Raw genomic sequence first — 243,710 nt, forward strand, 5'->3', positions numbered from 1 at the left:
TGTTTCAAATTTGCTGAATCTGAAATATTTGGTGATTTTCATTACTACTGCGACGGTATATCGACATTTTCAGATAATCGCATATCGGTATCAGGTATCAGAAGGCCGGCTCCAGAGGCACGTTCCCCGCCATTTGAGAGATTTGTGACATCGCCATATTTGAGCCTATTTCATCATCTACCCGATGAGAGAGGAAAGGGAAGGGAAAGATGGGAGGAAATAGGAGTGGGGTCCCTTGAAGAGGGAAAATCGCATAAGCGAATTAAGAGCATGTAGCTCCATACCACAATGAGTTCGAACAGCGCCCTAAAAAGGGCACTGCAAAACGCATGAGCGTAAAGAGAGCCTATAGCTCATTACCACAGCGGGTTAAGAATAACAGAAGGTCCTGAAGATTCAGGTTCTGAAATCAGTTTCACTTAATAAGTGTTTACCAAGTAATTGGAATCGCAATTACGCGAGAACTTGTCAGTTACATATCAGGTGATAAGAAGTTCCATAATCGGAATCACAACTATCACACACAAAAGTATCAACACACTGAATATTTGCCATGTGATAGTTGAGTTGGCAGTGGCCAGTCAAGGTTGTAAGCAAGCGACTGCAATTCTGCTTTGACAGATTTGTTAAATACTTAGCCACCTTTGGGATGGCTCAGTAATGTACAGACGTCCACTCGTCCCGCGAAGGGAGTTGTGAGGAACATTTCCTATAAGCAAAGTGACAAGCAATTTTGAGATCACTCGAAGCAAGGACAATTGTGTCCCAATTCACCGGAAGTGGAAAAATCCAAATCACTAGGATTTCCAATGGACGGAGAAAATCCATGGAATTGGGTCACAACCAATTCCCAGTTTGTGGAGTATAACAAATGCAAAGTCTGCGAATTTACATTCTTATGTTCATATAGAGATGTAGGCGATTTCCTACAGTAAGTAATCCAAGATTTGAACTACTTAAGCATTCCATCAGACTGGAGCTTCTCAAATTCCCAAGTAACCAATAAGCCGTAAAAATCGGCCCCAAATCAGTTCTATAGTCGATTTAAAGGCATAGTCAACTGGGCTAATTGGAACTATATCGTGATTAAGGGCCGCTCAAAAGCCACTTTTGGCGAATTATTCGGCCGATAAACGGCCTACTCGTTCCTAGTCCCTGAAGTGAGATATGTCAAAAATTTTATAGCACGTGGGCGGAGGAAAAAGAAAAAAAGAAAGTTTGTTTATCTCATGTACTTTTCTTTCTATTTCTGTCTCAGCCAAGTTGTTTTTTTTTGTTGAATGACTGCGGCCCGAACTAATGTTCTCCCATCTCCTACTATTAAATGATTCCGGTTACATTCCCATCTGCTCTATCGATGCTCTTCTGATTTACCTTGCTCAGCATTGTACATAAAGCGGTATTATCAAGGATGCTGGTAATGGCATACATTGAATGTACTTTGACCTGGATATTTAATTGCTACATTTTGTCGAAACCCAGAACAAAAATCTCATAAACAACAGGTATTATATATTCGAGAAACTCCCTGGAAAATCCCCTGAGAGCATTAAAAATAAATTTTATCCCTTTTTCCCAGTACCGCAACCCTGATCACAGTCGGTGCAATCCGGACGATCTCCGGAACGGTTGGAATGCGTGAGTTTCAGACTTTTTCGTTCGTTGCGGAGGATTCAGATAATTACGAACCTGGTATCCCGTTGTTCCGGAGACCATTCGGATTGCGATCAGGTTTACAGCACCACACCTTATACGTTTTTTAATCATCCGTAATAACAATCATGTTGCTATTCAATACCGCTTCAAATTTTGTCATTCTTGACAAATTGCATCCTCGTTCGTGATTTGTTTTGAACGAAGCCAAATTTGATTCGGGTGGCATAAACGTCATTTACACAAGCCTCTTAACAGCATTGACAGCCGTTCTGTGCTGCTTGCAGGCACAGGGCTTACGAGTACTGTGGTATAGCGTTATATACTCATATACAGCTTGTTTCAGTGCCCAAAGGTCACAGTGCCTAAAAACACTTGAAAATGTTATATAAAGCCTGTTGGCACTGAAAATCCGTTAAGCGGCCCATATACCGCTTATAACAGTGCTTAGTGGTTACCTGGGTTGATATCTGAGCTGCTCCAGATGATGTGATGAATATCAGCATTACTGACCATAATCAGCAGAAGGCCTTTTCATAGGCAGTGAACGACAACTCGTTTGAAATCATCCTTTAGGGATGGTTCATCATGTGGTAAATACACCACAAAACGAAAGACGTATTTCCTATTGAGGTCACATACAGAAATATCAATTGTGACAGCACATACATCTCTGGTTGTTAACTTAGAAATGAGTGTAGCGACGTCAGCGCTATTTACGAGCACGCATGCACGAGGCATGGCACGCCAGTATGCCATTTAATGTTTCTAAAAATAGCAAAAACTGGGTCCACTAGGTTACCTAGATAAAAGTTCACAGAAGTAAGGTTTTTGAACAAGCGCCACTTAAGCTGTACCATTTGCAAGAGTCTACAAAGATTGATCGCTGCTGACATTTTATGCTGGAGATTGATCTAACTAAGCTATCCTAGCCGTAGCCACTACCCAAACTAGGTAGGATTAAGCTTTTCGCAATCTCAGAACGAAAAAGATCAGCAGCGAACAAAAACCAGATCGGTATCTCTGAAAAGTCGCCAAAGACGAAAAGCACAGAATACACTGCGTAAAACGCATAATGCGAAACCATAGAGGTGAAAATTTAAACTAAATTACAATGTATTAATAATCCCACCCTTAGGGTGTTTTATGTATTTTGGACAGAGCGTTACGCGTATATAATTTGGCCACCTTCATTTGATTTTGCCGTAAATGGCCAAATTATATACGCGTAACGGTCTGTCCAAATTACTTTGATCACCCTATTTAGCCTCAGGCTTGAGACTGAAGAAGGGCAGCCGATTATCTCGGAGAAACACAAGGTCACCTGCACCATTGCTCCGGGTAGCACAGGAAGGGCATAATACTGTAGAGGGCGCCCTGGAACTCCACAGGCTCCGTTTGCGGCTAGGTTTTATTTAGACCCCCCTAACCATTCATTCTTAGGCACGGTAAGCTTAAAGCCGTATGAATCAGGGGTCACCTGTGAGGTGGACTTTTACCACCGGAACAGGCAGTCCGTAGTGTTAATTCTTAGCCAGTTGAAATAACCGCTACCGACACTTCGCGGCTATATAGGCTGATCGGGAAAAGGAAGTTAACATTGATGATTAACTCCTGACGTGCCCAAACAGCCCCAAGAAATTTGCTGAATCTGAAACATTTGGTGATTTTCATTACTACTGCGACGGTATATCGACATTTTCAGATAATCGCATAACGTGGTTTTTTCAGAGCACAATAGAAGAACCGTAAAAAAAGAGGTTGGGTTGAGAACGCACCGTGTGCAGCATATGAAGGAACACAAAATTTACACTTTTCTCGGAATAGTTAAAAACATATGTCGTTTCCATTTTTAGGAACTGGGACGGTGATCAACACATAAACAAACGTCAAGCAAATTGTAGTCCGGTCGAACCTGAATCGGGTTGGGATTGAAACTGTGATTCAGAACGGGTTGCAACAGTTCCAACCTGTTGAAGAGCTAGTACGCTAAGACCACGCAGATCCTAGCGAGGCTAACTCGTCCACATCCGATTGCAAATCATAAAGAAATACAATACTTACAGTAGATGTTTCCTTAAACTGGGCAGCTACTGACTGATACCTCAATCAGCAGCTGCAACTCTCTTTATTCAAACCAGGTATACATTTACAATTCAATATCCTACACAAATATCATACCTCTCTCAACGAACTTCCACACTTTTACCTACGGCGACGCATGCTTCTCAACCGACGATTCTTCTACCTGTGATGCGACACTACCTCTATTCCAACACAACCTAGGTTCAAAAACGAATTCGACAATAATAAACTTTTTTTCCTTTTGAAAATGTACAGATCCGGTCAGTGTTTCTGCGCTCGTGTACATACTACGTCACCAACACTACTTCAAGAATACTGGTTGAATATATAAATAAAGATCAGCTGTTCCCAGCAAAATCAAACGGCAGTATTTTCCACCAGCAAATTTACGCATGTGTTCGTGCTACCGCTCGGCGAGAGCTCAATATACGATTAGTGGGAGAAAATTGGAAAATAGGTCTTTGGTAACATAGGTTATAAACTTCCTTAAAATGTTACAGCGCGTACAAAATTTGTAAAACGAGGGGGTTGGGTGGGTATCAAAATTGCCCATTTTTGGCGTTAAATATGAAATTTGCGAATGAGCCCTTAGTGGTTAAATTTGTTGTGAAATCACGCGTATCGCAGGAATAATGGTTCAAAATTATTTATTATGCCAATGGAAAATAGTTTAATGATCGATTGATTATGACCTAATGGATCATTGAAGGTAGTTTTTGCAAATGCTTATTAAAAGTAGAATAGTGTCTGACCCTCAGAAGCTAGTCGTGTAAAATAGGAAGTGTTCGACCCCTTACTGAAGTTTTCTTTTGTGCGATCACAACAGTGTTTTGGTTTCGTTCTGGAAGCAAGTTGCTTATGTTTATACACGTTTAAGTTCTTAAATATATTACAGTGGGGATTCGCTGGTTGGAACACGACTGCCTTCCATCTAGCGAATCCGACTCGTTAGTTGGAACGACTGACAGCTGCTGAAAATGCTCCACACTAACGCATCTGGAGAGCAAATCGTCACGAAACGCACATATATAGTATGTATACTAGAGTGGTTCAAAAATTCATTTTTGCTCCACACCGCTCATTCAATTCTAGACCAAATTCTGAGTGTCCTCCCAAAATTTGAACTCATTTGGATGAAAATTGAGCCTACACAAACCCTTTAAAGTTTATATGGGAATTACTATGAGAAAAGTAACCAATTCATTCAATCGGTCATAGTGTTTGTCCATGTGCTCTTGGGGATTGGAACTACGTTTATACTGTGAAATACATTCAAAAGCTACAACTTTGCCGAAGACCTTTTTCAAATCGGACGACTCAGTAATTAGTTATTAATTTATATCCAGTCGCAAATTCTTCAGCAGTGCTCATTTAACCTCTGAACAGACAACATTGCTGCACCTGGCGCGAAAGATAGCACGCACAAATCATGGCTACTATGTTTTACTGCATATATCCAGTGATGCCTGCAGATCAGTCCAATAATTATACTCAAAGTTTTACATCTCATTCAAAAATCAATAACTAATTACCGGGGCGTCCGATTTAAAAACGGTCTTCGGCAAAGTTGTAGCTGATTATTGTATCTCACAGTATCAACATAGTTCTAATCTACAAGAGCACATGGGCAAATTCTATGCCCGATTGAATGAATTGCTTATTTTTTCCATAGTAATTCCCATATAAACTTTAAAGGGCTTGTGCAGTTTCAGTTTTCATCCAGATGAGTTCAAATTTTGGGAGGATACTCAGAATTTGATCTAGAATCGAATGAGCGGTGTGGAGCAAAAACGATTTTTTGAACCACTCTAATGTATACATATATAGTATGTATACATATATAGTATGTATACATACGCATTTGTTCTATATATGGAGACTAGACTGGCCCTCAAACAAAAAAGTTGTAAAACTCGATGGGGCACCCCCTAGATATGAGCCTTGGGGTAAGAAAAACGCTCTCTCGAAATTTCAATTCAATTGGTTGCTCCACCAGCTGGCGCATTCGATTTGAAGTTTGTATGGGATATTCGTTTCAAATATATTGAAAATTGACCCTACGTCCCTGTTTCGTTCCGTATACTAATTGTTCGTGTTCAATTAAACTCAGAATGACAAATACACTAGTTGATACCCTAATGAACATAATTGCAGAAGGTTGTATCTGGATTTAATCTCATTTTCATTACTATTTCAGTTGTTGAAAGTTAGGCTTAGATCAGCACTCCCGTACAGTCACTTATATGCATGCGACATGTGCCTCAGCTCGCCCAGCGTCATAGGTGGCTATGATGCGCTTAGTGGCTACCTCCAAGCTATATAAGAAACACAAAGCAGTATTGCATGATGAACTTCAGAGAGTTAAAACACCAACTTTATCAATTTAAATCATGATACAACCTTCTACAATATTGTTCGCTATCATATCAAGTAGTGTTTTTGACATTCTGGGTTTAATTGAACGTGATTAACAATTTTTCTGAACCAAACAGTAGATGATGTGCTGTTTCCCATATGTTTGAGCTGAAAATCCCATATTAACTTCAATTCAAATGCGCCAGCTCATGGAACGACCAAATGAGCTGAACTTTTCAGAAAGGCTTCCTCTAACCCCAAGGAATAATCCTGGGGGGTGCCCCGTGGAATCATACAACTTAATTTTTCTCCCATACTAAGCTGGGCCAGTCTAATGGAGACTTGACATTTGAGTGCTTTTTAGTTGGCATATTTTCCAACCAGCGAACATCCAACCATCGAGTCATTCCATGTTGCTAAAGTATTACGGTATCACTTCCTCTCCTTTTGTACGCGAAAGTCCCATTGCCTTGGATGGGTGTCCACTGGTAGAATCTGTTTTGGTTGCTCTGTTGCAATAATGCTCACCGCATGAAAACAAAGGCGTCACTGTATATGGGATTTAACATTGTGACAGCATTGCTGTTCTGTCAAACACATAAGGCTACGATGGTGCTATCTATGCTTTCCATAGCGGGCCGTTTTAGTTATTTAAATGATCCATTTTTGGGTTGAAAAATTGAATACCCTTATCTGTATTACTGCCGAGTTTAAAGTGCACCGTGCAATTTGGGTGATTTCAATACCCATTTATGGGTAGTCTTATCTAAGTGTGTACAACCCAAAATTAAATTGAACCGCCTGTGTTGAAACAACCCAAAATTAAATTGAACCGCGTCTCCGTGTAGATCATGATTTTAGCGTGTCTCAGGATAATGACAAACGTCGACTGGTCAATTTTTGACGTTTCTCTTCTGGTTTTCTGCACTCTGGCTGGCTCGTTAATTTGGTTAATCAAGGAAAGTTGAGCGGATATTTCGATTTAAATCAAATCACAATGGCTTCTAAAAGTGCTGACCGGAAAACAAAAGCTAAGTCTGCCGATATCAAAAGTATATGGAAATGTGCAATCACACAACATTCGGAATGGGCAGATAAAGTAAGTAAATCATCAGGTCCGGTACGCTCCATAGGGGAATGAATGGCAAAATGACCATTCGGAGATGGTAAAATGAGGAGCTACAAACGTAAAAAATCGGTACCGTCAGTGCACCAGATTTCGTGTGTTTTTTCGGAGGTTGCTTGGGCACGTCAGGAGAAAATCAATAAAATTTATATTTAATTAATATTTAATATTAACCTCCTTTTCCCGAGAAGCCTAGATAGCCGCGTAGTGTAGGTAGCGGTAGTTTCAACTGGCTAAGAATTAACACTACGGACTGCCCGTTCCGGTGGTAAAAGTCCACCTCACAGGTGACCCCTAATTCATGGTGTGATACGTACCGTGCCTAGGAATGAATGGTTAGGGGGGTCTAAATAAAACCTAACCGCTAACGGAGCCTGTGGGGTACCAGGGCGCCCTCCACAGTATTGAGCCCTTCCTGTGCTACCCGGAGTAATGGTGCAGGTGTTGTGACCTTGTGTTTCTGCGAAATAATCGGCTGCCCTTCTTCAGTCTCTATCCTGAGGCTGGAAAAAGGAAAAAGTTGAAATTTAGCGTGACATAATTTGTGTACCATCCCTTGGCATGTATCAGATGTGGAATCATTATCTGATCATCGCTACATCTTCTTTGAACATTCAAATGTAACTGCGCAGACTTTGCGTTTTAGGAATCCCCGGTCAACAAACTGGGAACTCTACACTGAATTGGATGCGACCAAATTTCATGGATATTCTCCGTCTATTGAAAATCTAAGTGATTTGGATAATGCCGTTGATACTACAACATCCTACATTATGGAAGCTTTTGAAGAAGCGTGTCCTCTGCGGTCTGTAAAGACTACAAGAAGAACCCCATGGTGTAGTTCCGATCTGACTAGACTCAGGAAACAATGTAGAAGGAGTTGGAACAGACGCCGTTCAGCTGGATCAGAGTCGTTCAAGTCGGCTCGCAAGGCTGACCAGAAGGCTCTTCGTTCTGTTGAACGAACCGGCCGGAAAAACCTTTGTACAAATGTTTCCAGTTTGAGTAAAGTTAGTCGGCTGAACAAAATTCTTGCAAAATCTAAGGATTTCCAAGTGAACGAAATTGGCTTACCTAATGGTGACTTTACTTCTTCTGATGAAGAAGTTTAAGAATGTTTATTCAATACACATTTCCCCGGATGTGTGGACATTAGTGAGGGACAAAAATTAGATTCTCGCTCCAGTCCACTTTTTGGATTGCTTTTAGGTCCCATAACAACTGTGTAAAATTTCAGCTCGATCGGAGAAACTATATTTTAGCGCCAGCCGTTCAAAGTTTGTATGGGATTTACTATGGGAAAACTTACTTTTACAAAGAAAAATCGCCAGAGGTCGCCCATTGGGCTCTATAAAAATTCTGAACACAGACCTCGATAGGTATTTTTACGATGAAGAATATTGCCAAAGACCGCGAAACAATCCGACACTTGTGAAAAAAGTTATTCAATGAAAACCTATTTGCAAAGCGACGTTGATTAACACGTAAAGGAATAACAATAATAACAAAATCGGGCAAAATTTCCGAATAGTCTATGCTTAATAATTTTTTTCACAAGCATCGGATTGCTTTGCGGTCTTCGGCAATGTTCTTCATCGTAAAAATACCTATCGAGATCTGTGTTCAGAATTTTTATAGAGGACAATGGGCGATCTCTGGCTATTTTTCTTTGTAAAAGTAAGTTTTCCCATAGTAAATCCCATATAAACTTTGAACGGCTGGCGCTAAAATATAGTTTCTCCGATCGAGCTGAAATTTTGCACAGTTGTTATGGGACCTAAATGCAATCCAAAAAGTGGACTGGAGCGAGAATCTAAATTTTTCATATAACCGTGTCCCAGGCTAGTGGACATAGCATCTACGGATGAACCAAATGTCTTTTCATGTAGTTACGAGTCTCTGGTCTCAGCTCGCAGTACAGTCAACTTTCGGTCGTTGCACTAAACCTGTAGCCCACTTAGGGCCGATTTCTTCACCACCGCTTAGGCCTTAAACCTAGCTTAACTATATGGGTAAGCGTGGTTTACGGCTTAAGCCATGGTGAAGAAATCGGCCCTTAGTGAAAGACTTTCACTAATCGGGCTGAGTTTCGAGCTGTCAAATAACATATAACAAAAGAAAAACAGAGCTACCAACATTGATAAATTGCGTCTTATGTAAGAAAATGACGTTTGCCTTCGTTTTAGGTGGGCTATACTGCCCATAAAAGCATAACTGTCCCATATTGATTTTCCAGCACCTTTTTTCATTGCAACATTCATGTTTTACTAATTACTTTACTATGCATATCAAAATTAACACATTTTGTTTGAAAATATTGTGAAAAAATATGACGTTAGTGTAGTCCCATATTGAAAAATAAAGGCATAACAGTCTCTATATGAACTTTGAACCCCTATTGCAGCAGCAAACCGTGAATTAAGTTCAAGTTTATATTATTTGCTAATCAGTAGAAGCAAAATACGTAATCTGAGCGGTTTTGTTAAATGAATATGGCATGGGGAAGTGTACAGTCAACTTTCGTTCGTTGCACTAAACCTGTAGCCCACTTAGTGAAAGACTTTCACTAATCGGGCTGAGTTTCGAGCTGTCAAATAGCATAGAACAAAAGATTGACATTGATAAATTGCGTCTTATGTCAGAAAATGAAGTTTGCCTTCGTTTTAGGTGGGCTACCGTGAGGGCCCCTAACTCTGCGCAGCTCCTAACTCTGCGCACTTTTACCAAAATCCACCAAAATCTGGTAAATTATTTAAATTTTTGTTTAAAATTTGTTTCCCATATATTGATACAATAGTAATAAAAAAGTACGCGAAGAATTTTCTTGACAAATTTACGTTTATTACTTTAATAAAAAATAAAATAGCTTCAAAAATATTGATAAACGTCCAAATTGACTGCCCGTTAGCAAAAATGCTAAGGGAGTACCTCATCACTTAAGTCATTTGAATCAAATTAAAGAGAATATATTTCAGATTGTTAGTATGTAGGCACTAGTTTATTTATCGAGCAATTATGACTGGTAAAGTGCAACTTATTTTCTTTTCATTTTCTTATTCTTCTTAAGTGCGCATAGTAAGGCACCATTTTTCAACTATGTCCCTTACTATGCGCAGCAGTTATAAAACGTTATTTTCAACATATAATCAACCCTCCAGAGGTCTATATTGAAGGGAACCATCGACTTGTCGACACCATCGAGATATGGAATAGAAATACTTTGAAAAATTGTTTGAGGGGACCATCATAGTAAGGAAAGATTAAAAAATGACGTCCAACATATTTTAAGGATTTCTACACTCCGTCCCCTCAATCCCCTGTCGCGATTTTACAGGACCTAATGGATGCATTGTCACATTTTCGTAGACTCGTCCATCCTTCCCTGAACGGTGGACGTAATTTTTGAATGCTCCCTAACCATGCAATAGAATAATTTTGATTTTTTGTATAGTTTCATGAGTCAATATCGAGTAGTGGAACATCGAGGTTTAATTATTTTGTCTTTGGTTCAATCGTATTTGCTATATAGAAACGGCAATAAAGTACTGTTATTGATCTGAAATATGAATCGTTCTTTAATTATGTCACGCTTATACAGGGCGGCGATACTTCTCGATTGAGTGATGAACAATACATTAAGAATGGATATACCCTTTCGCTTAAACTATTCTTCGTATTTAGTAGGACTGTTCGGGTTTCACATATAACAAGCCAGAACCAGGTTCTTATTAATTTTCTTCAAACCCGGATCCGACCCGAATCCGAGACAATTATTTATTTTTATTTTTCCTAGTGAAAATACATAAACAGTCAAAGCTAATTTTCCTTTACACGCCAAGGGTGAACGCAAAAAAAGACGTAGTTTGTACCGTTTTTGTATGTTGCTTTGGATTTTAGAAAACTAAGTTAATTACATGTTTTGGAAATCATATGATGATTTCGATTATTTTGAGAGTTGCACTTAATGGCATTCAGTAACAGTAATTATCATGGATTGAATTAGAGATAAAATTCACTTCACTTAGTAAACTTCTATGTTAGAGACATTCCATGCTCCACTGGGGACGTAAAGCCGTATAAAGCAAGAAAATGAAGATTAATTCAGTGTTTAAATGCTAGTAATGCTTTTAGTACAATACTTCAACTGTTATAAATAATTTATCGAGTGCGCAGAGTTAGGAACCTAAATGCGCAGAATAAGGAGCATTGCAAAAATGAGTGCGCACAGTTAGGAACACGGACGCCCTTGAGAAAAATTAAAAATTTGCAATAAAAATCATTACTTAGTGAAGCTTTTATATATTTTCCTTATACATAAAATCAATAAGTATTTGCTCCCAAAATTTCAGAGGATTGTGTTTTGTTTTCAATTAATTACAGCTGTTTGAAATTTGAAAAGCCTTAAGTGCGCAGAGTATGGGGCCTTCACGGTATAGCCCAACTAACGGGAGCCCAATTAAAACGAAGCCCATCTAAAGATAGTGCAACGAACGAAATTCGACTGTACTAGAAAATTATGAACATTTGAATGAGAAGGCAAACTTCCAACTTTGAGCGTTATTTTCTCAATGCCTACTTTTTCAATATGGGACAGTTATGCCTTTATGGGCAGTATAGTCCAGCTAACGGAGCCCAATTAAAACGTAGCCCACTTAAAGATAGTGCAACAAACGAAATTCGACTGTATCGTAACTACTGAATCGATTCAATGGGCATTTAATAGTTTTGCTCCTTTCAAAACTTCAGGAGCGGATGGGATTTTTCCTGTTCTGCTCCAAAAGGGATTTGAGTTTATCAAACATGTTTTGAAAAAGGAATGGAATAATTAAAATTTGAGTAAATATCATGGGAAAACGTTGTCAGCTTTGATATTTCGAAAGGTATTTTGAGATTTCCGTAGAAATTTTGATATTTCGAAAAGAAATTTGAGTTTCCGGTAATGAGTTTTGAATTTATTTGAGAGATCTGATATTCTTTCTGGCGTTAGAGAGCCTAATTCTCAGCTTATTAACTGAGAGCTTTCAATGTCAATTGATCATCACAGACAAACAGACGCAACAGCTAGAACAATTATCAATTTAAAACATAGTCACGTGAACATTTACGCCCAATGCTAAAAATACTTCATTTGGAGTGCTTTGCGAAGACCCAAGCAGTCCGATTCATTCGATTGCTTGTTACTGAACATGTGGTCAAGCCAATTTCAAGAGGAATAGCTCTTGACTACAAAAACATAGTTAAAGGAACAGTGCTATAATTTTCAGGGCAGGCAATCGTCACCGTCAAATGGGAAAAGTCGTCGACGAAACTAAAAAAAGAATCGTCATCGTCACTCAACCAGCGTTGGATGACGATTTGCTGCAGTTGTCCGCCACAAAGGCTCGACGTCATGACGAACAAAGAAGCCTCCTTCGTTATGGTCGAATCTTCGTTCGGGAGCTCTGAGCCGACTAAAAATATGAACCGTGGCGTCGATAGAATATGAGCCTTTTTTGAAAAAAAATAAAACAAAAACAAAAAAACAAAACGTGTCAGGATTTGAACAAACGAGCTCTGAATCGTCAACGTCACGCGCCTACCAACAGAGCTATTGTTGAAGCTTGAGGAGTACGGGTTAAATTGCCAATACAAGCAATTCTGGGATGGCATTCGCCGTTTTGTGCATAGCAAGCGAATATACAATAAACGCCTCCTTCGTTTGAGAAAGGGGAGCGAACGGAATGAAGACAAAGTGGTTGGTTGACGATTTTGGATTGACGTTCGTCGTGCATTCTTTCATCGATGACGAGACGAGGACCTGCCAGAATTATTATACTGGATGACGATGTCTTTTTTTATTTCGTCATCGCACTGTGACGAATCTGACGATTGCCTGCCCTGATAATTTTGTTAACGTGGTAATTTGAACAGCATTATTTTTATTAATAACATTTTTTCATTCAATTCAACAATATTTTGGAATAGTTGTAGTAACAACAATGTCGTGATTGAGGTTACTAACATTATTTTCAGTGTGTATTGAAATGTAAGCAAGGTTCAGTCTCACCATCGGTGGATTAATTCAGGTTTTTTTAGTGCAGTTGATTAATGAATTTCTCTTTTTTCAGGATGATTTTCTGGATGTTATCTATTGGTCCCGTCAAGTAATTGGAATTTCGATTGGAGTTGTGATGGGTATAATTCCGATGAAAGGATTCATTGCGTTGGCTTTGTAGGTTTTTTTTTTTGTTATTTTGTCATTGTATTAAATATTTACGTCTATTCTAGGTTTGCTTTGATCAGTTGTGGCATAGTTTATTTCTACAGTACGAGCTTCCAATCGATTGATGAAGAGGCATACGGAGGAATATGGGAAATCATCAAAGAAGGATTCATGACTTCGTTCGCCTGTTTCTTAGTAACGTGGATAATTTTTTACACTGGAATGCATGTTGACACATTAACTGTGAAACCAGTTCAATGATATATGTAACTGTTGAATAAATTAAATTGAAATTAGTTCGTTATAGAAATGTTTTTTTTTTCGTTAAATATACAGTTAAATTTAAAGATGTACCGAATAGCACTATTCGGTTTTCGGCCGAATACCGAATAGTTGAAATAATGACACGATATTCGGCCACATAAAACCTTGGAATTCGGCCGAATAACACCCATATGTTCGTCCTATTTCTCGAGAATTACATTTTTAATTTTGATCTACTAGTTTTATTTCACCAATGGATTGTGAAGTGTAAATAAAAGTGTGGGATTGCATCGAATCATGTTGATGTGTTCAGAGCACTTATTCTCGGATTTACGAAGAATAAGTCCTTCGTTAGCCGAGTGATTAGAGTCCGCGGCTACAAAGCAAAGCCATGCTGAAGGTGTCTGGGTTCGATTCCCGGTCGGTCCAGGATCTTTTCGTAATGGAAATTTCCTTGACTTCCCTGGGCATACAGTATTATCGTTCCTGCCACACGATATAGGTACGAATGCAAAAATGGCACTTTGACAAAGAAAGCTCTCAGTTAATAACTGTGGAAGTGCTCATAAGAACACTAAGCTGAGAAGCAGGCTCTGTTCCAGTGGGACGTTAACGCCAAGAAGAAGAGAAGAAGAAGAAGTCCGCTGAACACACCTATCCGATTTGATGTCATTTGAGCACTTTTATTAGCGTATTCGCACTTGTAAAAACTTTTGCAATAGTCCAGTGATGAAAGAAACTTCTGAGGATTTGTTTTTCTGAAGTTAGGGACTTATATCTTATTGATGGTATTTTTTATCCATCTCCTTCTTTTTTTGAAATTCGATTAACATTCTACTTGATTCCTCATCAGACATCTGGAAGTGATTTATATAAATTGGAGCAAATATACCACAGGCCACTGCTCGCATAATAAAGGAAGAACGTGATCTGTAAGTGTCGCATAACTGTCGGAGATAGGATAGCCTTGACAATTGATGTGGTTTGAAAGAGTAGGGAGTCGATTCCGGTTAGGGACCCTTTGCGTATTATGAACCCCCTACAGAAAAACATAAAATTAACACTCAAAGCTAGCTTATCCACCGGGGAAACTTCGATTACATTGTTAGTCAGCAGTTTCAGGCAAAATATTTGGTTTGGGACGCATAAATACAAATATTTGAACAGTTTTGTAAATGAAACCACACAAGAGGGTCCATAATACGCATTTCCAGGTGGGTCCATAATAGGCTCGTCGGCAGCGAGCCGGATTACATGGGAATCTAATGGAGGGTCCATAATAGGAAATATCAACTTTGTAAACATTCCTATTCTTGACCCCGGGACGGTCCATAATAGGCATTCGGACAACAGTTTTTCAAATGCATATTTCGCTGGAAAAATCTAATGATTTTGTATACAGCGGGGATTCGCTGGTTGGAACACGACTGCCTTCCATCTATCGAATCTGACCCGTTTGTTGGAACGACTGACAGCTGATGAAAATGCTCCACACTAACTCATCTGAAGAGCAAATGGAGCAAATCGTCACGAAACGCACATATACATACGCATTTGTTCTATATATGGAGACTTAAATACGACGGTACTCAGACCACTCAGACGTCAAAGTCAGTTTGACATTTTCTGTTGACATTTGAGTGCTTTTTAGTTGGAATATTTTCCAACCAGCGAACATCCAACCAGGGAGTACTAGTACATACTCATAATTAAAAGAGTGTCCCAGTATCTCCAAAATTTGGTTTTGAAAACCCCCATAAAATGCTTTGCGATGGTTAATAGTGTTTTTGGTTGACTATGCAAATATCCCAGAGGCTTAGGTTTCATTTTAGTTGATTTTTCTGACTTTACATAAATATCGAAGTTATGAGAAAGAACAAACTAATAATTAAAAGAGTACCCACAGGGCCCAGATAGCCGTAGCGGTAAACGCGCAGCTATTCAGCAAGACCAAGCTGAGGGTCGTGGGTTCGAATCCCACCGGTCGAGGATCTTTTCGGGTTGGAAATTTTCTCGACTTCCCAGGGCATAGAGTATCTTCGTACCTGCCACACGATATACGCATGCAAAAATGGTCATTGGCATAGTAAGCTCTCAGTTAATAACTGTGGAAGTGCTCATAAGAACACTAAGCTGAGAAGCAGGCTCTGTCCCAGTGGGGACGTAATGCCAGAAAAGAAGAAGAAGAACCCACAGGGGTAGTGGTTAGAAACCTCGCCTTTCACGCCAAAGGTCCAGGGCTCAATTCCCATCCCCAAGATAGTCATTTATGATCATAAGGTTATAGTGATGACTTCCTTCGAAAGGGAAGTAAAGCCTTTGGTCCCGAGATGAACTAACCCAGGGTTAAAAATCTCGTTAATAAAGACAAAAAAAGAGTACCCCAGTATCCCCTAAATTTGATTGTAAAAATCCCCTAAAAATGTTTTGCTGTTGTTAATAGTTTTTTGGGTTGAATAGGCAAACATCCCAGAGGCTTAGGTTTATTTTTTGTTGATTTTCCTGACTTTATATATCAGAGTTATGAGAAAGTATAAACTCATAATTAAAAAAGTACCCCATTACCACCTAAATTTTATTTTTAAAATCCCATGTTTTGCGGTAGTTAATAGTGTTTTGGATTGAATAGGCATACATCTCAGAGGATAAGATTTAATTTCAGTTGATTTTCCTGACCTTACATGTCAGAGTTATGAGAAAGTACAAACTAATAATTAAAATAGTACCCCAGTATCCCCTAAATTTGATTGTAAAAATCTCATAAAAATGTTCTGCTGTAATTAATAGTGTTTTTGGTTAAATAGGCAAACATCCCAGCGGATTAGATTGAATTTCAGTTGATTTTCCTGACTACATATCGGAGTGATGAGAAAGTACAAACTAATAATTAAAAGCTAATTCTTTTTATTAGAATTAGTATCCCCTAAATTTGATTTTAAAAATTCCCTAAAAATGATTTGCGGTAGTTAATAGTGTTTTTGGTTGAATAGGCAAACATTCCATAGGCTTAGTTTTAGTTTTTGTTGATTTTGATGGTAGTGATAGTGACCAATGCATTGGCGAGCGGGACTGGTTTCACCACGGCACCGTTGGTCCCACATAGAGCTCGCTCCTCCAGTGCGAGTAGCGAGGTGGCGGTGGCAACTCGAGTGCGTAGTGGCCAGGGATACCAAGTCAATTTTTCAAAAATCTGGAAGATTTTGAAAATTTGTATGGATAAGTCTGGATCGCTTTTGTCATATATGGAGAACCTTACAAATTATTTACGAAACCTTACAAATTCATTTCATTTTTTATCTGGATCTTCCAGATTTATGTGAAATGGGGCCTCAAAAATCTGGAATATTCCAGACAAATCTGGAAGGTTGGCAACGCTGGTAGTGGCAGGGTGATCAGTTTATGTTATTCAGGTTTGTACGAAGGATCTAATGGAATTGTTAACAGAACTCTTTTCTCCCAGTCGCTCACAGCCCTAAGAACTCCTAGAAGCGATTCTGGAGTCGAAGGCTGACCAATTTGGTCTACGTGATTCAGGTTTGTACGAAGAAAACAATAATAATTTTATAACTAATATAATATATGATAATAATAACCTGAATTATTCAGGTTTGTACGAAGAAACTCGACAATTGTCGACTCACACGCCGCGCAGAATAAGCCTGAGTTATATTCGGCGGGATCCTGCGAAACGCGGTAAGGCCTGAATTCGGAGGGAGTCGGCACTCTCCGTGTGCATGTGATTGTTCAGGATTCGAAGGTTTCGCTTGCCAATCGCGCCAAGAATTTGAAAGTGGTTTCGAAGATCCAGACGGTGTTCTTCGCGGTGGCGGGAGTCCGCGAACCTTCTCGGCAGGTTTCTGGTTCTCCAGGCCATTATGTCCACGGTCCACAAGGAATTCAGGCCTAGTGCAGCGACACGGAGCGTATCCTCGTACTCCGGAGGGTGCGGAATTATAATATTAAATAAAATTTCAATTACAATCTGCTGCACGAACGGACATCATCGCAAAGGCAAACTGGAGGGGTCGAAATAAACAAACGGAATGACAGTTCTCTCTAAACACAGCTGTTAGTTTGCTGGCAGAATGTGCTGGCAAACTTGCTGTCGGTTGGTAAGTACTAGATATCTGTTCTAGTACTTGAGGTTTACACTTGACACTTGAAGTGTGAATGTACACTGTGAATTTTACTAGACTTATCAGAAGTTGTATGAGATGGAAAACACGAAAAAATTGCAGGTGCTCCCTCCTTAAGATTCCTCCATGATTGAAAGCCTATATAAATGTCCAAAAGCCTATGCAAGGTGAGTGAAAGATTGATTTGCAGAGAATGGCTAGTGTATTGAGCAGAACCGAAGTCGCCTTAATATAAAACGACCATATATGTCCCGCGAAACGCGGGACGCCTTCTCAGATCTCGATCCCAATCAAACATTTTCCGTATTGGATATGTATTCTACAATCATTTTAGGGCTAAAACATGATATAAATTATTATTTCAGTCAAACAAATAGTTTTGTCGCTGTAATATCAATTTGAAAATTGCGGGAATGTCTGGTCACTTTACCTTAATACCGTAGAACGGAAAAGTTCTCCATGGAATCCATCAAATTTGTTTTTTTTTTCCTAATTTTCCTTTGTGTAAAATATAATGTTTTATTACATATTATTTTATTCTGTTATTATTCGTACGAATAACGTATTACATTAGTTGGCAGATCGAATATTCGGCAAAATCAAAATAATCGATATATTCTGTATATCTCTAGTTAAATTTCTACATCCCCAAATTTAAGTGAAATAAAATAAATTTCAAATCACTTTTTGAATCGATGTAAGCAATTTTTACTGGGTTTTGAAAAAAAATTATTAAGAAGAATCACAGTCTGTCTTCTAAAACTGTTATTACAGAGGGATTTCGTTTTTGGCATGCTCCATTTTTGGCACCCCCTGATTTTGGCAACAAAATGGATCCGGTTTTGGTAACATTTTTAAATACCACCAAAATTTGTATTTTGTTTTGTTAAGGGGTCGTCCAGAAATGACGTAGCATTTTAGGGGGGAGGGGGGGCTTCTCCAATTTGTGACGATATGTGACGAGGGGGAGGGAGGTGTTTCAACTTGTGGACGTAGCATTTTGAATAATTTCCTTAAAAAGTGTAGAAAAAATTGACAGATTTTTTTATCAAACTTCTTTGTCTGAATTTTTAAACTTAAGATAAAAATCAAGCTTCCGAATTCTCACTCACTCTCACGATAATGGATTTATCCCTCACAGCAATTTTCAGCGGAAAGCTGCCTTGGGATTTTATCCGTCCATAAAACAAAGCGAAAATAGATAACTGCACCTCTCCGCAGCTGTGAGAAGTTTGTTTTCTCATTCTCCGATCCATGGAGAACTTTTCCTGTATCCATCGCAACGAACAGTAGTTGCTTTTATGCACCAAATTAACCTCTCCTTTCGTCAAGTTGATGTGGTAGCATGGATAGCGTGCACGCATTGCGGTTGTTTTTAGCAATGTTCTAGGTTCGAATCCCGTCGCCGGCACTAGTTTTTGTTTATCCACATAGTGATAATTCTCGGGAGCAGTTGGTGAGCGAAAATATGATGGAGTGAAAAATAAATTATCCCCGGAGTGGAATGATTTTCGGTTATCCTCCAACGTAGCTCCAGGGAAAATTAGTGTGAGCGAAAAAAGATGTTCACGTGAGGAAGCGATAAAAGCATTCTCCTTACGTGCGAAAAATCGTAGATTTCACATCAATGATACGAAAATTCAGAACCCTGATAAAAATTCAAACATTTAAAAGATCAATATGTTAAGATTCAAAAAAATAATTTTCCTGACAATCAAATAGATTTAAATAGTTATGTGGATTTTATATTGTATTTGTGTCCAAAATATTTTATTTATAAATAAATAATTTAAAAAGTTAAGTAAATCAATGCTTTATTGACTTGGAAAATATTGTTTTTTAATTTTTTAACAAGACATAGAATCAACAGTTTAACATCAAATAACATTTTTTGTTAGAGCTTTATTCCCTCAAAATGATATACTATGCTCATTTAGGTAAATTTTAACGTTTTTATAGTAAAACAAAATATTTAAGTGTTACAGGAGATCCCCAATCAGTCAACTCATCAATTCGTTTTTAAATATCAATGATCTTGATGGAATAGCCTGGATAATAATAATCTGGATAATCTTCCCAGGACTATCAGAATCTTTTTTTTTTTTTTTTCATTATGTTCAGGATTTTCATGCATTTCTTTTAGGATGTTGATTACAAATTTATTCCAGTATTTCTTTACAAATTCTCCCAATAAAGATTGTGCACTTGAATTTATTTGTCTTAAATTTGTGTATGAATATTTTTATGACGAAGTTTGGTTGAAATACTAATAAAGTTGATTGTATTAAAATCGCTAATTTTTAATATTCTTATTTTTCTTCTTTTTGGCATTAACGTCCTCACTGGGACAGAGCCTGCTTCTCAGCTTTGTATTCTTATGAGCACTTCCACTGTTATTAACTGAGAGCTTTCTTTGCCAATCTTGCCATTTTCGCATTCGTATATCGTGTGGCAGGTACGATTATACTCTATGCCCAGGGAAGTCAAGGAAATTTCCATTACGAAAAGATCCTGGACCGACCGGGAATCGAACCCAGACACCTTCAGCATGGCTTTGCTTTGTAGCCGCGGACTCTGACCACTCGGCTAAGGAAGGCCCCAATTTTAAATATTACAATTGTTATTTTTTCTCTATCTAGTTTGCTGAATGGATTTGAATTTAGCGAATAATTACGGAAATCCTTAACACATTGAGGTATTTTGTTGATCATATTCACTGAAATCTGTTTCTGAACCACGAAAAATTTAAAGAAAATCCTCTAATATAACAAAATTTATGTTTAATATATTTTGAACTATTACTCATTGCTGTTAAATTTATCAATCTAACTTGTTTGAGGTTTAAACAATATCAAAAGTACTGCAAATCAAATTTAACCTTAATTTAAACAAATTATGTAAATTAAACAGAAAATAAGTTAGTTTAATCTGTTTTCCAAATGATTTTTAGGCGCAACGGTATATCAAACTATCATTCGTCAGATTATCTTGACATTTCAGTCAGTAATGAATATCAAAATTTAAAATTCTGGATATTAATGTTTCGTTTTACCACAACCACTGAGGAAAACAAATTAAAAACTGAAGGGAGGGGGGGGTGCATGATATGCTACGTATTTTCCTAGGAGGGATTTCAGCATTTGTGACGAAATGCTACGAGAGGGAAGGGGGGTGTAAAAAATCAGTGAAAAAATGCTACGTCATTTGTGGACGGCCCCTAAGAGAAAAATAATCATCATCGTTCTACAAATGTTCAAAACCAGTTTTTTTGCTTAAAATTGAAGCAATGGTTAAGAAAATCTATCATTGTATGATCTGTAATGCGTCATTGCTATCTGTAATGCGATGATAAATTTCCATTCCGATTTTCATAAATTTGAATGGTGGATTCTTGAGCCTTAATGCCATAGTGTCTTTTATTTTAATCATTCGAAAAGCAGGCCAGCTTCACTCCTACCGCATTCCAGAGCTACATCTTCGTCGATATTCACCCTAACCGCACCAACTGCTACACTCAAAATAATCCAATAAGCCATTTTATGAGACGTTTCGAATCATATGGTTTCCGTTTGTTTACCAGATTTGAAAGTTTCTGGCGGGCCGATTTATTTACGTTTCTTCTAGCGCTACATTTGGAAGGAGCTTATTCAACAATGGCGCTGGTGGCAGTGTAACAAAGTTTTTAATTTTCGCATGTAAAATTGAAATCAGCAGGCAGAGAAGATATTTTTCATTTACAGGTAACATAATACATGTAAACCGAGTAGAAACATGCGCTGAAAGAGACGGGGACATCATCGCCAGCAAAAATGTGACCCATATCATATGGTTTCCGTTTGTTTACCAGATTTGAAAGTTTCTGGCGGGCCGATTTATTTACGTTTCTTCTAGCGCTACATTTGGAAGGAGCTTATTCAACAATGGCGCTGGTGGCAGTGTAACAAAGTTTTTAATTTTCGCATGTAAAATTGAAATCAGCAGGCAGAGAAGATATTTTTCATTTACAGGTAACATAATACATGTAAACCGAGTAGAAACATGCGCTGAAAGAGACGGGGACATCATCGCCAGCAAAAATGTGACCCGCGCCATTCAGATATCAGGCTAGTTTTTTGAACAACAACAATGAGCGGCCCGCCAGAAAACGTCATTCGAACGTCTCGTAAAATGGCTTATCGTCATTGTTACATGAAAACATACACGCTAAGAAAATAAGATACTAGATTTCTTAAATATCATTCTAAAACCATATTCGGTCTATTCACTCATTGCGCTGCATTTTAATGTATTATGCTTTGGCTAGTATAAACGTATTTTATATCGGAGAATTATTTTTTGAAAATTATGCATTTAAGGCATAAAATTCTAAAATCCTGTATGATGAATAAAAAAGCCATTTTCTTTAGTAACAGTAACAAAGGCAAGAAAAAAGGAAAAATTGGATTTTTGTAGCGCATGTATTTCTTTGTATTTGAATCATATCTTGGTGTATCTTCCAATCTTTTTAACTTTGGTCACAATCAATTTCCCACGTCGCAGCTGTTGCCGACTTGCTCACGGCGGCCGGAATGGAGCTCTCCCACAAAATAATCTGGAAAATGTTTAACAGAATGATCACAAAATGTCGATACGGATACGGCAATAAAACTTACCATCATATTCGTAATTATCGGTTTCCCATTTCACTCTCAAATGGTGAGCTTTTAATGGCTTTCTGTGGCAACTTTCCTGGGCCAAATGTCTCTGATGATAGCTGTTCGAGTTGATTGAAGATTCCTTGCACTCTGGTTCGCGGTTGTGGAAAAAGTGAGTGAAGATAAGATTTGAATTATCGCCGCCTACTAGATCGCGTTACCTGGCTTGGGTTTGATGGTAGAATCATTGTACATAGAGTGCCACTGTCGCGAGTGTGTTTATGCAGTTCTGCAATATTGTTCTGATCATGGCTAATAAGAGTAGTATACATAGAGATAATGTGTTTGTGTTTATACATTTATTAACTGTGAAGCGTTCAATCCTCAACATGCTCCCCCTCACCATTATTTCCTTCAAATGGTAACAGACACAACTTAGCAATAGATCTTTTGAGTTCACCCTTTGTTGTCATTAACGTTGCAACCCTGACACGTCCATCCGGTCCGGGATGAACCTTAATAACACGACCTGTGATCCATGTATAGGGTGGCAGATTATCTTCTTTGATAAGACATAACTGTCCCACCAGCAAATCTGGTTCCGTACTGCACATTTTTTTCGTCCTTTGCTGCATAGTGTTGAGATATTCTAGTCTCCACCGTTCCCAGAAACTTTGAAGACTTTTTTGAATCTGTTCATAACGAGTTAACCGATTGGACTTGAGTTCAGCGTAATTTCGATCCGGTGGTGAGTTTATTGGACCTCCAACTAGAAAATGCCCAGGTGTTAACGGATTTGGGTCACGTGGGTCCGATGACATGGGTGAAATTGGCCTTGAATTCAAACAACCTTCTATTTGCTTGAGCAGTGTCAGCATTTCTTCGTAGGTTGGAATAGTGGGACCGAGAACCCGCCGTATGTGCTGCTTCACACTTTTTATTCCTGCTTCCCATATCCCACCAAATGCTGGTGATCGTGGAGGTATAAATTTCCACTCCACTCCTTGTGTTTTACAAAACTCTTAAATGTCCGGTGCGACTTGATAGTTAAAACTTTCGGCTAATGCCTTGATTTCATTTTTTGACCCCACGAAGTTAGTTGCATTGTCACAGTAAATCGTTTTGGTCCATCCTCGTTGGCCTGCAAATCGCCTAAGAGCAGCAATGAAATCTGTCGTTGAGAGTCCGCTTACTAATTCTAAATGAACCGCTCGAGTTCTGAGGCAAACGAATAAAGCAAAATAGATTTTATGCGTTTTTTGAGTCCTGACGAAAACTTCTTTGGCGGTTATTGGCCCACCAAAGTCTATTCCACATGTTTCAAATGGTCTTCCTGGGTTTACTCTTTCAATCGGAAGCTGTCCCATGATCTGACTTATTGGTTTTGGTTTGTTACGAAAGCAGTTCATGCACTGATGAACTACTCGACGTGTGAGATTGCGACCGTGTATAGGCCAATATTTCATCCTCATCGTATAGAGAAGACCTTGACTACCCACGTGCAAATTTTCCACATGCAATTGAACTGCTAGAAGTTGTGCTAGTTTGCATTTAGCTGACAAAATTATTGGGTGCTGTTGATCAAAGCTCACTCCTGCAGCTTGTATCCTTCCACCAACGCGAAGAACCTGGCGATCATCTAGAAATGGTTGAAGAGTTATAAGAGAGCTGGAACTAGGCAAAGGTTTGTTCTTTTGTAACAGCTGTATTTCAGCGGCAAACATTTTACTTTGTGCCATTCTTGTAAGACACAACTGTGCATCTTCAAGCTCCTGTATCGTCAGCAAACCTTTCGATCTTTCCTGTTCTTTAGTTTTACAATTCCTTCTGAATCGTAAACAGTATGCTGTTACTCTCTGCAGCTTTTTGAGTTTGGAAAAACGATCGAGAAGTGAATACTCCTGTATGTCTTGAGGGCATTTCTTTGCGGATCGTTGTGGCTGATTTTGATTCACCAATGTTTTAATTGAGACATTACTCCATGGACTATCGCGATCTCTAAGGAAACCAGGTCCGTTCCACCAAATCGAGCTATCGGACAATTTTAGTGTCGACGTTCCCCTAGATATGAGGTCCGCTGGATTATCATTTGACCGCACATGATTCCAATTTTCAATTGGAGACATCTCGTTGATTTTTTTACACGGTTGCTAACGAACGTTGGCCTTTTTCTATTTGGATTGTTAATCCAGTCTATTGTGACCATCGAGTCAGTCCAATAATAGATTCCATGTATTTGAACTGATAATGCTTCTCTGACCTTTGCCATCAGTTCTACTAGCAAAGTAGCTGCTCTTAGTTCCATGCGCGGGATAGTCATATCTTCTTTATTAGCTTTTTCACTGCACGGTGCGATCCTGGACTTAGAACAGAGCAAGCTGACATAGACTCCTTCTGCGCAAACAGTCCTAACATAAATAACCGCCCCGTACGCACGTTTGGCTGCGTCTGAAAAGCCATGCAGTTCCACTAAAGTACCCTTGCTTGGTACGTGTCTAGGAAACGATACATGTTGGATTGCATCAACTTGCTTGCAGAACCATATCCATTCTTTTTCAATCTTTTCTGGGAGTTTTTGGTCCCAATCTAGTTTTGCTGACCATATTTCCTGCATTATTAATTTTCCATGCAAAACAATGGGACTGATGACTCCTAGAGGATCAAAAATTTTCTGCACTTCAGACAAGACGTTTCGCTTGGTTATTTTTGCATTCACGTTTACATCAACCTTAAACCCGAACATATCATTTCTTGTTTCCCACTGCATTCCCAGAATCTTAACTGCAGAAGTACTTTCATCTTCCGGTACGATGGACGGGTCGTTAGCCTTCCATTTATGTAGCTCGAATCCTGCACTCTGCAGAACCGTGCTTAGCTCTTCCTTCGTTCGTATTAGCTTTTCTAGTTCGTCGTCTCCAGTTAGCACATCATCCATGTAAAAGTCCATAATTATTACTTGGCTAGTATGCGGGTATTGATCCTTATATTCGAGACTAAGCTGTCTTAGGCAGCGTGCCGCAGCAAAGGGGGCCGAGCATGTTCCATACGTAACGGTATTTAGGCGGTACGTGACGACAGCCTCTTCTGGAGAAAACCTCCATAGTATAAGTTGCAGTTGACGATCACTATCGTGGATCAAAATTTGCCTAAACATTTTTTTGATGTCAGCTGTCATTGCATATCTATGGCACCGGAACCGCAGGAGAATGTTGAACAGATCTTGCTGTATTGTAGGCCCGCTCATCAGAACATCATTCAACGATAGACCTGTTGATGTGTGGGCTGATCCGTTAAACACTGTTCTCAATTTGGTGGTAATGTTGTCAGGTCTAAGCACTGGGTGATGTGGAAAGTAAAAAACTGGGTTATCACTGCTCAAATTCTCTTCTACTTTCTCCATATGTCCTGACGCTAAATAGTCCTCCATGAAGTTGTTGTAATCGGTACGCAGCTGACTATTTTTCTCGAATCGTTTCTCCAATCTGAGCAGCTTATCCAGCGCTAAGGTCTTGGATTCCCCCAGCTGTTCCACACATACTTTTGTGGGTAGTCTCACCACAAATCTACCATCTGCATTTCGTCTGGTCGTATCCACAAACAGTTGTTCACAGATGGTTTCTTCCTCTGACCATTCTTTTACTGTGAGGTTGACAGTTTTTCCATGCATAAAATGGTTCAGACTTTCACCTAAGTCCATTCTGGTTATGTTACCTCCAACAATCCATCCCAACGCCGTATTCTGAACAAGCGGAAATTGTTCACCTGGTTGGTAGGTAGATATAACTTCGTTATTGCACAAAATATATGAGCATTATTTTTATAATTACCGATATCCATGTTTCCATTTCGCAGTATGTCAAACATTACCGATACTCCCAGAAGCATATCCACAGGACGACTCAAGTGAAATTCCGGATCAGCCAATGTTATGTCGCTCAAGTCCCAGCCATTTAAGTTCACATCTTGTTCGGGTATTGGCCCAGTTATTGTCTCGGTTACCAAAGATAATATGGTTTTGCAGTAGGATGAGGTTCTGGCTTTGAAGAAGATAGACGTCTTACCCATTACTGGTTGCACTTGTTGGCCAAACCCGACTACATTTACATGGGCTGAACCAATATGACCTCCCAACCTTGTTACAAAAGCTTTTGTTACAAAATTGGACTGCGACCCTGAGTCCAATAATGCTCGACAAGAAATGGGTGAACCATTTGAATCCCGTACCAAAACCGACGCAGTGGGTAACAGAGTTTTCAGAGTCGATTGATGGAATACATCGGTAGCTGCTGTAATAATTTATTGAAATGAAAAAATATACATGTCATTTACTGAGTGTTACTGAGTTACTCACGCTTGTTCTCCATCTGAACTTTACGATTATTGTTGAAGCTGTTGTTGTTGGTTTGATTTTCACGATGAATTGATGTATGGTGTCTTCTATCACATTTAAGACATCCTCGACTCCGGCATTGCTCTGCTGTGTGGTTTGTTCTCAAACAGTTGAAACATAGGGAAAACCGTTTTACCATTTGTAGTTTCTCGTCGATTGATTTAGCGCTGAATTTCTGGCAACTGGACAGTGCGTGATCCCTGCCACAGGCAACACATCCGTAAGTTTCGTTTCGTCGATTCACTGTCAAAGCGCGAATTTCGGGTCTTAGGCGTTTCGCTGGTGGTGGTTCTAAAGCTTGTCGGGATTTTGATGGTATTGCGTCCAAAACATGGCATCTCTCGTTCACGAATTTCTCCAGTTGCTTGTAACTTGGTTGCGTTGTTCCTGAGGCTGATGACTCCCATTCTTTACGAGTTTCTGAATCCAGTTTATTTGCCATTAGGTGTATCAGAATGGCGTCCCAAGATTCCACAGGTTGCTCCAAAATTTGCAGGCACCGTAGATGTTTGCGAGCCGAATCGAATAAATCTCGCAAGGCTGTTGCTGACTCCATCTCAACTGCCTTCAGCTCAAATAGTTCGCGGGTGTGCTTTTGTATTAGAAGCTTTGGGTTGTTGTACCGCTGCACCAGCAGATCGTAGGCTATCGCGTAGTTTGTTTCAGTGGTTGGCAATGAGTCGATGAGTCCGAGAGCTACTCCTCGTAAAGACAGTTTGAGGTATTCGAATTTCTGGATGGTTGGAAGAGTAGTTCTTTGGTGTATCAATGAATTGTATTTATCAATCCATTCCAGCCAGTTCTCTCCTGAGCCACTAAAAACCGGAAGATCAACTGTTGGAAGTCTCACTGATTCTCTGTTGAAAACACTGGCGCCTTGGATTCTTTTGCCGCAAATCATTTTTTCAAACATCGTCAAGCCCGTTAAATACTTCACCTCGACTTCTGTTCGATTTTCGACTTCATCTGGAATCCATTGCTTAAGCGTACTCTGCATCTGGTCGTACGTTTTGTAGCAATCTTTAAGCATGTCTTTTCTGATTTCCAAAAGGGACGCTTCCTTTTCAAACACTGCAGCTGTCTCAATGATCTGAGAGATGCGCGTGACTGCATGATTTCGCTGAACTACTGCCCTATCAAGATCTGACTGTAATATGGCATATACTGGTTTATCCTGAGGAATCTCCTCCTCACGCTCCTCGCCTTCAATAACCTGCGGATTTTCGGCAGTATCCATGATCTGTTAAGAAAGTAGTTGAAATAGAATAATAGATTCTCGCTAGAATTGTGTCTTGTTTCTTTTTACTCTATTTCCGTATTTTCAGTTCAATGTCACCGAATACTTAATACCGTTAAGATTTTTTCCGAACCATAAGTCAAGACATGTGTCTCTTGGCCCGTGTGCCAAACTTAACCTCAATGCAAACTCGAGATCTGTTTGTAAATTATTCCAACCCGTGTGTTAGAATTCATATCGCTTTTCCATGTACAATTCTTAACCCTTCGACTGACTGATTCCAACCCTCGTGTTGGATTATTTCTCTGTAACCCTCGTGTTGAAAAAAAATCCGGTAGCACGACCCAAGCGTCGTTTTGTTTTATTTCAACCCACGTGTTGAAATCCGGTAGCACGACCCAAGCGTCGTTTTGCGTATCCAATCCCGCAATTGGATGTTACACTCATCGACCCAAGCGTCGATGACTTCCAACCCGGGTGTTGGACACTTATACTCAATCAATCATACCTATTTGGTGAAAAGCTAAAAGTTACAATTAATTTACCTTTCCGATGTGAAAAATGATCAATCCGGTTCGAAGGACCAAAATGTTCGAGTTGATTGAAGATTCCTTGCACTCTGGTTCGCGGTTGTGGAAAAAGTGAGTGAAGATAAGATTTGAATTATCGCCGCCTACTAGATCGCGTTACCTGGCTTGGGTTTGATGGTAGAATCATTGTACATAGAGTGCCACTGTCGCGAGTGTGTTTATGCAGTTCTGCAATATTGTTCTGATCATGGCTAATAAGAGTAGTATACATAGAGATAATGTGTTTGTGTTTATACATTTATTAACTGTGAAGCGTTCAATCCTCAACAATAGCTGAACACGACACAATGGCAGAACTGGACGCGGACTGGTAGTGCTGGTAATAAACGGCGAGGCATCTTCTTCAAGCATTTTGCCCACGTATCCGTTTTCCTTTGAAAAAGCACTCGCGTTGAAAAATAGCTAGAACGCGTATTATTTGCAAGAATGCTGGAAAACGCGATGTTGTGTTGATACCGCACCGAACAAATGAAATTATATTCTGAACAAGTCCCAAGATTAGCAAAATTCACTTCATAAGCACAACAAAAAATAAATCGTGGATAAGCATGGTAAAGTATTATGTTTAATCGTTCGGTGAATAATTTTCAATCTTCTCAATGATTAAAAGAGCGTTATATTGTGCTTTGCTTTGATAAATGGATTATTGGGAAAGTTGTGTATCGCACTTCGAAGGTCACCAAGCAGTGGTTCCAATATGTTTCTAAGCAAATGGAAAATTCTTCAAATGTACATTTACGCGACAAATTACACTGGTTTTGCTATCCAAATGCAGATTTGCACTTGACTGCATCATTGTCACAATTAATTATAATCGAACAAGCCTATTTCAAATGGCTGACATACTTTTACAAATGTTTTACAAGCAAGTTTTCGTGAAACAAATGAAACAAACAAACTAGCAACCCTGCTGAGAGCACATGCTTTTGATAAAACTTAAACAATTTTCGTTGGCGCGAAACCGATTCACTGCCTTTTCTTGCCCGCCAACGGCGAAAACAAAGGGTTTGACGTTTCCGCACTTATGAACCCGCCCGCACTTCTGAAGTGCGGGGTCCAATAAGGTGGGAACTGCGCAATATTGAAAAAATATTATATCGTACACTACACACTCAATCACGATTTGCTTGTTCGGTAATTTTTTATACTGGGTACGAATTGTAAATCATAAAAAATACCGAACTTTCAGCTTTTTGACTGAAAAATTCTGAGGTTCAGTAATATTTTTTACTTTTTACTGAACTACGGTAGCTGTCAGACCCAATTTTGCAACATTACCGAACAGGCCGAAAAGTCAGTAAAAACAATTACCGACTATTCAGTAGTTGATGTTTTTTTACTGACTTGTCGTCAAAATCAAATCAAAACAAACTGATGCGCATGCGGGAAAGTGTCAAATGAGAATCTCCTGCTGTAGAATCGTCCGGCGCCGGGAGACACGGCTATTGCAACCAAACTTTTCCTGCACCTATTTTGCGCTTTCTCGTGGTAAGTAGTCGAAATTTAGTGAGAAAATCAACCATTTTAAGCATCCAAAAAGGCTCAGCACGATTTCAACTGCATACGTTGGTAAATTCGGTTGGTTTCCATACAAGAGGTAAATTCATCTGCATCATTGAGTTTCCCTCTTGTATACAAACCAACCAAATAATGATTTTGTCACATATTTTTCGATTACTCCCACTGAGATATAGGCATATCGTAGATGTTTATTCGTACGAAAAATGCATGTCGATGTTCATGTTCATGTCGATTGGGTTTTAATTTGTATTGATTTCTGAAAAAACAGTATCCGGAGAAGCAAAGCATGAAGCATGGGAAACTGGAAAGCCAGTAAAAACGCTTAACAATTTTACTGACTAAGTCAGTTATTTCCATCAATCAAAACATATTTTGGATTACTGGGTTTTTTCGGTAATCGTAAAAATTACCGAAAAAACCGTAGTTCCAAAACCCAGTAAAATTTTACTGGGGTCGGTAATCTGAATTGGCTGTGTAACTAGTATTTTCGTTTTTCTCCGTGTACGTGATTTTTTTCCATCACACTTTTCATGTAGCTCTTAGGGCTGGTTTATATACTTCATAACGCTTATATTGGCCATTTTGGACACCCACCCACCCCCTCATGACGCTTCTTGTATTGATACTCTATAATTTTTGTATGAGCCGTAACAACGTTAGAACACCCACCCACCCCCTAAAGCGTTATGAAATTTGTGAATGGGTCCTTACGTAAATCATAGGTAGCCCAGAATGAACGCACGAACTTTGGAAGTTCGTCCATTCCACCGTCGCTAAACGTAAGAGCTACGTGGATTTTCCGGTAGCCTTTACGAAGCGTTTAAATAGGACCTAGATGGTTTTGCATTAAATTTAACTGTAATAAAGACCAATCTTATTTCTAATAGGCTTTGGAAGAAAACTAATTCCCAATTGGAAAATGTAAACAAACTTCAAAGGTTATGATACTTTTATTGTCATTCTGAGCATTTTGAATCCTGTTTCTCCAATTTTGCGAGTTTGGTCTGTCTTGTTGTAGCCTTCGCGTGCTATAATTGGTAGAGGTTATAAATTACGTATAAAATATGAAGTAATGCAGGGATTTGTCGGTATACAAAGCATGTTTACCTTGAAATTAATCTTACACAGTATTTGAAGCAGCAGCAGCTTCTGAAGTTCTTCAAAAATCAAGCGGGCGCCATCTTAGGATTTGAGCTCAACACCGAATGTACGTACACTATGCAGATGTCAAAATGAACTCAGGCACCTATTAGATTTGTTTTACCAATTTAGGATGATATTGTGTTGCCTAATAACACAGAACACCTAGATATAAGAAATAATGAATGTAATGTTTGGAATGATACTAATTAAAAAAACAAAAAAAATAAAACTCAGGCACCTACGTGAATTCCACGTAAGTGCGATAGGTAACCTCAGTAAGCATTACCGAGTCACTATTTGGTGGTTATGAATGGTTTAGTGATCTTTATCTTAGTCAGGTGAAGTAGAGATAAAATGAATTTGGAATGATCTACGTGATTTTTCACGTAGCAATGACGTTTGGATTTTTTTGAGTGTAGGGCAATGTGATGGATTTTAGGGGTCATCCAAATATGACGTCCATCATATAAGGGAGGGGGGGGGGGGGGGGTCCACGAAAGTGTGACAGTACATGTATAGTTATCACGCCAATAGTCCATTTTGCGAGACGTTTTTGAACAGCTGATCGCTTATTTTATGAATGAAATTTTGACAGAAGGCGGTGTCGTAACGTGTGAAAGTAACAGTGTTGCCGTTTCGTGAAATGGATTATAGACAAATCCAGTTGCCTGCAGTGCAATGTTAACTAAATTTTCTTTGTTTGCTGTGAGAACTGTCACAACATTGCTTTTGTTTGCTGTGAGAATCCAAAGATAAACAGAATTGCTGCAAAACAACCACTTCCTTGTTGGCCTGCCGTTGACCGAAAGCTCAACGACGTCAAACAAACACCGTTACGTTTTCATTCTGAGGAAATCGACTTGTGTAAGACTGATTGTGCGTTGGTGTTCGTGGCAGTTTGCTTGGGGACCTCTATGGTATGGGTGACCTAGTGTAGATGTAGTTGTGAACCTTAGAGGAAAACAATATGCACTCTGTTTCGAAAAACACCCATAATCCGGGTGTAAAATTCTCAATCTGTCTCAATTGCGTTGTTAAAACGAGTCCGAACTTAAATTTGACAGTTCGGAAATTATTTCCCCTCTGATTTCGATCTGTCAAAAATAAGTCTGCTTCAGAGGAGACTTATTTTTGACAGATCGCGAATTATTTCGTTAGTTCGTGTTTGTTATTATGAATGACGTTTACATTTATGTTCCCGCTTCGATTACACGCAGCGAACTGGACTATCGAATTTCATAAATTTTGCCTTAGGTGTCAGCCAGGGTAGACGCGTCACGCGAAGCGACGCGAAAATTGTCTGCGAAGGAATAACAATTATTAATAATGAAATGTCAAACTCCAAAGGATTTTCGCGTCGCTTCGCGTGACGCGTCTACCCTCCCGCATAGCAAAATACAGTTTGTCTTACTTTAAGAACAATAAACATCTTGTAACGATTACTGTTAATGTATCAGAAATAGTTGCTTTTATGTAAAACAATATGGACTTCAAAGTTGTTCACCATTTCAAACAGTTAGATCAACCCATACCTATCAGTAACAATATATGATACATCTTTGATATTGTTAAATTATATGGGAATGAATTCAAGCAAGATATGGTGGAAATATACCGCCACAATTTGGCAAATTGTTTTTGTTTAAATTTGTGCAACACACTCACACATTTGCATTTGACAATATTGAACTACATTTTAACAGTTCGACAAATAGTTACATTTTGTTGGTATTTGTAAGCAGGGACGAAAAAACTCATGCTCACTATACTCAATTCACTGACATTAATGCCACCATCAAAGCAACCGCACCACCACCAATATGATTGTACCAATGAAGATGCCACAAAAGTACATGAAGAAAACAAACAACGATGCCCGTAAGTCGTTGGTGTTTTTGATGATCAAAAGCAGAAGAGTATCAGTTTTAGAAAATTGATTATCAATGAGGTTCATATTAATTAAAAAATATGCTGCTATACGGGTAATGAACGATCCGATGCACGGAATCGATTATATTGACGCGTCTTTAGTGTGCTGCGTGCAAAAATTACAACTTTTTAAAGCGGATTGTAAAAAAGTCAAGCTGATTCGAATGAATATCATTTTTTTGTTTCCGATGATCACAAGGCGGTTGAGTATCAGCAGGTTAACAGAAAACTGAAAATCTTGCGGCAAGCGCTGTGCCAATCTTGGTTGCGTTGTCAAGGTGAGGGTAAAAACAAACAAAAATCAACGAAGATTCCACCCAGCAAGTGTCAATATAGGCGAGAGTAGATTGAGTATTTTCGTCCCTGTTTGTAAGCGACATTTAATCTGACTTTGAGTGTAGAAAAAAATCGCCGTCGGATTGCCGTCGAAGGAAAACTGTCAAGCTGTATTGTTTACTTTTTATTCTACTGTTAAAACTGTTCAAAGCTTGCAATTAATTTATAAAAGTCGAGTTAGACTGAAATTAAGTTTACAGAACAGCAATTCACATAAAAAAGTGACAACTTCGATCGACACAGTAAGTACATATCTTTCGCCAATCTGTTGGATGTTTGGTTCAAACCCAATCCCCGTAGGAACTGCGCACCAAAATCGATACCGCTTGCCGGATGGAGGAGGAATTCACCAAGCTGTATAACGAAAAAGTAGTCAAGGAGCGGCATCAGATGACCCGGTTCTACATGGACAACGGTTTGCTGGAAATGGAACGGAAATGGTGCCAACGGGAAGGACAGCATCCAGAAGTACTTCCAGGAACTGCCCCGCTTCGAACACATTATGAACACCCTGGTCGCTCAGCCGATCATTGGCGACGCTGTGTCCTCGCAGCTGACGTTCATCAAGGTTTCGGGAACGGTCATCTACCAGGACAATTCTACCAAACCCTTGCAGAAGACCTTCACGGTTACAGCCCAGGGCGACAAGTGGAAGATTGCGAGTGATTGCAGCGCTGCTTCCGGTTGCTGGATGCTATCTTTTAAGGGAATCGATCAATACATGGATGCATTGGAAGGCGATATTCCGTGAGTTTCAGAAAGAATGAAAGAATATCCTTGAGGTGATATTTAACTTTAATTGAATCATCGCAGGGCTGGTAGCGGGTCTGGTTTTCTATTTTAGTTCGAGTCTTTAAAATGTGCAAAATTAAGAGGTTGATTACGTAACTATTCATCTGATTCTTCAAGAATTTCTTCTCAAATTCCCCGAGAAAAAGCCTCAGGAATTATCCTAGTGCTTGCATCATATTACATAACAGAATAGGATAGGGTAAAAATACAATAAAGAACCGTAATCCAAAAATTATGCATACGTTATTTATTTCCCTTAGAAACATATGGTTCAAATGTATCAACACTGTTTGGCTTACATTGATTTTGCCGAAAAATGGACAGTATATTTACCTTTTGGAAAACTGTTGATGAGAAATTTTGTTCGAGAAAATCGACGTTTTCAAATGGTTACATAACTTAACCGCCTATTCCCCACATTGTGATTTTCCTATTTACCGTTTGTCGAATTGTTAAAAACGTTTCGGGTATGGTGGATATATTGTTATTTTTCATTGTAACCAAAATCATTCAGATATTGTTGCAAATGGTTGTGGACCTTTCGGGAAACTGTACTGATATAGTTTTTGTTTATGCGGGCTGGCCGACACCTTATGAAAGGTGGAACGATTATTGCAATACGAACGCTTTATGTATCGTTTTAGCATCACTCCACATCAAGGCGTCGATAGGCGCGTAGTGTACGCTCGGACCTATCGATCGCAAGGTTCTTGGTTCGATTCCAGGTTGCCGCGAAAACGTTTTTTGTTTTCAAATTACGGTTTCATAAGGAAAATTTACGAATTTCAATCCGATTTCTTGTGGCGAATTCTCTTAAGGGGTTCCTATGTTAATCGATAGTCCATTTGCCTGAGTGTACCGATGTGGTCGGTCTGATCTTCCAGCTGCACCAAGGAACGCTTGTAAGTTAGAAAATGCAATTCGACGGATTTTTTCAGTATCCATGCAAGACGCCCTGCTTCGGAAGTAGGGCGCATTAGAGCGCATCCGGATGCGAATCGAATGCACCACTTTCGAAGTTAGGTATCTAGCATAGATTCCGAGAAAAATCCAACGTCGGAGAGGAACCGTTTCTAGCTTTTTACCGACCCAGGTAACCACTAAGCACTGTTATAAGCGGTATATGGGCCGCTTAACGGATTTTCAGTGCCAACAGGCTTTATATAACATTTTCAAGTGTTTTTAGGCACTGTGACCTTTGGGCACTGAAACAAGCTGTATATGAGTATATAACGCTATACCACAGTACTCGTAAGCCCTGTGCCTGCAAGCAGCATAGAACGGCTGTCAATGCTGTTAAGAGGCTTGTGTAAATGACGTTTATGCCACCCGAATCAAATTTGGCTTCGTTCAAAACAAATCACGAACGAGGATGCAATTTGTCAAGAATGACAAAATTTGAAGCGGTATTGAATAGCAACATGATTGTTATTACGGATGATTAAAAAACGTATAAGGTGTGGTGCTGTAAACCTGATCGCAATCCGAATGGTCTCCGGAACAACGGGATACCAGGTTCGTAATTATCTGAATCCTCCGCAACGAACGAAAAAGTCTGAAACTCACGCATTCCAACCGTTCCGGAGATCGTCCGGATTGCACCGACTGTGATCAGGGTTGCGGTACTGGGAAAAAGGGATAAAATTTATTTTTAATGCTCTCAGGGGATTTTCCAGGGAGTTTCTCGAATATATAATACCTGTTGTTTATGAGATTTTTGTTCTGGGTTTCGACAAAATGTAGCAATTAAATATCCAGGTCAAAGTACATTCAATGTATGCCATTACCAGCATCCTTGATAATACCGCTTTATGTACAATGCTGAGCAAGGTAAATCAGAAGAGCATCGATAAAGCAGATGGGAATGTAACCGGAATCATTTAATAGTAGGAGATGGGAGTGTTGGAGTATTCGACTCCGGAACGACAGGTCTTCCCGGAAGAACTCGACGACGAGCAGAGTAGCGAATACGCGGCGGACACAGCCAAGCACCAGCGGACAAAGGAAATCGGATTTGGAATCGAATTACTTAACTCGCGAGGAAAAACTACGATTAGGAAATTAACTTTTATTAGCAGCGGTAAAAACACGTTTATAATGCGCGGCAGACTTTGTTGTAATAATGATTGTCTCTTGGTTCGATGAGTGAGGGGTGTGCGGATAATCTAGGCTAACAAATGGAAAGGGATAAATCATTGTACTCCGACACTCCTCCTCAATGTTCAGTCACTTTACATTGCAACCCCGAGCATATCACGGAATCGCTCGAGCTTAGTCGGTCCAAGCGGCTTTGTGAGGACATCAGCAGCCATAATATCGGTCGGGCAGTACTCCAGGGTTAACTGTCCACTGTTGCAAAGCTCCTCCACGAAGCGCTCCTTCGTGTCGATGTGCTTCGACTTTCGACTTGACCGCCCTGTCTTCACAAAAGTTATACAACTCTGATTGTCCTCTCTCAGGATCGTTGGCTTCTTCTGTTCCTCATCAAGATCGCGCAGAAGATGTCTCAGCCAGATGGCATCCTGGCTTGCTTCACAGAGCGCAACATTCTCGGCTTCCATGGAGCTGAGTGTCACGCACGTCTGACGTCTGCTAGCCCAAACGATCGCTCCATCTCCGTATTTGAAGACAAACCCTGACGTTGATCGGCGTGTCTCTACATCATCTGCCCAGTCCGAGTCACTGTAGCCAATCAATGCACTACCGGAACCTGCTCTCAGATGTAGATAGTACTCCTTCGTTCCGCAGAGGTAGCGCAGTACACGTTTGGCTGCCGTCCAGTCACGTTCTGTGGGCTTGGCAAATTTGCGTCCTAGTATAGCTGCGCTGGCAGCGATGTCCGGTCGGGCACACACGGAAAGGTAGAGAAGTCCACCTACTAAGCTTCTGTACTGCGTAGGGTTCTGAAGCTCATCGCTGGTATCAACGGTCTTGGCATACTCAGGGTCCATAGGGGACTTCGCCAGTTTGGCCTGTCCCATCCCGAATCGGTCGATCAGCTGATCAATATATGCCAGCAAACGTAGCTTGAAAGCTCCTTCTTCGCGCTTCACCTCCATGCCTAGGAAGTGACTCACGTCTCCTAAGCAAGTTAGCTCGAATTCTCCGTTGAGAGCATCAACTACATGCTTGATCTCCCCTTCATCAGCCGACGCGACGAGCATATCGTCAACGTATACCAACAGAAATACAGTTTTACCACGTACCTTTTTGATGAACAGACACTGGTCTGCGGTTGACTGTTGGAAACCAAGCCGGCCAAGAACGTCCTGCAGCTTTATGTTCCAGCATCTGGCCGACTGGCGCAGCCCGTAAATGCTGCGTTTTAGCCGGCAGACAAACTCCTCCTGACCCGATACTGCATAGCCCGGTGGTTGCCTCATAAATACCTCTTCTTCAAGTTCAGCGTTCAAATAGGCCGTCTTAACATCAAGGTGTTTAACGGCAAGTCCCTTCTTCGCGGCCACAGCGAGGAACGTGCGGAATGTTGCGTGCTGAGTTACCGGAGCGTACACTTGATCAAAATCAATTCCATATTTCTGCGCGTAACCTTGCGCCACAATGCGGGCTTTACACTTCACAATCTGTCCCAACTCGTTTTTCTTCACCTTAAAAACCCACTTTGAACCGATCACTTTGCGTCCTTTCGGTGGTAATACCAGTTCCCAGGTTTGGTTTCGGCGATGCGACTCGAGTTCGTCGGCCATCGCATTCCGCCACACTTTAATCTGTTTTGCTTCTTCCACACTGTTCGGTTCTTCTTGCACGCATTCCGCACTTCCTGCTGCAATGTCCAGCACAAAATCGTTCAAATGCTGAGGCACAACACCACGGTTCTTCCTTACAGGTCGTCGCACTTCATTGTCTCTCAGTTCTTCATCGTCGCTTAGCGACTCGTACATACTTCGATCACTGTCATTGTCATTCGGTACATTTTGATCTCTTCGGACACTTTTTGGTGCTTTCACACCCACTGATTCTTCACCGTTTCCCTTCAACGGCAGGATCTTCTTCTCTCCGGCGACGCGCTCCTCCTCCTCCTCAGGAACAACCGGGAACTCCCCCGAAGACGAACCATTGCCGAGCTCGATGAATCGCACATCTCGGCTCACTGTGATCTGGTTGGTGGCACGATCGACGAATCGGTACCCCTTGTGCTCCATGGAGTACCCAACCAGAGTCAACTTTCGAGCTTTACTCTCCATTTTCGATCGCTTCACCGACGGTACATGTACGAAGGCTTCACTCCCGAACACTCTTACGTGGCTTAGGTCCGGTTTTCGTCCCCACCACAGCTCGTATGGTGTACGCAGGACGGACCTCGACGGTAGTCGGTTCTGGAGGTAGGTAGCCGTCAGCACGGCCTCTCCCCAAAATCGCTTTTCCAGACCGGCATCTAGCAACATGCACGTTGCCATCTCGGTGATTGAGCGGTTTTTCCGCTCCGCGACTCCGTTAGATTGCGGCGAATACGGAGTGGTATATTGCGGCACGATCCCCTCCTTCTTATAGAAACTTCGCAACTCGGCGTTATCGAATTCGCCGCCGCCGTCAGAGCGGATGACCCGGGGCTTTCGTCCGAATATGTTCTCCACCCATCGCACAAAATCTTTGATATTTCCCGCAGCTTCTGATTTGCTTTTAAGCAAATACGTCACAGTAAACCGGCTGTGATCATCAATCAGATGCATCACGTACCGATTGCCACTTGGAGTCGTTTCCTTCATGGGGCCACACAGATCGGTGTGGATAATGTCCAGCACTTGGCTAGACTTTCGCTCTTCAACCGGCGGAAACGGAGCACGGGCCGATTTCCCTTCAGCACAACATTCACAAACGATTTGCAAATTGCATTTGCTTACCTTCATTCCGGTCGCCAGATCGTCTTTCACCAGGCGCTCCACCGCCGCCCAATCGCGGTGGCCTAGACGACGATGCCACTGGTGTCGACAGTTTTCCGAATGCTGACCAACAGTAGCGGCCAACGAAGTCGCTCCCTGACGCAGATGGTACAATCCGCTACGTCGGCTACCGGTTGCCATTACTTCACCACTCCGGTTGGAAATCTTACAGTCATCTTTACCAAATGCCACACTCAAGCCTTTCTGTGCCAACTGGCTCACGGAAATCAAACTTGATGCCAGTCCGGGCACGTATTGCACTTCACTCATTTCTATCTTCACTGTGTTCTCCTCGTCGTCGACCCCATACAACACACCACTTCCTTGACCGAAGATCCGGGTGCGTTCTCCATCGGCGAGGGTAATCCATCCACCTTCACATTTCTTCAGCGACGAAAAGAACGACTCATCGGAGGTCATGTGAGCGCTGGCTCCGCTGTCGATTATCCACGACGAAAAATCACTACCGACGGTAAACGCAACACTTTTCGCCTCGTTGTGGGCGGATTTTGCTTTCACGTTATCCTTCTTCGCTGCCTCCTCTCTTTGGGAAGCGATATACTTCCGGCAGTTGCGACGAAGGTGGCCGGGTTGCTTACAATAATGACACGTTCGGGTTTCCTTTACTTGACGGTCTTTCGTGCGATTCATCTGGGACCGCATTGCCTTTTCAGGTTTTGTCGGAAGGCCGTCTCGCTCCCGACGACGCTGAAACTCATCCATCAAGCGCGCCTTGACGATGTCCATCGAAATCTCGTCGTCTGCCCTACTGTCGAGCACGGAAACAATCCCATCGAACGACGGGGGAAGACTGCGTAAAAGCATACAAATCTTCGTGTCGGCATCCAGCTTCGTGCCGGCGGCATCCAGACGATCAAACAGCTCGTCAATCTCACTGAGATGCTGTTCAAGATCGCCGTTTTCCACTAAATTTATTGCACACAATCGCTTCAATAGCGACACCCGAACCGAACGACTTGTTTTCTGGTGATAGTTCGCCAAAGCTTCGAAAACGTCACGCGCGTACTTTTTGTTTTTAACGAGAGGAAGCTGGCTATCTTCCAGCAGCAAAACAATCGTTGATTTCGCTTTTCTGTCATCACTACACCACTCTTCATCGCGGTCTTCTTCTTCCGTCGGGACCGGATCTTTCACTGTATACCAAAGGTCTTCACGGCTGAGCAACATTTCTAGACGTATTTTCCACGTCTGCCAGTTTTGCCCATTTAACTTTGGCACAGCAAATCTCGCGTCAACCATCGTTCACTTCGCGCACTAACCGGTGACCGAACGAACGTAAACAAAACAACTACGAGCTGCGTGAGCTGTGATGACTCGGTACTTCTCTTCTCACTTTTCTTCGAGCGTTGTTTGCCCGGAACACAACGGAAAACGAAACGGCTTCTTCACTCACTCTTCGCAGTGAACGTCAACTTTTTCCGTTCTGCTTTTCTCCCCGCTATCACACACACTAATCAAACTTCGCTCTCGCCACGTTCACGGGCGCAGCACCTTCTCGCGATTTCTTCCTCCTCCGGGAGGGGAAACACTTAACCTCAAATCTTCCTTATGCGATCGCACTGGGGCTACTCCCTGGGGCCCATAACCTGTTGGAGTATTCGACTCCGGAACGACAGGTCTTCCCGGAAGAACTCGACGACGAGCAGAGTAGCGAATACGCGGCGGACACAGCCAAGCACCAGCGGACAAAGGAAATCGGATTTGGAATCGAATTACTTAACTCGCGAGGAAAAACTACGATTAGGAAATTAACTTTTATTAGCAGCGGTAAAAACACGTTTATAATGCGCGGCAGACTTTGTTGTAATAATGATTGTCTCTTGGTTCGATGAGTGAGGGGTGTGCGGATAATCTAGGCTAACAAATGGAAAGGGATAAATCATTGTACTCCGACAGGGAGAACATTAGTTCGGGCCGCAGTCATTCAACAAAAAAAAACAACTTGGCTGAGACAGAAATAGAAAGAAAAGTACATGAGATAAACAAACTTTCTTTTTTTCTTTTTCCTCCGCCCACGTGCTATAAAATTTTTGACATATCTCACTTCAGGGACTAGGAACGAGTAGGCCGTTTATCGGCCGAATAATTCGCCAAAAGTGGCTTTTGAGCGGCCCTTAATCACGATATACAGCGGGAATTCGCTGGTTGGAACACGACTGCCTTCCATCTAGCGAATCCGACCCGTTAGTTGGAACGACTGACGGCTGGTGAAAATGCTCCAGACTAACGCATCTAGAGAGCAAAACGTCACGAAACGCACATATACATACACATTTGTTCTATATATGGAGACTTCAATGCGACGGTACTCAGACGTCAAAGTCAGTTGACATATTATCTTGACATTCGAGTGCTTTTTAGTTGGAATATTTTCCAACCAGCGAACATCCAACCATCGAGTCATTCCATGTAGCGGACCCCCAACGAGCGAATCCCCACTGTAGTTCCAATTAGCCCAGTTGACTATGCCTTTAAATCGACTATAGAACTGATTTGGGGCCGATTTTTACGGCTTATTGGTTACTTGGGGAGCTATAAAGCATGTTTACATGTTTACTCAATTTTTTAATGTTTTTCTTATGTTTAAGTCCAAGAAACGTTTTTTTTAAATTTTGTCCAGGCCCATGGCACGGGACGACTTTTAGCGTAGTCAACATCTCCATGTGTTTACTCATTTTCGGGTAATTTGAATCGAGAGTGCAACCAGAATGCGAAGTTTTGTTTGATGTTTATGATCCATAATCGAGCAAGTGCCGCAATAAAATCACCGATTGCTTGCTTGGAGGCTTGCAGGATGCCTTTCAATGTTTTCTCTCCTTCCAAAACCATCGAAATGTTGAATGTGCTTCAGCTTTTTGGCACATTATGAGCTGATTTAACAATATCAAAAATTGATAATCAAACCATAACAAACAATTAAACAAAACAACGGTCTTTATTTTCACAGTTCTTACAACTGACAGTGGGCGATATTCATTTATCGCCCGGGACATCCTGGTTACGAAGAACACTGTGTATCGATATATGGTTGTCATGGACCTGATTTTGTCACACTCCTTGGCTCAAACTCAAATTTTGGGAGTATTGTGCATCCCGATAAAATTCAGAAAAAGAACTTCGCTCAATTTCCTCTTCTTTATCAACGAACTTAAGGTAACACACGATAGACTCATCGTGGCATCCATGAACAATCTATGTTCAAACTATCGTTGAAAAGAAAATATTTCTGTTTTATATCATATCGATCATTCGGTGATCTATCCGGATCATATGCTTGCTAACAACAGGCATGTTGATACACTTTCAGTTCATCTATGTCCGGTAGAACCGATATCACATCCCCAAAACTACAAAATTGATCATCATTTATGGATAGCAAACAGTTGCACCTTAAGCACCGCCAACACATTTTCAATCGAAAGGATTTTGGCGCGCTCGAACTGACCAATCCTCCGTTGTGGTGAAACTTCTTCCGTCGACGTGATGTTGGATAGTTTTCTAAAACAGTCGAGATAAAAGCCGAGCCGGCAGAGCAATGACAGTTAGTTCGTTCAAAACTTCGCTTCGGAAGTCCAACCGGCGAACTCCAGATTGGTGCTGCGAAGTCAATATTTTGCTTTACGTGTCCCTTCCGAAAAGTCAGATAGGAACAACCCCTGTGTTAAAACTAAAAGCCCTGTGGTGTTTTTGTCAATTAAGTGAACGTCAAACATGATCAAAAGTGTCAAAGTTTATTTATGGACCCAATTTTCAAAGTAAAGTTTAAATATGATGTAGCCGCTATTTGAGTGGGAAAAAATGCTAAAATAGTTGCAGTAACATGCTCTTCCAAGTCATTGAATAAAAACAAGTTTTCATTATTGCGGCGCTTATATTAAATCCACATCCAGCGGCGGCGGTAACGCGCAGAAGATATGCGCGCAATTCAAACGCAACGTCAAAATTCAAGTAGGCTTGGATTTTTTCGTGCTTCAAGGACACAAATGTTTCAAATTTGCTAAATCTGAAACATTTATTGATTTTCATTATCACTGCGACGGTATATCGACATTTTCAGATAATCGCATTACGTGGATTTATCTTGCAGAGCACAATAAACATTTTAGGACCCAATTTGAGTGACAATTAGAAGTTCGGCAGTCAAAACTTCGGCGAAGTTCGGCGTCGGCATTCTAATTTAGTGCTTCGCCGACGCATAAGGAATGCCTTTGTCGGCGTAGCACTTCGGTAGAATGCCGACGCCGAACTTCGGCGAACTTTTGTTGGTTTTGTTATGAACTTCGGTCTAAAGTTAATCAGAATGCACAATAACGCAATTGAGACAGACCCAATGAGAATATATACCGAGGTGAGGAAATGACATTTAGTGTGCGTGACATCCGTGTACGGTGCAAAATGTTTCACCAATACAAGCGAGTGAGCTCCCATAAGAAGACGTGTAAATTAGTGACGTAGTTATTTTTGTTTACGTTTTTTCGCTTTACTAATACACAGCCATTGCTTCTTCTTCCACACCTTAGTATATATTCTCATTGAGACAGACTGTAGTGAATAAGACGAGGGTTGAGTACAGAATGTCATTTATTTCCATATCCTTAAATGCTGTGCTAGATTATATTTCCTTAATATCTATGTTCACTAGATGCTACACAGACCCTTAGCTTTAGCTGTCAAAATAAGTGAAAAAGACTTACACTGTAAGACCAAAGTACTCTTTAAAGGGTAAAAAAGTACCCTCTTTGAGAGAAAACCAGGCCCATGACAATCATATATCGATACACAGTGTTCTTCGTAGCCAGGATGTCCCGGGCGATAAGTGAATATCGCCCACTGTCATTGTAAGAACTGTGAAAATAAAGACCATTGTTTTGTTTAATTGTTTGCTATGGTTTGATTATCATTTTTTGATATTGTTAAATCAGTTGATAATGTGCCGAAAAGTTGAAGCACATTCAACATATCGATGGTTTTGGAAGGAGAGCAAACATTAAAAGGCATCCTGCAAGCCTCCAAGCAAGCAATCAGTTGCAATTTGATTGCGACACTTGCTCGATTATGGATCATAAACATTAAACAAAACTCTGGACAAACATTTCAAAAGGGCACATCGACATTGGTAAACATTGACTTTGCAAGGCGCTGTTGAGCCCATTTCAACTCGTTCACGCTCACCAATACCACTATCAGGAAGAGCTAACACCAATCTTTCTGACAGTGGTGTTAGTTTGCGTGGGCGGGCTAAAAAGGGCTCAACAGCAACGTTTCTAAAAAAAGGCTCAAGACCTCTTGGGCCCTTTTCAAATGTTTGTCCAGAACTTCGCATTCTGATTGCACTCTCGATTCAAATTATACGAAAATGAATAAACACATGGAGATGTTGACTACGCTAAAAGTCGTCCCGTGCCATGGGCCTGGAGAAAACTCATAAAAACAGTAAAGGGCCTTTACTCATTAAAGAGTAAACGGCTTGTACGTCAAATCAACGAGTGAATTTTACCCATTATCCTAAAAATAGTTTTTGAGAAATCGGTAAGTATTTCCTTTGTTTGGTTTCAAGCTGTTTATTATTATTGCTTCTTTTTTACAGAGATAATGGGAAAAACGGCATTCTGCATAAAGGAGCGTGCCAACCTTGCAGGATTATTGAATCTTATAGGATAGTTTCATTATTAGTTTAATTTATCCAGGAATCGTTAAATAAACTCTCCAATTTTTCTTTTACAGTTCTCTGACAGACACCATAGACTTAAAACCAACGATGTAAACGCATTGCAATCACCTTTTCAATGAACCCGGAAACAAGTCAAGGATATTTGGTTATTCCCAATATGTGGTTCCAGGAAGAAAACATTTGAAACATTTTATTTGATTTAGATACCGGGTACCCCCGTTGGTTTGACCACATTTAATCTGAACACTTTTTAATCTGTACCCCGCTAATTTGCACATCGTTCAGATTAAAAATGGTTCAAACGTCATAAAGCTCATGGAACGGAGTGAAGTGAGATGGAACGTTGTGGAACGGAACGCAGAATCAAAACAAAACAGTGAAAGAGGTAACCAGAAACACGTTTCCAGGGTGACTAGATGTTCAAATTAAAAATGAACCCCGATAGTTTGCATGAGGTACCGTTCAAATTAGCGGGGGTGCACGGTACATAAAAGATACATGTTTATTTCTGAGGTCATATAGATTCGTATAATAAAGTGACAACGTCGTTACATATATTTTTACTGAACTTCGTCATCAATTTTAGAAACAATTTAAAACAAAACAAACCATTTCCATTTACCATTTTAGCTAAGTATTGTGCTTTGCTTTGATAAATGGATTATTGGGAAAGTTGTGTATCGCACTTCGAAGGTCACCAAGCAGTGGTTCCAATATGTTTCTAAGCAAATGGAAAATTCTTCAAATGTACATTTACGCGACAAATTACACTGGTTTTGCTATCCAAATGCAGATTTGCACTTGACTGCATCATTGTCACAATTAATTATAATCGAACAAGCCTATTTCAAATGGCTGACATACTTTTACAAATGTTTTACAAGCAAGTTTTCGTGAAACAAATGAAACAAACAAACTAGCAACCCTGCTGAGAGCACATGCTTTTGATAAAACTTAAACAATTTTCGTTGGCGCGAAACCGATTCACTGCCTTTTCTTGCCCGCCAACGGCGAAAACAAAGGGTTTGACGTTTCCGCACTTATGAACCCGCCCGCACTTCTGAAGTGCGGGGTCCAATAAGGTGGGAACTGCGCAATATGCTGTTCCGCTCAAGAAAAGTAAAAATTTCTGCTCAAGAAATTTCCTAAGGACTGTTCATTTTATAAAGTGGACACCTTGTGCAAGCTGTATCTTTTTAATTTATTAATGAAATTTCAATCGGTTTTCTGCACATTGTACGACTAGTATTGTACAATGTTGTGATAAAAAAAAAAATCTCTGAAATAATTAGATTTCACACGAATATGGAACAACGATTGAAACGGTCGATTTTTGGAGATTATCAAAATCAATGGTTGTTTTTTAAAAAGACACCGACACGTTAATGCTTCCAGTGGGCGATTTGCCCTTTGAAGGAAGCACCACACTAGACAACGGACTAGCATGCAACGCCCAGTGGCACAGTCGAAAAACCTTCCTGACGAAAAGTTTTCCGGTCTGAAGCGGGAATCGAACCCACACCCCTTGACACGATGCGGCTAAATGCTTGGTAACACTAACCGCACGGCCACGAAGCCCACGGAATTGTTAGAAATTAGGTGGAAAATTCGACAATTTATATTTTTTATTTTCAAAACAGGCTTGTTTTTCAAAAGCATCATCAATCAGAAGTCTGATGGAAAAAATCAAGTTATTTTTGGAGCAGCAATTTTACAGATATAATAAAATCATTTTTCCCCTATATTTTTTAGAGAAAAATATTTTAAATTTCAAGGGAATTGATATGAGTAGAATTTTTTGGTTAAAAGTAAGTCCTGGGGGAAGTGCTAATATAGTATTGCGCAGTTCCCACCTTATTGGACCCCGCACTTCAGAAGTGCGGGCGGGTTCATAAGTGCGGAAACGTCAAACCCTTTGTTTTCGCCGTTGGCGGGCAAGAAAAGGCAGTGAATCGGTTTCGCGCCAACGAAAATTGTTTAAGTTTTATCAAAAGCATGTGCTCTCAGCAGGGTTGCTAGTTTGTTTGTTTCATTTGTTTCACGAAAACTTGCTTGTAAAACATTTGTAAAAGTATGTCAGCCATTTGAAATAGGCTTGTTCGATTATAATTAATTGTGACAATGATGCAGTCAAGTGCAAATCTGCATTTGGATAGCAAAACCAGTGTAATTTGTCGCGTAAATGTACATTTGAAGAATTTTCCATTTGCTTAGAAACATATTGGAACCACTGCTTGGTGACCTTCGAAGTGCGATACACAACTTTCCCAATAATCCATTTATCAAAGCAAAGCACAATATTAATATGAAAAATAACTTACGCTTGCATAGAGTTACTTATTTAGTCCCCACGTCACATTTAAAGCACAATAGAAACGCAATTGCTTTATTCTTAGAAGACCTTTCAATGTACATTGACAATCATCAAAATTGGCAACACTGCTGTAATAAAATCGATTTTATTTTCCACATATTATTTTCATAATATGTCATTCTGAGATTACCAATTGAAATATTCGGAGAAAACCGTTTACAATTTGCTGTAGATCGATAAATATGCGTACATGATTTTAAAAGTATGAGACTTTTTAGTAAACCTACCATAAACAGTAAAATTTATACTTAAGACTGTGGTTCAAACTCACGATTTAGCTCTCGTTTATACAAATATAGTTTCTTTAGTAATCCAAACTAGTTTTGAACACGCTTTTTTCTTTTCTCTTTTGCTGAGAGTGAAAGGATGGTGTATCCACAAATTTGGCCATAAATGGGTATATCACTAAAGTTACCTAATGTCAGAGAATTGTGGAATATAAATATTTGATTTTTTTAAAGCTATACCTTTAGTAGAATAGTAAAGGAGACAAACATACAATTTGTTCAAAAAATTAGGATTTTTGTTTTGCGAAAAATAATGTTAAACTTTGACGAACAGCTTTTCTTAGGAGTTTTTGGAAAACGCATATAGCTCTTCAACCAAAAGCATTTTCTAAGATCTTATATTTTCATAGCATTGTAGAATAATGGTTGAACGATGCACAGAAAACCGATTACGATTTTATCAATAAATAAAAAAGTTATAGCATAAACAAAGTGTCCACTTTATAAAATGAACAGTCCTTACAGTGAGCTCCATTTGAAATTACATTTCTTTTCAACTGCGTACTGCGATCCAAGAAAAATGCTTTTCTTGAGCATTTCTTGCAAGAAATTTCCCACGCATCGAGATGAACTAATCTACGATGACGTCACGCTGCAACTTCCAGCGGGAAGAAAACCTTTACTGCGGGCCATGTTTACAAAATATGAACGATTTCGTTGTACATTCATCCACTTCGTGTTCATCCGGTGAACAATCGTTGTCCGGATGTTGGTCCGGATGTCATTTAATGTAAACATTGCCCGCATTTAGAGCAGAAAAGAAAAAGAAAGTCGAGGACAAAAGAAGACCGAGGATAAGTCCATAAGGCTATCGCATCCTTCTCTTTCCAGCAACAAGATCAAATGGGATTTTTTGTTTGTTGTTTTCATACGGAAACGGTTTCCGTATGAAAACAATCCATATGCGTGCGTGTGCAGGAAAGAGAAAGATGATTAAACGTCAGATTGCCTTATAGAAGAGTGCATGGTGACGTCACGAAAAATTCTCCTTCTCTGTCCCTCTTTAATCACGCTCAATTGACTGTCCTGCTCTTTGACACTCACTGCTGGAATTGTTTAGATATTTTTTATACTGCTTCGCGACTAAAAATGGGTGAACCAACGTGCGAAGTCCGATTTTTGACCAACTTCGCCGCGTCGCGAGTCGCTTCGCTATAGTGCGCATCTATGCCCTCCGCCGTGTGCATTATGCGCACTATTGAGAATCGACTCGCGACACGGCGAAGTTGGTCAAAAATCGAACTTCGCACGTTGGTTCACCCATTTTTAGTCGCGAAGCAGTATATATGGAGTTGACATTCACTGCTGGAATTGTGGACATTTTTTTTTATATGGAGTTTCAAGGTTAGGTCAGGCGTGCAACGATCTATAGGCGATTACTTTTCTGTTGAAGTGCATACTTCGCTTTATGAGTAAACAGTTTACCTATTTATGAGTAAATCAGTTTACCAATTAGGAGAAGCCAGGCCCATGGCACGGGACGACTTTTAGCGTAGTCAACATCTCCATGTGTTTATTCATTTTCGTATAATTTGAATCGAGAGTGCAATCAGAATGCGAAGTTTTGTTTAATGTTTATGATCCATAATCGAGCAAGTGTCGCAATCAAATCACTGATTGCTTGCTTGGAGGCTTGCAGGATGCCTTTTAATCACAGACAAACAGACGTCACACTCTCATCGATGTCCATCGACCAACTTTTTAACGATCGATTCGAATATCTGGTAGGTGGTCAATCGACCACCCGCAGCGCTCGCGTCGTTTTTGTTCGTGTTTGACGTTTACACACTACCGCCACCTGTTGGTCCATCGGCCAACTACAGTGTTTTTAGCATTGGGCGTACATGTTTTCGCGACTATGATTTTGATCACAATTTGTTCTAAGTGTTACGTCTGTTTCTCTGTGTTTTAATGTTTGCTCTCCTTCCAAAACCATCGATATGTTGAATGTGCTTCAACTTTTCGGCACATTATCAACTGATTTAACAATATCAAAAAATGATAATCAAACCATAGCAAACAATTAAACAAAACAATGGTCTTTATTTTCACAGTTCTTACAATGACAGTGGGCGATATTCACTTATCGCCCGGGACATCCTGGCTACGAAGAACACTGTGTATCGATATATGATTGTCATGGGCCTGGGAGAAGCAGCTTAACTCCAGAGTCTATGAATGGAGAGTTGCGCAAAGAGAACTGGCAACAAGATCCCCAATCACAAATCATTTCATTATTCTGGCCACCTATTTTACTGTGTGCGCTTTCCAGTGACTTCACTCAAATGCACTCTCAATTCGAATGTTTTTTTTTTACAAAGTCGCAATGAACGTAATTGAAATGGATCTCTGGTTTTGTAATTATAAAGTAATAACAATGAAATATTTAATAGAGAATTTCAACAACACATACGACATACATCATGTACTCAAAATTTTAATCAACTAAAAAAACAATGAATTTCTCTTAGCCGTTGGGACCGCAGCAATATTTTTTTTTATTTCGTCACGATAACAATACTTCTCTCACCCATAAACGTGTTTGTTTATTTTGCTCGATAGGTTGACGATTTGACGGTTCAGTAGGTAGACTTGGTTTCAGTCTTCGCGCAACTCTCCATTCATCAACTCTGCTTAACTCATATATGAGTAAAGCGATCTTTACCCATAAAATGAGTGTGTGCACTTTTTGGTGATTATGGGTAAACTTTACCCATATATGGGTAGACTGACCTTAGCGTGTATATAATAATTTTGTTTCACAGTGCAGAGCCCAAAATATAAACAATAAAGGGATGAAGTGATCTTGTTCTGCAAAATTTGGAAACATTTAATATTGTGTCTAAAATGGACAAGGAAAGTGAGATTTTTTACAGATTCAAGTGGCTCATGTCCCTCTCAAGAAAACGTTCTTCTGAAGCAGAAGAATCTTCCAAAGAGGGTAGTAATGCACCATCAGTGAAAATGACACACCAAGGGAATGGAATGTTTTTTACTCTCCGTAAACGATTTCAAAATTTGACTTCAACAAAAGTAGAAGCTTGTGAACCGGAGTTTGCTTTGGACAGAGGACGACGACCAACTGCTGAGTCTTCAAATAAATGTACCGTAAATGATTTTTCTAGAATTGTCCTGGAGCGACATTGCGAGAATCCCATCACTTTCTCCTCACCCAATGTAAACGTACCTGTGATATCCCAAAGCAATGATGACCCAACTTCGGTACGAGTGCAGGATGCAATTTCTCCTCTGGATCCTTGCTGCACTACCAATCCGGATAATCTCGAAACTATGATGAACAATGTGAGAACAGACCTCTTACGGTACGGATGGTATTGGGGAAAACTGACCCGATCCGCTGCACAAAAGCGTCTCGCTCGTCAAGACAATGGAACTTTTCTAGTGCGCGATTCGGAAACCGAAAAACACCAGTTTGCCATCAGCTTTCGAAGCTCCGGAATAACACTACACTGTAGGATCGATTATAAAGATAAAAATTGGTGAGTAAACCTAATATTTTTGACCCTCGGCATTCACATTCGATTGAAGATATAGCCTAATGTACTGTTAGTTCTATAAGGACTGTTCATTTCTAAGTTGGACACCTTGTGCATATAAATAGCATGCTTTTTTTAGAGTGCCTAAAACCTGGGAATTTTATTTCAACATAGAAAAAACCCTTGAAATTCTCGAGGAATTTCTGCCACAATCAAGGACATTTTTATGAATTAGTAATACATTGCAGAATATGTATGTCCTTTTTGTAAAAAAAAAAAATATTGGGTATTTCGTTCACCACTGGACTGCGCAGTCAGTTTTCATAAGTGCGAGAATGTAAATAAAAGTGCGATCCTGCATCAAATCTTGTTGGTGTCTTCAGCGCACTTATTCTACGATTTATAATGAATGAGTGCGCTGAAGACATCAACAAGATTGGATGCAGAATCGCACTTTTATTTCCCTTCCCTCACTTATAAAAACTAACTGCGGAGTCCAGTGGTGAATGAAATGCGCAATAATAGAAAAAAATTCGACTAGTTCTTTTTTTTTATTTATTTAACATAAAACATGTTTAAACAATGAGGTAGAACTTAAGATTGCCAGGTTGGTAAAGGCAAGTACAGTTCTCAGTTCCAGTTAATTCTTGTTCATGAGCATGGTTGAAAGAGTTACAACATGTTTTCGCCTATTCTACAAAAATAATTGACAAAAAAGCCAAAAAACAACAGGTACGAAAAGTAGGACTTTTCTTATGTAAGCAGGTCTCTTTAGGGCCTTGGTTACTATTTTAATGCATGTCTTTCAAATCTGAGATTTCAAATGCTTTTTTTGTTAAGGTGAAGATGAATCGAAATCAAACCCCAAATTTTCAAGAGCACAAAGCTGGAGAACCGAACACCCGTTTGAGCTGAAAACTTAATCGATTGGTCACCACCTAGGGAGTGCAGACTCGAAGATTTAGGTTGTTCAAATTGAACACAATCTTTTCCACGAGTGCAAACCGTTGTCTCGTAGGAAACCACATTCAAAATTCACACTTAAAATACTAAAATACACAAAGCCCAATCAATTCAATGCAGGAAAGTTTATGGCCGTATGTTAGTTAGAAACATATTTTGAGCAGTTGTACAAGAATTTTGCATAATTTAGACCAAGCACAACAATTTCTTGTCTTTGGACCAAGCGCAACAATTCTTGGTGGTCTTTGTGTAACATAAATTATATAACAATTTTAGCGTGTCACGACCGTACATTTCTAGGCATACTCTGATCATTTTTATGAAAATTTTTGTTTGACGGCAGCTTGGCTGCTTGTTGATTTTCTGTTCGCATTCCCCAGGTCACAACTCCCAGGTCACCACCAGCTAATGACCAATCGATTAAGTTTTCAGCTCAAACGGATGTCTGGTTCTTCAGATTTGTGCTCTTGAAAATTTGGGGTTTGGCTTAAATTCATCTTCATCGTAAGGTCTCTAAAGTCTATTCTCTGTTTTAATCAAAATGGTTCTTAAAGTCGCTTTTTTGCCTTTGCTTGTGCCTTGCAGTGAATCCTAGTGCAAAATTCCAGAGCCTCAGAGAAACCCTCAGAGGCTGACTCCGCAGCATCCATCAGGAGTTCGCCGGTTGGACTTTCGAAGTGAAATTTCAAACGAACTACAGTAGAAGCTCGTTATAGCGACTTTTATAGTGACAAAAGCTCTCTACAGCGACATTTTTCGGTCCGTTGAAAAATATTTTAATGTTACAGTCATCTCTCCCTTAGGTACTCGATATTGAAGGGACCTGGGAGGGAGAAACCTAAGACAAGACGTGACAGGTCAAAGTACAAAAACGAAACCAATTGCCTGTTAAAAAAGACCACTTCTCATTGGTCGTTTTGGCAAAAGCCTACTTTCACATCGTTGAGTTGGATTGCAACAGGACACTTTGTTGCTAGCCCGGCCGTGTTGCTAGTCCATAGATTAAAGTCTGCATCAAAAGTTTGGATTTTTTTCATTGAATCATTTTGTTTCAAATCTATTTATATTCGATATTAAGTTCAAAACATGTGTTCATACAATACTAAAACATATAAAAATACCTAATTTAGACCAATATGATGGAAATTGTGTCAATATTCTCCAAAAATCTCGCCAGTTTTGAATTTCAACCTGAGTTTAAAAAAATGAAGCATCCTCTAAGGCAGTAAATGAATGAAGCGTGTAAGAAACAATCAAATTATGCGCCTTGATATTTGAATTTGTTCACAAGATTTGCTTAAAAAGGATACTGGTAACACTGGCTATTGTATCGTTACTTAACACTAAAGTTTTTGAAACTTTAGGTGTTTCTGTTGAAACAAAGTTTGGTAAATATACTTTCATAGCTGCCTATTTGCCTTTTCAATGCTCTGGGCAGCAAGTTAATTCGCTCCAAACTGACTTGTGACAATTGACTCGCAATAAGTCAAATTTGTTTTGGCATTATTGACTTTAATGCCAAACATCGGTCATGGAATAATAAGCATAGTAATTCCAACGGCAGAATTTTTTTGATGAGTGCTCTTCAGGATATTTCTCAAGTCAATACCCTGATAGCCCTACATGTTTTTCTTCTTCTAGAAACCTATCTACGATTGATTTGGTCTTAACCGACTCTAGTCATCTTTGTAGCCAACTGATTACTTATGCTGATTTTGTTTCTGATCATGTCTGTCAAATATCCTATGAAGCGATTCTTAATCCTATCAGCTTCAATTACAATTATTGCAATTGGATTCCAATTCCAAAATTTGAATTTGAATCATTCCTTTAGACGATGGTCTTAAACTTTTGATTCGTCTTCAAAACGTGAGAAGAAGGCAATTTAAACGCATTCGCGATCCTGCTATGAAAATTATATGGCAGGATCTGCAGAAAGAAATTAAAAAAACGATTTTCACAATTAATTAACAAAAATTTTGAAAATAATATTTCTCAATTGGACCCTGGCTCTAAGCCCTTTTGGAAATTATCTAAAATTTAAAAAAAATACCTCAGGAGCCAATACCGGCATTGAAAGAGGAAAACAAATTATTACTAATTGCGAAAAAGCTCAAAAACTTACTATGCAGTTTGGAAGCGCGCACAATTTTAATTTAGGACTTACTAGTCCAATAGAAAATCAAGTTACTCAGGACTTCGAAAATATTCTCAATCAAGAGAACGTCTTTGAAAATTAATTGAAAGAAGTGAGAAGTATTATTAAAAACTATCAGGATACATCCCAATGGGGTTGTCGGTTGTACGAACTAGTGACGTAGGACCACGATGGTTTGTGTAACTGAATTTGATGTCGTTCTTGTTGTTCGTTATGCCTTCATGCTGTATAAACATTACAATTTGATCTATCATTCGTCATATTTATCAATGAGAATATCCACATCTGAAGGAGCATTTTGAATTCATAATAATAATCTCCTTGGAAATATCCCTGGGCTTGGTACTATATTTTCCAGGGAGCGATGATTTTAGATGTTTGATCGTTGTATTTTGTAGTGTTAATTAGAGGTTGCATAAACTTCAAAACAATGTCAAAGTTTTTATTACAATCAGATTTTTTTTTGTGTTCTGATTTAGTGATCCGTTTCAAACTACTGCATAATACGGGTATCATTTATTGAAATCATTCATATTCATGACAAATGAAATTTTTGTATGAAGCTGTGAAATTGATTTAGAAATATATGTAAGATGTCATAAATAAAGTCAGAAATATTTCTCTTTTAACTCTTTTCCACTAATTTGATGGCCCTGAAAACGGCCGATGGCTTTGTTAGCTTCGATGCTGTTACAGATATATAGCACTGTGAGATGTTATCAGTTTATTGCCATGGCCAAACGGAAAAATCCTCAACAAAAATGTACAAACTTGAGCAAGTTTTCTGCTTATATGACGAACCAGCAGAATGTTTCGTAGAGTGGCTGGTGCACAGTACTCAGCAGCAGTGAATCACAGGGCTGGAATCGAAATCTGGAAACGACAGCCGACATCGCAGTTGTATTTTCCGACAATGTGTTTCTCGTTCACCTGCAGGGAGGACCCGTTCCGTTCGTTTAGGGCTGCGATGGTGGCCACAACCATCTCATTCTCCTGTGAACTGCTTCCTCTTCTTCTTCTTGGCGGCGGCAGCGGTGAGGGCTTTGGCTTCGGACCGCATCTTTTCTCGGCCGGTCGACGGTCAGTTTGATTTGAGCGAAGCAAGACAAATGGGAGGGGTCTTTCTGCTGAGATGCGATTCAAGCGGAGAGTGGGGAGAGTTCGCTCAATCCGATTAGATTAAATAAAGATCAATCGAAAACTAGCTGTGAGACTAGGAAGAGTCAAGTTATCACAAGTGTTTTTATTATCAAGTGAAAGAAGGTTTATGAGGTTCGCTATAGCGTTTGTCAACCTCGGAAACCTAAGTCCGCCTTGTACAGTAAATTAACATATATCAATATGATGCTTTACGTATATTGTAGTTCGCATATAGCTATTTTATATTAGAGTATTAATCCATTTTTTTGTTTCCTAATTTTACAGGTCATTTTCGGGATTAACAGCACCAACACACTATGCGACGATGATTGAGCTAATAGAAGATTCTATGAAAAAGTCGGAACTGGACGTCATTGGATTTGGGAAGCAAACATGTCCTTTAACACCTCCATTTCCCGTACGATTAAGTAAGCCAATTAATCGTTTCTTCGAAGTAGCAACCCTTCAACATATGTGCAAATTCATTATACGACAGCGAGTAGATATAAAGGATATTCGATATTTACCTCTACCTAGTAAACTCCAAAAATATATTGAGGAGAACGTATAAATTCGAGCGCTTCAGTACTGTCTGTGTGCGCACCTGACTGGGCAAAAAGGATAATGCACAAATTATCTCATCTTGTAGCGTTCTCTGCTTAGGTCCTCTAAAAAATGTGAGGAATGCATTGAGGTGGCTCATTTTCATATGAAAAAATCAAAGGGTAAAATCTTATGTTACAGTCCACAAATTTGTTCATTCGATCTCGCAGAAGGTACTCTAAAAGTTAGAGGGGAATCCATCAAGTTTAGCGGCTCAAGAAGTATGGAGAAAGTCGATCAAATATGCGGACACGGTTGAATCATTTATCGTAAAGCTATTTGATTGGTCATTGACGTAAAGGATATTTGGCATTATATTTTTTCATCATGAGTAGGCATCTTTTGCAATAAGAATACAATTCTGGTTATGCCAAATGGCCCGCTTCCATACGGGAAAAATTGTTTCTATTACATTTCCGGCCATATGTGACGCTGTAGTTGATAACATTCTTTCGGTTTTAATTTGAAGGTTCTACAATCAATGGATAGAAGCCTTTTCGCTTAGAAACAAAACATGTTATAGGTAATTAGGGAAACTGAAATAATAAACGGCTTTTTATTATTTTTTTTTTGTTTATTGCAGTCTTCTTCTTATTGAGAATTTTTAAAGTCACTAACGAAAAAAAATCACATATAATTGTAACATTAGTATATAGTTACGATATTTTCATAAATACATAGAGGATGTCCCCGAAAGTAGCACGACTTTACCATACTGACATTTCGAGACTAGTGCAGATAAAAAACTGATTTTCACACATTTTATTCTTGCACTTAATAAGAGAATATAGGAAGTGATGATTATATGATAAATCAACGATGCTGTTAGAAATGCCATACAATGCTAAGTACTATGATGTTATTACGGTCCGACAGCGCTGCAGCGGCGTCCACGGGTAAATTCTCAAATTTCATGTGATTATGTAGTATAAATTTTGTGAACCAAATGAAGTTTTCTACAATACCGCTAGATTTAGATCATGAGAGATAAATCAGGAAAAAATATTCAATAAACCCATTCAACAAACAGATTTTTTTCGCAACCAGTTTATTGATAGTCTTACTTTTCTGGAAGCTGCTCTTATCAGTTTTGCACAAATCACGTTAAATCTGAGCGAATTTGTTGTACGAAATTTGTGCTAGCTAGGTCATAAAGAATGTACCATAAACTTTTGAAAAAATATATGCATCAATTCCGATGCGATAAATGCCCTGGCCACGATCACAGGGTTTGACGGTGCCAAAGTAGAAGGTGCATCATAATAATACCCGTCTGTGAAACATATCACCTTCCCAATACTTTGGCACACCTCTAACGGTTCATGATCTATCATGAAACGGCTGCATTCAGGCGGAGGATCTGTTAATATGTTTCGGCATATTATCAGGTCCTCTTCGAACGGAGGGACCGCCAGGGCTCATTAGTTACTTATGAACCAGTGCTGGTTGTTGATGGTTCAGTTCGTTTACCACGAGCTGTAGCATCCTTTGTACTAATCAGTAATGGTTGTTAAGTTTCGAAGCTAACGTGTGATCAATCTTTTTATAATGCAACATAATAATGGGTGTTTGGTGGAACTGCGCGTAACACTCGTTGTTATTAAATTTAGTGGTTGTGAGGGTGCTAATAGTAATTTTATAATAAAATCTATGGTGATGAAAATTTGAAAATGAAATTAAAAGTGACTCTGATAGTCTTATTAAAAATATAATAATGATGATGTGAACTCTACTAATTTGATAAAGGCCATAATACATTTTGCAATCATTTCTCTGAATATAAACATTATTGCCTAGTTCTTCAAACATGCATGATAAAAGTGTTAATAATGACAGCGAGTGCAGAAGAATGGATCGAAGTGAATTTGTTTTACTGTAACTTTGTTGATAGTGCTAAATTGTAGTTTGAATAGTAATGACTCTACAGCAACAAAAATAATGAAACATTTAAATTGAATATCTTTTAATTATTTAGTAATGCTAACAGATGGTAAATGGTAATAACAATGAATTTATATGAAAATGGTGTGATGGGAAAAGTGATATAATGGAAAGTATATCTGAAGTGTATTACGAAAGTAGATGAGTGATAATCGGTGATAAACGTGATAGTGTCGAACATAAAAGTGACGATAGTGAGTGATGAAATGAAATGGGGAGTGAGGACCTTTTAATAAAACTATTTCGTTCTTCACTTTAACCACTCTAGTAGCATTTCAGGCCTTATCATAGTTTGATAGTAGTCTAAACTACTAGACTGCAAAACTACGGTAAGGGCTGATTGCTGCTAGGGTACACAGTGACCATTTGAGCAACATTGCTTAGGAACGTCTGTGTGATGAACGCAATAGAGGCTTATAAAAGCAAATGCTGGGAAGGAGCTTAGGGCAGATTAAGAGTGCAAGTACTACCCCTACCGCTACCGAAAAAAAAAAAAAATCAATTCCGATGCGATAAATGAACAAACTCTTACTTATTTTATTATAAACTTAAGTATATGAAATTTCCCTGGCCACGATCACAGGGTTTGACGGTGCCAAAGTAGAAGGTGCACCATAATAATACCCGTCTGTGAAACATATCACCTTCCCAATACTTTGGCACACCTCTAACGGTTCATGATTTATCATGAAACGGCTGCATTCAGGCGGAGGATCTGTTAATATGTTTCGGCATATTATCAGGTCCTCTTCGAACGGATGGACCGCCAGGGCTCATTAGTTACTTATAAACCAGTGCTGGTTGTTGATGGTTCAGTTCGTTTACCACGAGCTGTAGCATCCTTTGTACTAATCAGTAATGGTTGTTAAGTTTCGAAGCTAACGTGTGATCAATCGTTTTATAATACAACATAAGAATGGGTGTTTGGTGGAACTGCGCGTAACACTCGTTGTTATTAAATTTAGTGATTGTGAGGGTGCTAATAGTGATTTTATAATAAAATCTATGGTGATGAAAATTTGAAAATGAAATTGGAAGTGATTCTGATAGTTTTGTTTATTTTTAACAAATAATGATTATGTATTTAATGTTGTGAACTCCACTAATTTAATAAAGGCCATAATACATTTTGCAATCATTTTTCTGAATATAAACATTATTGCCTAGTTCTTCAAACATGCATGATAAAAGTGTTAATAATGACAGCGAGTGCAGAAGAATGGATCGAAGTGATTTCGTTTTACTGTAACTTTCTTGATAGTGCTAAATTGTAACCAGTGTTGACCAGACTCATTTCCCCGAAATTCGAATTGTGAAGCCATGAACTGTTATAAGTGTGCGTTGTATTCCTGAGATGGAGGGGGAGGTGGTTGGGCTTGAGTGTTGCACATGGGATCCGACAGTTTCGATCTCGGTGGGCCGCAATTCAAGTTTCGGTGAAATGATTCGCACTCACTCACTCACTCATTTCATTTCACCGAAACTTGAATTGTGGCTCTCTGGGATCAAAATTGATCGATTTTGTGTGCAGTACTCAAGCTTAACCATCTGCTTTTCTATCTTAGGAGGATAGAGCATGGTTGTAGTAGTTCGTGGCTTCGTAATTCGGAAAATGTTATTTTCGGGGAAATGAGTCTTAGCAACACTGATTGTAACTCTACAGCAACAAAAATAATGAAACATTTAAATTGAATATCTTTTAATTACTTAGTAATGCTAACGGATTGTAAATGGTATAAACAATGAATTTATATGAAAATGGTGTGATGTGAAAAGTAATATAATGGAAAGTATATCTGAAGTGTATTACGAAAGTTGAGTGATAATCGGTGATATACGTGATAGTGTCGAAAACAAAAGTGACGATAGTGAGTGATGAAATGAAATGGGGAATGAGGACCTTTAAATAAAACTATTTCGTTCTTCACTTTAACCACTCTAGTAGCATTTCAGGCCTTATCATAGTTTGATAGTAGTCTGAACTACTAGACTACAAAACTACGGTAAGGGCTGATTGCTGTTAGGGTACACAGTGACCATTTGAGCAACATTGCTTAGGAACGTCTGTGTGATGAACGCAATAGAGGCTTATAAAAGCAAATGCTGGGAAGGAGCTTAGGGCAGATTAAGAGTGCCAGTACTACCCCTATCGCTACCGACAAAAAAAAAAAAAAAAAAATAAACTTAAGTATATGAAATTTAAATAGAAACAAAAAATCCGATCTCAGCTGTGGTCGATTTTTAAAAGGGTCAAAACCAAGTCCTTGAATATCCATCAAAACATATAAAAATCTAAAACTGTTGTTGCCTATCCCAAAGTATAGATGTTTGACATAAGTAAACTTGAAATGAATAATTCCTATTTATATTGAAAATACTTGAAAAGCTATGATTTCGTGAAAATATCTTATGTGGGGAAAAAAACTAGCGTTTTTTTTTATTTTACCATTTTGTCAAATGTTTCCTAGCAAAGCCAAATAAAATTTCAAACATAAAATCTTGTGAAACAACTTAGATACAATGTACGTGAACTCAACACATCGAAGGATTTTGATAAAAAACATTCATTACTAGTTAAGTTTCAACAAAACACAAAAATAGGGACTGTGATGGCTAGATAAGAATTGATTTTCTAAAATCAAAAAAAAACAAAACAAAATTTTTACAGGCAGCATTTAAAATGCTCCAAGAAAAATTACAAAAATACAGTCAAACCTCCATGAGACAATATCTCAAGACACCATCGACTCATGAAAATATCGAGTCATGTAAACAAATGCCTTGGAAAACTGTTTGAGGGGCCATCATAGTAACCATGAAAATTTGTTTTTAGTATGGTTCCATGAGTCGATATCGAGTTATGGAACATCGACTCATGGAGGTTTCACTGTATAAAAATAAGTATTTGTTTAAAAAAATATTGTGATTTTCGTTATCAAAGTCGTGCCCATACTTTCTGGAACACCCTATACCTACTTCAAGCTCGTTGAGTCCCTCTGATACTTTATGGATTCCGTTCAAATTTTTGGGAGGTCGAATGAACTAATTTGTTGGGTGTAACTTAAGATATTTGTACTTTGATTTGTCTATAGACACCTTAGTTTGCACGCTTTCCATGACCCTCGCACTGTAAAACAACTATCGGATTACAATGATATCGGAAAAAAAACAGATTATTTCAACTTGCACAGGATATGATTTTAACCCATGCATTGCAATTTTCGAAATTGTTCTTTGTGATTTTTTTTTATTTTGCGTCTGTTTTAATGATATATCATTAAATTATAATTTGATTCACTGAGTCACACTTCTACTTTGTGTTCTATAACTTGATATCTCTTTTATCTTCCTAATAGTCAACATCAAGTTATCGAGTTATGAGAGTTTCAAGGGCTATCTCTATTTCCTTCAATTTACTGAAAAAAAAAAACAGCAAGCTGCTGACAACATTTATTAAAAAACTAATGAACTCGCGCTGGTCCTCTTTTCTATGTTTCTATACTGCCCATAACTGCATAACAGTCACATTCGACATTTTTGACAAATTGGAGTTAATACCGTGGAGAGTCATCAAATGATGAATACTTTCGATCAACTAACTAAAATCTGTGGGATTGTTCTAGAAAATTCGAAAAGAATACCAAGTTGTTTTGTCACATTGGTAATTATAACCGCATAACAGTCACATTGAGATTATAAATGAGCCTCGTAATGGGATAATAATGAAATTTCTATCAGAATTATTTTCTGACTATTCACCTAGTATGCGATATGAGTTGTACAAAATATCAGCCTCAAATATGCACTTATGAGTACGTGGTAATTTTTAGAAATTTTGTTTTCCTCTCATACTGTTATAAAATGCACACTTGGTATTCGATTTACTCAATGCCTACTTTTGTCGAATGTTACAAATATGCAGTTATGGGCAGTATAGGAGATGTACATATTGATTTCCTCATGACGTTTTCGTGGAATAAACTATTGTACATTCTGGGATTTATTAAAAAATATACGCCAAGTCAAAGCCCAAGTATAGCATGGCGCGCGCGCGGTTTAGGGTAAACAAATATAATTCTAAATATCTGTAAAAATAGAATATACACTGCTCACACTATTATAGGTCACCTAGTAACATGTATTAGTCACTGTTCTACGTGTAAGTTAAATTGAAGTGATTAATAAACTTTGATGATTTAAAATAAAGGGTAACCAATGTAAAGATGTTTGTTGAGCAATATGATAAATAAACAATACTTTAAAAAATCAAAGTCCTTGTTTTTTACATGTACCGTAAAGTACCCATATTTCGCTCACTGACATTTTAAACATGTTCTGCGAAAGAAATTTTTTCAGTCACTATTTTGAAAAATTCTACTATCAGCCATAATAACATAATATACAATTATATAGTCCAATATGCATACACAAGTATGAATAAAATGACAGTGAGCGAAATGAGGAGCGTGTGCGAAATATGGTAGCATCACGGTACTTTTTCACCAAACCACACCCCACCGAGACGTTTTTCAGAAACCAAAATAATTGAAAAATCCAAAAATTACTATGCAATACCTCCCTTTTGGGTAGTAATTTACATAATACATTTATGTCTTAGGGATCTATTTTGTAAATCTAGTGGATTCATGTGACTCGTCTGTAGCAATAGACCATTTCCGTGGATTTTTTTTATTGGCTTATATGCTTTTTGTCAATTTACTGAACAAACTTTCCTAAGGAACCGGTATGTTTTGAAGCCTCTAACTATTGGAAAACAATGAAAAACTGGCGGCACGTTAGTTCACCCCTTGGTCCCCTACAATTTATTTCTCTCCGAATTTTATCTGACCCCTTTTTTCCCTATGATTTTTTCTCCACATCGTGGTGAATATCGATCAGCTGGCTCGGATCAATCATGACAGATCGAAGCACTCATGGGGACGTCGCGGAAAATTCTCCATCTCTGTCTCTCTTCCATTAACCTCAATTGACTGTCCTGCTCTTGACGTTCCTACTGGAATTGTTTATATTTGTTTGTACGGAGTTGACATTCCCTGCGGGAAATGTTGATATTTTTCATATGGAGTTTCAAGGTTATGTTCTATTTGCTCAAAATATGTTGTTTTTTGTCAATCTGATCACAAGCAGCAGCTTCACCAAGAGGAAAGAAGTTTTGGTTTGATGATGGATTCGGATTTCACGACGAAACATTTCACAACCACCATCTCCTTCGCCTGGGGCTGCTGTGATGCACCTTAAATATAAAAAGAGTCCTGCTCCCTTCCGGTTTTATGGTCGATCGGGGAGTGGCAATAAGGATTTCGCCGCGTAGCAGCATACTATTTTTGAAGCTGTTTCACCCTGAGAGTTTTACCCCAACTGGAAATCCGGAAGACTGCAAGAGGTCCTCGATTGGCTTATCCATCATTTTGTTTAGATTCCCCCAGCTTCCATATGTATCAAGTGAGCAGAACAAAATGTCGCGTGGAGAAATCTTCGTCCCTTTTACATTTTGTTGCCGGACACGGGCCGGAGGGGAGCAGAACCCTTTTGTAAACTATCGTGGAGCACCGCAGCGGCACCGGACAGGGAGATGAAGAGGATAGTTGATGTGGTCGTGAAGAATTTCGTGGTGGCGGAGGACCTTCAGATTGGTAGAATGGATTTCGAAAATGACAATTCTATAGGGAGACCTATGAGAGGAATATTAAACCGGGAAGCACTCATGGTTCCGGTAAACAAACGGGGAAGCGGGCTTCACTGTTTTGGCGACCGTTTGACCACATAAATGCATCTGAGCTAACGATAGATTTCTCCGCAATGTTCTGGATTTATTCAGGTGTCGAAGATAATGGATGCGTGTCACTATTTCCTTCTTTTATTTATTCGCTGTGCTTATGCATAGCAAATAGTGACGTCACTATTTGCTCAACATAAGCATAGCGGAAGAATAAAAGAGAAAACTAGTGGCATGCATCCAAGATCTTCGTCACCTGAGTTGATCCAAAATATGGATTTCTCCGATTCTTCCGTGTGTTCGATTTGAAACTGACATTTCATTATATCTACAAACACTCAACGCAGGGGTGAGATTGAAATTTGTGGAAAAATCTCCAATTTGTATACCCACAGGGTTGAAACAACTGTGCCGCACGACAATTTCTACATCAAAAAGTGGTGAATATCCATGTTTTCAAAAAATTATAATAAAATAAGGAGTTCATGTAAATTAGTTCTAAAAGCGTCAATAATCATTAAACATAATCGACTTTCGAAGAAAAATATAAAAATAGGGGGTGAGATCTGACGGAAATGGTCTATTTCAGCGTTACGTAATGAATGGATGCTGCCTTACATCAAAATTAATGATAATTGAATAGTTTCCCAATTCCCCGGATTATGCAATTTCAACGAATGAACTATTTAAAAAAAATCACAATGCATCGATGCACGAGCTCACTATTTGACGTTTGGGCGGCGCCGCTCAAACGTCAGATAGTGAACTCGTGCATCGGTCCATTGTACATTTTGCTAGCGATCTACTCATAAAGCTTGTTTGTTGATGCAATGCAAAATTTGTATTTCTCATTTGAATCGTTTTATTTCTTGACTGAGCTGTAAGCGCCGCACAGAACATGAACATAGGGCAGGGGAAGTTGTTCACCTAGAGTGAATTTATAGCAGAGAAAAAGTAGATTTTGTATCCACTTCTCCAGGCCTATTTATGGGCCCTATTTTATAAGTCGAGTCGATCAAAAACTTCCTCTAAGTTTCACAAACACGTCTGCACTAGGGCACTTATACAATAGACCATTTCTGTGAAGGAACCCATATGTTTTGAAGCCCCTAACTATTGAAAAAACAATGAAAAACTGGCGGCACGACAATACGCCCCACGGTCCCCTACAATTTATTTTTCTCCGATTTTCATCCGACCCCTTTTTCTCCTATGATTTTTGTCTCCACGTTGTGGTGAATATTTGATCAGCTGATACGAGTCAATCATGACAGATACCTTTATTTATGTTTTCATCCGCCACTTCCACCCAGCGTGGCTGAAATCAACAAACCCATCCCGGAAACCATCTTGGTACTGCTGCTGGTCGTCAATGTTTTTAACTTTGGTTCCCCCACCGGAATTCGAAGGGTAATTGTGTGCGCAAATAATATTATTGCCCCGTTTTTATTTGTGTCGAGACTGCTCGAGCACTTCCCATCGTCGTAGTTCTACTAATTTAATGGTAGAACAGATCCAGCACGATGAAATCTTTCATGACAACGGGGGGAATCCTTTTCATCTCCATCGCCTGTGGCTGCTGTGGTGCTCCGCTTGCTCCCCAGACAACCAAAATGTACGTATAACGAAATCACCTGGAGGCTTTGTACGTGCAACATTTCACTTACAAGATGTCGCGAAAAGGCCTTCTACGTACAAAAGTGGAGGCGATATGCGTGCATATATTATGTGATGAATAACAACATACAATGCGAGTGTATAAATATTCTACCGAACTAACCTGTGATCTTATGCGACTTAACTTATGATAACAAATGTTGATTTGACAGCTGCTACGGATTGATTCGACTTACTTTGTACGAGTGTACGGGACGGAACAAAATGTACAAATGAACTCAGAAAAGAAGTGTTTTATGCGAGGAAGCTCATCAATCTGACGAGTTTAACCACGGTGTTTTGCGGGTTTGATGTAATTAGTATGAATAAACGAGTTGAAACGTGAACTTTCATGCGATTTCTGGTTATCTGGGTCCTGCTCGGTTTTGTGGTTGGCTGAGTGTTGCGAAGATTTTGCTAACATCCGGAAGATCGCCTTATTCTAAATTGCAAGAGATCCTTGTTTGGCACATCATTCTGTTCGGATTCCTGCAGCTTTCATTGGAACCGAGTAATTCGCGTCTACGAAGGTAATTACCACAGTTGACCCTATGCGTGAAGCTCCGATTATTTTACATGGCAAAGCATAGGAAGTCAATTTTCAAATGCTTCTAAAAAATTCAAAACACTTTTTAATTAAATTCTGTTAAGAGTACGGGGTTAGACTATTGATCAACTATAGAATCAGCAGCATATTGAGAAAAAAATATAAAACTCAAAATTATATGCCCATAATGTAGCCCATCAAAAGTATATCAACATATACTGAAAAGATTTTAAATAACTATTGTAGTTAATTTTATATGAGCATTTGAAATTTCGCTTCCTATACCTTGCCGGGTAAAATTTTCGACGGTTCACGCATCGAGCAAACTTTTCCCAGATGGCAGCACCGTACCTTCGTACACTCGAATTGAAACAGTACGCCGTCGCACGGTGAAATCTTCGTCCCCAGATTGCCGCCGGGCACAGGGCCGAAGGGGAGCAGAACCCTTTTCGAGAACTATCGCGGAACACGGCAGAGGCTTCCGGCAGGAAGATGAAGGGGATATATGTTGTGGTCGTGTAGGATTTTTCGGGGAGATCTACGAGAGTGGTAAAACTGGGAAGTATGTAAAATCCATTGGTCATATGGTTCCGGAACAGTTTGACGACATAAGCAGCAGATATCAAACGGTAATGGCTGGCCGTTCTGAATCTCAGATTTCTCCATTTTGTCGTGTCGTCTCGTGTGCTTGATTTGACATTGACATTTCGTCATATCTACAAACACTCAACGCAGGGGTGAGATTGAAAGTTGTGGGAAAATCTCCACTTTGTTTACCCACAGGGTTGAAACAACTGTGCCGCACTACTCAAAATGTGGTGAATTCTCAAATTTTCAAAAAATTTACAATAAAATCAGGAGTGCATATAAATTAGATCTGAAAGCGTCAATAATCATTAAAAATAATTGTCTTTCGAAGAAATATATAAAAATAGGGGGTAAGGTCTGACGGATATGGTCTATTAAGCGTAATAGCCACTATGAATGAAGAGTTGCGCGAAGAGTGAAACTAATATCGTTTTCGTTTTTAGGAACTGGGTCGGTGATCAACACACAAACAAACCAACGTCAAGCAAATTGTAGTTCGGTCGAACCTGAATCGGGTTAGGGTTGAAACTGTAATTCAGAACGAGTTGCGCCAGTTCCAACCTAGGTTCAAAAACGAATTCGACATAAATCTACCTATCGAACTGTCAAACCGTCTACCTACCGAGCAAGCCAGCAAAACAGATATGGGCTATTGACTGTTAAACGATAAACTTGCGACGATCGACGCGCCACCATATTTCATATAACGGAGGTTATTAGAACTAACTTGGAGGTGATGTTTTGAAGATTATTTGGCAATTTGGAGGTTAAAATCAAATCAAATCTGAAGACGCCAAAATGATTCGATGCAATCCCGCACTTTTATTCGCATTTTCGCACTTATGAAGCCGCACTTCGCAGTCCAGTAGTGAAAGAAATACACAATATCAAATTGGGTAGTATTTCCATATGCATTTTGATTAGTGCAAGTTTCGTTGAGGAAAACAAAAAACAAACTGTGTATGACGAGCGTATGCGAATGTTCGTGAGTTCAAATGTTACTAAGCTCTATAGTGGTTTCTGCGCTCGTGTACTCACATACACGTTACATGTCACCAACACTACTTAAACAGTGCTGGTGGAAAATATAAACAAAGATCAGCTGTTCCCAGCAAAATCAAACGGCAGTATTTTCCACCAGCAACTTTGCGCGTGTGTTCGTGACACCGCTCGGCGAGAGCTCAATTTCCGAAGACAAAGAAGAACAATCATTCAAAGAAGTCTCTTCGCGCAATTCTTTGTATGAACCAATGCACGAGTTTACTAGTTGACAGTTGACGTTTTAGCGGTGCTGTGTTATTGCGGTTCTTTAGAAAATTTTCCGTTTTGCGGTAGCCGCGAAGTTCTACCGCAGCTGTCAAAGTTCTACCGCAGGCTTGAGAATCATTGTATCATTGAACAAAACCATCTAATCAAAATATGCTAGTAGAGTCCAAAGCTTTGAAAAAAAAACAGAAAACAACAGTCATCAGCGTGGTAGGTTCAAGGTGTCTTCGCAACCGATCGATGATGCTTTGGCAAAATCAGTAATTTGACTGCTGCGGTAGCTTTCTATTCAATCGTAGAACGGAAAGTTGTCTCTAAAATTGCAATATTTATGTGACCATGGCAACGAGTGAATTTGACACCGTTAAGCATAGCATGGCATAGCATAGTCTGACTGTACATGTCAATGGTTGCTACTCCGTGATTGATCGGAACTGGTAAGAATTGCACTGGGATCCAAATGAATAAGGGATGGGAGTTTCCGCTGTGCAATTTTAGCAGATCTAATATTATTGATCAATAACGGCGCCGGCCAAGTCCTTACAGTCAATTGGGATGGGGAAGGAATGTTAGGGTGTAATGATTGTTGCTTCTAGAGACCGAGAATACCTCTGCATCTCCACAATCACCACGGGAAGGGTGTTTATTAGTGAGGGAGGAAATGATCTGGGAGTCACCTCTGGTCGGTGATGCGATCCATGGACAAGGGGGAAATATACGACTTATATTTAAAGCTAGTTTTGTATTTTTCTCTCGAGAAGTTTTTGGTAGAAGCTTCAAAAAATACGCCAACATCTATAATGTCGAACAATTCAAAAGACTTTTTTATTAATGACGAAAACTGAAAATTACATGTATATATTTTAAATTATATGAAACAGGAATAATGCCGACACTTGTAGTGACGAACCATACATAGTTTGTTTGAAAATTACATATGAGTATTACTGTGCATTTTGTCTCGATATGGTAGAAGTTTTAAAAAATACGTCAACATTCACAATGTCGAACAATTCAAAAGATTATTTTTAATAATGTCAAAAAGAGTAAAAATATAAAATATATGTATATTGAAATTGTATAAGGAAAAAGCATAATGCCGACACTTATAGTGACGAACCATACAAAGTTTGTTTTAATATTACATAAAAGTTACGCTTTCAAGAAAAAATGTGTTATCATAAGCATGAAACGAACTCACCAGTTGGTAATCCATCCTCGACTGAACACAAAACCGACACTGACAGCAAAACTTCTTGGCGTCCCGAAAACAAACCGTCTTGCTTGGGCCTTCCCAAATACCTACCCAGCAAGACGCTTCAAAACAAAAAAAAAAAGAAAAAAATATCGGCGACGTAAACACGCGCGAAACCGTGAGCAGAATCCATCGGACGACGCAAAACCGAACTGTCCCGCTTGGGCTTCACGAAGCACTACCCAGCAAGACGCTCCAAAACAGGGAAAAAAAATTCTCCGGCGACGAAAACACGCGCGAAACAGTGAGCAAAATCCATCTGACGACGCGAAACCGAACTGTCCCGCTTGGGCTTCACGAAGCACTACCCAGCAAGACGCTCCAAAACAGGGAAAAAAAAATTCTCCGGCGACGAAAACACGCGCGAAACCGTGAGCAAAATCCATCGGACGACGCGAAACCGAACTGTCCCGCTTGGGCTTCACGAAGCACTCCATGGCAACGAGTGAATTTGACACCGTTAAAACGTCAAATTAGTGAACTCGTGCATTGGTCCATATAGATTCTGATTTATGTGACCATGGAAACGAATGAATTTGGCACCGCTCAAACGTCAAATGGACCAATGCACGGGTTCACTATTTGACGTTTTAGCAGTGCCGTGTTATTCATGTGACCATGGAAACCAGTGAATTCGGCACCGCTCAAATGTCAAATTAGTGAACTCGTGCATCGGTCCATTCGTGAACTCGTGCATCGGTTCATAGAGCGCACGCTCGTGTTCATGTTCATAGGCCAGGAGAGGTGGATGAACTTGTCATTCATTTTCCTGTACATTTTCGTACTAATTCTATTTTTTCTCTGCTATAAATTCACTCAGCGCATGTGTGAACTTCAAACGAATGTTCATTTCGGCGTTTGAGCTTCACTCAACATTCGCACATTGATTGTTTTAACTGTAAAATATTATAGAGCAGCTATCAAAGGACGTAATATTCTTTACATTGAAGGCAAAATTAACGTAGGTATTCCGATTAAAAGAACTCAAAATAGTTTTGGAGGATGGTTCATTTTTAAAACCACCCTAATACCGTTTATTACATAATTACAAACCTTTTCAATCGTATCACCGTCTATCGAAATTCAGCCCAAGTATGTTACGAGCCTAAATAATAAACAAATTTATTTGGAGAGTATTAGTGATTTATTATATTATACTCACTGTAGAAAACGTGGATTCCACGGCGTTCTGAATATGCAGCGTGGCGTGTTCCGACTTGACGAGAAAATCATGCAATACTCTAGCTTCCTCAACCCGTCGATTCAAAAACTTCCAAGTTTTTTCAAAATCCTGTGAATTATCTTGCATCATGTACAACTCCGTTGCTTTATAGATGCTTGCCAAACCAATACGTCGAGTATACCAGTTGAACTGCAAGTTAAGATTATTACATTACCTGTGAATGCTTTCATAATGAAAACAGAAATTGTATCTCATTTGGCCTTAACTCATGTTGCATTTTACCTACTAATTATTTGAAGAGAATTGATAATTACAACTTGACTAATGTAAATAAAAGCTGAACCAGTATGCATTCAATAATTAGGCATGTTACAGCGAAATTCTCTTCCGTTCGCTCTTCAATAAAACTTGAAAACAATGATGCCAGTACCTGTCAACTTTGACCGTTGTTTTCAGATTTCCTGAAGGAGGGAAAGAGAGCGATTTTCTGATGACGTCACCGTGCAGTGGGCAATAGATACATTCAGTAGCGCAACCAGGATTCGGTTGTGAGGGAGGAAGGGATTGTAATGGGTAAATGGAGTAAGTGAGAATAATTTGTATATTTTACTGAATATATGAATTAGCTTTATAAACTCATCTAAACCTAAACCTAGGCCGTTTAGAACATTACGATAGGTAAATGATTCCTGAGATTTTTCAACCATTATTGATTATTGCATAATAGAGCAAAAGATTGGTAACCTGTCAACGATTACTTCGTAGCAAGTTGGCGGCGTGCAATCTTGTTATAATATTTTCAGTTGCGAAGAATAATTTCTAAGTTATCTTCTCTGACAGTTCAAACTGAACTAAAATAAGTGTTCGAATTAACCGAATTAATGTTCGTAGACTAAAAAAATAACTAAATTTAAACACCGTCATTTTTCTAATCACGTGGGGCAAGTGAATAGTTTCTCATTAGAGATTGAATTTGTATTTACTCTTCAGGTAGCTATAAGTAAACAAGGTTTGCAATTATCATTGAAAACACAACGTGCTGATAATTCAAGAAACACATTACTCAAAGCATTAAAAGCTATTAGAAATCATGGAACTTCTTTAAAAGAGGTTGCCAAACATGACGATATTATTATGTCTACTTCGGACAGCCTATTGAAATGAAGACGTTGTTTGTAAAATTCCAATATTAGAAAACGCACGGAAATCCCGTGAAGTGTCTATGTAAAGCTAGCTCAACACATAAAAATTGGGTATGGGTCTATCCACAGATTCTAAATACTTTATTGCATGATTCGTTCCAATAAATGACTTCTCCTGTAGAGTTATCCGACTTTCTTAAAAACAAATAACGAGCGGTGGAAATTCTACAGAGCAGAAATGTAATTGCTGTCCTATGATATGATAACTTTTTTTTGCAATTTCTCATCGTAATAGGCTGTTTTTCATCTCGCCAATCTGTCATGAAACGGCCTACTTTCCTGCACTGATGTATGCAGTGCGGGAATAGTCATTACGCAACTGAAACCAGTGCTATAATGATTCATTACACAACGCTTTCTCATTACGCAACTGTTTTCAGTTGCGTAATGAATCATTACACAACAATTTTTCAGACATGATAAAATGATGGTGAATGCATTCCGATACAATTTATGATACCCTCAAGTGGTCTTCTGAAATTGCAAAAATGTTGTACGTAACTCGTTGCAGAACTCGATTTTTACAGCACTCGTGGTAATTATTCTACTCGGCAAGCCTCGTAAGATAAATTTACGACTCGTGCAGTAAAAATCATAATTCTGCAACTTGTTCCGTAAACTACTATTTTGCAATTTCTAATCGTAATAGGCTGTTTTTCATCACGCCAATCTGTCATTAAACGGCCTACTTTCCTTCACTGAATAATAGTAATAGTCATTACGCTACTGAAATCTATTTAGTTTAGATTTTTTCAGAGTTCAACAACGCCGGCTCGTGTAGCCCGAGCAATTCTACACCTCACAGTTCCGGTGCAATTTACAAGCTTATAAAAAGCTATTTTGGTGGTAGGATTATGATACAGAGAAATAGCAGAAACACGTTTGGATTGTCGCAATTCTGAGAGAAGGGCGCTTAGCTCGGTAGATGATTAGTAACTCGTACTGCTAAAGCTTTTATATTTAGTCAATTGTTACGATACGACTTTAATAGCCTTTAACTTTAAATGAGTTTATGATAATAAATCTTCGAGTTGTTTAGTGGAATACCTATAAGTAAATGAAAGCCGAATCTAGTAGCACCAAAGACGTAATAAAAAACTCCATGTCCCTTGCAGTAGCCCAAAAATTTACAGCACATAAGGTAATAGAGGAAAATCTAGAATGCCGTGAAAAGTGTACTGCGATCTGTAAAACATGGGTACCTTTTGCAGTACCAAGGGACCCAGTTCTAGAAGTGATAGGAAGTGATACCCATTCTGAACCCGACTACTATGCCTCTATTCGTCTCTGGTAGCACCATGAGCCAAGTTGAGGATCAAAGGCCGTTTCTTTCTACGCGCAGCTGGCTGCCCAAGCCATGATGTCAAAATCGTTATCGGAGATCTCAACGCTCAGGTTGGCCAGGAATCTGGACCGATTACAGGGAAGTTCAGCGTTCACCAGCTTACGAACGAAAACGGCCTTAGACTGATTGATTTTGCCACCTCCAAAAACATGGCCATACGTAGTACCTACTTCCAGCACAGCCTCCCGTATCGGTACACCTGGAGATCACCCCAACAAACTGAATCGCAAATCGACCACGTTTTGATTGATGGACATTATCGACGTCAGAACTTATCGCGGCGCAAACATCGATTCTGACCACTACCTTGTGACGGTTAAAGTGCGCCAACGACTCTCCGTTGTGAACAACATTCGGTACCGACGCCCGCCACGGTACAATCTGGAACGACTCAAGCTGCCCGAAGTCGCAACTGATTACGCGCAAAGCCTTGAAGCAGCGTTGCCGGAAAAGGGAGAGCTCACCGAAGCCCCTCTTGAGGACTGCTGGAGTAGTCTCAAAGCAGCCATAAACAACGCAGCGGAAGGTGCCATTGGGTTCGTGGAAGCAAATCGATGGAACGGTTGGTTCGACGAGGAGTGTCAGACGGTTTTGGACGAGAAGAATGCAGCGCGGGCGATGATGCTGCAGCAAGGCACCCGTCAAAACATGGAACGATACAAACAGAAGCGAAGACAGCAAACCCATCTATTCCGGGATAAAAAGCGCCGCCTGGAAGAGTTGGAGTGCGAAGAGATGGAGCAGCTGTATCGTTCTCAAGAAACACGTAAGTTCTACAAGAAACTAAATGCATCTCGCAAAGGCTTTGTGCCGCGAGCCGAAATGTGCCGGGATAAGGATGGAGGTATCTTGACGGACGAACGTGAGGTGATTGAAAGGTGGAAGCAGCACTACGATGAACACCTAAACGGCGCAGAGGAGGAAGATCAAGACAGCAGGAGGAATGGCTTCATCAGTACGGCGGATGAGGGAGACGTTCCAACTCCCACAATAGGTGAAGTTAAGGATGCTATCAAACAGCTCAAGAACAACAAAGCAGCTGGAAAGGATGGCATTGGAGCGGAACTTATTAAAATGGGCCCGGACAGGTTGGCCACTTGTCTGCACCGATTGATAGCCAGGATCTGGGATACAGAACAGCTACCGGAGGAGTGGAAGGAGGGAATAATATACCTAATATACAAAAAGGGTGACAAGTTAGAATGTGAGAACTATCGAGCGATCACCATTCTTAATGCAGCCTATAAAGTGCTTTCCCAGATCATCTTCCGCCGTCTATCGCCACTGGCAAGCAGATTTGTGGGAAGTTATCAAGCCGGATTTGTGGACGGGCGATCCACAACAGACCAAATCTTTATGTTGCGGCAGATCCTCCAAAAGTGTCGCGAATATCAAGTCCCTACGCACCACCTATTCATCGATTTCAAAGCGGCCTATGATACCATCGACCGCGAAGAGCTATGGAAGATTATGGACGAGAATGGTTTTCCCGGGAAACTGACTAGACTGATCAAAGCAACGATGGATAGTGTACAGTGCTGTGTAAAGATATCGGGTGCATTATCGGACCCGTTTGAAACACGCAAAGGACTTCGACAAGGTGATGGTCTTTCCTGCCTCCTGTTCAATATTGCGCTAGAAGGTGTTATGAAACGGGCGGGCTTCAACATGCGGGGAACGATCTTCAATAAATCCAGCCAGTTCATTTGTTTCGCTGACGACGTGGACATTGTCGGAAGAACGTTCCAGGTGGTTGCTGAACAGTATACCAGGCTGAAACGTGTAGCAGATCGGGTTGGATTGAAGGTAAATACGTCGAAGACGAAATATCTGCTGGCTGGAGGAACCGAGCGCGATAGAGCTCGCATAGGCAGACGCGTGACGATCGACGGGGATGAGTTCGAGGTGGTGGACGAATTTGTCTACCTCGGATCATTGATAACGTCGGATAACAACTGCAGCAGAGAAATTCGAAGACGTATCATTGCCGGAAGTCGTGCTTACTATGGACTCCACAAGACCTTGCGGTCTGGTAAACTTCACTTCCGTACTAAGTGTACCATGTACAAGACGCTAATAAGACCGGTAGTCCTCTACGGACATGAGACGTGGACTATGCTGGAAGAGGACCTGCAAGCGCTAGGAGTTACGTGTGCTTAGGACGATCTTCGGCGGAGTATGTGAGAACGGCGTATGGAGGAGAAGAATGAACCACGAGCTTGCGCAACTCTACGGTGAACCCAGTATCACGAAAGTCGCCAAAGCTGGAAGGGTACGATGAGCGGGACACGTTGTGAGAATGCCGGACAACAATCCCGCAAAAATGGTGTTCAACTCAAATCCGGCCGGTACAAGACGAAGGGGAGCGCAACGAGCTAGGTGGTTTGACCAAGTGGAGCATGATCTTGGAAGTGTGGGGTGATCGAGGAATTGGAGGTTAGCAGCCATGGACCGAATTAGTTGGCGTAACATTGTGGCGCAGGTCATGTCTTGAAGGACGTAGAGCCAGCAAAAGTAAAGTAAGCAAGCTCCATGAGCCTATGCATGCTATAAAACGTTTGACTTTTACTGTGCGCTTTGTTTTCAAGTTGCCTGTAAGAGAGAGCGAGACAGCACTAACACACGGCGCACAGTAAAAGTCATAAGAACAAAAGAATTTATGGCACGTACAGAGACCTATGAGCCTCTGTACGTGCCATAAATTCTTTTGTTTTTATGACTTTTACTGTGCGCCGTGTGTTGGTGCTTTCTCGCTCCATCTCAAGGGCAACTTGAAAACTGGGCGCACAGTAATGAACCTTTGTACGTGCTATAAATTATTTTGTTCTTTTAACTTTTACTGTGTGCCGTGTGTTGGTGCTGTCTCGCTCTCTCTCTCTCACGGGCAACTTGAAAACAGAGCGCACAGTAAAAGTCAAACGTTTTATAGCATGCATAGGCTCATGAGCCTATGCATGCTATAAAACGTTTGACTTTTACTGTGCGCCCTGTTTTCAAGTTGCCCGTAAGAGAGAGCGAGACAACACCAACACACGGCGCACAGTAAAAGTCATGAGAACAAAAGAATTTATGGCACGTACAGAGGCTCATAGTCGAACGTTTTATAGCATACATAGGCTTATACCAATGAGACAATATACCGAGGTGAGGAAGACGACATTTAGTGTAGTGACATCCGTGTACGGTGCAAAATGTATCACAATTACAAGCAAGCGAGCTCCCATAAGAAGCCGTGTAAAATAGTGGCGTACCGTGATGAATCAAAATCCGGACGGTACCAATATCCGGACACTCTGAGAATATTTGATAATTAAAGGCAAAACTGAATGTTACAATGTTTTCTTTAAATTAATACTTTAACTATGCACACGGCTGATCATTTTACATTCATTTATAATCTAGTTACCATTGCCAAATAATTAAAAATAACAAAAACAAAATAGTTGCTCCAGTTGAACGTCTTTTCGTCGCGGTACAAGTGATTTTGGTGATAGAATTGACAAGCGCACCCTCAACGATTATCAGCTAAAATGTGTGAAAAATGTATTATATATGTAGTGATTGCAACATATCTGTTCATAACGTTGTTGTTGAACAGTTTAGTGACACCACATCGCAGATAAACGGGATAAATACACGTTTAAAACGGCGAAAACAGGCTGTCCGGGATTGAAGCCAAGTGTTTTTAAATCCGGACGTTGAATTGAAAATGTGTATTTCAATGGCGTTATAATATATTTTCCTAGTACAACTAAAAGAAAACCTTGAAAATTATCGCAACATGTTAAACAAGATTGCAGAACAATGAGGTGCATCGTTTTAAGCAGAAGGAAATAAAGTAAGTAGTGATGATTGTGGTTTGAAACGCAGGGATTTTAGTTCAGGTAACAAAAGACAATTTTTTCATAAATTTGTATGTTTATACCACTACAAAATTTAGGTTTCCCACAAATCTCCCTAAATCGTGTTATATCGAGTGTAGTTAAAAAGTTTAACACAATTTAATTTTATAATTCCATGTTAAATCATAGCTGTCCGGATTTTGATTCAAAAGTGTCCGGATTTATCGACATGCTTGGCTCAGGTGTCCGGATTTAAAGACAAGAAATGCTTCATTATTTTTACTATTTCTATAGCAAAATCTCAAATTTCTTTGAAAAATTTATCACGTTTGCAAAGATTAAACATGGAACTGTTCGTTATGTAAAAAGACTTTGATTAATTCCGAAAGAAATATATTCAAAATTGACTGCAAACATTTCATCCGTCTTAAGTGTCCGGGTATTGATGCATCACGGTATTATTTTTTTGTTTACGTTTTTTTCTTGTTACTAATACATAGCCTTTGGTTCTTCTTCCACACCTTAGTATATATCATACCATGAGCCTATGCATGCCATAAAACGTTTGACTTTTACTGTGCGTCCTGTTTTCAAGTAGCCCGTTAGAGAGAGCGAGACAGCACCAACACACCAAGTCGTTTTGTAAAAGTCAAAAGAACAAAAGAATTTATGACACGTACAGAGTCTCATTTGATTCCACTAGAGTACTGCCCATAACTGCAAAACAGTCACATTCGACATTTTTGACAAAATGGAGTTAATACCATTGAGAGTCATCAAATGATAAATATTTTCGACCAACTTACTGAAATATGTGAGATTGTTCTAGAAAATTCGAAAAAAAATACCAAGTCGTTTTGTCACATTGGTAATTATAATTGCATAACAGTCACATTGAGATTATAAATGAGCGTAGTAATGCGATAGCAATGATTTTCTGACAATTCATCTAATATGCGATATGAGTTGTACAAAATATCAGCCTCAAATAAGCACTTTTGAGTTCCCTTGTATTTTTTAGAAATTTTAGTTTCCTCCCATACTGCCATAAAATGCACACTTGGTATTCCATTTACTCAATGCCTACTTTTGTCGAATGTTACAAATATGCAGTTATGGGCAGAGTAGTAGTCTAATTGTAGTACAGTGGGATTTCACTTGTTGAGGGTCCGCTACATGGAATGACTCGATGGATGGATGTTCGCTGATTGGAAAAAAAAATCCAACTAAGGCTGTGAACCGTTTCACCAGTTCGTTTAACTATTAGTTAAAATTTGACATTTCGATAGTTATTTTCCCCTCAAATGGTTAAATTGATTTTCGCGGTCGACCCATTTGAGCTTTGACAGTCGAGTAGTTATTTCAGAACAAAGTTGACAGATGATTAGTTATTCTCAAATTCACGGGAGCAGAAAATAACTTTCGAACTGTCAAGTTTAACCATGCTCCAGAGCAGGGTTATTTCTAAACGGAGGGGAAATAACTATCGAGCTGTCAAATTTTAACTAAAAGTTTTACGAATCGGTGAAACGGTTCACAGCCTAAAAAGCACTTGAATGTCAAGAGAAGATGTCAAACTGGCTTTGACGTCTGACTACCGTCGCATTGACGTCTCCATATATTGAACAAATGTATATGTATATGTGCGTTTCGTGACGATTTGCTCTCCTGATGCGTTAGTCTGGAGCATTTTCACCAGCTGTCAGTCGTTCCAACTAACGGGTCGAATTCAATGAGAATATATACTAAGGTGTGGAAGAAGAAACAACGGCTATGTATTAGTAGAGAGAAAAAACGTAAACAAAAATAACTACGTCACTAATTTACACGGCTTCTTATGGGAGCTCGCTCGCTTGTAGTTGTGAAACATTTTGCACCGTACACGGATGTAACGCACACTAAATATCTTCTTCCTCACCTCGGTATATATTCTCATTAGGTCGAATTCGCTAGATGGAAGGCAGCCGTGTTCCAACCAGCGAATCCCCGTTGTACACGACACTGAAGACTACCTTAGGGCCCATTCACAAATTTCATAACGCTGAAGGGGGTGGGTGGGTGTTACGACTAATACAAAAAAATCAGAATTTTCATACAAAAAGCGGTGGGTGTCGAAAATTGCCATTTTTGGCGTTATGAAATTAATGAATGAACCCTTAAGCTATCAGTACACACTTTGTCAAGTGTGCAAATATTTGGCTATTTGACGTTTCAGACGGTTGCCTAACGTTTGCCGTTTGCCTATTGTTTGCCAAAGGTCAGTACACGGTGGACAAACATTTGACAAACTCTTATTTGTCCATGTTTGCCACTCGAGAACTGAACGGAGTTGCAAAGTTGACCAAATAAAACTTGTTTTGGCATACTTTTGCAATATATATTTCCTCATATCTTCAAGTATTGGCTATTACAAAATTAGACAAATATTTGCACATCAATGTTTGTGCAAATATATTTGGTCAGTACACATATGACAAATAAATTTGTCAAAATTTGGCAAATATTTGCACATTTGGCAAAGTGTGTACTGATAGCTTTACACTTGGGGTCGAAATACGCGTATCTATTAAAGGATACAAACTCTTGTGGAATGATATACTAAAGTACTTTTTCATTTACTTACTTAAATGAGTTTAAGCCAAATGAGTTCAAGCCAAATGATTTTTCACCAATACATACATCTACAGAACGATCACCAGCGTAATAGCAAATATCATCGGCCAGCGTTAGTACATGGGCTAGTGACGTTGGTGCGTTTGGTGGTAATGCCATGAGACCTAGCGCTTGCGGCCAATGCTGCAAATATGGAATCAACATACGTAGGCGCACTTCAATAGCCTTCCTCGCGAACGTTGCTGAATCTTGTACTTTATCGTTTCTCGATGCTTGTAGTTTGAGATATTCAACTAGGTTTTGATTGCAAACTTTATGGAAAAAATCTAGTACTTCGATGCCGTTTCTAGGAAACAGTCCATTGACTGAGCTAGAATAGTTGACGCTTTCAGCTCCTTTGGCAATAGCCTTCTTGGACCACCCATGAGTTGGTACATAGCCAAGGGCAGCTGTCAGAATTGACTCCTTCACAGCCAGTACTTTGGGATCATTTTTATCTTCATCATATCCATCATTGCTATTTGGAATTTTATGCGTTGTTGCTTCCTTTTCTTTTTGTTCTTCTCTCGCCCGAAATTCGTCAAACGTCTCTCGTGTTCCAGTAGAGGAGGTGCTGCATAACTTACTTTGAAGGACAAGATGTACCCCGTGGGTTTTTGCAAGTCCACCGTATACCATCGAGGCGCATATAGGATGCAGAATTATTCCTGTAAAAAATAAGATTATTTAGCAACTCTACTGGTCTAAAGGCATCTCCACCGCATTAACGTAATTTGAGATACAGGGGTCTACTAGCCACTAGGCTGTAAACCGTTATTTTGTTATTTTGTCTTTGTTTCCACCGATTGTTTAGCTTTTAGTTAAAATTTGACATTTCTATAATTATTTTCCCCTTAAATAATTTATTTAAAGTTCGCGGTCGACCCATTTGAGTTTTAGATTGCGCATTTCTTCACCGCTGGACTAACGCAGGTGTTTTTACAAGTGCGGGAACTCTAATAAAAGTGCACGATTGCATCAAATCGAGCCGGTGTCTTCAGCGGGGTTATTTATCGAAGTCCAAAGAATAAGTGCTCTGAAGACACCAACATGATTCGATGCAATCCCGCACTTTTCACATTTCCGCACTTATGAAGCTGCACGTCGCAGTTCAGTAAATAGTGAAAGAAATACACAATACTGCTTCGCGTTGAAAAATGGGTTAACCTGCGGGCGAAGTTCGATTAAAGACAAAATAAAGACCTCCATGTCTCTTGCAGTTGCCCAAAATTTTATAGCACATAAGGTAATAGAACAAAATCTAGAATGTCATGAAAAGTGTACTGCGAACTGTCAAACTTGGGTACCTTTTGCAGTACCAAGGGATCAAATACAGTATTGAAATGGTATCCAATGTGAACCCGAGTGTGACGGACCTGGTGACACTTCGCCGCGTCACCTTCAAAAATCTTGGTAAAAATCTGTGTTGTGCAAAAATTCAATATTATTTTTTTTTAGATCAAAAAAGAACCTTTGCAAGTGAAAAGCTTATTGTTTTGAACAATAAATTCAAAAACTAACAGTAACATTCACGATTTCTATTAACTTCAACATTTGTAAAGGCGCCATATAACAATAACATAAGTAACATGTAAACAAAGAAAATTTTATTCTTGTTAATTATTGTAAAACTAGGGTAATTCGCTAATTGTTGAATGCTACCCAAATATTGAACGGTCTGTAGAAAACTTGTTAAAACAGGAAATTGAAGCATTTTCAAACAGTTTCAATAAATTATACAGGTTATTCTGTAAGTTAGCTGTACTATCGGACACAATAAATTTAATTAGCCTATTAATTTCTTAAACAAAACACTTATTGAAAAATTTTACCAGTAGGTGAAACGAAAATCTCAATTCTCTTAAAAAATAACTTAAGCTGGGGCTGCTATGAAATAAGCTGTGCGGTAAAATATACTACGTATCTTGGGTTAAACACCTATTAACGGTGTCAGTAAAAGTCTACTTTAGTTAATTTCTAAACATCCGTACAATTTACTCGTACCTATTAATTACATAAAATCATTTTCAATTGCACTTTCGTTTCAGGTACATTTTTCATTTGTCGAACACTAGCATAACCTGAAGGTCTTAGTTTCATCAACAGTATAGCCAGATTTTTTTATTTTCGTACCAAACACCTATGTTGAAATGGAATATTGCAACACAATATTGCTTAGGTATCTGCTTTAAATATCAGTTGAATAATTATTATAAAAAAATCTTAAAATGGTGTCTGTTGCAATGGTGACAAACGCAATCCAGTAAAGTTTAACTAATTGCATCCTGAAACTTTTTTCGGATTTCACTATGTTCACTATGATGGCATCAATGCCATCACCGTTTGTTTGTTTACATCACGATTGAAATTTCGCATCGGCTACCGAACCTGCTTCCAGAAAACGGTCGAAGCAAAAACAGTATCCGGAGTATAACCTCACTCTCGCGATTGATGCTGTAATGTCGAAGGGGGAAAGCCGCTAAAGGGGACGTTTCACTTCCGTCTCAGCCTAAAGTGGTCAGGAAAAGTGGTTCGCGGGCCTAACCCTGTCCTCACAACCAACAAGGAGCGCGAACTTGCAAGTCGAATGAATACGGGAGTAAAGCGGTCAACATTTAGCGACAATCGTTCAACATTAGGTTAAGATGGGTCATGTATGTGTTCAACAATTAAGTATCCAGCTTTTTACGCTGGCTATAAAACAGCAAGGGGTAATTTGATTTTGACATGTCTTGGCAACGTTTTTATAGTAAAGTCTTGGTAGGCCATGATCTGAGTTTGTTTATTGGATTGTCAAAAATTTTCACAATATTTGTTATGATTCTCTCCGTATTAGTACTTAAAGCTAAGTATGCTGTTTCGCTCAAGAAAAGTAAAAAAATTCCTTGACTGAAAGGGTCAAGAAATTTCCTACAGAGCGCCCCCTTTGAAGTGACATTTCTTCTCAACTGCGTACTGCGATCAGAAAAAAGTGATTTTCTTGACCATTTCTTGGGAGAAATTTTCCACGCATCGAGATAGGCGATTCCTTTTCTTTTGGTTGAATTGATCACCGTGAACTTCTATTTAATATTATATATTGGCTTTTCTCGGTGACAACAGACAAAAACAGCATATTTTGCGTTACGCGTTTCGGCTTACTTCACTTCAGCCCTCATCAGACGCAACATGCTGAACGCAACCTTACAGCTTGGTCTGTCACAACTATACAGTATAGTTGTGACAGACCAAGCTGTAAGGTTGCGTTCAGCATGTTGCGTCTGATGAGGGCTGAAGTGAAGTAAGCCGAAACGCGTAACGCAAAATATGCTGTTTTTGTCTGTTGTCACCGAGAAAAGCCAATATATAATATTAAATAGATTCCTTTTCTTGTCAGTAGCAAACCGGCCTTAACAATTAGGTTTATTTTTTACTATTTCAAGAACTTTATATCTATTTTTTATGTTTTAGGTGTCCAGATGGTGTACTATCTTTGGCAGAGATTGAAAAATTTACAAAAAATTTCCGTACGGAAAAGTGACAGCTCCATTTGATTCGTACGGCAGGCGTTACCGACGTTATGAAATCAGCTCTACTTCTCAGCAGCGTACAGCTCAAGTAATTTCGGTAGCGGAATCATTCCTTGACCGTTCCTTGTCCTATCCTTTTGCACTGTACTTATGATCAGCGTACCTGCCATAAAACGTAAACAATTTTCGTTGGCGCGAAACCGATTCACTGCCTTTTCTTGCCCGCCAACGGCGAAAACAAAGGGTTTGACGTTTCCGCACTTGTGAACCCGCCCGCACTTCTGAAGTGCGGGGTCCAATAAGGTGGGAACTGCGCAATAACGTTACAACTCTGTGTTCATTTCTGTGGATGCCTAATAACTTATTGAACATTTTATCCGTAGGATCACCTACCGAATCCTTAAAGAGCTGTGGATTTTTGGGAGGTCTGAGATAACCCGACCTAACATACTTTAAGCATCTGTGAGATTGGAAAAATGATTATGCCAGGAACAATAACTGACAAGTAAATATAACTTGTTCGCTATCAATTTTGGCCCGACGATACGCTCTATATCCTTCAGATCTTTTCCATAATCATCGGAATGTTGAAATGAGATTAACGGTTTGCCTTCCAGTCCGCATAATTGGTGATTTAAAAGACGTTTGAGCGTATAGTTTGAAGCTCTTGTTACTAGCAGTTCATGGTCCTAAGCTAAAATATGCAGAAAAAATATAAAATTGATAATAGTTCAACTATTTCGATTACATGAGAACACGATTGGAAAATTCTGACATCGAATCGTCAACAACAAAAAACTTTCTTCATTACAAATCTTGCTTTGATTTAACCTTTCGGTCGTCGCGCGAATTTTTGTAACGCGAGTAGTCGCGCGTTGTACTTTGTACAACACCCTTGGTTTTGCGAATATCTCAGGAGTCTGATCACTTAGATAGATGACGTCTTCGGCAAAATTGATCAGCAGCTTATGGGCTATCATTATTATAGCCAAGAAATTCGGGATTTTGCCACTAGGCGGCGCTAGTGAGCATTAAGCTTTTGTTTCCCAGATCTCATGATCCTGACCACTTAGAAAGATAGCGTCTTCGGCAAAGTTGTTTGGTAACTCAAGGACTATCATTGTTGGAGCTAGTTGATTCAAAATATTGCCACTAGGCGGCGCTAGTGAGCATAAAACATTTGTTTCGCAAATATCTCAGGAGCCTGATCACTTAGAAAGATGGTGTCTTCGGCAGAGTTGTTCAGTAGCTCAAATTCTTTCTTTGTTTAATTCCTTAAAGATTTATTAAAATAATGATAGTCCCTGAGCTGCTGAACAACTTTGCCAAAGATGCCTGTCTAAAAAGTCAAGATCCTGCAGTATCTGTAAAACAAAAAAATCATGCTCACTGGCGCCGCCTGATAGCAAAATATCGTATTTCTTGGCTCAAATAATGATAGCCCTTGAGCTACCAAACTACTTTGCCGAAGACACCATCTTTCTAAGTGGTCAGGCTCCTGAGATATCTGCAAACAAAAGTTAAATGCTAACTAGCGCCGCCTAGTGGCAAAATTTTGAATCATCTAACTCGAAAAATGATAGTCCTTAACTTACTAAACAACGTTGACATCCTTCTAAATGGTCAGGATCCTGAAAAATCTGCAAAACAAAAGTAAAACTTTCATGCCCACTAGTGCCACCTAGCGGTTAAATTACGAATTAAATGAGGTATCATCAGATAGCGCGTCATCTCTAGAACAACTTTACTAAAGACCCCAAGTTTCTATATTATCTGGATTTCCTGATATGACGATTTCAAACTGTGGTTTCCTCGAACCGTACATAGTACGTTCATTATTATGCGACTTCCATGTACATTTGTTGATTTTACCGTATTAAAAAGGCTCATACGTAAATAAAAACTGTCGAGTATTGTTCTTAAGAAGATTCTTGAGGAATACATTTTGGTTTGGTGTCGACAGATATCTTTGTTGCAAAATGATAGTATATAAATCACAACTGTTGTACAAAGTACAACAGCGCGACAGCCCGAAGGTTAACTATAAAAATTATAGTGTTGGCAATAAATGGCGAAAAGGGGTGATTGGCAATTTATGGCAAGCTAAGCGTAAAAAGCTGGATAGAACTATCTTTCTAATTATATTATTTTTTACTTCAAAATGGACATTACAGTGCCAAAAATGTAACACAAATAATGTTAAACAATCGTCTGTTGGTTAAACAATCGGTGTTGAATGCTTTTTTAGCAACCTTTCTATCTGAATTTCCATAAAAATCAAATAACATAAAAACTTCTGTCTTAACCGTTCAGCATTTGGCGATTTACCCTAATTCATTCCAGCATGGACCAATGCACGAGTTCACTGTTTGACGTTTTATTGGTGTCGTGTTATTTATGTGGCCATGGAAACCAGTGAATTCGGCACCGCTCAAACGTCAAATTAATGAACTCGTGCATCGGTCCATAGCATAACTCTATGCAGGTTCAAACATATAGGGTGATTGCCTTGTTTTTGTCGGCTGGTAGGATAGTTTATAGAAAAAAGTTTCTGAGTCCTGTTGTCTGCTCCCTAAAATTTCCACCCCTCTTTTAATGCCTGCAGAGTCATGCAGGAGCTTCCGAAGATTGTAATGAATTAATTGGGAAAAATATAGTGGAACGTTCAGTATATTTTTGCATGCTCATCCTATGGACCAATGCACGAGTTCACTAATTTGACGTTTGAGCGGTGCCGAGTTCACTCGTTGCCGTCACGTAATTAAAACGGTACCGCTCAAACGTCAGATACCTAGTGAACTCGTGCATCGGTCCATGGACATGTGCACGGGTTCATTATTTGACGTTTTAGCGGTGCCGTGTTATTTATGTGACCATGGAAACTAGTTAATTCGGTACCGCTCAAGCGTCAGATTAGTGGACTCGTGCATCGGTCCATTGAACCTTTTTTTGAATTTATCCAAAAGCTGTGAACAGTTTGTCATTACAAATGACGGCGTTGCACTATTGCTTTTTTAATGTTTATACTTACATAAACCATTGTATAGTCCGCCATCAAAGGTGACGGCATGTTTTTGATTCGAATAATTTTATAACACAGTACAGGTATAGGGCTTCTTCCTTCTGGCGTTACGTCCCAACTAGGACAAAGCCTGCTTTCTCAGCTTAGTGTTCTTATGAGCACTTCCACAGTTATTAACTGAGAGTTTTTTTTTTTTGACAATTGACCATTTTTGCATTTGTATATCGTGTGGCAGGTACGAAGATACTCTATGCCCTGGAAGTCGAGAAAAATTCCAACCCGAAAAGATCCTCGACCGGTGGGATTCGAACCCACGACCCTCAGCTTGGTCTTATCAGGTATCAGGTATCAGAAGGCCGGCTCCAAAGGCACGTTCCCCTCCATCTGGGAGATTTGTGCCATCGCCATATTTGAGCCTATTTCATCATCTACCCGATGGGAGAGGAAAGGGAAGGGGAAGATGGGAGGAAATAGGAGTGGGGTCCCTTGAAGAGGGAAGATCGCATAAGCGAAATGAGAGCATGTAGCTCGAATGGTTCGAACAGCGCCCTAAAAAGAGCGCTGCAAAACGCATGAGCGCGAAGAGAGCCTATAGCTCATTACCACAGCGGGTTAAGAATAACAGAAGGTCATGAAGATTCAGGTTACTGAAATCAGTTTCACTTAATAAGTGTTTACCAAGTAATTGGAATCGCAATTACGCGAGAACTTGACAGTTACATATCAGGTGATAAGAAGTTCCATAATCGGAATCACAACTATAACACACAAATGTATCAACACACTGAATATTTGTCATGTGATAGTTGAGTCGGCAGTGGCCAGTTAAGGTTGTAACCAAGCGACTGCAATTCTGCTTTGACAGATTTGTTAAATACTTAGCCACCTTTGGGGTGGCTCAGTAATGTACAGACGTCCACTCGTCCCGCGAAGGGAGTTGTGAGAAACATTTCCTATAAGCAAAGTGACAAGCAATTTTGAGATCACTCGAAGCAAGGACAATTGTGTCCCAATTCACCGGAAGTGGAAACATCCAAATCACTAGGATTTCCATTGGACGGAGAAAATCCATGAAAATTGGTCACAACCAATTAACAGTTTGTGGAGTATAAAATACGCAAAGTCTGCGAATTTACATTCATATGTTCATATAGAGATGTAGGCGATTTCCTACAATAAGTAATCCAAGATTTGAACTACTTAAGCATTCCATCAGACTGGAGCTTCTCAAATTGATATCTGAGCTGCTCCAGATGATGTGATGAATATCAGCATCACTGCACACAATCAGCAGAAGGCTTTTTCATAGGCAGTGAACGACAACTCGTTTGAAATCATCCATTGGGGATGGTTCATCATGTGGTAAATACACCAAAAAACGAAAGACGTATAAATACGGAATTTTCCGGTTGAGGTTTCCTATTGAGGTCACATACAGATATATCAATTGTGACAGCACATACATCTCTGGTTGTTAACTCAGAAATGAGTGTAGCGACGTCAGCGCTATTTACGAGCACGCATGCACGAGGCATGGCACGGGAGTATGCCATTTCATTTTTCTGAAAGTAGCAAAAACTGGGTCCACTAGGTTACCTAGATAAAAGTTCACAAAAGTAAGGTTTTTGAACTAGTGCCACTTGAGCTGTACCATTTGCATGAGTCTACAAAGATTGATCGTTGCTGACATTTTATGCTGGAGATTGATCTAACTAAGCTATCCTAGCCGTAGCCACTACCCAAACTAGGCAGGATTAAGCTTTTCGCCATCTCAGAACGAAAAAGATCAGCAGCGAACAAAAACCAGATCGGTATCTTTTAAAAGTCGCCAAAGGCGAAAAGCACATAATACGCTGCGTAAAACGCATAATGCGAAACCATGTAGGTGAAAATTTAAACTAAATTACAATGTATTAATAATCCCACCCTTATTTAGCCTCAGGCTTGAGACTGAAGAAGTGCAGCCGATTATCTCGGAGAAACACAAGGTCACCTGCACCATTGCTCCGGGTAGCACAGGAAGGGCATATTACTGTAGAGGGCACCCAGGAACTCCACAGGCTCCGTTTGCGGCTAGGTTTTATTTAGACCCCCCTAACCATTCATTCTTAGGCACGGTAAGCTTAAAGCCGTATGAATTAGGGGTCACCTGTGAGGTGGACTTTTACCACCGGAACAGGCAGTCCGTAGTGTTAATTCTTAGCCAGTTGAAACAACCGCTACCGACACTACGCGGCTATATAGGCTGATCGGGAAAAGGAAGTTAACATTGATGATTAACTCCTGACGTGCCCAAACAGCCGTAACTCTATGCCCTGGAAGTCGAGAAAAATTCCAACCCGAAAAGATCCTCGACCGGTGGGATTCGAACCCACGACCCTCAGCTTGGTCTTGCTGAATAGCTGCGCGTTTACCGCTACGGCTATCTGGGCCCCATAGGTATAGGTTGCATGGATCACATTACTTACCAAGGTAAATCCTGGACATGTAACTTTGTATCCCTTCCCACCAAATCCCCCTCCTGTGACAATCATGGAGATGCAGAGCTGATCTCGGTCTCTAGTAACAATGGTTGTCACACCAACATTCCTTCCCTTCCTCGATGACCGTAAGGACGTGGCCGGCGCTGTTATTGACTTTTTTGAAAATTGAACTCTCGAATTGTGCACACTGAGAATGGTTCGCTAGTCCCAAGCCCCATTAATTGATTCTCTGTGCAATTTCGATTGGACTGGTCAATCACGGAGTAGCAACTACGAATTGTACCGTCATCCAGGCTTGATAATTCTCCTCAACATCATCAGAGTTCGGTGACATACTCTAGAGCAGCGTGCTGCCTTTGCCTCTTTGCGAGGGAGCGAAAAAATGCTAAACAGAGAGGCAACGAAAAATCAGCGAGGAAGATGCAGCACAAAAAAAAGCCGAGTAAAATTCCATCAAAAAAGGGTGCTCTCACAACTCCCCGAGGACTGTCTGGTCGGGCGGCAGACTCGAGAGTTCGTTTGAAGTGTGAGTGATGGTGAGCATCGCAACGAGAGAGAGAGAGAGTGCCTGAAAAAATCCTCGCATTTTTCTGCACTCTCACTCGAATCGCTTGAGGATCTGTGTTGACAATTTTGAGTTTATTTTTTTCTCCTCAGAAAAACGGCAAAATAGCCTCCTCTTTGCATCGCAGAGGAGTTTCTATCAAGCCTGCCGTCATCTATGCTTATGCTTATTATGCAATAATGGCTGAAAAATCTCAGATATCTTTTACCTATCGTAATGTTCTCAATGGCCTCAAAGGTTTACGCATGAGTTTAAAACGTTAATTTACATTTTCAGTTAAATATACCAATTATTTCACTTACCCCGCGGTACCTCATATAAACGATTATTTTAAAAATGGTTCCAAATATGAACCTTGACACTTACGATCATGTTTGACGTTCACTTTGTCGACAAAAATGCCTCAAGACTTTTACTTTTAACGGGCCATTTGAGCCCCAAAACACAGACCCAACATAAAATATCCACACCATTCTTCATACGGATCAATTGAGCTACGATTTTGTGTTAATGTGTTGTATATCGATTTTATTTTATATATATAATATATATAATCAAAAATATTATTCGGCAAACACGAAAAAAAAAATCCATCCAAAATTTGAGTTTAGGCCAAAGGGTATGACAAAATCTAAAAATTATTAAAAATGTTTTTTGGACTTAAACAAACGGTAAACTTTTAAAAAATTTGACTAAACATTTATTTCTGCCCTAAACTTAAGCGTTTGTTACTAAAATTGGGACAGGGCTTTAGGATCCTATTTGGCAAATCAGAATCACAACATTTTCTGAACGATTCTACAATAAAGTAGAGAGCATGTTACAAGCAAACAAGTACAAAAAATGTTCCTAAGATACTGCGTAATTTATGAAATCTAGGGATGTTCGGATGCTACAGCATAGCATAGCATAGCATAGACTGACTGTACATGTCAATGGTTGCTACTCCGTGATTGATCGGAACTGGTAAGAATTGCACTAGGATCCAAATGAATAAGGGATGGGAGTTTCCGCTTACTCTCGGAGTGCAATTTTAGCAGATCTAATATTATTGATCAATAACGGCGCCGGCCAAGTCCTTACAGTCAGTTGGGATGGGGAAGGAATGTTAGGTTGTAATGATTGTTGCTTCTAGAGACCGAGAATACCTCTGCATCTCCACAATCACTACGGGAAGGGTGTTTATTAGTAAGGAAGGAAAAGATCTGGGAGTCACCTTTGGTCGGTGATGCGATCCATGGACAGGGGGAAAAATACGACTTATACTTAAAGCTAGTTTTGTATTTTTGTCTCGAGCAGGTTTTGGTGGAAGATTTAAAAAATACGTCAACATCTGCAGTGTCGAACTATTCAAAAGATTTTTTTTTATTAATGGCGAAAACAGAAAAATATATGTATATATTTTAAATTATATAAAAAGGAATTACGACACTTGTAGTGACGAAGAATACATTGTTTGTTTGAAAATTACATATGAGTATTACTGTGCTTTTTTGTCTAGAGGTGAAAAGTTTTTGGTAGAAGGTAGAAGTTTTTTTTTTTTTAAATACGTCAACATTCATAATGTCGCACAATTCAAAAGATATTTTTAGTAATGTCAAAAATATATGTATCTTGATGCCGATATTTGTAATGACGAACCATACAAAGTTTGTTTGAATATTACGAAACGAGCTCACCAGTTGGTAATCCCTCCTCAACTGAACACGAATATATTTTCGCACCACACAGCGCGAACAGCAAAACTTCTCGGCGTCTCGAAAACGAACCGTCTTGCGTACACACCGAGCTCGCTTGCTTGGTCTCTCGGATGAACGCCGCCCAGCAAATCGAAAACCGAGAGAAAAAAAAACATTCCGGCGACGCACAAACTGAACGCACTTGCTTGGGCTTTCGGAAGCACACTCTCTAGGGATGTTCGGATGCTACAGAGAGAAAATCAAATAACAAGTTGAGTCATATAATCAGTGAACATACATTCAGGTGTTAATGGGCTTCAAATTTATACACTCCAGTACTCTTGCGAGGAGACATTCCATAAGATCGAATTGGTTCATCGCGTGGGTTAGCAATTCCAGCTTTTTTTCTCTGGTGAGTTCAGGAAGTGGTCCGCTGTTAATAATGCTGACACTAATATCAGAATGGTTGCTAGTGCCCTCAGAGGCTTGAGCCGTTTTTAAGCGTTCTTCTTTAAAATGTGCTTTTGCTAAATCTATAGACTTCCTTAGAGGGTATAGATAGTGATGCTCAAGTTCTTTCATGTACTCCCAAATAGAAGTCTTGTTCAACTTATCACGGAGTAGCAAGAACCTCAACACATTGAGTCCAGTGATAATAGTGTCTGCATTTTCGACCAGGTCCGTTTCAATTCCGTTTTTCAAAACGCAAATCTCTGTTAACAGTAGGTGTTTTAACGATTTTCCTACAAACCATGGACTAGGAGTATTGTTGCCACTCAACTCCTGACTTATTAAGTCTTTGTAGATTGTAGCTACGAACGAATGTAGTCCACTATGTTGTACCGTTTTAAAGAGGTTAGAGATAACCAGGTATCTGCCTTCAGAATCGAAATGTAAGATATAATCCCTGAGAAGCATTGTTCCATCCTTACGATTTGATTCGCTGCTGGAGTAAACAATCAGGTTCGACAGGCCTTTGCAAAACTGTTGATGAATTTCAACATCCAGATTATCCGGAAATAGCTTTTCTGCACCTAGTTTCTCCAGTGATTTCATTCCCAAAACAATCCCCTTGTGATGTACAACAATGTGTTCGTTCGTTATAAGCTCTGTACAGTAATACAGGCCCATTTCAAAAAGATGAAGATTTGTGTAAACTGCAGGGCTAGTTTTAGGCTGAAGATCTTCTCCTATCAGGAGATAATGGTACATTGCCAATGCAAGCATAGGACACTTATCTTCATTCATAAATATGTTTTGGGTGGGATTGGGCTTTTTATACCATTTGCTGGAAGACCAACGCTTTCGTCGTTCACCGTAAGACAGCAACTGGTACGGATCACCAAGTAAACTACACATTGCTGACACCAAATCTTCTGCGACTTGACGGCTATACGTTTTTGCACCTGTAATATAAAATAAAATACAAAATTTGAAAATGAAAATATCCTAGCTAAGCATGTGAAAGAGATCAAAATTCAAATTATTATAAATACTGGCTGCTACCATGTCTATCAGTAGCGCAAAATTAGTGCTACCTTTGCTTTTCATCACGGTCGGTTTTTAATGAGGTATGTTATTGTACTCTGCAAGAAAAATCCTCAAAACGCGATTTTCTTAAAATGTTGATATACCGCCACAATGTTAATACAAAATACCACATTTTGCAGATTTAGCAAATTTGGTATATTCGCGTCCTTGAAGAACGAACAAATCCAAGCCTAATTGCATTTTGACATTTGAATTACGCGTAGATTGTCCGTGCGTTACCGCTACCGCTTGATGTGGATTCAATATAAACGCCGCAATACTTAGATACCATTAGTGCACCAAATACCGCTCATTTAAGGAAAGTTATGTGTTCAAATGTTTATTATAAAATAGCTATTGTGTTGATTAATACTTTTTTATGTCACAATGTAGCTCCTAGTATAAGTAATCAGCGGCAAAATAAAACTTTCATAAAAAAATCATTTAATTGCATTTAAGTGTCCCTGTCCCTATTGTCATGTACCTATCTCAAGTAATATTCATTATTCCTGATGACTCTGGTACCTTTTACTTGTTTGTACCTACGGGATTTTTGAACTATTATTGCTGACTGCCTTAGGCGCAGAGGAGAGACTTCCCGGACTGTGGACTGATTAACATATTATTTTATTTTTTATTTGCAGGATATTAAAGTGGCGACGAGGATCATGGAAACGTGTGTTGGCGATTATCGTTTTTCTTTGAGGTGGCGAGTTTGTCAATTTCATTTAAAAGACAATTTACACCGTCTTCAGCACATAAGCTGCACAGACTGAACGATCACAAACATTAGGCAACGGACAACACGAAACATCCAGTAGCCCAGCGATGAATTTTTCGTTTGACGAAAAGTTTCCACCGACTGGAGCGGGAATCGAACCCACACCCCGTGGCACAATACGCCTAGACGACTGACGCCGCTAACCGCAAGGCCACGAAGCCCACATTTAAGTATGGTGAAATTGCCAATTTGAGTTGAACTAAATTGTTCTTTAGAGCTGACGAAATTGTCGTATATTGTGAACATAGTTGTTCTTTTGTAGAGCGATTGCTATATTGAGATGAACGAAATTGTTCTTTAGTGTTGACGAAGTTGTCAAATATATTGTCAAGCAATATGCATTGCCATTTTATGGTCTTAAAACGAACATATGTTGGTTTGTCGCGGGTTACTTCACTGCAAGGACTATTTTTGACAAAGTCCACCAAATCTTTCATGTTCCATCACGCCAAAGGCAGCAACTCTCCCAAGATGGTTGACTTGAGGAACGAGCTGCAGCGCTTGAGCAATCATCGATTACGGACGCTTGGAGACGAACTACGTGAAATATTGGATTATAGCGGCCCTGCCTGCACATTGATGAGTATCAATGTACAGAGCCTAAATGCTCATGCAATGGATATTGACAATTCGAGTGACAATTAGAAGTTCGGCAGTCAAAACTTCGGCGAAGTTCGGCGTCGGCATTCTAATTTGGTGCTTCGCCGACGCATAAGGATTGCCTTTGTCGGCGTAGCACTTCGGTAGAATGCCGACGCCGAACTTTCAGTGATATTTCATTTCTCTTATGAACTTCGGTCTAAAGTTAATCTGAATGCACAATATTGCTACAGACCAAATTCTGACAATTGTAGAATTTCTTGCACTGAGTGAGACTTGACTAGACGATCACTCCTCCGTCGACATTGCTGACTACAGCTGCATAACCAGTTCATACGCCCAGGCGTAAGAGCTGGAGGCGTGGCGATTTACCAGAAGGATACGGCCTTCAACGTAGCTGTTCCTCACACAATTCAAAAGATTAGTGAGGAATATGATGCAATGCTTGCAGGGTGTCGACTACCTGGAAAAACCTGGAAAGTCAGGGAATTCGATTTTTGATCTGGAAAGTCAGGGAATTTCACTAGAGGTCAGGGTAAAATATTCAATACTACAATACCAAACAAGTTGATTGAGAAAACGCTTTTATGCATATGAGAGTAAGCTGTACTTTACTACCTATACTTATTCTTAGAATCCAAAATTTTCTGAATTGAAAAGCATCAACAGTGCTCTCTGATCAATTTCTTCAAAGTTGGTGTAGTTAGCTTTATTAATATTAAGTTCTAAAGTTTCCTAGATTTAATCATTGTCTTTTCTTCAAAATCTTGAGGAAAAAATGTCAAATCAAATCATGTCAAGTTTGCCCAAAATATTCAAGTTAAACTGATAAAACGAAATATAGAGAATAACCAATGAAGATTTTCGTATTAAGGTGAAGATGAAACCCGTATCTTTAAATTTCAAGAGCACAAACCTACAAAACAGGATATTTTCTGAATTTTATATCATGTCGTTTCTGGAAACAATAAAGATAATACCGCAAAGCGCTTTTATATTGATATTTTTTCCATTTTGCTATCTATTTTAATTTTTAATTTTTCAATTTCAATTTTCCAGGATTCTATGAAAATACCGTGAATTTCAAGCTTCACTTCAGGAGCTTACTCACAGATACGACCAGTTTTTTTATAAGAATATACAGGAAATTCTCAAAAAAAAAAAAAATGTGAAGATCATTATCTAAGATATCTTTATGAATCCATAAAATCCATGGACGCGGAATTTTCAGGAATTTAATTTGAATCTACTCGATAATCCTTTAATAGCTTGTGAGATTGCTTGGAAGGTTAGTCGGACATCATTCCGTAGATGGGCTAGATTGAGCTCAAAACCGGTCGACTAAAAAGGTAAATTGCAATCCTTTTTGAATTGTTTGTAAGAACAATGTGTGTTATGTCCGTTCTCAGTATTTACTTAGCTTCTACTCAGCTTTTAACGCTTCAATAATACGAATTATCAAGTTTAAAAAGTATATTCCCAAGTGCTCAGTTTTATCATATCAACTTGAAGAAAATTATCGTAAAAACTATTTCTCAGTTTATTCACAGTACCTAAAACATAAACTCTACCAAACAAACTAATCAACATGGTCTGGATTTTTTCTGGAAAACGACTGGAAGGTCAGGGAAAGTCAGGGAATTTTATTTTCAAAATTGGGTCGACACCCTGGCTTGGCGTAGCAGATCAGGTTGGAGACATTTGTGCGGCATCTATTATGGTTATGCACACTGAAGTACTGCTAATAACAGTGTATTAATCCAGGTATTATTGTGCAAGATACGAAAATGTTCATGCCCCGTAATTTATTCAATTGTGTAAAACAATATACTCTCATTGTAGTCACCGGTGACTTTAATATTGACGTTTCCAAACAAGAAAATATTAAATTTGTTGATTTTATCAATAAACATTTTAATTTAAAGTTGGCAAATCGTCCAAATGAAGCGACCACATTAGGTGGTTCTTGTACTGATTTAACGTTTATTAAAATATAAGTGTAGAGTGCAATCGATATTGTACATACTTTTCTTACCATATACCGATTCTATCGATTCTCACGATCGAAGCACCCGAGCTATCAAACATTAAATTTTACAAGAGGAGTTTGGCGAACTACAGCTGGAGCCAGAACTGAAACCGATCACCCAACCAAACAACACAAGGAAGCGACGACCAAACAAACAAATTCAATCATCTGGCACATCACTGGACTGTTCCTGGAACACCAAACACTGGTTCTCGGAACCACAGAACGACAAGTGGCCCTTTTCAGGACCATCAAAGTGAGTCCAAAAAGAGTTAATTCCTGAAAACTTCATCCGATCAATAACAACACAAAACTAGTACACTTACAAATTCATATACATGAAAAATTATTAATAATCTTTCACTACAATCATACTCAAACTTCACTGTCATTCAAACATCATAATCAAATCAAATCATTTTTAAAGTATTTTACTTTGGAATCAGAAACTCTGAAAAAGCTTCCAAATCAAATGACAGATCTCCCTTAAAACCATAACGTAATTGAATACTAACAATCACAGCACCTATCATCTATCACCAAATATCCTATCATCTGCAAAAAAACTACTGCATCAGCTACTGACTCAGCTGCTAGAGTCTGACCCAGAATTGATCGAAGTTGTGTCCATAGTAATTCTACGCCAACCCCGCGGTAATGTAACAGACATAACCCACCCATTTTTTTTTCGCTTTTTGGAACGCTCTTCCTTTGGATATTGAGACGAAACCTTCTGGCCGTCTGCTTCTACCTTCAAATCTGCCCTACGAGCACTATACTGCCCAGATTCGCATAACAGTCCCATGTCGACTTTTGACCAATTTGCGTTTTTTGCATAAACCAACTCAACATCGTCAGAAGCGGGGGCCCAGATAGCCGTAGCGGTAAACGCGCAGCTATTCAGCAAGACCAAGCTGAGGGTCGTGGGTTCGACTCCCACCGGTCGAGGATCTTTTCGGGCTGGAAATTTTCTCGACTTCCCAGGGCATAGAGTATCTTCGTACCTGCCACACGATATACACATGCAAAAATGGTCATTGGCATAGTAAGCTCTCAGTTAATAACTGTGGAAGTGCTCATGAGAACACTAAACTGAGAAGCAGGCTCTGTCCCAGTGAGGACGTAACACCAGAAAGAAGAAGAAGAAATGTGTCAAACTTATTTCTTAAGAATATACTAAGCCAATGTTTAAAACCATGCAAGAATATTGAATTTATTATGCTTGATTGTATAGAGCCATGTCTTCAAAGTTTGTACGGATAATTTGCGGACACCCTGTATACCAATATATTTGCATACTAGTCCCATCATGTTCATCGGCTTGTTCGACAGCTACTAAAACACTCATTGTTATTAATGCTCTGGTTGTTTCATTTGCTATTTATGTTCTTTGGCCGTAAAAAATTAGTTATAGTACAATCAACTCTCCGTAACTAGATGTTAAGGCGACTATCAAGTTAGGGAAATATTGTGTTACAGAGCACAAAATCAGGGTAACTTTGGTTAGAGGGACCATCGAGGTATTCATGAAAACCCACATTTACTACACATTCTATAACTCGATATCGAGATACGGAATAGCGAGTTACGGATGGTATACTGTATGTCCATGGATGGATGTTTGACACATTTACGATTTCAAATAATTGCAAAACCGACCCAAATGTATTGAGGTGTCTTAAAGAGAGCTGTTTTCCAAGCTTTATGACGGAAGAGAATTGTCCATAGAACTCACTGGATTTGAACCGTACAAATGTCTATTTCCAGTCTAACTTGAAGCCACTATCCTGTAGATCACTTCAAATAATAATAGGACATTTGGATTCATCTCTTTTAGGTTTTAGGGATAACTTATCTCCTGTATGACTAGCGGCCCTCAAGAAAAACGTCTCCGAAAAATTCAAATTTGCCTATCTCAGTAACAAGCATGTATTTCGAAATTTTTTAAAGTTGTATTTTGTGTTAACATTTAGATGTATTATAAAAGGTACATGGACATTGATTTTCCATTGTTTTCAATGCGAGATCATTTTTCCAATATTTTGCTGTTCGGATAATTTGCGGACACCCTGTATTATATTGTATATATTCGCATAACAGTCTCGCTACGACTTTTTTACATTTTTAGGCAAAATTTCAACTTGAATTCAAAAGAAATTTATTAGGTTTGTTCGTGTACTCGACATACAGTGATATGTAGGAATATAACACATTTTAGGCCAAATAGAGACTCAAAATGGAGCGAAATTGTTTCCACATTTCAATCGTCTGTTTCTCAGTTTGTCGTTTTCCAACATGGGACTGTTATGCAAAGAGGGCAGTACCATGACCCCACAGTTATGGATCAAATAGTGTGGAGTCCAACCCATAAAATTCAATAAAACGACATGTAAAATGTAAAATTGTAATTAAAAAAATTGGGGTGGGTAATGTATATTACATTACCGCGGGGTTGACGTAGAACTACGATAATTAATAATTTGATTTGTCATGTGTATGAATTTGTAAGTGTACTAGTTTTGTGTTGTTATTGATCGGATGAAGTTTTCAGAAGTTAACTCTTTTTGAACTCATTTTGGTAGTCCTGAAAAGAACCATTTGTCGTTCTGTGGTTCCGAGAACCAGTGTTTGGTTTTCCAAGAATAATGCCAGATGATTGAATTTGTTTGTTTGGTCGTTGCTTCCTTGTGTTGCTTGGTTGGGTGATCGGTTTCTGGCTCCAGCTGTAGTTCGCCAAACTCCTCCAGTAGATTAGATGTTTGGTAGCACGGGTGCTTCGATCGTGAGAATCGATAGAATCGGTCCAGTGCTTCGGTATGTAGCAATATCCATTGCATGAGCATTTCGGTTCTGTACATTGATACTCATCAATATGCAGGCTGGGCCGCTATGATCCAGTATTTCACGCAGTTCGTCTCAAAGCGTCACTAATCGATGATTGCCTAAGCGCTGCAGCTCATTCCTCAAGTCAACCCTTTTGGGAGAATTGCTGCCTTTGGCGTGATGGAACTTGAAAAAATGGTAGAGTTTGTCAAAAATAGTCCTTGCAGTGAAGTAACCCGTGACAAACCAACATATACCAATTGCTGATCCTGGCTTTTGTCATAGTCGTACACGACCTCGGGGAAAGTTCCACCCTGCGACTTATGAACAGTAAAAGCACAGGCACTAACCATCGGGAACTGAATGCGTTTGCATTTGATTATGCCGCACAGTTTGAAAGTAAAAAAAAAATTCTCTATACAGGAGTGAAATTGGAATTTCAAAACCAAGAGCCTTACGTTTGCATGAAATATTTTGAACTCTTATAACTATTTGCTGGTTTAACGAAATTCCTTGAATGGCACCTCAATTGAAAGACAATACATCAAAGGGTCATGTCGTTTACTTACTGAATCCCACATACCTGTAAAAATAGTTTAATTACTGTTTTAAAAGAGAACGTTGATTTCGAGCAAATTTATAAATAGGGGTGCTAAAGAAAATTTGACGTCATTTGCTTTCCATTCTCCGTTTGGATCGCATCTCAGCAGGCAATAGATCGTCTGGCTCTGACCGGGCGTGCTTCTCAGGCACAGACATCGATAGCGAAGGACCTCCCCGTTTGTCTTGCTTCGCTCAAATCAAACTGTCGAGCGAGCGAGAGAAGATGCCGTCCGAAGCCAAAGTCATCACCGCTGCCGCCGCCAAGAAGAAGAAGAAGGGGAAGCAGTCCACAGGTGAATTTGCGGTCGAACTGTGAACACGGTCGGGCAAGTCATTCTCGCTTTGTGTTTCACCGCTTGTTTGCGTTCACCCAGCCATCGTCATCGCCGCCATCATTATTTCGACTTAAGCCCGGTGATCCACTACCTGTTACTGTTGTGCGCCATCCACGCCACGAAACTTTCGGTTCGTCGTATAAGCAAATAACTTGCTCAAATTTATACATTTGAGTTGAGGATTCCCCGTTTGACCATGGCAATCAACTGATAACATCCCGCAGTGTTATTTATCTGTAAGAGCATCAAAACTAACAAAGCCATCGGCCCTTTTCAGGGCCATCAAATTAGTGGAAAAGAGTTAAAAGAGAAATATTTCCGACTTTATATATGACTTCTTATATTCCTAAATCAATTTCACAGCTTCAGACAAAATTTCATTTGTCATGAATAATTTATGACTAAACATTTTGAGACTGTAATCGCGAACGCTGCTGCAGTGCCGTCGGGGTGAGTGCTCAACATTCCACAACAATTGTTAAATAGAGTGGTATTCCCAACAGCGTCTTTGATGTTCCATAGCACTTTGATTAGCAAAATTATCACATGTAACAAAATTGCGACATATTTAGAATGCTTTTGAAAAGACATTCTCATAGAACAATTGTAATAATTTTGGCACCCATGGATCAGAAATTTACCTTCATAATAAAGAAAACTATTGATTATCAATAGCTCATATTGAATATTTAGTTAACGTCAACCCTTCCAGCAATTCATGTTCGATCAATTTTCCACGCATTAGCATTCTCCGCAATTTCCAAGTAATTCTAAGCCCAACACATTATTGGCACATACCCATTTGCCAGATTGGTCGATCAGAAAGCGAAGAGCACAAAAGGGAGGAGCATCATCTGCTATTCTGAGGATATAAAACATGCATCCTTCGTCGGATTCAGTTTCATTCCAATTCCGCTTTCGAGCTGGTAAGAGCTCCTCCGAACTTGCTCAGCGAGAAGAACCTCGCTGCTAGAAATCTGCTGAGCTGTTAATCTTCAAGCTTCAATCCAGCATCTGGTTTGTGAAATCGCTCAAGATTTCTAGGTTGACCGATCCGCGCTTCTAAATTTCGACTCGTGGTCACAGCATCCAAGCTCAATCGGCCCTTTTCAGGGCCAATATACGTTCATAAAAGGGTTTATTGGATGATATTTACTGATTTATCTATAATGATCTAAATATCGCGGTATACTATAATTTGGTTCACATAATTTACCCCACATAATTACATGAATTTGAGAATTTACCGCTGCAGCACCGTCGGACCGTAATAACATCATACTACTCAGCATTGTATGGTATTTCTAACAGCATCGTTGATTTATCATATAATAGGGGAACACTTCCTAAATTGTCGAGTATGGAAATTGGAAAATATATTAAAATTGCGACAGATTTTAAATACTGATCAATAAACTGTTTCCTGACCAATTGTAATGAGCAACTATTGATCTGAAATTTTTCTACAGGTTAGTCTATTGCAAATGTCATAGTATATAAATCAGAACACATTGAACATTGATCAGAAATATTTAAAATTTGCACGAAACCAAAACATGCGTGATTTCAATTTATTGTAAGCTGTTAAAATAATGTTGATATTTTTACTGTCCATACGAACGCGCATGTGAATTTTCCAAGATATGTAAATCCCTAACCAAGACATCAACTTCATGTATCTTATCCTAGATTGGTCAATCAGAAGAAGGCGAAGAATACGAAAGGGAGGAGCATCGTCTGCAATTCAAATTATGTAAAACATACTATCTTCGACAGATTCGGTTCATTTAAGAGACGAATGACCTTCGGATTAAAATCCCTCTGTAACAACAACAGTATTCGGTTCATTTCATTTACACTTTCGAGCTAGTAAGAACTTCTCGTGATAAACACAGTATAGCTAGTAATATTTCTTAATGTGCTTACCACAAGCTTACTATAATCTCTTAATTCATCTCGTAGCATCATACAATATCTGATTTATCACGAATAATCGACAATACGACAATTTGAGGATGTTCCGAGAACGCTGCTGCAGAGCCATCGGGATGAAATAACAGCATAATGCTCATCTTGTACATCCATTGTTTTTCAGTTGTTGCTTTCGCTCTCTGGTTCCGTTCGCTACTCGCACACTGCTGTGGCTTTCACGCGCTCTTCTTTGCTGCTCCGCTGCTTGATCCGTTCGTTATGCCGTTCGATTTGTGAATGAGCTGGGAGCAGAACAACCAGTGGTTTTATTGGCTCGAGCTCCGTTCACCGATGGCAAGTGGTGGGGTTCTCGCTTGGTTGTTTCGTCACTCCGTTCGCTACTCGCACGCGATTGGTTATTGCTTTCGCGCTATTTTCGTTGATGGTGTGATTCTTCGCTGAGAAAAAAAACTGCAACTCTTTTGATTTTTCATGCCAAATGACCAACTTTGATAAACTATATCTCAGTTATTTATGGACCGATTTGAATGAAATTTTCACAGAATATCAGACATAACTTAAATTTTATCATATATTATTGAGTGATTTTTCCAATCACATGTTGACAAGCAGTACCGGTTTGACTAAAGTGAATTTTTTGACGATTTTTTATAATTGACATAACTAAACATATTGAAGGAATAGCTTTATGGTATCTTCAGCAAAGTTGTAGATTTTGACGAGATGAATAAGTTTGCTGAAGACAGTTTTCGTGTGAGGCTATCAGATTTTAAGATAAAAAGTTTTGAATTTTTCGTCGAAAATTACGGTTTAGTCAAACCGTTATTACTTATAAACTTGTGATTGGAAAAATTATTCAAAAATATATGTTAAAACTCAAGTTACATCTGATGTTCTGTGAAAGTTTCATTCGAAAATATTTCCATAAATAACTGAGATCTAACATACCAAAGTTGGTCATTTTGTATGGAAAATTGAAAAAGTTTCAAATGCATGTGAATAAGTTGGGGCCTTCCTTAGCCGAGTGGTTAGAGTCCGCGGCTACAAAGCAAAGCCATGCTGAAGGTGTCTGGGTTCGATTCCCGGTCGGTTCAGGATCTTTTCGTAATGGAAATTTTCTTGACTTCCCTGGGCATAGAGTATAATCGTACCTGCCACACGATATACGAATACAAAAATGGCAATTTTGGCAAAGAAACCTCTCAGTTAATAACTGTGGAAGTGTCATAAGAACACTAAGCTGAGAAGCAGGCTATGTCCCAGTGAGGACGTTAATGCCAAGAAGAAGAAGAAGAAGAATAAGAAGATGTGAATAAGTTCTCAGTTTATTCGACAAACCAGCTAAATATTTCATGGGAGCACAACAGCAACAGGGTAGCGGATCACAGGGATTTAGTTGAAATCTGGAAACGTAGCTCAATTTTGAAATCTTGAGCGTTTTCACAAACCAGATTCTAGATTAACAGCTCAGCAGGCTTCTAGCAGCGAGGTACTTCTCGCTAAGCAAGAGCTCTTTCCAGCTCGAAAGCGGAAATGGAATGAAACTGAATCCAACGAAGGCAGCATGTTTTATAACCTTGGAATAGCAGATGATGCTCCTCCCTTTTGTGCTCTTCGCTTTCTAAACGACCAATCTGGGAAATGGGTATGTGCTAATAATGTGTTGGGCTTGGAATTACTTGAAAATTGCGGAGAATACTAATACGTGAGAAATTGGTCGAACATGATTGTTGGAATGATTGGCATTCCCTAAATATTCAATACGAGCTATTAATAGTCAATAGTTTTCTTTATTATGACGGTAAATTTCGGATCCATGGGTGCCAAAATTATTACAATTGTTCAATGAGAATGTCTTATCAAAAGCATTCTAAATATGTCGCAATTATGTTACATGGGATAATTTTCCTAATCAAAGTGTTCCCATAAAATATGGAACATAAAAGGCGCTGTTGGAAAAGCCACTCTATTTTACAATCGTTGAGCACTCACCCCGACGACACTGCAGCAGCGTCCGCGAGTACAATCTCAAATGGTTGAGTCATAACTTATTCATGACAAATGAAATTTTGTATGAAGCCGTGAAATTGATTTAGGAATATTAGAACTTATAAATAAAGTTGGAAATATTTCTCTTTTAACTCTTTTCCACAAATTTGATGGCTCTGAAAAGAACCGATGGCTTTGTTAGCTTCGATGTTGTTACGGATAAATAACACTGCTCGGACCAGCAAAACTCAGGGGGCTTCTGGTATTTGCTCCTAACGGGATTGCTTCTTGACCACCAATGATGATTTCATCACGAGTCGAAATTTTGAAGCGCGGGTCAACAGCTCCTCGGCCGATGAAATTTGCGGCGGCGATGACGATGGCTGGGTGAACGCAAACAAGCGGTGAACCACAAAGCGAGAATGACTCGCCCGACCGTGTTCACAGTTCGACCGCAAATTCACCTGTGGACTGCTTCCTCTTCTTCTTCTAGGCGGCGGCAGCGGTGATGGCTTTAGCTTCGGACGGCATCTTCTCTCGCTCGCTTGACAGTTTGATTTGAGCGAAGCAAGACAAACGGGGGCGTCCTTCGCTATCGATGTCTGTGCCTGAGAAGCACGCCCAGTCAGAGCAAGCCGATCTGTCGCCTGCTGTGATGCAAGCCAATCGGAGAGTGAAAAGCAAATGACGTCAAATTTTCTCTAGCCACCCCTATTTATAGATTTGCTTGAAATCAACGTTCGTTTTTAAAACAGTTATTAAACTATTTGGACAGGTATGTGGGATTCAGTAAGTAAACGACATGAAGCTTTGATGTCTTATCTTTCGATTGAGGTGCTAATCAAGAAATTTCGTTAAGCCAGCGAAAAGTTATAAACGTTTAAAATATTTCATGCCAGCGTAACGCTCTTGGCTTTGGAATTCCAATTTCACTCCTGTATAGAGAAGAAAGACGTACTTCTACGTCAAAAGCACGGATTGAGTCGTTTCAAATTGGAACTTCGGTTGGTATACTGTTTTGAGTGTAATTTTTACATAGGATTGCATAAAAATTAATGTTTTCGCTCTACACCAAGTTTTCCATGCATTTTTGTCTGCTGAAAAATGAAATTTACAAACCTTGATGTTTTATTAGTTTTATCCTTATTGTTCTTGTCCAAAAATGTCGAATCCAATGCTTAAAATGGCAGAAATCTACCTTCTTTGGAAGGATCCATAACCTTGCTAAACAAACCGTGCTGGTCCATATTATGGATCATTAGTTAGAAGTGCTAATATTCGGTATTTAGAATCAACAATCAAGAAAAATGTTTTCCAAAAATGAATTCATACTAAATCGAAGCGAACGAGCATGTTTTATGCTATAACATTTAAATTTTACCACCTGTGGGAGCTTATGAATGCTGACGGCACTTCTTACAGAAAATGACCATATAATGTTAGCTGTGTGGTACCAACTAAACATTTGTCAAATACAGCGTTATTTAGCGGTTGAATGTTGTGTTTAACATAACAAATGGTAGAAGACAAATAGTATAGCATGGGAAAAATCCGTAACTGTGTAGGCTTGGTATATTGATTCTTTAACCCGTATAGGCCTGAGTGAAAGCAAAAATACTAAAACCCTTACCACTCAGCGAATACTTAACGCATTCAAATATTTTTTTTGTCAGTATACTGGCCCACATATCTAGTTTCTAAAAATGGCCGGAGGAACTCGGGAATACACCTGTAGCCAGAGTTATTGCGGTGGGTCACTGGGTCAAGTCGGGTAGAAAAAGGCGATTTTTTGGGACATGCCAAGTTATCTTTATTTATTTTTAATGGCATTAATTTTATTTTGTATAAATCATTAAGATCTGATATTCAATATTATAAATTAATAGTTTTGCACCGTTTAGAGTGTACCAGATGCGGCCAATCGGACTTAATATCTTGAAGAACCGGCTCTAGATTTGTAAGGTATTAAACCGTTTCAAATCTCTAAAAGTATAGATCGAACATAATAGTTCACTAAAATGCATTCCCATAAGCTTGACACAAATGTTAAGATACAAATTGTGCACTTTATCATAAATTTAAGGCATCGCGGGGTCCCAAAAATGGTTATTTGTAGGATCAATCAAATGCAGTTGACATAATTATTCAATTTAATCGATTATCAGAAGGATTACGCTGATGCGTTTTTCTTAAAACTCCTTGATATGGTGGCCACATTATATCCGATTCTGAAAATTATCTGTGACTTGAAATTTGCCTACCTCCAGGGGCACAGAAGCACAAAACCCTTGTCACCTGACCTGACCCAGTGATCCATCGCAATAACTCCGGCCACAGGAACATTCCCGAGATTCTTTGACCACTTTTAGAAACTAGATGTGTGTACGAGTTTACTGACAAAATATAATTGAAATCCGTTAAGTATTCGCAGAGTGGTGAGAGTTTTAGTAATTTTTCTTTCACTCAGGCCTATACGGGTTAATAATGTCCAATTAGCAATCACTGAAATTGTTATTTACTAGTTCTCCAATACGTTTTCATTTTGTGACTTCCTTGACCTCATAAAAATGTTAAAGCTGGTCATCGTAAGATTAACAAATACAATTACAATTTGAGCAGAATGATCATTTTCACACGCTTAGCTAAAATTATATAAATTACCTGAATAATTAACTTACCTTCGGCCACACCAGCTGTATCAATTTTTCCGGGTTTATGATGTATATCCAGATAAATCAAATGGTTCCCCATGAGTTGCAGGATGAAGCAGATGACAACATTTTTCCTGCTCATTTTCGTGGTTTTGAAAATTTCCCCATCACTGTTCAACGTTTTCCAAATTGGCTCCAAGAACAAAAGGATCGTCATGTATAGCAACAGAACTCGTTGCACGATTTCGTCCGATTCGAGGAGCTTCCCTTCATCGGCCCCAACTTTTGAGATGTAGTCTGGTAGGACAATTTGGTCCATGTAGGAATAAATCGTATTCAAGCTCCATTCTAGAGAGCGCACTTTATTTTCGTTGAAGCGGAGAAGAACCACCTGGAGTACTTTCAGCAAGCTAGTGAAGATGTCATCATCCTTTGTCGTTTCGATTTTCTCCAATAACTCAAGAAGAACTTCCTGTGGCGAACATTTCTCAGCTACCAGTTTCAGTAGATCTTCACATACGGAAAGCAGCTTAGAATCATCCAGGAGAAGCGCCTCGTTCAAATTGTCGACCAACGCTGATACCATATCCATACTCTCGGTCTGCAACAATCCATTTTCGTTTTCTCGCAGTAAATTGAACACATCTTTGAACTCCTTTGATTTCAACTTAAATTTCACCAAATTCACTAAACTCATGACTTAAACGTTATACAAACTTGTATAGTTTCGGAAATCAGCTGTTTGTTGCGTATCCAAGCGAGAAAATTATGGGACTTTGACGTTTAACATTTTGTGAAAAATCCCACATGAAAATCTGTCAACAGTGTCAATAGAGCGAAAAACAAACAAAAGCTCGCCGAAAGGATCAACATCAGCAAAAAGCCCCGAATTGCGTAACTTCAATAAACTACGAACGAATCAAAATCTCACATTATTATTCTTGAACTTACCTTTGCCGCAGCGGTAGTGCAATAATGTTATTTTGCCTAACGTGTTCATTTTGATTATTATTTCCGCAAACGCTTTGAACTTCAGGAACAACTGGTAGACACTAAAGAAACTATAAGCAAAGAAGCGAAATGTTCCAATTGGAATTCCAAGTTTACTGTCAATGTCATTCCAATCGAGCAGGAGACTTGTCAAACACTTTTTCACACAAGCTAAAAACGACTCACACAAAAATGTTACCGCCCACGAAAATTTTGCTTCTTCTGAAGTAGCATATTTTCTGAATACTTGAGTGTCGGTTGCAATTTTCATGCTTTGCATAAAGAATGCTCTACTAATTACATTGGTTTTCCACACATTCAGTCAATTTTTCATTCGTTACCCAAACCTGTGAAAACTCAACACATAAAACCTGTGACTCACTTTTAGCGTGGGATTCAACATTGGCAGTGCTGCGTAATAGATTTGGCATAGTTGCTAGCTGATTTATTTTGAATATGATCAGATTTCGTCTCTTTATAATTCAGACTCTTTACTAAAAACGACTCACACAAAAATGTTACCGCCCACGAAAATTTTGCTTCTTCTGAAGTAGCATATTTTCTGAATACTTGAGTGTCGGTTGCAATTTTCATGCTTTGCATAAAGAATGCTCTACTAATTACATTGGTTTTCCACACATTCAGTCAATTTTTCATTCGTTACCCAAACCTGTGAAAACTCAACACATAAAACCTGTGACTCACTTTTAGCGTGGGATTCAACATTGGCAGTGCTGCGTAATAGATTTGGCATAGTTGCTAGCTGATTTATTTTGAATATGATCAGATTTCGTCTCTTTATAATTCAGACTCTTTAGTGTCTACTAAAGAGTCTGAATTATAAAGAGACGAAATCTGATCATATTCAAAATAAATCAGCTAGCAACTATGCCAAATCTATTACGCAGCACTGCCAATGTTGAATCCCACGCTAAAAGTGAGTCACAGGTTTTATGTGTTGAGTTTTCACAGGTTTGGGTAACGAATGAAAAATTGACTGAATGTGTGGAAAACCAATGTAATTAGTAGAGCATTCTTTATGCAAAGCATGAAAATTGCAACCGACACTCAAGTATTCAGAAAATATGCTACTTCAGAAGAAGCAAAATTTTCGTGGGCGGTAACATTTTTGTGTGAGTCGTTTTTAGCTTGTGTGAAAAAGTGTTTGACAAGTCTCCTGCTCGATTGGAATGACATTGACAGTAAACTTGGAATTCCAATTGGAACATTTCGCTTCTTTGCTTATAGTTTCTTTAGTAGACACAAAAAAATCATGCAGGTTTATGAGCCTACACGCTAAGATCAGTTTACCCATAAATTGGAAGTTGATTTACCCATATTATTTGAGTTCTACGTTACTCATTTTATGGGTAAAATATACACGGAGCCGCAAATCAACCCAACTTTGACTTCCCCATTAAACATTTGACAGATCAACAGCCGACTAAATTTGTTGAAAAATCGATCGATTGTTGCACCGACGCTTATGAAAGTTTAACACAGGGATCAACCGAATATCACCCGATTTGATAGGGTGGGCCGACGTAATCCTACTAAATAGGTGGATAAATCGGTATTTTAAGTAAAATCCAAGTAAGTTGACCTATACTAAACACCAGATTTCGTCGGCCACCCGATTTAATCTGGCGATTAGTCAGTTGATCGCTGTGTTAAACTTCCATAAGCGTCGGTGCAACAATCGACCGATTTTTCAACCAATTTAGTCGGCTGTTGAACTGTCAAATGTTTAATGGGGTTCTTTTGACGCAATGAGCCATTTTACGAGACGTTTCGGAACAGCTGATCGCCGCAACGGCGTCAATTGACAGGAGACCTGGGATTAAATCCAGCGTGATTTTCAACAACGCCTCATCTTACCCTAGGACAGGACTTGTCAGGTACTAGTGCAAATTTGAAACCATTTGCCCAAGATTATTATAATGACAGGTTTACCGATCTTAGCAGTCAGTGGGTGCGCGGTGTGATTAGCTGCGGAGAAGGCGGAAGTGGCAGCTGGCGAGTTGGTTAGCTGGCGGGTTTGTGTACTCAACCGTTTCTATGGGGTTGTTAGGGAATGTTTATTCCAACAAACATAAACACAGTGAAGTAAAAATTTTCTCCAGCATTTTGTCGCGAATCAAATTTTCGTCTTTAATGTAGTATTCCGGTGTTTTGTGTCGAAGAAAAACAGATTATTTGAAAAATTGGTTTACAATTGCATGTAATGCATGTAAATGTGGAAATTTCGAATAGTGCAGCGGGTGAGAGCCACCCACCACCGATGGTCTACCGATGAAAGAGAGGATGCGCCACGGTGTCGCCGTCTGACGATGACGGTTGTATTCTTGTAACTTTATCTCGTAAGTTAAGTGACTCTACTATCAGTGCATTACACAGTGAAGTAAATTCAGATACTTTGCCGCAGTGTTGTGAAAAACTCAATTTCTCACAACTCACGCTTGAGATTTTTCATGCGTGAGTTTTCAATCACGCATCTCAGCAGTCAAAAAATCATGGATGAGTTGGCTCACCTTTTTAACTCATTGTCTCGTATTTCCACAGTTTACTCACATTCGGCAACAATTTCTTGTTAGTTTGGTAAAATTATAGTAATCCTTTCTAACGTAAACAACAACGTGCGAGTGACACGAGTTTTTGCCGGGTTTTGCGACTGAATCATTTTTTACGGTTTGAGTTGATTGAGTTGATTTTGCATCAAAATCTCAAGGGTGAGATTTGCAAAGCAGATCTCTAATGAGTTTGCTCTCACGGGAGAGCGTATTGATTGAGATTTGAGTCTGAGTCTATCAACACTGCTTTGCCGCGTATACCACACAGATGTGGGTGTAAAAGAAACATTCTATACCTACTTTGTCACGCCATGCATCTGATATCAAAACAACCAAAACAAACTCGCCAGCTGTCACTTGGCATTTCAAAATGGCGGAATGGGAAATCTGACACATTGGGCTACCTCCCTTCTAGATACCTTGCATTTGCCTGTCAAAAAAGACCACTTCTGATTGGTCGTTTTGGCAAAGGCCTACTTTCACATCGTTGAGATGGATTGCAACAGGGCACTTTGTTGCTAGCCCGGCCGTGTTGCTAGTTCATAAGTTAGAGTTTTTATTGAAAGTTTGAAAATGTTTCATGAAATCTTTTTGCTACAAATCAATCTATATTCGATGTTTGGTTTACCGCATGTGCTCCTACAATACTAAAATAAATCAAAAATACTTAATTGAGTGCAGTATAATAGAAATTGTATCAATTTTCTTTAAAAATATCGCCGGATTTGAATCTAACCTACTTTAAAAAAGAAGCTAGCATTCGCTATTGCGCTAAAGGAATGAAGCATGCAAGAAACAACCAAACTGTGAGCCATGATACTTAAATTTGTTCAAATGATTTGCTTAAAAAGGATACTGATAGCACTGGCTTTTGCATCGTCAAGGACATCGATTGAAAAAAAACGGGGCAGTCCTTGTTGAGCTGTCACGTCCTGTCCTAGATCTTACCAAACGAGGACATGGATAAAATGACAAAAATGAGATCCAAAAATGTTCGTTACTGCAACATTACACCTAGTTATTGTATAATCTACCTCTTTGTTACCCATATTGCACATAAAAAGGTACTTTTGTGATCAGAAATATTTTAATAATTTTTCTCCATTTATGTTTTCGCCTGGATGAAAAGCTACGCTAGAAATGCGCACAGTCATCAACCATCATCATCGCGAAAACTGACGACGATGATTGAAAAATCCCAGGTCTCCTGTCATTTGATCAGGCTTCGTAAAATGGCTTATTCAGCATTTACGAGACGTTCCGGAATGGCGTCAATTGACAGGAGACCTGGGATTCAATACAGAGTGATTTTTAACAACGCCTCATTTTACCAAACGGAGACATGGAGAAAATTACAAAAAAAGAGATCCAAAAATGGTCGTTACTGCAACATTACACCTAGTTATTGTATAATCTACCTCTTTGTTACCCATATTGCACATAAAAAGGTACTTTTGTGATCAGAAATATTTTAATAATTTTTCTCCATTTATGTTTTCGCCTGGATGAAAAGCTACGCTAGAAATGCTCACAGTCATCAACCATCATCATTGCGAAGACTGACGACGATGATTGAAAAATCCCAGGTCTCCTGTCATTTGACCTGCTTCGTAAAATGGCTCATTCCGTGGGATAACCAAATTTGGGTTTACTGATATACACTGAAACGAATTTTATTGTTGAAATTACTGAATCCATGGTAAGATTAAGAACTGCACCAACGATTTTCAACCGACTCTCAACTCTACCAAAACATAGTCAACATCACTACACAAGAAAATATATTCGGTTTATTTAACCACAGTTGCAGTATTTATGACTAGAAACATGCTTGATTTGACAAGTTTTGCATTGTACTTTTGACCACACTGTGTTGTACGGTAGGTGTCACGGATTGAAATACAATGCTTTGTAGTGGATGCTACTATTTGTCGTGACCGTTCGAACAACAGTTCTTAAATTTTCAATTCCAGCGCAATAATTAAACATTTTTCTTTTCAGTTTTTTATTTCAACTTCATCCTTCAAAATCCGTCACAAAACTGACCTACTGGTTTACTTTGATATCAATGCCTACTATTGACTAAATTTCAAGATTGTTACAAACACATCCAAATATATCCCATCCCCTACACTATGGACATGGTCACATTTACTGCACTGCTCAGTGATTTGTACCAGATTATAGTAAACTAGTGGTTGGTAAATGGCTGGGTTTATTATTATAATTATTAAAATATTTCTGATCACAAAAGTGCCTTTTTATGTGCAACATGGGTAACAAAGAGGTAGCTGATACAATAAATAGGTGTAATGTTGCAGTAACGAACATTTTTAGATCTCTTTTTAGTCATTTTCTCCATGTCCCCGTTTGGTAAGATGATGCGTTGTTAAAAATCACGCTGGATTTAATCCCAGGTCTCCTGTCAATTGACGCCGTTGCGGCGATCAGCTGTTCCGAAACGTCTCGTAAAATGGCTAATGAACCATTTTACGAAGCAGATCAAATGACAGGAGACCTGGGATTTTCAATCATCGTCGTCAATTTTCGCGATGATGATGATTGATGACTGTGCGCATTTCTAGCGTAGCTTTTCACACAGGCGAAAACAGAAATGGGGTCAAATTATTAAAATATTTCTGTTCACAAAAGTGCCTTTTATGTGAAATATGGGTAACAAAGAGGTAGCTGCTAAAATAAATAGGTGTAATGCTGCAGTAACGAACATTTTTGGATCTCTGTTTTGTCATTTTCTCCATGTTAAGATGAGGCGTTGTTAAAAATTACGCTGTATTTAATCCCAGGTCTCCTGTCAATTGATGCGGTTGCGGCGATCAGCTGTTCCGAAACGTCTCGTGAAATGGCTTATTGGTAAAATTCACTCATATTAAGGTGAAGATGAATCGAAGCCAAACCTCAAATTTTCAAGAGCACAAATCTGGAGAACTAAACGACCGTTTAAAAGGAAAACTTAATCGAATGGTCAGCACCAGCTAGTGGCCAATCGATTAAGTTTTCACACAGAGAAACAGACGTAACACTTAGAACAAATCGCGATTAAAATCATAGTCGCGAAAACATGTACGCCCAATGCTAAAAACACTGTAGGTGGCTGATGGACCAACAGATGGCGGTAGTGTGTAAACGTCAAACACGAACAAAAATAACGCGAGCGCTCCGGTGCGTCGATTGACCACCTACCATATATTCGAATCGAACGTTTAAAAGTTGGTCGATGGACAGCATTGAGAGTGTGACGTCTGTTTGTCTGTGGTTTTCAGCTCAAATCCCATTTGATCTTGTTGCTGGAAAGAGAAGGGTGCGATAGCCTTATTGACAGGGGGGGGTAAACGCAACGAGGTTCGCCTACCGTTCATGTTGTGTGGGTGTATTCGTTTGGCTCGTTTGGCTCACAACGCTGCTAGGCATCCCGCTGTTCGAGTGTTGGAATGCATCAGCATTTGCTGTCTGGCATGGCCCGCGTTTCGACCTGTGCTGTTTGGGACGGCCCGCCCGAGAGATGATTGTTAGGCGAGCTTTGATCGTAGTTGACAGCCGTACACCCACCCTGCTTATTGATTTGGCATAGTTCCTACACGGAGAAATATTTTTACCTAATTTTTGAGTTTACTTTACCCAAAATTGAGTACCGCGGGGATTCGCTGGTTGGAACACGACTGCCTTCCATCTATCGAATCTGACCCGTTTGTTGGAACGACTGACAGTTGATGAAAATGCTCCACACTAACGCATCTGAAGAGCAAATCGTCACGAAACGCACATATACATACGCATTTGTTCTATATATGGAGACTTCAATACGACGGTACTCAGACGTCAAAGTCAGTTTGACATTTTTTGTTGACATTTGAGTGCTTTTTAGTTGGAATATTTTCCAACCAGCGAACATCCAACCATCGAGTCATTCCATGTAGCGGACCCCCAACGAGCGAATCCCCACTGTATATCGATTATAGTTTCAACCCAAAATCTCTCGGTTTTCTCTTTCTCCCACACGAATGTTGTCAAAAATAGAGAGAGCTGCATCTACCCAATGGGGGTACTTTGGCCCAATAAGCCAAATTTGGGTAAATGCAACTTTTCTTATGTTTGGGTCGAAAGAACTCAATTTTGCGGTAAATCAACCTAAAATTGAGTATATTTTTCTAATGGAATTAAAGCCAAACTACCTAGTGAGGACCTTGGAAATTTAGCCAAAATTGAGTTATTGGGCTCAACTATACGGAATTGCGTCGAAACAACCCAAAATTGAGTTGAATTCCGTCTCCGTGTAGATGATTTATTTTGAATATGATCAGATTTCGTCTCTTTGTGTTTTAGACTCTTTAGGTTTGACGGGTTTGACAGGTCTCCTGCTCGAAATTTTTGTCTCTTTGTTTACAGCCTTTTTGTTCTGAACTTAGCGTGCGCGTTTCTATTCGTGAGGATTCAATTAAAAGTTCGGGATAGGAAAATCAAAAAAAGAATCGTTAAAACACCAGAATGGCTTTCAAAATTATCAAGTTGTGTAAACCATGTTCGACGCAATGTAAAAAAAAAACTATATTTATAATGTGCAATGCTAATATCTACATAATTTTGAACAGGTTACATCACCCGCGCATTTGGTTCATCGCTCAGCAGGATCAGCACAGCTTTCAAATACTCTGGAGATGAAAAACATTTGGCAAGAAACCCAAACAAATCCGGGCCTCTGACCGATCTGCCGGATTACAGCTTTTTGAACGGTAGAGTAACACCATTGGGGGTAAGTGGCAATGAGCACTTTGAATTGAACTCTCGCTTACTCAATATTGTCGGTGCGAAAGAAAGTTATAATTAGAAGTTAGTTGTGATTTTATTAAAATTTATCTGATCCATGCAGCAAAGCACCCCTTCAAGCGATGTGCATAAAAAAAGTTGAAATTTTGCGTGACATAATTTGTGTACCATCCCATACTTCTGAAAATTCTTCTGGAAATTTCTTTAAGATTATAGAAGAATCCCAGGTAGATTTACAGAAGAATCACTAAAATATTATCAGGGAGATTTCTAAAGGAATTATTTAAGGATTTTCTTAAATATCTGAAACAATCCCATGAGAATTCCAAATGGATTTTGAATGTTTTTACAGTGATATTCAAAATAATCTCAGAAGTTAGTTCGCAAGAAACCCTGAAAGATTTAAAGGAAATTCACAGACATCAAGAAGATTTCATGAATATTTTCCAGAAAAATTCCGATGTCCAGAAGAACTCCAGAAATATTCACGGAATAATTTCAAAAGGAATTTCCGGAACCATTTGAAAGTAACTTTCAGAAGATCTCAAAAAAAGAAATCAGTAATCAAAGAATCTCATAGGTATTTTTAAAATATCCCAAAGAGCTGTCCGGTAGTTTTCTTGGGGGATTTCTATTTGAACTCAAGAACACTTTCTGATAAATTTCCAGAAGCATCAGAGTTTTTTTTTTGTTTTCAAAGAATCTTAGAAAAAAATTATCAAGCATCACGAAGGAATTTCCGGAACAATTCCAAACTTCTTTTCCCGAGCAGTGTCGGTAGCGATTGTTTCAATTGGCTAATAATTAACACTACGAACTGCCTATTCCGGTGGTAAAAGTCTACCTCACAGGTGATTCCTTATTTATGGTGTGATGCGTATTGTGCGTAGGAATGAATACTTAGGAGGATCTAAATAAAACCTAACCGCTAACGGAGCCTGTGGAGTACCATTGCGCCCTCTGCAGTATTGTGCCATTCCTGTGCTACCCGGAGCAATGGCGCAGGTGACCTTGTGTTTCTCCGAGATAATCGGCTGCCCTTCATCAGTCTCTAGAGCAGTGTTTCCCAAACTTTTTAAACTTTCGCCCCCTTGAGGCCAATATATTTTGAAACGCCCCCTGATATGTTTTTGAAATATTAATACTAAACGCTACACTTTGCTAAAATTTTGCTCAATATATTACCATAGTGTATCGAAGATTGACTGAGTTATCAAATTTACTTGTGTAAAATGTTAAACATTAATGGTTTTGAAGCATATTATAACCCCAAAAACTTCTTTGAATCGATTAAATACTAGAGATGGTCGGGTTTCACATATTTGAAACCCGAACCCGACCCGTACCCGACTTATTTTATTCCTTCAAACCCGGACCCGACCCGAACCCGAGACAAAATTTAAAACAAACCCGGACCCGACCCGAAGCCGAAAAATTTTCGCTGTTCAAACCCGAACCCGACCCGAAAAAGTTTTGTAAGAAAACCCCGAATAAAACCCGAGTTCGAAAAGATGATAAATTCATCGTTTCTGATGCATAGGGAAGCTTTTCGGTTGTTACTTTATGAACAATTATCCCCAAACCCGGCTAAACCCGACTTTTTTCAAGCCCGAACCCGACCCGTACCCGATATTTTTTTAACCTTCAAACCCGACCCGAACTGGAACCCGAAAAAATAATAATTTTCAAACCCGAACCCGTCGGGTTCGGGTTCGAGTCGGGTTTCGGGTTTGAAAACCCGAAACCCGACCATCTCTATTAAATACGTAAAAGCCAAGCGATTACTATCAAATTAATTTATTTGCTTGTATCGACAAATCTATCCGACATACTTTCTTTAATTTTAATTTTAACAATAATTGATTCAATATTAAATATAATACTAACCTAGACGTGTATTATAGGCCGTTGGCCAGTTTGCACTGCAAAAACAGATTTGGCCAACTTTCTGCATTTCAAAAATTTACTAATTTCAACCCATCAATTAAAAGTTTAACTAGGGTTGTCATGTCTATTACGGCTTAACAGCCGACGGTGTTTTGAAAAAACCTGAAGGTCGTAGACACAAAAGTCAATTTGGACAAATTGAGATGTAAAATTGTGAAAATAATAGAATCGTTCTGGTGGGCTTCGATCCCACGACTCCCAATACGCTCGACTGGGCGCGTTCACCAACTACGCCACAGAACGGGTAACGATTCTGCAGCGCAATCGGCCAACCTGAAACCAAAGTCCGTCACGACCCCACTTTCTCCTTCACAATCCTACATCATTTGGTCGAGTCATTGTGACCGACACGACTTTTAAAATAGGCCCCTTAAGTTCGTCAACAAAAGTAAACTTCAATTTTTTTGATTTGCGATTCAATTTTTAAAACTTTCTTATAATTTTCACATATTGTGTACTTTAAAAATACTTTCAATGCTAGCTGTGACTATAAAAAGATAACGTAAATCTAAATAAGTTGTCTTTTGGAAAAAAAAAATCAGTTGCTAATTTGTAATTCATAGCGAATTTCAAAATTTAAACTTAAAATCCTGAAGGCTTTTTTAATAATCATGATTATAATATAAGCACGTAAAGACTCTTTACTAAAGATGCACAAACAAATAGAGGGAAACATTTATATGTGGAATCAGTTATTCTTCAAATTTTCAGAGTATAATCCTTTATTGAAATGAGCGGCTTCTCCAAATGTTATGAATATTTCAAGCGTGTGCTAGAATAAGGGCGTAAGTCGCATGGTCGATTTCTCTTCATCGATCCTCTCTTCTGTGAATAAAGGTGACAAGATGCGGGTTTGTCAGCATGTTTTCACCTCAGGACACAATATTGCATTGCTTCCTAGCGTCCTGAGGTGAAAAAATGCTGAAAAACCCGCTTCTTGTCACCTTTATTCATAGAAGAGAGAATCGATGAAGAGAAATCGACCATGCGACTTACGCCCTTATTCTAGAACACGCTTGATTTGTTTCCAGTTTCTCCCATTTTCACCCTCTTTCTAGTCTTTCCGCCTCCCAAATTCCATTTTACAAATTATCGCCCCCCTGGACCTTAAAATCGCCCCAGGGGGCGTCCACTTTTGGGAATCACTGCTCTAGAGCCTGAGGCTAAATAACCCAAGTAACAATTTCAATGCTTTTTGATCTTAGATGTTATTTATTGAGGTTTTATTAGAGATGCATTAAATCCTGACAGATTTTATACAGCATTGAAAAGTGCTAAACGGTCTTTTCAGCAAAAGCCACTTTAAGATGCTCTGTAGATACCTATAAGTGCTTCCGTTAAAACTTATTTGTCGGCCAAAATTGTTGATAATAAATTGTATTTTGAAGGAGCTGTGTAGTGTCTTTTAAAACCTATACTTAAAACCTCATCAAATTTGTCTTTCAAAGACATCGATAAAACTGACAAGACTGCACTAAGTCATGTTAAAACCTTCTTAAATCTCAACTGTCTGATGTTATTGGAATGCAGTCTGCGTGTGATTACCAATATCATTATGTCGATAATGATAATTCTCTACATGGAATATCAGTTAATCAGAACACGAAAATAGAAATGGCAAATATTAATTTCGTACAATTATCTGATTACCGTATTTAGCAATTTTTCCCATGCTTGCCTTAACTTCCCGTTCTAGTGAGACAACGATACCGCACACAACAGATGAGCTACACGAACAAACTTTCACTTTTCAGGCACCTATCACTTACCGTTTTCTGCATCAGTACAACCGATGAACCACGGGCCTTATCACAACAATTCATTCAAGTAAAACCATAATTAGATACGTAACAAATCAAATTTAGTTCAATTACATCACAAAATCCTGTCTTCCGATTTGTTTATCTTTTTGACAGCACTAGGTTTCCTGAGCGCATTAAGTTTAAGCCAAGGGTCCCAAAAAACCTATTTGTCTTAGCGCAGAACAAATAATCTGATTTAGGAATATTTTAGCCAGTGGAGGGTTTTGCGAAAGGATTCATAAGGTCAAAAGCACTCATGAATGATTATATTGTACGGAATAATCATCAATTGATCTTAACCATCCCAGACAAAACCAACAAGATTTAAATGAATGGAATCCATTTTTACTGTCGCCGTTTCGGGTTCATACGTAGGAAATTTCAATTTGTGATTGTGAAGAGCATGCCATCATTCTGAAAAAGGAATTAAATAAAATATTAGATAGTCAATTATGATGTCGTAATTGTGGCGCGTTGTTGTAAATCGAAAAATTTTGAGTCGTTCCACCAGTAAATTTTCTTTGGCATGAATTTCACGCGATGGAAAGGAAATTTACTGCCACGTAAGAAAATATGATATTAATTTATTATTATGCTTCGGCAGACATCATGATGATTTCAATATTATAAAAAAGGTTATGATTTATAAACAACTTGTTGGCTGATGTTTGTTCAATCATAAGCTCTTAACGTTGGATTTATTCTGTATTTTAGGATATCGCAAAATATCTAATACCGCTAGTTGAGCTCAATAAGACTATACAATAGCTCTTATGTATGTTTTATAGTACACTACAAGAGTAAATGTATGCATACGATGCAAAACTAAAAAGTTTAAAAGCGGTTTTAAGGTATAGTCTAACGGAGTTTTATCAAAGGTTCATTAAGCATAAGCATAGCAGCATAAGCATAGATGACCGTACAATTCGTAGTTGCTACTCCGTGATTGACCAGAACAATCGAAGTTGCACAAGGAATTAATGAATGGGGCTTGGGATTAGCTTACCATTCTTCAATGTGCACAAATCGAGAGCTCAAATTCAAAAGTCAATAACGGCGCCGGCCACGTCCTTACGGTCATCGAGGAAGGGAAGGAATGTTAGTGTGACTACCGTTGTTACTAGAGACCGAGATCACCTCTGCATCTCCACGGTTGTCATGGAGAGGATATTGGGTTAGTGGGATAAGGTAAAGATCTGGGAGTCACCAATGTTTGGTGATGCGATCCATGATATAATCACGCCTAACCGGATTCGCGAAATAATTCGATAATCGCATTAAACGCCGAACAAGTGTTCTTCACTCGCCCACGCAAGAGCAAGCAACGCGATCAATAGATCAAACACTACTAGCGATCCGCGGCGCTTTTTCATTTCTCTGAGCGAACGACGCGCGACAAGTTTGATCCTGCCCCCATCGCCCGCCCCCGCAGGAGCAAGCGTCAAGGTCGAAGGATCAAACACTACTAACGAACCGATCACTTTTCCACCGCTTCACTACCGACGCGCGACATGTTTGATCCTGCCCTCATCACCCGCTTCCGCAGGAGCAAGTGTCAAGGTCGAAGGATCAAACACTACTAACGAACCGATCACTTTTCCCACCGCTTCACTACCGACGCGCGAAATGTTTGATCCTGCCCTCATCACCCGCTCCCGCAGGAGCAAGTGTCAAGGTCGAAGGATCAAACACTACTAACGAACCGATAACTTTTCCACCGCTTCACTACCGACGCGCGACATGTTTGATCCTGCCCTCATCACCCGCCCCAGCAGGAGCAAGCGTCAAGGTCGAAGGATCAAACACTACTCGGAGTTTTATCAAAGGTTCATTAAGGTTGTTAAGTCTAATAAGTTCTAAAATGAGTTTTAACGATGTGGTGGTAACAACAGCTTGTAGTAAACGAAAAAACTAAAAATGTTACTTGGGAAGGATGGGGTTATGAATATGTTGCTATTTAAGTTAAATTATCACCTATATGGTTTCGCATTATGCGTTCTAAACAGTGTATTCTGTGCTCTTTCGCCTTTGGCGACTTTCAATAGATACCGATCTGTTTTTCGTTGCTGGTCTTTTTCGTGCTGAGATTGCAAAAAGCTTAATCCTGCCTAGTTTGGGTAATGGCTACGGTTAGGTTAGGATGAACTCTTTTACATAATTTTTAACATTTTTCATGTCTTCCACAAAGTTGTTAGATATCTTAAAACGCGTGTTTTTGCTGAACATCGCACCTCTCTATCTCTTAAAGTAAAGGAATTATCGGTAGAAATTGTTTTAATATGGCTTATTTGTTCAATAGTAAGAACCCATGAAAAGACGCTTATAGACAAATGTTTTTATCATCTGCCGAAAGGGAAGATATGGTACTTTCATGATTTGTAAGAGTTGTCTGCGCCAATTTGCGCCGAAGGGGCCTAAACTACCCCTTGAAAAAAGAGTAATTCATAACTAACTTTGTTACTTCAAAAGATAGCGTGATTATATGTTCAGAATAAAAACTTTTTAGAAATCACAAAAAATGTCAAAATTCTTGGAAAAAAGTTATTATTTAAAATATGACTTTTAGGGGCCATTCACATACAACGGCATACATCTTTAAAAGTATACAGCGGGGGTCCGCTGCCTTCCATCTAGCGAATCCGACCCATTAGTTGGAACGACTGACAGCTGATGAAAATGCTGCACACTAACGCATTTGGAGAGCAAATCGTCACGAAACGCAAATATACATACGCATTTCTCGCATAACCTGTGATTTCGCCCTAAAAACCATTGGTAGCCGATTGTGTAGCTCCTTGTTTCTAAGCAAATGAATGTACCAGGATGAAAACTATCACCACTGGGAGATAAAGGAGTATCTTCTTTTCATCGTAGCATTGTTGAATAACGTGTAAATCCATTCGTTTGCTCAGTAACAATAAGCTGCACACTCGGTTACCAATGGCTTTTAGGGCGAGATCACAAATTATGCGAGATTTGTTCTATATATAGAGCTTAGTGACATTTGAACGCACGAAGACTAGCGTACGCTCGTCATACACAGTTTGTTTTTGTTTTCCTCAAAGAAACTTGCACACGCTTTCCAGACTCATCAAAATGCATATGGGAATATTACCCAATTTGAAAAATTTACACCCGGATTGTGGGTGTTTTTCGAAACAGAGTGCATATTGTTTTCCTCTAAGGTTCACAACTACATCTACACTAGGGCACCCATACCATTGGGCGTGATAACCACTATAGGCCTTTTCATGTGACAGATCCGTCTATGCATTTGTTTACATCGGTGGAGGACCGGTGCTAACACGAGCCTGTCATTTTCATAGAAGAACTGTCAAAGTGCTTCCCGATCAGCTGATTTGAGACGTCATGTGAATAGGCCTATGGAGACTTCAATGCAACGGTACTCAGACGTCAAAGTCAGTTTGACATTTTCTGGTGACATTTGAGTGCTTTAAGTTGGATTATTTTCCAACTCGCGAACATCCAACAATCGAGGCATTCCATGTAGCGGACCCCCAACGAGCGAATCCCCACTGTAAGAGATAGAAAAATTCTAGGGGGTGCGAACTCGAACATTTAGGTCATTCAAATTGAACACAATCTTTTCCACGAGTGCTAACCGTTGTTTGTTTGTTTGTCTCGCAGAAAACCACATGAACCAATGCACGAGTTCACTAATTTGACGTTTGAGCGGTGCCGAATTCACTAGTTGCCATGGTCACGTAAATAATACGGCACCGCTCAAACGTCAAATAGTGAACTCATGCATTGGTCCATTCAAAGCGCACACCTAGCATCATTAGTTCAATGCAGACAAACAAATGAATAAACCTAATCAGAATTTTTTTCCCTGTTTGTCTGTAAGAAACATATTTTAGAACAATTGTAAAAGGCTTATGCATAATTTGGACCAATCTTAACTTTTATTTAACAGTTGGTCTCTGTGTTACATAAATTGTATAACAATGTTTAGCGTGACGAAATCATGATCGGGCATACTCCGATCATCAGCCTGGCTGCTTGTTGATATTCAGTTCGCATCCCCAGGAAAAATCATGTCTTCGACAAAGTTGTTTCAAATTGCCAATTCTACAACTTTGCCGAAGACACCATATGTCTATCTGAATGTTTTGAAAAAATTGTTTTTTCTATCTCACTGCTAGGTGGATTGATCACAAAACTTTTTTCATCAGAAGATGCGCTTTAATATACACCCGATTCTGTTTTTGCATGGATTTTTTTTACACGGCCGTGCAAAATAAGCTTCCATACATTTTTTTTCGCCAAAATTTTAGTCTTGCACGAAACGTCGAGAAATGAGCAATTCTCGCTGAAACCAGGCCGCTATCGGCACCCATCGTTAGAATTCCAATTTTATGTCACTGAACGCTAGTTTTTCATAAAACTTAAGGGTGGTCCTTTCGGTTTTCTCAAATTGGTGGACCCCTCGTACGCCAGCTAGCTAAACAGTTTACGAAAATGCCCATTTTTTGATAAATCTTGGGTATTTCTTCACGTGATATATCTCATATTTCCCTTGGAACACATAGCAAACTTTGTGGCATCGTATAGAAAAAGGATATAGCTTTCATTTGAAGTTAAAAATATTTTGTCGGCAATTTTGAATTCGGCCGTCATCCTGAATTTTGATAGAAAAATGTTTTTTTCACCATTAGCGCACCGCTGGTTTTTAATTCTGAGATCACCATCAGAAAGCTGAGGAAAAACTGCGTAAGATAGGCTACAGAAACTAGGTGAGTAATGGTATTTATTCTATGAAATGAGCGATTTTCTAAATCATGTTCTACGATTTTGACGTATATGGCGAATGCAATCAATGCAAACATCATTTTTTGTACAACAAAGGAACAAGTTTTCAAAAGTTGGTGTATTATTCAAGTGAGATGAAGAATAGGAGTATTATTTTGAGTGAAAAAATGGGCGGCCATCTTGGATTTTGACGCCATCTTGGTTTTAAGTACAGTCACCTTTCGTTCGTTGCACTAAACCTGTAGAAAACCAGAGCTACCAACATTGATAAATTGCGACCTATGTCAGAAAATGACGTTTGCCTTCGTTTTAGGTGGGCTATAGCCCAATCAACGGGACCCCAATTAAAACGTAGCCCACTTAAAGATAGTGCAACGAACGAAATTCGACTGTAGTAGAATGAGTTTTCACCTTGTTAGCACTCAACATGTTGAATATTAATGCTACCATTACACTTACTCTCTTCTTGTTCTTTTTATCATGACTTTATGTCCCTACTGGAACAGAGCCAGCCCCTCAGCTTAACTCTCTAATACCCAACCCCGCCTTTAGACGGGGTACACTTTGGAATTTTGTGTATTTTTTCGTAGCTCGGAAATCAAAATGATTTTATTTTCGGCTTAAACCTTGACTCATAACACGCATATGAGAAAGTGTTTTTATGACTTTTGAAACTTTTTTGTATTTTTGAAAATTGTTTGAAAAATTGTATTCTTATATAACCTACAAATGCCTGAAGTTTATTTAACGTGTAATGTAAAAAATCGTACCTTTTATATTTTTCTACTATCAACCTATAAAAGAAGAAGAGCTGTGCGGCATTTATATAATTTCAAATCTGTTTTTCCGTTGATTACACGGAAAATAAAAATATTTCCAGAAAAATATTAAAAGTTCATTATTTTTTAAAGTACCGTAAAAACTTGAATTTTTATTATTACCAAAAATCAGTAACTAGAAGAGGCTTCAGGAAAAAATGAAAAAGGATAGGGATGTTCAAAAATAAAAATTATAAAAATCAAAAACCAAAATTCATAGATTTGCGAATAAAAATAAATCATTGCCCAAAACGTGTTTAGAACGATTTTAGGTAACTAAAAATGATATTTAGATCGAAAATAAAAATTTGGGTATTAGAGGGTTAACTAGCTTCAAAAACAAATTATCAAATAGATTTTTTTAACGCTTTTTTGCTACCTGAATGATTGTTCTGCATTGAGTTGAAAAATAGCATTACAGTGGGGATTCGCTCGTTGGGGGTCCGCTACATGGAATGACTCGATGGTTGGATGTTCGCTGGGTGGAAAATATTCCAACTAAAAAGCACTCAAATGTCAACAGAAAATGTAAAACTGGCTTTGACGTCTGAGTACCGTCGCATTGCAGCCTCCATATATAGCACAAATGCGTATGTATATGTGCGTTTCGTGACGATTTGCTCTCCAGATGCGTTAGTGTGGAGCATTTTCACCAGCCAGTGATGCATTTGAACGCGTTCAGTTCGCGTTCCAGTTCATTTTGTTGAACGCAGCGATCAAGTAGGCTTGAACATTGAGCAGTTCAAAATTATGAACCCGTGCGAGCCGAAAAATGAACGCGATCAGTTTTGACTGATTTACGACTAAATGTAGTTCAATGTTATGTATTTGATATGCATAATATCGAGGGCTGTATGATTTTCTATGATTATTCACCTGTATTTTAACAAATTCATGATGAATTACGACGATTAATACATACATTTCTCAAGTGGAAGCTTCAATCATTATTGGGAACTGAACGGGCCGTTCTAGAGCAACGGCAAGCTCTTGCTCGTAAGTTCATTGACTACTACGTTCAAGTGCAAATTTGGCTCGGGATCCGTTCACTTCTGGCTCGCGTTCAGTTCAAAATGCACCACTGTCACCAGCTGTCAGTCGTTCCAACTAACGGATCGGATTCGCTAGATGGAAAGCAGTCGTGTTCCAACCAGCGAATCCCCGCTGTACTTCTTTCATTTATTTGGTCTAAAACCATTGATAGAAATTAACAATCAGTTGAACAGCTAAGATAAGATAAGAAAGAAAGAATCTGATTGTTTTTTTTTTTAACGGAGGCCTCATAATTCAACATGATGAGCACTGAGATGGTAAAAAATCATTCAACTGCTAAAATCTAATATGGTGTCGAAATCCAAGATGGACGCCAGATTTTCCAACCTCAAAGTAATACACCTGCGTTTCGGCATTACGTCCACATTAGAACAAAGCCTGCTTCTCATATTTCAATTTCGATTCAAACAATACTTTATGGCTCAGAAAATCAAAGTTTTTTTTTTCTTAAAAATTTAAGATTTCCATTATAAATTAATGCTCTTTTGGCAATGTTTTACGTTAAAACTACAGATATTACCGCAAGAGTTACTAATGTCTCAACGCGCAATTCATAAACTTTATTCAATGACAAAAATGCATATGATAAAAAAATGTTTGTTTATTTCAATCAATGTTTTTGTACAGCTTCCATTCATTTAATTTATTTATTCATTATTCCTTAATTCAAAGACATTTCGAAGCATTATTCTGTTATGAAAAATCGCATTTTATAAGAAAATTCCTATTTAATAACCTGTATTTATAACTAATAAAGCTGAGTAGCAGGCTCGGTTCCGGTAGGAACGTAACGACACTTAAATGAAAAATAATAAGAATAAGAATATAACCTTTTTTTTACTACTAGCCTCTAAATTCGACATGCTGAGTGCTATCAAGATGAAAAATTCATTCTACCACTTAAAATCAAGATGGCATTAAAATCCAAGATGGCCGCCAGATGTTATTACTCAAAATAATATTCTTATTCTTCACTCGACTCGAATAAAACACCAACTTTTGAAAACTTGTTTCTTTGTTGTACAAAAAATGTTGTTTGCATTGATTGCACTCGCCGTCAAAATCGAAGAACATGATTTAGAAAATCGTTCATTTCATAGGGTAAATACCATTGCTCACCTAGTTTCTGTAGCCTATCTTACGCAATTTCTCCTCAGCTTTCTGATGGTGATCTCAGAATTAAAAACTAGCGGTGCGCTAATGGTGAAAAAACGATTTTTCTATCAAAATTCAAAATGCCGGCCGAATTCAAAATGGCCGCCAAAATATTTTTCACTTCAAATGAAAGCTATATACTTTCTCTATACGATGCCACTAAGTTTGCTACGTAGGGGGAGATCCCCCAGTGCCGGACAGCACCCAATACCGGACAAAGTTGAAACATTGAGAAATCATGGTCCAATCAAGATGGTGTATTAGTAGAAAAGAAAGCTATTATGTAGACTAATGTTTGCGTAGAATAACATATCCTTGAAATATGCATGCCTTTTTAAAAAAGTAGAAAAGTTTGAAAATCTTCAAAAAATTGACGTATTTTCTTAATGTTGAGCCTATTTAATAATTATTTTGAATATGAAAAAATACTTTGGATCATGCAATCATGATCGAACATAATCCTAATTTGATAGTATGAATGTATTTTGTATCATAATTGAACTATATATGGAAAAATTCCAATTTTCGTTAAGCACCTCCTGTCCCTCAGTTTCGGACAGCTTGATTTGTTATATGATATATTTGTAATTATTGCGTCAGTGTCTCAAAATACTTTCATTTTTCATGGGTTCCGTCGATCATGGTATCAAACATGCAATAAAATTAAAAAGAATGAACATTCAGAACAACATCGAAAAATGTGCTATTTTTCATCATATATGGGAGAGATTTTTGATAGGCATCTTGCAAACTAAGAAAAACCTAAATTATGCTTGTAAATGTTGCAAATGCATTGAATTGGTAATTATAAACTATTCCTATAGTGTACACATTTAATGATGTTCAAATTTACAGAATTCGAGGCATTTCCAGGTCGTGTCCGGTATTGGGTGCCACCTTTCAAGATCAATCAATTTGGTACTAAAATACATCATCAAAATGCATTGTCAAAATTCATATTTATATTTTCAAATTTATTTTTGTAGACTATAAAAATGATAATATTTATCATAAATGGGTAACACGAGCCCATAAAATCAATAGTTTTCGAATTATGAATTTAGTGGCTTAAGTGTCCGGTACTGGGGGATCTCCCCCTATTCCAAGGGAAATTTGAGACATATTACGTGAAGAAATACCCAAGATTTATCAAAAAATGGTTTTTTTCGCAAACTATTAAGCTAGCTGGCGTACGAGGGGTCCACCAATTTGAGAAAACCGAAAGGACCACCCTTAAGTTTTATCGAAAACTAGCGAATTTGCATGGATTTTTTTACACGGCCGTGCAAAAAAAGCTTCCATACATTTTTTTTCGCCAAAATTTTAGTCTTGCACGAAACGTCGAGAAATGAGCAATTCTCGCTGAAACCAGGCCGCTATCGGCACCCATCGTTAGAATTCCAATTTTATGTCACTGAACGCTAGTTTTTTATAAAACTTAAGGGTGGTCCTTTCGGTTTTCTCAAATTGGTGGACCCCTCGTACGCCAGCTAGCTAAACAGTTTACGAAAATGCCCATTTTTTGATAAATCTTGGGTGTTTCTTCACGTGATATATCTCATATTTCCCTTGGAACACATAGCAAACTTTGTGGCATCGTATAGAAAAAGGATATAGCTTTCATTTGAAGTTAAAAATATTTTGTCAATAATTTTGAATTCGGCCGTCATCCTGAATTTTGATAGAAAAATGTTTTTTTCACCATTAGCGCACCGCTGGTTTTTAATTCTGAGATCACCATCAGAAAGCTGAGGAAAAACTGCGTAAGATAGGCTACAGAAACTAGGTGAGTAATGGTATTTATTCTATGAAATGAACGATTTTCTAAATCATGTTCTACGATTTTGACGTATATGGCGAATGCAATCAATGCAAACATCATTTTTTGTACAACAAAGGAACAAGTTTTCAAAAGTTGGTGTATTATTCAAGTGAGATGAAGAATAGGAGTATTATTTTGAATGAAAAAATTGGCGGCCATCTTGGATTTTGACGCCATCTTGGTTTTAAGTACAGTCACTTTTCGTTCGTTGCACTAAACCTGTAGCAATTTGATGTACATTTGATGTGCAGTGAAGAAGTGATCTACCCCTTGCCTGTAGCCCACTTATCGATAGACTTTCACTAATCGGGCTGAGTTTCGAGCTGTCAAATAACATGAAACAAAAGAAAACCAGAGCTACCAACATTGATAAATTGCGACCTATGTCAGAAAATGACGTTTGCCTTCGTTTTAGGTGGGCTATAGCCCAATCGACGGGAGCCCAATTAAAACGTAGCCCACTTAAAGATAGTGCAACGAACGAAATTCGACTGTAGTAGAATGAGTTTTCACCTTGTTAGTACTCAACATGTTGTATATTAATGCTACCATTACACTTACTCTTCTTCTTGTTCTTTTTATCATGACTTTATGTCCCTACTGGAACAGAGCCAGCCCCTCAGCTTAACTCTCTAATACCCAACCCCGCCTTTAGGGGTACACTTTGGAATTTTGTGTATTTTTTCGTAGCTCGGAAATCAAAATGATTTTATTTTCGGCTTAAACCTTGACTCATAACACGCATATGAGAAAGTGTTTTTATGACTTTTGAAACTTTTTTGTATTTTTGAAAATTGTTTGAAAAATTGCATTCTTATATAACCTACAAATGCCTGAGGTTTATTTAACGTGTAATATAAAAAATCGTACCTTTTATATTTTTCTACTATCAACCTATAAAAGAAGAAGAGCTGTGCGGCATTTAAATAATTTCAAATCTGTTTTTCCGTTGATTACACGGAAAATAAAAATATTTCCAGAAAAATATTAAAAGTTTATTATTTTTTAAAGTACCGTAAAAACTTGAATTTTTATTATTACCAAAAATCAGTAACTAGAAGAGGCTTTAGGAAAAAATGAAAAAGGATAGGGATGTTCAAAAATAAAAATTATAAAAATCAAAAACCAAAATTCATAGATTTGCGAATAAAAATAAATCATTGCCCAAAACGTGTTTAGAACGATTTTTAGCAACTAAAAATGATATTTAGATCGAAAATAAAAATTTGGGTATTAGAGGGTTAACTAGCTTCAAAAACAAATTATCAAATAGATTTTTTTAACGCTTTTTTGCTACCTGAATGATTGTTCTGCATTGAGTTGAAAAATAGCATTACTTCTTTCATTTACAGCGGGGATTCGCTGGTTGGAACACAATTGCCTTCCATCTAACGAATCTGACCCGTTAGTTGGAACGACTGACAGCTGGTGAAAATGCTCCAGACTAACGCATCTGGAGCGTAAATCGTCACGAAACGCACATATACATACACATTTGTTCTATATATGGAGACTTCAATGCGACGGTAGTCAGACGTCAAAGTCAGTTTGACATCTTCTCCTGACATTCGAGTGCTTTTTAGTTGAAATTTTGTCCAACCAGCGAACATCGAACCATCGAGTCATTCCATGTAGCGGACCCCCAACGAGCGAATCCCCACTGTATTTGGTCTAAAACCATTGATAGAAATTAACAATCAGTTGAACAGCTAAGATAAAATAAGAAAGAAAGAATCTGATTGTTTTTTTAACGGAGGTCTCATAATTCAACATGATGAGCACTGAGATGGTAAAAAATCATTCGACTGCTAAAATCAAAGATGGTGTCGAAATCCAAGATGGCCGCCAGGTTTTCCAACCTCAAAGTGATACACCTGCGTTTCGGCATTACGTCCACACTAGAACAAAGCCTGCTTCTCATATTTCAATTTCGATTCAAACAATACTTTATGGCTCAGAAAATCAAAGTTTTTTTTTTCTTAAAAATTTAAGATTTCCATTATACATTAATGCTCTTTTGGCAATGTTTTACGTTAAAACTACAGATATTACCGCAAGAGTTACTAATGTCCCAACGCGCAATTCATAAACTTTATTCAATGACAAAAATGCATATGGTAAAAAAATGTTTGTTTATTTCAATCAATGTTTTTGTACAGCTTCCATTCATTTAATTTATTTATTCATTATTCCTTAATTCAAAGACATTTCGAAGCATTATTCTGTTATGAAAAATCGCATTTTATAAGAAAATTCCTATTGAATAACCTGTATTTGTAACTAATAAAGCTGAGTAGCAGGCTCGGTTCCGGTAGGGACGTAACGACACTTAAATGAAGAATAATAGGAATAAGAATATAACCTTTTTTTACTACTAGCCTCTAAATTCGACATGCTGAGTGCTATCAAGATGAAAAATTCATTCTACTACTTAAAATCAAGATGGCGTTAAAATCTAAGATGGCCGCCAGATTTTATTACTCAAAATAATATTCTTATTCTTCACTCGACTCGAATAAAACACCAACTTTTGAAAACTTGTTTCTTTGTTGTACAAAAAATGATGTTTGCATTGATTGCACTCGCCATATACGTCAAAATCGTAGAACATGATTTAGAAAATCGTTCATTTCATAGGGTAAATACCATTGCTCACCTAGTTTCTGTAGCCTATCTTACGCAATTTTTCCTCAGCTTTCTGATGGTGATCTCAGAATTAAAAACTAGCGGTGCGCTAATGGTGAAAAAACGATTTTTCTATCAAAATTCAAAATGGCGGCCAAATTCAAAATGGCCGACAAAATATTTTTCACTTCAAATGAAAGCTATATACTTTCTCTATACGATGCCACAAAGTTTGCTACGTATTCCAAGGGAAATTTGAGACATATTACGTGAAGAAATACCCAAGATTTATCAAAAAATGGGCTTTTTTGCAAACTGTTTAGCTAGCTGGCGTACGAGGGGTCCACCAATTTGAGAAAACCGAAAGGACCACCCTTAAGTTTTATCGAAAACTAGCGATCAGTGACATAACATTGGAATTCAAAAGATGGGTGCCGATGGCGGCCTGGTTTCAGCGAGAATTGCTCAAATGGTGTTACTTTTTTTGCACGGTTTTTGGAATTTTGAACTGAAAACTTTTTTTGCACGGTACGCAAAAACTGAATCGGGTGTACCAAGAAACTTCTCCGAACAAACTATATCGCTAAAATCAACGGTTTGGCGCTATTCAAAAAGCGCATGAAATCGACGAAATAAATCACAGTGCAATGCTCATCACATCATCTGGGGCAGCTCAGATATCAATTTGAGAGGCTTCAGTCTGATGGAATACTTAAGTAGTAGGGTGCCGGTGCCATTAGTGGATTACCTAAGCTATAAAAAATCATAACAAAATATCAAAAAGCCTTACCAAAGATCTTTTGGCGTCAACAGAAAGATTTCAACCTCTACTACATGAGAAAAATATAAAAAGAGCCATAATTTTTTTTTTTTGAACACATAAAATCGCTTGATCCACTATTGGTACACGTTTTCCAGTAGTTGCGCTAGTGCTCCAGTAGTAGACGTTCGGGAATGATGCAAGGAATTTTGAACAAAATGGTAAATTTTTACATAGGTTTAACATTTTTCCCTCGGAACAGCAACTAATATCTTTCGAATGAAGCATAAAGATCATCTCTGGAACTTATTTTCATTTTTATACATCCAATATAAAAACTGCTTATATTCGTTGATCCACTACTGGAACACGACGGCAACTATTGGTGCTTAATTATTTATATGACTTTTTGATTGAATAAAAAGCTGAAATTTGGCAAAACGACTAAACTAGAGGCGAGCTATCCACCAAAAATAACACATGTCGTTTTTATCGAAAAATGTACGTTTTATTCCATAGTCCAATCTACTGGTACATTACAACCATTGGTACCGGCACCCTACAGATCTTGGATTACTTAACATATGCAATCGCCCAACCTTCATGGTATCTACTAGAGAAGAAGTGTTAGACATAACGCTCTGCTCGAACAGAATCAGTAACGAGTTGAAGAATTGGCACGTATCAGATGAGGAATCATCATCTGATCATCGCTACATCTTCTTTGAACATTCAAATGTAACTGCGCAGACTTTGCGTTTTAGGAATCCCTCCGTCCATTGGAAATCCAAGTGATTTGGATTATGCCGTTTATACTACAACATCCTACATTATGGAAGCTTTTGAAGAAGCATGTCCTCTGCGGTCTGTGAAGACTACTGAGGGGTCCCTCATGGTGGAATTCCGATCTGACTAGACTCAGGAAAATATGTAGAAGGAGTTGGAACAGACGCCGTTCAGCTGGATCAGAGACGTTCAAGTTGGCTCGCAAGGCTTACAAGAAGGCTCTTCGTTCTGCTGAACGATCCGGCTGGAAAAACCTTTGTACAAATGTTTCCAATTTGAGTGAAGTTAGTCGGCTGAACAAAATCCTTGCAAAATCTAAGAATTTCAAAAAGAACGAAATTCGCTTACCTAATGATGACTTTACTTCTTCTGATGAAGAAGTTTTAGAATGTTTATTCAATACAAACTTCCCCGGTTGTGTGGACATAGCATCTACGGATGAACCAAATGTATTTTCATGTAGTTACGAGTCTCTGGCTTCGGCTCGCAGTATCGTAACTACTGAATCGATTCAATAGGCACTTAATAGTTTTGCTCCTTTCAAATCTCCAGGAGCAGATGAGATTTATCCTGTTCTGCTCCAGAAGGGATTTGAATTTATCATACATGTTTTGAAAAAGCTACTTGTTAGCAGTTCTGCTACCGGGTATATTCCCAGATCGTGATATTACTGTAAAGTTTATACCGAAAGGAGGACGTGCATCGTATGAAGAAGCAAAGAGTTTCAGACCAATCAGTCTGACCTCTTTTCTTCTGAAATGTCTGGAACGTATTATCGATCATCACATCCGTGATGTTTATTTGGCAAACATGCCTCTTCATGTGAATCAATATGCTTACCCATCTGGAAAGTCCACAGTGACTCTTTTACACAAATTTGTTTACGATATCGAGAAAGCATTCGCTCAGAAGCAATCCTGCTTGGGTTTTTTCTTGGATATTGAGGGTGATTGATAACGTGTCTTTCGATGCCATTGGAAGCCGCACGAAACCATGGCTACCTACAATGATTACCAATTGGATTCGTCAAATGCTCTGAAACCGAAATCTCTTCTCGACATTGCGTCAGGCACACGCAGGAGAATTTCTTTATGTTGAGATTACTATCCCGTGCAAGCACCATATCCTGAACGGTTAAGAAGATCCAATTTGAATAATTTGCATTTGTTCATTCATTTCATTTTCATTTATTTAGTTAACATCTAAACATATAACACTGAATCAACAATTTCACGCCACAATACTCGGTTCGTGGCCGCATCTCTCCATCCTCGGTTCTGCCCCACGCTCGCCAAATCGATACGCACTTGATCCGCTCGCTGCGCTCCACGCCTTCTTGTACCGACCGGATCCGAAGCGAACACCATCTCTGCAGGGTTGTTGTCCGACATTCTTGCAACATGCCCTGCCCATCGTATCCTTCCAGCTTTGACCACCTTCTGGATACTGGGTTCGCCGTAGAGTTGGGCGAGCTCGTGGTTCATCCTTCGCCGCCACACACCGTTTTCCTGCAAAGCCAAAGATCGTCCTAAGCACCCGACGTTCGAAGACTCCAAGTGCTTGCAAGTCCTACTCGAGCATCGTCCACGTTTCATGCCCGTAGAGGACTACCGGCCATATGAGCGTTTCGTAGATGATTCATTTGGTGCGGGTGTGAATCTTTTTTGACCGCAGCTTCTTGTGGAGGCCATAGTAGGTCCGACTTCCACTGATCACACAGCGCCGTATTTCACGGCTAACGTTATTGTCAGCCGTCAGCAAGGATCCAATGTAGACGAATTCGTCGACCACCTCGAACGTATCCCTGTCTATCGTAACACTGCTACCTAGGCGAGCCTTGTCACGCTCGGCACCACCAGCAATTTGTCTTGGCCGCATTTACCACCAGTCCAACCTTTGCTGCCTCGCGTTTCAGGCCACCTTTTCAAATGTTTGGCCGACAATGCCCACGAAGACATCCACGAAGCAAATAAATTGACTGGATCTCGTAAAAATCGTACCCCGGCTGTTGAGCCCGGCTCTCCGCATAACACCTTCTAGCGCAATATTGTACAACAGGCACGAAAGTCCATCACCTTGTCGAAGTTCTCGGCGGGATCCAAACGAACTGGAATGTTCGCCTGAAACCTTCACACAATTTTGCACACCTTCCATCGTCCCTCTTACCAGTCTCGTGAGCTTCCCGGGAAAGCTGTTCTCGTCCATGATTTTCCATAGCTCTATGCGATACTATCGCATGCCGCCTTGAAATCGATGAAAAGGTGATGCGTTGGGACCTGGTATTCAATTTCCTTTACGAAAAGATCCTCGACCAGCGGGATTCGAACCCACGACCCTCAGCATGGTCATGCTGAACAGCTGCGCGTTTACCGCTACGGCTATCTGGGCCCGATATACATCAATTATATTTGTTGAAAAAAACAACTTAACCATGTATTTTTATTTTAAAATGTTACAATGAATAATGTTTCGAACTGACAGTTTACTATTTTGGATGTAAAAACAATGAATGTTCAACATAAGGAACGGACCAATCAAAATATGGCGCTGTCTATAATATGGTACTGGCACGGTACTTTTACCTACTCACACACTTGTTTCGAAGTAAAATTAACTTACGCCAACACTAAATGAACGTCAAATCAAATTCACATACTTCATTGATTCAGCTTTCTTTTTTTTTTTTTTTTTTTTTGTCGGTAGCGATAGGGGTAGTACTGGCACTCTTAATCTGCTCTAAGCTCCTTCCCAGCATTTGCTTTTATAAGCCTATATTGCGTTCATCACACAGACGTTCCTAAGCAATGTTGCTCAAATGGTCACTGTGTACCCTAGCAGCAATCAGCCCTTGCCGTAGTTTTGCAGTCTAGTAGTTCAGACTACTATCAAACTATGATAAGGCCTGAAATGCTACTAGAGTGGTTAAAGTGAAGAACGAAATAGTTTTATTAAAATGTCCTCATTCCCCATTTCATTTCATCACTCACTATCGTCACTTTTATTTTCGACACTATCACGTATATCACCGATTATCACTCATCAACTTTCGTAATACACTTCAGATATACTTTCCATTATATCACTTTTCACATCACACCATTTTCATATAAATACCATTTACCATCTGTTAGCATTACTAAGTAATTAAAGATATTCAATTTAAATGTATCATTATTTTTGTTGCTGTAGAGTCATTACTTTTCAAACTACGATTTAGCACTATGATCAAGAAAGTTACAGTAAAAAAATCACTTCGATCCATTCTTCTGCACTCGTTGTAATTATTAACACTTTTATCATGTACGTTTGAAGAACTAGGCAATAAAGTTTATATTCAGAGAAATGATTGCACAATGTATTATGGCCATTACTAAATTAGTAGAGTTCACATCATTATTATTATATTTTTAACAAAACTATCAAAATCACTTTCACTTTCATTTTTAAATTTTCATCACCATAGATTTTATTATAAAATCACTATTAGCACCTTCACAATCACTAAATTTAATAACGACGAGTGTAACGCACAGTTTCACCAAACACCCATTCTTATGTTGCATTATAAAACGATTGATCACACGTTGGCTTCGAAACTTAACCACCATTGCTAATTAGTACAAAGGATGCTACAGCTCGTGTAAACGAACTGAAACATCAACAACCAGCACTGGTTTATAAGTAACTAATGAGCCCTGGCGGTCCCTCCGTTCGAAGAGGACCTGATAATATGCCGAAACATATTAACAGATCCTCCGCCTGAATGCAGCCGTTTCATGATAAATCATGAACCGTTAGAGGTGTGCCAAAGTATTGGGAAGGTGATATGTTTCACAGACGGGTATTATTATGGTGCACCTTCTACTCTGGCACCGTCAAACCCTGTGATCGTGGCCAGGGTCATTGATTCAGCTATCCATTTGTACCTATATCAATTATAATTTGGATAATTACCACTATTTGAAAACATTCACATCCACAGATTTCAAGTCATGCTCACAAATCTAACTTGCAAAGAATAGTGTAGGTGACAAGATGACCTCTCACGCAGGAGACCACGTATTAAGTTTGCCGACGTGCCCCTTGTTTTGATTTTTGCAATGTTTATTTTTTAGATCGATAAAGCAGCAGCGAATCTTTTCAGATATGTTGATAAAGCAGAACAAAATGCTGAGTAAACACTGCAAAATATTATAAATTCAATTAAATTTACTTATAGTCAACTAAATTATAGTTGAATTTTGACGTTTGACGTATGTAAATTCAATAAAAAATATAGTGGTCAACAACTATACGGTATAGTTGTTTTTAACAATATACTGTCTAATCAACTATATTTATAGTTATCTCTAAATTAACCTTAAAATATAGTTAACTTGATCGGAAAAAATATTACGAACACTGTATTTTGTTCTCCGTGCAGCGATTCGAAAATTGAGTGTTTGCGGATGCCCCAAGGGGGAGTTTTATCATCACTTTTGTGGAATCTCGTAGCAGATACGTTATTGAGGCAACTCAATAATAGCGGTTTTCCAACTTATGGATTTGCCGACGACTATCTAGCTTTGATAGTTGGTATGTGCATAAGCACCCTATTCTAGCTGATGCAAAGTGCTCTTCAGGTAGTCGAGAGTTGGTGTCGCCAATATGGCCTTTCGGTTAACCCGAATAAAACATCTATTGTTCTTTTTACGGAAAGACGAAACCGCGATGGAATTCGACCTTTACGTCTTTTTGGCACTGAGATTAATGTGACTGATCAAGTAAAGTATGTCGGAGTCATTCCAAACTTTCAGGGACATCTCACATTGATTTCAGAGTCAAAAAAGCTTGCATGGCCTTCGGTCAATGCTGACGAACCTTTGGTAAAACCTGGGGCCTCAAACCCAAGTATATCAAATGGATCTATACAACAGTTGTTCGACCAATATTTGCATATGGATGTCTTGTGTGGTGGCAAAAGGGCGAAGTGAGAACAATCCAATAAAAATTGGGCCGTCTCCAAAGGATGTGCTTGATGGCGATGTCTACGACTCCTACGGCAACGATCGAGGCTCTTTTTGACGTTGTGCCACTACACATACATCTTAAACAAGAAGCACTTTCTTGCTCTCACCGTTTATGGGTTTATGGGGCCCAGATAGCCGTAGCGGTAAATGCGCAGCTATTCAGCAAGACCAAGCTGAGGGTCGTGGGTTCGAATCCCACCGGTCGAGGATCTTTTCGGGTTGGAATTTTTCTCGACTTCCCAGGGCATAAAGTATCATCGTACCTGCCACACGATATACGCAGGCAAAAATGGACATTGGCATAGTAAGCTCTCAGTTAATAACTGTGGAAGTGCTCTTAAGAACACTATGCTGAGAAGCAGGCTCTGTCCCAGTGGGGACGTAACGCCAGAAAGAAGAAGAAGAAGATCTACTGGAGAGAAATCCGGTGAATCGTAGATCTTAACACACTTTGTTGTTTCCACTTTTGGTGAATTGGGACAAAATGGTCCTTGCTCCAAGTGATCTCACAATTGCTTGTCATTTTCCTTACAGGACATTTACCACACAATTCCCTTCACGAGAAGAGTGGACGTCTGGCTATTTGGAAAGAAGTATATCAAACAATATAGTATGTTACACTGATGGCTCCCTTGTTGAAGGTAGATCTGGTGCTGGTGTATATTCTCATGAGCTAAGGCGGAATCAGTTTTACTCACTTGGTAGAAACTGCATCGTTTTTCAGGCGAAAATATTTGCTTTTATGTGTGGAGTGCAATCAGCACTTCAACAGCGCGTAATGGGTAAAGTCATATAAGGTATCGTGGGGCAAGTGGGTAATTGATTTCGAATAGTTGGGATTCGGGGCCATCCTTAGACGAGTGGTTAGAGTCCGCGGCTACAAAGCAAAGCCATGCTGAAGGTGTCTGGGTTCGATTCCCGGTCGGTTCAGGATCTTTTCGTAATGGAAATTTCCTTGACTTCCCTGGGCATAGAGTATAATCGTACCTGCCACACGATGTACAAATGCATAAATGGCAACTTTGGCTCTTAAGAACACTAAGCTAAGAAGCAGGCTCTGTCCCAGTGAGGACGTTAATGCCAAGAAGAAGAAGAAGTTGGGATTCTTCAAATTCTAAAGACTTTGAATTAAAACAAATGAGGTCGTGTATATTTTTTAGCTTGAGTCCCACCAAATATAAGCAGTATGCTGAAATTGATTTTTATGTAGAATTAAAGAAAAAAGTACAGAAAAAGTTTTTTGAAAAACGTTTCCTTACTTTTGACATGCCCCACAAGTGAGGCATGTGAAAACTTTATCGTTTTGAATAATAAGTTCAAAAACTAACGGCTATATTCACGATCTCTATTACCTTTAACATTTGCTATTGCGTCCCAATGAACAACAACATGTAAAGAAATTATTATTATTATTATTATTATAGCTTTATTAAGGAGATATGTAAAGAAAGAAAATTTTATGCTTGTTACCGTAAACCGGGGGCAAATTGATCATTATTTCACAACTTTTTGTAATGTCTTTCTTTGGAATTAAAAATTTTGTCAAATTTATTTCGATAAAATCAGTACTTCATTGATCTCTATCAGTTTATGTAATGGTTTTTTTATGAAATAAAATTTAACATATCATAAAATAAGTTTTAATATCAAAAATTGAAAGTGACACATTGGGGCGAAATTGATCACTATATAATAAATCAAATTTTAGAATGTAAGATTTCCCTATTTACTAAATGTGGGTCTCCTGAATCCGAAAATGATGTCAAAATTCTTACAACTCGTATATATCATCATTTAATTGCAAAATTAAACTTTGTAAATCTGCATAATACGCCTATATGTATGCAATTTCCCTTGAAATAGGCACGTTACTCAACAATAAACGGTTTTATACGCAAAAAACTATTCTTGTAATGCTATACGATTTCAAAAATGAGTTCAGCAGTTCACACTGAAGCTTACACATCATTTTTAACACTCATAGTTTGCATGCAGGCTTAGCACCAGCAGATTGTTTAGTACCGACATTTCCAACAGTATTGGGAAATCTTCAAAAACTGCGAATATTTCTAAGCAAAACTGATCATAATAAAAATAAAATAGTTTAAAATCATCATTAGACGTCTATAAACTAGAAAACATTGAATGTCTGTTATGCCAACGAAGTATTAACCATCCTTGAAAGGAAATGCTATTTGGTACCGACTTGATCAAATTCACCCCAGTGATCAATTAGCCCCCGGATTACGGTACTTGAATTTTCTTCTGTGCAGTTATGTTTGTTGAAATGATTCGACAACATTATAACTGTAACATTTCCAATGTTACAGTCAACTTTCGTTCGTTGCACTAAACCTGTAGCCCATTTAGTGAAAGACTTTCACTAATCGGGCTGAGTTTCGAGCTGTCAAATAGCATAGAACAAAAGAAAATCAGGGCTACCAACATTGATAAATTGCGTCTTATGTCAGAAAATGACGTTTGCCTTCGTTTTAGGTGGGCTATAGCCTAACTAACGGGAGTTAGTTCTCTAGTTTGAAGAAGTAAGGACTAGGATTCTGATGCATGGACAATATCGGTGTAATTTCTTGGCTTTATCAAGGGATCCGATTTTGACTGATAAAGGAGCGCGCCTGTGGAGAGTGTACCCACCACATTCTTCAAAGGGTATAAATAGCGGAACCTTTCAATTAGAATCCTTTCCTGCGATCAAGTTAGGAATTACAACTGTAAGAAAACCGAATACTTTATCACTTCTCAATAGTGATAAGGTAACACGACATGCACTAAACAAAGGACACGGGATGTACTACAATAGATCAAATATTGGTCGCAGTGGTTTATGTTCCGAACAGAAAAAAAAAAACTAACGGGAGCCCAATTCAGGGTGACCAGCGCACCGGGAAATCGGGAAAACCGGGAAAAAGCCGGGAATCACAAATCACCGGGAGAAAACCGGGAAATATACAGGAATTTCAATTAACGCCGGGAAAATGTTGCATACTAGTACTTATGAAACTGTTTAGTGATTTTTACTGTAGATTTAACATTTGATTCCCAAGCTTAAGTCAGGGTATAGAATATGGAAACATAATAGTCTAAACGAACACTTGTGTTAATTCAGTAATAAGTGAAAATTTAATGAAGTAAAATCTTGCAAATAGTGTTTTTTCATGGCATTTCATAATACACAGCATCCTTAGGATAATATTTCAATCATTTTCAGGGAGCAGGAAAGGAAAGTTTACCTAACTTTTCAAAAACATTATTTCTATGAATTTGATATTTAAATATAGATATAATATAGCTTCTCTTAGGAATTTTGAAAAATATCTTTCCGAATATATTTGGAATATTTAAACTTATGATCATAGTAAAAGATTTGATATTCGCTTCTTGTTTTATAATATACAACAAAATATTATACAACTTTAATCCATTCCAGATTTATAACTGTATTTTGTCAGGAATAATTGCACTGAGAAAAACTTTCTATGTTTTTGGGGCATATAATATATTGAATTAGTTTCGCGGCAACAAATCTGATTTCCTTTTTTTTATTTACCCTGATAGTAATGCTGTGGTGTATGGCCAGAAAAACTCGTACTTGAAGTCGTTTGGAACGGTAAAAATTCTCGTAATTAACTTTTTTTTGCTTATAATGAAACCGGGAATGTTTTTAAAATTCCGGGAAAAAAAAACGGGAGAAAACCGGGAATTCGAAATTGACTTTTCACTGGTCACCCTGCCAATTAAAACGAAGCCCATCTAAAGATAGTGCAACGAACGAAATTCGACTGTAGTTCTTACATCATGGGACAGCAGTTGCATTTATGCTCTGTAGAATTTCCACTGCTCGTTATTTGTTTTCAAGAAAATCGGATATGATTTGGCAACAGACCAGCAGTGCTGATTTTGCTCGGCGTCGAGAATAATATTGTAACACGGACATGACTTCCTCATTGCTAAAAAGTATATTTTGTTTCTTTTTTTACGTTGAAAATTCTAAAATGAGATTGCACGCCGTCAACTTGTTACGGAGTGATAGTTGACAGGTTAACAATCTTTCGCTCTATTATGCAATAATGGCTGAAAAATCTCATAAATCTCTTACCTATCGTAATGTTCTCAATGGCCTCAAAGGTTTACTCATGAGTTTAAAACATTAATTAACATATTCAGTAAAATATATCAATTATTTTCACTTACCCCATTTACCCACTTGCCCCGCGGTACCTTACTTCACTTCAGATAGTCAGGCTGCTATAAAAGCTCTTGCTTCGGCCAACACAAGGTCGAAACTTGTTATCGCATGTCGAATTCAAATTGAGGAACTGAATTCAGTCAACTCAGTAAACCTTGTTTGGGTACCTGGCCATTCTTCCATTGCTGGAAATCAATTGGCTGATGTGCTAGCTCGCGATGGAGCATCGTATATATATAGGGGGGGACGGGGCAAGACGGCCACCCGGGGCAAGATGAGCACCCCTCAATTATGAGACTATTTGAATGAATTTTATTAAAATAACGTCATACACTGTTGAATTGAAGGTAATTCAACTGCCATCATTGATAAAAATTATCTATATAAATAAAAATGGAGTGGTGTTTGTATGTCACGAAATGGCTCCCGAACGGGGGAACCGATTTGACTGATTATTTTTCCGTTTTGTTCGTCAAGTGTTCCGACGTGTTTGTGTGTATAAAAATCCCAGGGTATCCACTGGGAAAGTCGGTAGAACGAGCGTGAACGGAACTGTCATTTTGTATGGGACGATCCGTAGCGTTTTTCAACAGCCTACTTGATGGCAAGACGAAGTTTGCCGGGACCACTAGTTTGAAATAAAAAGAATTTGAAAATATGGATAAATTATCATAATTTGTGAAAATATTGAATTTACTTATAACAAATGACCAGAACACAATAAGAATTTTGACATCTAACAATATTTTGACCAAATTTCTGATTCTCAACCAAAATGTCAAACCTTTTGGAGAGTCTTGTAGTATATAAAAAAAAATATAAAATTTTTGTTACAGTGATTTACTTGGTTTAAGTTATTTTTATAAGTCGGGGCAAGATGAGCACCCCTTATGGAAATAGGAACATTATTTGGAAATCATTCAAATATGCTTAGCAATGCTTGGACTAGTTGCCTTAGCTCTATTACATTTGCTGGTTAGCTTGTATTCATAAAATTGAGTCGTTATATAGTCGTTTCTCATCTTTTGCTTCTATTTCTAGTAAAATAAAACAAGTAATGCATGTATATCTTCTAACTGAGAATGGAATCAACAATTTTCTGCACAAACCAAATTGGAAATGCATAGTTTGATGCAAAATATACGATGCTTATCATTGATAACTTATTGATAATTAAAAAAAATGCAATTTAAGAGAGTGCCCTTCTTGCCCCGCAGGGGTGCTCATCTTGCCCCGCAGTGTATTTAAGCCAACTGAAAAACATCTATTTTGTTTAGTCATTTTATTCAATCAAATTTTCCTTTTTTTGAACCCGTTATGTTTATGGGTGATAGAAAACATGTTTATATAAAATGTTCCACGTCATTTGAAATAAAAAAATATGCCCACATTCAGTAAAATAGGTTTATCCTTAAGGTGCTCATCTTGCCCCACCCTACCCTATTGCTGAATAATGTGTTTGTTAATCGACATTTTGGCATCTATTGGATCAACTGTTCTTATAATACACTGAAGTTGAATTAGGATTTTATAATATACTTATTCAGCTCTTATTCATGCTTATGGTACATGTGGAAAAAGCTGAAGTGCGACGCAAGTAAAACGTTAGTTCGTCTTCTGAATATCCTTTTATACATCTACATTTGTTTAGTGGAATATTGGCTTTTTTATTGGGGAAAACATGTCTTGTTCAGCTCATTAGTAAAACAATCTTGGCTAGTCGAATGAGAATCTTTGGAAACGTTTAATAAGTGGCGATTAAACTTTTGTTCATTCTAATGCATAATGTTGAACCAATGTGCAACGTTATGCATTAGAATGAACAAAAGTTGAATCGCCACTAAGTTTGTATTAAAAAAGCACCTTCTCAGCTTTTTATAGAGCAAAATTTTTATTCAGCTGTCATTACCATTATTGAACAATAATTAAACATGCATGCTTGTTTGTGGCTCTGAATTGTTAGTTGGGATGACTTCATTGACCCTGAGTCAGCTATTCCAATTTCGAAGTGCTGGGTGGAATAGTTTGGAATCGTGTCGTCAAACACAATTGTACATTACTGAGCCATCTCTAAGGATGGCGAAGTATTTAACGAATCTGTCAAAGCAGAATTGCAGTCTCTTGGTCAGAACGTTGACAGGCCATTGCTGACTCAACTATCATATGGCAAATATTCAGCGTGCTGACTCATTTGTGTGTGATAGTTGTGACTCCGATTATGGAACTTCGTATCACCTGATATGTAACTGTCCAGTTTTCGCGCAACTGCGATTCTGATTACTTGGTAAACACTTATTAAGTGAAACTGAATTCAGAAGCCTGAATCTTCAGGACATTCTGTTATTCTTAACTCGCTGTGGTAATGAGCTGTAGGCTCCCCGGGTAGAGGTGAATAACAAAATAATGGTAAAACAAGAACAAATTTTGCAATCATATCTAGTTTAACCATTATTATGTTATTAATATATGACATAAATATCTTATCAATAGCAAAATATACAATCATAGCAAAATTTGTCATTGGTATGTTATACTTGAAAGTCATGTAATAACTAATCTATAACAAAATATACTATCATGGTAAAATTTGTTATTTGTGCAAAAATACTAAAAAAATATTAAATATCTAAAGAATAACAAACATCGCCATCACAGTAAAATATGTTATTATTTTGATATTCGAAAACTTTATTTAAATAATTCATGAAAACAAACAAACATCAAATTTTGCCATAATAGCTCATTTTACAATTCGTATGATATTCATTGAAGATTTAAAAAGCAAATGTTTTTTGCAGGATAGCAAAAAGTGTATTTTTCAATCATGCTAAATGTAGATATTAAAGTCAAAGAACTAAAATTACCATTATTTTGATCTACTCGTGAATAGCTTATTTAGTTATTATTTTGTTATCAATATCTAAATTATAACATATTTTGTTATTTACGGTTGCCTATATTTTTGCTATTATTTTGTTATTACAATGACAAAATATAATATTATTTAGTTCTTATGCCATATAAACTTAGTTATTATTTTTGTTGTTTTATCTCTTATTTCAAACAAACAAAGAACAAATTTTGCCATTCAAACATTCTATTTTAATGGTAAGTTTTGTTATTCTTTTGCAATTCTCCTCTACTCGGGTCTCTACGCTCATGCGTTTTGCAGTGCCCTTTTTAGGGCGCTATTTGAATCCCTTGTGGTATGGAGCTACATGCTCTCATTTCACTTATGCGATCTTCCCTCTTCAAGGGACCCCACTCCTATTTCCTCCCATCTTTCCCTTCCCTTTCCTCTCCCAACGGGTAGTTGATGAAATAGGCTTAAATATGGCGATGGCACAAATCTCCTAACTGGTGAGTCTTTCTGATACCTGGGGGATTTCCATTTGAACTCAAGAACATTTTCTGATGAATTTCCCGAAGCATTAGAGTTTTTTTTTGTTTTCAAAGAATCTTAGAGAAAAATTCTCAAGAATCACGAAGGAATTTCCGGAACAATTCTAAACGGATATTCAAAATTATCTCAGGCAGATTTCTTGAAGCAATAAATTATGATGTCTGTAAGAATATGAAAAGGATTTCTTGAGGAAATTTTCGAATATAAAAAGAATTTCAGATGAATTTTCGGATGAATTTCAGAGAAATTTTCTAAAAAAAATCAGAGGGATTCCAATAAAAAAAAGATTTAACAAAAAATCCCCGAGAGACATCTGGAAGTTTCTTAACAGGATTTTTAGAAGTATTCCGGAGGGAAAAATTCTATTGGGATTTACAAAAGAATCCGAGAGGAATTTCCGAAAGAATCCCGGAGGAATTTCCGAAAGAATCTTAAAAATTTACACGGAAGAAAGGGAAGTGAAAGAATAGATTATTTTATTATAGTCTCAGACGTCTTTCCGAGAGTATTCCAAATGAATCGGAATAATCTAGGACATGTTTCTGAAAGAATCTTAGAGGGATATTCGAAGAAGTTTCAAGGAGATTCACGGAAGATCTACTGAAGGATTTTGGGGAAAATATCAGAAGGATTAAAATAATAATTTCGGAGGGATTTCCCTAGGAGTTTTGTAAGAATCCCCGAACCCAGAAGAAATCCAGATTTTTTAAATAGCCATTGCACTGGAAAGCAATCATAAAATCATTTGCGGCAGAATTCCAGGGAAATTTTACGGGATTTCCATGATAACCCAAGAAGGGTTTCCGGGATAAACTAAATAGAAGTCCCAAGGAGGTTTTTGGAAGAATCACAGAGCGATCAAAGAAAAAACTTCATATTATAAGTTCAGAATGGTTTCTGAAAAAAAATCTCAGTGGATTTTCAGGAAGTCCTCTAGCACTACAACTAATATCATATTTGTAACATTTAGCATATACACATCACGTATATGAAAGTTACATGAATGATGAGCAATGCTCAATACATAATTGCAAATTGCGGAGAGCTGAGTGATTTGTACGCCATCCGGTTTGGGCGGATCGACGGTATAGAAGTGGATTAAAAATAATTATAGGAGAGCATGTGGAAAATAAGTATGAACTGCGCAGAATACATAAGATCGATTCACTATTGTTGCGCACTTCTAAAATCATTTTATTTTTATTAATAATATTTTTGCAATAATTATACTACATTCGATGAATCCTACGCAACAAAAATTGTTGGCGCTATCCGTCAAATTCACTCATCAAAGCCATTTTGGTGTATATAACAACACAGCTACTGCTTGAGTCGATTTTACGCTGGTACAAAAACGTCGTAAGCAGGGGCGACTCGTAACCTTACTTTTTACCTGTTCTACGACACTAAAAATAATTATTCTGGCATTCACAATCCAATACAGAAAATAAATGATTGAAATCAACAATGTGAAAATTTCCTTCTTGTTGGAAAAATTCATGAATATCTATTCGTAGAACAGATAGATTTGAGATTGGCGATTCCCTCTCGTAAGTAGCTAAATAAAATGGCTTATCCTTTCGTCATAATATTTTTGTGGGAAATAATAGAACCTACCTAGTTTTTGAATGCGAGCTAATTGTATGTAAAATTTAAGCGATGCACACGGCAAAAAAATGTTAAAAAGGTGTTTCTTTTTAATACGGTTTTTGTAGACAGATGGTGATTCTTCCTTATTAATTTTCTCAAAACCGTATGAAAGTTACTCACCTACGTCGATTTGAAAAAGTAATCAAGAACTAGTGTATTTTGCCCCGCGCCGGATATTTTCCACGAAGTGCGAATAAAAGCGCGAGAGGTTACGAAGTACGTGTGCGAAGTCTGGCTGATAACTGACTCGTTACCCTATTGAAATGTCTTGTACAACTTGAATGATCCCATCAATATCGAGTAAGGGAGAGATGACTCTTAATGACCATGTATAAGCTAACTAAAATTCATGATTTAGGCAAGGCAAACAAAGAGGCTTTTACAGCAGCAGGAGATCGCAAATAAAATTGTTACTATGTCAAAGGAGATGGATTATGCCGTTGAACGATACAAAAGCTTGCAGGAAGAAAAACAGAACAGAAACAAAAAGATTGTCAGTAATTATCTGAAACCCAAAGGCTTTGCATTGTTATCAAAATAATGTACTGTGATAGTTTATTGCTTTAAAATATCACTGTTTCAAGCACAAAGAAGTGCGTTTTTACTTAGCTAAAACTGATTCCGAAATCCATTCACTTTATTCATGAATGCTTGAACTTTAACTTCGCTTAGAGCTCCTCTCCAGTTTCCGTTCTCTTTGAAGTGCGATCCAACTATAGCAGCATCAGCTATGTTCCAATACTTATTCAAGTTTTCTGCTGTAATCCCGGAACCTATGATTAATGGTAATTCGGTTTCGCCAACTAACGACTCAACATCGTCTACATTTGCTTCACATCCTGTGCTGGCACCGGTTATAATAATACCATCGGATCGGAAGAATTCCGCTGCCTTGGCTGTCTCTTTTAGCGAGATATCGTTTGTTATAGCATGGGCACTGAAACGAAATGTAGGATAGGGACAGTGGTAAGTTTTAACATAAATTATTGTAAGATCTTTAAATTACCTAAGTTAAGTTATATTAATAATTACTGTGCCGTGGTAAAAATGGATTATTATTGAAACAAGGCAAAGTCCATTTATTGCGCAATGTTAAAATTGAAAATTTTCTACACCCCTCCGTTACGATTTTTGTATTAAAATTTTCAAATTTCTCCAAGAGCCGTAAGCAACGTTTGCGCCTACCTCCTCTCTCTTCAAGCGTTACATAATTTGTGGACGGCGCCCATGCGAACATTTATTGCCATAAGACGCTATTCACCGCTCATGACCTATTTTTTGTAAACTGAAAAGAAACTCGACTTACCTATAGGGTAGACGAACCGGTTTTGGCCATACGCCAGTTGTAGTCATAGTGGATTATACACCGTTTTACATAGCTGATCAGCATGAAACCTTTTGTGTTCAGTACATCACTAGAAAAACAATTCGTTTTGCTTATAATTTTAACTCCCTTACACCTAATTTGGCCAGTGTACTCCTAATTTGGCCACTCTCATAAGAAATCAATGTGATTGGCCAATTTAGAAACCGAAACTAAATCTCTGGCCGAAACTGATTCTGGTGGCCTAAATTGACCAACGAGATTTTCAAAGCGAAAAATGGTTTTAGCTCCGTTCCGATATTTTACATACATAATATGGATTGAAAGCTTGCATTTGACATATTAGTACCGTCGTTGGGGGTGAGAATGGGTCAAAAAGGCATATGTACGATTTGTTTTTTGAATAACTATCGCAATTTAGCTCCAATAGACTTTAAATTTGGTGTGCATGTACTTTGATGGTACATTAACAACTGTTCAAAAAATTAAAGAAAAATATTTATTCACAGCGGCACTACAAGTGAATGAAAAATGACCCAATCTCACCCCATAGAGGGGGTGACATTGGGTCACTGTTATTGAAATAAATTGTTTTTGAGAATATGATTGCAAAACCATTCACAGCTGAAAAATATTGATGTAATATGATGCAGACAAGACGAAAAGATATCTAAGATGTTTCTTAAGTATGATAAACCCACGTAAAAGAACGATTATACCAAAAATTGGAAAAGCTATGAGAAAAAATATGAGACCCAACATTTATCGTCAAGTTTACATAAATTTTCTTGTTTTTTTTCCTCAAATTATCTTCAAAGTCTCATCCCCATTACCATAAAGCCTATTCAGTTTCTCCAAAGGTGTACTGAAACAGTGATTATTTTAAACCTTCGCAAATAGTTATATTTCGGTGCGACATTCCTCGATCAATACATTTCAGGCAGATGTTGACGTCATAATCCCGGTGTTTCAGCGATCCAACTAATTTGTACTTCCGTGAGCTATTTCTATAATATGAAAACACTAATAAATAATTAAATTTAAAAAAATCCATTTGATAAAATTTTACGATGTTGCTGCGCACGAAACACAGTTGCTGGTTTGAGAGGTTGTCAAAATGCGTTGCATTGTTATTCGATAGACGAAATCCTCAAGTAGACTTGTATGATGTTTCAGAGATGCTGTATTTAGAAAGAATAAACACATCTTAATGAGGAATGAAAACACCCGGCACCGTGAAATGTCAAAAAAGTGGTCTTGCAATTTCATTTACTATCGTTCTTGCTTGACCCAATCTCATCCCCATTTTTAGTGTTGTAGACACCGTACCGTAAATAAATATTTTTTTGTGGAAAAATCAATTAGATTCCGGAAAATACGTGTCAAGTGTAGTGAAATGACTTTCAACCTTCTAATAATACAACGATAGAGGTTAAAGTACATGTGTTATACTTTACACAGGAGAAATTTAATGTTGTAAATTTTATCTAGTTTCAACATACAAGTTTATTGATATAGTAAACAAAAACTACTTATTCTAAAAAATGTATATTGTGATGAATTATGTGTAATAATATGTTCCCTAACATATGAATTATTAATTCTAGTGATATCAGCGTTATTAGCTGAAATATTTCATAAATCATAATTTTCCTTTTTGACCCAATCTCACCCCCTAGACCCATTGTCACCCCCATCGACGGTAGTATAAATAGGGCTTCCCATATATTTTTATTGATATTTTCTCTTAGGCTGGCCAAAACCGATGCTTTTACCCTACCTATAAAAAAGAAATCATACCCGAGCAGAAGACAATAACTACTGAATACCAAATGGAGGTATTCCATACCAGATAATTTCCAATACTTACAACCTGAATGAGGTATGAATGAGCCCTGAATAAGAGGTAAAATACCTCAAATAATACCTTCTGCATATTCTACAAATACCAAGCTGATAATTAGATCAGGTATTGTAATACCTGAATAATACATGATCGATTTTCATATAAAACTGAAATTTTTCAATGGTAGTTCAATACCTCCAGCAGTCCTCAATAGCTATCCAAAATGAAGTATTTTCAATTGTTTTAAACATTTTTTTTTTCAAATGCCATTATAATACCAAAATGAGGTATTGATAACTGAACAATACCTAATTGGGATATGCTCCCAAAATATGGTATGCATAAGTTATTGCGAGTTATTCTTTTCTCCTCGGGTTTACATTCAGGTCGGGGTACCCTTACTAGTTCAAAAAATAATCGAAATAAATTAAAATAAATTTGGATTAAAATTTATGCACACATAGCAGACCTATTTCTTATAGTAGCACTACTAAGAGAAACTATTTTTATTAACCTTCCAGTCGTCGCGTGGTTGATCACCGTCAGAACCACTACGCTGCTGTTGTGATCGATGAGTGAGGTTTTTTCATTCCTTTATATGGCGTTTTCAATGTAAGGTGGTCCATGAAACATTGATATTTTGCCCATACCTTTTTTATTACAAATTCTATCAAAATTGCGTCTTCTACAAAGTTTTAGAACTAGTAGAAACGCGCATTTTGGTAAAAAGTGATTCTATTCATTAGTTTATGAGATATTACGATTTTATTAAAAAAATGTTTTCAAACGTCAATATCTCTAAAAGGGGGGAAACGGGGATGCAATTTGCGCAGGATCTGAAAGATATAACTTTGAGGTTCAAATGGTATATTATATCTCTGGAGGATATTGAAGGATTTACAGTATAATTTTGATGTTGAAACGAACATTTTTTACTGAAAAATCATGATTTAGTTAAAATATTGAACATTACGGAAAAGTTCTAAACATAATTTGTTTGAAAACAGTTCAACTGAATATTTTTCAGCATATTATACTTGTTCATATAATGTTTAGATTCATATTCCGAACACTTGCGGCTCACGCTGACTTGAAATACAACTAACAAGCAAAAATCAGCCTATATATATGAAATGTTAAATTTCTTTGCATAATTTAACCGTGAACCGTGAAATTTAACCTGAATTGATGATAAAAATATTAATTTATCACCTTTTATTGTAAGGGGGCCCAAATAGCCGTAGCGGTAAACGCGCAGCTATTCAGCAAGACCAAGCTGAGGGTCGTGGATTCGAATCCCACCGGTCGAGGATCTTTTCGGGTTGGAAATTTTCTCGACTTCCCAGGGCATAGAGTATGTTCGTACCTGCCACACGATATACGCATGCAAAAATGGTCATTGGCATAGTAAGCTCTCAGTTAATAACTGTGGAAGTGCTCTTAAGAACACTAAGCTGAGAAGCAGGCTCTGTCCCAGTGGGGACGTAACGCCAGAAAGAAGAAGAATTGTAAGTTTTTCGCAAAAGTATGGAACAACATTTTGTTTCCATTGCCTCTAGAAATCCCGAAAAACGATGGACGTCATATTTGAATCTTCCCTATTCCATTTAATGGATTTTTTACATATTATTACACAGCGTAACAAAAACTACATTTTTGCGTGTCTCAGGGATCAAATGATGTGTCTCTAGAAGATTTTGGGTCGCTGAATCTGATGCCGTTCTTGGAAATGCCCCAGCACGTCACAATTTTTAGCTACAGGTCGCCAAAGTTATATAAAACACTGGTTTTATTACATGCTAAATAGGACATGAACTTTCAATTTTGATACAATTTAGTTGAAATTCCACAATCAAATTTCGTTTAAATCAAATTTTTATAACATTTTCAACATTCGTTTCTCTTATATGGCAAAGTACAATACTTTTCTGAACCACCAAAAAACAACATTTTACCATCGAAGATTTTATGAACTTTGTTGAAGTTTGAATTCTGTGACAAATTAAGCTAATAAAGCTGGCAAACTTGCATGCAAGTTAGCTGAAATCGGCAATGGATTCAGCAACCCTTAATTTAGTAAATAGCGGTATTTTGGTACTTGAGACAAAAACGTGTTCCGCAGTGTTATTGATGTATTAAAACAACTGTCGTGAATACAAAGTTGCGATCGACCTCTATTTCAAAAAGTTTGTATTTATTAAAGAAAAATATAAAAATATATATCCGATTGAGAAGATTTCCGATGGTTTTGACTTTGTTTTTAACAGCACACATCAATATTTCAGCTAAAATCATGATTTTTCAGTAAAAAAATGTTCGTTTCAACATCAAAATTATACTGTAAATCCTCCAATATCCTCCAGAGATACAATATACCTTTTGAACCCCTACGCAAGGCTGGTAGCGAGTCTCTTTTTAGTGACTTGGTCACTTTTTTCAGCCAGTCACTTTAAAGTCTCTTTTTTGAAGCCATTTCAACTAAAGTCAGTTTTTTCGTTAAAAGTGCTAAATTTTTGAAAGAAAATTATGAATCCGCCTTTTCTTTTATTTGGGCTAAGTGTTAAGTTAGGTCATCGCGGGAACAAAATCATGTAAATATCAAAATATTAATTCATGGTTTTCTTGAGAAAGGCGTTATTCTTTCATAGAGTTTCATGTAATTTGTAATAATTTTGAATCCGTTTTTGAATCTAGATTTAAACCGGCGAAACCAGTTCTGAATCACAGTTTCAACCACAACCCGAATCAGGTTCGACCGAACTACAATTTTCTTGATGTTGATTTGTTTATGTGTTGATCACCGACCCAGTTCCTAAAAACGAAAACGACCCATATGAAACAGTATTACTTGAAACGTCCTTCCTCGTGGCTAACGTCCCCTATGGGAACGGCTTGGTGTGGAATTTGGAAATAACTAAGACTAGTTTTCATTTTAGACAAACTTTTATCATCAAAGTTTTCATCAATTTAGTTTATAAGAAAATTGCGCTACAAGTTTCAAAATTGGTAAGAAAATAACGAAGTTATGGCGTCCTAACGACAAAATACGATTGGACCATATGACAGTTTCCTAACCTTAAATCTATGTGTAACAGTTTTCAGTTATAGCAAAACAAAAAGATCTAATAATTAGGATTTTTTTCGGAAGACGATTCAAATGGAACAACAAACAAGTAAGTCACTCTGCAGCACAGAGTATGACGGGGCAAGAGGAATTTTCTTAGCCTATTTCAACTCTGTGTAATTTCGATAGTTCTCGTCAAGGAGTGCAACTAGGGTGTTTTATGTATTATGGACAGAGCGTTAGGCGTATATACTTTCTATACTAAGTTTATTCTTTATTTGGAGCAGGGAAAAGCCCGTTTGAGTTGAGCACCTCAGCTCTATCTCAAATGGGCGCAAAACCTCCTCATTTACTTCCAATCTTGTAGTCAAAATTAAACGTAGAGTGTTTGCGGGAAAAGGATATTACTGAGCATTTGTCTGCATTTAGCTCCATGCGGTTCGTTTTACACCAAACTGTAAACACGTCAAGCTGGGATTGAAGGAAACAAGCGTTGTTGACATCGTCGACGATACAATACAGCTTAAAATCATCGGCAAATGAAAGCTTGAACGACTTAAGCAGCGAATGCACATCATTGAGGTACACTAAAAAAATCAATGGCCCCAAATGACTGCCTTGTGGCACTTTCCATTTGATTTTGCCGTAAATGGTCAAATTATATACGTGTAACGGTCTGTCCAAAATACTTTGATCATCCTACCCAGTGAACCACGTATCGTATGAGAATGTGTGCCAAAAATCTCATATTCATACGTCAAAAATCAGAACCGCACAATATGCCAAATCAAAACGAATAAAAGTTAACACAAATTGTATATAATTCTCCACTACGATTCATTGTCGACAAACTTTGTTGACAACAAATCATGCCGTAAATAGTATAATCTAGAATCGCATCAAGTTGTATAAACTGACAGATCATATATCAATGCAGACTAGCATCAAATGAAAACGCAATAACTTAGCAAAATTTGCTACCCGAGGTTGGTATCTTCTAGCGGTGGGCTTCAAAGAAAAACAAAGCGTGTGTGTTGTAGAGCAAACTTCCTTTCATATTGACAAATAATCACTCCTCATTTATGAAGCGGTCTGTGGTGTAGTGGTATGGTACTGGGTTAGGGATACAAAGGTCTGGTGTTTCTGGTGGCCACCGAACCGGGAAAAACGGGAAAAGCGGGAAAAAGACGGGAATTTGAATCCATCGGGAGAAAGACGGGAAAAACCGGGAATTTTAGATTGTCACCGGGAAAAACATTTTGAACGTACACCTTCAAGCTCTAAATCTTTAAACTACGAAAAATGGGTTGGCTGAAGATATTGCCATAAAGCATCTGTAATTTTGGACAAATCACTTAAAACATTTTTTTTAAATTTCTTGTACAAACAGTCTAAGCACTTAAGAAATGTTTCACTTTTCTCATTGGTTAGCAATGTTTCGAAATATTTTATTATTTTTTCTCTTACCATCAGGGCTTAAACTTGTCTCTAATTTATCCGAAGTTTTGAATTTTTTCTCTAATTTATCGAAGAAATCAGAGTTTCAAAACTTTTTGCAGAAGGTTTCATATTCATATTGTTGATAAATATGGGCTTTGTAGCGTTTAAAACACATTCCTGTCGAAGTGAAGTGCCAAGAACAGAAACCGTCCTATTAGCACAATTGAGAGTGACAAAAACCTAGTTTTGTAAAAATCGACTTTTAAGTTGTTTATCAGCAAATTTTCATTCCTTACAAATTGTATGGAAACCAAAAACCAAGCCAATATTTAACGACTTTATGATTTATTTTCTTTTGGATGGAAAAATTACCCAAAAATATCGTTGGAAAGCTTGGAAACAGCTTGATTAGTGTACTCAACTTAAAAATCGATAAAAAATTCGCCCTTTTGGGCCCCAACCGGGAAAATTTTACCGGGAAAACCGGGAATTTCAAAATGGATGTTTGGTGGCCACCCTGGTTTGAGTCTCGCTGGAAACCTTTTTTTTTTATTTTTATCGGAATTTTGTGGCATCGTATTGCTGACCATGGAAAATCTGAAAAAGTGGTGGTGGTTGGTCCCTAGTGATAAATCCTACCTCAGTTCTGGTCACGATCTTCAGATTATCGTGATTCGTCAACATTCTTATTGATAAAGTGGGGGGACTGGCTTGAAATGGAGTTTGAAAGAAAAGAATGTCAGAACAGGTATCCACCGGCGACGCCAAACGGACCAACGTAATGTGGTGTAATCTGGGATTTGTGGATTGAATACTGATATTTTTGCCAAGCATCAATATGGGTGACTTCCGAGGATAGCGAAACGTAAGAGGGGTTATGACAAGGTTGTGGGTAAATCCATCACATTGGGGTTGTGACTCTGTGTCTTGTAAGGAATAGGGTCTGCTTGGTATTGTAGTATGCAATAGAGTTCGGAATTGATAGACAGACTTTGAGGAAAGAAGTGGCAGCAGCACCTTGGATCTTCGAGGGCGCAGGTCTGGAGAGTTGGGCAGCTGTTAATGCTGGGTTACATTACGTAGAAAGTGGAATCTGTTTTGTCTCGCATAAATTATGGGAAGTATTTGAAAATGGTTTCTTGTTCAGAATGTGTAACGCAAGAAAGAATCTTTAGCTCTGCGTTATATTAGGAGGTTATTATAGTGCAGGGTCGAAGAGAGGATGAATATTTGATTACTTAAACTTTACGCTGCAAGATATTCGTAGTCGTTTTTCGTTTTTTTCTGATCTGCCCATAACTGCATATTTGTAACATTCGACAAAAGTAGGCATTGAGTAAATGGAATACCAAGTTTGCATTTTATTGCATTATGGGAGGAAACTAAAATTTCAAAAAATCACTAAGAATTTAATAGCGCCTTTTTTAAGCTGAAATTTTGTACAACTCGTATCGCATATTGGATGAATGGTCAGAAAATAATTCTGATAGAAATTTCGTTGCTACTGCATTATGAGGCTGATGTATAATCTCAATGTGACTGTTATGCGGTTACAATTGCCAATGTGACAAATCAACTTGGTATTTTTTTCGAATTTTCTAGAACAATCTCACAGATTTCAGTAAGTTGATCGAATGTATTTGTCATTTGATGACTCTCCCCGGTATTAACTCAAAATTGTCAAAAATGTCTAATGTGACAAATATGCAGTTATGGGCAGTGATGTACAGGTATAAACAGGTATATTTAGCCTAAATAACCTAAATAATGAACAATCATACGCGTAGAGCCTACGGGTCATGAAGTTAGGATTGAAATCAAAGTAATATTGCGCATTTCTTTCACACCACAGGATTATCGCAGAAGTTTTTACATGTGCGGAGGTGCCGGTAGAGGCAGTGTTGCCACATTTTTTTCGATTCTCATCTGTGTTTTTAGGCGAAAAAATCTTTTTTATCTTAAGTCAACCTCCAAAAATCTTGGTAAAAATCTGTGTTGCGCTAAAATCAAAATAAACCCTTTTTAGATCGAAAAGAACCTTTGCAAACGTATTATGACTATTCTTGGCATATCAACAATTTTTAATTTGAACTTATTCTACTAAAAATAAATTAAAAGTGCATAATTCATTCTAAAACTATAATGCACTTAAGTATTTCAGTAAAAAAAAACTTTTCTGCTTCATATTTTCCAAAAACCGTGTGCTAAACAGCTGTAATATTCTAAAATCTTTTTTTTTTTGTCTCAAAAATCTGTGATCTGTGATCACAGATATCTGTAGGCAAGAACAGGAAAAAATCTGTGTAAGTAGAGATAAATCTGTGTATGTGGCATCACTGGGTAGAGGTGCGCGATTGCGCCGAGTCGGGTCGGTGTTTTCAGCGGACTCATATTTCGCAAATCGAAGAATGAGTGCTCTGAGGGCATCAACATGATTCGATGCGGTCCCACACTTTTATTTGTGCTTTTGCACTTGTCTTATTAAATAGGAATACTTTGTGTTAGGGAAAGTGTAGGAGAATAAATTATGAATTATTAGAATTTTCTGATAGAGGCAGAGTTCAAATGTTACTTAGGTATTTGAAAGCAAATGAGAATTACATTAAATAATAGATAAACACTAATGCTCATATTTTTATATTTTATATTTTTCATTTCATCGCGGTCCTCATTGCCCGAGCGGAGTCGACAAAACTCGAGGTGGATAGAATCTACGGAACTACGATACGGAAAAGAAACAGATGAGAAACTATCGATACATTTATTCAACTATAAAAACCACGTTTTAACGTAATAACTTTATTTCTTTCTTCTCGTTTCAGCAATCCAACAGCCAAACCATTTCTACTATCTTTTCATTTCCTCTTCGTTACATTTATAGTCCCTCTGGTACTGAATCGAATGGCGCATTCCGCTTTTATTAGCGCTGTCTTTGCTGTACGTTGAGCATGGTGTCGGAGGTGGTGTGCTCTGTAGAACATCTGATGTGCTACACGGCACGCCACTTCCGGCATTTTGTTTGGCGTGCGGGATGGGCAGTGCTGGTGATGAGGTGGAGGGCGCTATTCGGTTTAGTGGCAGAGTGACTATATCTATTTAATGTATCTGAAACTTGTGGGACCGCTTTAATTCCGGCGCCTGCTTGTGGAAGAACCCGGTGTGCTAAACGGTATAGGACATGTTAACGGGGGAGGCTTGGTAGGTCCTCACCCAGCCCGTGTCTAGATTGGCGGATAATTGTCTGCCAGGGTGTGGATTGAGCAATTACAATTACAATCGTATTGCTGACCATGGAAAATCTGAAAAAGTCGTGGGAAGTGCGTATATGGCCTCCACTTTAATGTGTATATAGCGTTTTCATGCATTTTATACGAGTCATTTGATTCACATATAATGATGTAAAAAATATACCAGCCAAAATGTTGACTGGGTATGGATGACCGTTCATGCTTATTTAAATTTCATGCTTATTTAAATTTCAAATATATTTTGAGTTTTGAAATTTTGGTTTTTGCTTATTGTTTCACAATTTTATCCAAAATACGAAAAAAGCCAATTTTTTTACAAAATTGTCGCTGAACAAAAATATTCAAACCACTACTGTTATTAGGGGGGCCAGATATCCGTAGCGGTAAACGCGCAGCTATTCAGCATGACAATGCTGAGGGTCGTGGGTTCGAATCCCACTGGTCGAGGAGCTTTTCGTAAAGAAAATTTTCTCGATTCCCAGGGCATAGAGTATCTTCGTACCTGCCACACGATATACACATGCAAAAATGGTCAATCGGCAAAGAAAGCTCTTAGTTAATAACAGTGGAAATGCTCATAAGAACACTAATCTGAGAAGCAGGCTTTGTCCTAGTTGGGACGTAACGCCAGAAAGAAGTACTATTATTTTGAGCGATTACACCTGGTGTTTGACATTTTCAACAAGTGCTTCGAAAATTTCAAAATTTTGTGATAATGAAATTGAGCATATTTAATAGATACGGACACGGACATCGTGAAAAAGCATGCTCCAATGGCATAGCCGGGAAACATTCGTTACGAAAAGTTTTCACGCCCCTTGATAAGACGTGCTTAACTGCTTAACGACACTAACCGCATGGCCACGAAGCCCGAATTTGTAGTTCTCAAAAGTATATAGGGGAATTAGGGGCATAATGGACACGTTAAGCAAATGTTCGGTTTAAGACTATAAAATGGCAATATTTTTATTTCACCCCCGGCCAGTTTTCAAGTTTGATGTTAGTACGACGTGCTACATTCATTCATGGTGATAAAAATCATATCATATGTCAGTAAAGCGAGATAGAAAATTAGGTCGAAAATAAGGCTGGTAATAAGGTATCGGGGCGAAATGAACACTTGCATAAAATTTAGTAAATCCAATATATTTAATGACTGTCAATCGTTCCGATATGCAAAAGGGCTCTCCCTCAATCATAATAGCTAAAAAGATCCTTTCTGTGTTTGCTACTTTGCTCAAAAATAAGATTCTTCCACGACTTTGCTTATATGCCAATTTGAAACTGAAAAAAAACTTCAAATCAAAAAAGTCAAATTTTGAAGGACAATTGAAGCAAAAAGTAAACTTTTATACCGTCTAACATTTCAAATGGAACACAGATTTCATGCAACTTTTGATGAAGTATGCATATTCTCAGATATTGAGGGGGTGTCCATTTCGCCCCGTATGTTCATTATGCCCCTAATCCCCCTATACCTGAAAAGTAATTATTTCGTTATCTTATGCGGCGAGAAAACTAGTGATTTTTTAGAATATTATCATTTTGTCAAATGTTTTATAGCAAAGCCGAATGAAATTTTAAAAGAAAATTCTTATGAAACATCCGCTATACCTGAACTCTCCACATCGAAGGATTTGGTTTAAAACATTCCTTACTAGGTAGTTAAGTTTTAACAAAACACAAAAGTAAGGTCTGTGCTGGCTAGATAAGAATTAATTTTATAATATCAAAAATTTCTATGCAAAAGGCTATTTTATCAATCAAAATTATGACGAGCAGTATTCAAAATGCTACAAGAAAAAACACAAAAATATAAAAAAATTAAAATTGTTGTTATCAAAGTCGTGCCCATATTTCCTGTGACACCCTATATTATTCGTAATACAACTGTACTTATAACTGGTACTTACCTATGTTTCTTTTTTATGTCAGTGAAGATTTGTATATGTTCAGCATCAATATTTCTACGATATCTTAGCAGTTGACCAGCATTTGCATCGGTAAAGCCTTCGTCCGCCACATGAGAAAATACGAATCCTTCAGCTCTGATGAAATCAAAATTACACGCTTTAGCCACGGCTAAAGCTTCTTCATTACCACAGGCTAAAACCTACAAAAAAATACACAAAACGGTCAAACTCTACAAATGAATAAATAATTGATTTGACTATAATAGGAGCGGGATGTGAATAAACTCAACGATCCACGATGTAGCGAATGATGCAAAACGTGAATCTGACGATTCTATAATATTTCCCAGAAAATCATTCCCCAGAACTCCGTCCCTCAGAATGAATCATTGCCCAAAATCGCATTCCTCAGAATGTACCATTTCCCAGAATGCACCATTCACCAGAAAGCTATACAGGGGATAGGAAAGAAAGACGATAAAGCTAAGCAAAATTTTGCCTAAATTCAAATGCTTATAACTTTATGGAAAATGAATGAAAATGGATGCATCTGGAAGCAGTCGATGGCAAATTTGGGCTAGTTTCAGGAACTGGCTTGCATATTGGCTACCGAACACCGGAGATGTTCCGGATTTTCCGAGGTCATGTGGCATTTTTTCTGTCGCTTGTATTTTTGTGCGATGTGAACTTGTATAGATGTTTAAAATTTTCCTAGAAAACAGAACTAATAGGAAGTTGAATGCCGGTGGACGCATTAAGATTTGTTAAAAATCTTCATAAATATGACCATTTTCGTAAAACTTGTTCCGGAAAACATGGTCAGTCATGTTTGTATTTCCAATCATGTCGTCAATATTATCATGAGCCCTATCCAAGTGGGCACCAAACTTCAAGATGATGCTTCCTGCTGCATATTCAGAACTATTAAATGCCATGACAACTCTATAGTAGGTTCAAGGTAGTGATCCTTTATTATGAGAGATAAGCGGAAGTAAGCTGTGGACCCACTGACCATAGGAGAGGTTAAAAAGGCTATCAGCGAGCTGAAGAACTGTAAGGCTGCTGGGAAGGACGAGATCCCGGTCGAACTTCTCAAGCACGGAAGCGAGCAGCTTTACCAGTCGATCCACCGAGTACTTCTGAAGGTATGGGAGGACGAAGAATTGCCCACCGGCTGGTTGGATGGCCTCATCCGCCCTATCTACAAGAAAGGGCACAGACTGGAGTGTGCCAATTACATTGGAATTACTTTGCTGAATTCGGCGTACAAAATTCTGTCGCGCATCCTGTTTAACAGACTGAGTCCTTCGTCGGTGAATACCAAGCTGGTTTTCGTGAGGGCCGTTCGAGAACGGACCAGATGTTTAGCTTGCGAATGATCCTAGACGAATTCCGGAAGTATAACTTGCAGACTCACCATCTGTTTATTGATTTCAAGGCGGCGTACGAAATGTGCTTTGGCAGATAATGTCTGAAAATGGTTTTCCGACGAAATTAACTAGGCTGATACGTGCTACGCTGGATGGCTCGAAATCAAAGGTTCGGATCGCAGACGAGGTGGCAACCTCGTTCGTGACGTTAGACAGATTGAAGTAGGGAGACGCACTTTCGAATTTACTGTTCAACATTGCACTCGATGGTGCTATTAGGAGTTCTGGTGTGCAGAGAAATGGCACTGTTATCAAAAGGTCGCACATGCTCCTTGGTTTTGCGAACGATATAGACCTAATTGGAATCGATCGGAGGTCAGTTGAAGAGGATAGGCCTGACTAGAAATCCTTTATAAGAGAGATTCGCGGAAGCTGACATTTCTGTCAAAGTGTGAGCCAATCGAGCAGCGAGAGCTGTCAAAGTGTGAGCCAAACGAACATGCACGGGAAAAAATTCTGTGGTAAAAATAACTATTTTAGCTGACTATGCCCATTCTTAAAACTACCATGGAAATTCAGACCAATTTACTATGTTTACGGTACACCACACCGCATTACTGGTACATTTGACAGAAATAATTTACAACAATCTGATTCCAACTACAGACATGGTAAAATCAAGCGCATTTCTGGTCTGCTGAAAATTGCCGGTGCGAGCGCTTAAGTAAACCCCCTACAATGGTAGTTTTTACCGCACAATTTTTTTGCGTGTGCATTATGTTTGTTTTGAAATTTTCTTGAGGAGTAATGTAATCCGCTTGAAATTATTTCGGTAAAAGTAATTTTGCATGAAGCAAAAAAATTAAATGTTTTACTTTTTTGAATTTTTGTCAATGCGATTTTTAATTTTTGATTTTTTCGGCTGTTTATTAGTTTTGATATGTAGCTCAAAGATCTATAACGAAACAAAATACACTTACAGCAATGAGGAAGTCATGCCCGTGTTACAATATTATTCTCGACGCCGAGCAAAATCAGCACTGCTGGTCTGTTGCCAAATCATTCCATTTTACTTCCGCTTATCTCTCTATAAAGGATCACTAGGCCTGACCATCAATTCTACAGGCCCAAACGCAATGATAGCGGAACGGCAACGGAATGCGGAACCGGTTCGCCAACATGAACTAGAACATGCTAGTCGACTCAGTGTTGGTTCATTTCCATTCGTTGACAGCTCAGCCGAGATGGTGTGATTCATGCTGGCGAACCGGTTCCGCATTCCGTTGCCGTTCCGCTATCATTGCGTTTGGGCCTTACCAAAACGAAGTACATGGTTGCAGGTAGAGATAGAGTCGGGCATGGTGGTGTAGGTGGTTTACCTTGGAACACTTGTGACATGTGACAACGACGTTTCCCGCGAAGTGAAAAGACGTGTTGCGGCTGCGAATAGGGCCTTTTACGGACTACGTAAGCAGCTTAGATCCCGCAGCTTGCAAACGGAAGCAAAATTCGCTCTGTATAAAACATTGATTCCTCCGGTGGTTCTCTACGGGCACGAAGCGTGGACGTTGAAAGAGTCAGACCGGAAAGCTCTCGATGTTCGCAGCGTAAAGTGCTGCGGACAATACTCGGTCAGAGTTGCTCAATATCATCCATGTAGGCTGACTTCTTACTTTTATATATTGTCGTTTGTCACATGTCTCCTCAAACTATCAGCTCTGCACTGATATTGTTCTGAACGCTATCAGTTCATCAGTCACTGATAGTGCAAGGACGTCCTTTGATATTATCCTGGTTGTCATTCGCAACCCCTCAAGATTTTCAGTCCGTAAACCGTTCTGAGCCCTGAACGTCAAAATGTTTCAAGCTGAATCTTCCGGTATTTAGAAACTAGGCAGAACTCGCAAAAGAAGCAACAATTCAGCAACTTATATGGAATTGGCCGAGAAATGCGTCAAGCAAGATGACGGGAAATTTTGCTGTGGCATCGATCCACACGGTAACTGCCAGTACTCACAGGTAAAATATGAAGCCGGAAACATGATTCGACACTTTTACCTAAAACATACTGCGCTGGCTGAGTCTCTGGGAATAACCAAAGATGAACCTACGATTAACAAATAGCGAACTATTCCGAAAAGGCTTGTTGCAGTGGACAAAAGATTGGTTCTCGAAGCTTCCATGAAGTTAGTTACAAAACATCATTTGCCATTGAGATGTTTTGAATGGGAGGGCTTAAAAATGCTCTGGAACCCTTAGCATCAGCAGTTGGAATCAACATCTCAAGAGCAAATATAAAACTTCATCTTCAGAATGCTGCAGAGAAGGTTAAAGCAGTAATCAGTAAAGAAGCTTCGGATAAGCTGATTTCCTTATGCTCGACAGCGCGTCTCGGCATGGAAGGCATATTTTGGGCATCAGCGTCCAGTACTCGGTAAACGACAAATAGGTCATCAGAACTCTAGGTGTGCTATGAGAATATTTCATTTTACGTTAAATTCATTGTTTGTTCAATTTTAGCAATGATGGAGATTCATGAACGACAAACTGCATCGTTTTTGAAGGATAGAGTGTTGGACGTTTTACAATCGTATGGCATACGTATTGACCAGATGTTTTCCGTTACCACTGACAACGGTAGCAATATGTTAGCCACCGTGAAGAAACTGCAAACTGCTCTGGAGCAGTCAATCTGTGATACATTATTCATGGAGGAATTTGAAAACGACACTGCTGCTGAAACTTTCGTTGAAAGAATTTCTGATGAGCTGGACAAATTACTTTGGTGAGATGCAGTGTCCATACATTGCAGTTGGTCATCAATGACGTTTTTTCGAAGATTGATCCGAACATGAAGGCTATTACAGACATTATTAAAACTATGAAGCGAATCAGCTTGTACGTTCATTGAAATGTATAACATCAAGAAACCTCCGATATGGTCACCTACACGCTGGGGTGGAAAGCATAAAATGCTTTCTTGTGTTCTCAAACAAGAATCCCAACCCCGAGATAGTCACTAAAAATTTTTCAGTGACGACTTCCTTCGGAAGGGAAGTACAGCCGTTGGTCCCGAGATGAACTAGCCCAGGGCTAAAAATCTCGTTAATAAAGATAAAAAAAAATTGAATAGTGAATAACCTTGCTCATTCATATATTTTCAGAAATTCATCATTGACACGTGGAGCAGAATTGGGTCCTAAAATTTATAATGAAATCTTGTTTTTATTGAATAACACGAAAGAGCATGTTACTGCAACTACTTTAGCAATTTTTCCCGCTCAAATAAGGGCTATATCATGTTTAAACTTTAATTTAAAAATTGGATCCATGAATGAACCTTGACACTTTTGATCATGTTTGACGTTCGCTTAGTCGACAAAAACACCACAGGGGTTTTAGTTTCAACACTGGGGTTGTTCCTATCTGACATTTCGGAAGGGACACGGAAAATAAAATATACCCAAAAATTTGAGTTTAAGCCAAGGGGTGCGACAAAATCTGAAGAAACATAAAAAAATGTTTTTCGGATTTAAACCAACGGAAAACAATAAAAAATTGAGTAAACATGTGTTTCTGGGCTAAACTTAAGCGTTTAGCACTGAAATTGGGACCGGGCTTTAGGACCCTATTGCATCATTGAACAGTCCACCAGACAATGATAATTCTACTCAAGCATCAGTAAATGAGTCAATTGACGATACCGACGAATTTTTCACTGAAATGTTTGGAGGCTCTGTAGTGTCAGAAAGTTCTTCAATGGTAAGCTTCCAGCAACAGCTCAGAGCTCTGGAGGTAGAACCACGCCAAACGTACCTGTATGATGTTTGGAATCATTGGGTGCGAGAAAGAAATCACATTCCGAACTTTATCATACTCGCCACACCTTCAACGCAAGTAACCGTGGAAAGAGCGTTTAATGCTCTTGCTATAGTTCTATCTGATCTTCGTACTGGCTTAGCCGAATACACTCTGGCTAATATATTACTAATTAAACTCAATATGAATATAGCAGAAAAAGTAATGGCAGACCTTTACCAATAGAAAGACGACTTGCCAAGCCTGGAGAACTGAATATTTGCAACACACAAATACTGTACGAGAGTGGACTGTATTTCTTAAAAACTTCGACATAGGCGAACCGACGTATCTCCGAGAAGACCACTTAACAGGGAACCGGGACCAGATGAAAAACACTTTGCTTAACAGTTCAAACTTCTATTTACAGCTATTTACATGGTTTGTTAGTTTTCAAATTCACTTTACTTAATCTTGCCACGACACGTCTGACCACGTTGGAGGCATGGTAAACAAAGATGTCTTCCAATCGCGGGTAGAAACATCCTCAAATTTTTGCGCGCTCGTTTCGTGCGGCTGGGCGATGCACTCACAAAATATTCATTCGGGGCGAACGGCTCGAACATCCTCCCCCGCGGGAACCTTGTTCTCATTGACCTGGTTATCCAAAATGGGTAGAGGTGCCAACTTATGGATCGGACGCTTGAGCACTCCTGATTTGGTTCGCACATCTACCACGCGGACCAATCCGTCTGATCCCGCGTAAGTGGACTCTACCTTCCCCAACTTCCATTGCTGAGGCGGTATGTTGTCATCCTTGACTACCACCACTGTTCCAGGTATTATGTTTTCCTTCTTCTTGCTCCACTTCTGTCGTACCTGCAACTCCAACAGGTATTCTTCGGACCAGCGCTTCCAGAACTCTTGACGCAGGCGCTGGATGTATTGCCATCTGGAGAGCCGGTTAGCTGGGATTCCATCATAGCTAGGCTCCGGAATGGCAGTCAGTTGACGATCAATCATGAAATGACCTGGGGTTAACGACTCGAGCTCCGAAGGGTCTTCAGAGGGAGCGTATAAAGGCCGGGAGTTGAGTTGAGCTTCGATCTGGCAGAGCAAAGTCGAAAACTCGGACATCGTTAGGATGCTTGATTGGCATTTCTTCTTGAGAATGGTCTTGACGCTCTTTACTCCTGCCTCTCAGATTCCGCCCATGTGTGGCGCATTTGGGGGAATCATCTTCCATTCGATCTGCCGGGGTTGGCAGAACTCGTTGATCTTGAGCTCGGTGATTTGCTCCTTGAAAAGACGGTACAGCTCGTTCAGTTCGTTGCGTGCACCGACAAAATTTGTCCCATTGTCAGAAAATATCTGTTCTGGGACACCACGACGAGAAACGAATCGCTGCAGAGCAGCAATAAACGCATCGGCCGATAGATCTTCTACCACCTCCAGATGAATGGCATTGGTCACCATACAGACGAACACGCTCACGTATCCTTTAACGGGGGTCACCTTCCTTCCAGTCTGCTTGATAAGTATGGGGCCCGCAAAGTCAACACCAACCTTCACAAAAGCGGGAGCTTTGTCGCACCTTGCGACGGGAAGATCTCCCACGAATTGGCTGGCGCACGGGGGGTTGAGCCTGAAACACCGCACGCAGTTTCGTGTGATCTTACATACAGCAGAACGGGCTCCCAGGATCCAAAATTGCCGGCGAAGCAGGGCCAGCAGCGCCGACGGTCCAATGTGTAGGTTCTCACGATGTGTCGCTTGAATCAACCGCTGGATGGTTTCATCATTCATAGGTAAGACCCACTGATGCTTAACGCCGTATGGTAAACTTGAATGTCGCAGTCGTCCGCCGACGCGAATCATTCCATCGTACAAAAAGGGATTTAACGCAGAAAATCTTTTGCAGTACTCACCGGACTCGATCATGGCTACCTCCTTACCAAAATGTTGCAACTGAACCACCCTGATGATGGCTTTCAACGAGTGGCGCATTTCAAGCACGGTTGGAAACCGCGCGACGATTCGCTTCATGGCCACTTTCTCCTTTGCATTCCGGCAAAAACGCAAAACGTATGCCAGATCTCGTTGCAGCTTCCTGAAGGACTCGTACTTGGTGAATACTGGCAACTCTCCAAAGTTACCACCGCAGATGTTGCAGCGACCTGTCGCAACTCAGGAACATCTTTATCAGACAGTGGTTCTGGTGCCACCACTTGATACTCTTCACTACGCAAGAACAATGGTCCGTTCCACCAAAGATCGTTCTTGCCTAGAACTTCGGCAGACTGACCACGTGACACTACGTCGGCTGGATTTTCCAGTGTATTCACATACTTCCACTTGAACTGATGTCCGGTAGAGTTAATCTCACAAACCCGGTTTCGCACGAACACTTCTAAACGCTCCGGGTTCTTCGCTAGCCATGCTAGCACCACTTGATTGTCCGACCACAACGAAATGTCTTGAAAGGGCAGCGCTATTGCTGCCAAACCTTTCTTCTCCAATCTATGCAGCAAAAGCGATGCTAAAAGTTCCTTTCTTGGAATGGTCAACACTGTTTTCGGCATGATTTTCGATTTGGCACATAATAACTGCACCACAGCAGCTTGACCAGGTACAATGGACCTGATGTACACACAAGCACCATAGGCTTCCAAAATTGCGTCACCAAAACCGTGCAACTCAAATGCAACGGCCCCAGTAACAACCACGTGACGAGGGATTCGAAGATTGGTAACACTTTTTAATGCACTCAGGAATTCATCATACTTCTTCTTCAAATTACCAGTAAGCTCTCCATCCCATTCCAACTCTTCATTAAAAGTTTGCCGATAACGATAACCGGCGCCACTAGACCAACGGGTCGAACATTCTTGATATCAGCGACAGCACTTGCCTTGTTGAGCTGATTTTCCAACAAAATTGCAACGGAATCGTGAAGAATATCAAACTCCTCGTACTGCTGCTCATGCTGCTCGTAGTCATCAATCGAAACCACGTTAGTGATTTGATCGTGTGCATCGTTGTAGTTCTTATGGGCTGCTCTAACTTCCTCAAGTACACTTTGATCTCAGCCTCCGTCAGCTGGACCACTTCCTCTTCATTTGGGCGAATAGTATTAAGGATGCGAGAAACCTTACCTTTAGCTGCGCCACAACGGCGGACGAGTCTCTGCATATTCTCCATGATGGCCAACTTTTCAGTCAATCTGAACTTCTTCTTCTGCTTCTTACTTGATGCTTCTTACTTGATGGAGTGGAGGAATCCAGAGTAGACTGTCCAAGTACAGAACTAGCTCCGGATTTTCAGATTTGCTGCTGCTTCGATTCACTATTTTCCAGAGGCGTCCCGTGAGGAATTTGATTACCTGTGCACTGACTCGCGCAAACCGTTTATTCTGAATTATGAAAACGATTTTTTTTTTTGATTTTTTAAAATGTATTTCAGCTCAAAATGTAATTTTTTATTATTAACACCTTAAAATGTAATTTCCAATACTGTATGCAATCTTGAAGTGTCTGGAAGCTATTATATTTGTTGCTCATTGGACGTATTTTTTGTTTGTTTTCTTCGTTTCAATCACTAGTTGTAAGCTTTAAGAATTTTGGATGATTCCTTATACAATGTTTATGGACAAGGAAAATTCTCAAAATTTCGCTGATACCAAAGCGATGAAAGAAAAATTTTGCGTATTAATCGCGGTCCCATAGTTTAATCATATTTGACATAAAAATGTATATTTACAGTAAAAATGACCTTTATATGCGTAAATTTCAAGCATTTTTCGTATTTTTCGAACTGAGATAATAAGTTTAATATCATATTATTAATGCAAAATTTAAAGCAAGAAGAAAGACGTTTAACTTGAAACTAAACGATAAGCACATTTTTTTATATGAAACTCGGCTTACAAATAAATAAACCATTCTTATGAGCAAAAATCTGAACTTTTCTGAGATTATCATATAAACCTTCAGAATTCAACTATTTACGCGTCATTTTCCAAGTTTCGCGATGAAGGATAAATTCCGTGGATTTCGTAGCTTTCGCGAAATTCCGAATCACCATTATTCATAACGTTGTTGTTCTATATAATAATTCTTATTATTTACAGCTTGTTAATTGTATCACGATATCTTAGCTTTTTGACGATGTCCAGCGCTGGTACATCTCCTTGTATACATTTGTTGATACATTAAATCTTTTAAGTGAAATGATGACTGACTGTTGAACGCTGAAACTCACTTTACGCCCACCGCAATTTATCAGTTGTCGGTCTGTTGAGCAAGAAAAGCTATATTCCAACATAGTTTATAAATCAATTCAAAGCCACATAAATTTGGTTTATATAATAAGATAAAACATAATCAATTTGGCCAATATGATTATAACATCTAGTTTTGATTCCAATCAATATTGCGCCTAGTATCGCGCGACACCTGGAAGCTCCATGCAACATACATACACACAAAGCATGTATGGCGTTGACGCTTTCTCTTCCAACAGCAGACGTCGTGACGCCAGTTGCGCGCGCTTTCTCAATTCTCGCAAACCAATGCGAGCGTCATGGGCAATTTCTCTCTCGGGTGCACAAATTGGAGTGAACCAGATTTTACCTATACAACGCCACTGTTGCTCTAGAAATGCCAATACAAATGCACATTCCTGCTGTGTCCATACACGCTATTTTCGTGCACAAGAAAGAGTGCACGGCTGAAATAAACATTCTCTGCAATACGATAGAGACGCATTTGTCTTTGGACGCATGGCAGTTTGTCTTGTTTGCTTTGCTGTTTCGCTTGCTGGTTGGGCAAGACGGTTTGTCCACTGAGGGCGATGCACCAATTGAAGGTGAAGAAATCAAACAACATTTTCAAGCAACTACACATTATGAATGTTGGAAGTATTGAGAATTATAATATATATATTTAATTTGTTAGTTTGAAATCTTTGACTGTGCAGTGCACCAAGTGCACCTTAGGACGAGACGCCACTGCTATTTTCCGGCATGCCACCGTGGATACCGCATCAAGTCAAGCCCTATGCTCGACGATGGTTGGGAACACAGCCAAGTCTATGCTCACGCAACCGGACACTATTCGGCACAAGTGACCGAACCGAAACACGGATTTCGAAACAACCCACTTCACTCAACGCTATTTTCCGGAATGCCACCGCGAACACCACTTCAAGCCAAGCCCACTGCTCGACGTTGGTTGGGAACACAGCCAAGTCTATGCTCACGCAAACCGATTCCACTAATTAATGTACACAGTGGCCAATCCGGAACACTAGAGCTTCACAATTTATTTCTTCGCTTAGCGGGGGTGTATTCCCCAGGAGTTGAGCACTTAATTGCTCGTAACACCACTTTTCTTCGATGAGTTAAACCATCAGCACATTTTCCAAAATGGCGACAACACACCACACTTCTCTTCAACAAAATGACGGTGTCGCTCCACTATTTCACTTCTTCAATGGCGGCCATTTTGCTCACACCATCGTAGTTTGAATTTTTCCGACTTTTTCGGAATCCCACTTCACTTTTCTATTTCCTGGTTGAACATCCGGTTCCGGAACAGTCGGAGAAACACTTTACCACGCGCGATCCGGTTCGACCAAAATTATGTACGAGAGTGGACTGTATTTCTTAAAAACTTCGACATAGGCGGACCGATGTATCTCCGAGAATACCACTTAACAGGAACCGGGACCAGATGAAAAACACTTTGCTTAACAGTTCAAACTTCTATTTACAGATATTTACATGGTTTGTTAGTTTTCAAATTCACTTTACTTAATTTTGCCACGACACGTCTTAACACGTTAGAGGCACGGTGAACAAAGATGTCTTCCAATCGCGGGTAGAAACATCCTCAAATTTTTGCGCGCTCGCTTCGTGCGGCTGCGGCTGGTTGCATCACACGATGTCCTTTCGTGCATCACGCAACTCAGCAGGCTGTGGCTGGGCGATGCACTCACAAAATATTCATTCGGGGCGAACGGCTCGAACAAATACAGTAAGAATGGTTTCCTTCAATCATTAGGTTTACCAACATTAGCGATTATGTATATTTTATTCCAAATGAAAATAATAAATGTTTACAGCTGAATAAATTATATTCTTAAAAACGAGCTATTGTCTAAATTGCATTCGATCTGTGTTATTTTTCAACAGTACTGTAATGTTCAATGCTGGGAGTTCTGTTTGATCCTTCGACCTTGACGCTTGCTCCTACGGGAGCGGGTGATTAGGGTAGGATCAAACATGTCGCGCGTCGGTAGAAAAAGTGAAAAAGTGAATCGGTCCGCTAGTTCTGTTTGATCCTTCGACCTTGACGCTTGCTCCTACGGGAGCGGGTGATGTGGGCAGGATCATACATGTCGCGCGTCAGTAGAAAAAGTGAAAAAGTGAGTCGGTCCGCTAGTTCCGTTTGATCCTTCGACCTTGACGCTTGCTCCTACGGGAGCGGGTGATGTGGGCAGGATCATACATGTCGCGCGTCGGTAGAAAAAGTGAATCGGTCCGCTAGTTCTGTTTGATCTTTCGACCTTGACGCTTGCTCCTACGGGAGCGGGTGATGAGGGCAGGATCAAACATGTCGCGCGTCGGTAGGAAAAGTAAAAAAGTGAATCGGTCCGCTAGTTCTGTTTGATCCTTCGACCTTGACGCTTGCTCCTACGGGAGCGGGTGATGAGGGCAGGATCGAACATGTCGCGCGACGGTAGAAAAAGTGAATCGGTCTGCTAGTTCTGTTTGATCTTTCGACCTTGACACTTGCTCCTACGGGAGCGGGTGATGAGGGCAGGATCAAACATGTCGCGCGTCGGTAGAAAAAGTGAAAAAGTGAATCAGTCCGCTAGATCTGTTTGATCCTTCGACCTTGACGCTTGCTCCTACGGGAGCGGGTGATGAGGGCAGGATCGAACATGTCGCGCGACGGTAGAAAAAGTGAAAAAGTGAATCGGTCCGCTAGTTCTGTTTGATCTTTCGACCTTGACGCTTGCTCCTACGGGGGCGGGTGATGAGGGCAGGATCAATCGTGTTGCGCGCCACTTGCGTAGCACGGTGGAATAGAGTCGCTGGTCGCGGAACGCGTTAGTAGTGTTTGATCCTTTGATCTTGTCGCTTGCTCCTACGGGGGCGGGTGATGAGGGCAGGATCAATCGTGTTGCGCGCCGCTTGCGTAGCACGTTGGAATAGTGTCGCTGGTCGCGGAACGCGTTAGTAGTGTTTGATCCTTTGATCTTGTCGCTTGCTCCTATGGGGGCGAGTGACGAACACTTGTTCGGCGTTCAATGCGTTTATCGAGTAATATCACGAATCCGGTTAGGCGCATTCATTTCAAATTATATATTTATCGTTTACCAAAACGAATCCCTCCCCCATATCCAAACTCCCAGTGTTTACTTGTGGAAGTGCAGAGGACTCCTCGGCTTCCATGCAAGTAACACGTCAACATTTCCCTCCCATCCCCAAATTGACCTGCATTCGGACGCAGCCGGCGCCGTTGTTGTTTATTATAATAATGAGAGCACCAGTACTTACACATTGAGGATGCTACTGATCCCGAGTAGCGTCTGTTGGTTCCCTGTGTAAGTACAGCTGTTCTTGCAATAACGGAGTAGCATCTGCGGGCGGTCAATCATGCTCATGCTTAGTACTGTAATGTTCAAAGCTGGAAACATTATCAATCCATCTCAATACGACTTGTGTTTCAATGAACGTTGAGTCCGGTCCATCTTGAAATCTTGAATTAAGTGAGTTCTCTGGAAACTTTGAGAACCTGGAATAGCGACAGTTCACTAAGCGAATGAATAGTAGTGGGAAGGAGTACGACGTAAAGAAACTCCGCCAATCTCGAACATTTACTGATGAAATAAAAATATGAGTAGATGCATGGGCATACGTTTCACCAGCTGGGATTTATACGCATATCCAACGAGGAACCGTTATCTATAAGTGACCACATTTGTATTAAATGGTTCCCAGAAAGTTTCTGGAATAGAAAATGACCCTCCTTGAAAAATCAATGTGAGTCGTGATAGCTAACTTTTTTGAAATATCACTTGCCTTTCACTTAATATCATTGGTTTCTAAAACGACAGTGTTCGAACGGCTCATTGACTGCTATGATGATTAGTGATGGTGTTGTACATAAGGATATCATTATCGTACATTTTAATGCAATGATACTGATATTGAGCAACTCTGTACTCGGTGGGAAACTCGAAAATGGTGTGGCGCAGACGCATGAATCACGATTGTATCAAGTGTACAAAAATGCGAATATTATCAAGCGTGTAAAATACAGCAGACTTCAGTGGGCTGGTCACTTAGTGCGAATGTCGGAAGAAAGAATTGCGAAAATAATATTCAACAGGGAACCAGGTAGAGGTCGGCGGCTTCGGGGAAGACCACGAATACGCTGGCTGTACGCAGTGGAATAGGACCTGGCGACCCTACACGTTCGGGTCAACTGGAGAAGTTTCGCCCAAGACCGACGAAGATGGAGCTCTAGAATACGCCCGGCAATGGCGTGACGCTACGCTGTAGCCATCAAGGTATCAAGGTAGGTAAGCGGAAGTAAAATGGAATGATTTGGCAACAGACCAGCAGTGCTGATTTTGCTCGGAGTCGATATTAATATTGTAACGCGGGCATGACTTCCTCATTGCTTAAAAGCGTTTTTTTTTAGTTATAGACCTTTGATCTTCTTCTTCTTGGCATTACGTCCTCACTGGGACGAAGCCTGCTTCTCAGTTTAGTGTTCAATGAGCACTTCCACAGTTATTACCTGAGAGCTTTCTTTGCCAAAGTTGTCATTTTCGCATTCGTATAGCATGTGGCAGGTACGATGATACTCTATGCCAAGGGAAGTCAAGGAAATTTCCATTACGAAAAGATCCTGGATCGACCGGGATTCGTACCCAGACACCTTCAGCATGGCTTTGCTTTGTAGCCGCGGATTCTAACCATTCCGCTAAGGAAGGCCTCCGCTACATTTCCAAACTAATAAACAGCAGAAAAAATCAACAACTTAATATCGCATTGACAGATATTTTAAAAAGAATATTACGTATTTTTGCTCTATGCAAAACAATTTCCACCGAAATAATTTCAAGCGGATTACATTACTCCTCAAGAAAAGTTCAAAAAAAAAAAAAAAAAACATAACGCATGTTCGTTTGGCTCACGCTTTGACAGCTCTCGCTGCTCGATTGGGTCACACTTTGATAGAAATGTCAGCTTCCGCGTATCTCTCTTATAAATAAAAGATTACTAGTTCAAGGTGCCCTCCACGCTAAGATGAGAATACCCATAAATGGGTATTGAAATCACTCAAATCTGAGTTTTTGCCATGTTACCCATAATATGAGTAAAATATACCTGTAAAAAGCGGTAAACTTTACTCATATTATAGGTAAATAGCCATTACCCATATTTGAGTGAAAATTTTAGGACTTCACCATTTTGAATTGTTTCCGTGATAAGAACATCATCTTTGTGTATTTAGTCTCAATAATTGATTGCTGTTCATAAAGACTTTTATGATGCATACAATTATAGAAAAAGGTAAGCTAATTTCGAATAGATATGAATGCGCAGAAGTAATATTCCGAGTAATTGATTGTCCTCCCTTTGCTCCCAGGCACAATAAAAACCTCGCCTTATTTCAATGACCGCGGAGGACATAATTCGGCCGAATACAAATCAATTTCTGGTAAGTTGCTACCGTACACCCCCGTTAATTTGAACGGTACCTCATGCAAACCATCGGGGTTCATTTTAATTTGAACATCTAGTCACCCTAGAAACGTGTATCTGATTACCTCTTTTACTGTTTTGTTTTGATTCTGCATTCCGTTTCACAGCGTTCCATTCTACTTTACCCCGTTCCATGAGCTAAATGACGTTTGAACCATTTTTAATCTGAACGATGTGCAAATTAGCGGGGTACAGATTAAAAGGTGTTCAGATTAAATGTGGTCAAACCAACGGGAGTACCCGGTATTATTAAAATAGGTTAGTGGAAATAATTGTAATAAACATGATGTATTTTTTACAGAATACGATGTTGCGGAAGAAAGTGCAAAGGCCGTTGGAGACCAAGTCTATGGACCACTAGAGTGATGGCAAATTTTGAAATTTTAGCTCCCCTATGCTTAAACGATTTATATTATGGTAAATAGCATCCTCCCAAAGTTTGAAATGATTCGGAAGAAATTTGGTTGTGCACACGCCATTTTAAGTTTATATGGAGATTTATATGGAAAACGCCCATGTTTTGTGTTCAGCCCTCTATCTCTTCGTCATAATATTTTACGGAAAAGTGAACATACTCATCTCATGTGAAAACTTCCCAGTTACAACTTTGCCGAAGACCACTTTTTGATTGGACGTCAGGATAAATTGTTATTCATCATCATAAAGTTGGTTAGCAAGTAACATGCTTCACCAACTGTTCGGCAGGCAACATTGGTGCTTCTGGCGGGAAGAATAGATCAAAGTAATCCAGGCTACTATGTTCTACAGCAAAAAAGCAGTGTTGCTCTGAAAGTAATCGAATGATCATCTCAGCATGATATAGACTTTGGTATCACTAATAACAAATTATCCTTACGGCCCATCAAAATGTGGTCTTCGGCAAAGTTGTAGCTGGGAAGTTTCCACATGAGATGAGTGTGTTCACTTTTTCATAGATTATTATGACGAGCTGTTAGAGGACTGAACACAAAAGGTTTGCCTTTTCCATAGTAATTTCCATATAAACTTCAAATAGCGTGTGCACAACCAAATTTCTTCCGAATCATTTCAAATTTTGGGAGGATCATTTCCATCATAATTGACATCGTTTAAGCTTAGGGGAGCAAAAACTTCAAAATTTGCATCAGTCTAATGGACCACTGCCACTGTATAGCAAGTTCCAAGTGACACATTTTCCGAATTGGCCATTTTTCTAGGGGCCCCTGGAATCTAATATAGAGTGGTTATTACCAGGGTGGGTGTACGGCTGTCAACTACACACAAAACTCGCCTAACAATCATTTCTCGAGCGGGCCGTCCCAAACAGCATCATCTCTCACGCGGGCCGACCCAAACAGCACAGGTCGAACGCGGGCCATGCCAGACAGCAAATGCTGATGCATTTCAACACTCAAACAGTGGGATGCCTAGCAGCGTTGTGAGCCAAACGAATACACCCACAAAGCATGAACGGTAGGCGAACCTCGTTGCGTATACCCCCCCTGGTTATTACATCCTGTGGCACATGGAACCTACTGTTCAGTTTTCATGGTAGACGGTGATTCTAAAACTGCTTCCGGAATCATGAATTTTAAAAATAGTGAAGTTTGTTACCCATATTGCCATGATTGTGAAATTGGTCTCTTCCAACGGGGTGCCCCGAGCTATACGGTGGTCATGGCAGCCGGTGGTTTTGGAAGTTCTTTCGGAAGCATCTAGAAGATTAGGCTTCTTCTTCGGGGCACCTGAAACCTACTATGTAGTGGTCATGGCAATCTGTGATTCTGCAAATGCTTTCGGAATTATCACCTTCAAAAATCTTGAAGTTTGATGCCCATATTGATACGGTTCCGAACATGTGTTGATTTCATAGATCTAGGCTTTATCTTTTCCCCTTTGGAACTTATTCTGAACTTAAAGTACTATTAAGAGTTCATTTATAACCTAAACAGAACTTGAAAGGTGGCTAAAGTTCACATGGAACTTCACAATTTGACATTACTCAGTTTCAGTGAATCAAATTTTCATCAAAATTGACAAAAAACAAACAACAAAGCAAGCTCGGTTACAACCGTTTGTCGCAACTGTTGCTGATAAGGACACAATCAAAAGCAAGATTATCATGACAATCACAGAGCGCAACATTGTTTTGCGCAACTCGCAATTTATCAGTTATTTTAAACACAAAACCAAATTTGTTTCATGGATGCTGTTTGATAATGTGTCAATGTTTACCAACACGGAGAAAGTTCTCAAAAATTGCAATGCGAAGCCCAGAAAATCGCTACGCACGTGGTGATCGATCTTTGTCATATTCTGTTCAAGTGATGTTAAACTGATGTTGCGGAATAAAATTGTTGCAACAAGAATAGAAGGTGACAATGTCTTTGTTGCTGCGTGTTGGGTGACAATGGATTCACTGCTCAGTTTGTTTTGATTCTCAGTGGAGCTATAAATTTTATTACTTTTTAGATAACAAATAAAGCAAGTCGCAGTGAAAAACCATATATGAACACTCAATAGTTTTCAAAAGAGGACCCACTCATTTATTGTATATGTGGATATCAATAAAGGTGTTGAATTTCCTTGGTGTTTATTCCGAACTTGTGGTGATGGAACTTCTCAAAGCTCTCAGTTGGTCGAAAATGCATCGATCGAGATATCTAAACTAAGTAACTCAAAACAGGTACGTTAGGATGAATTATTATAGAACAGTGATCATAAGTTCAAAACTGACTTGTGTTAAACAATTCGCCACAATTTCTGGCAGTGCGCTGCAGATAAGGTACGATAGAGTAGATGCAGTTCTTTTAAACGGTTACGGCCAAGTGGTCATGGAATGGTGGAGTTATCGTGATGTGTTTTAATTTAATTACCGACAACAGATTAGAAGACCAGCGAACGCTTGAAGGAAATTTATCAACAAGTTTGAATTTTTTTCTCTCATGTTGCAAACAAGTTCACGTCAAGTTCGGTTTGTACTTTAAACGAACTTTGTGTTGGAGGTACGATTGAAGTTCAGTTAGAAATGTATTTGAACTTTTTGGTTTCTCAAATTATAATTGGTACTTCTTTGAGCATTAAGTACCGTTGACATACATGCGATCTTATTAATCAGCGATAAAGTTCCACAAAACTAGATCTACACTAAATGTGAACTTCTGAGTTCGATTGTTAAGTCATATTAGAACTTTTGGTTGCTTGGGTAGTTACAGCGGAATTTATGATGAATAGAACACATTTAGGGTAACGTATATAACTTGGACATGCATATAATTTGGACAGGCTGGTCGTTCTATGCTCATTTACAACAAGATGATGAGGAATTTATGTACGGAAAATCATGTATTGTATTATTAATACACTATGCTACTTATTAATGACGGCCATTTCCATAACAATTACAAATTGGCTTCAAAAATATCAAAATTGTAAATTGTATCAATAGAACATCTGTGAAACCTACGAATGCAAGAGGATGTACAATTCAAGAGCATACATTGAACGCAATAATAGCGCTCAGAATTGACATTCATAAAAAATTTAAAGGTGATAAAATATGTCTAAAATTGAAGCTAAGTTCATCTAAAATCTTAACATGAGTATATAAGGCATAAATCAGGTAGTGTCCAAAATAGATTACGGTTTTTGTTCAGTTGATATAATTTGGCCATCTGATGAAACGCACTGGAATGTCGCATGCATGCATACTTGCAGGCGTTTTTCGTGGATCTGATGATATTTGCTTGCATTATATGAAATTATTGATTACCATTAATATACACATCCAATAAGTGAAAAAATGCATAAGTCACATGTAAACTCTTAAAACATTATGATATGACCGTCTTTTTAAGAAACCATTGAATAGATATTGAGATAACGCCCCTGTCCAAATTATATTCACATGAGGGTGTCCAAAATGTATATTTCATGTCCGAAATGTATAACAGACAGGCCGCTAAAAACGCTATTTTGGCAGTTAATGCTACACTTTTTGAGCCTTTTCTCTCCAGAAACTCAAAGTACAATGAGACATGAAGCATATAAGTATCACAACGTAATAAAATATTAGTATCTAAGGCAATTAATCGATCGCCGTTTCCAGACATATCCTTAGTCTGTCCAAAATACATAATTTACCCTACCCTTTGATGCATTAAAAACGAAGTCAGCCAGCGACAAATCAGCAAACACGTCGATTTCGGAAGCCATATTGAATTTCGGATAGTGAAATGCCTGTACCGACTAGTGATACTTTATAGAGAGATAAGCGGAAGTAAAATTGAATGATTTGGCAACAGACCAGCAGTGCTGATTTTGCTCGGCGTTGAGAATAATATTGTAACACGGACATGATTTCCTCATTGCTAAAAAGTGTATTTTGCTTCGTTATAGATCTTTGAGCTACAAATCCAAACTAATAAACAGTCGAAATAATCAACAACTAAAAATCGCATTGGCAAAAATTTGAATAAGAAAAATATATCATACTTCTGCTTCATGCAAAATTACTTTTACCGAAATAATTTCAAACGCATTACATTACTCTTCAAGAAAAGTTCAAAACAAACATAACGCATGTTCGTTTGGCTCACACTTTGACAGCTCTCGCTGCTCGATTGGCTCACACTTTGACAGAAATGTCAGCTTCCGCGAATCTCTCTTATAAAGGATTACTAGTACCGACAAAATTTGCCTCACGTGACATTGGCCTTCTACGGCTAATGCTTCTACTTGTTCTACCAACTTTCCATAATTTAAAAGACAATGATGCTAAATGTTTTAAAATCGGTTGTAAAACAACAAAGTTATGTTGACTTCACTGACATATTCTATAACTTAAAAATTCACCTTCAAGTCGCTTGGCCTTCCTCTAAATCAGTGATTCCCACATTGGGCGAATTCGCCCCCCTGGGGGCGATTTTCATACTCAAGGGGGCGAAATTTTGTAAAACAGAATATGGGGGGCGAAAAATCCAGAAAGGGGGCGAAAAGGCTAACACTGGATCATTTGAAAATAATTACACATAACCTTTGGAGGACACACATCTGAAGGTTAATCAATTCCAAACATAACTTATTTCAGGAATATTTTACCTTAGATCGGTATATCTCTAAAAATGATCCTTTTTAAAATTATGATAGGCAACACTTGATAATTGTCAAACACAATATGTTTGTGTTATGCATCCATGTTTTTTAATATCATGTGAATTTTCAGAATGACATTTGAGATTTTCACAAGGTCGGATGATAAGTTACAGATAACATTTAAAACAAAAAATTTTTAGAAGTACAAAACATGTATCTGAGAATTTTAGGAACTTTTTGCAAATGCTAAATATTTTATATAAGGATTTTTCTTGTGTGAGAACTTTGAGGTTAGGAAGCTAATATTTCTTTTAATGGCAGTCAGCTTTTAACGAAAAATATCTACAGTACCCATTTCGAAGCTTCACTTGCACTAATTCTTATCATTTCTTATAATACAAATCATTAAAGGACAAATTTTGGAAAATTTAGCAGACAAAAATCGGGTTACAACCGTTTGATGCCGAAGACGAATAACACTCTATTTAAACATAAATTTGATGGAATACCAGAGATGCGTCAGATTTGAACCTTCTGTATTTCCAAAAAATCTGATTTTTTCTTTGTGTTACAAAAAATACCATCATTGCATCATTCAAAAAAGAGTTGTAAAACAATCTGGATTTCCATATACTTTTTCAGTATTTTTTGATTACATAAAAAAGCGAAAATCAAATATTATTGCAGTAATTTTAGAAACAGCGGATAAATCAGTATGATATCACAATTAACGAAACATCCCCCGACCACGCCACAAGTTTTCGCATTTGCATATATTACAATAATTTTTTTTAAACTGGGCCAAACTTGCATCGAAAACTGATCCAGTAGCCTGTAATGCACGCAAAATATTGTAAAAATTGCTATTATAAATTGCGGTCCAGTGAATTATTCATAATAATTAGGGGGTTATCGTTATTTATGAAAATATTTTAAAATGTACATATTTAATTAAATTGAATTGAATAAAAATATTTAATTCACATATCAGGAGGGCGATTTCAGATAACTATTGGTCTCAAGGGGGCGAAAGTTGAAAAAGTTTGGGAAGCACTGCTCTAAATCCTAATATTTTTGGGTTTGAGTACGTTGACATAGGTTGACATTTCTCTTTTTTTGTGATTTGAATTCGGGAGAGCACTCGATTGTTTTGTTCGTGAGAACTAAATAATAAATTAGCCACACAATCCTATCATAGGCTTTGGATTGACTAGTGACTAGTGACCCACCAAACGCTGCAAAATGGAAACAAAAAATATTTATCAGACATTTTTTTCGAATAATTTTAGTTGCTTTAATTCTTATTGCAGAAAAATCCATGGCAAGTTTTGCATTTTGATTATTTCTTTTAAGGTCAAACGTGCTAATGGTGTGAAATTGCTCTCAACCTAGCTACCCTACTCGTTTACCTGTATGCCGCAACGTGTATTCTCTCCCACAGCTCCTCTAACTAATGTTGCAATTTTGGTCATACATGCCACTGTTTCGGGACCGAAATGTTGTCTTTGTACATACGGTACATCGTGCATATTTTCAATCATAACAGCATCCTGTGGGATTAAAATTAAAAAAATTCAAAGACAAACAAACCAAAAAATGACTTATTGAACTTACTATTAAACTATTTGCGTAAAGTTCTGCTTCATGGACTGCCTTAGCAATTATTGCATCGAAGTTACCTTTGTATAAAGGTGTTCCTGAAATGAAAACCATTAGGGTAAACATTATCTTAGGGACCGTCTATAAATGACGTAGCATTTTTTTCACTGATTTTTGACACCCTCCCTCCCCCTCGTAGCATTTGGTCACAAATGCTGATACCCCCCCTTGGAAAATAGGTAGCATATCAAGCAACCCCCCCCCTCATTTTTTTAATTTTTTTCCTCAGCGATGGTTAATTCTATGTCTTGTTAGCAAATGGAAAAACAATATTGTTTTTACAGAAATTATACAAAATACTACGTCCACTAGTTGGGACCCCTCCCTCCCCCTCGTCACACATCGTCACAAATCCCTGAAACCCCCCCTTCCCCCTAAAAATGCTACCTCATTTATGGACGACCCCTTAGTGTAGTCGTCGCGCTGTTGTGTTTTGTACAACACTGTTGAAAAAACCTCGCTATTCGTTCACAGCAGCAGCGTGGTGATTCTGACGGTGGCGAACCGCGGGACGACTGGAAGGTTAAATCCATTCTAAAATCCACGTAACAGCTTTACTTTTAGCGAAATATGTCTGATCGTGCGAAAAAAGGCACCAAACTTTAACGTTTTCACTTATGAGCCTCTGTACGTGCCATAAATTCTTTTGTTCTCATGACTTTTACTGTGCGCCGTGTGTTGGTGCTGTCTCGCTCTCTCTCACGGGCAACTTGAAAACAGGGCGCACAGTAAAAGTCAAACGTTTTATAGCATGCATAGGCTCATTGTGGCGAAAAACTGCTATTTTGGCCAATTTTTTGATTAAAATTTTAGTGTGTATTTATCGCAAACATAAATTTATAGTATACACGCTAACATGGAAGTACCCATTAATTAGTACTTTCGTACCCATTTCCAACTAAAGTGGTTTAACTCATTAAATGGGTACGGCCCATTTACTCTTTAAAGAGTATTCGGCCGAAACTTCAAAACATGGGTATTTTTCACTCTTGATTGGTTTCACAATAATGGGTAAAAAAACCTCTTTTTCATTCATTTCGCTCTGCATTGTTGAGTTTTTCACAAAATTTATTTAAAACGATCTCAAACTAATGTAAATGAAACAATCAATATTCATTATTTATCAGGATCGTGTAATGCTTTACGTTCTTTATTGGAGATCATTCAATGGACCATACAGCCAATATTTTACAGGACGCTTTCCTGATATTCTTCCTATCCACATCCAACCTCACACATTGAACATCGGCTCCCAAAATTGTCTGCGTCACAGCCATATTCGAATGTTGTATGCAGTATTCCTTCTAGAAAGAAAACTTTTCATTGTTCATAACGATCCTTTAATCAAACCAAAAATTACTTACCTTGAGAGATGTGTTTAATATTATTGCCCATTTACAAATAGTTACAGGAAAGAAAAATATTTATTTTACAAAAACAAACGCCACCGCACAGCCAATTGGAAAATGGCGCTGCTGCTCTTCAAAGCAGCATGAGTATTATGTACCCATCATTAGTTATCGACTAGAAACTTCATTGAGGGGATTAAGTACCCTTTTTATGACATTTAAAAAATACCCTTTTTCTGACAACTCAGTACTGGTCATAAAAATGGGTACATGGAACCCATTAAATGGGTACTTCTGAGTTAGCGTGTATGGTCTTATCCTGGGAGGGAGGCACCGATATTACACACGAAATATAACACAAAGTTATTGACTTCGCAGCACCAATCTGGAGTTCGCCGGTTGGACTTCCGAAGCGAAGTTTTGAACGAACTAACTGTCATTGCTCTGCCGGCTCGGCTCTTATCTCGACTGTTTTTGAAAACAGTCCAACATCACGTTGACGGATGAAGTTTCACCAGAACGGAGGATTTGTCAGTTAGAGCGCGCCAAAATCCTTCCGATTGAAAATGTGTTGGCGGTGCTTAAGGTGCAACTATTTGCTATCCATAAATGATGATCAATTTTGTTGTTTTGGGGATGTGATATCGGTTCTACCGGACAGAGATGAACTGAAAGTGTATCAACATGCCTGTTGTTAGCAAGCATATGATCCGATAGATCACCAAATGACCGATATGATATAAAACAGAAAAATTTTCTTTTCAACGATAGTTTGAACATAGATTGTTCATGGATGCCAAGATGAGTCTATCGTGTGTTACCTTAAGTTCGTTGATAAAGAAGAGGAAATTGAGCGAAGTCCTCTTTCTGAATTTTATCGGGATGTACAATATTTTGAATTGCAAGAAAACTCCAGCTTGCCAACGACAATCAAGGCAGACTTGATGAAAATCGCTAGTTTTCTTTTGTTGTGTTCCTTCGATCGTTCTGGACAAACATGGAAAAAGGGCCAAAGTTTTCTGAGCATTTAATTTTCGTTTTTATTGGAAAAAGTAAAATAATGCGTATTTGAACACTTTATATTCAATCAGGATAAAAGGTGCTATTGTGACATTACTTTTGAATAAGCATGAATAGCTTTTCAATCGATTTTTTGTCACATTTGATAAAATGCAAAAATTAGTTTTAATCAATTACGCGCTTTTATCATGTTTGTCCATTGTTTTAGATCTGGGCTCACAGTGACAGTTCGTGACAGCAGAATCTCGGCTCACCTTGACGTACATATATTTCGTATTGGTTTCTCCCTCCCACACGGAGAAAACGGAAAACCCATATTTGAGTATTTTTTAACTTACTTTTGAGTTATTTTTCTCTCCCCATTTCATTCGCTCCTTCTATTGTTGTCAGAGAGCGAAGAGCAAAACAACCCAAAAACCGAACCTTAGTGCGTTACCTCAAATTTGAGTAAGTGGCACAGTACTGGAAGTTGAGTTATTTGATCCGCCGGTTGAGTGAAAAGAACTTAGTCAGTAGGTATTTTTTCGCACAACTGCAAATGAAAACAACTTCTACCTTGTCAACCCAAAATTAGGTTAACGCACGAACCCCCGGAATTGAGTGGAATGAACTCACTTTTGAGTACTTCATTTTCTCCGTGCAGGTCTTATCCACTGGTGTACTAAACTGATTCGGCCGAAGAATTTTGACACTAGAGCGGGTCTAGATCACGTGGGGATCATGAGCCTGTGCATGCTATTACTGTGCGCTCTGTTTTCAATTTGCTCGTGAGAGAAAGAGCGAGACAGCACCAACACACGGCGCACAGTAATGTCGAATTCGTTTTTGAACCTAGGTTGGAACTGGCGCAACCCGTTCTGAATCACAGTTTCAACCCCAACCCGATTCAGGTTCGACCGAACTACAATTTATTTGACATTGGTTTGTTTATGTGTTGATCACCGACCCAGTTTCTAAAAACGAAAACGACATAAAAGTCATGAGAACAAAAGAATTTATGGCACGTACAGTGCGCATCGTACCTTCGTGCTGTGCGTACACGAATTCTCTCTGCTCTTGGAAGTTTTCTTAAAAACTACCTAAAGCAATAAATCAGTACTTTTCAGTGCTACATAAACAGTACTTTTCAGTGCTAATATTAAAAACGGTACTTTTCAGTGCTACTAAAACAGTACTTTTCAGTACTATTTTTTCTACTATTGATCCCTTTACGATCCTTGTTTGGACCCGTGCCTTCGATTTTTCGTTGGTCCTGTTGGCGAAAGCTAGCGGTGGTAATCCTTCTTGGACACCGTCTTGGGAAAAAACCTCTCGAAGGTCACGTCTTTCTCGTTTATTATAAACATGGTATCAACAACTAACAAAAGGAAGGGTGAATCTCTGAATTCACTACTTCCTTACAAAAAAGTGGGTTGTAAAACTGTCACTACACGTGGCAAGAATGGAAGAAAGGACGCTTCCCCGGAATGCGAAGTTTCTTCCAAGGGTGAAAAGAATAATTGTATCGAAATGAGCAATTAGTTCGATGCTCTAGTCAAATTTCCCGAACACCAAATCGAAGCAGCCTCTAGCCCAGGCTCTTTGATTCAAGTGAGGAAGCAAAGAGTGCCGCCTATCGTTGTCAGTTGTTCCGAATTTGGGGGATTCAGGCAGGAGATCTTGAACTCCATTAGGGGAATCAAGGTTTCCTTCCAAATCGCAAAGAAAGGAGACTGTCGCGTTTTGCCGGAAACTCTTAAAGATCGTGAACTTCTTCTCAGACATCTTGAAGAGAAGAAGCACAAATTTTTTACTTATGACGACAAAACTGAACGTTTGTTCAAAGTTGTCTTGAAAGGTCTCTCAAGTGACTATAAGTCACCTGAAGGGATTAAAAATGGAATAAATGATTTACTTGGATTTTCCCCAGTCCAAGTAATCATTATGAAAAAGAGAACCCAATCTGGCATTGTTCGGAAAGGGCTTTCTCAAGAATATTATTTAGTTCACTTTAACAAAAAAGAACTATATAATATTAAAGCTTTAGAAAAAGCAAAACTTATGTTCGATGTCCGTGTGACATGGGAAAATTTCCAGAAACCTGGAGGAAATTACCAGAACCCCACTCAGTGCCGTCGGTGCCAAAAGTGGGGTCATGGTACAAAAAATTGTCGCATGGATGCTAAATGCATGATTTGCGGAGGTTCTTCTCACGCTAAGGACGTCTGTCCTGTGAAAGAAGATACCAGAAAGTTTGAATGCGCCAATTGCAAGGGCCCTCATAAAGCTAACTTTTGGGAATGCCCTTCACGCAAGAGAGTCGTTGAGGCTCGTGCCAGGCAGATGAAGGATAATATCCGTTACGATAACGGTCGTTTCCGGAATTTGCCTGGTAGAGTATCGAACAATGCTCATTTTTCAGTTAACGATCGCTTGATTAGGAATCATACCCACCAGGAAGATCATAATCATGTTCATCCACAAACAAATTTTAATCCGTCGGGTAGGCGTTCGAAACTTTCAATTTCGAATGTATCTACCCACGGAAAATCCTTTGCTGATATCGTAGCAGGTAATTTGAACTCCTCCCCTGTTCGTTCCATGAGTACCCATTCTACTTGTTTCAAATCAAATGGAAAAAAAACCCTACCGCCACAGGTTATTCCTACTCCGCTTCTTCGTCTACCGAAAATTCCAATGGGAAATCATCAGATGTACCCACTTCAAGTGATATGTCTGCCTCTGATTTTAATTTTCTAACTGAACAATTGAATCTAATGATTGATGCAATGTTCAAAGCCACCACTATGACTGAAGCAGTCCAAGTAGGTGTAAAATTTACAAATCAAATTGTTATTGGATTACGTTTTTCTAATGGATCCAAATAATAATTTAAATATTTTAAATTGGAATGCTCGTTCTCTGAATGGTAAAGAGGACGAGCTGTTTAATTTTCTTACAGCTAATAACGTGCATATAGCAGTTATTACCGAAACTTATTTAAAACCTGGATCCAAACTTAAAAAAGATCCTAACTTTTTTGTTTCTCGTAATGATCGACTTGATGGGGCATGTGGGGTGCAACTCCATTCATAGGCGTATAAAACATCAACTGTTTTCGTCATTTGAAACTAAAGTTTTTGAAACTTTAGGTGTTTCTGTTGAAACACAGCTTGGTAAATATACTTTCATAGCTGCCTATTTGCCTTTTCAATGCTTAATTTAATTTTCTCCAAACTGACTTGCGAAAATTGACTCGCAATAAGTCAGAATTTTTTGTCATTGGTGACTTTAAGGTCTGAGGTCACGCTCGACCGTTAAAAATTTAAATTCACCACGTTTTACCGTTAAAAACGCACGTGTTGGCTCTCTGAGAGAGAGTATTTTCCCGGAAGATTGAGGATGACAGTGTTGCCATAAAATATTGCAAATGATATTCTCCGGTCATAATCATTATTAGGAATGAAGTTCAGTTTACAGGAAATATAATTCAGTCGTAAATATTTAGCTTGAAACTTTGAGAACTGTAATATCCGTCGATAAACTGGAAAATAAATACATATTTACTAAATGAACTAGATACTTCGACCGCTAATGGTTGTATTGTTGACGGTGTATTTGTCCAGGTCATATTTTCGGTACTACACTCAACTTGTTTAATTTCATATCAGTCAATAATTGTAGTACATCATATTTTATGAAAGATTTATGGGATATTTAATGTAAAAAGCCCTGCAAGCAATACATCAATCAGTTGTATAATCCATAAACAAAATTATATTCAGTATGCTGCATAAATTATGAAGCAATAGTCAGAAATAAAACGGTTATGCTTTATAGTTCTAGCTAGAGTTTCATCATCTGTGTTGTATTCAATTATATTTGAACCAAATTATCAATACAATTATGATGATGTCAATCATGCAAAATTTTTGCAAAAGTATGTGACATGGATATAATATCATACTTTTAATATTTTCGCATCAAATAAGACACTCACGCATAAGCACACTTCTGAAATACTTGATAAACTTGCATGGTCACCATCATTGTGCTATTCGGTACACTTGTCCCGAAACCAAGAAATACAGTTTTCAAATACCGCAGTGATCGAACAAAAAAAAATAAAGCTTTTAAAGTTATAAGAAGTGTGAACATTGATGCGGATTTTATATTCAATAAATGTTAGGCATACTTCTTCACATATTTCATATTTAGACACCGCCATACAGTGAAATAACACCTTCTGGCACCCACAAAACAGTCAACAATCTCACTCTCTATTCTCTTTGCATGCCAGCACAGCTCGCAGCAGCGGGAGAAGGTAAAAAAAAATCCCACAAGCAGGTGCTGTCGATACACAGCGTAAGTGAAAACGCGGTCGTACAAATGTGTCCTGCGTTGCAGAAAGCGATCGAGTCGCAGTTTTCTGCTACTCCTTTATTGAGGCTTTCTATCGCAATACCAGCTGCATGTAGCGAGAGAAAGAGTACAAGGCAGATAAACAAACGATCATCCTGTCCATGCGGGCTGCGTTTAGTAGTTGCTAATAACGCAGAGAAAATAATTTCGATCAATCATTTCGAGTTGGATAGCTCGAATGTTCAGAAATTGATTTTGTCGATCAGCTATCTGCTCGATGGCAATAATGCGACATTATGTAGGATTGAGAGAATAGGAAACGTGAGTTCTTCAAAGTATATTTTTATGATTTTGGACTTGAGACGTTTAGAAGAAATTTCATCAAACTGCGAATGTCTTTAAAATTTAAGGTTTATATACAAATAAATTTTGGGGAAATATCTGTAACATATTAGGGTGATCAAAGTATTTTGGACAGACCGTTACGCGTATATAATTTGGCCATTTGCGCCAAAATCAAATGGAGGTGGCCAAATTATATACGCGTAACGCTCTGTCTAAAATACATAAAACACCCTAGATGGTATGATAATTTTGCAAATTGCTGAATTATTTTTGAAAGATAGGACTTCTGACAGAATATTTCGACCAGAAGAAGGGTTTTCAAATTATGACAATTTTTTTAAATTAATTTTTACATTAATTTTGTGCGTTCAACAATAAGGTGAAAATTATTTTTTTAAATTGTCATAATTTCCAATGAATTTGTTTTGTGTAAATTTCTAAGCTTATTTTAAAATTGTACGTGAATGCTTAGAACATATGGGGTAATATTGGCACAGTTGGCGATATTTGGGAATAATGCATAAATTGAGATTATTCATGAGTTATTTAAACATTCTAAGAACTTCTGAGAGAATAAATGAAAGTGTCAGAATAATGACCTATTCCTAGCTATAAAATTTTAAAAGTATGGAAAATGCTGGAATTTTCAAAATTTTCTGAAAATTACAGATTCTAAAATAATGAAAAATTCAGAAGTTACAACAGAAAAAAGTTAGGACTTCTATAACATAATTTGCATCACATAGGAACGTTTGAGAAGTGTGATTGATGGAAAAATTATTATTGAACAATTCGTGAATCTTGGAAAACCTATTCAGAAAATAGGAATATTTTGGAATTATGGAAATCTCTTACACTATGATTAAAATATTGTAAAGCAGCAAATATGCAGAATATAAGAATGTTTAAGCCGTGTAGAAATTTATCTGGTTGGACCTGAATATTCTGAAATTATTTGAATAAAAGTAGTTTTGGGAGAATATTTGTGTAGAATCTAAATGATTGATGATAATGGAAAATTTTGAAATTTGTATAATTGTAATTGTAGGGGCCCAGATAGCCGTAGCGGTTAACGCGCAGCTATTCAGCAAGACCAAGCTGAGGGTCGTGGGTTCGAATCCCACCGGTCGAGGATCTCTTCGGGTTGGAAATTTTCTCGACATCCCAGGGCATAGAGTATCTTCGTACCTGCCACACGATATACGCATGCAAAAATGGTCATTGGCACAGTAAGCTCTCAGTTAATAACTGTGGAAGTGCTCATAGGAACACTAAGCTGAGAAGCAGGCTCTGTCCCAGTGGGGACGTAATGCCAGAAAGAGAGAAGAGAGATATAATGTAATTGTATTAGATCTAAAGAAGAATATTGTGCCGGAACTAAATTTTTGAGGATAACATTCCGTTTTTTTCTGAATAACTTGTGATTACAAAGGTATTTTGAGAAGATGTTTGTGATAAATCTGAAAGTGAAAATTAATCGAAGCCAAATTTATACTTTTTAAAAGCACAACTCTACATAAACACATTCAACTGAAAATTCGAACGATAAGTCAGCATTCGCTGGTGGAGAACAATCGATCAAGTTTTTAGTTTAGTTTATGGTTCTTTAGATTAGTGTACTTGAACATTGAAGTTTAGCTTTGATTCATCTTTACCTGAATGAAAAATTATTAGATTATTTCTAAATTGTTTGTAAATACTGTGAAGTTTTGGAAAAATATATATGTCGATTGGGAATGTTTGAAGATTATTGAAATTAATTCGTCTAAAATTGAAAAAATAGTGTTGAATCTGAATATTTGTAGATAGCGTGAAATTCTGAACATTCTGTCTGATTAATTGTGAATTTCTTCATACAAGGGGGTTTGGGAGACTATTTGTGTCAAATCTGAATACAATTCAAATTCAGCTAAATTTATATCTGATAACTGAAAATTCTGAGATAATTTCTTTTTTTATATTATTGATGTTTTGGAAGAATAATGTTGCGAACCAACAAACTATGAACGATTCGTCACTGTGAGTGTCGGCATATACTCTTATTCGCAAACAATATGTTTACCATAATTTCATCAAAAACAAACTCATTTCTATTTTATGTTATTTTTGTAATAGGAATAACTTTCAATGGTTCGACACTATAAGCGTAGATCTGCTAAACGATCGCATTTTTCAACAAACTATCAATGGTTTGTGAGTGTCGGCATAAAAGTTATTTGTAATAGTCAAATCAATTGAGTTGTTTTTACTTGTTTTTTTTTTAAATAAAGTTAAAATTTGATATTTATTAGTAGATTTTTGGATGAGCTTCGACTGAGGTTATGTTATTGAGCCAATGTTGGCTGAGCAGTCTTCAGGGAATTAAAAACGCTAATTTTTGATTTTTCAAAAATTAGCGTTTTTAATTCCCTGAAGACTGCTCAGCCAAGATTGGTTCAATAATTTATTAGTAGTTTATACCTCTCAAATAATTGTTTATTATGGTACAATCGCTTATCAAAGTGACCCAACGATCCTCCCAATTTAAACATTCCTTCCAGTAACCTTTGTGGAGCTGCAGAGGTGAACACGGTTTCCAAATAGCAAAGATTAAACACAAATATTTCTTCCCCCAATACATATCATCTGAATGCAAGGACGTGGCTGACGCCGTTATTGATTCTGTATAAATAGAGGCACTGAATTATACTCACTGAAGAAAATTATGGCCAATCCCAACCAACCTTGCGGTGCACAAACGCGGTTTTGGGTTAAGTATAACAAAAAAAAATCTTTTCAAGCTTTCCAACGGTACTGTTAGATGATTTTTCCGTCCAATGGAAAAAATGTCATGATTCGCCGAAGATTAGCTTGGTTTTGTGGTTTCCATACAATATGTATGGCATGCAAAATTGGTGGAAAAAACTTCAAAGTCAATTTTCTCAAAACTTGGTTATTGTTATTTACACCCCTTTATTTCTAACCCCCTCAGTTGATTCTTTATGCGTCTTCACTGACTTCGGTTAATCACGGAACCATAGATATCTGTAGTCAGCCTGAAGATAACGGAGTTTGTTTCTAATTGATTTATCAATACATTGATAAATCGATATTTTGTGTTTTAGCCAGCGAACTTTTGCCCCACACTAAATTCGAACTCTTGCCCTACCGGTGGGGCAAAAGTTCGAATAAGACAATCAATTTTGAAACTGTTATAACTAAAAATGGGTAAATATTTTGACACAAGTTTGTTCAGCAAAATTATAGCCAATATGTTGAAGGTTCACTGTATGGTATTTGTTTTGTTTTAACTTCTATTGTTTTCCTGGAAACTTTGATTATACCACTAAGGTCGAACTTTTGCCCCACCTTACTCTATTGAAATTTTATAGCCGAAAGGCACTAATTTTCGATCTACAAGAAATATGTGCCTATTTTCGGATTTCATACAAGGTAAGTCAAAAATTGTTACACTACCGTAATCATCAAAAACAGTAAAAATAAAAAGCATTTTGAAATTTTATTTGTTCGTAACCGAGAGACTAGAGATGCTAGACCAAGATTATATTTTTTATTCAATATGATTTAAAATTATTTCATACTTTCAAATAATGATTGGTTTTCATCATTTTCGTGTGTTCTATATAAATAAATCATATCCAGATCTTCTTCTTCTTGGCATTACGTCCCCACTGGATCAAAGCCTGCCTCTCAGCTTATGAGCATATGAGCATATGAGCACTTCCACAGTTATTAACTGAGAGCTTTCTTTGCCAAAGTGCCATTTTTCGCATTCATATGTCGTGTGACAGGTACGATGATTCTCTATGCCCAGGGAAGTTAAGGAAATTTCCATTACGAAAAGATCCTGGACCGACCGAGAATCGAACCCAGACACCTTCAGCATGACTTTGCTTTGTATCCGCGGACTCTAACTACTCGGCCAAGGAAGGCCCCATCATATCCAGATGTATTCATAATTATTTTCAAATTAAAGGCGATACATCGGTTTATCTTTTTACAAACACTTGTAAAATTCTGAGAATATTTCAGAATAATTTGTGAATACATTAAGGTTTTGGAAGAGTAATATGTCGAATCTGAATGTTTAGAGACAACGAGAGATACTCATAACTATTTCTGAATCTGTATATAATTTGTAAACCCATAAGTTTTTTTTAACTTTTGTTTAAAATCTAAGTGTTTAATGAATAAATTTTCACTATTATTTCTAAATAATTTGTGAATACAAAAAAATCAGTAAATATTCACATCTCAACAGGAAATGTTCGAAGACAACGAAAAATTCCGATAAATTCTGATGAATAATTTGATAAATTTGATAATTTAATAAAAAAAGGTTTGTATCAAATCTGATCGTTTGAAGGATTTTCTGAGATTTTTTATAAATTAATTTTGAATACAGATTAGTTTTGAAAGCATATGTGTGTCAAATGAAAATGCTTAAAGTTCACGGAACACTCTGAGATTATTTCTGAATGATTTTTGAACACATTGGAGTTTTGAAAGAATGTTGAGTTGAATTTGTGTGATTGAAGATAACGTGAAAGCAAATTAATTTTCAGTTTGCGAATTTAAACAAGTTTTTGGAAATTATTTTTGTCAAATCTGATAAATACCTCCAAGGATTCAATTAACGAATAAATTTGCGAATTTTCTCCAGAAATTCTTTAGGGGGTTTCTCAGAGAATTTAAAACAGGAATTTCTCCGAGAAGCTTTTGGAGATTGCACCAGGAATTTCTCCGAGTATATCCTCCAGAAACTCCTCTGACGATTTGCTCCAAAAAATCCTCCGATTTTTTTTTTTTTAAATTCCTCCGGGGATTTCTCCAAGAACTCTTCCGGGGATTTTCTTCAGAAATCCCTCAGGAGTTCTTCAATAGTAATTCCTCCGAAGATTTGCTCCAGAAATTCCTCCGAAGATTTGTTCGCAGAATTCCTCTGGGGATTTGCCCCAAGAATTCTTCCGGGGATTAACTTCTGAAATTTCTCCGAGAATTTCAAACAGCAATTCCTCTCCCAAGACCCCCTCGGGAATTTTCTCCAGGAATTCCCCAGGGGATTTCTAATAGTAATTCATCCGGGGATTTCGTACAGAAATTCTTCCGGGCTTTCCTCTAGGAATTGTTCCGGGAGTTTCCTCCAGAAGCACCTCCGGGGATTTTCTATACATATTCCTCAGGGGATTGCATTCAGAAATTCTTCCGTGAATTTCATTCAGAAATTCTTCCGGCGATTTCGTTCAGGATTTTCTCTGGGGATTCATTCATTGGATTTCACCAATCCGGGGATATCTTCCCAGAGTTCCTCTTGAGGTTTTCACAAGGATTTCCTCTGGGGCCGAGGGTTTTCTTCAACGATTTTCTTTGGAGATATTCTCCAAGAATTCATCCGGAAGATCTACCAGAAATTCCTTCGAATTCCCTTCTTAATTTCTCCAGAAATTTCTCTAGAATTCGTCAAGCAATTACCCCGGAGTTCCAAGCAATTATTCTGTAATTTCTCCAGGATTTCCTTTTCGAGATTAACTAGTATTTTGCCCAGAATTCCTCCAGCAATTCTTCTAGAGTTCCTTCAGCAATTTCTCCGAAGCTCCTCCTGAAGCTTTGGAGGAACTTCAAAGGGTATGCTGGATAAAATCCAAAAGAATTGCTAAAAGAACTCCGGATCTCTAAAGCAACCCAGAAAGAATTACCGGAGACGCTTCAAAAGAGAGAATATCCAAATAATTCCTGAAGGAACTCAAGAGGCGTTGCTGAAGAAACTCCGAATGTGTTTCTGGAGGAACTCCGGGGTAATTGCCTGACAAACGCCGAAGAAATTCCTGGAGAAACTAAGAAGAACATTCGAAGCAAAGGGAACAAATCCTCGGAAGAATTTTTAGAGGTAATGTACGGAGCAATTTTTGAAGGAATTTCTGGAGAAATTTCCAGGTGCAATTTTCAGAGAAACTCCTGGATGAATTCTCCAAAAAATCCTCGGGAGAATTCATGGACGAAATCCCCCGAGGAATTTGTTTAATGAAATACCCGAAAGAATTTCTGGACAGAATCTCCAAAGGATTTCCTGGAGGAAACCCCCGCAGGAATTCTTGGGAGAAATTCTCAAAGGAAGCAAATCCCCGGAAGAATTTTTGAAGGTAATCTACGGAGCAATTTATGGAGAAATTCCTGGAGGAAAGCCACGGAATAATTTCTAGAGAAAATCCCCGGAGGAGTTCTTGGGAGATATCTCCGGAAGAATCATTGAAATATCCGAATTCCTTCCTTAGAGAAAAAAAAAGGAGTTCTTGATATCCCCGGGGGAAACCTTGAAGCTCACGGAGGAATTCCTAGAGGAAATTCTCGGACCACTTCCTGGAGGCAATTGCCGGAGGAGTTCCACGAGCAATTTCCAGATAAATTTACTGTTGAATTCCTGGACGAAATCCCCGGAGGAATTTTTAAATGAAATCCCTTGAGTAAACCCACGAAAGAATATCTGGACAAAATCCCAAGAGGAATTCCTTGATGACATCCCCGCAGGAATTCTTGGGAAAAGTTCTCAAACAGAACAAATTCTCGGAAGATATTTTGAGGTAATCCACGGAGAAATTTTTGGAGAAATTCCTCGAGGAAAGCCCCGGAATAATTTCTGGAGAAAATCCCCGAAGGGGTTCATTGAAATCTCTGAGAGAATTCTTGGAAAAAAAGTTCTTGATATCCCCGGGGAAATCCTTGAAGTTCCCGGAGAAATTCCAGATGCAATTTCCAGACAAATCCCTACATGAATTCTCTAAAAAGTCCTCGGGATAATTCATGAACGAAATCCCCCGAGGAATTTTTTTAATGAAATCCACGAAAGAATTTCTGGACATAATCTCTAGAGGATTTCCTTGAGGAAATCCCCGCAGGAATTGTTGGAAGAAATTCTCAAAAGAAGCAAATCTCCGGAAGAATTTTTGGAGTTAATCTACGGAGCATATAATGAAGGAATTCTTGGAGGAAAGCCACGGAATAATTTCTAGAAAAAATCCCCGGAGGAGTTCTTGAGGGATATCTCCGGAAGATACATTGAAATCCCTGAAGGAATTCTTAGAAAAACAAAGAAGTTCTTGATATCCCCGGGGGAATCCTTGAAGTTCCCGGATGAATTCCTAAAGGAAATTCTCGGACCACTTCCTGGAGGAATTCCAGAATTTCCAGACAAATTCCTGGATGAATTCTCTGAAAAAACTCTCGGGAGAATTTCTGGACGAAATCCCCAGAGGATTTTTGAAATGAAATCCCTTGAGAAAACCCGCAAAAGAATATCTGGACAAAATCCCAAGAGGAATTCCTTGACGACATCCCCGCAGGAATTCTTATGGGAAATTCTAAAAGGGAACAAATCTCCGAAAGATTTTTTGGAGGTTATCCGCGGAGAAATTTTTGGACGAATTCCTGGAGGAATGTCCCGGAATAATTTCTGGAGAAAATCCCCCGGAGGAACTCTTTGGGGATATCAACGTAAGAATCATTGATATTCCCAAAGTAATTCTTTGAAAAAAGAAGTTCATGATATCCCCGGAGGAATACTTGAAGTTCCCGGAGGAATTCCTGGAAGAAATTCTCCAGAAACTCCTCTGGCAAATTGCTCCCAAAAATCCTCCGGATCTCTATTTTTTTCAAAAAAATCCTCCGGGGATTTTATTCGAAAATCCATTAGGAGTTCTTCAAAAAAAGCAATTCCTCCTGAGATTTGCTCGAGAAATTTCTTTGGGGATTTCCTCAAGGATTTCCTCCGAGAATATAATCTAGAAATTCCTTCGGAGATTTTTTCATAGAATACCTTCGAGGATTTCCCTCAAGGATTTTTCCAGGGATTTACTTCTGAAATTTATCCGAGAATTTCAAACAGCAATTCTTCCGAGAATTTCAAGGATTTTCGGGATATTCCCCAAGACTCCTTTGGGAATTTGCTCTAGGAATTCCCCAGGAGCTCTCGTTGGATATCTTTGGGGATTGCACCAGAAATTTCCTCCAGAAAGTCCTCTGGGAATTTCAAGGATTCCTCCAGGGATATCCCCCAACATACATGCCGAGGATATTCTTCAGGAACTTCTTTCAGGAATTCATCCATGGACTCCAGCGTTGTCCGTAGAAACTCCTCCAGGAATTTTCTCCAGAAATTTCTAAAAGGATTTTCAATAGCAATTACTCCGGAGATTTCGTCCAGAAATTCCTCGGTGAATTTTGTTGAGAAATTTTTCCGGGGATTACCTCCAGGAATTGTTTCGGGGCTTTTCTCAAGAAGCACCACCGAGGATTTTCTCCCGCAACTCCTCCTGGGATTTCCTCCAGGAATTCTCCTGTGGATTTCGTTCATAAACTCCGCTGGCGATCTGCTCCACGTATTCCTCCGGGGATTTTCTCCAGAAATTTCTCCGGAGGTTTTTTCCAAGAACTCTTCCGGGGATTTCCCCCAAGAACTCTTCAGGGATGTTCTTCAGGAATTTCAAAGGGTTTCCAACAGCAATTCTTCCGATGATTTCCATTAGAAATACTTCTTGGAGGGGGGGGGGGTTATTTCGTTCAGCGATATCATCCAGGAACTTATCCGAGTACATCCTCAAAAAACTCCTCTAGCGATTTTTTTTTCAAAGAAATCCTCCGAAGGTTTTCCCCTAGAACTCTTCCAGGGATTTTTTTTTCAGAAATCCCGCAGGAGTTCTCCAATACCAATTCCTCCGAAGATTTGCTCCAGAAATTCCTCCAGGGATTTCCTCAAGGGATTCCTCCGATAATGTTATCAAGAAATTCCTCCGGAGATTTTTTCATACAATTCCTCTGGGGATTTCCCCCAAGAATTCTTCCGGGGATTAACTCCTGAAATTTCTCCGAGAATTAATAGCAAATTTTTCGGGAATTTCAAGGATTTCTCGGGATAGTCCCCAAGGGGGGGGAATTTTCTCCAGGAATTCCCCAGGGGTTTTCTAATAGTAATCCATCCGAGGATTCAAATAGAAATTCTTCCGGACTTTCCTCTAGAAATTGTTCCAGGAATTTCCTCCAGAAGCACCTCCAGAGATTGGTCCCGGAATTCATCCGTGGAATTCCTCTAGAAACCGCTCTGGCGCTTTGCTCCACGAATTTATCCGGGGATTTTCTTCCGAATTCCTCAGGGGATTTCATTCAGACATTCTTCCGGGGATTTCTTCCAGGATTTTCTCTGGGGATTCCGCCTAGAAATTTATTCATTGGATTTCTCCAGGAATTAATCCGGATATTTCTCCCCAGAGTTCCTCTTCAGGTTCTCACAAGGATTTCCTCAGGGGCCGAGGGGTTTCTTCAACGATTTCCTCCAGATAGTCCTCCGAAGATATTCTCCAAGAATTCATTCGGGAATTCTTTTGGAGCTCTACCAGGAATTCCATTAACCCGTATAGGCCTGAGTGAAAGCAACAATACTAAAACCCTCACCACTCAGCGAATACTTAACGGATTCAAATAATTTTTTATCCGTATACTGGCCCACATATCTAGTTTATAGAAATGGCCAGAGGAACTCGGAAATACTCCTGTAGCCGGAGTTATTGCGGTGGGTCACTGGGTCAAGTCGGGTACAAAAAGGCGATTTTTTGGGACATGCCAAGTTATCTTTATTTATTTCCAATGCCATTAATTTTATTTTGCATAAATCATTAAGATCTGATATTTAACATTATAATAGAATAGTTTTGCACCATTTAGAGTGTACCAGATGTGGCCATTCGGACTTAATACCCTGAAGAACCGGCTCTAGATTTGTTAGGTACTAAACTGTTTCAAATCTCTAAAAGTATGGATCGAACATAATAGTTCACTAAAATGCGTTCCAATAAGCTTGACACAGATGTGAAGATACAAACTGTGCACTTTATCATAAGTTTGAAGCATCCCGGGGACCCGAAAATGGTCATTTGTAGGATCAATCAAATGCAGTTGACATAATTATTCAATTTAATCGACTGCCAGAAGGTTTACGCTGATGCGTTTTCCTTAAAACTCCTTGATATTGTGGCCACATTATAGCCGATTCTGGAAATTATCTGTGACTTGAAATTTTCCTACCTCCAGGGGCATAAAAGCACAGAACCCTTGTTACCCGACCTGACCCAGTGACCCACCGCAATAACTCCGACCACAGGAACATTTCCGAGATTTCTTGACCGTTTTTAGAAACAAGATATGTGTACGAGTATACTGACAAAAAATAATTAAAATCCGTTAAGTGTTCACTGAGCGATGAGAGTTTTAGTAATTTTTCTTTCACTCAGGCCTATACGGGTTAAATTTCCCTTTTAATTTCTCCATAAGTTTCTCTAGATTTCGTCAAGCATGAATTATTCCGTAATTCCTCCAGGATTACCTGTTGGAGATAAATTAGGATTTTGTCCAGAATTCCTCTGTAGGTCCTTCAGCAATTTTTCCGAAGTTCCTCCTGAAGATTTGAAGGAACTTCGGAGGATATGCTGGATAGAATCCAAAAGAATTGCTAAAAGAACTCCGGATCTCCGGAGAAACTCTAAAGAAATTCTTGTAGGAACTCTAGACAAAATCCTAGAGAATATCCAAAGGAAATCAGGGAGAAACTACAAAGCAATTCCTGGAGGAACTCAGAAGACGTTGCTGGAGAAACTCCGGATGTGTTTCTGGATGAACTCCGGGGTAATTGCTTGACAAACATCGAAGAAATTCCTATAGAAACTAAGAAGAAGCAAAGGTATCAAATCCTCGAAAGAATTTTTATAGGTATAGGAGAAATTTTTAAAGAAATTTCTGAAGAAAAATCCCGCAGAAATTCAAGGTGCAATTTTCAGGAAAGCTCCTGGGTGAATTCTCTTCCTAGAAAAAATCCCTGAAAGAATTTATGTACCAAATCCCAAGAGGAATTCCTGGACGAAAACCCCGCAGGAATAATAAGGGTAAATTCTCAAAGGGATCGATTCCCTGGTAGATTTTTTGGAGGTAATCTATGGAGCAATTTTTGGAGGAATTCCTGGAGGAAAGTACCGGAATAATTTCTCGAGAAAATCCCCCGGAGGAGTTCTTGGAAGAAACATTGAAATCCCCGAAGGAATTCTTAGAAAAAAAAAAGAAGTTCTTGATATCCCCGGAGAAATCCTTGAAAATCTTGGAGGATATTCTCGGACCAAATCCTGGATGAAATTGCCGGAGAAATTCCACGAGCAATTTCCAGATAAATTCCTGGATGAATTCTCTAAAAAAATTCCCAGCAGAATTCCAGGATGAAATCCTCGCAGGAATTCTTGAGGAAAATTCTCAAAGGGATCAAATCCCCGGATAATTTTTTGGAGGTTATTTACGGAGCAATTTTTGGAGGAATTTCTGGAGGAAATCCCAGCAACAATTTCTGCAGAAAATCCCCGGAGAAGTTTTTGAGGGAAAATCTCCGGAAGAATCAATTAAATCCCCGAAGGAATTCGTTTAAAGTAGTTCTTGATTTCTCCGGAATCTTTGAAGTTCCCGGAGGAATTTCTGGAGGACATTCTCCGACCAATTCCGTGAGGAAATCTCCTAAGGAATTCCTGGAGGATATTCCCGGAGAAATTCCACGTGCAATTTTCAGAGAAATTCCTAGATAAATTTTCCGAAAAAATCCTCGGGAGAATTCCCCTGAGGAGTTTGTTAAATGAAATTCCCGAAATTATTTCTGGACAAAATCTCCAGACGATTTCCTGGAGGAAATCTCCGCAGGAGTTCTTGGGAGAAATTCTCAAAGGAAGCAAATCCCCGGAAGCATTTTTAAAGGAATTCCTGGAAGATAGGCACGGAATAATTTCTAGAGAAAATACCCGGATGAGTTCTTGGGGGATATTTCCGGAAGAATAATTGAAATCCCTAAGGGAATTCTTGGAAAATAAAAGAAGTTCTTGATATCCCCGGTGAAATCCTTGAAGTTCCCGGAGGAATTCCTGGAGGAAATTCTCGGACCAATTCCTTAAGGAAATTTTCTAAGGAATTCCTGGAGGAAATTCCCTGAGAAATTACACGTGCAATTTCCAGATAAATTCCTGGATGAATTCTCTGAAAAAATCCCCAAGAGAATTCCTGGACGAAATCCTCTGAGGAATTTTTTTTTATGAAATTCCAAGAGGAAATCCCCGAGAGAATATCTGGACTAAATCCCCAGAGGAATTCCTGGATGAAATCCTCGCAGGAATTGTCGAGGGAAATTCTCAAAAGGAACAAATCCCGGAAGAGTTTTTGGAGGTGTTCTACGGAGCATTTTTTTGAAGGAATTCCTGGAGGATAGCCCAGGAACAAATTCTGCACAAAATCCATGGAGAAGTTTTTGGGGGATATCTCCGGAAGAATCATTGAAATCCCCGAAGGAATTCTTGGAAAAAAGAAGTTCTTGATATCCCCAGAGGCTTCCTAGAAGAATCATTCCCGAAGGAATCCCTGGAGAAATTCTCGTACCAATTCTTGAGGAAATCCCCTAAGAAATTCCTGGAGGAAATTCCCGGAGAAATTCCACGTGCAATTTCCAAATAAATTCCTGGATGAATTCTCTTAAAAAATCCTCGGAGAAGTTTTTTTTATGAAATCCCAAGAGGAAATCCCCGAAAGAATATCTGGAAAAAATCCCCAGAGGAATTCCTGGATAAAATCCTCGCATGAATTCTCGAAGGAAACTCTCAGAGGGAACAAATCCTCGGAAGAGTTTTTGGAGGTATTCTACGGAGCATTTTTTGAAGAAATTCCTGGAGGATAGCCCAGGAACAATTTCTGCAGAAAATTCTCTTAAAAGTTTTTGGGGGATATGTCCGGAAGAATCATCGAAATATCCGGAGGAATTCGTGTAAAAAAGAAGTTCTTGATATCCCCGGAGGAATCCTTGAAGTTCCCGGAGGAATTCCTGGAGGAAATTCTCGGACCAGTTCCTTGAGGAAATCTCCTAACGAATACCTGGAGGAAATTCCCGGAGAAATTCCACGTGAATTTCCAGATAAATTCCTGGATGAATTCTCTGAAAAAATCCTCGAAGTTTTATTTATGAAATCCCAGGAGAAAATCCCCGAAAGAATATTTGGACAAAATCCCCAGAAGAATTCCTGGATGAAATCCTCGCAGGAATTCTGGAGGGAAACTCTCAAAGGGAACAAATCCCCGGAAGAGTTTTTGGAGGTATTCCAAGGAGTATTTTTTGAAGGAATTCCTGGAGGATAGCCCAGGAACAATTTCTGCAGAAAATCCCTAGAGAAGTTTTTGAGGAATATCTCCGGAAGAATAATTGAAATCCCTGAAGGAATTCTTGCAAAAAACTAGTTCTTGATATCCACGGAAGCATCCTTGAAGTTCCCGTAGGAATTCCTGGAGGAAATTCTCGGCCCAATTTCTTGAGGAAATCCCCTAAGGAATTCCTGGAGGGAATTCCCGGAGAAATTCCACGTGCAATTTCCAGAATTCTCTGAAAAAACCCTCGGAGGAGTTTTTTTTATGAAATCCCAAGAGGAAATCCCCGAAAGAATATCTGGACAAAATCCCAAGAGAAATTCCTGGATGAAATCCTCGCAAGAATTCTCGAGGGAAATTCTCAAAAGGAACAAATCCCCGGAAGATTTTTTGGAGGTATTCTACGGAGCAATTTTTGGAGGAATTACTCGAGGATAGCCCAGGAACAATTTCTGCAGAAAATCCCCGTAGAAGTTTTTGAGGGAAAATCTCCGGAAGAATCATTGAAATCTCCGAAGGAATTCGTTTAAAGTAGTTCTTGATTTCTCCGGAATCTTTGAAGTTCCCGGAGGAATTTCTGGAGGACATTCTCCGAGAAATTCCACGTGCAATTTTCAGAGAAATTCCTAGATAAATTATCCGAAAAATACTCGGGAGAATTCCCCTGAGGAATTTGTTTAATGAAATCCCCGATTTTTTTTCTGGACAAAATCTCCAGAGGATTTCCTGGAGGAAATCCCCGCAGGAGTTCTTGGGAGAAATTCTCAAAAGAAGCAAATCCCCGGAAGAATTTTTGAAGGAATTCCTGGAAGATAGGCACGGAATAATTTCTAGAGATAATCCCCGGATGAGTTCTTGGGGTATATTTCCGGAAGAATAATTGGAATCTCTGAGGAAATTCTTGGAAAATAAAAGAAGTTCTTGATATCCCCGGGGAAATCCTTGAAGTTCCCGGAAGAATTCCTGGATGAAATTCTCGGAACAATTCCTTGAGGAAATTTTCTAAGGAATTCCTGGAGGAAATTCCCGGAGAAATTACAAGGGCAATTTCCAGATAAATTCCTGGATGAATTCTCTGAAAAAATCCCCAAGAGGATTCCGGGACGAAATCCTCGGAGGAATTTTTTTTATGAAATTCCAAGAGGAAATCCCCGAGAGAATATCTGGACTAAATCCCCAGGAGAATTGCTGGATGAAATCCTCGCAGGAATTGTCGAGGGAAATTCTCAAAAGGAACAAATCCCCGGAAGAGTTTTTGGAGGTATTCTACGGAGCATTTTTTGAAGGAATTCTTAGAGAAGTTTTTGGGGGATATCTCCGGAATAATAATTGAAATCCCCGAAGGAATTCTTGGAAAAAAGTAGTTCTCGATATCCCCGGAGGCTTCCTTGAAGAATCATTCCCGAAGGAATCTCTGGAGAAATTCTCGGACCAATTCCTTGAGGAAATCCACTGGAGAATTCCTGAAAGAAATTCCCGGAGAAATTCCACGTGCAATTTCCAGATAAATTCCTGGATGAATTCTCTTAAAAAATCCTCGGTGAAGTTTTTTTTTTATGAAATCCCAAGAGGAAATCCCCGAAAGAATATCTGGACAAAATCCCCAGAGGAATTCCTGGATAAAATCCTCGCAGGAATTCTTGAGGGAAATTCTCAAAAGGAACAAATCCCCGGAAGATTTTTTGGAGGTAATTTACGGAGCAATTTTTGAAAGAATTCCTGGAGGAAAGCCCAGGAACCATTTTTGCAGAAAATCGCCGGAGAAGTTATAGGGGGATATGTCCGGAAGAATCATCGAAAGGAGGAGTTTTTTTTTATGAAATCCCCGAGAGAATATCTGGACAAAATCCCCAGAGGAATTCCTGGATGAAATCATCGCAGGAATTGTCGACGGAAATTCTCAAAACGAACAAATCCCCGGAAGACTTTTTGGAGGTATTCTACGGAACATTTTTAGAAGAAATTCCTGGAGGATAGCCCAGGAACAATTTCTGCACAAAATCCGTGGAGAAGTTTTGGGGGATATCTCCGGAAGAATAAATGAAATCCCCGGAGGAATTCGTGTATAAAAGAAGTTCTTGATATCCCCGGAGGAATCCTTGAAGTTCCCGGAGGAATTCCTGGAGGAAATTCTCGGACCAGTTCCTTGAGGAAATCCCCTAAGGAATACCTGGAGGAAATTCCCGGAGAAATTCCACGTGCAATTCCCAGAATTTTTTGAAGGTATTCTACTGAGCATTTTTTGAAGGAATTCCTGGAGGATAGCCCAGGAACAATTTCTGCAGAAAATCCCCGGAGAAGTTCTTGGGGGATATCTCCGGAAGAATCATCGAAATCCCCGAAGGAATTCGTGTAAAAAAATAGTTCTTGATATCCCCGGAGGAATCCTTGAAGTTCCCGCAGGAATTCCTGGAGGAAATCCCCGGAGAAATTCCACGTGCATTTTCCAGATAAATTCCTGGATGAAGTCTCTGAAAAAATCCCCAGGAGAATTCATTTTTCTAATGAAATTCCCAGAGGAAATCCTCGGAAGAATATCTGGACAATATCCCCAAAAGAATTCCTGAATGAAATCCTCGCAGGTATTGTAGAGGGAAATTCTCTAAGGGAACAAATCCCCGGAAGATTTTTTGGAGGTAATTTACGGAGCAAGTTTTGAAGGAATTCCTGGAGGAAAGCCCAGGAATTATTTCTGCAGAAAATATATGTCCGGATATGGGATATGTCCGAAAGAATCATCGAAATTCCCGAAGGAATTCGTATAAAAAAGTAGTTTTTGATATCCCCGGAGGCATCTTTGAAGTTCCCGGAGGCATTCTAGGAGGACATTCTCGGATCAATTCCTTGAGGAAATCTCCTAAGAAGTTCCTGGAGGAAATTTTCGGGGAAATTCCACGTGTAATTTCCAGATAAATTCCTGGATGAATCCGATGAAAAAATCCTCGGAGGAGTTTTTTTTATGAAATCCCAAGAGGAAATCTTCGAAAGAATATCTGGACAAAATCCCCAGAGAAATTTCTGGATGAAATCCTCACAGGAATTGTTGAGGGAAATTCCCAAAGGGAACAAATCCCCGAAAGATTTTTTGGAGGTAATTTATGGAGGAATTTTTGGAGGAATTTCTGGAGGAAAGCCAAGGCACCATTTCTGCAGAAAATCTCCGGAGAAGTTTATGAGGGAAAATCTCCGGAGGAATCGTTGAAATCCCCGAAGGAATTCGTGTGAAAAAGTAGTTCTTGATATCCCCGGAGGAATCCTTGAAATTCCCGGAGGATTTCCTGGACAAAAACCTTGGAGGATTTTTTTCAATGAAATTCCCAGAGGAAATCCCCGAAAGAAGATCTGGACAATATCCCCAGAGGAATTTCTGGACGACATCCTAGCAGGAATACTTGAAGGGACCAAATCCAATTTAAGGAGGAATTCCCGAAGGAAAGCCCCGGAACAATTTTTGCAGAACATCCCCGGAGAAGTTTTTGGGGAATTTCTCCGGAAGAATAATTGAAATCCCCGAAGAAATTCTTGGAAAAAGTAGTTTTTGATATCCCCGGAGACATCCTCGCAGGAATTCTTGGGGGAAATTCCCGAAGGGGTCCCTTCTCTTTTGGAGGCATTCCTGGAAAAAATCTCGAAATCTCGAGAATAATCTACTCTTATTATTTCAGAGTTTTCGATTAGTTACAAAACAAATCAGATAATCACAAATAATATCTCAAGAATATAACGTATTGAAAAACAATTTTGAAGTTATCTCAAACTTTCCCGAAATTTTCAAATATTACCAATTGACACCAAAGAATTTGATACTACTTCCAGTTATTCCATTGGGCACATAACTAATTGCAAAAACTATATGTTTTCACATGAATTTTAGAAATATGCAATGAATTCACCGAAATTTTCAAACTTTCTTCAATGGAACAAAACTATCCCAGGAACACCAAGCACAAAAAAGTAATTTAAAGATGTTGCGAAAATGTTACGTTTATTACAATCACTTCGATACAATACAAATATTTTTCCAAGACTCTCACGTAAATAGAAAATATTTCAGAAATAATTCTAAGAATTTCTGAAAATGTTTTAAACATTTCCTTATAACAAATAAATTCACAAAAAAAAATTTTGCATTCACAAATAATTTAGAAATAATTTCAGAATTCTTTCAAAGGTCCCTCGCATAAAAATATAACATTGCGGAACACGTTTTTGTCTCAAGCGCCAAAATACCGCTAATTACTAACTCAAATATTATCTTATATTTTCAAACATTTATAGATAAAAAAATTATTCTTCCAACACTCCTACGCGTTAAAAATATATATTAAAAAAAATCAAAGTTTGCAACATTTTTCAAATATATCCATTTGATCTGCTAAGTATCAGAAAATTGTATGCCTTAAAACGGGGTAACTTTGATAGTTTTTTTCGAAGAAAACTTGAATATTTATGCATGCTGTTTCAAAGAATTATAATTTATATTTTTAAAACAAGTACTGGCATCCTACCCGACTAGAGGCTTGTAACAAAAATATAATAATTTTTTATCAAAATATGATATGCATATCATATTATGATATAATTTTTTTAGGCTCCGTTATCCATAGAACATAATAAGACAGAAATATAACATAATGTGTTTTATTTCCCTTTAAGATATTTTTTGATCATTTTTAACAACTTTATAACAAAATAAAAAGATAGATATGCATTTCAATAATATACAATATAATCGTACATCAAACAGTATTATTATTTTGATACTTTGTATCAAACATTATAACTTGATTTGATATGTTTTTGATAGAATTAAAACACATTTTGTTATGTTTATGTTACGATTCATACACTTTTTGTTATAATTTAAATTATTTTAACAACATCCTGCATCAAGTTTGTAACAACCTATGTTCGAAAAATCTTATAACATAATAACATATGCTGATATAATTTTGTTATGTACCCTTAGTCGGGTACCTATCGATTGCTGTTGATAGATTGCCAAAAGATTCATTTTGAATGGATGTATAATTTTTTATATAATCGAAAGTCGGTTTTCTGTTTTGGGGTAACTTTGATAATGGATTATGCATCGAACAAAATTGAATGAATTACAGTCGACTCTCCACATCTCGATGTTCTACATCTCGATATCTCTCCCTATGTCGATGATTGCTTCGGTCCCTTCATGCTGCATACGATTTCGCTCTCCTATCTCGATATCTCCATATCTCGATGTGATCCTATTGATTGTTTGTTCCCAATTTTCTCTTCATATGTCGATATGAACATAATCAAAGGTTGCTAGACCAGATTTAAATGATTCAGAACAATTTGGAAACTCGAAATGAAGTTTGTTTGTTTATTATTTTCCTAGTAACGGATTGATTTTCAATCTAGTGTTCATTAAATTAATGTTCTTTGTCTCGATCTCTCCCTATCTCGATGGTTCCTTCGATATCGAGATGTGGAGAGGCGACTGTACGAACATTTGTAGGGCATTGCATACCTATAGGCGTTTAACGTTATTTTGAAATTTCTGACTTAGATTACAAAAATGGACCCAGTTTGTGAAAATGCTTTTCGCTGAGAGATTTGAGACCGTATTCAAGTTATATGCTGCCAAATATAAGTAGCCAACTATTCAAAAGTACATCAAATAGTGATCGTAGAACAGATTGTTTGTAAGCGTTTCAAAAATGCTAAAATTGTGTCAATTTTTAATATTCGTGTAAAAAAGCTTCAAATGGTCTCGATTCAAATGAAAGCAGCTTTTATATGGAGTGACATACTAATATTCTTAAGTTTTGCATTCGTTTTGCTTAACCGATTAACAGAAATTATGATATTTCGTTTAGTATGTGGTGGGTTACGCACTGTCAAAGTTACCCGCATTATCAAAGATACCCCGTTTTACGGTACATAATCAATATCAGAATTTAAAGATATTGTTTTCCTGAGTATTTAAAAATAATCTAATAATTTAAACAATTTTTTAATCCTTACCAACAATCTCTAAACTTATCGCATTTTGAAATAATTTTATTTCACACAAATATTCTTTCAAAAAAATATTGGAAAATTATTTCAAACCTGCCCAATGCACACATAAATTCTCCAAACCAATTGCGTATTAATAAATAAATGAGCACAAATATTCTCCTGAATATATAATATATTTGCAAATAACTATGAAATTACCTCAGAAATAAAAAAAAGAAGAAAGAATCTCTGAATCTGTAAAGAATACACTATGAATATTATAACTACACCGTCTGATCCATTGTCACTCTCATCGACGGTAGTTTTTCAGTAGGAAGCATCATAACATTCCATACAAAATTGAAGAATTTCAAAAAAGAGCTTTATTAGTTTGAATATTCTTCCAGATGATCTGCCTATTCACAACAATGTTCTTAACAAATAGAAATATTCGCCTGATCCATCACTATTGTTTCTGATTGTTTTTTTTTTATTTATTATTTAACAATTTTGACATGCATAGTTCAAGCACATGTTGCCAAATAAGAACCAATGTGGTAATCATCGCATTATAACATGATAACTTTTTGATAAGTTTTGATTCGAGCACTTCATAACGTGTACTGCTAAACGCACCGCAACAGTAAACAGAGAGCCAAAGGGACAGAGTGATTCCTAACCGCATAGGGTTTCCAAAATACTATTGGTTCAATTCATGTTTACCATAATCAAATGAAAATAAAACAGATTGATACAATGAAAATTATGAATATGGTAATATTTTATAATTTATTTGAACATATACAGAGTGTATGCTGTGCCTATATATCATTGTTCATAACAAGATCATACCAACAGAAATGCTGCTGAATACTAAGTGATCTTGTGCTGGTTACCCTACGCCCAACTGCGATCATTGGTACTCTCGTATTTTTTCAGGCTCGGAGAAAATGAGAGAATGTTGTCTCTCAAGTTCGGAGAATATCCTGAAAATTTTGAAAATTTCCCTGGTTTTAAATCGATAATACTCAAAATTTAAAGCATGTACACCACTTTTTATTATACCAAAATGAACATAAATACAAAACGCAGGCTTCCTCGAGCCGGTTTTTCAATAAATTGACTATACATATTTTAAAAAATCAAAAAACGGTGGTTAGTCCCCAAAAATTGTCAGTAAAAAGTTATGCTCTTTAGGTTAATATTCAAATTTGGTTGATGCCAGAACTATGAAATCTTCACAAAATATTTTAAGAAAGATTTCGAAGAGCTCCTCGCTTGGAAATTACGATATTCTGAGTAGGCTTCGAGAAATTCTATTCCAATCGCTGAAAATTTCAAAATCCTCTCTCGCGCGAGAAGCGTGACCTCAGACCTTAATGCCAAACATCGGTCATGGAATAATTCTCAAAGTAATTCCAACGGCAGAATTTTATTTGATGAGTGCTCTTCAGGATATTTCTCAATTCAATACCCTGATAGCCCTACATGTTTTTCCTCTTCTAGAAATCCATCTACGATTGACTTGGTCTTAACCGACTCTAGTCATCTTTGTAGCCAATCACTTACTCATGCTGATTTTGATTCTGATCATGTGCCTGTTACATTTCAAATATCCGATGAAGCGAATCTCAATCCTATCAGCTCCACTTTTAATTATTTACGAGCCGACTGGAATATATATGAAACGTATGTTGACTCTAATCTTGATGTTAACATTTCTTTAGAAACTAAACTTGATATTGACAATGCTCTTGAAACTTTAACAAATTCCATTGTTGAAGCCAGAAGCATTGCAATTCCAAAATGTGAAGTATAATTGGAATCCGTGATTATAGACGATGACCTTAAACTCTTGATCCGTCTTAAAAACGTAAGGAGAAGGCAATTTCAACGCACTCGTGATCCTGCTATGAAAATTATATGGCAGGATTTGCAGAAAGTAATCAATAAACGTTTTGCAGATTTAAGAAACAAAAATTTTGAAAATAAAATTTCTCAATTGGACCCTGGCTCTAAGCCCTTTTGGAAATTATCTAAAATCTTGAAAAAACCTCAGAAGCCAATACCGGCATTGAAAGAGGAAAAACAAATTTTTACTAACTAATTGCGAAAAAGCTCAAAAACTTGCTATGCAGTTTGAAAGTGCGCACAATTTTAATTTAGGACTTACTAGTCCAATTGAAAATCAAGTTACTCAAGACTTCGAAAATATTCTCAATCAAGAGAACGTTTTCGAAAATGCCTGGGAGACTGATTTGGAAGAAGTGAGAACTATTATTAAAAAAAAATCAAAAATATGAAAGCTCCTGGCGATGATGGAATTTTCTACATCCTTATCAAGAAACTTCCAGAAAGTAGCTTGTCATTTTTAGTTGATATATTTAACAAATGTTTTCAATTAGCATATTTTCCTGACAAATGGGAAAATGCTAAGGTTGTTCCAATTTTAAAACCAGACAAAAATCCTGCAGAAGCTTCTAGCTATCGTCCAATCAGCTTGCTTTCCTCCATCAGTAAACTTTTTGAAAAGGTTATTTTGAACAGAATGATGGCCCACATCAACGAAAATTCAATTTTTGCCAATGAACAGTTCGGATTCCGCCATGGACATTCGACCACTCATCAACTCTTACGTGTAACAAATTTGATCCGTTCCAACAAAACTGAAGGCTATTATTCTACTGGTCTTGCTCTTCTAGACATAGAAAAAGCATTCGACAGTGTTTGGCATGGAGGTTTGATCGTAAAATTAAAAAAACTTTAATTTTCCAACATACATTGTTAGAATAATTCAAAGTTATCTGTCAAATCGTACACTTCGGGTTGATTATCAGAACTCCAGATCTGAAAGACTTCCTGTAAGAGCTGGTGTTCCTCAAGGCAGCATTTTGGGACCAATATTATACAATATTTTCACATCTGACTTACCTGAGTTACCTCAGGGATGTCAAAAATCTTTGTTTGCGGATGACACAGGCCCCTCCGCGAAAGGACGAAGCCTGCGTGTCATCTGTAGTCGATTGCAAAAAAGTTTGGATATTTTTTCTTCATACTTGCAAAAATGGAAGATTTCTCCTAATGCTTCCAAAACGCAACTAATAATATTCCCACATAAACCAAAAGCTCTTTATTTGAAACCTTCAAGTAGACATGTTGTCACGCTGAGAGGGGTTCCAATAAATTGGTCAGATGAAGTTAAGTATCTAGGGCTCATGCTAGATAAGAATTTAACTTTCAAAAATCACATTGAGGGCATTCAAGCCAAATGTAACAAATATGTAAAATGTCTCTATCCTCTTATTAATAGAAAATCAAAATTTTGTCTTAATAACAAGCTTTTGATATTCAAACAAATTTTCAGGCCAGCCATGTTGTATGCTGTACCAATATGGACTAGCTGTTGTAATACCAGGAAGAAAGCTCTGCAGAGAATTCAAAATAAAATTTTGAAAATGATTCTGAAACTTCCTCCCTGGTATAGTACCAATGAGTTACATAGAATATCCAATGTTGAAACATTAGAACAAATGTCAAATAAAATAATCAATAATTTCAGGCAAAAATCGTTACAATCTTCTATTGCCACGATTAATGCGTTATATGTTTAGGTTAAGGGGTCTATTTTATAAGTTGAGTCGATCAAAATGACTCGACTGGAGTCACTGTCGACCGAAAAATTCGCTCGACTCAGCTCTGTCACTCGAGTTTTTCGACAGTTGTCACTGTATGTGACTGGATTACTATCACGGTAAAAAGAAGCAAGGTATTATACTCCGAAAAATGACATTTGGCAGTGACGTCATTCCTATCGCAAACTCGAACGAGTGCAAAAGAAAGCAAGGCCTGCTCTCCTTTACTATCTTCAAGGCCCCATGCTTGACGATAGGAATGACGACACATGTTTTAATAGAAAATCGTTGTTTACACGTGGGAATAGCCTACCTTGTTGTGTCTACCGTGGATTACTATGGGAGTCGACGGGTAACATCTGAAATATGCATGCTTGCTTTGATCGACAACGGATACAGACGAGTCACATGAATCAGCTCGATTTACAAAATAGGCCCCGAAATGTAATATGTTGTTAACAAAATGTTAATAAAATCTTAGATTTGTTTTACCAAATTAGGATGATAGTGTTGCCTAATAACACAGAACACCTAGATGTAAGAAATAATGAATGTAATGTTTGGAATGATACTAATAAAGAAATTAAAAAAAAATGGAACGTACAGAGGCTCATACGGGAGCGTGCCCCGCTCAAGTGTCACAATGAGCCTCTGTACGTGCCATAAATTCTTTTGTTCTCTTGACTTTTACTGTGCGCCGTGTGTTGGTGCTGTCTCGCTCTCGCTCACGGGCGACTTGAAAACAGGGCGCACAGTAAAAGTCAAACGTTTTATAGCATGGCTCATTCTCAGACCGAATGAATTTAGTACACCGGTGGATTAGACCTGGGAGGGAGAAACCAATACGAAATTTATGTACGTCAAGGTGAGCCGAGATTCTGCTGTCACGAACTGTCACTTTGAGCCCAGATCTAACACAATGGACAAACATGATAAAAGCGCGTAATTGATTAAAACTAATTTTTGCATTTTATCAAATGTGACAAAAAATCGATTGAAAAGCTATTCATGCTTATTCAAAAGTAATGTCACAATAGCACCTTTTATCCTGATTGAATATAAAGTGTTCAAATACGCATTATTTTACTTTTTCCAATAAAAACGAAAATTAAATGCTCAGAAAACTTTGGCCCTTTTTCCATGTTTGTCCAGAACGATCGAAGGAACACAACAAAAGAAAACTAGCGATTTTCATCAAGTCTGCCTTGATTGTCGTTGGCAAGCTGGAGTTTTCTTGCAATTCAAAATAACTTTGTGTCATATTTCGTGTGTAATATCGGTGCCTCCCTCCCAGGATTAGACCATGAACTAATCTACAATGACGTCACGCTGTTTCTTCCCCCGGGAAGAAAACCTTTTACTGCGGGCCGTGTTTACAATAAATAAACGATTTCGTTGTGCATTCATCCAATTCACGTTCATCCGGTGAACATTCGTTGTCCGGATGTTGGTCCGGATGTCATTTAATGTAAACATTGCCCGCATTTACAGCAGAAAAGAAAAAAGAAAGTCGAGGATAAAAGAAGACCGTGGATAAGTCCATAGTATAAAAGTATCGAGATTTTGTGTTTCAGCCAGCGAACTTTTGCCCCACACTAGATTCGAGCTCGAGGCTCCACCGGTGCACAGTGCTTCTAAGGGCCTAAATTCGTGATCGAAAATGTTTTGCAACCGAAAAGTTGATTTTAGAGGTATGGTGTCTTCAGAGAAGTTGTTTGGGAAGCTGAAGCCCTTCTTAAGAAAGTACTATTTTTGTGATGAATCCACCTAGCAGTGGTATAGGTTTTGACTTTTTTGCAAAAGTGAAGATACACCAATGGTGAAAAGATCGCAGCAAGCTGTGCGCACGGGCGGCTGCGTTTTGAATTTTGTGTCACGTTTACCTCGCTCCGAGTTTATTTTTCCAATGGATCATTGAATGTAGTTTTTGCAAGTGCTCACCGCATCAAAACAAAGGCGCCTCTGTATATGGGATTTAACATTGTGACAGCATTGCTGTTCTGTCAAACACACAAGGCTACGGTGGCGCTATCTATGCTTTCCATAGCGGCCGTTTTGGTTTTTTTAATGATCCATTCGGCTTATGAACATTAGATTTGGCGGATGGGGCTATGACACGTGCAAATGTTCTGTGGAAACATGTTTTTCAAAGTGATAAAGTTTTAATTTTTGGAAAATGATTTGCTTGCGTTTTGCTCCAAATTGCTCTGTGATGGCTCCAGCGATTGAATTGGTTCGCGGATGCTCGGTTCGGGATAGGTTATGAACTGTAGTTTTTATGTCTGCGGTGCGTGCATTTTGATGGGTAGTGCCGAATTACGGCTCACGCTATTGTTCATTATTAAACGAGCGACGGATTGCAGAGGAGTTTCGAAAAAAGAATTCGGCGAGTTTGTTCTGATCAGCAGCGCATGATCACAATGCGTAAATATTAACCATTTGTCGGCCAGCACGCCTACCGAACGTATCCTATGGCACTACCCAACTAACATTTAGTGCAGATGTAAACATTCTCGAAGCTTTCGTTATACGGCTTTATGCTGAGTAAATGCGCTAAACATAAATATGAACGAAAGCTTTTATGCGATCCTTTTACCAACAAATCTGGTGAATCTACTGCTGTTCAAAAACGTCTCGTAAAATGTCGCATAACCTGTGATCTCGCCCTAAAAGCCATTGGTAACCGGGTGTGTAGCTTGTAGCTACCGAGAAAACGAATGGATTTACACGTTATTCAACAATGCTATGATGAAGAGAAGGTCCTCCTCTATCTCTTAGTGGTGATAGTTTTCATCCTAGTCCATTCATTTGCTTAGAAACAAGGATCTACACACTCGGTTACCAATGGCCTTTAGGGCGAGATCACAAGTTATGCGAGAAATGGACTATGAGCCTATGCATGCTATAAAACGTTTGACTTTTACTGTGCGCCCTGTTTTCAAGTTGCCAGTGAGAGAGAGCGAGACAGCACCAACACACGGCGCACAGTAAAAGTCATGAGAACAAAAGAATTTATAGCACGTACAGAGGCTCATAGGATAGGCACAGACAAACAGACGTCACACTTTCATCGCTGTCCATCGACCAACTTTTTAACGATCGATTCGAATATCTTGTAGGTGGTCAATCGACCACCCGCAGCGCTCGCGTCGTTTTTATTCATGTTTGACGTTTACACACTACCGCCACCTGTTGGTCCATCGGCCAACTACAGTGGTTTTAGCATTGGACGTACATGTTTTCGCGACTATGATTTTGATCGCGATTTGTTCTAAGTGTTACGCCTGTTTCTCTGTGGGATAGGTATACACTGAACGAAATCTCCCGCAATAAATTGAATGATTTTTGCCTCATCCGAGCCCCATACCTATTTTCAGACACATTCAGGATGATATTCATCTGCGTTGAAATCATCTGTTTACATCAGGCATTGCATTTCATCTCATCATTTGATCATCTGAGAAAGATATGGATCGAATAACGCAATATCATCTTAGAGCTCTTTGATCGATCTTTGATCAATATCTTTGACTCATTTGATGCTTGATGAAATCTTTCAAACACAGTAATCCATGCGGTTATGGAAAACAGTTTTGACCAAGATTTCTAGAAGGAATGGTTCAGCAATCTGAGCAGTCGGTGGGTGCGAGGTGAGGTCAGTTGTGGGGATATGTAAGTGACAGCTGGCGAGCTGGCTAGCTGGCGGGTTTGTGTATACTGTTTTCACTCTATGGTTTCTATGGCGTTGCTACCTATTGTTTACTGCAAGAAACATAAATACAGTGTAGCGAAAATTTTCTCCTGCATCCACGAAGTTGGTCACGACTCGAACTCTCGTAATTAATTAAATACCAGTGTTATGAATCGTAGAAGATGTTCTGATTGAGAACCATATCTTTTCAACTTCGGAAAGACAAAGCATGGGCTGTTCGGTGTTCCACAATCTTGAAAAAATGGTGGCGAATTACCTGTGATGTGTACCCCGTGAGAGTGGAAGGAATATTATATTCCTGCTTTGTGACGCCCTGCACCTGATATCCCTGAATCACATATACGAATTCGGATAAGTTAAACAAAAATCATGTAAAATATGTGAAAGTTGTGAAAGTATATTGTTCGTTTAGTTGAGGAATAGATTCACGTACACATTTTCAACGTGGAAAAATAAATACTCGCACGCCAGTTTATATGGCACTTTCATAGAAGCACGCATCTTGCATTCAATGTACAATCCAACATAATGCGTTACATGTGCGTTACTTGTTGGTTTTGTTAGCTACGACGCCATCCAATATATGGCAAACATAGTGGGAGAATATTTTGGTGTGACAAATTATTTTAGGTGTGAGTCTATTAGAGGGCAAAATCCTCAATATGCTTGAAAGGCAAACTGTGTCGCAGAATAATTTTAAGATATGTAGTTTCTATGTAGTGTTCGTCCACTATCAAAACAAACTTGCCAGCTGTCATTTGGTATTTCAAAATGGCGGAACGGGAAATCCTACACATTGGGGTACCTCCCTTCTAGATACCTTGGTTTTGACAATGATATCGTTTGTGTTTGGAGAGCAAACGGCAAACGAAGGTTAGTGAAAGAAACACATTTTTAAGAAAGCAGTTTTTCATTTAATTTTCCTATAGATTTTCCAGCATGTTACAACAGTGAACACATTATGCGATGTACGTTATATCCAAAGTTGCGCGTTCTATTTGAAATTAAATATAAATGCTGGAAAATGGAAGCCAGTCCTAGGACCCCTTAGCTGGACATTCTAAATATATATATTTTTAAATTTGATTCTTTGTGGTTTGTTTATTTGAGATGTATTGAAGCTACATTCTAATAAAAAACTCTTTAAAATGAAAAGCTGCAATAACATATTTTCTTATATCTCCTGCATACGTGCCAATAAACTTGTAAGGTTCTGGAATTTAGAGAAACGGAATGGAGAAATATGTTTACCATTGTTTAGCAAATTACTCACTAAGTTCGTTTCACAGATTCCGGTAAATGTTCACTGGAATCTCATCAGCTGAACACTTTGGTAGGATTAATTACCGTATCTCCGTAAAACTTCACAGATTCCGATTAATTCCTTCATTTGCAACACTCATAAGACCCGACGCGGTCATAAATTATGCGGCAGAGATTCGTACGGTAGCACAAACCCCACGAAGAAGGAGTCCTTATTTGACCCATTCTACAGAAAGCACAATAGAAGTGTTCACTTTCACTTCTCTTTTGAACAAAAACAACCATCATAGAGAGGTTAACATCACAATTCAATTTAGCTGTATTTCGTTTCTTTGTTTCACCATTCTGGGCTTTGGAATTCGCCATCATTCACAAGACATCATTTTATATATAGCAAAGTTAGTCAAAATAATAATACTAACAACAAATTACTTTATTGGATAATTTTCATAAGCAGATTGTTTTGCATAGCAAAGAGTTGTCAAGAAAATCTCTAGATGTATATGATTGAAAGATGGAATCCTTCCAATGCGCTCTTGGATTGAAGATAATATCTTTCCACCATATGAAGATGATCTCTTCGATCAGATGAGATTGTAATGCCTGGTTTACATATCGTACAGAATGGAAATTATCCAATTTTGATATGATTTTAATCCCTCTTCTTCTTCTTCTTTTTCTTCTTTCTGGCGTTACGTCCCAACTGGGACAAAGCCTGCTTCTCAGATTAGTGTTCTTATGAGCACTTCCACAGTTATTAACTGAGAGCTTTCTTTGCCGATTGACCATTTTTGCATGTGTATATCGTGTGGCAGGTACGAAGATACTCTATGCCCTGGAAATCGAGGAAATTTCCTTATCGAAAAGATCCTCGACCAGCGGGATTCGAACCCATGACCCTCAGCATGGTCATGCTGAATAGCTGCCCGTTTACCGCTACGGCTATCTGGACCCTGATTTAATCCCTCTAGAAGCTGCAAAAAATCAAATGATTATCATTCAAGGGTGTAAACAAACCTCATTGAATGCTAGTTAATAATTTAAAACAAATAAATAAAAGAGATCGTTGAATTTTTCTCAATTTGGATGCAGTTTTATTGGCATTGTAACAAATAAGCGATCATAACAGAATAACTGTTCTTGGTTGCTGGAAAAGATGCTGAAGCGTACATGCTGAAGGTTGTTGATTCTGGAACCGAAATCCTTGAACTCAAGCGGTATGTGGTTTAGGCACCCGTTGAATCGAGCCTTTAAGAGTGAACAATTGATATGAAACGATACAAATTTTGCTTATACCATCGTAAAGTGCAATTACCTGTAGAGTTCATGAAGATGTTTCGAAGTGACCACGCTGCTGCCGCCATTAAACTAAAACTGTCAACAAGGATAATTTTCTATCTAGGATCATTAATCTTCTGTATGATAGCTAAGAAAATAATTGAATGATTTTCGATTTGGGTCATGGAAGAAATTACAATCCGTCAAAAGTCCGATGTTATTCATTTTGATTAGCATATGAATAACTCAACTACTTGCTTATAGTCATACGAAAGTAGATTGAAAGTCATCTTAGAATTGGATGATTTTTATTCAATTGACGATGGATGCAGCATATTCCTTCATATTCATTGAAATTGCAGAATGTGGAGTTTGGGACCCATGTGAATTACAAATCATTCATTTGACGGCAGAAGCTTTCGTTCAGTGTAGCTGTATAACATCTTCGGAAGGCGCTTGTTGCTGTATGTGCGCTGTATAACAAATGACAAAGCGCTTCTTATTTATATTAGGCAGCATAACAAAACATATTGCATAGAAGCAGCCGGTTTAATGCTGTAGACTTTTATTCCACAACATTAGATTGCTACAGTTTGAGGTGTTGAGTTACAGCTTTGTAAAAGCAGCAAAAGCGATAAAAGACGGAATATACTCAGCTATGATTTGTAGCTGCAAAATGTTTGCGTTATAGCTGTATTGACGCTAATCGTTCTATTTTTGACAGGTTTCATTCGCTGCTTCAATTGAACAATTATTCAGCAGAACGCAAATAATCTTAGCCTATAGCGCTGAAAATGTTAGTTGGGATCTCTAGAGTAATCTCTAAAAAAAATCTACAAATAATGCTTCGGCAAATATTGTGTATTTCTTTCACTACTGGACTGCGAAGTGCGGTCTCATAAGTGCGAAAGTGAGAATAAAAGTGCGGGATTGTATTGAATCTTGTTGGTGTCTTCAGAGCACTTATTCTTCGATTTACGAAGAATAAGTCCCCCGAAGACACCTACCCGATTTGATGCAATTGCGCATTTTTATTAGCGTTTCCGCACTTGTAAAAACTTCTGCGATAGTTTAGTGGTGAAAGAAATGCGCAATATTACAATTTTTCCAGTAGATATTATTGTCATTTATATTTGAGTTTATCAACAGTTTTGAAATTGCTGTTTTGAAAAAAAAGGCCTGCCACACAATATTGTTTTTGCAATTTTTCATCGTAATAGGCTGGTTTTTATCACGCCAATTTGTCATGAAACGGCCTACTTTCCTGCATTGAAGTATGCAGTGCGGCAATAGTCATTACACAACTGAAACCAGTGCTGTAATGATTTATTACGCAACGCTTTCTCATTACGCAACTGTTTTGGGTTGCGTTTTGAATCATTACACTTTTTTTCAGAAATTGTTAAACAATGGATGCATTCCTATAGGGTTTCTGATACCCTCAAGTGGTCTTCTACGAAATTACAAAAAATGTTGTACGCAACTCGTTGCAGAACTTGATTTTTACAGCACTTGTCGCAATTCTCCAACTCGGCAAGCCTCGTTGGACAAATGTACGACTCGTGCTGTAAAAATCATTATTCTGCAACTTGTTGCATAAACTACTATTATGAGGTTCGGCCCGCGGTTCAAAAAGGTTGGGCACTATACCAGGCCGATTAAGAAAATTCTTAGAAAATATTGGGATGTTTAAAGGTTTCCGGACAATTTCTTCGAAGAATCCCCTGATCATTTTAGCTTTTAGTTTGAGGTTAGTAGTACAGTAGACAGGTTCTTAATATTTTCGGCAGTTCTCCTAGAAGTTTTCATTGTCACCAACATAGCTGTTTGAGGAAATATTTAAAAAAACAGGCGTCCGACTAAGTAGCATAGTTTATTTAATTTTTCAATGGCCAGAGGAGAGGGGAATGCAAGCTCTCTTTGTTCACCATGGTTTCGCCCATGTTCCCGTGGTTGGCTGTGGTATTTCACGCCGATAGCATCTTCGTTTGATCAACACCAGTGCCTTGTCCTATGGCTTCTCTGCAGATTGTCCATCCGGTCCACTATGCCGTGTTGAACTCACTCATGGAATTGCCCGCGAAACTTTTCGCCAGTTTTCTTCCTTGCTGGCTTGCCCTTGAATGTACGGTGGATCCATTTTGCCGAACGGAATCTAACTTCCTTGTACTGTTGATACTGAAGTTGCTGCCGGTTTGGATTCAGATGCCGTTGCTGATCTATCCCTTTGGACTCCGTTTTGTAAGCTCAGGTTTGTACTTGTTCCACCAATTCCGCGACACGGACACCTGCTGTGTCGTAGCGGTCTATTAACCGATGAGGGATGAGGGACAAAAATAATTAAATTATTACCGTTTCGGATTGTTGAACTTACCGTCGCATTTCCGGCAGACGTTGAGTTACACCGGGGTGTTTGGCTCCATCAGCAAGTGGCAGCGAACAAGAAAAAACAGTTAACTTCCGCAAAGGCACTTCGGTTTGTACTTTTTGCACAGCGCTGGACTACTTTTTGCACACTGCAAAAATCGGATAACCAAAACAAAAATAACATTTTGACAGAGTAAAAGCTATGTTCGAATTTCAAACTTACTCTGAGTAAAGTATCGTTTTATTTATACGGTTTTAAGTAAATGCTCAGAGACTTTACTTTGCTCAAATCGGGTTGAGCAAGAGCAAATACTAGGTTTTATTCATACGACCTAATCAAGCCACAATAGTCAACTTTACGAGCCGTTTCGGATCAGCTCACCGCTCATTTTATGAATGAAATTTTGACAGGAGGCGGTGTCGTAGCGTCTGAAAGTAACAGCAATATCAACACTGTTATCGTTTCGAAAATGGGCTATTTCAACGCTATATTTTCTTTAATAGTGTACATTTTGTCAGTATCGCTCAAATTGCGAATCTTTCCGGAAATGGATTGTATCCATTCAATCGCATTTGCACCTGCTCCATATCTCGATGGTTACTTCAAAACAATGATGTGGAATCAAATTTTAATATATTATATGTTTGATATTTACCTGGAAGAGCATCCAAATGTATCATCCCTATGATAGGAAATCTGTATGGAAAAAGTTTCTTGAATAACATAATCAACTTTTGTTTTTACGTGTTCGTTATGATAAACAAAATCCAGTACTAGCACAAAGCAAACGCAATCACTCAGATAGGAACTAGGAACGATAGGAATGGGCAGAGAATTTGTTTATATAGAGAAGCGCGAATTCTGAAACCAAGTCTGAAACCAAAGGTTCCAATTGCCCATTGCACGGTGACGTCATCAGAAAATCGCTCTCTTTCCATCCTTCGGGAAATCTGAAAACAACGGTGCCAGTACCTGTCAAAGTTGGCAGGTACTGGCACCATTGTTTTCAAGTTTTGTTGAAGAGCGAGAGAGAGAATTTTGCCGTGAAATGCCTAATTGAACCGTCAAACGTGGTTCCAATCAAGGCGCGTTCAATTGGGTCCTAAAATTTTTAATAAAATCTTGTTTTTATTCAATTACACGAAAGAGCATGTTACTGTAACTACTTTAGCAATTTTTCCCGCTCAAATAATGGCTAGATCATGTTTAAACTTTAATTTAAAAATTTGGTCCATAAATGAACCTTGACACTATTGATCATGTTTGACGTTCGCTTAGTCGACAAAAACACCACAGGGGTTTTAGTTCGACCACTGGGGTTGTTCCTATCTGACATTTCGTAAGGGACACGGAAAACAAAATACACACAAAATTTGAGTTTAAGCCAAAAGGTGTGAGAAAATCTCAAAAAAATGTTTTTTGGGCTTAAACCAACGGAAAACATTAGAAAATTGAGTAAACATGTTTTCTTGGCCTAAACTTAGGCATTTGGCACTAAAATTAGGGCAGGGCTTTAGGACCCTATTCTTTAGGGTGTCCTATTATGCTCACTTTGTGGAGAAAACCAGACAGGATAGGTGAGGAAGGGCTGGCCGTTTTGTTTACAAACATCTGAGACAGGTAGTCGACGGATTGGCTCATGATTGGTTGGAGAAACAGTGTTGTCAAGAATTATTCCAATCTGGTCGCCCCTGCTCCTTGTGTGCTCTACTCCTTTCTTTCTTTTTTGACAATTTCGTCCGCACTGATGGCAGCACACCTAGTTTCAGTTTCAGCATCATCCAGGCAAGGCAGTAATGTTTGTAAACAAAACGGCAGGCAAGTTAAAGATGGCCTCCAAGCCCAATGAAAATATATACTAAGGTGTGGAACAAGAAGCAATGGCTGTGTATTAGTAAAGAGAAAAAACGTAAACAAAAATAACTACGTCACTAATTTACACGTCTTCTTATGGGAGCTCGCTCGCTTGTATTGGTGAAACATTTTGTACCGTACACGGATGTCACGCACACTAAATGTCATTTCCTCACCTCGGTATATATTCTCATTGCTCCAAGCCGCTTTCGACAAGTGATTACACCTTACTCTGGCTACACTGTAAACTCGGCATTACCCTTTAAAGAGTAAAAAATGCCCATTTTTAGAAGATATATGAAGCTGTCAAAATAACGGGTACTTGTCAATTTTCCATAATGGGTAATTTATGCCCATTTCTTAATTCCAACTGTTTACCCATTAATGAGTGAAAAAAGTATTACAAAACTTAACTGCTGCGAGATTAGTACCGAACAAGTCGGGCGGATAAGACTTCTAAAATTGTTTGAACCGGCAAATAGTGTGAAAAGTGTTAAATTCAGTAAAGGTATTTGATGTAATATGTTAAAAAATGTGCTTTAATCTCATTAAATTTAATAATATTTCTAGGTATAAAGATGACAAGTTTGTCAACGACAGGAGCCATCGGGATCATCTGGCGTCATTATAATTGCTCTGCTCATGGATTTTTTATATGTGACTGATTGAAATAATTGTTGAAATAAATCATCTTTGGCATGTAAACTTATTTAAATATGCTTTTTTTATACAAGTATTGCAAAAAAATAATAATCTTGGAAACAATATGATACAGAGTGAATTTTACCCATTTTCCGTAATATTATTTTTTGAAATAATGGGTAAAAATCACTTGTCAATTTGACGTACAAGCCGTTTACCCATTAAAGAGTACTCGTGCTTTACTCTTTTTATGAGTTAAACTAGTTTCTCTCAAAGAGGGTACTTTTTTACTCTTTAAAGGGTACTTTGACCTTACTGACATCCTCTCCGCGTTTCTCTAGTATAATCCTATACTCCATTGCACTGTGACGTCACGCATCAATTTTGACAGATACTGGTCCTGTTGTTTACAGTTTGGACTTAGTATTTTTTTCGAATCATTCTTAATTTCGTGAAAGTTTGCTGCGAGAAGAGGTCAAATCCACTGCAGATACCCACGGATCGTATTATTCTATCTTCCTACCGTGGAAAATCGTCACCATCAGCATGCTGGTGATAGAAATGCGAAGATGAAAAAATGATGGAAAAAACGACTAAGTTCGAAACGTAAACAACAGGACCAGCAGCTGTCAAATAAGTGAGGTTAGGCTCGTCATATGCAGCGCTCTATAATCATATTCTCTGGGAACGGGGTGGTAGCATAATTATGACTAGAGAGAATTGAAAACAGAGAGAATCTGATGCTCTGATGAATTAGGGTAAATAACATTTAATGGAACTAGTCAAATGTGTATCTCTATTATTCTTTTCTGTTCTTGTAAACACGAAAATCACGTAGAGCATTCCAAATTCATTTCGCCACCCTGAATATGGTAATATTTACGAATTCATGTATAATCACCAAATGAAGATCCGGTGATTGTTTTTGTGGCTACCAATCGCACTTACTAACGTAGATGCATAAATTCATTTGGACATCTGCATACCGTGTTCATTCTATGTTGAGCTCAAAGTTGAAGATGCTGGCCGTAACGAGTTTGTTAACTTCAAAATAACTTTTAGATTCATTTCAAGGTTAATATGTATTGGATATCGGAGAATCATTAAAAAAACATTAAAACATCAAATTTTGTTTATTAAAGTGTTTGTCATGTCTACCTATCTCAAGTGATATTCTTTATGATTATGGTACCTTTTACTTGATCGTACTTACGGGATTTCTGAGCTATAAATATTGCGAATATTTTGTAAAGTTTTACTTTCGTCGAGTTAGTTGCGCGCCGGCCAGTTACGCGCCAGTGTTACGCGCAGCCCAGATCCATTGTGTGTGGCCAACGAAAACGAGGACAAATGTTAAAACTGGTCTACCAGCTGATCGTTATGAAGTGTTTATAGCCAAGTACGGACCTGAAACGTAAATCACTAAAGTAAAATTTCTCCTTTTTACCAAAGTAATTTTGACAGTTGATTCAGTATGAGCGAAATGTCACTTTTACTTGCGGAATAATTGAGCGGCACATTTTTCCGTTCGGAAAAGTGACAGCTCCCTTTGATTTGTACGGCAGGCGTTACCGACGTTATGAAATCAGCTCTACTTCTCAGCTGTGTACAGCTAAAGTAATTTCGGTATAGCGGAATCATTCCTTGACCGTTTCTTGTCCTATCCTTTTGCACAGTACTTATGATCAGCGTACCAGCCATATGCATGCTGCGAGGTACGGGTATACATTTTGGTCCGCTTAAATATCAATTGACTGTGATATTTACAAAAGTTGCGAAAACTTTTCCTAATTTTTCTGTTGTATTATTAATTGTGCGCCAGGTAGTTGCGCGCAGTGTTGTGTGGATTGAATGCCACCGTTAAGCGCAGATTTGCTCTTAGCAGGGAAAATAAGCGCACTGTCCATGATAAGAGATTCACCCTGGCGCATAACTGTTTGACAGTCACAAAAAAGAGAGAAACTAAAATATATCTCAAGAAGCGCAATACTGGCTGCCATTCATTTCATTCCGGAGGGAATTTTATTCCTATTTGTCAATTCACCTGGGTTGAAGCATCGCTAAGCTTCAACCCAGGCGAAATGACATTTAGTGTTGAAATTCACAACAGAATGAAAGGAAGGCAGATAGAAAATAGTCATTAATGCATGAATTTTAGTAATTCTGTGACTATTTTTATTTTTGAGTGTTCAATTAAGTACACTCAAAATAATCCAAACGTCATTGTTACGTCAAACATACGTGATTTTTTTCTATCGCACTTTTAACGTAGCTCTTACGTAAATCATAGTTAGCCCAGAATGAACGTATGAACTTTAGATGTTCGTCCATTCCACCGTCGCTAAACGTAAGAGCTATGTGGATTTTCCGGTAGCCTTTACGAAGCGTTTCAATAGGACCTAGATGGTTTTGCATTAAATTGAACTGTAATAAAGTCCAATCTTTTTTTGTAATAGGCTTTGGAAAAAAACTAATTCCCAATTGAAAAATGTAAACAAACTTAAAATATTGTGATATAAAATATGAAGTAATGCAGCGATTCTTCGGTATTCAAAGCATATTTACCTTGAAATCAATCTTACACAGTGTTTAAAGCAGCAGCAGCTTCTGAAGTTCTTCAAAAATCAAGCGGGCGCCATCTTAGGATTTGAGCTCAACGCCGAATGTACGTACACTATGCAGATATCAAGATGAACTTAGGCACCTACGTGAATTTCACGTAAGTGCGATAGGTAACCTCAGTAAACATTACCGAGTCACTATTTGGTGGTTATGAATAGGCCAGGAGAAGTGGATGAACTTGTCATTCATTTTCCTGTCAAATTTACTTACAAAATCTACTTTTTCTCTGCTATAAATTCACTCTAGGTGAACCACTTCTCCTGGCCTATGATTGACGTGATTTTTCACGTAGCAACGACGTTTGGATTTTTTGAGTGTAATGTCTAAAAGCAGTATGGGTAGGCTAGAAATCCTTTATAAGAGAGATTCGCGGAAGCTGACATTTCTGTCAAAGTGTGAACCAATCGAGCAGCGAGAGCTGTCAAAGTGTGAGCCAAACGAACATGCGTTATGTTTGTTTTGAAATTTTCTCGAGGAGTAATGTAATCCGCTTGAAATTATTTCGGTAAAAGTAATTTTGCATGAAGCAAAAAAATGAAATGTTTTACTTTTTTGAATTTTTGTCAATGCGATTTTTAGTTTTTGATTTTTTTCGGCTGTTTATTAGTTTTGATATGTAGCTCAAAGATCTATAACGAAACAAAATACACTTACAAAAATGAGGAAGTCATGCCCGTGTTACAATATTATTCTCGACGCCGAGCAAAATCAGCACTGCTGGTCTGTTGCCAAATCATTCCATTTTACTTCCGCTTATCTCTCTATGGACTTATCCACGGTCTTCTTTTATCCTCGACTTTCTTTTTCTTTTCTGCTCTAAATGCGGGCAATGTTTACATTTAATGACATCCGGACCAACATCCGGACAACGAATGTTCACCGGATGAACACGAAGTGGATGAATGTACAACGAAATCGTTCATTTTTTGTAAACACGGCCCGCAGTAAAGGTTTTCTTCCCGCTGGAAGTTGCAGCGTGACGTCATCGTAGATTAGTTCATAAAGGATCACTAGGGTAGGCTCGCTAAGATGGCAAGATGAACACCCTCTGATTGTGAGCTTCTTATCAAGGAAAAAAAGTTACGTACCGTGAAGGCCCCATACTCTGCGCACTTAAGGCTTTTCAAATTTCAAACAGCTGTAATTAATTGAAAACAAAACACAATCCTCTGAAATTTTGGGAGCAAATACTTATTGATTTTATGTATAAGGAAAATATATAAAAGCTTCACTAAGTAATGATTTTTATTGCAAATTTTTAATTTTTCTCAAGGGCGTCCGTGTTCCTAACTGTGCGCACTCATTTTTGCAATGCTCCTTATTCTGCGCATTTAGGTTCCTAACTCTGCGCACTCGATAAATTATTTATAACAGTTGAAGTATTGTACTAAAAGCATTACTAGCATTTAAACACTGAATTAATCTTCATTTTCTTGCTTTATACGGCTTTACGTCCCCAGTGGAGCATGGAATGTCTCTAACATAGAAGTTTACTAAGTGAAGTGAATTTTATCTCTAATTCAATCCATGATAATTACTGTTACTGAATGCCATTAAGTGCAACTCTCAAAATAATCGAAATCATCATATGATTTCCAAAACATGTAATTAACTTAGTTTTCTAAAATCCAAAGCAACATACAAAAACGGTACAAACTACGTCTTTTTTTGCGTTCACCCTTGGCGTGTAAAGGAAAATTAGCTTTGACTGTTTATGTATTTTCACTAGGAAAAATAAAAATAAATAATTGTCTCGGATTCGGGTCGGATCCGGGTTTGAAGAAAATTAATAAGAACCTGGTTCTGGCTTGTTATATGTGAAACCCGAACAGTCCTACTAAATACGAAGAATAGTTTAAGCGAAAGGGTATATCCATTCTTAATGTATTGTTCATCACTCAATCGAGAAGTATCGCCGCCCTGTATAAGCGTGACATAATTAAAGAACGATTCATATTTCAGATCAATAACAGTACTTTATTGCCGTTTCTATATAGCAAATACGATTGAACCAAAGACAAAATAATTAAACCTCGATGTTCCACTACTCGATATTGACTCATGAAACTATACAAAAAATCAAAATTATTCTATTGCATGGTTAGGGAGCATTCAAAAATTACGTCCACCGTTCAGGGAAGGATGGACGAGTCTACGAAAATGTGACAATGCATCCATTAGGTCCTGTAAAATCGCGACAGGGGATTGAGGGGACGGAGTGTAGAAATCCTTAAAATATGTTGGACGTCATTTTTTAATCTTTCCTTACTATGATGGTCCCCTCAAACAATTTTTCAAAGTATTTCTATTCCATATCTCGATGGTGTCGACAAGTCGATGGTTCCCTTCAATATAGACCTCTGGAGGGTTGATTATATGTTGAAAATAACGTTTTATAACTGCTGCGCATAGTAAGGGACATAGTTGAAAAATGGTGCCTTACTATGCGCACTTAAGAAGAATAAGAAAATGAAAAGAAAATAAGTTGCACTTTACCAGTCATAATTGCTCGATAAATAAACTAGTGCCTACATACTAACAATCTGAAATATATTCTCTTTAATTTGATTCAAATGACTTAAGTGATGAGGTACTCCCTTAGCATTTTTGCTAACGGGCAGTCAATTTGGACGTTTATCAATATTTTTGAAGCTATTTTATTTTTTATTAAAGTAATAAACGTAAATTTGTCAAGAAAATTCTTCGCGTACTTTTTTATTACTATTGTATCAATATATGGGAAACAAATTTTAAACAAAAATTTAAATAATTTACCAGATTTTGGTGGATTTTGGTAAAAGTGCGCAGAGTTAGGAGCTGCGCAGAGTTAGGGGCCCTCACGGTAGTATATGTTTTGGGGTCATGCCAATTCGAATCGCGGGTTTAGGGACAAAATGTCGAAAAAAAAACGTCGAAAGCAGTAATTTATCAACACCTTTTTCAGATTCTGGTCGATACGTTGGTGAAATACGTTTGGCACATTGTAATTATTTACTCTTTCGGAAAAGAATCATTCTTTCGAGTTGTGTCCTTCTTCACGGCTTCTTCGAGTACCTACAAATAGAAAAATAAAGGCCTTCTTTTGAGAAGGACATGGTAAGCACCTGTCCAAACCCTTTAAATCAAGCGAAATCCGCTACCGAGTCTTAACCTTTAGGGCTCATTCATTTATTTCATAACGCTAAAATTGACCATTTTTGACACCCACCCACCCCCTTGTAACGCTTTTTGTATGAACATTATTCAATTTTTGTATGGGCCGTAACATCCTCAGGACACCCACCCACCCCCTCTAGCGTTATGAAATTTGTGAATGGGCCCTTACAGCATCTACCAAAACAAATCATCCTTATCCAAGCTTCGTCGATTGCGTTAACAGAACTACATCGAGTCAACTGTCAGAAACGCTGTTTCTGAACGTCACGAATGGAGAACGACCGCGCCATCTGTTTCTGAGCAGCAAAAAGTAATTGATGGATCACCCCCTGTTCGTCGATGAGATAAACGCCCAAAAGTGTGAGAAAGGGATCTACCAATAAGGGTGCAATGGCGTTGTACCTTCTTCCGTCGGACAATATAAGTAGATAACTCAATACAGTACTAAAACAACGGCCTAACTGACAAATGTAAACAAACTGAGTTTTATTCACCTAACAGTTTATTTGATAAATTACAATCATATAATGCACATCTGTTCCTTAAAAATAACGTTTTTCACGAAATAAGTGAGAAAAACATAACGGCGCATTTGATGTTTTCTTTCGATACGAACTCTGATGTCAATTTCGCCCATCTTCCCCCCCTGCGGTAACCGGGCGCATTTGAGATTGAGTGTGACAGCAGGGCGCATTTCAAACTGAGTGTGCAGAAGGGCGATAGTGATAAAGGTTCGTGTGAGAGAGCGTAGCAGAACGGCGAAGCTGATGATAGTCAAACCAGAAGGACGGGGTCATAAGGCGCATTCGCTGTTGTCAAACTGAAGAAGACGAATAACCGAGGGGCTCAACAGCTCTAAATTTTGATGAACGGCGCATGATGGTTTTTTATTTATTTTAACGTGTTATTCATCATATGTAAATAAGTTAAATGTTTTGCTACAAAAGTAATATTGTAAATTTTGCACCCTATCGGACGCGACGATTTGTAATCGTCGCCTGTGAAACCGTCGCCAAAATCGTCGCCAGCCAAGCAACCGCTGTGAATTTGACGTTACACCAGTCTTACCAACACAATGGCAAATCACCACCTTTGATTTATTTTCTGGCATTTGACGTTTCCCCAGTCTTGCCAACACAAAAGCAAAGCACCTCCTTTGATTGGTTTGCTGGCGATGATTTTTTCCAGTCTGTTCGAAAGTTGGCGACGCGTTTTGTTGTGAATGAAACAGACAATATTGTAATGGATCCTACAAAAATGCATCATGCGATAAAATCGATCGGAAACATAATATAGAATTAAAATTACTTCCGCTTCAACTTCAAACCAATTTTACTGAGAATGTATTAGTCTTCACATTCGCCCTAATTCTGACTCTGTATTGAACTTTTTGTTTTTAGTTCATCTTCCATGGTGCTCTCTTTGCTTCAGGATTTCGTTTTTACTACCACTGAAAAAAAGCCATCTATTGGTTTTTCAGTTTTGAATATCGCCCTATTATCAACACGTTCTGTTGATCTATGACAATTGCGAACCTTGTATACTTATAGCTACCTAAAGAAAAAAACATAAATTCAATCTCTAATGAGAAACTTTTCACTTGCCCCACGTGATTAGAAAATTGACGGTGTTTCAATTTAGTTATTTTCAGGTCTACGTTGAATGAATTCTAAAACATTTTTTATTGCGGTATAAAACTGTCAGAGGGGACAACTTATCAGAAAATTGTTTTCCGCTACTTTTTTCCACTGAAAATATTGAAATAAGATTGCACGCCGCCAACTTGTTACGTAGTGATAGTTGACAGGTTAACAATATTTCGCTCTATTATGAAATAATGGCTGACAAATCTCTGAAATCTTTTACCTATCGTAATGTTCTGAATGGCCTCAAAGGTTTACGCATGAATTTAAAACGTTGATTCACATATTCAGTAAAATATATCAATTATTTTCACTTACCCATTTACCCACTTGCCCCGCGGTAACTTGATATAATTTCTCGCGATTGGGAAAGGTTGAGAAGGTTTGGATTAGATCGTCCCTTCTTTGTGGTGTAAGGAAGGAGTTCAAAGTTGTCGGACTTCGATAACATATTTTTTTTATAATTTCTACCAGTAACGATCAACAACATTCATGACAGTTATAAAGCTTGTAATAAAGTCAGAGTAATAATCAAGCAAGGATAATGGTTACAAGCAAACATATATATACGATATATCTATATATACATTTCACTCAAAAATAATGTGGGAAGCACTCGTTTACATTGATGTTCCTGTAAATTCTTGTAACTCCGTGCAAAACTCCTCATCACATTTCAAGCACATGTTTATTGATTCATGATAAAATATGCCATGTTCTTATTTTAAAAATGAACTTATGGAGATATTGGTATAGTCTACTCCAATTTCCCAAGAAATTCTAAATATCCCTTTCGAGACGGACGATTTGCTACCCTTACGATCAAATTTCTCTTGGTAAGTGGTAACGCTCCATAATGAATTGTATCCTTATTGAAATGTTAATGCAACATTTGAATCCATCCCTGCATGAGTCGCACGGATAAAAAAACAAGTGCAGCACAATTGTGCTGCTTTTTGCGAAAGTTATATCAAATTTTTGAAACTTCTTTTTTCTTATAATTATTGGATAGATCGTAGAAAATATTTGTGTAGCCTTACTTAAGAACTTCACTGAACATTTTCATTCTAAACCTTGAAAGAGGTTCCACATAAACTCTTTTATTTGTCTTATTTGTTTATTTGTCTCTAATCATATTAAAATGAGTTTTTATGAAACATTTAAAAAAAAAAACAGTTCGAAAGAACATCTAAAGGTCCTCAGAAAATTCTAAACACAATGTTTGAAATATTTTGTATAACTTTTTGCAAGAGTTTGAGCAGTAGTTCATCATACTTTTTAAGGATATCAATAACTAGTTAATACAGATGTCGCTATAGATTTTAAATCAAAATACTTCTTGAAATGTTTCTGGTATAACAACTACCGAAAGCTAAACATTACATATAATTTGCAATTGGATTAGATGGACAAATTGATGTGAAGATTTGCGAAAAAGTTACACGTCTTCTCAGTGAGAATCGAACTCACGACTCCCTGATCCCTGATGAGTTCGATTCTCACTGAGAAGACGTGTAACTTTTTCGCAAATCTTCACATCAATTTGTCCATCTAATCCAATTGCAAATTATATGTAATGTTTAGCTTTTCGGTAGTTGTTAAACTTCCACTCGGCTGGTTAGCCGTAAACCACGATTCATAATTAAAAACAAGTGTTTCTGGTATGTTTTATCTGTAAACTTGTATAAGAAACCTTGTTACGCTCTGGATAAGGGGCGCACAACTGAGAGTTCGCCAAAGGCGCCCTGAGATCACACTACGGCTCTGGATGTCATCATAAAATAATTCATGAAAGCCTTTTATCAAGTGGGTTCCAGCTTTAGCCCAATGAACGTAAGTTGGCTGTATTCATATATTCGACGTTTTAACTGGATGTGCAGATTACAACACAAATATTTCATTATGGGTAAATGTGTACAATTTATATCTCTTCCGTTCAAAAAGTCAATTATTTTCCAGTAAGTTTACAAATTTATAACACATTAACTACTTCAGTATAAACACTCATAATTTTGATTACTTTTATGCATTTCAATAGTGTATTGCGTCGTTTTGGGTTCATTTTAGTTTTTGGTGTATAGGTCACTAGAAAAGGCACTTTTAATTAATTAAATTATACGAAGACCACGGTGATTTGGAAATATAGTAGTTATTTTAAAAACATATGACTGATAGCTAACATCTTTACCGTTATATTCAAAAGCTGTTTACAAATCCATAGACTTAGTTGATTATTCCAATAAGAAACTTATTTGAGATATTTGCATTTCAAGTCTTAATAACTCGAGTAATAATTATTTCATTATAAATGATGTATGTATGTTTATATTCTATTTGAATGATGCATTATATTTAAAAAGTGATTGTATGAGCGCATGTTTTATTGTCCCCTCACCATACCTAAAGTGTGATGCTAGCGTTCGATCTTAGGCTCAGACTTTCAAACTATTGCGCAATGATTCACGTCTAATATCCTATTGCTTTTCTTCTGATCAAATACTTGGAAAAAATAATTGGTATATGGCTTTTCTCATATTTATAGAAGAGGAAAATCATTTTATGTAGCTTATTGTACTGTGACGACATCAGAAAACCGCTTTATTTCTCTCCTTTGCGAAATCTAAAAAAACGGTGCCGGTACCTGTCAAGACAAGTCAAGACAGTACTGTCACCGTTTTATTTAAAGTTTCGCCGCGCTTTTTGTATGAGTCCCCCGAAAACTTTGTGAGGGTTGTCACACTTGACTTGACCCTCCGCCCCTTTGAAGCGTGACATAATTTGTACATAACCGCTCAGTGACTTATACAAGATTTTAGTAAACTAAATAGATTTTTGTAGTTGGTTGAAAATCGTCGGTACAGTTCTCAATATTACCATGGATTCGGTAGATTATACAATCACATTTGATTGCGTGTAAGTATGCTGTATCGCTCAAGAAAAGTAATGAAATTTCTTGACCGAATGGGTCAAGAGTATTTTTACAGAGAGCTCCATTTCATTTCAATTGCGTTCTGCGATCAAAGAAAAATGTTTGTTTTGACTATTTATGCGAAAAAATTTTAACGCATTGAGATAGGCGATTACTTTTCTTTTCAACAGCAAATTAGCCATGTGTAAGATTGCCCTATTATTGTGTATAACAAATTGTGTTATAATTTTGTTTTCAATTGAACTAAGTTGGAAAAAGCTTTTGTTATTATAACTGATTTATTTTCAATTCTGTATAAATTATTTCAGAGTGCTTATATTGCTGTTTGCATTTGAGGTGCAAATCTCAACTAAACGAGCTTCAAATGCGGTAAGACAAAACAATCAAAGGACACCTAGCAACGATTACGCACACAGCAATAACAAAAATGAAACAAAATGTTTTTTTTGTAGCAGATTTGCTACAAAAACTGATATATAATTTTGCTGTTCTTCACTGCTCGAAAAACGTTTAAAAAAATGGTTGGTATGGTTTATCATTCTGCCTCACTAGTGCAAAATAGATACGAGTACCTAGTAGGATTTTGCAAATAATTCCGTTATTTCAAAATAAAACAATAATTCTGCATTTCACCACACTTTTTAACAATTCCACAAAAAATTACGAAAAAATTGACCCCTTGGCAGAAAACATTGGTAATAAAAGACAAGACAAAGACAACAACCCCGTGTCGAAACGTTGTACAAACTTTTTGAACCGCGGGCCAAATCACAGAAACATTTTTGTGTCGCGGACCACATTTTTAAACGCACAAATATTCGCATGAAGTCTGACAAAAGTCAGTAAATAAAGTTCATATAATCTGTGGGCTTCATGGCCGTGCAGTTAGTGTTACCAAGCATTTAGCCGCGAGTCAAGGAGTGTGGGTTCGATTCCCGCTTCAGTTCGGAAAACTTTTCGATTGGAATGTATTTCGACTGTGCCACTGGGCGTTGCATGCTAGTCCGTTGTCTTGTGTGGTGCTTCCTTCAAAGGGCAAATCGTCCACTGGAAGCATTAACGTGTCATAAAAAAAATATCAATGAATGAAGTAAATTTCTTTTGAAGATATAAAAAACAGATAATTGCTGCTAAGTATCCTGCTGGATATTATGAGAATCCCTTTCAAAATTATAAAATAATCTTGTCCATAATATTTCGAAGAATTTAACCCAAATATTTTGGATTCTGTGAGAATAATATCCAGGATTTTATAAATATCATACTCCGAAATCTGCCAACATTAGCATGACCCAAAATGGGCTAAAATCCTGATTAGGCTTTTACAAAAATCTTAATCTGAATGTCCAGAATTTTACAAGAATCATACCTACGATGAATGTAATTTTCAAAATTTCTATGAAATCCTGGCGAAAGTTCTGTAAGAATATTCTTGGATAACGAAAATCGTATCCAGAATTCTGGAAAAGTCTTATTCAAGATCTAAATCGGTAAAAGCCTTTTTTTATAATCCTGCGTAGGTTTCTGCGCCCCAGTTGTTGGTAAAAAATTTTCAGTATTCTGAGAGAATGTTCGTCTATAATTCAGTGAAATTATGTACGGAAATTTAGCCTTTTGTCCATAAGTTTTTTATTAGGCTGCATTTCTTTAATTTCGTAGGAAGTCATGGTAGAAACAATGTTGAAACATCCAGAATTTGAGATTAAAAATTTAATCATTCATAAAATTAATTACTAAGATGAAAAAAAAAACAATTTAAATAATTACCATTCTAAAATATTAGGTTAAAACTAATTTGAAAATTAAATAGTCATGGTATGTTCTAACTTCGGGTTGGTAGAATAGTCAACGGGCCAATATGAGAAGAATCTTCCAACCCGCCGCGGGCCGTGCAAAATAAGCTCGCGGGCCAGATGCGGCCCGCGGGCCATACGTTGGGCAGCCCTGGTAAAGACTACGTAGCCTTTAAATCCGAACGATATACAGTCGATGTTACAGTCGAACCCAGCCAAATCACAAAAACAGAATAATCTGAAAATCTTCGTCAATACATAGTTTTAATCGGTCTTATCCTTTTGATTTTCTTAGAACTATATACAGTCGAATTTCGTTCTTTGTACTATCTTTTGGTGGGCTTCGTTTTAATTGGGCTCCCGCTAGTTGGGCTATAGCCCACTTAAAATGAAGGCAAACGTCATTTTCTGACACACGACGCAATTTATCAATGTTGGTAGCCCTGATTTTCTTTTGTTCTGTGCTATTTGACAGCTCGAAACTCAGCCCAATTAGTGAAAGTCTTTCACTAAGTGGGCTACAGGTTTAGTGCAACGAACGAAAGTTGACTGTACTCATCAAAATAAATATACACTTCTGAAAAGCTCGATAATTAGGTTAGATTACGTATATAATCACCGGCAAAATAAAGTGCTTACTCAAATTGACAAAAATGTTTGTTGATACAGACACTGCCCATAACTGCAAAACAGTCACATTCGACATTTTTGACAAATTGGAGTTAATACCATGGAGAGTCATCAAATGATAAATACTTTCGATCAACTTACTGAAACCTGTGAGATTGTTCTAGAAAATTCGAAAAAAATACCAAGTTGTTTTGTCACATTGGTAAAAATAACCGCATAACAGTCACATTGAGATTATAAATGAGCCTCGTAAAGTAATGGCAATGAAATTTCTATAAGAATTATTTTCTGATAATTCAGTATGCGATATGAGCTTGAGCTTGATTGGCCGCCCGTGAATGCTACTCCAGTATCGCCAGATCAGCTGCACTTACACAAGGAACCAACCGAATGACTGCTTGGGACTAACAGGCATCCTCAGTGTATAAGTGCTGGTGATCTTCTATTTTTAGCGACAATGGTGCCTGCCACGTCAGAATGCAGACCAATGAGGGGAAGGGGGAGGAATTGATGATGCATTGAACTGGCTCCCACGTAGACCGTATATTCCACTGCATCCACGCCAGTTCATGCGGGATTGTATGGATTGGGGGAAAGGCATGGCAGAGAGGTTTGCTTTTGTGGTTAGCAGACTGCCTATGTATCAGGCGTAAGAAAGGCGTGCGCGTGGAAGTAGGAAGCGTTAGGGAAACGGTTTTCTTGTCCGTCTCTGGTTCTAGCGTTTGCTATGAACGAATAGTTTAAGTGTGATATATTTAGAATGGAAGATAGAAGCAAGTGAGAGATATACAACTACAAAGTACGAGGAAAGGGACGGGCCTGGGATTGAACCCATGACCTTCTGCATATGAAGCAGAAGCGGTAGCCATCAGACCACCAACCCCGTCTATTCAGTATGCGATATGAGTTGTACAAAAAATCAGCCTCAAATAAGCAATTTTTAGAAATTTTAGTTTCCTCCCATACTGCCATAAAATGCATACTTAAGGCCCAAACGCAATGATAGCGGAACGGCAACGGAATGCGGAACCGGTTCGCCAGCATGAACTACAACATGCTTGTCGACTTGGTGTTGATTCTCTTTCATTCGTTGATGGGTCAGTCGAGATAGGGTGGTTCATGCTGGCGAACCGGTTCCGCATTCCGTTGCCGTTCCGCTATCATTGCGTTTGAGCCTTTAGTATTCCATTTATTTGAATGCCTACTTTTGTCGGCATTTTGTTACAGATATGCAGTTATGGGCATGACAGGTCTCCTATAAGACGCTGCCACCCACTTCATGCTCATTGCAATTTCTCAGCTGTCGTACATTCGATTCAGGTGAAATTCGGTAGGCGATGAGTTTATAGTATGTCTCATCTATCAATCTAAAATCAGCTCCATCCCATTGAAAACCGCAGTGGGAGGAAAATGGGTGGCAGTGTCTAATAGGAGACCTTACAGTACGAGATAATATTTCGTTAAAATGTTTGTACATCATATGTTATCTCTGTATGTAATACACAACAAAACAATCTTTTTTTTAGTAAAATTTTGATTTTTACTAAGACCAAGGTGTCTAAAATTTATGTGTCAAGTGCCAATCTTCCTACCGGGAAAGTGAATCCAGTGCAAATCCAAAGTCGGAACCTGTTTTGTATCAAAGTGAATACGAACGAAATTTAGCGGAAAATTGGGCAAAACACGAAGCGGAAAAAACGGAAGCGGCAAGAAGAATATCGTAAGCACGAAAAATCGATGCAAAGGCGATATCAAGATAGTTTACGAGCGAGAGAAAGAGAGTAAATGGAACATTGGGAAAAGTGCGAAGCGGAAAAGAGAAGTCGTCAAGCGAAGTACAAACAGGAATTATCTTTACAACACCAACCAAACGTGGCGAATGAACAATTACAATCACCACCGAAGAAAAAAATGCGCAAGCAGTAGTGTATTATTAATTTAATAAAATATTTTTGTTAATAAAAAGCGGTTCAGGTGTGCTGTTGTATGGTGCAAATGTACTTAAACCGGTGAAACTGGGAAAATTAGTGAATAAAACATGAACAATTAGTCTTTTTTTTTTTTAATAATATGAACACGATTAATAAAAGAGAGTTTTCCAAATGATTTGAATGACATGTTAATGAATATCTGTGTTTTCTTGATCTTGATTTTTGGTCTTCCGAAACCCCGAAAACGTATAAAACAATAATCAATGCCTCCCACGTACCACAGGGACAGCAACAGCAGCCGCAGCAAAGTTATTCGTCGGTCGATCCGATGATGCTGCACTTCTTCCAGCAGATGCAACAGCAAATAAATCTGCAATTTCATCAGCAGCAAGCGCTCCTCCTTCAGCAGGTGGAGATGTTCCGGTCGGCATTGTTGGCGATCAATATAAACGTTCCGACAAATCCGGAGCCAATTCTCGATTCACTGGCGAGTAACATCCGAGAGTTCCGGTACGAACCGGATCAAAACGTTACCTTTGGTGGATGGTACGTCCGTTACGAGGATCTGTTCGCCAAGGACGCCGTTCAACTCGACGATGAAGCCAAAGTGAGACTGCTGCTACGGAAGTTGGGCCCGTCGGAACACGAGAGGTAAACCAGTTACATCCTTCCGAAGAGTCCCAACGAACGACGACACGCTGAGTAAGCTCAAAAGCTTGTTCGGCATGCCAGAGTCTGAGATCAGCGGACGGTATCGGTGCTTGCAAGTCAAGAAGCAGGCCACCGAGGACTACAAGACGTTCGCCTGTCGGGTGAACAAGTTGTGTGTCGAGTTCAAGCTAGGGAAACTGTCGGAGGATCAGTTCAAGTGCCTCATGTCGGTCTGTGGGCTGAAGGCGGAAAGCGATGTGGAGATTAAAACGAGGTTGCTCAGCCGTATTGAAGAGCGGGACGACGTAACGCTGGAGCAAATTTCGGACGAATGGCAGCGGCTTCTCAACATCAAGCAAGACACGACGATGATATAGACAGCGTCTTTATCGGCAGCAGTGCAAGCAGTGAAGAAGCAGCACAGCAAGAAGAGTTTCCGTTCCGGAAAAGGATCGCCGGAGTCAAGATCCAGCAATCAGGAGGGTGCCGGTCCAGCAACTCCGTGTTGGAACTGCGGTGCCATGCGAAGGATTGTCCATTCCAGAAGAATCGGTGCAGGGACTGTGGTGAAACGGGTCACAAGGACGGGTATTGTTCCAGTGCGAGGAAGATAAAATCTCCAAGCAAGCGGTACAGTGGAACAGCGAAGCCAGCAACGACGAGAAGCGTGCAGGTGAAGAACATCCGGAAACGACGAAGGTTCGTCAAAGCGGGCATAAACGACAGGCAAATCAGTCTGCAGCTTGATACTGCGTCGGATATCAGCATCATTTCTGAGCAGACATGGCAGAAAATCGGGCAACCTGCGTCAAGTCCTGCAACAGTGCAAGAAGCGTCTGGCAAACCGCTGAAACTGAAGTTTCAGTGTAGCTGTGAAATAAGCATCAAGCGGGAGAAGCGTACAGGTCGATTCTTCGTAGTCAATCAACAGCTCAACTTGCTTGGACTAGATCTCATCGACGCGGGTCGGTGCCAATGGACCAGTTCTGCAACCAGGGCCGCAGTTCTCCCACGTCCATCAGCTCCCTCGAAGCAGCTTTTCCGGAGGTTTTCAACGACGCACCGGGACTGTGTACGATGGCCAAAGTGAAGTTCACGCTGAAGGAAGGAAAAACACCAGTTTTCCGGCCAAAGCGACCGGTGGCGTATGCCATGTGCAGTACCGTCGACGCCAAACTGAATCGGCTTGAGAAGGGGAACATCATCACACCAGTCGACTTCTCAGAGTGGGCAGCTCCCATTGTCGTCGTTCGCAAGGCTAGCGGCGCAGTTCGCATCTGTGGAGACTACTCCACTGGTCTCAATGACACTCTTCAACCACACCAGTACCCGCTTCCGCTGCCGGAGGACATTTTCGCTAAGCTAGCGAACTACAAGGTGTTCAGCCATATCGACCTGTTAGATGCGTTCTTGCAGGTGGAAGTAGACGAAAGCTGCCGGGAGATTCTCACCATCAACACGCACAGAAGTCTCTATCGGTACAATTGGCTCCCACCCGGAGAAAAGGCGGCACCTGGAGCATTCCAGCAGCTCGTAGACACGATGCTTGCTGGACTTGAATGTACGTCGGGGTATCTCGATGACGTTCTAGTCGGTGGCGTAAACGAAGAAGGTCATCAGCGCAATCTCGAAGCAGTTCTTCATCGTATCCAGGAATTCGGGTTCACCATCAAGGCCGTATTCCGATTTGGATGGGTCGCTCAAGGTAGTGCAGCACGCATCCAAGGCACTGACGTCCGCCGAGCAAGCCATCAGTCAGCCAGATCGTGAGAGGCTTGCCATCATCTTCGCCGTGATCAAGTTCATCAATATGGTGTTTAATCGCAATTTCACCTTGCAAACAGACCACGCACCGTTGCTTCGAATTTTCGGTTCGAAGAAAGGCATTCCTACACGGCGAATCGGCTACAGCGTTGGGCTCTTCAACTGCTGCTCTACGACTTCGACATCGTCTACGTGAATACTGAAAAGTTCGAAAACGCCGACATTCTGTCCCGGCTAATCAATCAGCACGTCAAGCCGGAAGAAGACTTCGTCGTAGCCAGCATCATCACCGGGAACGATGTAAGATCTGTAGCATTAGATGCAACTGACGCACTTCCTCTCAATTTCAGGGCGATTCAGCATACCATCCCTTCCGACCCTGTTCTCAGCCAGGTCTATCGCTACATTCAGCAAGGCTGACCACAACCAAAATCAACCATTCCGGATCGTGAGGTTCAGCGGTTCTTCAACCGTAGCGACTCGTTATCAACGGTTCAAGGGTGCGTGATGTTTTCTGAACACCTTGTGATTCCGAGCAGTTTCCGAGCGCGTTGTTTGCACCATCTTCACCGGGGTCATCCGGGAATCCAGCGCATGAAGGAGATTGCGCGCAGTTACGTGTACTGGCCGCCGATCGATTCGGACATCGTTGCGCACGTCAAGGGTTGCACTAGTTGCGCAGCCGCAGCCAAGAGTCCGCCCAAATCAGCACTGTTATCGTGGCTCAAATCAACGCATCTATGGCAATGGGTTTACATCGATTACGCTGGGTCCATTGAAGAAGAGTACTTTTTGCTCTGCATCGATTCGCTTTCCAAGTGGGTTGAAATCGTCCGAACCAAATCGATCACTGGCTCAGCTACCACCGGAATCCTACGGAGTCTGTTCGCTCGTCTCGGCATGCCAGAAACGTTAGTCAGTGACAACGGCACGCGGTTCACCAGCAACGAGTTTGCGCAGTTCTGTCTGGAGAACGGTATCAATCACGTTACCACCGCACCGTTCCATCCACAGTCCAACGGTCAGGCAGAGCGTTTCACATTCACACATTCAAGCAAGCGATCAAGAAAATCCTAGAGGGGAGAGGAGCCATCCAAGAAGCACTGGACACTTTCCTGTTGACCTACCGTTCGACGACCCCAGAAAGCAAATCTCCGTCCGAAGTCATGTTCGGGCGCCGAATACGGACCAGTTTGGACCTGCTTCGCTCTCCAACTGTTCAACCGTCGAGCGATCATCAAGGTGTACGGTCATTCAGGAAAGGTGATCTAGTGTACGCCAAGGTGCCGGTAGTTCTCAAACTTCCGGTACGACTTCGTCCAAGGCAGTCGACCATCAGTTGCCTTTGGACATTTTGCTTCAAGCCTGCAACCTGTATCAGCCAAGTCAGCCTCAATCGTCACGTCCTTCTCCACTACCAACACCAGCACCATCCGTTCCGGTGGCACAGCCGCCATCGGCGCTCGTAGCACCACCAGAAATTTCGATACCATTGCCAGCTAAACCAAACCTGGTCTGGGTGTCTCCAACAGCGACGGAACCTCCTGAACCGTCTTCTTCTATATCAGCGTCAACAACCCGATTCCCATCGCTCTCAGCAACAAGCTCTGTTCCATCAACGTCAGCAGAGTTCATGTCAACCAACGAAATCGAAACAGCTGATCCGTTACCTCGCCGCTTTTCTCGCCAACGAAGACCGCCGATAAGGTTCGATCCGTACCAGCTGTATTAAGAGGGGAGATGTTGGGAACCACTGGACCAACATAGTGATCAACCGATCGCTACCACTACTATCACTACTATGCTCACTGGTAGCAGCTAGACTGCTACCCGTCGATGCGCGAATAGTAAACAACGACAAACCATCAGCCATTGTATAGTCCGCGCGCTTCCCGCGATCACATGTACATTTTGTTCGTTTTTTTTTTTAAGTTTTTAGTATGTTTAACGTGTACGTTCGCGTCTAATTTATGTGTGTTAATATGCACACGATCACCCCGCCGGCGCGTACGTGGCAACATTGAATAACTTCAAAACTATTGGTTCTAGATGTTTTGTGTCTTCGTTGAAGTTTCTTGATATTGAAAGGCGCTTCTTTTGGCATTATGAGTTAGACGATCAATTCACTTAAAAGTGAGATTAAAAAAATCAAAAAAATATGTTGAGGATTTTAAGTTTTCGGCAAGACGCAAAATTTCTATATGTTCGCGGTAATAAGATATGGAGAGTTTTGTCTTCAACACCCCTTAAAACCTGTTTTTTGTACATAACTTTTTAAAAGATTTTTTCCCATTTTTTGCATCTTCTACAAAGTTGTTCGGATCAATAAAATACACATTTTTGCTGAAAACGAAAACTTTCTATCTCTTATCGTTAAAAAGTTATAAACAAATTTATGTTAAATTTTAGTCCACTTTCACCTTAAAAAGCTCCATTCTACGCAAACTAGTTTCATTGTAACTTCAAGTTTTAACTTTCTACTTTTGTATACAGGTAATAACTTTTGTGAACAAAAGGTTTTTTGCAGTGTTTTCCACAGATGATACATGTTAACTACAATTTTCATGTTAAGGTACATCGGAGCAAGTACGAATATTGGACAATCAAGACCTTGAGACACAACTTCAAGGAAATAAAATTATCAGAGTGTCTTACAAGCTAGATTAAAAAAATGCCGGTACAGGGGGATTAAAGGCATAATGGAAACATTTAGCGATTTTTTTAGATTATAAAATAATAATTCATACTGCGTTCATTCGTGGTGATATTGACTATATCTCGTGTTCAGTGTTATAAGTATTTAATTGCAGTGATCGATTGATAGTATTGAATAGAAGTATTGATTCCAAGTTTACCTGAAATGAAAACGAAAAATCATGGATCGACGGGGAATCGAACCAAGCCACCTAAGCATGACTACGCTTTGCAGCTAACCTAGGCTAAGAAAGGCCCTGCAAACAATTCATTCAAAATTCCCTAATCTCATTTCTCGGATCTTGATAGTGGGATTCACTTTCGAGAAGCTAAAATTAAATTGATAACAACACACAGCCATATTTCTGACCCGAATACTTAAACAACAAGTTTACTAGGGCTAAAAGCCTCACTAAAAAAACTAGTTAACCAGTATTGTAAAGAAACGCATAATGCTTCAATTTTCCTTGCGTTATAAAAATGGTGCAACAGAGAACTGGTACATGTTAAACATTGATTTGAAACCCAAGAATATTTGTATTAAACATATTATCCTATCTTTAAATAGCTTGTGAAACAAACTTTGATTTTTTTTTCAATTGATGTTGTACCGCAAGGTCTTAATTGTGCAGTATTCTTACCTGCTCCGATGTACGTTAACAAGAAGATTGTAGTTAACAGGGAGAATTAAAAGCTTGAAATATTAAATTAAAGATGTATCATCTGTGAAAAACATTGCAAGAAACTTTTGTTTGCAAAAGTTATTACCTATATGCCAAAGTATAAAGTTAGAACTTGAAATTGCCACGAAACTTGCTGCGTCATTTTGCGTAGAATGGAGATTTTTAAGATGAAAGTGGACTAAAATTTAACATGAATTTGTTTATAACTTTTTAGCGATAAGAAATATAAGGTTTTCGTTTTCAACAAAAATGTGTATTTTATTTATCCGAACAACTTTGTAGAAGATGCGAAAAATTCTATTAAAAAGTTATGTACAAAAAACAAGTTTCAAGGGGTGTTGAAGACAAAACGCTCCACATCTAATTACCACAAAAATATAGAAATTTTGCGTCTTCGGCAAAGTTTTTTTGTAATTACATACTCTACTACTTGGCTAAAGACTTAAAATCTCTAACTTAAATTTTTGAAAAAAAAATTTCATCTCACTTTTAGGTAGATTGATCATCTAACTCATTATATCAAAAGAAGCGCCTTTCAATATCAAGAAATTTCATCGTAGACACCAAACATCTAGAATCAATAGTTTTTAAGTTATTCTATTTTGATCGTGAAATCCATGAAATAAAATACTGTGATATGGTGCAAATTAAATGTCACATAAAACGGATGTACTGTGAAGTGTAAGTGTTTGGTTTGTTAATTAATAGTGTTAAAGTGATTTTGTATTTTGGTTTATACGTTAAAATGACAGGAAATGTTCGTAGTAGTTGTCTAGGTTTTTCAACAGTAGCATTAGGCATACAACTAGGGCAAATGTAAGTCAGCTGACCGTAACCATGCAGGCTACCACCCAACGAGCTTCCAAACCCTCCATCAGATGTCTGGTAGCATAACTTTCGGGCGGCCATGAGGGGTTGCGAAATGGGGGCCATCGTAGAAATCCCGAATGAAAAAGGGTAATGACCGACGACCTAGGTCAAGAACCTCTTGGGGAAAATGCAGATGACTGGTCGTTCACTTGCCCGGATACAGCTGAAGAGAATAGTCGTAAAGCTACACTGATAGGCAAAATAAAGTGCCCACCTTACTAGTTTTGGAATTTCTCTCATTATTTTGGTTCAAATTAAAGTTAACACACTTAAATCTTTTTTGATATTTTATTTTTGATATTCTTTTAAAGTTGCACTTACGAAAATTTGATAAAAAAAGAGTTTTACTTAAAGGAAAAGAAAATCAATTTGTATTGAAAAAAAAATAGTGACAAAAAAAAGTGCCCACTTCCTTCCTGGCCCCAGAAAAGATGATTTAAGAAAAATAAAAAGCAATTTAATAGTTAATGTGTCCTCCTTTGGCCTTAAGGACTTGCTGGAGGCGCTTCGGCATGCTTTTCACCAGGTTTTGTAAGTGTTGTGGATCTAGTTCTTCCCAGGCGCGCTCCAAGGCTTCAAAATAATTATTTTTGTTGGTAACACCAGTTTTGTCAACCCTGGCATCGTGAATCGCCCACAAATTGTCGATGGGGTTGAGGTCTGGGCTTTGTGGAGGCCATTCCAGCGGTTTAATCCGACAAGACCGGAAGAAAGCCTTGGTCTTCTTGGCAGTGTGCTTCGGGTCGTTGTTCTAGAGAAATATGAATTTCTCTTCAAGGCCCGTCTGGATCAGCGAAACCTCCAGATTTTCCCGCAAGATGTTGATGTAAGAATCTGCCGTCATTATTCCGTCGATTTTCATGAGGCTTCCTACTCCACCCCATGAAAAACACCCTCAGACCATTTCACATTTCATCACATCACACCTCCATGCCTC

The 243,710-nt window shown here is 38.7% G+C and overlaps 5 protein-coding genes, 5 long non-coding RNA genes and 1 pseudogene across 14 annotated transcripts; 5 read left to right on the forward strand and 6 right to left on the reverse strand.

Moving 5' to 3' along the window:
* The first annotated feature begins 6,970 nt into the window (after window positions 1-6,970).
* On the forward strand, window positions 6,971-13,725 carry LOC5572049 (uncharacterized protein C20orf24 homolog). Its single transcript, XM_001660105.2, has 3 exons — window positions 6,971-7,192; window positions 13,327-13,430; window positions 13,487-13,725. The coding sequence occupies exons 1-3, from the start codon at window positions 7,091-7,093 to the stop codon at window positions 13,680-13,682; spliced, it is 402 nt and encodes a 133-aa protein (XP_001660155.1). The 5' UTR covers window positions 6,971-7,090; the 3' UTR covers window positions 13,683-13,725.
* An 8,534-nt stretch (window positions 13,726-22,259) lies between these two features.
* Window positions 22,260-22,662, reverse strand: LOC110675551. The gene is made up of 2 exons (XR_002499590.1): window positions 22,474-22,662; window positions 22,260-22,412 (listed from the first exon to the last, which is right to left on the reverse strand). It is a non-coding gene; the product is annotated as an uncharacterized LOC110675551 (long non-coding RNA).
* Window positions 22,663-31,124: 8,462 nt separating this feature from the next.
* On the reverse strand, window positions 31,125-31,404 carry LOC110675552. The gene is made up of 2 exons (XR_002499591.1): window positions 31,301-31,404; window positions 31,125-31,221 (listed from the first exon to the last, which is right to left on the reverse strand). It is a non-coding gene; the product is annotated as an uncharacterized LOC110675552 (long non-coding RNA).
* A 575-nt stretch (window positions 31,405-31,979) lies between these two features.
* Window positions 31,980-34,342, forward strand: LOC110675164 (annotated as a pseudogene).
* Window positions 34,343-50,385: 16,043 nt separating this feature from the next.
* Window positions 50,386-57,218, forward strand: LOC5572050 (suppressor of cytokine signaling 6). Its single transcript, XM_001660106.2, has 2 exons — window positions 50,386-51,147; window positions 55,691-57,218. The coding sequence occupies exons 1-2, from the start codon at window positions 50,495-50,497 to the stop codon at window positions 55,974-55,976; spliced, it is 939 nt and encodes a 312-aa protein (XP_001660156.2). The 5' UTR covers window positions 50,386-50,494; the 3' UTR covers window positions 55,977-57,218.
* Window positions 57,219-69,988: 12,770 nt separating this feature from the next.
* On the reverse strand, window positions 69,989-108,050 carry LOC5572051 (ubiquinone biosynthesis protein COQ9, mitochondrial). 3 transcript variants are annotated; one of them, XM_021844265.1, is made up of 5 exons: window positions 108,008-108,050; window positions 106,705-106,806; window positions 79,250-79,890; window positions 70,161-70,370; window positions 69,989-70,103 (listed from the first exon to the last, which is right to left on the reverse strand). In XM_021844265.1, the coding sequence occupies exons 2-5, from the start codon at window positions 106,751-106,753 to the stop codon at window positions 70,065-70,067; spliced, it is 939 nt and encodes a 312-aa protein (XP_021699957.1). In that variant the 5' UTR covers window positions 106,754-106,806; window positions 108,008-108,050; the 3' UTR covers window positions 69,989-70,064. The 3 variants fall into 3 exon arrangements, with proteins under 3 accessions (XP_021699957.1, XP_021699956.1, XP_021699955.1); XM_021844264.1 differs by lacking the exons at window positions 69,989-70,103; window positions 70,161-70,370; window positions 79,250-79,890 and adding an exon at window positions 90,746-91,886; XM_021844263.1 differs by lacking the exons at window positions 69,989-70,103; window positions 70,161-70,370; window positions 79,250-79,890; window positions 106,705-106,806; window positions 108,008-108,050 and adding exons at window positions 90,746-91,886; window positions 105,781-106,660.
* Window positions 108,051-113,698: 5,648 nt separating this feature from the next.
* On the forward strand, window positions 113,699-146,492 carry LOC110676417 (39S ribosomal protein L52, mitochondrial). The gene is made up of 3 exons (XM_021844268.1): window positions 113,699-113,862; window positions 113,921-114,081; window positions 146,261-146,492. The coding sequence occupies exons 1-3, from the start codon at window positions 113,817-113,819 to the stop codon at window positions 146,441-146,443; spliced, it is 390 nt and encodes a 129-aa protein (XP_021699960.1). The 5' UTR covers window positions 113,699-113,816; the 3' UTR covers window positions 146,444-146,492.
* On the reverse strand, window positions 146,384-219,800 carry LOC5564189 (uncharacterized protein F13E9.13, mitochondrial). Of its 3 annotated transcripts, none has more exons than XM_001648476.2 (5): window positions 219,567-219,800; window positions 180,377-180,459; window positions 180,172-180,312; window positions 158,738-158,937; window positions 146,384-146,839 (listed from the first exon to the last, which is right to left on the reverse strand). In XM_001648476.2, the coding sequence occupies exons 1-5, from the start codon at window positions 219,634-219,636 to the stop codon at window positions 146,512-146,514; spliced, it is 822 nt and encodes a 273-aa protein (XP_001648526.1). In that variant the 5' UTR covers window positions 219,637-219,800; the 3' UTR covers window positions 146,384-146,511. The 3 variants fall into 3 exon arrangements, with proteins under 3 accessions (XP_001648526.1, XP_021699959.1, XP_021699958.1); XM_021844267.1 differs by lacking the exon at window positions 219,567-219,800 and adding an exon at window positions 219,134-219,279 and having other exon boundaries at window positions 146,423-146,839; XM_021844266.1 differs by lacking the exon at window positions 219,567-219,800 and adding an exon at window positions 180,809-180,830 and having other exon boundaries at window positions 146,423-146,839.
* LOC110676418 lies at window positions 181,446-182,095 on the reverse strand. Its single transcript, XR_002500365.1, has 2 exons — window positions 181,786-182,095; window positions 181,446-181,725 (listed from the first exon to the last, which is right to left on the reverse strand). It is a non-coding gene; the product is annotated as an uncharacterized LOC110676418 (long non-coding RNA).
* Window positions 218,723-219,120, reverse strand: LOC110676419. The gene is made up of 2 exons (XR_002500366.1): window positions 218,918-219,120; window positions 218,723-218,849 (listed from the first exon to the last, which is right to left on the reverse strand). It is a non-coding gene; the product is annotated as an uncharacterized LOC110676419 (long non-coding RNA).
* A 7,077-nt stretch (window positions 219,801-226,877) lies between the features above and the next one.
* On the forward strand, window positions 226,878-227,660 carry LOC110675553. The gene is made up of 2 exons (XR_002499592.1): window positions 226,878-227,125; window positions 227,409-227,660. It is a non-coding gene; the product is annotated as an uncharacterized LOC110675553 (long non-coding RNA).
* Window positions 227,661-243,710: the final 16,050 nt, after the last annotated feature.

Source organism: Aedes aegypti, chromosome 2 (genome assembly GCF_002204515.2).
Source record: "Aedes aegypti strain LVP_AGWG chromosome 2, AaegL5.0 Primary Assembly, whole genome shotgun sequence".
NCBI lineage: Eukaryota > Metazoa > Arthropoda > Insecta > Diptera > Culicidae > Aedes > Aedes aegypti.

Coding starts and splice junctions, on each gene's coding strand:
- LOC5564189 (XM_001648476.2), bottom strand. CDS start 219,636: ATGTTATTCAAGAAACTTTTTCCATACAGATTTCCTATCATAGGGATG. Junction 180,313..180,376: donor TTTACGCAAATAGTTTAATA/GTAAGTTCAATA, acceptor TTAATCCCACAG/GATGCTGTTATGATTGAAAA. Junction 146,840..158,737: donor GACATAAAAAAGAAACATAG/GTAAGTACCAGT, acceptor ATTTCGTTTCAG/TGCCCATGCTATAACAAACG.
- LOC5572050 (XM_001660106.2), top strand. CDS start 50,495: ATGGACAAGGAAAGTGAGATTTTTTACAGATTCAAGTGGCTCATGTCC. Junction 51,148..55,690: donor GATTATAAAGATAAAAATTG/GTGAGTAAACCT, acceptor CTAATTTTACAG/GTCATTTTCGGGATTAACAG.
- LOC5572051 (XM_021844263.1), bottom strand. CDS start 106,450: ATGAGTTTAGTGAATTTGGTGAAATTTAAGTTGAAATCAAAGGAGTTC. Junction 91,887..105,780: donor TACAGCTGGTGTGGCCGAAG/GTAAGTTAATTA, acceptor TTTATATTACAG/GTGCAAAAACGTATAGCCGT.
- LOC110676417 (XM_021844268.1), top strand. CDS start 113,817: ATGGCTTTCAAAATTATCAAGTTGTGTAAACCATGTTCGACGCAAT. Junction 113,863..113,920: donor TAAACCATGTTCGACGCAAT/GTAAAAAAAAAA, acceptor AATTTTGAACAG/GTTACATCACCCGCGCATTT. Junction 114,082..146,260: donor GTAGAGTAACACCATTGGGG/GTAAGTGGCAAT, acceptor TTCATGATTTAG/GCAAGGCAAACAAAGAGGCT.
- LOC5572049 (XM_001660105.2), top strand. CDS start 7,091: ATGGCTTCTAAAAGTGCTGACCGGAAAACAAAAGCTAAGTCTGCCGAT. Junction 7,193..13,326: donor ATTCGGAATGGGCAGATAAA/GTAAGTAAATCA, acceptor CTCTTTTTTCAG/GATGATTTTCTGGATGTTAT. Junction 13,431..13,486: donor GGATTCATTGCGTTGGCTTT/GTAGGTTTTTTT, acceptor CGTCTATTCTAG/GTTTGCTTTGATCAGTTGTG.